This window comes from Pongo pygmaeus, chromosome 8 (genome assembly GCF_028885625.2).
Source record: "Pongo pygmaeus isolate AG05252 chromosome 8, NHGRI_mPonPyg2-v2.0_pri, whole genome shotgun sequence".
NCBI lineage: Eukaryota > Metazoa > Chordata > Mammalia > Primates > Hominidae > Pongo > Pongo pygmaeus.
Genome location: NC_072381.2, coordinates 115,351,733 through 115,579,889, shown reverse-complemented (window position 1 = coordinate 115,579,889; position 228,157 = coordinate 115,351,733). Strand labels below are relative to the sequence as shown.

Here is a 228,157-nt window from a genome sequence, read left to right as displayed (position 1 = left end):
CCACTGCTGTCAGCAATCATGGATGCTTTCCCGCCCTGGGAAGTACTGGAGGCGTCAGAGGATAATTGAAGGCTGCTCTAGAGTGCCATAGGAAAGGGTTCAAATCCCAGCTCTGCTGCATACAGACTGTGTGAGCTTGGACAAGTCCGTTAACCTCTCTTGGCCTAAGTTTCCACATCATTGAAATGTCTGATAAGATGCTTGTGTATTAAATTGTATCTGACTTAGCATACTCTGGCCCATGGTTAACTCTTTTTTTTCCAATCCAGACCCAGGCAAGAGCCTGAGTCCCCTATTCTGATGTAACTTGTATCTAAGAAAAGAACAAGATGTAGTGAACAAAACTCTTCTGCACTTCCTTGGAAAATATCTCTATGACAAGCCCATCTAAATATGGTTACTTTGCAAGGTCACCTGGAGTTTTCCTCCAGGGGAACCATTTATATAGAGGACAAAGACAATGCTGCCCCCTGGAGGTGTGCGATGCAGCCACCCTACTCAGAGGCAGCTTCATACACATTGTCATAAAAACTTTTGATAGCCGGGCGCAGTGGCTCACGCCTGTAATCCCAGCACTTTGGGAGGCCAAAGCGGGCGGATCACCTGAGGTTGGGAGTTTGCGACCAGCCTGACCAACATAGAGAAACCCTGTCTCTACCAAAAATACAAAATTAGCCGGGTGTGGTGGCGCATGCCTGTAATCCCAGCTACTTGGGAGGCTGAGGCAGGAGAATCTCTTGAACCCAGGAGGCGGAGGTTGCAGTGAGCCGAGATTGTGCCATTGCACTCCAGCCTGGGCAACAGAAGCGAAACTCTGTCTCAAAAGAAAAGAAAGAAAGAAAGAAAGAAAAAAAAAAAACTCTTACAGGTCATGGAAACTTTTTTTTTTTAAAAAAAGGAAAATACATTTCTTTGTGAAATACTCTGTATAAAACTTACAGAATATGTATACATGCACGGCCCCTCCCAGAGCCTTCAAGAAAGCCTTTGTGCACTTTTAAAAACATAATAACGTGCTGCTGATATGAGAAGAACAATTAGCAATTCTCATTTTAAAGCCAACGTATTCCCATTTTGGACCATAATATAATTATACCACACACACTCTTTGCTCATTTTCCATCTTGTGACAAATTTTGCCTGGGTGATCACTGCATTCTTTAGCTACAATAGAGTAGAACCTTCTAAGTGCTGGAGATAAAAGTTTATCTTCCATTGGCTGGGCGCGGTGGCTCATGCCTGTAATCCCAACACTTTGGGAGGCTGAGGCCGGCAGATCACAAGGTCAGGAGATCGAGACCATCCTGGCTAACATGGTGAAACCCCATCTCTACTAAAAAAATAGAAAAATTAGCCAGGCCTGGTGGCGGGCGCCTGTAATCCCAGCTACTCAGGAGGCTGAGGCAGGAGAATGGCGTGAACCTGGGAGGCGGAGCTTGCAGTGAGCTGAGATAGTGCCACTGCACTCCAGCCTGGGCGACAGAGCCAGACTCCATCTCAAAAAAAAAAAAAAATTTTATCTTCCATTATTAGAACAATTACTGACTTTTTTTGCTTCTGTGAGAACCACAACCTGAGTTATTTGTGTTCAAATGCCTGTAAACATCTAAAAATGTTAGGAAGACCTCATGTATGCACAGTTTCAAACAAGCTTTCTCCAATGCCATTTTACAAAAACTGGCCCTTGTGTGAAACAGCTCTGATCTCTCTTGCCCCAAATGAAAGATGGTACTGAGACAATGAACCAGCTAAGCCCAGGGAAAACCTTGCTTTGTCTTTAATTGCCCATTGGTGGCATGGGTTAGATGTATAGTACTGCAACATACACGCACCACCAAGACAGGCACACGCGTGCATGAGTGCCATGGTGGGGGAAGGGTGTTTTGTAATTATTTATTTATCCCTGTTCCATCTCTCATAGGTCTGTGAGTTTCAGAAAGCCCAGTGGGAATCTTCAAGCTGGGCCACGGATCTGACCAAAGCCAAAATAAACAATGGCTTGAAGAAAATCTACAAAAAAGTGCTGATTTGCACTATTCCCACAGTCGGCCACAGCCCCCACCATCATTCCCATGGAAAACACCACGGCTGGTGCCAAATCAAGTTTTCCCCCCATCATAGGGGCATTGTTTTTTGTTATTATGTGAGTTCTTAGCATCAGACAATGGCACCACAAGAGACACAGTGGAAGCAGGAGAAATGCCTTTTTGTTTCACAAAGTCTGTGTTACTGTGCCCCCAGAGTCTCGCATATAGTTTAGTTGCATATATTCATTTTGGTAACACGTATGTGGAACGACGAATGTGCCAAGCTAAAGCCCGAAGCCCCCTCCTTATTTGTTTTCAGAGCCCATCAAGTGTTAAATCATATTAACATCCCATTGCTCTCTCCCTTCTCCCCCTCCGTTCCCCAATTAACAGATTTCTCTAATAAAGTTGGCCCCAACAGAAAGAGTGGTGTTTCAGGGGTTATATCACAGGACAGGCATCCAGGATGCTGGGTTACAAGCTCAGCTCCATTCCCGATTAGATTTGCTTCCCAGGAGGAGCCATTCAAACCCTTTGCAACCCCCCTTTCTTTGGGGTTTTGATTCCAGAAGTAAACAGGCCCCTTTGGAAATGCTGAGAATTTCTGCATAGAACAGGTAGGGGATGTGAATACAGCCATTCTGATGAGAACACATGTGAACTCTTTGAAAGAAAAGCAGAAATGCCCAATGAAGTCAGCTAGAATGCTCTCAGAGGGCCCGGGATATCTTGGGTGCCCAGTCGGCCTGGGTCCTGCTTTCCCAACATTCTTTTCATCTGTTTGTTTGGCTTATTTGCTTGTTTGGCAATACCTTTCCATGGACCTTGTTTGTATATTAAAGCAAGATTGTTCTTTCTTTTATTTGCCCCTTTCCCCGCAGACATTCTATACTCTTACATCAAAGGAGTTGTTTGGCCTATAATTATGTCTTTATGTACACAGAGGCTGGTTAATTACTGAGAAGGCGATGGATGCGTTGCCATCGAAACCTCCCCACCTTGCATTGGGATGGGATGCTCTTCCCTCTGTCATGGACCATTTTGGCTCTCTTGGGTTCCTTAGCCTTGCTCTTCCTGCCTCATCTATTCCCCGCTCACCAGCCTTTTCTGCCTAAATCCGTCACTCCTCCACCTTCTAGTTTCTCCTTGGACCTTGCCAAAATGTCCTAGTCAGGTTCTTTCTTGCTCTTTGCCCTGTGGTCTTTGTACTCAGACTTGGCAAACACCATGAAGTGCTCTTCTGTCCCCTCCCTTGTCACCTGAGTCCTAATTGTCAGAGCTTTCCCAGCCACAGTTTTCCTGGGTACCTTTCCCTTTTGGAAAGGAATCATCTGGCAGTGAGATGAGGAACTGGCTCACAGCTCCTTCTCCTTGGGGGCCTGACTCTTGCTTTCATTTGTTAGAAAGGAGTGGCCCCATAGAAAGCCCAAGAATAGAGGGTTAGGAACTGTAAGACACAAGCAGAATGGTAGGAACAAGGAGAACTGTGAGACTCTGTCTCTGCCATGGCCTAAAAGCGCTGACCAGCCCTCCTCTAACCACTGCCCATAACCCCCCCCGACCACCCACACACTCACCAGTGGGTATAGACATGGGCAGGGGATAAGTAGCCTCCGCCCTACAGTGGAGTTCACTGGGTGTCACCTGCTCCTGGAGGCATTATCTCAGCTCTCCTGGACTCTGCCCTCCTTTCTCCCAGAACTGTGAGTCTGGCAGCCTCTTCCTGGTTCAGCAGACTCCTGGGCTTCTCCTGTCCAACACCCAGTACTTAGAGGGCTCATTAGACTATGAGCTCATCAAGGGCAGGAAGCACGCCTTGCTCCTCCTAGCATCGCCAGGCCCTGGCACCTAGCACATGCATGGCATAATACTGGGGCTTAGGTCACGGGTCAAAGGCATGAGTGCCCTTCCCTGCTGGTCAGAGCCTCGGTGCTGGCCGTTCATGGCTTCTTGTTCCAGTGGTGAGAAGAGGCATTTGATGCTGTCTGCAAAACTATTCCTGAGTCACTCATATTAAAGTTTAAATATCTAAATGCTGTCTCCGTGGAGAAGCCAGAAACCCATTGAGCCAGATGGTTGAGGTTCCATTACAAAAAAGTGCAGAGACTCAGCTGCCCTTTCCCCTGTCCTTACTGCTGGTGACAGATCTGGTGACAAGATGCATCTCCTGTGTTATAAGATGCCTCTAATGGAGAATTTTCAGAAATCACCAGGCGGTGAAGGCAGTGGCCTGAGACTAAATTAGAAGTCAGATGGAGCTTTTCTCACATCTCCCCCATTCTAGAGTGTCTTCTCAGTCTTTCAGGCCCCAGTTCTTTAACATCTCCATATTTTTTAATTAATTCAGCAAAAGTTTCTAAATTTATGTACATTAAAGTGGCAGGTATCAGTGACTGACTAGCTTAAATATGACTTTCCCTGGAGGCATTTGGAATTAAAGATGACGAGTGCCTTAAGCTTTCAGGAATAAAATTATAATGGTAAAATATTAGGCATCAAGAGATGAAGGGGCAAAGTAGTTTGCAAGTGGCAAAGGGTTTTCCTCCTGATTATCAGCTAGCTGAACTTGTGTAAGTCACTTAACCTCTCAGATAATCTGTGTTATCATCGACAAAGTGGGAAGAACAATGCTTGCCTTGCTGAAGGGGTATATATGAAGAAACTTTTGAAACTATAAAGAGTAGTGTGCGTGGCTGGGCACGATGGCTCATGCCTGTAATCCCAGCACTTTGGGAGGCCGAGGCGGGCAGATCACAAGGTCAGGGGTTTGAGATCAGCCTGGCCAAGATGGTGAAACCCCATCTCTACTAAAAATACAAAAAAATTAGCCAGGCACAGTGGTGCACGCCTATAATCCCAGCTACTCAGGAGGGTGAGGCAGGAGAATTGCTTGAACCCGGGAGGCAGAGCTTGCAGTGAGCCAAGATCACGTCACCGCACTCCAGCCTGGGCGAAAGAGCGAGACTCCGTCTCAAAAAACAAAAAACAAAAAACAATGGTGTGCATGTCAGGATAGAATCAGGCTACAAGAGTCCTGGAAGATTTTTAGGGAAAAAAAACCAAAAATGACAAGAAGATGGGAGAAGAAATTAGAAGACCAGGGCTTTGGGCCAACTCTTCTACTGAACTACTGTGTAATTTTGAATAAACAATCTCGTCATCTGGTGCCTCGGCGTCCTCGCTGATGAAGGGAGTATTCCATTGCCACAGAGTCTACCTCTCTCCACCATTCCAGAAAGCTTCATTAATTCATCTCTCTTATATTCATGAATCGCAGACTGGGATGTCACTGCCCAGAAGTATTTGGAACAGCATGGGAGAACTATTGTGACCACATCGAGCTGGTAAAATTCTAGCCCAAGGCAAAAAGATTGGCATTTTAGGTCACCCAATCACCCTCATCTCTGGAAAAGACTGCTTCCCATTGGTTCTTTTTTGGAAAGAAAAAAAAAAGAAAGAAAAGTTGAAGAAGCCTCGTTCCTAGTCTAGGGGCCTAGAAACCCCTGGACTGAATAATCTGGAAGACAGCCTCCCACCCAACATTGGCGGATATACAAAATCTGCTGCTTCTAGTTCCTGACCTTCTGCCTGGACACCTGCCTACCACCCACCCTGTCCTCACCTCTGGAGTCTGTTTTCTCTTTCTCTTTTTTCTGTCTCTCCTACCTATAGCTTATAAATTGTCCCTCTCTCTTTCCTTATCCAAAGCATAGTTCTCATGGGTGAAAAAGCTGATGAGCACTGAAGTTAGTATGTTTATCAGGGATAACAGATCCAGGAGCACATACTCTACATACACGTTAATTCATTCCATCAGAGGATGTTGAGAGTCTCCTGTGTGCCAGGCTTCTTCTAGGTGAAGGGACACAGCAGTGAGCAAACAGCCAAAACCTTCCACCCTCACAGGACTTATTTCATACCCAGGCATACATATGCAGATGTATATACAAAAACAGGCCCCTTAAGTGCTGTGTCTTTCAGACAATGAAATGTAAACTCAGAGTAGGGCCTGAGTAGCAGGATTTATACAGAAAGACGACTATATCCTCTCCGCACACTGCAGAAATAGTCATAAAAGTGAGGAATTGTTTGATTTCATGTTTTCCTTTTCTTTCTCCTTGCTTATACTGGAAACTAACTTTTGTTTGCATACAGCTGACCCCTTTGCTTGTTACAACAGTACCAAGGCCAGGCATGGTGGCTCAAGCCTATAATCCGAGCACTTTGGGAGGCTTAGACGGGAGGATCACCTGAGGTCGGGAGTTCGAGACCGGCCTGGTCAATATGGTGAAACCCCCCATTTCTACTAAAAATACAAAATCAGCCAGTCATGGTGGTGCATGCCTGTAATCCCAGCTACTCGGGAGGCTGAGGCGGAGGTTGCAGTGAGCCAAGATCATGCCATTGCACTCCAGCATGGGTGACAAGAGTGAAACTCTATCTCAAACAAAACAAAACAAAACAGTATCAAGACACACTACATCATGTATTATAATAATTTAAAATTTTTCATGTCATTCTAATTCAGAGTTCTGAAGATCTCACAGATATGTGTGCCTTGCCAAAGAGTCACGTCAAAACAACTGTCTGAAATTATAACCTACCTGGAAAAGTCAGAAACATAATCAGAGGCTATTTCCATATAACTACACCCTAAAAACACCCATCCCAGACAGGCAGGCACATGAGAATAACATGTTGGCATACAGTTGCAAGAACCCGCTCTAGACTTTTGATACTTATTGCATCATTGTGAAAGTAAAATTTAGTAGAAAATACCAAACAGGGAGACTAGAATTGGGAAATTCTTCTCCATTTCCTGTGTCACGTTTCACAGTCTTCAAAGATTTAGGCTCTATCAAATCCTAGACTAAACTGGTGTTAAAGAAAAGGTCTTCTCTTGGTAGCTTTATTCTTAAATTCTTTGGACATGGACACTTTTGAGTGCATTATAAATATGGGTAATATTGTCCCATATTGTCTTAGAGATGCTGTCATTGTAAGAGCTAATATTTATAGCATGCTTAATACAGGCACATCTCATTTTATTGTGCTTTACTTTATTGCATTCCCAAGACCCTGCATTTTTCACAAATTGAAAATGTGTGCCAGTCCTGCATTGAGCAAGTCTATTGGCACCATTTTTCCAACAGCATGTGCTCGCTTTGTGTTTCTGTGTCACATTTTGGTAATTCTCAAAATATTTCAAATTTTCAAAAATTATTATATCTGTTATGGTGATCTGTGGTCAGTGATCTTTGATTTTACTATTGTAATTTTTGGGGCACCAAGAACCACACCCACAAAAGATGACAAACTTTATCAATAAATGTTGTGTGTGTTCTGACTGCTCCGCGGACCAGCTATTCCCTCATTTCTTTCCTTCTTCCGGGGCCTCCCTATTACCTGAGACACAACAATATTAAAAGTAGACCAATTAATAACCCTACAATGGCAAGTAAGTGTTCAAGTGAAAGGAAGAGTCACATGTATCTCACTTTAAACTAAAAGCTAGAAATGATTAACCTTAGTGACAAAGCCTACATAGGTTGAAAGCTAGGCCTCTTGCACCAGTTAGCCAAGTTGTAAATGCAAATGAAAAGTTATTGAAGGAAATTAAAGGTGCTACTCCAGTGAACATGTGAATAATAAGAAAGTGAAACAGCTTTATGGGTGCTATGGAGAAAGTTTTTAGTGGTCTGGATAGAAGATCAAACCAGTCAGAACATTTCCTTAAGCAAAGCAGCCCTAACTCTATTCGATTCTATAAAGGCTAACAGGAGTGACGAAGCTGCAGAAGAAAAGTTGGAAGCTAGCAAAGACTGGTTCATGAATTTAAGGAAAGAAGCCATCTCCATAATAACATAGCCATCTCCATAATACGTAGAAGTTGCAGCAAGTTATTGAGAAGATCCAGTTAAAATAATGGATAAAGGTGGCTACATGAAACAACAGATTTTCAATGTGGATGAAACAGCCATCTATTGGAAGAAGATGCCATCTAGGACTCTCATAGTTAAATAAGTCATAAAGAGAACAAGTCAATACCTGGCTTCAAAGCTTCAAAAGCCGGGCTGACTGTCTAGATAGAGGCTGATGAGCTAGTGCAGCTGGTGACTTTAAGTTGAATCCAGTGCTCATTTACTATTCTGAAAATTCTAGGGAACTTAAGAATTATGCTAAATCTCTATGCCTGTGCTCTGTAAATGAAACAATAAAGCCTGGATAACAGCACATCTGTTTACTGTATATTTTTAAGCCCACTGTTGAGACCTATTGCTCAGAAAAGAAAAAAGATTCCTTTCAAAATATTGCTGCTCATTGACAATACACCTGGTTATCCAAGAGCTCTGATGGAGATGTACAAGGAGATTAAACTTATTTTCATGCCTGCTAATACAACATCTACTCTTCAGCGCATGGATCAAGGAGTAATTTCAACTTTCAAATCATTATTTCAGAAATTATTTCATAAGCTTGTATCTGCCACTGATCATGATTCTTCTGATGGATCTGGGCAAAGTAAATTGAAAACCTGCTGTAAAGGATTCACCATTCTACACTCTATTAAGAGTATTTGTGATTCATAAAAAGAGGTCAAAATATCAACATGAACAGGAGTTTGGAAGAAGTTGATTCTAATCCTCATGAATGACTTTGAGGGGTTCAAGACTTCAGTGAAGGAAGTAACTGTAGATGTGGTGGAAATAGCGAAGGAACTAGAATTAGAAGTGGAGCCTGAAGATGTGACTGAATTGCTGCAATCTCATGATCAAACTTGAACAGATGAGGAGTTGCTTCTTCTGGATGAGCAAAGAAAGTGGTTTCTTGAGAGTGAAACTACTGCTGGTGAAGATGCTGTGAACAATAATGAAATGACAACAAAGAATTTAGAATATTACATAAACTTAGTTGAAAAAGCCATGGCAGGGTTTAAGAGGATTGACTCCAATTTTGAAAGAATTTCTACTGTGGGTAAAGTGCAATCAAACAGCATCACATACAACAGAAAAATATTTTGTGAAAGGAAGAGTCAATCAATGCAACAAACTTTGTTGTTGCCTTATTTTAAGGAATTACCACAGCCACTCCACCCTGATCAGTCAGCAACCATCAACATCAAAGCAAGACCCTCCATCCGCAAAAAGATTATGACTCCCTGAAGGCTTAGATGATTGTTAGAATTTTTTAGCAATAGAGTTTCTTTCTTTTTTATTTTATTTTATTTATTTTTATTTATTTACTTATTTTTGAGGCAGAATCTCATTCTATTGCCCAGGCTGGAGTGCAGGGTCATGATCTCACTGCAACCTCCTGCTCCTGGGTTTAAGTGATTCTCCTGCCTCAGCCTCACGAGTAGCTGGGACTACAGGTGTACACCACCAAGCCTGGCTAATTTTTGTATTTTTAGTAAAGACGGGGCTTTGCCATGTTGGCCAGGCTGGTCTTTAACTCCTGACCTCAGGTGATCTGCCTACCTCGACCTCCTAAAATGCTGGGATTACAGGTGTGAGCCACTGTGCCTGGCCACAATGAAGTATTTTTAATTAAGGTTTGTGCATTTATTTTTTAGACATAATGCTATTGTACACTTAATAAAATACAGTATAATGTAAACATAACTTCTATGTACACTGGGAAACCAAAAAATTCATGTAAGCGGCTTTATTGTGATAATTGTTTTATGAAGGTGGTCTGGAATCAAAACCCCAAAAGTGCAGCGTCTCTAAGGTGTGCTGGTATTCCAGCACCCATACTCCATGCAGTTTCATTTCACCTTCATAATCTCTCCATGACCTATTATCATCATTCCCATTTTACAGATGAAGACATGGAGACTGAAGAAAAATAAATACTATGACCCAGATGGCATAGCTAGTAAGTGGTAGAGCTGAAGCTCTTCTTGGTCTCCATCCTGAAATGGCAAGACATTCCTTCTTCCTGTTTGCAATGCACGTATCTTCATTCAGTTCTGTCCAGGCACCTGTTGGTTGGGTATAAGTGTATGCAATCTTACTAATTGGGTTTATGTGCATAAAGGGGTACTTGTTCTAATCTAATCCTCATTAGATTGTAGATTAAAATTTCTAGTAAAGGAAACTCGGATTCTCCCTTCCCAGGCTGAGTTCTTCTAGAGCATCCACAGCATCCCCTGCATGGCCTAGCAAGCATCATGCATAGGGTAGCTACCCAATAAGCATTGTTTAATTACTGAGAACTCCACACAGGACCAGCCCAGGGAGTAGGCAGCACCTCCAGTTATTTATCAGACATTACCAACTTCCCATGAGCACCCACGGTGACCTCTCACGGTGTCTGTCTTCCCCTTCACGTGATCAGCCCCACTGCTGAGTTAGAGGGCAGACACTAGGCCATTACCCACAGAAGACCCTAAGAAAATGCATGTATTTGCTGCCCCGGCCAGAGGTTGTGAAGTGGAGAGTAATGCAAAAGTGCATTTGCAAGGACTGTGGATCGCATATGGCAGATTCTCAGCCTGTGCCTGTACATCAGAATCACTTGGGGATAGGATTGCCAAATTTTTCTAGTGAAAATACAGGATGCCCAGTTAATTTAAATCTGTGATAAACAACAAATCATGTTTTAGTATAAATATGGTCCATGTAATATTTGTGACATATTTATGCTAAAAATTACTCGTTGTCATTTGAAATTAAAATTTAACTGAGCATCCTATATATTATCTGGCAACCGTAATTGGGAAACAACTGAGAATAATTAAATCAGAATCTCTTGAAATGCGGTCCAGATACTAACAATTTTAAAAGGCTTCCTAGGTTATTCTAGTGGGCAGCTGTGCTTGGGAATCACTGATAGAAGGGAGCTAAAATCTTTGAGATCATAGGAGGGAAAATGGGGTTTGGCCCAGAGTGGGCAACCCTTAAGTAGGAAAGGAATGGAGACATGTGACAAACGTCACCTACCCAAAGTTCTACCTTCAGGGAGCTCTGCTGGGCCACATCCCAGAGATCAAGTCAGCCACAGTCAGAGTGGAGCTGGACTGTGCAGCCATCGTGTTTTCAAGGTCACACCAGAGTGCCCAGTACCATCTCTAGGGAGCTCAGTGCCCTCCAGAGACATCAACCTTCCCACTAACCACCTCCATCCAGAAACAGCAAAGCCAGTATATGTCAAATTTCATTTCCTTTGTGTATGTGAGTTAAGCAGCCACCCAAATTTCTCCTGTGACTTGGGGAGCTCAGAGTGAAGTCCGCCTTGAGAAGTCACACAACACAGGGTCCAAAGCTTGAAGTTTGGAGCCAGACAGAGATAGGTGCAAATTCTATTTCTGTCAATTACTTTGGGGGTATATAAGCTTGGGCAAGTTACATAACCCCTTTGAACCTCAGTTTTTCATCTGCAAAATGGGAATGATAATTATACTTGCCTCACAGGATTATCATGAGAATCAAATGAGATAACGCCTGTAAAATGCCTACTTAGCCCAGTGTCTGGCATGGACAAGGCACTCAATAAGTAGTTGTTATTATTTTATTGCTGTTATCTTTCCCAGAGGTCCCCTACAGATCCCCCTCTCTCAACATCTGGCAGTAGCAGGAGAGCAGGGGCCATTGGTACTGCAGGTGGGAGTGCAGTACTATAAAACCTGGAGCTCCTCAAGGAGTCCCTCTGCTGAACAGAATGTAGGCTCAGAACCCTCTGTTCCCATCTTTCAGCTTTTAAGGGAAAGCCTGTTAAGATAGTATTACTCTTTTTAAAAAAAATTTTTTTGAGACAGGGTCTTACTCTGTTGCCCAGGCTAGAATGCAATGGCACAATTATAGTTCACTGCAGCCTCAAACTCCTGGGCTCAAGTAATCCTCCTGCCTCAGCCTCCTAAGTAGCTGGAACTACAGATGCAAGCCACCATTCTTCCTGGATACACACACACACACACACACACCCACACACACACCCACGTATTTATTTATTTATTTATTTATTGTAGAGACAGGGTCTCACTATGTTGCTGCCCAGGCTGGTCTCAAATTCCTGGGCTCAAGCAATCCTCCTTCCTCATCCTCCTAAAGTGGTGGGATTATAAGCTTGAGCCACTGTGCCTAGCCAAAATAGCATTACTCATAGCATAAAAAGGGCTGGGGTGGATAAAAGGGACCTGATTCCCTGATTTCCAGCTGTGACTTTGCCAATAACTTGTCATGACCTTAGGCAGGTCATTGCATCGCTTATGGTTCAGTCTCTTCATCTGTTTAATGAGTATGGGCCAGATGATCACTTCCATCCATAATACTCCTTGATAAGCTCCCTTATAGAAATTCTTGCCTTGACTTTACAGCCACCTTCCCCAGATAATTAATATTCTTTCCCTACCTATTTCCAGGGTTGCGAAGAGGAGAACTGGGGCTCACGCCGAGTGGAGAGCTTTGAAAGTTGTGGGTTTCCTGCCTTTTCCTCAGGTACATCTGTACATCTGTTTCACTAAAAAGTACAACATATGATCTTTTTTTTTTTTTTTTTTTAAGAGGAGTCTTGCTCTGTGGCCCAGGCTGGAGTGCAGTGGCGCAATCTCAGCTCACTGCAAGCTCCGCCTCCCGGGTTCACGCCATTCTCCTGCCTCAGCCTCCTCAGTAGCTGGGATTACAAGCATCCGCCACCATGCCCGGCTAATTTTTTTGTATTTTTTAGTAGAGACAGGGTTTCACCGTGTTAGCCAGGATGGTCTTGATCTCCTGACCTCGTGATCCGCCCACCTCGGCCTCCCAAAGTGCTGGGATTACAGGTGTGAGCCACCGCGTCCGGCCAAAAGTACAACATATGATCTTTAAGTTCTGTTTTCCTTTCAAAGAATGGAGGGAAACTTCTTTGCTCATTCTGTCTTTTGCCCGTCTTTAAGATGAGCCCAAACTCACCCAGCACTGATCATTGTCAAAGTCCAGAGTACAAATAGAACTGAAATGCAAAAGGACTATTTTGAGGGTGTCATTCACCCTCCCCACTCACTGGAGCACCCTGGATGCACCTGTTCTTTTTCTCTTAGGTAATCCTTTCCTAATCCTTTTTCAAATTTCACCTGCCATTGAGAGTCCACTGTTGTCATTTTTGAAGGACAAACCTGTTTTTCAAGTGATAATTGCATTGGCCATCTGTCTCCATTAACCAACCCCCACCCCATCCTCTTTCTCCAAATCCCCAAATAACTAAAATAATAGTGAAATAAAAGAAAATATATTATCTGTTTGCAACACACAGCATTTTGTCCATGTTTGTTCAACATCAGGACGAACCTAAGAGCAAACATGGTACCAACAGAAAAGTTCTCTGGGTTTCCAGAAGTTTTCCTGCCACAGGGTTCAGAGCTGGATAAATAGCTGCCTCTCACCTCTAATGAAGAAAATCATTTTATTAGTGTGGATCCCAAGGAGAGGTTATGTTGCTTTTTTTTTACAAGGCTATATAACTGGCTAACATTCATGCTTATGGATATTCTGAGAAAACGCCTGTCTCCATTAGGATTTGAGATAAAGTCCTAATCAAAGTAGGCATGAACTCCTTTTGAAGCTGCACAGGAAATCTCTGGGAAACACAGTTAAAAAGACTCTAGTTCAAAGGAAATTTCTTTATTAATAATATTCAGAGATTTGTTTCTGATTTGATTTTGGTCACTTGCCTTGCTGAAAGAAACATAATAGGAATTTAGGCCACATCTCCAGGAGATCAAATCTAAAAAGTGGGATGTGGGCTGCAGATACTTAATTTGGGGACATCACCAGCCACCAGTCGGAGTTTTGACGTGGTAAAGCAAGACCCAACAGCTGGGCATTTTGGTGTTTTTAGGACAGCCATTCGGAATGTAAAACTATCTTCCCTCTTTGAACTATGGAGATTTAACATCCTTTGATGGGGTTAATTTTACTGTGATAACAGATTTACCCAGAAAGGATACTTGAATAACTCAGGCCTGATTAGCTCTCTGGAAAGATGGGCCCAAAATATCTCATGGAGACGTTCTATTAGCAAAGGATTTTGATCGCTTAAAAATGTTGATGAGTTATGCTGAAAGTTGGAATGATACTGAAATTTTAGTGGGCTTTTGCTTCGGTTAAGAGGTGTAAGTAAAAATGGGGCAGAAAGAATTTCCACTTTCAAAAAGAAGGGGTAGACATACTTTTCTCTATTCCACCTAAGCGCAACCCCAAACCTTAGACATTATATATAAAACAAGCATAAGACAACTCTAAAAGGTGGAGAGAGAAAGGAAGACTGCCCAGAGATCTCAGAAGCCTAGGAACAACACAGTGATTAATTCTCTGGATTTTATTTTTGCCTCATATGTGCCAGGCTTGGAGCTGAAGAAGCCAGTAACCTGGACACACCAAAAAGTGCAGAGGCAAAAACAGTCTCAACAAAAGCCTATTCTCTCTAGCCAAAGGACCAGGAAAGGGACAGCCTAGCAGGACAAAAACTTTTAGATAATAACCACTCTACTGCAGCCAAGTATCATAGAGAAAGTGTGACCCCACCCACACTCTCACCAGAAAAGGCCAAGTGGGGAGCCTCAACTTTCACCCTAGCCAGGCTGTAACACGCCTTCGAAACTCCTCCACAAGAATGATGTCAGAGAAGGCAGAATAGGGGGCCATGACCTTCAATCTTACCAGCTGGTAATAAGGGCCCTCCCCACTGTGGTTCAGTGGTGACCACAGAGGCGCTCCCATTCCTGCACAATTTAACAAAGCGCCCCCTCGAGTGTCCATGGAGACCAACAAGGGAACTTGGACTTCTATCTCCACCTAGCAATAACAAGGCAGTACCTTTTCTTCCCCCACCCGTGGTGGTGTTAGAGAAAGCCACATGAAACAGAAGGTCTAAATAAAATGCAGAGCCTTATAACGTAACAGGAAAATTTCCAGGTTTCCATAAAAAAATCATTCGTCATTCTATGAACCAGCAAGATCTCGAACCAAATAAAAAAGACAATTGAAAGATGACAGGAGCAGGAGGGAGAATTGAGGAGATGTTGGCTAAAGGATAAAATTTCTGTTAGGGCTGGGCATAGTGGCTCACCTCTGTAATCCCAGCATTTTGGGAGGCCAAGGCAGGCAGATCACCTTAGGTCAGGAGTTCGAGACTAGCCTGGACAACATGGTGAAACCCTGTCTCTACCAAAAATATAAGAATTAGCAGGGCATGGTGGTGCACACCTGTAATCCCAGCTACATGGGAGGCTGAGGCACAAGAATCGCTTGAACCAGGGAGGCGGAGGTTGCAGTGAGCCAAAATCGTGCCACTGCACTCCAGCCTGGGCAACAGAGCAAGACTGTGTCTCAAAAAAAATAAATTTTCAGTTAGACAGGAAGAATAAATTCAATAAATCAATTTACAACATGGTGCTTATAGTTAATAGCAATGTACTGTATACTTGAAAATTGCTAAGAGAGTAAATTTCATGTGTTCTCACCACAAAAGATGATAAATATATGAGGTAATGAATATGTTAGTTCACTTGATTTAGTCATCCCACAATATATACATATTGTGTATATACACATATATACAGAACAACATGTTGCACATTATAAATGTATACAACTTGTGTTTGTCAATTTAAAAAATAATTTTAAAAATAGATGACAATGCTTAGATGAAAGAGAAATAGCTACGATAAAATGCTTCAATGAATAATTACAAACATACTTGAAATATATGAATAAATAGAAAGTCTCAGCAAAAAAAAAAAAAAAAGAAGATATAAAGAAGAACCAAATGGAAATTGTAGAACTAAAAAGTACAATAACAAAAGTAAAAAGTTCAGTAGATAGGTTTAACAGCAGAAGGGAGGAGACAGAAGAAGGAAAAATGGAGCTGGAAAACAGAACAATGAAATTATTCAACTGAACAATTGAGAGAAAAATAGACTGAAAAAAATGAGCAGAGCCTTATGGAACTATAATAAATGACTTAACATTCCTATCACTGGAGTTCCAGAATGAGAGGAGAAAGACAGCAAGGCTGGAAAAGTGTTTGAAGAAATAATGATTGAGAACTTCCCAAATTTGTCAAGAGACATAAACCTACAGATTCAAGTAGCTTAGTGAACCCCAAACAGGGTTAATCCAAAAAGATTCATTCCAAGATACACCATAATTAAACTAAGCTTCTGATTCCAAGATAACCATAAACTAAGCTTCTGAAAACTAATGACAAACTCTTGAAAGTAACTAGAGAAAAATTATACTTTATCTGTAGGGAAAAACAATTCAAATGAGAGTATGTTTCTCATCAAAACCATACAGGCCAGAAGGAAGTGGCACAATCTTTTTCAAGTGCTGAAAGAGCTGTCACTTGAGAATCCTATGCCTACTGAAAATATCCTTCAGGGATGAAGGATAAGAAATATCCTTCTTAGATGAAAATATCATCTAAGATGAAACATCTTAGATGAGGAAAGCTAAGAGAATTTGTCACCAGCAGACATACCCTAAATGAATGGCTTAAAAAGTTCTCTAAACAAGAAAGTAAATAATTTTCTTTAAAAAAGGAACTTTGAAACATCAGGAAGAAAGAACATGGCAAGTGAAAATACATGTAGATATACTAGACTTTCCTTCTCCTCTTGAATTTTTAAAATTATATTTTGATGGTGAAAGAAAATAAAACTGACATTGCTCTAAATGTATGTAGAGGAAATAGTTAAGATAATTATATCACAGGATATGTAATTCTCTTAACTATATGGTATATATGGAAGATGGCAAAGAATGGAGGAGGATAAAGATAAGTAAAGAGAGGTAAGGGTACTTTGCTTCATATGAACTGGTAAAGTGATGATATGAGTAGACTGTAATAAGACTCCATAAAAAGCTACACAAAGAGATATTCTCAAAAATACTGTAGAGAAATCAAAATAAAATTCTAAAAAATGAAAAACAAACAGAAAACAGAACAAACAAAAAACAAAAAATAAAATGGCAGAATTAAGTCTAACACATCATGAATTACATTAGATATAAATTGTATAACACACTAATTAAAAGATAGAGATTGACAGAATGGATTTAAAAACATGACCAAACTTGCTGTCTACAAGAAACACTTCAGGCTGGGCGTGGTGGCTCATGCCTGTAATCCCAGCACTTTAAGAGGCCTAAGCAGGCCAATTGCTTGAGCTCAGGAGTTTGAGATCAGCCTGGGCAACATGGTGAAACCCAGTCTCTACAAAAAATACAAAAATTAGACAGGTATGGTGGCACACGCCTGTAGTCCCAGCTACTCAGGAGGCTGAAGTGGAAGAATTTCTTGAACCTGGAAGGTGGAGGCTGCAGTGAGCTGAGTGCATGCCACTGCACTCCAGCCTCAGCAACAGAGTGAAACCCTGTCTCAAAAAAAACAAAAAACAAACCACCTCACTTCAAATGTAACACTATAAGCAGGTTGACAGTAAAAAGATGAAAACAGATATATCATGCAAGTATTAATCAATGAAAAGCAGATACGGCTATTTGAATATCAGATAAAGTATACTTCAGAGGATAAAAAACACAAGAGACAGAGCAGAATATAATAATAAAGAAGTCAATACACAAGGAAGACATATCAGTCCTAAATGTACATGTACCAAACAACAGAGCTGCAAAATACATAAAGCTAAAACTGAAAAGAAATATAGATAAATTCAATATTATACTTGTAGATCACAGTAATCTTATCTCAATAATTGATGGAACAGCTAGACAGAAAATCAGTAAGTATATATAGAAGAATTCAGTAGCCTCTTCAACAAAGATGATCTAATTAACATTTATTCAACACTTTACCCAACTCTAGCAGGATACACATTCTTTTCAAGTGGCCATGAGAGATACCAAGGTAGATCATATTCTGGGCTGCAAAAAAGTTCAACAAATACAAAATAATAAAATCCTACAAAGTGTGTTCTTCAACTATCATAGAATAAAACTAGAAACTAATAATAGAAAGATAACAGGAAAATCTTCAAACATTTGCAAACTAAACAACGCACTTCCATATAATCCATGGATCAAAGAGGAAGACACAAGGGAAATTTAAAAATACATTGAACTGAATGAATATTCAAATGCAATATATCAAAATTTGTGAGGAGAAGCTAAAACAGTACTGAAGGAAGTTTATAGCTCTAAATGAATAAATTAGGAAAGAGGAAAGTCTGAAATCAACAAGCTCTCACCTCACAAACCTAGAAAAAGAAGAACAAAATAACCCAAAGCAAGCAGTAGGAAGGAAATAATAAAGGGTAGAAATAAAAATTTAGAATACAAAATATAGAGAAAATCTACAAAATAAAGAGTTGTTTCTTTGAAAAAAATCAATAAAATTGACAAATTTTTTCTTTAGAGAAATGCTTAGGTATAAAACAACAAACAGTTCCGGACTAGTATGGTGAATATGACACAATGCTGATGAAAGATATCAAAGGTAATCTAAATAAATGAGAAACATACCATGTTAACGGATTGGAAGACTCAACATAGTAAAAATGTCAATTCTTCCTAAAATGAGACACATATTTAATGCATTTCCTATCAAAATCCTGGAAAGATTTTTTGTAGATATAAACAAAATTATTCTAAAATTTATATGGAAAGGTAAATGAATTAGAATAGCTAAAACAATTTTGAATTAAAAAGTATAAAGTGATGGGTATCAATCTACTTGATTTCCAGATTTTAAGACTTTGTGTGTATGTGTATATATATATATATATATATATATATATATATATAGTCATGTGTCACTTAACGACAGAAATACTTTCTGAGAAATGAGTCATAAGGCAATTTCATAATAGTGTGAACATCATAGAGTGCACGTACACAATCCTAGATATTATAGCCTACTACACACCTAGGCTATATGGTACAGCCTATTGCTCCTAAGCTATAAACCTGTACAGACTGTTACAGTACTGAATATTGTAGGTAATTGTAACATAATGGTAAATATTTGTGTATCTAAACATAGAAAAGTTACTGTAAAAACACAGTATTATAATTTTATGGCACCACCATCATATATGCAGTCCATGGTTGACCAAAATGTTATATGGTACATGACTATGCACATTTATATATGTATGTATATAGACACACATATACACATGCATACTGGAACCAGTAGCCACCACCTATGTTTCACATTCACAGCTCTCCTGCACAACAACACTTTTGGTTTCCTTTGTTATATATAGTAAATCTTGAAAATCTTGGCCGGGCCAGGTGGCTCACGCCTGTAATCCCAGCACTTTGGGAGGCTGAGGTGGGCAGATCACGAGGTCAGGAGATCCAGACCATCCTGGCTAACATGGTGAAACCCCGTCTCTACTAAGAATACAAAAAATTAGCCGGGCGTGGTGGTGGGCGCCTGTAGTCCCAGCTGCTCGAGAGGCTGAGGCAGGAGAATGGCGTAAACCCAAGAGGCGGAGCTTGCAGTGAGCCAAAATCGCACCACTGCACTCCAGCCTGGGCGACAGAGCGAGACTCTGTCTCAAAAAAAAAAAAAAAAAGAAAAAAGAAAAGAAAAGAAAAGAAAGAAAGAAAGAAAAAGAAAATCTTGAAAATTGGCCAGGCGCGGCAGCTTATGCCTATAATCCCAGCACTTTGGGAGGCTGAGCCCGGCAGATCACTTGACCTCAGGAGTTGCAGAGCAGCCTAGCCAACAGGGTGAAATCTTGTCTCTACTAAAAATACAAAAATTAGCCGAAGGTGGTGCCTGTAGTCCCAGCTTCTTCGGCGGCTGAAGCAGGAGAATCGCTTGAACCCGGAAGGCAGATGTTGCAGTGAGCCGAGATTGCGCCACTTCACTCCAGCCTGGGCAACAGAGTGAGACTCTGTCTCCAAAAAAAAAAGAAAAAAAGAAAAAAAAAAGAAAATCAAGTAGATTTATGCACACACACAGAGTAATCAAAACTGTGTGGTATTGGCATATGAATAGACATGTAGATTAATAAGACAGTAAAGAATCTAGAAATAGACCAACAAATATGCTCAACTGATTTTTTACAAAGGTGCAAATGCAATTCAATGGAGGAAAGATAGACTTTTCTTTAAAACTTCGGTATATATATAGAAATTCTAGTGGTTCTCTAAAAGTATAAAAATACTTTTTAAAATGAAACTGGCCCTCCCAGGATAGCTTTTTCAATAAATGGTGCTGGAGCAATTGGGCATTATAGGAAGAAAAAAAAAAGAGAGAAAACCTCAACTTAAGTCTCATACGTTTTATAAAAATTAACTCAAATGGATCACTGACTTATAAGTAAAACATAAAAATATAAAACTTCTAGAAACAAATATAGGAGAAAACTTTTAGGATCTAGGGCTAGGCAAAGAGTTCATAGACGACATAAAAAGCATGATTCCTAAAAGGAAAAACTGATAAATTGAGTTCCATCAAAATTAAAAGTATTTCCTGTATGAAAGATCCTGTTAAGAGGATGAAAAGACCAGCTACAGACTGAGAGAAAAGATTCGCAAACCACATATCTGACAAAGGACTAGTATCTGCAATGTATAAACATCTCTCTAACCCCAACAGTTAAAAAAAAAAAAAAAGCAAACAATCCAACTAGCATATAGGCAAAAGATGTGAAGAAACATTTCAGAAAAGAAGGTATACAGTTGGCAAATAAACACATGAAAAGATGTTCAACACAAATTAAAACCACAGTGAGATAGCCATCATATGCCTATCAAAATAGCTAAAATAAAACAAAGTGACATCAAATGCTGATGAGGATGTGGGGAAATGGAATCCTTCATACACTGCTGGTAGGAATGTAAAATGGTACAGTCACTTGGTAAAACAGTTTGGCAGTTTCTTTTTGTTTTTGAGATGGAGTCTCACTCTGTCACCCAGGCCGGAGTGCAGTGGCACTATCTCGGCTCACTGCAAAGCTCCACCTCCCGGGTTCACGCCATTCTCCTGCCTCAGCCTCCCGAGTAACTGGGACTACAGTCGCCCACCACCACGCCCGGCTAATTTTTTTTTTTTTTTTTTTTTTTTTGATTTTTAGTAGAGACAGGATTTCACCGTGTTAGCCAGGATGGTCTTGATCTCCTGACCTCGTGATCCGCCCGCCTCTGCCTCCCAAAGTGCTGGGATTACAGGCATGAGCCACCGTGCCCGGCCGGCAGTTTCTTTAAAAACTAAATATCCAACAATCACATGACCTGGCAATTGTAGTTTTGGCCATTTAACCAAGAGGAAGAAAAACTTGTGTTCATACAAAGATCTGTAAATGAACGTTTACAGTGGCTTTATCTGTAATCACCAAAAACTGGAAACAACCCAAATGTCCTTCAACAGGTGAATGGTTAAACGAACTGGTACATCCATACCATGAGATACTAGTCAGCACTAAACAGGAATGAAATACTGAAACAAACAACCTTTTGGATGAATCTCAAAGGAATTGCACTGAAAAGAAAAAGCTAATCCCAAAAGGTTACACACTACATGATTCCATTTCTATATAATCAGAAATACCATCTGACTCAGCAATCCCATTACAGGATATATACCCAAAGGATTATAAATCATTCTCCTATAAAGACAAATGCACACGTGTGTTTATTGCAGCACTATTTACAATAGCAAAGACTTGGAACCAACCCAAATGCCCATCAATGATAGACTGGCTCAATAAAATGTGGCACATACACACCCTGAAATACTATGCAGCCATAAAACAATGAGTTCATGTCCTTTGCAGGGACATGGATGAAGCTAGAAGCCAGCATTCTCAGCAAACTAACACAGGAACAGAAAACCAAACACCGCATATTCTCACGCAAAAGTGGGAGTTGAACAATGAGAACACATGGACACAGGGAGGGGAACATCACACACTGGGGCCTGTCAGGGGTTGGGGGCAAGGGGAGGGAGAGCATTAGGACAAATACCTAATGCATGTGGGGCTTAAAACCTAGATGACGGGTTGATAGGTGCAGCAAACCACCATGGCACATGTATACCTATGTAACAAACCTTCACGTTCTGCATGTGTATCTCAGAACTTAAAGTTAAAAAAGAAAAGAAAAGAAATGATAAAATTATAGAGATTAAGAACAGATTAGTGGCTGTCAGGCATTATAGAGGGGATGGATGCAGAAGAGAAGTAGGTGTGGCTGTAAAAGGTCAACGTGAGGAATCCTTGTGATGGAAATATTCTGTATCTTAACTATACGAAGTGTCAATATCCTGGTTGTGGTATTGTATGATAGCTTTGCAGGATTAGAGAACTGGGTAAAGGGTAGACAAGGTCTACAATTATATCAAAATAAAAAGATTACTTAAAAATAGGGCAAGAAATAAAAAGAAAGAAAGAATCAAAATTATCCTTGGAAGACACAACTGTGTCCTCCATTCATAGGTGCTGAATATATATATATATGTGTCAAAATATACCTTATTCCACTTCAACATGGGTAGCCTCTTGCCCAAAAACAAGCTACAGTTATCTTACTGTGATATAAATTTTTAAAAAGAAAAAAATGCATTAGCGTTGTATAAAGTTCCTCTAACACAAATGTTTGGTATAATATACTTATTCAGTATAACTTTCTTATATTCTAATAGTTATCACTGTATGTTTAATTTACTTTTTATTTACTTATTTTTATATTTGCTTATATTCACCTTAACGGCATTTTCATAAAATATTGGCTGCAGCTAAAACATACACACACACACGCACACACACACACACACACACACACACACACACACACACACGAGGCAGGAGCTCTCTTTTCTGCGCACTGTTGTCTTCGGTTGAAGTTCTCTCTTTCATGTGTACTGGGGCCTGGAGCTCTCCCCCCTGGTTCCCATTCACATTTTCCCGGTGCAGCAGTGGTTTTGGTTTCCCTTGTTTTTTTCTCTTTTCCAGGCCTAACCAAAAATGAGGTGGCCATGTGGCAGAGACCCAGTGTCTGCCCAGAAACAGAATCTAGCACATGGTACTTGTCTGCACCATCACCCCAAGGAGATGTGACCACGGAAAAGAAGGCCTGGCAATTGGTGGCATGTGTCTAAGAGAGTCTCTGGAAATGTCAGGGGCATTGGTCCCTGAGGGGCTGCAGATGAGATTCTGAGGCAACTGGAGTTTAGTGCTCTCTCCTCTCCCCCTCCCCTCCCTTTCAAGTCTTGTAGAACTCTGGCCATCTAGATTTCCATTAGCCTTCAAAAAAAAAAAGACTTAAAAAATTTCAAAATAAATAAATAATCATTACAGAAATACAAAGATGAAAAAATTAGATAATAGGCCGGGCGCAGTGGCTCACACTTGTAATCTCAGCACTCTGGGAGGCCGAGGCAGGTGGATCACCTGGGGTCAGGAGTTCAAGACCAGCCCGTCCAACGTGGCAAAACCCCATCTCTACTAAAAATACAAAAAATTAGCCGGGCGTGGTGGCAGACGCCTGTAATCCCAGCTACTCAGGAGGCTGAGGCAGGAGAATCACTTGAACCCGGGAGGCAGAGGTTGCAGTGAGCCAAGATGGTGCCACTGCACTCCAGCCTGGGCAAGAAGGCAAGACTCCATCTCAAAAAAAAAAAAGAAAGAAAAAAGATGATAAAAATTATCAAAATCCCAGTTGCTAGTGATAACATTTTTGGTGGATATATACACACAAACACCTATTTTCCCACTTAGACTCCTTGGTTTGTACCTCCCCCAGCCTTCCGGGTGAAGTAAAAACATGTTATGTGAAAAAGCTATATTGCCATAATACAGAAACATTCTGCATAAGGCCCCATATTACATGTTCCCCTAGCAAAGTCCTCTGTAAAAAAATGCTCTCCATACCTACAAAGTGTGCATGTATGTATATTTTTTTCTTGCAAATTATATACCATACAGACAGTTTTGTAACCTCTTTTTTTTCCACTCAATAATGAATCTTGAACATCTTTCCAGGTCAATAAGTATGCTTTTATGATATCTTAATGGCTGCACAATATTCCATTGTATGGCTGCACCATAATTAATTTAACTAGTCTCCCAATGGTGGACAATTAAATTGTTTCCAAATATTTTTTGCTGCTGTAAACAATGTTCCAATAAATATTCTATAGCAAAATCTTTGCCCTCATCCTTAATTATTTCCTTAGGAAACCTCCCTGGAAGAGAATAGCTGGATAGACATTTGTACATTGTTGAGGTTAGAAAAAGGTTTTATCCAATTGTCCTGGAGTTTATTTGCTCCCATCAGCTGTGTATGAAGATGTCCACTTCCTATCCCTTCTCCCCAACATACACAGTGTCTTCATCACTTGAGTGTCATCCTAATTTTCAAGAAGCTGCCAACTAATTTGTGCTTTGCTCTTAACATATGCATAAAGGTTTATGCTGATGACTCTCCCATGGCAATTGGCACTTTATTTTTAATTTTTTATTTTTTATTTTTTGAGACTGAGTCTTGCTCTATTGTCTAGGCTGGATGGAGTACAGTGGCATGATCTTGGCTCACCACAATCTCCACCTCCTGGAGATTCTCGTGCCTCAGCCTTCCGAGGAGCTGGGATTACAGGCGCCCACCACCATAACCACCTAATTTTTGTATTTTTAGTAGAGATGGAGTTTCACCATGTTGGCCAGGCTGGTCTCGAACTCCTGACCTCAAATGATCCACCCGCCTTGGCCTCTCAAAGTGTTGGGATTACAGGTGTGAGCCACCATGCCTGGCCAGCAATTGGCACTTTAAACGTGGGTGTCTGAGAAGGGTCGTGTGGCCCCTTTAGTGGATCATCCCTCTGTAACATCTGCATCTGGCACTAAGAGATTGGGTGTCCCTCAACTGCCACTGCCTCAGTAGAAGATGATTTGCAGGGAGTACTTTACTCCCTGCCCTTTTTGGGAAGAAATGATTCCACTAAAAACTGCTGAGCCCAAATCTGAGCAGTGGCAACCCCTAGGGACAGACCCAGGTCATCTCTTCTCAGACTTCCAGGTTCACCACCCTCAGTGGTGGCAGTGCCCACTAGACCATCTCAGGTTTCAAATTCCAATTAGGAATCCCTGCACTTGCCACTTTCTCTCTTCTGGAGCTTATCCAAAGGTGCAGGCAAGTGGCACTCAGTCCACATCACTGACTATCAGGCCAGTGCCTTGGAACCACATTGAGGGAAAACAGCATGGGTCTTGAAACAAGGGAGATGAGAATCTTGGGCCTTAACTTTCCAGCAGAGGCATCTGGGACATGGAATGAAACCTCTTCCTTCTTTATTTTATCTGTCTGGGCAGGAGGAAGAAGGGAATCCTCTTCCATATTGCTTTCAACCCAACAGGATTGGACAGTGAAAGAATGCGTGATGGGAAAGAAGACTTCAAGCCCTCAGGACATACTTGCCTTGTGGCTACCACCATTGTTATCCATAGTATCAGCTAACATGTGCCAAGCCCTGACCGCTTTGGGCCAGACACATATCACTTAACAAACATTAGCTCATTTAATCTTAGCAACAACTCTACCAGGTAAGTACTAACATTATCCCCATTTTACTGATAAGCAAACTAAGGCATGTAGAGGTCAAGAGATTGCCCGAATTCCATAGCTAGTCAGTGAGGGAGCTGAGAATCTTACCAGGGTGGTCTGACCCTAGAGCCCATGTCCTTACCAATGTGTGGAATTGCCTTTGTAATAATCACAGTGATATCTGCCACTAGTCAGTGAGGAGGGACTAGGTGCCTGGCACTGTGCTGAGAACTTGAAATGCAGAGTCTCGCTTAATCCTCTCCACCCCTGGTGAGGTGAGGATTACGGTCTCCAGTTTACAGATGAGTAAACTAAGGTCCTGACAGATTCGATGACTTGTCCAGGGGCTAGGAGAGCCCTGACCATAATAGCCCACACACTGCTTCTTCAGCGGCCCCCGAAGCCCTGATCAGCCCTGACCACAGGACGCGGAGGACAGCATCTGTGTACACGCTCCCCAGGACCCCTGGAAAACGACACCCTTCCTACTGCTCCCTGGCTTATCTCCTAATTAAGCATTTTGTCAGGGCAAGTGGCTTTTTGTCCGCAAAACAGAACTCTTCTTTCCTACAGAAGAAAGCAATTTCCCCCATGTCAAAGTTGCCAATATCTTTTCATTGTTGCTTCCTGGAGCCGGGACCTGGGTGACACTATCAACAATGTGGTTTTTTGCAGCGCCCCCAGCCCTCCCACCCACTCCAGCCTTCCTGGGGGCTTTGGGCTTATCTTCAGGTACAGTGTTACCAGTTTTTAAAGCCAGCAGGCTTGCTTTATTTCCACAGAAGAGAAGCTTCTAGGCCCTGACTAGATTTGGAATGTCTGTCCTAACCAGGACTAGAAGTGGCCTTTGAAGGCCGTGGAACTTCATCCTTCTGGGAGAGGGGCTCTGAGACCAGCCATGGTCTCTGGCTTCTTTTTCAAAACTAAAAAGTTTATTTTTACACAAAAAACATTTGAAATAACACAGAAGTATATAAGATAGTGTAAAAAGTATAATTCACATTCATTCTGTTATACCCCCATACACGCACTACAATCCTTCTGGATTTTTCCTTGTATGTTTGCATTTAGCTATGCAAACATTTTTTTTAAAAATTGTTTTAGAGATAGGGTCTCACTATGTTGCCCAGGTGAGCCTCAAACTCCTGCGCTCAAACAATCTTCCCGCCTCAGCCTTTTGGGTAGCTGGGATTACAGGCACCACAATCTCTGGGATTTTAATAATTTTAACTTTAATTAATTAATGTTTCCATCTATGCAAACATAAACATATGGGATTTTATAGATGTACACTTTTTTACACACAGAAAATAATACAGTATACATTATGATTTGTTTCCCTACATAAAAATACATTTTTGAATATATTTATATATGTATATATCTTTGTGTTCTTCCCATTCTTTTGAATAGGCAATAGTGTTCAATAGTATGGATGTGACTTTTCCCCTCTCTATTTTGTTTATTAAAATAGTTTCTTTTTTTTTTTTTTTTTTTGTGAGACGGAGTCTTGCTCTGTTGCCCAGGCTGGAGTGCAGTGGCGTGATCTTAGCTCACTGCAACCTCCACCCCCCAGGTTCAAGGAATTCTCCTACCTCAGCCTCCCTGGTAGCTGGGATTGTAGGCGTGCACTACCATGCCCGGCTGATTTTTGTATTTTTAGTAGAGACAGGGTTTCACCATGTTGGCCAGGCTGGTCTCTAACTCCTGACCTCAAGTGATCCGCCCACCTTGGCCTCCCAAAGTGCTGGGATTACAGGCTGAGCCACCGTGCTCAGCCTAAAATCATTATTTTATTTATTTATTTTTTGAGACGGAGTCTTGCTCTGTCACCCGGGCTGGAGTGCAGTGGTGTGATCTTGGCTCACTGCAACCTCCGCCTCCTGGGTTCAAGATCAACCAACAAGCAAATAAGAAAACTCTTGGCTGGGTGTGGTGGTTCATGTCTGTAATCCCAGCACTTTGGGAGGCCGAAGTGGGAGGATTGCTTGAGTTCAGGAGTTTGAGACTAGGCTGGGTAACACAGCAAGACTTCTTCTCTATTGAAAAAAAAAAAAAAAAAATTAGCCAGGTGTGATGTGCACCTGGAGTCTCAGCTACATGGGAGGCTGAGGTGGAAGGATCACTTGAGCCCAGGAGTTCAAGGCTGCAGTGAGCTATGATTGCCCTAGTCCACTCCAGCCTGGGTAACAGGATGCGACCCCAGCTCAAAACAAACAAATAAACAAACAAACAACAACAAACTCTTCCCTCAGCTCCATCTTTTCTTCTGTTCTGCATTAGGTTTTTAGAAAGAGCATTCTCAAGGTCTCCACATCGTCTTCCAAGACAACTTGTCTGCTCCATCTCCAAAACCACCAGCTTTATTGGGACCCTCCTTTTCTTGCCCCTTAACGGTTGCAGCCACCTTCTGAAGGGTTTCCCATCTATCTTCTGTCTGGGTCCATCCTCGTCGCAGCTCACCAAGAGGAGCTCTCCAAAGCCCCCAGGTCCCCATTCCTGACTCAGCCAGGATTCTTCACACTTGATTCTACTGCTTGTGGGATAACCAGCAGAGGCGTTCATGAGTGGGCTGTTATCTCCCATCCTCAAAGCGTGGTCAGTCCTCATGGGGATGGTAGGAGGGAGGGAGGTGGTAAAGGGCTGTATCTAAATCACAGACTGTACTGGCAGATATGCTTGTGCGTGTGGAGAATATCTCCGAAAGGATACCCAGGAAACCAGGTGGTGGGGTGCTGGGAGTCCAGGAGTGAGAGAGAGAGACCCCTTTGTTCTTTGAGTCACAATTATTGACATGAGTCAATAAACAAAAGGTGTCTCATTGTTATTGAGTCACAATTTGTCAGGTACTGTTTTAGGCACTGGGGATACATCAGTGGACAAGACAGACACAGTCTATGCCCCTTTGCACAGCTCATATCTTCCCATGTGTGCATTATCTTTACAAAAAATAAATAATAATCTGACCAACATGGTGAAACCCCGTCTCTACTAAAAATAAAAAAATTAGCCGGGCATGGTGGCAGCGCTTGTAATCCCAGCTACTTAGGAGGCTGAGGCAGGAGAATTGCTCAAACCCAGGAGGCAGGGGATGCTGTGAGCTGAGATCAGGCCACCGCACTCCAGCCTGGGTGACAGAGCAAGACACCATCTCAAAAAAAAAAAAAAAAGAAAGAAAGAAAGAAAACCCAAAAAACAAGAAAAGACAAAAATCTCAGCTAAAGGTAACCCAAGCCCTCTAGTTGCAGAGCCATAATAACATCTCAGCCTGGCCAGGCATGGTGGCTCACTCCTGTAATCCCCAGCACTTTGGGAGGCCTAGGCGGGCGGATCACGAGATCAGGAGATCCAGACCATCCCGGCTAACACAGTGAGAACCCGTCTCTACTAAATAATACAAAAAACTAGCCGGGCGTGTTGGCGGGCGCCTGTAGTCCCAGCTACTCGGGAGGCTGAGGCAGGAGAATGGCGAGAACCCGGGAGGCGGAGCTTGCAGTGAGCCGAGATGGCGCCACTGCACTCCAGCCTGGGCGACAGAGCAAGACTCCGTCTTAAAAAAAAAAAAAAAAGAAATATAATAGGTTCGGGGCCGGGCGCGGTGGCTCACGCCTGTAATCCCAGCACTTTGGGAGGCCGAGGCGAGCGGATCACCTGAGGTCGAGAGTTCGAGAACAGCCTGACCAACATGGAGAAAGCCTGTCTCTACTAAAAATACAAAATTAGCCAGGCATGGTAGCGCATGTCTGTAATCCCAGCTACGCAGGAGGCTGAGGCAGGAGAATCCCTTGAACCTGGGAGGTGGAGGTTGCAGTGAGCCGAGATCGCGCCATTGCACTCTAGCCTGGGCAACAAGAGCAAAACTCTGTCTCACAACAACAACAACAAAAAAAAAAAAAAAAAAGAAAGAAAGAAATATAATTGGTTCGGGACCTTAAATGGGACAGCCAAATTCATAAGACTGGCCAGCTCATACCTTTAGGTTTTGGGCTTTCCAAAACTCAAATTACATCTCAGTTTGTTCTTATCCAGCCTCAAGGTCCTGTAGGCTGTGTCCCTGCCCCGGAGCATAACTCCACACAGTTGTGGAAGCCAGGGAGCTCCAACAGTTGGCCAGTCAACCTTGACTCCTTTTCCATAAAGGGTTTGGGCTGCAGCTTCATCTCCTGAAATACATCTGCCTTGTGAACAACCAGTCTGCCATGAAAGAGTTTCTCACTGAAGGCAATTTTGTTATTAGGAAAAAAAAAAAGCCCCTGTCACCCCTTTCCTCTCCTAACTCCCTGACATGAGCCTGTGTCATTAGTTACTCGCTTCAGCAGTTTTATTATGGAAATGACATATTGAAATACAAATTGGGACGCGTACAGTATAATTACTAATACTGCATATTCATTTCCTCCCTTTGTTACTGTTGAGTCCCCATAAAGCCCTCTCCCCAGCCACGTCCCAGTCCTGTGTGCAGTGGCTTCTGTGTCTCTTTTCTTCTGAGGGCCAGGCGGGGCTGAGAGGGGAAACGCAGCCAGAGGAAGTACCTGCCTTCCCCGAGAAGGGCTATTTTTGTGACAATGCTGAGCTGACGCGGCAATCAGGGCCTCCGAGGTCCAAAGGCTTCCCACCTCTTCCCAGGCAAACAGCTCTCTGACTGAGCCAGACAAGGAAAGTCCCAGCCAGGGGACGTTTTTAAAAAATTAAATGCACCAAAACAAGCATTTCCAGTGATATAAGGGCCAGTGGCCTGGGCTGGGCTATGCCATCCTCCAGGGCCCCTTCCCTTTCTTCCCTCGGCACCTTCTCAGGAGAAGGAGGTCACAGAAGCTGGGCAATTTGGACGCCTATCAGGGTGGCACAGGCAGGCATTCTGTGCTGTGTAACCTACCCCATCTCCCTCAGCAGTCTTGGTTTCTGCCCCTCCCCAGGGGAGCATCATGCTGCAAATACTGTATGCACAAGTGGCTAAGAGAGTGACTTCTGGGTTGTAATCTCAACTTTCTGCCACTTAACAGAGAGTGCTTCTTAGGGAAAATTTGCCTTGTCCCTTTGTAACTCAATATCCCCATCTGTAAAGTGGGACTACTAGCAGTTTCCATCTCAAGGAGGTATTATTAGGATTAAATGTTTTAATTAGGCAAAGCATGTTAAACAGAAATATTAGTTTTTTTCCCCTTTGGGCAGCAGGAAATATTGCCTCCCCTGCTCCCCTGACCCTTGCCCCCCGCCTTTGGCCAGCAGTGACAGGTGGGCCGGTTCTGAGCCTAGGCCCCAAGAGGTTTTACCCACTCTGCTCTCTCTTGGAATTCTGTCTCTGCTTTGGGAACGTGCCCAGGCTAGCATGCTGGATGATAAGAGACTAAGTGAGGCAGAGCTGAATCAGCCTCATTGTCCCAGCTGAGGCCCTAGATATGTGAGAAAGCACAGCCAACCTACAGATGACCAATAGCTGAACACAGGTGCACACATGAAGCTGTTCTAGACCAGAAGAACCACCACATCAACCCACAGACTCAAGAGCTAAAGACAAGCATATTATTTTAAGCCACTACATTTTGGGGTGGTTTGTTATGCACAATAGCTAACTGATGCATATAGTAAGCTATTATTGTGCTTTCTCCCTCCTCTAGTACCTCCTGTCTATGTCTCTTGACCTATTGCCCATCTACATTGAAGTCCTAGGGACAAAGACGTAACAAAATATCAAGGTGAGAACACAGGCCCTGGAGTCAGACAGAGTTCAGGTCCCAGGCTGTGGCACGTACAGAGATGTGACTTTTCCCAAGTAATTTCTGTTCCATTATAGAGGAATAATAATATCTATCATGCAAAGTTGTGGTAAGGATTGAATAACATAATGGATGAGGAAGAGTCTCCCACACAGTGAGTAACTCTCTCTTCTCTTTCCGCAGAAGCTCAATGTCTTACACACAAAATAACATTCAATTGGCCAGGGACAGTGGCTCACGCCTGTTGGGAGGCCGAGGTGGGTGGATCACTTGAGGTCAGGAGTTTGAGACCAGCCTGGTCGACATGGTGAAACCCTGTCTTTACTAAAAATATAAAAATTAGCCGGGCGTGGTGGCATGCACCTGTAGTCCCAGCTACTCAGGAGGCTAAGGGAAGAGAATTGCTTGAACCTGGGAGGCAGAGGTTGCAGTGAGCGGAGATCATGCCACTGCACTCCAGCCTGGGTGACAGAGCAAGACTCCGTTTCAAAAAGAAAAAAAGAAAAAAACAACATTCAATCATGATGATTGAAATCATATTGTTTTATGACTAGGTTGAGCTGTTAAGCTCAGTTACCTGATATTCAAAAGAGAAGCCATAGGTTGCAGCCTCCATTCAAAAGCACAAAGCAAGTGTTCTCCAATTAGCCAAAGATGATCATCCAAATACCAGTAACAGAAATCCTTGGCATTTGCTTAGTATTTACAAAGCACTTTTGCATATATTACATTGTTTAATTTCACAATAACTCTGTGGAGTCCCTTAGCATCAGCATTGTCCCCATTGTGTAGCCTCCAAGGAAATCATTGAGGTCAAGTGGTTTGCCCATTGATGCACAGCTGGTAAGTGGCAGGGCAGAGACTCTAAGAGCCCATCCTGCCCCCACAGACCAGTTGTTATGGTGTTGAGGGCCTGTGAGGAGTCCCACTAATGGGACATAATCCCTCTTTTTCTGTTTATTGAATATATATAGCTTAAAATGAAATGTTCTTGATCTCCTAGAAACACAATCAGACTTGACCTTGGCTCAGCACCGAGGCCATTGACTTTTTCAGTCCAGGACCCTTTTTGCTGGGGTGAAGAACCACTCCTTGTCTTCATCACTCACTGCTCGGAAATAAAAGGACCCAGCACAGTTCTCAAGGAGCACTATTCACGTCAAACTCTGCAGCTGATGTGTGGGCAGCCAGCCTAGTGTACTGGGGTGTCCTTCTTTCTGTAATTCCTGGGAGGGTCTTTCTCCAACCACCATTGGACAATGTGTCCTGGCAGCCAAATCTGTTAAGGATTAGGGTATTTCCTAAAGAAAGATCACCAATCTCTTTCTTTAAGGACAGTAAGAAAGACAGGGCTATCCCTCTGCAATATCAGTCAGCACAAGCATAGAGCCCTCGGGATGAGCAGATTTCTTTCCTAGGTGAGATCAGGGGTTGAGAGGTGGACATAAGAAGTATGACATGTCAGCTGGGTGCAGTGGCTCACACCTGTAATCCCAGCACTTTGACAGGCCGAGGCGGGCGGATTGCCTGAGCTCAGGAGTTCGAGACCAGCCTGGGCAACATGGTGAAACCCCATCTCTACTAAAAATACAAAAATTAGCCAGGCATGGTGGTGCGCACCTGTAGTCCCAGCTACTCAGGAGGCTGAGGCAGGAGAATTGCTTGAACCCTGGAGTTGGAGGTTGCAGTGAGCTGAGATCATGCCACTGCACTCCAGCCTGGCAACAGAGTGAGACTCCATCAAAAAAAAAAAAAAAAAAAAAAAAGAAGTATGACATGTCATGGCCAGGCACAGTGGCTCACACTTGTAATCCCAGTACTTTGGGAGGCTGAGGCAGGAGGATCACTTGAGTTCAGGAGTTTGAGACCAGTCTGGGCAACACAGGGAGGAGACCCTGTCTGTAATTAAAAAAAAAAAAAAAAAGAAAGAAAAAAGAAAAAAAAGTATGCAATGTCAAAGAAACAGCAAGCGCAGTCCCTTTCTCCCATGAACTCAAAATCCAAAGGGATTTTGGGGAAGCCATCCCCAGGATGTTGGTCAAAAGTTAAAAAAGCTGTTTATATAAAGATATAGCAGCATGATCCACAGTGATGAAAACCTGGAAATTGCCCAAATGCCCAGCAAAAGAAAATAGTTAAGTACATTTGTTTTATTAAATTGATGGAATAGCACATTGCTGTTATGAAAGATAATAAGGGGCTGGGTGCAGTGGCTCACGCTTGTAATCCCAGCACTTTGGGAGGCAGGGGCGGGTGGATCACGAGGTTGGGAATTTGAGACCAGCCTGGCCAACACAGTGAAACCCCATCTCTACTAAAAATATAAAAATTAGCTGGGAGTGGTGGTGGGCGCCTGTAATCCCAGCTACTTGGGAGGCTGAGGCAGGAGAATCATTTGAACCCGGGAGGCAGAGGTTGCAGTGAGCTGAGATTGTGCCACGGCACTCCAGCCTGGATGACAGAGCGAGACTCCATCTCAAAAAAAGAAAGAAAGAAAGAAAGATAATAAGGAAGTTTTTGAGCTATGATGCCTTCTCCAAAGAAAAATAAAAGAGGTAAAATAATATTAACTAAAAAGGAAAGATAATACGAAAGTTTAAGTAGATCTGTGGAAAAGTACATATGAAACAATTTCAGGTAAATAAAGAATAGAAAACAGTTTCCAAGCCTTGATTACACCTGTGTAAAATCGTATAAGCATAATGATAATGACAGTAGGGAGACATCATAACATAAAAATAACAGTTGTTTTAAAGTAAATGGGCATTACTGTCATTCTTAGTCATGTTTGCTTAATACGCATGAGACATCTTGAAGGTAGCAAGAGAGAGACACGTGACATCTGGCTGTCAGAGCACTGCAAAACACCAACCATGCAGATTAGAAGAAAACAAGTGCGCAGTAATGGGGAAAATCAGGAAAAGTTGTTGTTATTTGAGTTGGAATTTGAGTGGCTTAATGGTAGACAAATGCTCAGCTGGCACGCTGGAGCCATTTCTGGGGACCCCAGAAACACAAAGCCAAACCAAAGAATGTGCAGCAGGACCTATGATAGAACTTCAGACACAGAGCCAGCACGCTGGGGGAGAGTTTTAGGGTGCAGGGCGGCCTCTTCCACATCCTTCAAATCACATCAGTAACTTGGATGCCCATTAGTCACATGAAAGACAGGTCCTTAAACTGTGGTCAAGTCTTTCTGTGATGTTTAAAAAATATAAATAAGGCTGGGTGTGGTGGCTCACACCTGTAATCCCAGCACTTTGGGAGGCCGAGGGGGGTGGATCGCTTGAGATCAGGAGTTCAAGATCAGCCTGGCCAACATGGTGAAACCCCGTCCCTACAAAAATACAAAAATTAGTCAGGCATGATGATGGGTGCCTGTAATCCCAGCTACTTGGGAGGCTGAGGAGGGAGAATTGCTTGAACCCAGGAGGAAGAGGTTGCAGTGAGCTGAGATTGTGCCACTGCGTTCCAGCCTGGGCGACAGAGCAAGACTCCATCTCAAAAAAATAGATAGATAGATAGATAGATAGATAGATAGATAGATAGATAGATGTATGTGTATGTGTGTGTGTGTGTGTGTGTGTGTGTGTACTCTCAGACTAAAAGTGGATTTATTAGGTGGGTTGAATTTCAGGCTGTGCAGTTTAGGGTAAAGATGGTTTGTTGAGAGGATGGATGTGCTGGCTTCCCTTTGATCCCCAAAACATCCTACATTGAACTTTCTGATAATAAAACGTGGCTTCTATGAAGCAAATTGGATGCACACTCATCTTGGTTCTTTCCTATTATTTTGTAGTGTCTAATATATATTTATATATATATAGTTGCATCCGTTGTTGCGTCCAACATCACATAGTGGTGATTTGTGCACAGTTCTGACTTTGAAACATGAGGTGTGACATCCTCCTCCTGGGAGAGGAAAGGTAAGGTTCACTCAGCCATGATCTTAGGTGAGTCATTTCCCTTCAGATACTGCATCTATAAAGGCAGGGTTAGGCTCCCAGCAGACGACTGGGATTCTCTTCAGCTCAGAGCCTCAGGGAGTCGCTGGACCTGAAAGAAAAGGATGATCTGCCCCCCACGACGGGCAGCTGCCTTCCAACAAGGAGTCATTGCGAGACAGATCTCAGCCCTTTGTGCAAATTACAGCAAACCCTCCAGGAAAACAGTCTGGGTTTTTAATTTTTTTATTTTTTTTGTAGTTCCATATTTTGACTCCTGATCTCCCATTTCTGTTAGAAAGTTTATAGTTCCTCACTGCAGTGTGAGATAGAGGAAGTATTCTTTGTTAGCAGATTTAAAAAAATGTTTTTGGCCACCGATGGACCCAGCAGCCCACAAGGGCTACACAATAAATGGGCTGGGGAGGAAGGGAGAAAGGCGGGGATCCTCTCCAGGAAGGCCTGGGAGGACCACACATCAGGCTTAATTTCCCGGAGCCCAAATGCAAACAGAAAGAAAATCCACCCTGGGTTGTTTAAAGTCCCTGGCTCAAGGCTGTTAGGGAGAGGAAGGATCCCCTCCTGCAACCCGCCAGGCTGCCAGAAGACTACTTCTGCAAAGCCACACCCATTCCTGCCTCCAGGGTGTCCTCCTGCTACAAGTTGAGAGAAAAGGACAAGGAAACTGACTATCTCCTTCCCGGGGGGCAGCCGCCATGGCCAAGTCCAGGGCGATAAAGGGCTCAAGGGCAGCTTCAGGGTCGTCACTTCAACTGTACCATGTGAGCAGCTGCTCCGGGTTGGGGTTGTGGCAGAGCCCAGCCTCTGGTCCAGAAGCATTGACCTCTCCCCATTGAAAAACAGTTGCTCCAGTCCCCCCACCAGCCTTTAGGCTCTAGGGGACATCGTGTGAAGCTCTGACACCCAGGACGCTAAACCAAATCTGTCACGGCTGCGGAGACCTGCTGGGGCTGGTGAAACCCTCCCATGTGCAGTGCAGGAGATCACAGTAGCAAAGGCTTGCAGGATACTTTCATGTGGATTATCTTATTTATTTCTCAATGTAACCATGTGAAGTGGATATTCGTTATTATTTCTTTTTTCTTTCTTTCTTTTTTTAACAGATGAATAAACGGAGACTTAGAGAGGTTAAGTGGTAGATGCGAGATCAGTGCCAAGACAGTCTCTGCAAAGCCTGATCACTTAACCTCTACATCACGGGAAGATACTGGGCTCCTCTCAGAGTTGCAAAACATGCACAATGTCCTCCATCCCCTAAAGGCCATTCAATGGGAAGTTTTCAGCCCTTTCTCTCTCCCTTCCTTCTGAAAAATGTGGGGTGGGGGCAGTTATTCCAGAGGTCTTGGGGCACAGGTTCAACACCAGGAGGGAGAAGGGAGATGAGGAGGGGGTAGGGGAGAGAGGCACATGTTCAGTGCAAGGAGGATGCTTGGGATCCGGCCACCTTGGCTGCCCTGGGACCCTCTTCCTGAGTATCTTGCTCCCCTCTTCTAACACATTCCAAAAGCTGTTTTGTGCTAGTGACTGTTGACTGCCATTAAGTCGCCATCACAAACACTTTTACCGGGGGCTTTCTAGAAATAAAGATGTGACACTTTGGGTGATTTGTGGTGCCTGGAGGGTCTGAGGGGGAGAGTTCTACCTCTTCCTCAAATTGTACCTGGGAGGTTGCCACCCAGCCTTAAGAATCCTCATATTCAAAGGGAAGAAAAAAATATTGGGGAGAGGAGAGTAAGGGGGATGTGGTACCTGCCTTCAGATACCTGCAGGGCTGTCACAAAAAAGAGATTAGGAAGTGGGGCTTCAGAGGCAGAGAATCCCCTTGCTTAGAGAGGGAGAGGTTCTTTTAACATAAGAAAGAACATCAGACTACTTTCTTGCTGTTGTTGTTGTTATTGTTATTCTAGCAACAGCCATTTATGGAGGACAATGTCAAGTCGTATGCTAAGCACTTTCATCTACACTGGCTTAAGTAAACCTCCTGACCACCTGGGAAGTAGATGCCTGCAATTAATTACCGCCCCCAGATCACAGATGAGAAATTAAGTTCAGTGAAGTTTAACTGGTTGAATGTGGCTGAGCTAGCACCTGGGAGAGCGGAGGTCCCTACCCGTTGCTGGTTCTAAAGTCCACACTCTTAACCATTAACTCCATCCTCCCCACAACCTTTGACAGCCAATGGTGAGTTCCACATTGTCAGAGGTATTCAAGAGATACTGTAACTTATTTGATACATGAGTTGCCTAGATGCTCCTCCACCTCCAGATTCTCAGGCCTCCCCCTCCAGAACCATAGCTGAATCTCCAGGGGAGGGGGGTGGGGCAGGGGTTGGTCCCCAGAGTTTGCTTTCAGCAAGCGCTAAGTAGGTGTGGGAGGCATGGCCTTAGGGAGCCCCCACTGAGAGGAAGCTGCACCCGATACTCTATCAGGGCTTCCGACTCCTGTGTGGCCTGAGATTTGGAGATTCTATTTTTAGGCAGGTCCTTCCTGAGCCACTGCGTCAGACTTTCTGGCACCTTCTGATGGCTCCAGGGCACCTGAGCTGTCTTCAGAGCCGCCCTGATGCCCCAGAGATACCTAGGGCAGGGCTGGGAGGAGCTCTGGGAGCCAGGAAAAAGCAGAGGAAAGCCACATTTGCCAGATGAAGGGGAGGAGGTGAAGGGGGAGACTTTTCATTTCTAGTTCAGAGGGGATTCAATGATTCTCTCCGCCCTGAGGCTGACAGTAGGGAGCTGGTCCTTGTTAAAACTCTCTCTTGCAGAGGAGAAGTTATCCCTTCCGAGACAGTATGGAGGGATGGAGGGAGGTTTTCGTGGACCATTCTCCCGACTGCTTTGGTGGATGGTTTTTTGGGAAGCTGGCAAAGGAGATATCATAGAGAAGTCTTGTCTCTTGGGAACCCCTGCAACAGCAAAATGATGGCGATGGCTGCTGAGCCTTTACTGATGCTTGCCGGACGCTGTGCTGAGCACCCTAAATCCAGCCTCCTAGTTAACCCTCACGGAAGTCTCATGAAATGAGTGCTATGGTTGCTCTCAGTTTAAGGATGTGTTAATAGGCTTAGAGAGGTACAGTTACTTGTCCCCAGCCCCGCTTAAACTGACAGAGCTTTCAGAGTTCATGGATGGGACTACTACACCCTTAGCCACCCCACGATACTGCCTCTCGGGCCCCAAGAGAACGTCAGTGCTTCTTAACCTTCTTTTGGAACATTGACTTTTGAAGATGTGCCAAAAGCTATTATTTTGTCAGCTAATGATCAGTAATATCTACCACAGGCCAAGTGCTGTTCTAGGTGCTTCACATGTACTAATTCATTTAATCCTAGCAACAACCCATATGGTAAGTATTCTCATTATCCCCATTTTACGGATGAGACAGCAGAGCTTCAGAGAAGTTGAGTAACTTGTGTCACTGGTTGTAAACTGGTATTGCCAGGTTTCAAACGTGGTGAGTTGACTCCACAGTCCACACCATTAACCATTAGGCACATGTGCATTCACACACACACGCACAATTGTGTAGTCAATTTCAAGGGATTTTTGGCTCTGAAAGTCCTCTTTTGGGGACCAATTCCAGGTGAGCAACACTTCAGAATTACTTAAAAAAAAAAAAAAAAACTCAAAACAGGCCAGGTATAGTAGCTCACACCTGTAATCCCAGGACTTTGGGAGGTTGATGTGGGAGTATTGCTTGAGCCCAGGAGTTCAAGAACAGCCTGGGCAACACAGCAACACCCCATCTCTACCAAAAATTTAAAAATTAGCTTCACATGGTGGCATGCACCTGTAGTCCCAGCTACTCAGGCGGCTGAGATGGGAACATCGCTTGAGCCTGGGAGGTCAAAGCTACAGTGAGCCGAGACTGTGCCATTGCACTCCAGCCTGGGCAACAGAGCAAGGACCTGTCTCACAATAAAAATGAAAAAATAAAATAAAAACTCAAGACTAATACTGGGGTTTAGACTTCTGCAAAGACCACGTGCTGGAGGAGGCAAGACCCAGTCCGGGGGGCTTTGGCCAGGCTGCTTTGGGGCCATCTTTTCCCCTTCACCAATTCCAGCTTCTAGGGTCTGTCCCAGGCTGGAGAAGGGGGCTGGCCTGTCCACGTCATCCTTTCTGAATGACCATGCTGTTGGGCCACTCTGCCACCCACCTGACCCCCTGCCCTGAAATTACTGGGTGGGCCGACATTTGCTCCTCCAGTAGAGTGTGAGCCAGGGATTGAGTCCAGGAAAGGTACCTGGGAGTGGAGCAGGTGAAGGAGGTTCTACAACTAGATCATGGTTTCTAGATTTTAGTTGACGTCAGAATTACCTGTTCAAAAGCAGATTCCTGGGCCCCATCCTGAAGGATTCTGATTGAGTAGATCTGAGGTGGAGCCCAGGAATTGGTGTTTTTTATTATTTTATTTTATTATTTTATTTTATTTTATTTTCTTGAGATGGAGTCTCACTCTGTCTCCCAGGCTGGAGTGCAGTGGTGCGATCTCAGCTCACTGCAACCTTTGCCTCCCAGGTTCAAGGGATTCTTGTGCCTCAGCCTCCCAAGTAGCTGGGATTACCGGCATGCGCCACCACGCCCAGCTAATTTTTGTACTTTTAGTAGAGATGGGGTTTCACTATATTGGCCAGGCTGGTCTAGGACTCCTGACCTCAGGTAATTCACCCACCTCAACCTCCCAAAGTGCTGGGATTACAGGCGTGAGCCACCACGCCCAGCCAGAATTAGTGTTTTCAATAAAGGTCATTATTGTTCCTGATAACATGGTCCATTGAGCAAGACTGGCTCAGAGTCCACATCGTCATCTCTGCTGATGGTTCTAGTCAAAAAGAGGACTCTCAGTTAATTCTACTTATGTCTGGGGCCATGGCATCCATGCAGAATTCCAGAGGGGCAGGGGGCATCCTGGGTTTGTGCAATGAGCAGGGAGGAGAGGAAGAGGTGGTCCCTGGAGCTGTTCCCTCCTGATTTTGAGCCAACTGCCCAGCGCTCAGTCAGGCGCCAGTCCCCCCTTCAAGCGATGGGAGCTGCTGAGGGGTGCAAGGCTGAATTTATGACCAGACAGAGTCCCTGGCCTCAAGGGACACAGAGATTAGTTGAGAAGATGGTTGAGTCAACTGAGAAATGCCAGTGAAGCTGGAGCCTTTGAAGGCAGTGAATGAGGGAGCCAGAGCTCAAGGAGAAGGAAAGCAGAGAACGTGCATGTGCGTGAGGGGTGGGGGATTCCAAGTGAGAGGCTGCAGGGAGTCCTGGGTGGGGGATAAAGGCCACCAGAGGGGGGCCTGGGAAGTAGGGTGACTAACCGACCTGGTTTGCCCAGGATGGAGGGGTTTCCTGGAATCGGGGCCATTCAGTGCAAAGTCAGGAGAAAGTGTTAAGCAAAACCTATAGGGAAGGCAAGTCGAGGTCTCTTCAGAGGGCCCTGTGTGTTCTCCCAAGACACAGAAGGCCTCCCTGAATTCTTCATGGCACTAGACTCTCTCTTTCTACCTGAGGAGGAGTTGGCAGGAAGCTTGGGAGTCTGGGCAGAGACCTCTGCAGGTTTGGGGACTACTTCCAAACACTCAAAGCTATTTTACAAACCTTGATGGGTCCTTTGAAAGACACAGAAGGCTGGATCAGATCACTTCAAGTTTCAAGGAAACAGATGAGTTATACTACAAAGAAGTAGTGGGAGGAGCAGTGACTAAATTAGTTCTCATTAGCCGGGCGTGGTGGCATGCACCTGGAGTCCCAATTACTCAGGAGGCTGAGGTGGCAGGATTGCTTGAGCCCAGAAGGTCGAGGCTGCAGTGAGCCATGATTATGTGCCACTGCACTCCAGCCTGTGTGACAGAGCAAAACCGTGTCTTGAAAAAAAAAGTTCTTAATTGAGCTCTTACTATGTGCCAGGACTATGATAAATGTCTTGGAGAAACTGTGTCATTTAATCCTCATAACTTCCCTGGGAGGCAGATTTTATTACCCCCACTGAACAGATGAGAAAACAGAGGCACAGAGGGAGGAGCCCACTTACCCAGAGTCACACAGCTGGCAGTGGCTGTGCTGGAACTTTGACAAAGCACCCCTTAACAGAAAATCAATCAATCACTAATAGAGAATAAATAAATAAAGCTTCACAGGATATTTGTTCCAATTGGTCAATGTGAAACCCCCCAAAGTTATTTATTTATTTATTTAGAGACAGGGTCTTGCCGTATTGCCTAGCCTGGAGTGCAGTGGTGTGGTCAGAGCTCACTGCAACCTTGAACTCCCAGGCTCAAGTGATCTTCCCACCTTGGCCTCCCAGGTAGCTGGGACCACAGGTGCATGCTATTACACCTACTAATTTTATTTTATTTTGTTTTATTTTTTTTTTGAGACGAGGCCTTGCTCTGTTGCCCAGCCTGGAGTGCAGTGGTGCAATCTTGGCTCACTGCAAGCTCCGCCTCCCGGGTTCATGCCATTCTCCTGCCTCAGCCTCCCGAGTAGCTGGGACTACAGGCACCCACCACCACGCCCGACTAATTTTTGTATTTTTAGTAGAGACGGGGTTTCACCGTGTTAGCCAGGAAGGTCTCGATCTCCTAACCTCGTGATCCACCTGCCTCGGCCTCCCAAAGTGCTGGGATTACAGGCGTGAGCCACCGCGCCCGGCCTAATTTTTAAATTTTTTTGTAGAGATGGGTCTCACCCTGTTGCCCAGGCTGGTCTCAAACTCCTGGGCTCAAGTGATCCTCCCACCTGAGCCTCCTAAAGTGCTGGGATTACAGAAGTGATCCACGTGCCCAGCCACTCCCTGAAGTTTTAAACAATACTCACCCATCACAGAGAATGAGAATCAGGGCAAGGAAATGACTTATGCCCAGGCACAATGTTTTCAGAAAGAAAAACACAGCAGCTAAAGAGAAATGTCCAAGAGTCAAAGTCAAAATGAGTTTTCAGAATGGAAGGCATGAGAGTTGCATTCTGGACGTCTAAGTCTAACCTAGAAGCTTAAGCCCCAAAAACAATCCTGTTTTTCCCAGGTGGAAAGGTGCTTCTGGTCAGGAAGGCTGAGCAGCATTTGAAAAAAGAATGAAAGAATGTGCATTTCTGGGGCACATTAGATAACAAAGGGGGCCTCTGTCATTCTCTGGGTCCAGTGAGGTGACACTGCTAATCCTAAAATCTGTCCTGCAATCACACAGCCAGGGAGAGGCCCCCGTCCCCAGAGCCCTCAGCAGACAGTCAGACGGGTTCAGTTGGGAAAGTAGGGAAGCCCTCACACGGTAATTACCCTAGTACTGAAAGAGGAGCTCTAGAGCAATCTTTTTGAATGTTTTGACTATAATCCACAGTAAGAAATACATTTTTTATCACAAACCAGTGCATACATGTGTGCATGTGTGCTTCACAAAGCAAAACTTACCCATGTTAAATGCAATACCCTCTGTTATTTTCTGTTCCATCCCAATTCATTTGTTTTAAAGCTAGTTGTAACCTACTACATTGATTTCATTACCCACGAATGGTTTATAGTCTGTAGTTTTAAAAACACCTAGCATTGTGAGCAGGGCCAGGGAAACTGAATAGGAGGTTAGAATGACAGGAATTTATATTGCAGTCATTATCTCTACCATTGTGCCTTTGAATAGTGTTTTGTGTTTACCCTACTTTCACCTAATAAGCGCTTCTCAAACTGTGCTCCATGGGCTGCCTTTATTCCAGGAGAGTTTAATAGGTGTTTTACTCCAAAGTGCTTCTGCGGTCAAACAAGTTTGGGAAAGGATACACGGGATAGCCACATCTGACATGTCCCAGTGCTTTTAGCATATTTAAGGCTCTGAGAAGGTCTGCAGTGAAGGTACCTGATTAATTCTGTTAATCCTGCCTTTCCCAGACTTTTCCTTTTTTTTTTTTTTTTTTTTTTGACCAGAGTGCCAGTTTGGGGAGTAAGTCACTTACTTCCTCATGGGAAGTTTGGTGTTCCCCAGAAACCAGTCACAGCCTGATTGCTTCACATTCTCCTTTGCGAATCCTCACCCACTGGTGTCCCTGTGAGGTCAGGAAGAGGGATGCTCCTTGGGAGGACTGTTGGAACAGACAGTTCACTTACCTGTCTGATCTCCCACATCACCTTGGGGCCAGAGCTGGGCCAGAGCCAGGCTTCCTCCCTCACCATCACATGGGGGAGCCCTTGGGCAGTGCCATTGATCCTAAGGGGCCACTTTCCTGATGGCACGAGGAAACGCCTCCCCACTGAGCTGCATGCAAGAACAGCAGAAGGGTGTGGGCACCAACAGCTGCCCTCTGCATCGCCTCCAGGATGCTGAGTATCCCAGGAGTTCAAAGCTCAACCTGAAGAATCTTTAGTTCCTCAACCTCCCTGGAGGCAAGAAAGGAATGGGAACTGGTCATCCCCACCCTTCCGCTTCTGAGCAGAGGTAAAGTAACTCACACAGTAATTCTGCAGGAAAAATAGCCACCCATGACTTCCAGTTCCTGTTGTAGCTCAGGTCAAACTTGGCTGAAGAACATGTATTCAGGTTTGTGAAAAAACTCTGCTGGTTTCTTTTATTAATTTTTTTGAATATGCATTTATTTCTCTGGATACAAAAGAGACATGAGGATGTACGATAAACATTTCTCTCCTGTCCCTTGCCAAATCACCCAGTTTCTCCCTGGAGTCAACCAAATGTACCAGTATTTAGTATCTATGCAAACACTCCTTTTCCCTACACACAGGCACACAATAAACAAATTAACATACTTTGAACACTGTCTGCACCTTATTTTTATTTATTTATTTTTTTTTGAGACGGAGTCTTATTCTGTCGCCCAGGCTGGAGTGCAGTGGCACAATCTCGGCTCACTGCAACCTCCGCCTCCCGGGTTCCAGAGATTCTCCTGCCTCAGCCTCCTGAGCAGCTGGACTACAGGCGCGCGGCACCACACCCAGCAAATTTTTGTATTTTTTAGTAGAGACCGGGTTTCACCATATTGGCCAGGCTGGTCTCGAACTCCTGACCTCATGATCCGCCCATCTTGGCCTCCCAAAATGCTGGGATGACGGTTGTGAGCCTCTGTGCCTGGCCTCTGCACCTTACTTTTTAACTTAATGATGGATCTTAGAGATCATTCCTTATTAGTACACACAGAACTTTCTCATCCTTTTTTACTGCTATATAAATTATGGTCCTTTATGGATGCAGCATAACTAGGCCCCCACTGATGAACACAGATTACCTCCAGGGTTTTTTGTTAGGAACAATGCTGCGGCAGATAACCATGTACTTAAGTCCTGGTGCACATGTGTGCGTGTGTATGTAGGGTAAAGTTCTAGAAGTGGAATTGCCGGGTCAAAGCACAGGCACTTCTTTAGGTGGTGCTGAGTACTGCCTGGTGCCCCTGCTCCGGCGGCTGGGATCCCAGGAAGAGAAGAGGGTTTTTCCTTTCTCGTTGGATGTTTAATCCAAGGCAGCTTTACACATTGACAGCGGACACAGGAAACACGAGGTGTAGTCCTGCCCTGTCTTTGCATGTCGATCTCCATTTACGCCAGCACCATTTGTTGAAAAGACTCTTATTTTCACCATTGAATGGTCCTGGCATCCTGGTTGATAATTGATTGACAGCTGAGCATGGTGGCTCACACCTATAAATCCCAGTGCTTTGGGAGGCCGAGGTGGGAGGATCGCTTGAGCCCAGGAGATCGAGACCAGCCTGGACAACATAGTGAGACCCTGTTTTTATCTTTAAGGAAAAAAAAAAAAGAAAATCAATTGACCATAACTGTGAGAGTTATTTCTGGTCCCTCATTTCTATTCCATTGATCTCTATGTCTATATCTTTAGACAAGTATCACACTGTCTTAATTACTGTAGCTTTGTAGTAAGTTTTAAAATTGAGAAGTATGAATCTTCTATTTTTCTATTCAAAATTGTTTTGGCTATTCTGGGTTCCTTGCATTTCCACATGCATTTTACAAGCATTCCATATTCATTTGATCAGCTTATCAACTTCTACAAAGAAGTCAGTTGGAATTTTGATAGGATTGCATTGAATCTGTTATATCAGTTTGGGGAATATTGCCATCTTAGCAATATTAAGCCTTCCAATTCACAACTATGGGTTGTTGTTCCATTTATTTAGGTCTTCTTCAATTTCCTTCAGCAATATTTTACAGTTTTTGAATGTACACATCTTGTACTTCTGTTAAATTTATGCTTATGTACTTTATTCCTTTTGATACTACTAGATGTGAAATTGTTTTCTAAATTCTATTTTTGAAACTTTAATTGCTAGCGTATGGATATAGAATTAATTTTTATATGCAAATCTTATATTTTGAAATCTTACTGAACTTGTTTATTAGCTCTAATAGCCTGGTGTTTGGGGGCAGATATCTTAGTATTTTCTATATAAAAGATTATTTGTCAACAGAGATAGTTTTAGTTCTTCTTTTCCAAACTGGCCTTTTATTTCACTTTCTTGCCTAATTTCCCTGGCTAGCCCCTCCAGCACAATGTTGAATAGAAGTGACAGGAGCAGACACCCTTGTCTTGTTCATGATCTTAGGGGAAAGCTTTCAGTCTTTTACCATTAATTATGATGTTAGTTGTTAACTATGCAATTTTAAGTTTTCTAGTAGCCACAATTTTAAAACATAAGAGTAAATGGTAAAATTAATTTTACAAATAAATTTTATTTAACCCAATATATCAAAAATATTTCAACGTGTAATTATTATAAAATATTAATGAGATTTTTACTTTGCATACTAAGCCTTTGAAATCTGATGTGTGTTTCATACTTTCAGCATATCTCAAACTCCTGACCTCAATCGATCCACCCACCTCAGCCTCTCAAAGTGCTGGGATTACAGGCGCAAGCCACTGTGCCTGGTCCTTTTAGCATATCTTAATTCAGAGTAGCTACATTTTTGGAGGGGGGGCGGTGGGGAGTAGCTACATTTTAAGTGCTATTCTCTACTGTATTGGACAGCACAGATCTAGAACATGGCTGGCTCAAAACAAGAAGAGCTAATGTTTACTGAACACTTCCCATGGGCCAGGGACTCTTCTAAACTTTTTCACGTATTAACTAAATTAATCTTACAATGAGGAAGCTAAGGCATGGAGAGGTTATATTACTTGCATAAAATTGCCCAACTAGTGAAATAGCAGAGCTAGGATTCTAACCTGGGAAGTCAGACTTCAGAGCCTGAACTTTCTACTTTTAATAAATTTATGGAGATCTAATTCACATACCATACAATTCACCCATTTAAAGTATACAATCAGACAGTTCTTAGTGCATTAACAGAGTCCTGCAACCATCACCACAAACAATCTTAGAACATTTCATCATCCCAGAAAGAGAGCCCATACCCGTTAGCAGTTACTCCCCATTTCCCCCAACCCCTCAGTCCTATCTACTTCCATCTGTATAGATTAGCCTATTCTGGGCATTTCATATAAATAGGATTATATGATACGTGGTCCTTTGTGGCTGGCTTGTTTCATTTAGCATAATGATTGCAAGGTTCCTCCCTGCTGTAGCATCTATCAGCACTTCCATTTCCAAAAAATAGTCCATTGTATGGACAGATCAACTTTGTTTATCTCTTTGTCAACTGATGAACTGGGTTGTTTTCACGTTTTCAGTATTATGAATAATGCTGCTATGACCAAGCATGAGCAAGTTTTTGGATGGACATATGTTTTCATCTCTCTTGGGTATACACCTGGGAATAGAACTGCTGGATGATAGGAGAACCTAGAACGTATGTTTTTAACAGTTAGAGGAACTGCTAGACTGTTTTCCAAAGTGGCTGCACCATGTTATCTTCCCATCAGCAGTGTATGGGGGCTCCAGTTTCTCCACACCCTTGTCAACACTTGTTATTGTCTTTTTGTTTATAGCCATCCCAGTGGGTATGAACTGACCCACAGCTTAAACTTTTAGCTGTTATTCTAGACCGGAGGCACTTAATGAACATGTGTTGAATGAATGAAAGAATAAACACATCTTATCATTGTCCGTTGTGGGGTGTTCTGAATAATGGAACAAGATGGCTCAAAATTTGCCAACAAGAAGCTTTAACAGAAGAGAAGGCTGTTTTCCTTTAAAATGGTGATCTGCTGGCTGGATCCGAGCCACCTGAGGGGCATTTTAAAAGTACAGATTCCCAGGCCCCATTCCCAGAGATTGATTTGGTAGGTAAGGTGGTGTCTGGGAATCCGTATTTTTTTTTTTTTTTAAGAAAGCTTACCCAGATGATTCTGACATGCCACCAGGTTTGGGATCAGTCATCTAAAAGGGCATTTTGGAGTCTAGTGCATGTATTTGCAAAAAGCCAGTCATGTAAGTGTCTGCCAGAAAAACAAGTCTGTGGGAAAGACTGCAATGACACCTGGCTGAGTTTTGGAAGCTGAGCCCTTGCTCAGTGCTGCATTCCACATGATGGGGGTAAGAAAAAAACTAACAAGTAAGACTCATTGAGAGCTTACTTCCTTCCATCTATGTCTCTACATGCAATACCTCCTTTAATCTTTAAAACACCACCCTATGAGGAAGGTACTGTTAATGATTCCTTCTTTGCAGATGAAAAAACTCAATCTCAGAGGAATTAAGTTGCCCAAGGTCTCACAACTCAGTCGCGTTAGGCTTGCAGCATGGTCTGTTTGACTCCTCTCTGCTGTTTTTCCTTCCTGGCCATTTCACTAGCCTTGAGGCACTCCCAGGATTCTGGAGGAGTCAGGACACAAATTAAAATACGCAGTAGCTGGAAAGGCCAACCAGGTAAAAACAAGATGCCTGGTGGGGTGTGCAGACAGGTTATGGCTGAAGTATTAGGGAGGAGGAGGGGAGGGGGCTCAAACAGAGGAAAAAGAAGTGGTTCTTTGAGGCAGGGCCTTTGGACAATTGGCAAGCCCCAGCTGACCCAACTCCTGCTGCATCACGAGCTTCCTCTGTCCCCTATGCCTTCCGCCAGTCGGGGTGCTAATTTGCATGCTGGCCTTGCTTGCCCCAGAATGCCTTTCCACCCACCCTCTCCAGAGAGACTCAGATACAGCAAATATCCCTTAGATGCTTTCAGGTGCCATATCTCATTTAGATGCACTTTCAGATGAGGAAACTAAGGCTCAGAGACATTAAGTCACTTGCCTAAAATCCCACAGCAAATCAGTCGCAATGCTGAGATTCAAACTTTATTTTTGACAACCTGATATGGTTTAAATGTGTGTGCTCCTGCCCTGAATTTTTGTGTTGAAGCCTAATCCCCGATGTGATAGTATTAGGAGGTGAGGCCTTTGGGAGGTGATGTGGGTCATGAGGGCAGAAGCCTCATGGTGGGATTACGACCCTTATAAAAGAGGCCAGAGAGAGAGTCCTTGCCCTTTCCGTCATGTGAGGACAGAGCAAAAAGATGGCCATCTCTTAGCCAGGAAATCAGTCACTACCAGACATGGAAACTATTAACCAGGAAGCACCCAGGCTGGAGTGCAATGGCATGATCTTGGCTCATTACAGCCTTGACCTCTGGGGCACAGACGATTCTCCCACCTCAGCCTCCCAAGTAGCTGCGACTACAGGCGTGCACCATCATGACCAGCTGATTTTTTGTATTTTTTATAGAGATGGGGTTCTCGCTATGTTGCCCAGGTTGGTCTCAAACTCCTGGCTCAAGCAATTCTCCACCTCAGCCTCCCAAAGTGCTGGGATTACAGGCGTGAGCCATCGCACCCGGCCTTATTAGTGATTCTTAATTCGGGATAAATTGTGGGGCCCTTTGGATCCTGTCAAAAGCTCCCTTCCCTGTGTTGTGAGTGCACACCCCGTGTGTGTGTGGGGCTCACTCACAGAGCACGCGCAGGGCAGTGTTCACACCCTGGTTAATAGGCTCTGCTTTATTTGTGATTTGAGGGACCCCTCGCAGCAGCAGCAGTTTCACAAAAAGCATATAAAAATCTCTCAAAGACAAAGGCAACTTAACATACTCGTTTATCACAGGGGTGGGCTGCTTCTTCACTGGCCCACGGGGACCCGGAAACCATCAAAAGCTGATGCTGGGAAACCCAGCTTCCTGCTTCTGGCCTCAATTCCCCACCGCTGTCACCACCATGACCACTAAAAATAAGACCAAACCCAGCCCACGCCCTCTCGAGGTCGTTCTCCTCTTGATTTAGCTCCCTGCTTCCTGTTGATCTTTCTTGTTTTATTTCACAGCCTCTGACTTCTGCTCACACCCCACCAGGCATCTCCCCAGTTTGAGTGGAAATAGCATTTAACCAGAAAGAAAAAGGGAAGGTGGACGTGGGAAGCCGCAGGGGACTGAGGGTCCGTGTCCTGCCTCTCTGCATCCACACTTGCACCCTCCACCCAGTGGCTGCCCCAGGGGACTCTGGTCCAGACCCGATTCAAATGCTGCCAGGCGAGTTTGATGACTGCCTGGTCATAGGTTTTTGATAAATGTACTCAATCTCCCACCAATGGTTGTAGGGGTACGGAAGGCACAATCTCTATCCAGAATTATTCAATCACATGAGGTGAAGACTGGGCCACACAGGACACAAAATCTCTGGAAGCAGTTGATGAGAAATGCCATTTGCCCCTTCCCATTTGTCTCCTGGAAATTGAGGGTTGTAGGCTCAGTTTTCTGGTGGTGCCCCCAAATGCTTCTTCCAGCCATACTTTTTTTTTTGTTTGTTTTTGAGACAGAGTCTCTCTGTCACCCAGGCTAAAGTGCAGTGGTGTGATCATAGCTTGATGCAGCCTTGAACTCCCAGGTTCAAGTGATCCTCCCACCTCAGCCTCCCTAGCAGCTGGGACTACAGGTGTGTGCCACCACACCTGGCTAATTTTTGTATTTCTTTAGTAGAGACGGGGTTTCGCCATATTGCCCAGGCTGTTCTTGAACTCCTGGGCTCGGGTGATCTGCCCGCCTTGACCTCCCAAAGTCCTGGGATTACAGATGTGAGGCACCACGGCCAGCCTCAGCCATAATTTCAGACTCCATCCCTCCCAGGAGAGCTCCCTGATGCCCTTCAGTAAAACTGAACTCCACCCTCTCCCGGTCTCTTGGACTCCCTCTGCAATTTTTGTATTGGTCTTCCTTGCTAGATTGTGAACCCTTGGAGGGGCAAGGATGATCTCTTAATCACTCTTTTTAGAAATTTCACAACTAATAGATGTTTACTATGTGGAAATATTAGAAAATTCAGATGGCTTCCCCACCATCTCCCCTGCAGAAAAGATAAAATGCATCCCTGATGCCCAGCTGGGACCTGTAACATTTTGATGATCTTTCCATTTTCTTATGCAGACACACACACACACACACACACAAGCACGTGCGTGTGCACATGCACACCTAACAGAACGGAATCCAATACTCTATTTTGAGTCTATTACTCCTTTTTTAACTACTCAATAACATTAAAACATTTTCCTACCAACATTTTGTATCATTGAAAATCACTGCAGAGTTGTCTATCAGTTGTATCACAGTTTTCTCAATAAGCCCCTATTGTTGGACATTTAGGTTATAGTCATTTTTTTGAGACAGGATCTCACTCTCTCACTGAGGCTGGAGTGCGGTGGTGCAAACATGGCTCACTACAGCCTTGACTCCTTGGGCTCAAGCGATTCTCCCACCTCAGCCTCCCAACTAATTGGGGCTACAGCCATATACCACCATGCCTGGCTAATTTTTTTTTTTAATTTTGTAGAAAGGAAATCTCACTATGTTGCCCACGCTGGTCTTGAATTCCTGGCCCAATTTTTTAAAAACAGCTTTGTCGGGATATAATTCGCATACCATAAAATTCACCATTTTAGGGTGTACAATTCAGTGGTTTTTACTATATTTACAGAGTTCTGAAACCATTACCATTATCTGATTTTAGAACATTTTCATCACACCCAAAAGAAACTCCACAGCCATTTCTGTCACTGCATTTACGCCGCACCCCGAGGCCATGGGAACTCGTAGACTTTTTTACGTGTTTATGGATTTTACTATTTTTTTTTCTTTTGAGACGGAGTCTTGCTCTGTCTCCCAGGCTGGAGGTGCAGTGGTGCGATCTCGGCTCACTGCAACCTCTGCCTCCTGGGTTCCAGCAATTCTGCCTCAGCCTCCCGAGTAGCTGGGATTATGGGCACCCGCCACAGCGTCCAACTAATTTTTTGTATTTTTAGTAGAGACAGGGTTTCACCCTGTTGGCCAGGCTCATCTCATCTCAAACTCCTGACCTCAAGTGATCCAACTGCCTCAGCCTCCCAAACTGCTGGGATAACAGGCATGAGCCATGGCACCTGGCTGATTTTTACTATTCTTGACATCTCAAGACATTCACATATAAGTGAAATGTTACAATAGGTGTCTTCTTTCACTTAGCACAGTGTTTTCACGGTTCACCATGTTGTAGCATTTATCGGTACTTCATCCCTTTACATGGCTAAATAATATTCCTTGAAAGCATATGCCACATTTTGTTCATTCATTCATCAGTTGATGGACATTTGAATTGTTTCCAGATCTTGGCTATTATGAATAATGCTACTATGAACAGTTGTGTGAAAATTTTTACACGGACATATGTTTTCATTTCTCTTGGGTATATACTGAGTAGTAGAATTGGTAACTCTATGTTTAACTTTTTGAGGAACTGCCAAACTGTTTTTCAAATATGGTTGTACCATTTTACATTCCCATTAGCAATGTATGAAGACTCATTTCTCCATATCTTTGCCAACACGTTATTGCCCACCAATTAATTTTTTATTCTGTACAGCACCCAGACACGTTCCTTGAATACAGGAAATGCTGAATCTGTTTGTTGACTGATCATGCACTTCCCCTAAACAGAAACTTTTTGCATCTCTGAAATTCATTTACGTACTCTGTCCCCCAAAACACCAAGCCAGATCCGGCCTCCACATTCGTAGTCGGGGAAGGTTTCATGAAGGAGAAGGCATTTGAGCTGGGAAATAGACATAACAGGAAAACATGGATTTAGGATCATAATTGATCTAGGATTGAATTCTGTTTAACCACTTGAGACTTGGTTTTATCACCTACTAAGTGGGGATAATAGTATCTGTCTCATGAAATAATGCAAATAAAATGCTTAGCACAGTGCCTGCCACATAGCATGACTCCTTCCTCCCCGGAGGATGAGAAGTTGGCTCTCAGTTGAGCAGGGTAAGGACGTGTCAAGCAGAGAAAAGAACATGTGCAATGGCCTAGTATTGTGAATGCAAGTGGCAGATGAGGCGACTGGTGGGAGGGTAGCAACCAAGCCAGGAGGCAGATAAGGCCAGGGCACCAATGGACTCTCTCCCTGCAAAGGAAGTTGGATCTCATCTCTCACAAGTCATAGGCAACTAGGCTGTGAGTGACAGACCGTGATTTGCATTTTAAAGAGCTTGTTCTCCCATTCTCCAACAGTGGGAGGCTGGACTGAGGGTTAAGACAGGGGGTTCTGGGAAGACCAGTAAGGGGTTCAATGAATTCATTGTTTAAATGAATTCAGGTGGGAAACCAGGGGCTCAGACAAGGGCTGTGACAATGGGGATAGAAAGAGGAGCTGAACGGGAGAGAGGTTTCGGAGGTAGTGTCAATGGGCAATGGTGGCCACGTGGCCTGTGAGTTATGGTCTGACAAGCTCTCTGTACACCTGCCAGGGAGGGAGGGCAGGGTGCTCTCCAAGTCGCACCTTATTAAATCCTCACAACACCTCAGCAAGGAGGCACCCGCTTTCCCAGTTACAGATCAAGAAACCAAGATACAAAGAAAGTAAGCAACTTGCCCAAAGTCATAAAGAGCAGGGATGAAGTTTGAATCCAGGTCTGTCTGCTTTCTTTCATCTTGATGTCTCTCTGGGAAGGACTTAGCTGCACAGGAAAGCCTGGGATGGATTTGGACAGGGAGGGAGAGGAGGCAAAGTCAGTTCTTTTTCTGGTGAGAAGCATTGGTGTGATTGGCAGGTCAGAGCTCAGGGGATCCAGCAGAGGCCTGGACGAGTTCTCTAAGGAGCCAAGGCAGAAATGTGGAAGTAAGAGAATTTGTCCAACAGGAGGTTGGGATGTCTCTGATCCTCTCTCTTCCTCAGGGTGCTGGGCACAGTAAGACGCCTTGAAAACAGAAGTAGGTTGAACAGAGTGACCATGCTGGGGTGAGGGTGGTACAGGGGCCCAGGCAGAGAGCAGGCAGCTTCCTTCCTCCTTCCCCATTCAGAACCCCATCCCGTGCTGGAAGCCTGGATCCTCTGGGTTTGGGGCCGTGCTGGAAGGGAGTGGAGGGTGTTCCCAGGGCTGGTGGCCACAACCAGGCTCTCTCAAGCAGCCTTGAGCCTCTCCCTGAGCTCTGCCACCAGTAGGGCTGTTAGAGACCCCAGCTCCTTGCAGGAAAACTTAACATTCACACTGCGTGGAGCTGTCCCAGGGCCGCCCTCACAGGCGAGCTGAGAGGTGGTATGGAGATGGTGCACGATCCCTCTGAACAAGTTGGGAGCTTGGATTCCTCTCCTGGTGCCTGGGGGAGGGGATGCCAGGCCCAGACTCTCAAGCTGCCAGGCCTCACACAGAAGGGGGAACCCCTGGCTTCTCCTCTCCCCCAGGCCACACCTCTCACGGCCCCTTCATGTGCGCATTGGCCTTTGTCCACCAGGCCCTGCTCGCTTGGCTTAAAGTTAGCAGAGGCCCAGATGGGGACATGGCAGGGAGCCATCTGGTCTTCTCCCAAGACTCTCAGCCCCCCACCCTCCCAATGCCTCAGCCTGCCTTGTCCCGACGACCCCCTGCTTCTCTCTCCCAAAGTCTTTATCCGTGTTTACTATCTGTCAATTAGGCGGCCTCAATACTCTGCACATGGAAAGCCAGCCAGCCAAGCATGGTAATCCCTCAGCCCCCTCCCCACACCTCTTTCCCTCTGGGTTAGGGGAGAGGGCAGGAGGAGGAAGGCAGTTTGCAGTTAGTTTCCCCTCCAGTGAAAAGTGGCCGTGGCATGGTCTCTGTGGTCAATGTTTTCTCCCTCACTGCAGACCCCTCCCAGGCCACAGCTGGAGTGGGTGGAGGTCGGGGTGAGGAGGGACGGCAGCAAGTAGGTGCCTGTGAGTGAGGGGCGGGCAGGGGCCAGAGGCGTGGGGTGAGGCTGCCATGAGACACACGCTCCTAACTGACTCAGGGCCTGGCTCGGTTCGCCTTTCCAGCTGGAAGTGTTCCAGGCCGCGGGCAGGTGTGTCTAGTGCTCCTCCCAAGGGAGGGCCAGGCTCAGCACATCTCTCTGGCCACTCTGAGGCCTCCATCCATGTAGAAGGAAGAGGGGAAGAAAGAATGGGTGAGAGGTGAAAGAAAGAAGGAAGAGGGAAAGAAGAAAGGGTGAGAGGTGGTGCAGGGGGACTGGGGACAGAGGGTGCATCCCAGGAGGGGCCTCTCGTGCCCTCCAGTGACAGCATCTGGATGCCTGCCGTGGACCCCTCCAGCACCAGGCACCAACCCACACTCCCTTCATCCCAGCCTCAGCCCCAGGAAGAGGAGGGGCTCATCCCTACGCTACAGCTGAGAACACTGAGCTCAGGGAAAACACTCAGCTGGTCCTTGGTAAGACTTTTGGCTCCATGGTTCTTCTTCCCCCTCAGCCTCCATCACAGCCCAGCGCCTCCCCACCAGGTGGGGAATCCGCTTTCTAGCGGGACACAGGCACTCTGATTTCAGGCTCCTATTTATTCTGGAAAACAAATAGTCTTGCTGCAGGGATCACAGGAGCTGCCCTAACAGCTTCCCAGGGGGAGAAGACCCAGGCTCCGTCCATCCCCAGGGAGGGGGTGGAGCACAGCAGAGGCACAGAAGAGCCACAGATTGGGGGTCGCAAGCTCTGAAAGGCAACTTTTCTCAGGAGAGACACAGTGGCTCAAAGCGCTCAGCAGTCACAGACACCAGCCTTTGAGTCCTGAACCCCACTTACTAGCCACCAGTTTGAGCAAGATGTTTAGCCTCCCTGTGCCTGCAGTTCCTCCCTCCTAAGGCAGGGTAGGTGGTAATGGTCCCTACCCCGTGGGGGTGTCCTGGGAGGGTGATAGTCCAGGTAAAGCCTCCAGAGCCCTGCCTTAGACTTGAGGGTCCCCACACGTGCTGGTGGAATTGATCACTTTTGTACTTTCTCCCCCTGGACTGACCTCTCCCAAGGCCCACACATCACACCAGGCAAGAGTTCTTTCATCTGCACGCAACACGGACTGGCTCTGACTCCCAGCTGCCCTCCAGGCAGGAGGTGGACTCCCCTGCTTTGTTCATCAATGTCAAATGTCCCGGGTTCTTGCAAGTGAGGGATAATGCCCATCTAAGAGGACAGGAAAAATTCCAGTCGAATTGCTGGCCCTAAAGCCAGCATGCAGGTCTGAGGGGAAGGCGGACGGCTGGGAGGGCAGCTAGTTTATAGGCTTGGTCCCCCCAGAGTCTCCCTTTATCCCAGTCAGTGGTGGCTCTGATCCATCCCATAAAGCCCCTACTCGGAGGGCGGCCTGCCCAACACGTGCGCTGCTCCAACCAGGGTGGGCTGAGACCTGGTCCTTCTATTTGAGCTAACAACTTGGTGTCCTGGCCTGCTGATACCCTCTCAATATCTGTTACTTCTTTTTCTAGAGAGGGGTTGAGCACAGACAGAGGGGTGGAGGGCCAAGTAGGGTGGGGTGGGAGTGGCAATGGGCTTCCAACACACAACCACACCCAGAGAGAAAGGCCCTGCTGTTAACCAGATTGTCATCTTTGGCAACCAATGGATGCTAGAGGTCTCAATGCCTCCCTCCACCTCAGAGTGTTTCATCAGAGTCTTCTTTTTTAGAAAAAAATTTTTTTAATAGAGACAAGGTCTCGCTATGTTGATCAGGCTGGTGGAAATCCTGGCCTCAAGAGATCCACCCCCTTTGGCCTTCCAAAGTGCTGGGATAACAGACATGAGCCACTGAGCCGGCCATAGTATTCTTTAACCACAGACAGTAGACTTCTTACAAGGAATTCCAGGAAGCTGATGTTTTTCATCCTTTCCACCTTTATCAGAATGGATTTTAAGTCCCTTATAGACTGGAGCGCTGGCTAACAGCTGTTGACCTGCTTCTTACTCCAGCTCTGGTTCCAACAATAACACTGGCTCCTCAAACTTCCAACCCAAGGAACGGTTTCTACCAAGAAAATGTGCCTTAGGAGCTGAGACTACCAGTGGAGCAGAATTCCAGCAGTTGTCCAGGTATGAGCTCCCAGGAGAAGGGACAGCGTTGACTAGAGAATCCATCAGAAAGTTTGTTTTCTGGAAGGACAGGACTGGCTGATGCTGAGAAGGGAGGGGAGTAGGAGAGGCGGGAACTCCCAGCACAGACCCCAGCCACTTGACCTGTCACCCCAAAGAGCTGGTCGTGCCCCGGATCACGTTCCATCTCCCAGTGGGGAAAGGCAGCCAGCCACCCTCGGAGGAAAGCATCCATGTGGCCACTGATGGCGGGGAGAGCAGTGTGGGGAGAAACCTCTATTTGGAAGAGGAGACATAGTTGGGTGGGTGGTTCCCTGGCCTTATCAGGCCTCTGCAGTCCAGCATGGAACTGGCAGAGATGGGCCATCGTATCTCCGCCCTGCTGGGCTTGGCTCAGTCCCCATTAGATGGAGGGCTTTGCCCTCTCACCCCTGCACTCCGTGCCACCCTGCTTCATCGACCCCACTGGCCTCCAGGCTGCAGCCAGCTGTAGTGGGAACAGGAGTGGGCTGACTCTCAAAGTCAGGGGTGAGGACAGGCATGGCGCTGCCTGGACTGGGCAAATACTGGCAATGGCAGAAAGCAGGAGAGGTGCTTTGAAGGGGATTAAGATCCAGAGCATTTAGAGACAAATTAAACAGCTCTTTTAGAATTCACTCAACTGGGGGTATTGATCACAATTCTCCCTGGTGGCAAAATGGACACGGCTTAGATAAGTCAAGGTAGCACATACTTGGGAATGCTTTCCATTTTCCACTGAGGTAGGTGATGGCACAGCTGTGGCTTCAGGCTATGTGCTTGAAATACTCTGACACTAGCGATGTGACCTCGGACAAGCCGTATCTCCACTTAGTCTCACTTTTCCTCATCTGTAAAACTGAGAAAAAGTTTTCATAAAATTAAACCCGGGCCAGGCATGGTGGCTCACCGTTTAATTCCAGCACCGTGGGAAGCCAAGGCGGGCAGATCACTTGAGGTCAGGAGTTCGAGACCAGCCGGGCCAACATGGTGAAACCCTGACACTACTAAAAACACAAAAATTAGCTGGGAGTGGTGGCACGTGCCTGTAGTCCCAGCTACTCAGGAGGCTGAGACATGAGAATCGCTTGAACCTGGGAGGCAGAGGTTGCAGTGAGTCGAGATTGCACCACTGCACTCCAGCCTGGAGGACAGAGTGAGACCCTATCAAAAAAAAAAAAAAAAAAAAAAATTAAACACAATAATGTATGTGAAGTACAGAGCCTAGGACACAGAAGGTACTTAGTCATTGTTCCCTCTTTCTGAAAGCACCTTTCCATCATTTTCCACCTGACTAATCTGATATTGAATAATTGATTATTATAACCCATGGTGGTTTTAAAACATGTTCACTGATTTTTTGACACTCCTTTCTTCAAAAGGTAGAAAAAAATGTCCCTCCCCTTCGATTTGGCTGAACTTAGTGACTCGCTTCTAATGATTAGAATGTGGCTGAAGTGCAAGTATGTGTCACTGTGGTTTCTGCTTTGTTCTCCCTTGGATTGTCTGCTGCAGGGGCTGCCTGTCACGAGGGCACTCAAGCTGCCTGCGGAGAGGCCTATACGGGGAGCATCTAAGGTCCCACCAACAGCTGGTGCCAACTTGCCAACCATCTGGGAAGAAGACCCTCCAGCCCCAGTCAAGCTTGCAAATGGCTGTGGCTCTGGCTGATGTCTCAACTGCAAACTCTTGAAAGACTCCAAGCCAGAACGTTCCTGAATTTCTGACCCCCCAAGACTGTGAGATATATTAAATGTATATTGCTATTTTAAATTTCTACGTTTTGATTTGTTGCATAGCAATAGATTAACTAGCATATATCCTGTTGCCTTCCAAAACGGTTTTGAAACTGCATATAGGTAAAGTCATAGCTCTAACTAAATGAAAAGCTATTAGAACAGGATTTAAAAGAAGACAGAGAAATAATAAATAGGGTAGGTATAGGGAGGAGTCTGGCTGTATTAGAAAACCTGGCTAAAGACAAAACATAGCTCTAGGCTCCTTGCAAGCCAGGGAAAAAATGGAAACTTGATGGGTCACATTAAAACTTTTTGTGGTGATGGTGGCGACTCTGAATGAGGATGTGCATTTGACATGTGGACCTTTAGGTAAACAGCATCACACCATCTGGTGGGTGGTGCCGTGCAGACACTCCACCTACTGTAGATCAGACTCTGAGTGTTTGAAATGGTGAATACAGTAGTGCATACAGTTCACGTATAACCATGCACCTTCTGACAGTTTTCAGGAACTCCTGGCATCATAAAAATAGAAAAAATATATTAATACATACATACATATTCAAAAGATATAACTTTTAACATAGGTACTAGTTTTTGTTTGTTTTTTGTTTTTTTTTTTGAGACAGAGTCTCGCTCTGTTGCCCAGGCTGGAGTGCAGTGGCACAATCTTAGCTCACTGCAACCTCCTCCTCCCCAGTTCAAGCGATTCTCCTGCCTCAGCTGCCTGAATAGCTGGGATTACAGGTGCCCACTACCATGCCCAACTAATTTTTGTATTTTTAGTAGAGATGGGGTTTTTACCATGTCAGCCAGGCTGGTCTCGAACTCCTGAGCTCAGGTGATCTGCCCGCCTCAGCCTCCCAAAGTGCTGGGATTACAGGCGTGAGCCACCACTTCCAGGTCATAGGTACTAGATTTTTAAAAAGGCATAAAAGGGTTGATAGTGGAAAGAAAGTCTCCATTCCACCCATCCCCCACAGGCCAGTTTCCTTTCCCGTGACCAACCCTGTGTGACTTCTGGCTTAGACTTCCAGGGATATTTTATACACATACAAGCAAGTCATATAAATTGTTTTCTCCTTCATTATACTAATGGCAGCATATCATAGGCATTGTTCTGCACTGCAAGCTTTTTATTACTTCATATTGACGTGACTCCAAGTAACATCTTTCCCTAATTATCACAATTTTTTTTTCTGAGCTTCTACTGTTTCATTGTTCAACACTGAGATTTATAAAAAAGTTGGTGTTGTGGCTCATGCCTATAATCCCAGCACTTTGTGAGGCTGAGGCAGGAGGATCACTTGAGGCAAGGAGTTTGAGACAAGCCTGGGAAACATAGCCAGATCCTGTCTCTACCAAAAACATTAAAAAATTAGCTGGGCAAGGTGGCATTTGTCTGTAGTCCTAGCTACTCAGGAGGCTGAGGCAGGAGGACTGCTTGAGCCCAGGAGTTTGAAGCTGCAGTGAGCTATGATTGTGCCACTGCACCCTAGCCTGGGTGACAGGGAGTTCCTGTCTCTTAAAAAAATTATATTTTTTTATATATATATATACACACACACACTCATATACATACATGAGTTAATATATACATATACACACACATATAAGAGTTGACAATAAAAGGCACTTGTAATTCCTCCAAGAAATCACTGTTAAATCCATGCTGTTCGAGTGTGTTCTTTCCTGTCTTCCCCTTATAAATATGAATGTGTACTGCATTTAATTTTCAAAGTAAAATTGGCACCAAAGTGTAGAAATAATTTGACAATCTGGCTTTTTTCCCCATTTACTATACATGCTTTCCCCCCTCCCCAACCATTTATTGTGAGTATAAGCAGGGTTTTCTTTTCTTTTCTTTTTTTTTTGAGACGGAGTTTCCCTCTTGTTGCCCAGGCTGGAGCGCAATGGTGTGATCTCAGCTCACCACAACTTCTGCCCCCTGGGTTCAAGTGATTCTCCTGCCTCAGCCTCACGAGTAGCTGGGATTACAGGTATGTACCACCATGCCCGGCTAATTTTGTATTTTTAGTAGAGACGGGGTTTCTCCATGTTGGTCAAGCTGGTCTCGAACTCCTGACCTCAGGTGACCTGCCCGCCTCAACCTCCCAAAGTGCTGGGATTACAGGCGTGAGCTATCGCGCCCGGCCATATGCAGGGTTTTCTTAAGCAGCGCAGTTATTTTTCTTAATGTTCTGCCAGCACAGGACCAACATGAACCTGCCTTTTCTCCAGATCGCTGAGAACAGCTTGGTCTAACCTCTGTTAACAGAGCATCCCCAAGATAGAAAACTTGGTATCTGCAAGACACCAAGAAAACTGAAATTGTGAAGCATTAAGCTTGTTCATACAAGGCTTTCCTAGATTTCCAAGATGAAATAGCCAGGGCCACACAGCCTGCAGATGACCAGCCCCCTGTGCCTCCTCAGCTTTCAAGGGGCAAAAAGAGCTACAAAATGTCCTTTCAACAACAGCCTGAAAGGCAGCTGCTCCCACTGAACACATCTTAGAACCACAGTGACTTGTCTGTCATATTCCTCTAAAATTCTCCAGGAAGCTGCTTGCAGTCTAGGTTTTCCCACTGAACTTGAAGCTACTGCTCTAGACCATCCTTGTCTGGGGGGAGTCATCATCATCTTTTAATCCATCACCTTCTCAAGGCACAAATCATACTTCCCAACAATAGGGTTTCTTACTGGAAAAGAGTAAATTACATAACTTATCTGTCCATTACTCATCTTCTGTCCTTTTTCAAAGACTAGAAAACTGGTCACAATTCAGCAAAGAATTCCGTAAAGAATAGGAATGACAAATTTCAAGTGGATAACTGTGAGAGATAAGCCAGCGATTGTTTAATCTGTCTCCTAATATGCATTCTCTTCTAGCAGATCGAGATAGAGAAAAGTGATAATACAAAAAACACCAACATCAATTGAGGGCTTCCTGATACTAGAGTCTGTGCTAAGTTTTTTTTTTTTTTTTAATATTATAATCTTGCTTATTAAAACCCTAAGAGTTTAGCATAATTATTATGTCCATTTCATAGAAAAGCGAAGAGGTAGGAATAAACTCAGGTCTCTATGACTCTAGAGCAATAATGCCTTACTATTGGACAAAGAAAAAAAGTGCTACAACAATTTCAAATGTGGAAATTTCAGGGTATTATTGGTGTAACTGCTTAATGAGATAACATGCAGCATATCATGTGTCATAGCTATTCTATCATCAAATTGAGTGGGAAAGAAAACACAAGCCCAGTATAATGTAATGTTTTATTTAACTGACGCCAGCTGTCCCCAGAGATCCACAGTAAACTAAGATGATGAATAAGACAGCAAGTATTTTTGGGAATCAGGGAAGTGGAAGTATAAACTCTCAAGTTTGATTGCTTAGGTTTGAACCCCAGCTTTGACACTAACAGTGTGATCTTGGGCAATTTCTCTAAGCTTTAGTTTTCTTCTCTGTAAAATGGAGATGATAACAATCTACCTCAGAGGTTTGTTGTATTAAATTAATGCATCAACTTAAAGTACCTGGTGCTCAGTAAATTCTAGCTATTACATTTTACTCAGGGTTAAAATGTGCCAACAACCTCTATCGATGGCAGCAGCCCTCAGTTAAATAAACAATTGGTGAAGATCCAATGGACAATACATGAATTAGAAAACCACACTGCTGATCAGAATAGTGAAAGTGTGCTATCACTATTCATTTTATCAGCATGCTTGTAGTAGGGTTTGCTAAGACCAGCACTCAGTCTTTTATCCTTTTCACATTCCCAAAGTTATCCTTGGCTACCTAACTGAAGCGACACTGTGGTGCTCTGGAAGGCCCTCTGCACCCTAGATTAGCAAATGCCAGTGGGGGTGCCAACTCTTTCTCACCTAGAAGCCACTTTAGCCATGAGAGAGACAAGTTGGGGAAGGCTTCTCTGACATTGCTGCAAGCTCTAATACCTGATTTTCCTACCAGCTGGCGAGAAGGCTGCACTCAGTGAATAACCTGGCATAACAGTTAGAAACAGACTTAAGAGTCTGAATCCACTTACTAAGTGGTGAAATGAGAAAAATTCCTTAGCCTCTCTCTAAACCTGTTTCCCCCTTTGGCGTAGATAACCATATAGTGCAGGATTGAGGATTAAATGAGATAGTGTAATTAAAACATGTAGTACAAAGCCTACATGGTAGGCACTTGATAAACTGTAGCTGTTATTATTATTAGCTTTATAGATCAGACTAATGGCCCCAAGGAGGATTTTCACCCTAAGCCACTTTCTGACTTTCACTATTTAAGATATATGAGAACATCTTTCTGCTATGTACATGTTATTAACATGTCACCAACATGAACAGTGTTGTCCATTGTGAGCAACAGAAAGGCAGAATCTATTTTTGGCCAAGCATGGTGAAGGACAAAAGGATGAACAAGGTATATACAGTCCCTGCTTTCCCAGAGCTTATGATCTTGTAGGGGAGACAGATGCATAATCAATAATGCTTACAAGACAGGCTAAGTATGATCCTGAAGTGCTACTGGAGTTTGGTAAAGGAAGAAGTCATTTTGATGAAAGGAAACATCCTCTATCAGTGTGCCCAGGTGGAGAAGGGTGCCTGGAGAGCTAAGGCAGTCACTGGGAGGATATATGTCTTCTGCCGGGTACGCAGGTTGGGGAAGATGGGGTGGGAAAGAAGGCCGGCTTGCCAGGTGACAGGGCTAGGTATTCTATGGACAACTGTGGGAGCAGAGGACTGGATGACTCATGCAGCTCGCTCCTGAGTCCCCCAGATGATGACGGATTGGAGCTCCTACAGGTACGGTCCTAAGGAAGACATTCTCTCCAGAAGCAGGTTGGAGGAGTGAACTGAGAGGTCATTATTTGGGTGGATGTGGCAAGACAAATCAGAGAGGCCTCTGACTCAGTGGCAAACGGCTATTGCCACAACCAGAGGGTTATAGAGGATGCCATGTGGAATCGAAGGTGTTTTGCCAGCATAAAATCATAGCCTCATTTTTTATAGGAGGAGGAAACACAGACCACTGTCTTCAATTCTCTTCTATTCAATTAGTGTTTTTGAGGTGCATCTTATAGTGACTCCTGGTAAGAGGGTGGCAGGGTCGGGGGCGGGGAAGGGCAGAGACATCACTGGAGCTAAATTTTTCTATAGTGAAACTGCCTCCAGATAGGAAAATTAGTTCACAGGAAATATGGGGCCATGTTCACTGCGAGTGTTTCAGTAGCACTTGGCCTTTGCCTATTCATCTTTGCTAGCCCTCAGGTAGGTTCTGGTGTGAAATATTAATTCATTCCTGCAGCCACTCTTACGTGGCTGTCTTGTTATCACACAGGGTTGCTTCCATTGTGAAAGCCAGGTCAGGGCCCTTCCCTGTCTCTGCAGTGCGCCTCTCCCACAACGACTAGGGCCACTTGACCCGCTTACCTGGCTGTGGTGTCCAGGACTAGTCCTAATGAGGCCAGCGGAACTGAGGTAGCTCTAGCTCTTGGCTCTGGGACTCACTCAGCACCAAGCCAAGCCTGTCCCCAGGCCAGTCGTGACCTTGTCTTGGCTCTGAGCACTGCCTGGCTCCTGGAATTCTGAGCAGTGTTGTGTACCTCAGTTCCGATAACAGGATTCCCACCATCTGTCATTTTCCTTCTATCTGAGTTCCTGTCTTGAGGAACTGCTAACTATACCCAGGCCCCTTAAGCCTGAGGTCCTGCCATGATCTTGCCATTACCCCACAGGAAGTAGAGGAAGCGCTGCTCTTAGAGCTTAGCCTGTGGCTGGCACTCCTACACATGCTACTGGGCTTCTGCCGTCCTGCTTTCTTACTCCAGAATCCTGACTGGGACTCCCACTTCCCTGACGCAGGCCATTTACCAGACTATGCTTTTGGCTGATGGCTGTGTTCTCCAGGCTCCATGTCTCACTGGCTGAGCTGGGCTTCCTACTAGCTCTGCAGCTCAAGCTGTTCCCCCAGTGCCTGACTTTGCTCAATGAGTGGGTAGAATTCCTGAGCTTGCCCCACCCAGCCTGCCCTGTTCCTCTGCAGTTCATTGAGCCATGCTCAGCTTGGCTTTGGCAAGTACATGTGCATATACCCTTGCTCAATATTAACTTAAAGGTCAAAATGGAGACACAGGACCACACCTACATACCAAAAAATTTCATATTTTGAAAATATGTTCTAAAGTAAAACACTATTTAAAAAATAATTTAAAAACAAAACATCTCAATTACCACACAGGATATTTTAAATTAAATAATTTAAAAGGCTTAAGATACCCAAACATCTGGGTGCAGTGAGTCTTACCCCTCCCTGCGATGTGGACCAGTACATAATATTTGGGATACAGTCTTGGTTGTCCTAATAGTCTCAAATGACCTTTATTTCAGTTGGAACAATTGAAGCCAACATTTCCAAAACAGAAACCAGGTAGGAAGAAATGTTGAACTTTATCTCCTTAGTCCAGCAAACACCTTTGGAAGAGATTGCCTGTGCATGCCAACAAGCTGGCTGTATCTACATGTTCTCTCATAAAACTAGGAGCTCATCTACTCTGAAGTCAAAGTCTAGCAAGCCAGTTGCCACTGAATCCAACCTCTACAGCATTACTCAACAGGAAAGGGGTGAGTTATAGCACGCAACAACTACTTCCTCCCTAGCTCCTGCTTAGTGAAAATCTTCAGAAGCTATTGCTTTTGGAAAAAAAAAAAAATAGTTTAGATCTTGACTGTCTATGAAAGAAAATGGTCTTCAAGGAAGGACAGAACACAGCCGGAAAACCACTGAGAAGAGTCTAGCAGCACTATAGCTCCAGGTCCAGGCTGGGGACTGTCACTATATTTGTTTTATAAACCCAGAAAAGATAAGTCAGGAGTACCAGAGGGAAATCCAAAAGAGCCTGCCTTTTTTTTTTTTTTTTTTTCTTCCAGATGGAGTCTCGCTCTGTCGCCAGGCTGGAGTGCAGTGGCGCAGTCTCGGCTCACTGCAACCACTGCCTCCCGGGTTCAAGCGATTCTCCTGCCTCAGCCTCCCGAGTAGCTGGGACTACAGGCGTGCACCACCATGCCCAGCTAATTTTTGTATCTTTAGTAGAGAGGGGATTTCACCATGTTGGCCAGGATGGTCTCAATTCCCTGACCTCGTGATCCGCCCGCCTCGGCCTCCCAATGTGCTGGAATTACTTGGGCCCGGCTGAGTCTGCTTCTTAAGGCCTGCATTTTGCTGGGTGCAGTGGCTCATGCCTGTAATTCCAGCACTTTGGGAGGCCGAGGCAGGTGGATGACCTGCCGGGAGTTCGAGACCAGCCTGGCCAATATGGTGAAAACTTGTCTCTACTAAAAATACATAAAATTAACCGGGCGTGGTGGTGGGCATCTGTAATCCCAGCTACTTGGGAGACTGAGGCGAGAGAATCGCTTGAACCTGGCAAGCGGAGGTTGCAGTGAGCCGAGATCATGCCATTGCACTCCAGCCTGGGCGCGACAGAGTAAGACTCTGTCTCAAAGAAAAAAATAATAATAAAGCCTGCATTTTATAACTGTACTGCTTCCTCATTTCCATCCCTATCTGCTAGGATATGTTATATTGCTTTGGGAAATCCAAGTTTTTCTCAAAAATTTCAAGTCTAAATATCAATCTTAAGGGACATTGTTTGGTCTAAGAAGTCCAATTAACACTCTGCAATGGTCTTTCTATAGGGCTCACATATTTACCAGCTTTTTGAGTGCAAGTCTAATATAAATAGACAATGAGGAAAATCTTGCCTATAAGTCCTTTCATTTGGTGCTGCAAGTTTGTACTACATATTGATTCTGCCATTTCATACACACTTTAAAAAAAATCCTAGAGTTTCTTAGAAATCTAATATTCTTCAATACACATTCAAATTAGATGAATAAAACCAATGCTATTAAAGCACGTTGTTCAGCAAGGAACAAGTATCTTGCCTCATGACAGCAGTCATATAGCACTGGAGAGGTTTTCTTACCATCAGAAGCAAGGTCAGGACTGACTCTGGAGAATGACAAAACCGTTTTTGTAAAACTAAAACCTAGAAACAAAAAGGCAACTTAATAACTTTCACGGGACGGGCACGGTGGCTCACGCGAATTCCCAGCACTTTGGGAGGCTGAGGCGGGTGGATCACCTGAGGTCAGGAGTTCAAGACCAGCCTGGATAACATGGTGAAACCCTATTTCTACTAAAAATACAAAAATTAGCCAGGTGTGGTGGTGGGCACCTGTAATCCCAGCTACTTGGGAGGCTGAGGCAGGAGAATCGCTTGAACCTGGGAGGCAGAGGTTGCAGTGAGCCAAGATCACACCACCACTGCATTCCAGCTTGGGCACAGAGTGAGACTCCATCTCAAAACAAGAACAACAACAACAAAAAAAACCCACTTCACCACAGCTTCAGTATAAAGACTTACCCAACCAGAAATTACATAGGCCTTAAAAATAATTGTGGGCCAGGCCTACTTTGGGAGCGTGAAGGAGGGTGAAAATTGTGTCATGGCAGCTCTGAGTCCATGAAGCCAACACCATGAGCAAGGATCTCCTTCCTGAGTTGAAAAAATGTACAGACAAGAATTATTGTTGGATTTAACTGGTGACAGACATACCCAAGGAATATTGCAGAGATTTGATCCCTTTATGAATCTTTTGATTGATGGATGTGTGGAGATTGCAACTAGTGGATAACAGAATGATATTCCTCATGGTGATATGAGGAAATTATATCATGTTAGAAGCCTTGGGATGAGTATAAATCAAGGCTGTTTTGCAGAGAAATCCACGACCTCTCTCCAAAGGGCCTATTTTACTATGATGTAAAAATTGGATCATGTATATTTTCATATTAAACTTTGTTAAATAAAAAGGAATTGTGGACTGGATATATATCCATCTATTTTTCTGCTAAATTTTTTTTTTTTTTTTTTTTTTTTTGCTACAGAAGGAATATCAAAATGTGCCCGTTTGTCACTTGAAGTGTAAATGGCATTTAAAATATTAGAGGTTCCAACAGTAATCAGCAACTTGAGACAATACTGTAAAGACTCATGGAGCATCTAAAAACTTGAAATTTTAGGAAAGAATTATGAATAATTATTAGGCTTGGTCTTGCAATGTGTTTCTCTAAACTGTTCCTGTAATAAAGTTCTAAACATCACAATTTGCAGTCAACTTTAGAAAACGTATCTATTATCTATTTTATCCATTCCTAGGTTATGCCCTGATGGGTTTCCAAGGAAAACTGTGGTACGACAAGCATGAAATGCAGACTTGAAGACCTTTTCTTGAATCTGGGCTTAGCGCCCCCATGAAATGTATGACATTAGGTAAGCACCAGCTCTCAGAAGGATAATTCTTACAAAGTCAGAACAAGATAACCAGGCTATAAGGAACAAATAAAATAATCTGATATCTATAAACTTTCCTCAACCTTAGACTGCACCTAGCAATGCATAATCAAAACAGAGTTCTAAATCAAGCCCAAAAATACTTTGAAGGAGTTCCCTCAATGAACTAAAACTAAATTTGGATCCAGTATTGCCCCCTAATGGTCAGCTCTTAGAAATGAAACCCCTTTGAAAGTAAGAGTATGCAAATTCAAGGTTTTTTTCTATCAAGTTTCCCCAAAAGGCTTCTACATTAGGTTTTTCTCCAAGACAGACCATCTTCAATTACATTCATTTAAATAAAACTGTAGATACAGTGTATTTCTGATCTTTAAAATGACTTCTGTAACTAGATTAAGCTACCTTTTCTGGTTTTAAAAACATTTTCCTTAGAATGTTTCTCCTGTTTCCAATAATGGAAATCAAGTAGAAAAAAAGAAAAAGGGCTTCTTCTCAAGTCTCTGCTGCACCTTAAGCCAAAGTATGATAACTTGTCTTCCAGGTGTCATGGTGAAGATTTAGGAGCTGGTTCTTTATCCTAAAGGTTGCTATCACCTCCGGTCATTCCTGCTTCTCAGGTATCCACCAACTTCTTCATTCTTGAGGTGATCTGTTAGGGAAAAAAGTCTTCCAAATCAAAAGTCAGTGTTTGATCCCAAATCTACTTACATCAAAATACAAGTTCACCATGGCTTGACTTACAGTCCAAACTAAGATAACTGCCTCTTCCTAAAAACCATGAAAATGTACTGCAGCCACACAGGGTCTGGCACACAGATGGCATGAGTAATTATAGAAGTCTGAATCTCTATGGGTGGAATCCTACCACCTACTTTTCATCTTCTACAAGCCTTAGTTTCATTATCTACAAAATGGGGATAATATCATCTACTTTGTTGGGATACTGGGAAGGCCAAATGAAGTCATATATGAAAAGCATTTAGCCTAACGTTTGGTACACGGAAGGCATCAACAAAAAATATTACTGGTTAGCTCCTCAGTTAAAAATAAATGTCAATTATTGAAGGAGGCATTATCTTGTCACTCACAGGTATGAAAACTCTGAGGTGTCATATCCTATCACAGCCTCTGAGAGCACACCACAACTTTCTATGTGTTCTCCACTGTAAGTGGTATCGGTAATGGGACCTGCTAAGGAAACAAAGTCGAGAACGATCTACTGAGGAGAATAAACAACAAAGGAAATGCCTTCTCTTTCAAGTTCTGAGTATTTCACAACAAACATGGTGCCTACAGACTAAACAGGGAAGTTCAGGGCAAGGACTGGAAACGTTGGATTGTTAGATCTATTACTCCCTCTAGTGGCCACAAACAAGACTGTTTTTATCAAAATCCCAGTTTGGCCAAGATTGCAACTTGGATATGTGTATGTATCCAACCTTGAGTTTGAAAAAAAATAACCAGTTTGTATTTTCTGCCCATGTGGGGGAAAAAAGGGGCCTGATGTTAAGAGAAGCCAATGCTGTCACAAATTTCATCAGTTTGGTTTTTATTCCCTGCTGAATGAAAATACTAATCAATGAAGAAAAGGCACATGCTAATTTTCGTACTGTATTGACTCTCAAGTGAGAACTGAAGATAATCGCCTTTGTTGCTTTATGAAAGGGAATTTTGAAATGAGCATCTTTCTAAAATACCAATTTTTTACCACAGGGTTATTTACAAGCCAAGGTAATAATTAAATATGCCCAAGACTATGACTATTTTTCTCTGACCAAACCCTTCATTTTTATAATGGGTAATTATAGTAAAAACTTCAATTAACCAGAGCCCTCAATTAACATGTTATCCTCCTCTTGTACTGTATTTTTAGGACAAAGTAGAAAAATAATCACAAGAAGTTATTCATATGACAGATTTAGTTTGAAAATCTTCTAGATGGGTTATCTAAGTAGGAAAAAAAAACCCGAAAAATTACATTCACACCATAATATATAAAAAACACCTATATATAAACATATATATTATAAATATATATATTTATAAACATATATATTATAAATATATATATTTATAAACATATATATTATAAATATATATATTTATAAACATATATATTATAAATATATATATTTATAAACATATATATTATAAATATATATATTTATAAACATATATATATATAAAACACCTATATATAAATATATATATAAAACAGCAGGAAGGGAATATAATTTTTTAAAATGTGAATATGGACCAGGCATGGTGGCTTGCGTCTATAATCCTAATGATTTGAAAGGCTGAGGCAAGAGCATCACTTGAATCCAGGACAACATGGTGAGATCCTGTCTCAACAAAAACAAACAAAATAGCTGGGTGTGGTGGTGCATGCCTGTAGTCCAAGCTACTTGGGAGGCTAAGGAAGAAGATCACTTGAGCCCAGGAGTCTGAGCCTGCACTGAGCTATGATCACACCACTGCACTCCAGCCTGGGCGACCATGTCAAAAAGGAAAAAAGGCTGGGCGCAGTGGCTTACGCCTGTAATCCCCAGCACTTTGGGAGGCCGAGGTGGGTGGATTGTTTGAAGTCAGGAGTTCAGGACCAGCCTGACCAACATGGCAAAACTCTGTCTCTACTAAAAATACAAAAATTAGCTGGGCATGGTGGTGCACGCCTGTAATCCCAGCTACTCGACAGGCTGAGGCATGAGAATCACTTGAACGTGGGAGGCGGAGGTTGCAGTGAATCAAGTTTGTGCCACTGCACTCCAGACTGGGCAAGAGTGAGACTCGGTCTTAAAAAAAAAAAAAAAAAAAAAAAAAAAAAAAAAAAAAGAAAGTGAATGTGATGAAATTGTTTACTATTTTCTACTCTTTCTGCTGTTTTTCTGTTACATTGTTATTTGTACAACAAATACATTAAAAATCAGAGAGGTACATATCCTGCAACATCTATTCTACATTGATAGAGGCTGCCATACCCATTATCAAGAGACAAAACAGGTCTCTCAGGGACTATCTCCTCTAACATAAGCTGAAAAAAGACAGGTTTTGTATATATACATAATTTTCAACTAATTTGAAAATATATTTATCAGGATATTCTTTATTCAGAAGCATCAACAACTTACCAAGTTTCACTGAAGTATTAAACTCAACAGACCATGAATAGGCTAAGTAACCACCTGTGAATGGAAACCTCATGATACGAGTCCGTATATTTAAAATACTGTTTATTTGTGATTTAACATTAATTAGCATTACATCTAAGAGCAATATCAGATAACATTTATACATTTTTCCACAGGACACAGAGGTTCACTGGCTCATTCTTTATGCCAAAGCAAGTAAATAGAGGCATTAGCAAAAGGTGCAATAGTTCACTGTTATGTTTAAAAAATATTTATGCACATTGCATTCATTTAGATATATATATTTTTAAAAAGTTATGGAAAAGCATAGTTCACAGGTTACTGTTTCTACATACATTGTAATACAACATAAATGATGTAGAACATTAAAAAAATCTTCCAATAGAGAGTTAAGCAACTGAAAGTTTCCACCAAGAGATTAAAACACTGATTCCAGTAGTTAGTGAGATCTAGAATGACATTTCCAGGCTCTGGCTCAACTCTGCATTATCATATGCACACAAACAGAGCCAGCTCCAAAACACACTGTGATCAATGTAATTTTTTGCATGCCAACTCACCCTTAAGAAACACTTTGAGTTATTTTTACCCACGATCATTCTGGATCATTGATTTTGCATCGAACTGTGACATCACTTGGGTGAAAGGGGAAAAGCCTATATTAAGCCTAGGTTTAAATTTGTATTTACATTAAAAAGAAAGGTAACGGAAAAGATTTTTTTAAATCTGTAAAAATCAAGAAGTGGTAGTTTTCTTACTGGTGGGATTAGACCTGCTGATTTCTTCTAGTGCTGCCCTCTAAAGATACACAAGATTAGAAAGATTTGACCCTTTTAAAACTCAAATATCAAACCAAGAAAGACACTGCTTTTGGCAGAGAAGCAGAATTTTAGAAATTTGGGACATGTTTCCAACAAATCACACTTTGTATCCTATCGTGAATGAGTCACCATCAAACTAGAATTCTTCTTTTCACATCCCATCTTTTGTTCCCTTAATTTTTCACTTTCCCTTTCATTCTTTTTCATTTGGCTACCTTATGAGACTTTTCTTTACTCATTAGCAATACTAAGAGAAAAATACAGTATAAGATTCAAATATGAATCTAGATGTACCTTTATATGCTCTAATCCCATTTTGACACCAAGTCCCTGGATTCTGGAGTTATATTTAAGTATACTCGGTACCAAGCAGCCTTAAGTATGCTCTACTGTGAAAAGATTGGCTAATATGCTTAGGACACTTTTATACTGAACGGTATACAAACATCAACATACAAATTTTTTTTTTTTTTTGCCAGAGTTAAACTAAATAACCCATGTTATGTGTACAAAATCCCCTTTGTTGAAAAATAAGGGGCTTTCTAAACTAATAAAAAAGGAAGTTTTCAAAAATTATAGTTTATTAAAACAACTTTTTTGGCAAACAAAGTTACTTCAGGTGAGGAAATTTTATACTGTGAATAAAATTCCAAATGAATCCTTTCTTAAAACTTTTTAAAAAATTATGTGCCAGTGTATACTAATGCTATAGATTCTTGTCTTAGAAGTTTTTAAAGCATTCTGTTAATGCCCATTGAAACAATGGGACTCCAAAAATATAGTCAATAATCATGATAAAAAATTATAATATGATTACCAAGTGAAGCAGGTATTGAGAAATAAAAATTCTCACTTGCTCACTGGCAATTTCTTTCTAACAGATATTATGGAGAAGGCCTGAAGTAATTCAGACAGATAGCTGTTTATGGTGAATTATAATAATACTTCATGAGGGCAGAGCTAATTAAAACTAGTAATTGCTTAAAATTCAAAGCCATTTTTGGACATATAAAATGAGAGATGAATCTGAAAGTTTTTATTTTGTAAAACCTCTTTCCAGTTCTTAAAGTCCAGTTTGCTACATCCCCCAATCTGATCTACCATTGCATATTAATGATCAACTTAAATGTGGTATTTAAATGTGCAATGTCACATTGTTATAATAATAATTATAAAAAGACTTTATTTAGGCCTCAACTTTCTCCTTTTTTTTGTTCTTTTTCAGAAAAGAAGGAGTGCGGAATTTCTTCTTTTTCTTGGATGGCGATTTTGAAGGGGAGCCTTCAGGTGACAGTACTTCTTCGATTTTCTCTGGAGACTTAATAGTAATCTCGATGTTTTCTATGGTTGTACTTGTGGTTAACCTACTCACTCGCTTAGCAAGCTCATCTTCAACATCATGCATATCATCCTTGCCATTTACTACCATGACAGGCACTTCCATGGAGATGAAGCTCTTGGAAAACAGCTCATGGTTTTCTACGAAAGGGGAGGGTTTTTTGGGGGGTTATTTTACATACTTAACATTTTTGCTTTACTTTACAAAACTGAAATGTTTTAGCAATGTAATAAGGCATTACTTTGATTCCAATGAAGACAGATCATTATTTTAATAAATTGTGATCTATTAGCACGAAGCTAATTTTCTTTAATGATATAAAGGGGAAAGGAACAAAGTTGTTAAACCAAAGAGCAAAAGCTAGATAATCCCAGTTTGATGAAATAACAGTTTCATTGTAAATCAAGTAAGTATAAATGAGGAAGACAACATATTTTTCTCTAGTTTTGGGATCATCTGGCAATCAATACTGAAAAAGATTTCATGCTTCTGATTGGGAGATGTTTAATTCCACAAATTCTTTTTTTTTTTTCTTTTTTTTTGAGGCGGAGTCTCGCTCTGTCGCCCAGGCTGGAGTACAGTGGCGCAATCTTGGCTCACTGCAAGCTCCACCTCCTGGGTTCACGCCATTCTCCTGCCTCAGCCTCCCGAGTAGCTGGGACTACAGGCGTCCGCCACCACGCCCAGCTAATTTTTTGTATTTTTAGTAGAGACAGGGTTTCCCCGTGTTAGCCAGGATGGTCTTGATCTCCTGACCTCGTGATCTACCTGCCTCAGCCTCCCAAAGTGCTGGGATTACAGGCGTGAGCCACCGTGCCCAGCCAATTCCACAAATTCTTAAGAACTGTGGGTTGCCAAAATTCAGATTAAGGTAAATCAATATAAATGCTGAATAAAAGTAGCGCCCCATTTTTAACGATATAAAATATGTAATTATTGGGAGATATAAGTAAAATATGGAAAACTTACTGTGATGAGGTATTCAACTTCCTCACATGAAAACAAAACACAGAGGGACAGACTCAAGACTAACTCAGTGAATGCTATGTGGGAAATTACATTGAGTACCTTCTAATTTTTCAGGGACATTTTGCGGTGACTGAGTTTGAGACTGAATTTGTGAAACAGATGAAGCGTCATCTGAGAGTAATTCCTGCTCAGCATCTGTTGAATAAGAGTTTAGTTAAAAGCCATGCAAAACAAAACAAAGCAGCATATGATTTTAGGGAGGTTAGTGCATACATCAAATGCCTGTATACACAGAGATGATAAATTCTTCAGCAGTGAGCTGAGCATGCTAATAGTTATCCCATATATCCATAATTATACATTAAGAGGAGGTTAATGTGTTAACATTTCTGGCTGCGAATGGTTATTTTACATACAGGTTACAAAAGACGCACAGCTACTGGCAGCCCAGGCAAATGATATGTTGCATGTAGCTCTTGCTAGCATTAGAAAACCAAAACATACTGCACAGCCAGATGAAAAAAATTATAAAGCCTCACCAATGATGCTACATTAATGAGGCAGAACGCTTCACGGAATTTTTGAACAATATTTAATTAGTGATTCTTGTCAGAGCAATGTTACTGAGCTAATTCATAAGGTCATAATAAATGTGGAAGAAACTACTATAAAGTTATATTAAAAAGGTGATGGTTCTAGAGTACAACATTTGTTACCTGGCATCTTTAGGCTTTCAAAAAACAAGAGATTAAAGAGGGACATTTTACAAAATATGAAAAACAGAGAAAGCTCCCAACTTTACGTTAGAATAAACAAATTCAATAACACCACTTAGAAAATTTAGTATAATTACATTAATGAATCAGGACGACTCCCTTTTGTGACAAAGGCACAAAAAACTGTTCCTTGGATGATCAAGATGTCATTAGTTCTTCCTACATGATATCTAACATGGACAAAAATTCATTAACTATTGGCTTATTTTGCTTTGCATAAAAATTTCAACTGTATGTTGTGGATGCTCTAAAGCAGAGGCTCCTTACCCTCTTTTTGGGTGACAGGTTTGTTCCTGACCCTGAACCCTTCGCTCCCTAAATGTGTACCTTAAACAATTAAGCATGTATTTTTCAGGTGACTCATGGACTGCCTGAAGCTGATCCAAAGACTCAAGATAGAGAACTCCTGCTAGGAAGAATCTCTTATTCCAGAGAAAAAGGGAGCTAGTAGTCAATTGTTTAAGATGTTTTCATTAACAAGTCTTAAATATAATCCTAACAATCTACTTACTAAGGGTTCCAAAGCCAGAAAACTCAACCTACTAGAGTGTCCGTGTGCTTAAGGAAAGTCACATCAAAATTTTAGCAGTTAGTTTTAAATTTTGAAGTGACAATGTTGGCACCTTGAGATAACCAGAAATAGAGATTTTACAAAGCATCGAAACTACATACTTATGAATCTATAATTATTTAAAATTAAGAGAGTTAAAAAGCCACATAATTATGAAATGTTTAAATCCATTAATTTATCTACATCTACTTTGGCTAGTAATTCTTTACTCATCTGGGAATCTCACTTTCTAGAAGATTTTATTATAAAATAGTAGCATTCAGATTGTTTTTTCTTTTTGTTTTTTTTTGAGACAGAGTCTCTCTGTCGCCCAAGCTGCAGTACAGTGGTGCGATCTCGGCTCACTGCAACCTCTGCCTCCCAGGTTCAAGTGATTCTACTGCCTCAGCCTCCTGAGTAGCTAGGACTACAGGCGTATACCACCATGCCCGGCTAATTTTTTTATTTTTAATAGAGACGGGGTTTCGCCATGTTGGCCAGGCTGGTCTCAAACTCCTGACCTCAAGCAATCCACCTGCCTTGGTCTCCCAAAGTGCTGGGATTACAGGTGTGAGCCATGGCGCCCGGCCACACTGACTGCTTTCTATTATCCAACGTGAGGTACTTTATTGTTATCAGTGTGGCTTATCCTAGGTTGAATGTAAAGATTAACTAACCTTCTAGGCCTTGTTGTTTACGTTCGATTGTCTTCTTATACTCTTCAAGTTCTCCTTCTGTGAGATGACTAAATGGGTTAGGAGGAGCTGGTGGGCCATGATCATCATCTTCAAATTGCATAGTCTTACAAAGAAAAAATAAAAATCGATTCATTACCAAGAGTTTTACTTATATATCTATCCATCCATCCATCCATCTATATACACACAAATGCACATATGATGTTTGTGAAGCCTTATTTCACAACAATCCTAAGAAATGCAAGGTAACATGCTTTGTTTAAAATGCTCTTGGTAAGATTAATGCCCTTAAACTACTAATCCAATGGACTAAAATTGCCAGTGGTATTTCCTCAATAAGCCTGTATAAGTAAATTTTAATAATTTTTAAAAACTATTATGCCAAGTTCTAATAAGCTTCACATAAAAAAAAAACTTGAAAAAAACAAGAAATGCTCCATTTCAAAGACCACTGTAAAAAAGGCTTACAGAAATGAAACTGTACCAAAAGTAGTTCTTTAAATCTGTTACGAAAATAAGCTTGTAGCTGTTTCCTCCAGGAAAGGAAATAATGAGAATTTCAGTTGCACTTGGCATATGGAACCCATGCATTTATTTTTCATCCCTCCCAAAACCCCACTAAAATGATAGTAAAGGAATAGAAAACAAAACAAAACAAAACAAAATACCCTTAAGGACAAAAGAATGTGAGAGGAAACAACAAAGGATGAGAAATGTTAACATATTTTTGGAAGATGGAATGCAAGTGGAACAGCAGGTAGCAGAGCTGAGAAAGTTGAAGCCTCAGTCCTGAAAAAAAGGATGCAAATGAGAAGCATGCTTATTTGCCCTGAAGAGGTCTGGTAAGGCCCAGAAACTAGAGGCAATAGGTACCACAGAAGGTGGTGGTAAGGAAAAGGTGAAAATAGAGGAACAAGTTAAAAGTCTGAATAAGAAACAGATACCCAGGTTCCCTTCCCTGTTCCACAGAGCCAAGCATTTCCCTCTCTCTCATCTCTGCAGAAGAGTAGAGGCTTAAGAAAGAAAAACTAGGCCGGGAGCTGTGGCTCACGCCTGTAATCCCAGCACTTTGGGAGGCCAAGGCGGGCAGATCACCTGAGGTCCAGAGTTCGAGACTAGCCTGACCAACATGGAGAAACCCTGTCTCTACTTAAAATACAAAATTAGCCGGGTGTGGTAGTGCATGCCTGTAATCCCAGCTACTCAGGAGGCTGAGGCAGGAGAATGGCTTGAACCCGGGAGGCGGAGGTTGCTGTGAGCTGAGGTCGCGCCATTGCGCTCCAGCCTGGGTAACAAGAACAAAACTCCGTCTCAAAAAAAAAAGAAAGAAAAACTAAGAAAAACTAACTAGGAGACACAAAATACAGCTGCAGGCTCCTAGAATGATGGCTGGAAACTGGCAGGAGACTGGAGTTCTTTTCCAGATAAACTAAATAGTCCCAGATAAAAGAATTACAGAGAATAATGTTTGGGGATTCCCCAGAGAAACAACCTGGTCCACATCCAATCACCCTACAGTGAAGCCCACCAATCCCCGAGCTCTGTGTATACCCAGAGCTTCTGATAGGCTTTAATGTCTCATTCTTCCATATAAACAGATATATGGAACAACTCATAATAGACAAAGACAACAAAGGCAAATGAAGAAAATTTAAAATTGATAGCCTTAGAGCAATAAGAGAAAGTGTAAAGATCCGGATGTTGTTAAAAAGGAACATTCAGGGAATAAGAATTCTTAAAAATAAAAAAGTTGGCTGGGCGTGGTGGTTCACGCCTGTAATCCCAGCACTTTGGGAGGCCGAGGTGGGCAGATCACGAGGTCAGGAGATTGAAACCATCCTGGCTAACACGGTGAAACCCTGTCTCTACTAAAAATACAAAAAAAATTAGTCAGGCGTGGTGACAGGCGCCTGTAGTCCCAGCTACTTGGGAGGCTGAGGCAGAGAATGGCGTGCACGCAGAAAGGCGGAGCTTGCAGTCAGCCAAGATTACACCACTGCACTCCAGCCTGGGCAACAGTGCGAGACTCCACCTCAAAAAAAATAAATAAAATACAATAAATAAAAGAAGTTAACACCAAAATAAAAAATTAAAAGGGTTAGAAAACATTCTCCCAGAAAGTAGGATACAAAGACAAAGAGATGGCAAGTAGGAAAGAAAAGAAAAAAATCAGAGGCTCAAAGAGGCCCAAAATCCAAACTAACATAATATACTGACAGAAAAAGAAATGGGAAGAAAACTCTCTTGAAGAAACACTTTTAAAAAACTCCCAGAACTGAAGGATATGACTCTGTAGATTGAAAAGGGTTACTAATTACTTAGCAAAAAGACTAAAAAGAGATCTATGAAGCACACAATCATAAAATTTCAGAACAGCAGGGATGCAGAAAAGGTCTAAAAGCAAAAAAAAAAAAAAAAAAAAAAAAAAAAAATCCTAAACAAAGGTTCAGGAATTCCAGTGCCTTCCTACTTCAACAATAAAACAGGGAACAGAATGATGCTTTTCTTATTTCAGGGGAAAATTATTTCTAAAATATTCTGTATCCATTATATGCACATTTGAAGATAGAATAAAGGCATTTCAGACTGTTACTACCTATGTATCCTTTTCTCAGAAAGCTATTAGAGGGTGCGTTCTACAGTAAAGGAGGAAATCAAGAAAGCAGAAGACACAAGATACAGGAAACGGAATACAATATAGATCAGCAGCACAGGAATCCTCCAGATGAACCTGTGCAGCTGGCCTGAGAGCAACCAATTTAGATTTGGATCAGAAAGAAGGGGGGCTGGAACAGAGAGATTACCTGTTGCCTTTCACCCTATGGAAAATAATATTAGGATGGATTTTATGTTATTCTTTTTTTTTTTTTGAGACGGACTCTCGCTCTGTCACCAGGTTGGAGTACAGTGGCACGATCTTGGCTCACTGCAACCTCCGCCTCCCGTGTTCGAGTGATTCTCCTGCCTCAGCCTCCTGAGTAGCTGGGACTACAGGTGCATGCCACCACACACAGCTAATTTTTGTATTTTCAGTAGAGGTGGGGTTTCACCATGTTGGCCAGGATGGTCTCGATCTCTTGACCTCATGATCTGCCCGCCTCGGCCTCCCAAAGTGTTGGGATTACAGGCGTGAGCCACTGCGCCCAGCCGGGACTTTATAATTCTGTTAAAAAGTTTGGGAAGAACTAAGCCAATGTACCCCAAATAATAAGCCAATGAAAAAAAGGCAAGGTGAGGGTAGGGAGGGGTAACTTATGTAAGAAAGGAAATACTACCTGGCTTAGCAGCAAACATGTAGTAATATAAATAATGAAAGCTGATCTAACAGAAAAAAAAAACCAAAAAACAAAAACTGTGATGTATCCTTACTGAGAGAATGGGGAGAGGGAAAAAGGGAAGCATTGCATAAACAGGCTAAATCCCCATCTTTCAAAAATATTTCATTAATTCTAAGATGAACTTTTTCCACCTCTGAAATTGGGAACAATTATAATTGGCAGTGTTTTTTCTCTTTTAGTGACATATAAAACAATGGTACTTCTTATAATGGATAACACAGATTTGAGGAAAAATAGTCAAGGTCCAAAACTGATAGACCAAGAAAAAGCAGAAGATGTTCTTTAGAAATATCAAAGTAGGACCAGGAGCAGTGGTTTATACCTGTAATCCCGACACTTCAGAAGGTCAAGGCTGGAGGATCACCTGAGGCCAGGTGTTCACGACTATCCTGGGCAACAGAGTGAGACCTCATCTCAACTAACTAACCAGAAACATCAAAGTAAACATTAGAAGCGATGAAAAGAACAGAAAGTTGCTGCACCTGGAAACTGGGAATTGTGGGTGGCATTTTAAATCTTGTGAGTTGACTTTTTAACTTGTGCTTATATTAACCTTAGTAAAAATAAATATTCATATTTAAAAATCAATGAAATTAATGTAGTAAATAAAAAACAAAGATCATATCGCTTCATAAACTTACAGGAGGTGGCTTATCCACAACAATTCCAGCAAGCAACTGAGATTGTGGTCCTGCTGTTTTCAAGTCATATCGATTTTGTTCCCGAATCTGAATTGAAAAACAATTCAATACAAAGTTCTTGAGGGCAACTATGCAGATGACCTTTGCTTTATCTTTTCATAAAAGCTTACTATTTGACATTTCCAGAGTGAGAGTCTCTTCAATTCCCACCTCCATGAAGACCTCTTTTACCATCCTAACAACTCATATTAGTCTCCTCTACTCTTCCTGGCAAGTTATTTCGTTTCGTCTTAGGTTGTTAGAGAACTGCATTTTCCCCTAATAGCAGGGTTCTCTAAGGCAGAAATACGTTTAATACATCTTCCCTATGTAGCCTGTTCACCAACTAGCACAGAGCTGGAGGCATTCAATATAATCTAAAATTATACTGAATTAAATTCCAAATTCTTCTGTATTCAAACTTCTAAGTTTGGCATTAACCAGATTCAACCACCGGTGATTTAAACATAAAGCAATTAAAATGTCTCCCCTGGCTATAGAAGACCATGTCTTACCTTATTTCTCTTTTCTAGTACCTCGTTCGGGTTTGTGTTTAAAGGAACAAACTGATTTGGATCTTCAATTTTGATAGGTGTTCCGCCACTAACTTTAGATGAGTCTTCCGCTTTCATCCACTAAAGAATCAAAAATTTTCTAGAATGAAGCTTTGTGTTAAGAAAATATTAGTAGATTGCTAGATAACTGCTTATAGTCTCAAGAGGGGCAATGCCAATGTTTAAATAGTTTCACTAAGCAGTATCTTAGTGGTGAATTAGTTTCATCTCATACTAGTTAGAAAAGGCTCAAAATCAGCATTTACTTAAAAAATAAATGCCATTACGATTCACACAAATATTCAGTTATACTGCTAATTAAACTTTCTCCTCGTGTCAAGTGAAAATATGATGCTGAAACTACTTCAAGCACAGAGAGCATGATCTCACATTCACTCACATTCAGTGTTCTGTCTTCTGCACTGAAGACAGCAGTCAGATGAAGATGGCCAAGGAGTAATCAAAAAAAAAAAAAAAAACCTTAAGAAATATCTTAAGATTTAGTTTATCAGACTTCACTTTTTATTTTTGGCTGACAGAAAAGGCCAAGCCCTAACCAGCATTTTATAATCCGGATAATCTGGTATATAACAGCAAAATAGAACCATGGGGTTGGAAAGAGCTTAAATAATTCTTCTCATTTACCCCATATTATAATCCTTAAAGAAAGCGAATCTTGATCAAGATTAATGATGGCTGACCATCCATCTCTGTAAACAAAATGAATTCTGAGAAACCAATGAGTTTAATTATGTTCTTTTACTGGGAGGCAAGAAATCTTATAGACTACAGAAAAGACATTTTGATGCCTAGGTATTTTCATATTGAATGCCATTAGTTTACATAAGATGAACTAATTCTGAATATCTAGAGCTGTGGTGTCCAATCTTTTGACTTCCCTGGGCCACACTGGAAGAATTGTCTTGGGCCACATATAAAATACACCAACACTAACGATAGCTGATTAGCTTAAAAAATCACAAAAAATTCTCATAATGTTTTAATAAAGTTTACAAATTTGTGTTGAGCTGCATCCAAAGCCATCCTGGGCCATGGACTGGACAAGACTGACCTAGAGAATGTTTGGTGGTATGCACTCCAAAACCAAACCAAACCAAATCTAATGCAAAATTCTGAAAAAGATAAAATAACCCATTTCTCTACCTACAAGATCTTGCCTAAGGGTAGCTATGTGCAGTGATTCATGCAGCTTTGGTACAATTAGGTGTTGATAACTTTTACAGTTTTAATTCACTGGTGAATTAAACTACTGGTATAGTTTAATAGAAACTACAAAGCAGTATCATGTAGTGGACAAGAACTGGGCTCAAGAGTCAGACTGTCTTCATGCAAATCCCAAGTTTACCATTAAAACATGATTAATTAACCCTTCTTGCCTTGGTTTTCTCATCTATAAAATAGAAAAACAGCATCATTCATATTAGGAGAGTTAAATGAGAAAATTCGTGTATGGCACTTAGAAGAGTGTCTTGCACAAAGTTAAAGCCAGATAAGTGACAGTAATATTTTTAATATTATTTTACTTTCCAAATATTTTCAATATAGAACATTCAATTCTTGAGTAACTAGGCAAAATATTTAGTAAAGGCAAACTACGTAAAACACTGGCATACCGTGATTTTGGTTCGGGGACTGGTTTCTCCGTTCCGAGACTCCTCAGGCACATTCACTTTCATGTAAGTATTTGGTGAGTTCAGCCATCTTGTTTTTTCACGCTGTTGCCTCTGTGCCATGTATTTGAGAGGAGAGAGTGGCACTGTATCATCTTCAAAGGAAAAAGCAGTCACAGTTGCTGGGATTTCCACATCACTCTTGTGCCTAGGCTTCTCTCGAATGAGAGGATGCCTGTAAGCATAGCCTGTTCTATACCCCTAAGGGAGGGAAAAACCACATTTGAAGCATCAAACCTGTATCAGCAACAGCATTTGGATCCTAATTCCTTTTGTATACAAATGATTTAAAAGACTCCTTTGCTGAAAAACAAAGAAAAAGGCATCCTTCCAAACACCACATAACTTTCATGTAACACTGGAGTTGAAATTATGCAAATTTCAAGACCTAGTTAAAGCTGATTGCAGCTGATATTGTAATTTCCACTCACACAACTGTTCCCGACAAAGGAACAGTTCTAAGTTGCTGACCAGAAGTACTTTTCTATCTATAAAACTGTTTTGGGGAAGCAAATCTCAGTGCTCATTTAAGTCTTTGTTCCTGGGTCTGAAGGCAGTCAGCCTTCTGAGCCTTCACAGAAGAGGGTAAAATCTAAGATAACATTTGCCAAACCATACATCTTTTAAGGGGTTACTATCCAAAATATATAGGGAACTCAAAAAAATAGCAAGAGAAGAACCCAATTAAAAAATAGGCAAAGGATCTGAATAAACATTTCTCAAAAGAAGACATACAAACTGTCAACAAGTGTATTAAAACATCACTAATCAAGAAAATGCAAATTAAAGCACGAGATATCATGTCCTATCTGTTAGAATCGCTATTATAAAAAAGATGAAAGACAACAAGTGTTAGAATGTAGGGAGAAAGGGACGCTTTGAACACTGTTGGTAGCAATGTAAATTAGTATAGCCATTGTGGAAAAGAGTATGGAGGTTCCTCATACAATTAAAAATAAAACTACCATATGACCCAGCAGTCTCACTACCAGATATCTATCCAAAGGCAATGTACTCAGTATGTCAAAGAGGTATCTGCACTCTCATGTTAGGTACACCATTATTCACAATAGCCAAGATATGGAATCATCCTAAGTGTCCATTGATCGATGGGATATAAATGTGGTATATATAACATAATGGAATACTATTCAGCCTTAAAAAAGAAATTCTGTCAAATGTGACAACATGGATGAACCCAGAGGACATTATATTAAATAAAATAAACCAGGCACAGAAAGACAAATACCCCATGATCTCACTTATATACAGAATCTTAAAAAGTTGAACTTGTTGGGCACGGCAGCTCACGCCAGTAATCCCACACTTTGGGAGGCTGAGGTGGGAGGACTGCTTGAGCCCAGGAATTCAAGACCAGGCTGGGCAACATGGAGAAACCCTATCTCTACAAAAAGTAAAAAAAAAAAAAAAAAAAAAAATTAGCCAGGCATGGTGGCACACACCTATGTCCCAGCTACACAGGAGGCTGAGGTGGAAGAATGGTTTGAGCCCAGCAGGTTGAGGCTACAAGTGAGCCCTGATTGTGTCACGGCACTCCAAGCAAGATCCTGCCTCCAAGAAAAAAAAAAAAAAGTTGAACTCATAAAAGTAGAGAAGAATAGTGGTTACTAGGAGGTGGGGGTGGGGAGATGTTGATCAAAGGATACAAAATTGCAGTTAAACAGGAGGAAAAAGTTCAAGAGATATATTGTACTATGGTGACTACAGTTAATAACAATATATTGTAATCTTAAAAAAAACAAAACAAAACGACATTTGTAAGTTCTGTTTAATTCTCAAAGCTGTGGTTAAATCACACTGAAATGCTTTCCTAGGGCCAAGCTCAGCTTCTGGAAGAGTATGGAGCATGTTCTACAAAAATGGAAGCATCTGCTCTTGAATCTGAAGACATTAAATCCAAGTTTTATTTCAATTTTGCAACCTACCAAGTTGTCCAGAGTCCTCATAAGCCCTTCAAACTCAATTTCGCCAACCTTCCATTTTTGATGGGAACCCATAGTCACACCTCCTCCACCAGACGCTGCTACAGTGTAAGTGAAAGCTTTATACTTCTGAAAGTCCAGTACATGGAGATTGTCTACTCCACCTGCGCCTGCTAGGGCCTGCACCTGTAATCAATGGTAAAATATACAGAGATACAAAACTATAAAGACTGTAATGAGTATTTTACTTTCAAAAAGGCACAATTTCAATTTGGCAAATATCTATAATACTTGCTCAGGCTACTAACAACAAAGACAAGATGACACTCTTGTGCCAGCAGGCAGCTGAAGTATCTTTTCCACCTATCTGAAAAAGAAACCTTCCAAGACTCTGATCCTCCCTGATGGAAAACACATTTAGAGCCATACCTCTTAACATATTTTAAGCCACGGAATTCTGTTGCCAAATTTTAAATTTCTTTTCTTGAAGTTTTCCCAGGGTTATCCAGTTAATACTTTTGCTAAAAGTTATAATTTTACGGAATACAAAAACACTGTACTTTGAATTTAAAGATATTTAGGCAGAAGCCATCAGCTCATTATCTTAATTTAATTAAGTTTTTCATAGCCCCATTTGAGAAGAGGAGGAACCATTAAAGCAAAAATAAGTTGTTTGTTAGGACAAGTTAATGTTGGTAGAAAAAGTTTTTTTTGGTTGTTCTTTTCCCCCTTTCTTGTGGCCCTTCCAATAAATTAAGATTATTACCATTTGCTTCATGAGAATCTGCTTTATTTATTTATTTATTTATTTATTTATTGAGAATGAGTTTCACTCTTGTTGCCCAGGCTGGAGTGCAATGGCACGATCTTGGCTCACTGCAACCTTCGCCTCTCACGTTCAAGCGATTCTCCTGCCTCAGCCTCCCGAGTAGCTGGGATTACAGGCACATGACACCACGCCCTGCTAATTTTATTTTTAGTAGAGACGGGGTTTCTCCATGTTGGTCAGGCTGGTCTCGAACTCCTGACCTCAGGTGATCCACCCACCTCAGCCTCCCAAAGTGCTGGGATTACAGGCATGAGCTACCGTGCCGGCCAAATCTGCTTGATTTAAAGAGAAAATTAGGGCCTTTAAATACATTCAACATCTCTGATGAAAAAAATGGTTAATAAATATCCAACTTCTCATCATAACGAGGTGGTGGAATTGTTGAAAACTGCAATTTCATAAAACTTCTGGTCCTAGTCAAACTTTTTACAAAAGTGACCACAACACATTTGATTCTTGATTTGCAGCTGTTTTTCTTTCTTAATTAGCACCACCATTACAGGGTGAAAACAGAGAAATATGCAATCGTACTAACTTAAAAAGCAGGATTGTAGGGAAAATGATGTTTATGAGGCCCTTAGATTGTGTGTGAGAAAATTTTAATTTCCTTTACTCCTATTTTCAATTCAAGAGATAACTGAGTTGACAACCCTGCCTACATAAGTAGAGCAGAACTTCTCTTAAAAGACAAAAAGCCACTAACTAATATGTATTTGCAAATAAGTACACAAAATCCAACTAAACGAGCAAATAACAAAGCAATTAAAAAAGGGGAATAACGTTTCCTACCTGAATCTCACAGGCTAGCTGCACATTAAAAATATAATGAAAAGCCTCCTCTAATGTTTCTCCAAGTGCAACCACACCATGATTCCTGAGTACCAGCACCTAAAATAGAATGCCCACAGTAATCACTTGAAATAACTGGCATAGCTCACACTGTTTTCATCAACAGCAGCAGCAACAAAAATAGCTCCTTAGACAAACTCTACTACATACCTTACAACTTGGCCCCAGAACTTTCTGCAGTTGAATTCTCTCCTCCTGTTCTTCAAGTGACCCTTGGTAGTCATAATAGGCAACATCTCCCAGAAGAAGAGACTCTTGAGAAATTGGAAGGATCCCACATTTCATGGAGGATACCTATTTGGTTTGGCCCATACCAAGATAACACATTTGGTTACTAAATACATTTTCATAGGAACCTGATTGTTTGGTCAGCTCAGGAAAACACTGGCCTATTCACTGTGTTCACCATTGCAGCCCACTTCCCACTTTATTCACTTCCCATTTTGTTTCTTCCACACACACACACACAAAGGACTTAAGGAATACAACTCAACTTAAATGCTGTGTCAAACATTATGAAAGAAGCTTTGCTCCAAAAAACTCAATGACCCAATTTTCAAACTGGTTAGTTTTAGAATCCAAATGCTATTTCTCCAGTTGTTTCCTAGAATGGTAGCATTTGGTTCCAAAGGCCTTTTGCTTTCTGGGTATGCAGATTATTATATCAAATATGATTTTGAAAAGCAGATAGTAAAGCATCCTGTTGAGAAAGCCACAAAAATAATACATCTTCCAGCGTCACTGTCAGTTTTGGCCTTTCATTGACTTACAGCTGCTGTTGCAAGGGTATGGATGTGTATCACACACTTAACATCAGGACGTGTTGAATAGATTGCGGCATGGGGACTGAATCCTGTATGGTCAATTTTCAAATTGGTACTTCCCTGGTCAACCACTTCTCCTATTATATTGACTTTCACCTGGAAAAAATCAGAAGGACATATTTAACTGGTACATACGTATCAAAGTTTGTGTTTCACAAGCTAAACCAAGGGGTAGCAAACCTTTTTGTAAAAGGCCAGATAGCAAATATTTTGGACTTTGTGGGCCTCTGCTGCAATTATTCAAACCTGCAGCTGCAGTACAAAAGCAGCCATAAACAATCTGTAAGTTAACAGGCATAGCTTTGTTCCCATAAAACTTTATTTATAAAACAGGTACAACAAAACTTAGTACTTGGCAAGAAGTACAGTTTCCAAGAAAACTTAAGCTCTTCATCGGAGGTCTGAACAAGTCTGGCATGTATAGAATTGGCCAGAAAACTTTTATTTGCTAACATTGCAGCAAGCACCCAGAACCAAGGTAGCTCCTGTCACTCTCTAAGCTGATGACAGTGGCTAGGAGTAGTCACGGAAAAGATAAAATACTAAGGTCAGATCCTATACTCATACCAGCTGAACTTTGTTTAAATCTAGCTACGAACATTGTGTGTGTGTGTGTGTGTGTGTGTGTGTGTGTGTGTGTGTGTGTGTGTATTGAAGACAGAGTCTCGCCGTGTGTGTGTGTGTGTGTGTGTGTGTGTGTGTGTGTGTGTGTGTGTGTGTGTGTGTGTGTGTGTGTGTGTGTGTGTGTGTGTGTGTGTGTGTGTGTGTGTGTGTGTGTATTGAAGACAGAGTCTCGCCCTGTAGCCCAGGCTGGAGTGCAATGGTGCGATCTTGGCTCACTGCAACCTCTACCTCATGGGTTCAAGCGATTCTCCTGCCTCAGCCTCCCGAGTAGCTGGGATTACAGGTGTGCGCCACCACGCCCAGCTAATTTTTTGTTATCTTTAGTAGAGATGGGGTTTCATCATGTTGGTCAGGCTGGTCTTGAACTCCTGACCTCGTGATCCACCTGCCTCAGCCTCCCAAAGTGCTAGGATTACAGGCGTGAGCCACCACGCCTGGCCGTGTGTGTTTTTTTAAGACAAATTTCTGAGTGTATAGGGTGGTAAAAAAAAAAAAAAATCACGATTCCCTTCAAAACACAGACAAGTTAACTGATAAGACCAACTCATTTATCAGTCTCTTCAATTACGCTATTCTCTAAAGCTTTTCTCTAAAACAACATAGTTCAAATTCCCTTCACTGTTCACTAGTAAATGTCTTTCCATCCATACCTTCTTATTCTGTCCTGTGCTAAAAGCTAAAAACTGTCAGAAAAGCAAAACAAAGCTCAGAAAAAGTAACACAAGAATGGAAAATTATACCAAATTGGAGGCTGTAGCTTCAGAAAAAGATAGGCCTCTGGGAATTATTATAATGTGGTCTTGCTCCTTACTTATTCTTACCTGGGGAAAAAAAAACAGGGAATTACTATGAAGTGGTTCATATTTTGCAGTGGAAACATGACTACAAATATATTTACAATGAATAACTGTAAGAGATCAGGGAAAAAAAACCAACAAAGCAAAAATTAAAGGTCTACAACATGAAACTTTCCTAAAGTTTCCCTCAAGTACTTGCTAAAAAATTCCGACTTTAGTTTCTTATTTACTGGACTTACCTAAAAGTGTTATTTTGGGGCTCTAAGGTTATTTAGGGTCAGCTATGTTCATGAAAAATAAATGCTAATATTATTCAAGCCAATGTGGTAATAATTATAACCTTAATTTATAACTTGGAAGTTAAGGCAAAATGGGCAAAGGAAAGAACAAAATCTCTTCCTAGGAAGGAATTAAAATAGAGATGGAAGGGGAAAAGGAAAAAAGATTCTTGGTGGACTGCATCTGTACCATTTCCATTGTACAATATTTTAATCCTCTTTTGTTTCCAAATAGCATCTTTTTCCAAGTGCGGCAAAATAAAAATATGATGGTGAATGGAAAGAATATATTTAAAAAATAAAGACCAGGGAGGAAACTTCCCTGACCTCCTCTATCTTCCTTGCCTCAAATGCTTTTTAAAGCCACTGATGCTCAGACATAATTATCATGGAGAGGGACAATTTTGCCAGAAGGATTTCTTCCTGGATAGATTCTACAGTTGGTCTGAACCAAAGGAACTTGGAACAACATAGATAGTAAGGAGAGAAGAAAGGTGGGGGAATTGGAGCCTCTCCCTTGGGGATAAGGTTTAAATCAGTATTTGGTTGTGATCTAGCATACTAGGTTTAGAGAGTAAGTCTGAAAACTGGACTTCCAGGTAAAGGTAAGAAGAGTATAGTTGCCTTCTAGTTGGAATTTTTTAAAAAAGGAATTGAAAGCTGAAGAACTCACTGAGATATAGGTATTTGCCAGGTGTGCCCATCCAAACAAGTCTACAAGTCTGTACAGGCTGGCAAGTTTACAGCGAGTAAGTTTTTCTCCCTTCACATATGAGGATGTATCTGCACCAGGAAGGTCATTGATAGGTGTGACCATGCCAAGACCTAAAAGAGCAAAAAATGTGGAGAGAGATACGAGTCATGCAATCCCTTACCTGGAAATTAGTTGCTAGGAAGTAGCCTGCGTCTGGGAGTATCCCAGCCTTGTATATAATAATCTGAAATTTATCAGCCCATATAATATTTTATTAGCTTATTCTCCTTCAGAGAGGTACACTGAGAGTAAAAATAAGTATCAGCTATCTTTGATTGCTTAGTAAAAGTTGCTTCATCTAGTGCTTGCTAAAGAGTGACTATATCAAAGGCTCACACCACTGGGGAAAAATGGTTACATATATCTCCGAGGGTAAAAGTGTTAAATACTGAGGTTACTGCTAGTTTTATGATGAAAAGACCTCAACAGAAAGCTACTTTTCTATTATCTCTCTTAACTTTTATTCAAACACAAAAAACATTTGAGATGGAAAATAATGCATGCAAATAGTAGTATGATTTCTGTCCTATTGAAGGTCTTGAAGGTCTCTAATGATCTAATTGTCAAGTTCAACTGTCACCAAGTTCAACTTTTGCTCAGTCTTCATTCTCCTTGACCTCTTTACAGCTTGACACGCTTTACACTGCCTCATTCCTAGAACTCTTCTCGAGGCCCATGTGATACTATCTTAGATCTCTTGTTCCTTGTCTACATGCTTTTCTCCTTTAACAAGTTCATCTGTTCCCTCTGCCCAGCTTTGGCTCTTTCCCAAAGCTCAGTCCTCCACTATGTTCTTTCTCATTTTACTTTTCCCTACAAAAACATTATAGACTCTTGAGCCTCCCTACTGTTATTTTTGTGTAGACGACTCACTCCCTGGTCTTTAGTTCTGATCAGGTCCTCCTCCCCATTTTCCAGCCTACTTTTTTGTTTTGTTTTGAGATGGAGTTTCACTCTTGTTGCCCAGGGTGGAGTGCAATGGCACGATCTCGGCTCACTGCAACCTCCACCTCCCGGGTTCAAAGCGATTCTCCTGCCTCAATCTCCTGAGAAGCTGGGATTACAGGCATGTGCCACCACGCCCAGCTAATTTTGTATTTTAGTAGAGACAGGTTTTTTCCTTGTTGGTCAGGGTGGTCTTGAACTCCTGACCTCAGATGATCCACCCGCCTTGGCCTCCCAAAGTGCGGGAATTATAGGTGTGAGCCACTGCACCTGGCCCCACCTTTTTTTTTTTTTTTTAAAAGAGGCAGGGGTATCACTCTGTCACCCAGGCGGCAGTGCAGTGGTTGTGATCATGGCTCACTGCAGCCTCGAACTCCTAGGCTCAAGCAATCCTTCCACCTCAGCCTCCTGAGTAGCTAAGACTACAGGGCACGTTGCCACACCTGGCTAATTTTTTAATTTTTTAGTGGAGATGGGGTCTCACTATGTTGCCCAGGCTGGTCTTGAACTCCTGGCCTCCAGTGATCCTCCTGCCTTGGCCTCCCAAAGTGCTAGGATTACAGACATGAGCCACTGTGCCCAGCGTAGCCTGCTATTTCTAACTGCCTACAACACAATAACATGAAAATTAAAAGGGTCTAAAGGTGATTTTATCTTTTCTCTCCTGGTTTTTCTTACCTCCTCTCTTCTCCTTACTTTGCTTCTAATATTGATATTACCATTCCTATAGGCTCAAACTTTGGGTTTCAGTAACCTCTACCTCTTAACCTCTCCTGGGTTACCATACATAATTTGTCACCACATTTCATGACTGTTTTCTTCATAAGGTCCCTCGTTGTCCACTCTTGAGTTCAGCCCTTAACTCATGCGTGGATCCCTGCAATAAGCCTCATTCTTGTCCTCGACTGTAGCCCTTTTCTTTGTAAATTCATTATGCATAAAGCCACTGAGTTTTCTAAAGCACTGCTTTTTACCTGAGAATATGAGCAAGAACTTTTAAAGAAAATATTTCAATGGAAAACCTTTTAATTTTGAGATGTTCTGAAGTAATCTGAATAGTTTTAATACATAAGCCACACAAAATAGTATAATTTCTGACAAAATTTTGGAGTCAGCCATTAACCTGTCTCCTATTCTCCCCGTAACCTTCCAACTTTAACTTCCGCTTTTCACTTCACTACGTAAGTATTTCAGGCAACTGGTTGCTATTTCCTGATCTCCAAACAGTGGCACATGGCTTTCCTCCTGCCATGCCTTTGTACATTCCAGCCAGCAGGCCAAGGTCTCCTGCAGCTCCTTGTTCCCGCCATGGAATCCAGGACACTTGCAGGGCAGCTTCTTTCACTGTTTCTGTTTTCCCTGACTAGTCTTCCTCTTTGAGCTTTTGAGGTTTTCTCTTTGGAATCTTTTGTCAGCCCATACTCCTGTATAATTATTTAATCAATGTCCACAGCTTTGAGTACTACTTCTCTATGTCCATCTGCCAAGTGTTTCCCCGAAACTCTCTGACTGCACTTCCGATTGCTGCAATGTCTCGGCAATGCAAATGGAGCATGCCCAAAGTTGAACTTTCTTCATTTCCCAAGCCAAACTAGATCCCCAACTATTCTATTTTTGTTAATAATACTATGAAATCTCCCAGTTCATTCTTCACACAGAAAATACAACGGTCTTTTAAAATCATCTTTCTGCTTAAAATGGCTTCCCATCAAAGTTAGGAATAAAACCCAAACTTCCAAATCCAACTGTGATATGATCTATATCCAGCCACATTAAAATCAGATCTATTATTTTAGAAAATAGAGACAGGGTCGGCCTGGTGCAGTGGCTCAGGCCTGTAATCCCAGCACTTTGGGGGGCCAAGGTGGGTAGATCACGAGGTCAGGAGTTCAAGACCAGCCTGACCAACACGGTGAAACCCCGTCTCTACTAAAAATACAAAAAATTAGCCAGGTGTGGTGGCACGCACCTGTAATCCCAGCTACTCAGGAGGCTGAGGCAGGAGAATCGCTTGAACCTGGGAGGTGGAGGTTGCAGTGAGCCGAGATCGGGCCACTGTACTCCAGCCTCGCCGACAGAGCAAGACTCCTGTCTCAAAAGAAAAAACGAACAACAACAACAAAAAACAAAAATAGAGACAACGTTTTCACTTTGTTGCTAGGCTGGTCTGGAACTCCTGGGCTCAAGTATTTCTCCCACCTCAGCCTCCCGTGTGGTTGGGACTACTGACACATGCCACAAGTCCCAGCCCAGAATCATGTCTTATATCATCTTATAATCTGTACCAAGTGTAGTAAATGCCTGGTTGATATGAAAAGGTAGGAGGTTCTAACACTATGTTACTCTAAGTATTAAATGTTATAAACTTAAGGACTGAACCTGAGCAGAATATGCTGCTATAGATGTACAGTGTTCCAAAGTGGAAGTAAAATTATAATGTTTAAAACTCTCCAAAACTGACATACTGAGAGGAGGTGAAGAAAAACCCGAGAAAGAATTGGCCATGATGTAATCTGCAATCTGCTGTAATGCTAGTAATCCAGTTGGGTTGTGGCCTTTCTTCATCTGTTCTTGAATAAGGCATTCCAAGTCTTCCCGAAAGGCCTGTAATACACAAAAATAAAGACTGAGCAAGCAAGACTGAATGGCCCAAAGTAACTTGTTCTGATACAATCTTTCCCCCATCCCTTTTCTGAATAGCTTTTACCTGTACTATTTAAAAACAAATATAAAACACAAAATAATAAAATCAAAGCACTGCAAGAAGCAGCAAGAAGCTTGCTTTTAGGGGGGAAAACCACTAGGCATTCTTCATGTCAAAGAAAATGAGATACTATAATATCTACACTAGACAGGCACAGATAAAACTCCTCTTATTAATATACAACTCAAGCACCAAGAAACCATTGTAAAAAAAAAAAAAAAAAAAGGTGACCCACTCCTTGCTTAGCTAAGACAGAGTCCCTGGCCGGGCGTGGTGGCTCACGCCTGTAATCCCAGCACTTTGGGAGGCCAAGGTGGGCGGATCACCTGTGGTGGGGAGTTGGAGACCAGCCTGACCAACATGGAGAATCCCCGTCTCTATTAAAAATACAAAATTAGCCCAGCGTGGTGGTGCATGCCTGTAACCCCAGCTACTCGGGAGGCTGAGGTAGGAGAATAGCTTGAACTTGGGAGGAGGAGGATGCGGTGAGCCGAGATCATGCCATTGCACTCCAGCCTGGGCAACAAGAGCGAAACTCCATCTCAAAAAAAAAAAAGACAGAGTTCCCATGTGAATGGGGCACAACTTTGAATACAGAGTGATTCAATGGCAAAAGTTTTCACTGAGACATACTAAAATAAATAATTTCTATTTTATGATTTTCATGGAAATTCCTTAGCTCCATAAACTCTGAAAGCAAATTAATAAGAGTTGAGTTCTAATTACTCTTCTGCAACACTGTGGTAAATGACAATTTTTTTATTTTTATTTTTTGAGACGGAGTTTTGCTCTTGTTGCCCAGGCTAGAGTGCAATGGCACGATCTCAGCTCACTGCAACCTCCACCTCCCGGGATGAAGCGATTCTCCTGCCTCAGCCTCCTGAGTAGCTGGGATTACAAGCATGCGCCACAACCTGGCTAATTTTGTATTTTTAGTAGAGACGGGGTTTCTCCATGTTGATTAGGCTGGTCTTGAACTGCCGACCTCAGGTGATCCGCCCACCTCTGCCTCCCAAAGTGCTGGGATTATAGGCGTGAGCCACCGCGCCCGGCTAAATGACAGTTTTTTAATGGAACTTTGGGTTCCATATATATTCCTATTCTGGAGTTCTGTATTTTTGGGGGTGGGGTGGGTGAGGTAGTGGCAGAAACAGTGTTTACAGAGATCAAAATCCTGAACATTAAGAGAATGCCTCTATTCCAGTAACCCTCGAGTTACTAGTATGGTTCATCATCTGAAACTTCTCCCAATCCTTCATATCACAAATAGTTGGTTCTGACTTTCCATCACACCCAACCAACACTTATTTTATTAAGTTTATCATTTGTTCTCTTGCTCATGTCTCCTTCATTTTAAAGATGAAGGTTCTTGCAACATAAGTCACTTAACCCTTGCTCTTCCATTTGAGATTAGTTACTTATGTAGCAGGATGCCCTGCCAGAAATTAAGTTCCATTTCCCCCACTTTGCCTAAGAGGGAGAAGGCAGAAAATTATTTTGGAATCACTCACTCCAAGAAGGGTGGGTATGAACACCTGGGAGATAATGGAGAAAACTTCCTTTAGAAGGGTGACTCTCTTTTGAGTCACTGACAGTGGTCTGCCTCATGACGGTAGGAATAAAATCTCCTGGAGTCTCCGCTTAGATGGAGCCTTTCTGAGAGGGTGGGTAAACAACCCAGATGTCTAGGAAACTTTTTTTTTTTTTTCTGCTCTGTTGCCCAGATTGGAGTGCAGTGGCACAATCTCAGCTCACTGCAACCTCCACCTCCTGGGTTCAAGTGACTCTCCTATCTCAGCCTCCCAAGTAGCTGGAATTATAGGTGTGCACAACCATGCCCGGCTAATTTTTGTAGTTTTAGTAGAGATGGGGTTTCACCATGTTGGTCAGGTTGGTCTCATACTCCTGTCCTCAAGTGATCCACCCGTCTCAGCCCAAAGTGGTGGGATTACAGGTGTGAGCCACCACACTCAGCAAGGAACTTTAAAAAAAAAAAAAAAAAAATGGCATAGGAGCTCATGGTGGTAAGGGGAAATGTGGTTCTAAGGGTATGAGGTAGTAGATGTTAGACCCAGTCCTGACTTAGTGTTTGCAGTGCACTTAGAACAATAGTTGAGAAGTTTCCATGATGTGAACTCTAAGAGCTGGGTGCTAATAGTTGTAATCTTAGGTGCTCAACCCATAAGGGACTGAGCTTAGCACCGGAAGATCCCTCCCTGATGCACTGTGGTGGCCTGCACAAACATCTGGGTCAACAGTGAACCTCTAGCTCCTGTTGAGCAGTTTAAGACTGGTTTTCAACATTCTACCATGGGGCAGGGAAGTACAGTGGCAGTGGTGGGCTGAACAGACTCTAGTGTGTCTCCCTCACATACATACATACTGATGCATGGATACACGACCCACACCCATCTTGGATATGGAGGCCACTGATTAACCCTGTCAGTGTAAGTCACTAAAGTTCTGGAAGAATTCAGAGAAAAGCAGAAATTCCAAGAGAAAGATGGTGTACTTTCTGCTAATAAGGCAAGTGGATATTTGAGTGATTAATTTTTAAAAATACTAATTGTGACATTTGAATCCTAAGTTCATGGAGCAGTTTACACCAGTTAAATATGGCTTTTCTTTTTACAAATTCAAGGCTTGTTAAGTATAAATCATTCACACAATATAATAAAAGTTCAAAAACATCTGGTTCTACTGACGGTATCTAGTTCATTTAAATATACGATTTAAATCAGAAAAACTGTCTTGTAAAATATCCTCTACAAAGATATACTTCATTTATCAGAAAACTCCATTAGGGAGTTTTCTTGTTCATCGAAGACCCTGTGAAGGTAAGATGGCTGAGAGCTGTATACAAGATACATGGACACCTTCATACAGATAAGTAACATAACTATTTTACCATGCTTAAGGCTGAAAGGAAAAAAATGTTCCACATATCCTCATTTATCTTTATATAAAGTACAGAAAACTTCTGGACACATGGCAATAGGTCAATCTGCTCTTCTGGAACTCTATCTTCCCTTCAAAACCAAACTATTTAAACTTTTCTCAGTTCAAAGTAGTTACAACCAATATTCTTTGATTCAGTTTTTAAAAACCCAAAATTAATGATACCTACTATGTGTATCACTCACTACATATATTACAATAGCTTGGAGAAGTAGGCATTATCTATTTTATTAAATATCTTGCACCCATGTTCTTCCAGGAAAAATTTAAGGCAGCTTCCATAGATTAAAATGCTACAAAAATAAATACAGGTAAGAAAAATAAAGCTGAAGAGAAAATAAGCATAAGGAGGGTAGACAGAGCCAGGAATGAGGTTAAGATACAAAGTGAATGCCATAAAATTGTATGCATTTGCTAGAGATGGGACAAATTTTATCTCAACTCTGGCAGCCAACATGAATTAAGACAGCCTGCTCAGTGTATTGATTTACAATGGTTTTTAGATTAAAAAAAAAAATCAACCAGGTACTCAAGAGAATCACAATTATTTATTAAACTGGTGAGAAATTTCTGCTGGGTGGGATGAGAAAGTTAAAGAAAGGTTGAAAACCTGTTTATGGACATACAGCTAGTAAATGCCAGAGGCAAGGACACAGGTCCAATGCTCTTTTTACATCAGTGAAATGCTTTCTTCATTACCATAAATCCCACAATATGTGAGTACCATTCTAAAACGTTTGGGATAGCTATGGTGTCATAGAGGGATGTATAAGCCCTTCTGAAATCAAATTAAGAATAAGAGGGAAAATACGAATGTCTCCTTTAAAGCTGACAAATAGCTTCTATGCAGCATAGGTATAAAAAAAAATTTTTTTTTCGAAGTATATGAAATCTCCCCAGCCTTGTTTACAGTTCACAGTGCTTCAACAGGTAAGAATTCTTCCAGTGCAAAAAAGGTTTAATATTTTGTCATGAACATTTATTACTCATTTTTACATGTTTCAAATGTTTCTCAAATATTGTTCAGATAATTACCTGTCATAAAACAGTAAGTATAAAAATTACTAATATAAGACTAATATAAAAAATTACTAATTACTAATTTCAGCTGATTTTTTAAAATTTATCAGTAAATTTATTGAGCTTTCATTAAAATATTAAGATAAAAATTTTATTTATCTTTGAGATGGGTAGTTAATCATATTTTTACTAAAGTTCAATGTTAATAATCCTTTATAGTTGATTTGAGTTTCACCACAAAGTCCTGAGATGGGCAATGACTTGCTCGAGGTTACAAAGTTAATAAGTAAATGGAATAAAGATTCAAATCTGGAACCCTCAACTGAGCACAAGATCTTTTCCTAATTTTATTCAGACTTGGATTGTATCTCTGGAACCAAATACAACTAATAAGCTAGCAGGCATGTTGTGATCTGAAATGTTGAGTAAACCTCTTAGGCTAGATTAAAGCATTAGATTGCAATGGCAGATAAAGCAAAAAATATATATATACTGGCAGATTATGGTGATCCTGGAATACCAGGCTAAGTACTTGCCCTCTTGTAGCTAAGAATTCATCAAAGCATAATGAGAAACTTAATTTCTAATCAGGGTGGTGAGGCCACATACTGGGCTTAAGTCAGATTAGCCAACAGTTCCCTGGAGTCTCCACTAGAGAAGAACTGGTTAGAAGATCAAATAACATATACACAAAACCACGGCATTAACTATGTCTTCTTTCTCAGATACAGAAGAGCATAGAAGAGGAGGTAGTGGTAGTTGTTAAATTTTGTGAAGATGAATAAAACCAGAATGCCATCAGGGTGACAGATTCAAGACCTTCAAAAACCAAAATATAGTCTAAGGAATTAAAATCTTCAAGTGTTGCCACAAAAACATAATGTACTTCAAATTAGCAATAAATATATAATTTCCAAAAAATAGTTGCCCACTACATGTTACGTGCTGTACTACATGCTCTTATGTTATTTTATTTAATTGTCACAACTGTGTGAGGTATTTTCCCCATTTTACCAAAAGGAAACTGAAGCTCAAGTTAAATGAGCTTCCTAATGTCACATAGCTAGTAAGTGGTAGGCAAAGTAAAATTTGAACCCAGATCCAAAACAAACACTTTTATAAAAAATTGTGTAAACAAAATGGGCAATGATGAGAAAATGTACTGACTCCTAACTTAGGTCAAAATGGCTTGGTACTGCAAAATTTCCATAGTTTGCTGCTATGTAATTTTTTTTGCTTTATCTGCCATTACTACCTCATGCTTTAGCCTATGAGGTTCTTGCAGCATTCTCTGATCGCAACTTGCACTTCTCTAGCCCTGCTCGATCTGCTTCATCCAATGGAAAGTCCATCCAATGGACTTCCACTGTTCTTCTTCCTAATGAATTCTTTCCTTTATTCAACACATCATAAAGGCTACCTTCTCCTTGAAGTCACCTAATCATCCAAGTTAGGAAGGATCTCTGTATTTCTTCTCTTCTACACTTCACTGTGAACTTTCCCTATACTATACTTAGGGTACCTATTGCATGACTGTGATTGTTTAACTATTTTCCTACTCTACTATACCATATTATCTAAGGACTGAAACTGTGTCTTTCACATTTCTAGATTCTCCCTGAGTGTGTAGTTCAGTGCTCAATTAATACTAAGTTAAGAGATTCTTTTCATTTTCCTACTTATAAAGAAAGTGAAGAATCTGATCTCAATCTTGACTGAGTTAACGTAGCAAATATCCATTTCATAGGTTATTAGCTAGAAAACAGTCTTATCAGTCTATTATTTGAATGAGAAATCCCTGCTGTGTAATCAGGCCTACCCATAATGTACTAGGTAAGATTTATTTTCTTTAAATAAGAAATTCATCCTCATTGAATGTTATCATCCTCATTGAATGTTATAAACTTTTAAAAAGCCATTTAATTCTTCAACTCAAACAAAATCCTACTTGAAAACTTAATTTGCCCCCAGAACATTATAGTTTGAACAGCTCTTCAAACATAGGTCCAAAAAGTATGGTAAAAAAAATCACTAGGTGAAAAGCAAAATGTTTAAGTTAGAGACAGGGTGCCTTAAAAGCCTTATCTGAATCTCACACCCTTTTATTTTATATATCTATCAATGACGAGGGAGTGAGGCTATAAACTTTGAATTCATAAAGTATGGACATAAATGGACTTCTAAAAATGTCAGATATTCAGAGATTTGAGATTCATGTAGGCTAAGAATATACTTTAAGTACTCACATATTCTGGAATACTATAAACCAAAAGTAGAATTCACTTGAGGCATCACATTTTAAAGCTCTGTATCCAAGGTCAGAACTTTCAGGAGAAAGTGGCGGGAGATAAAATACTTAAGTCACAGAAAAGAGAACCAATTTGATTTTTTTAAAAAACCTGACCTGATAAAATTATTTCAATTAATGCTTAAAAAAAAAAAACCTCCATGTTGGCTCATTTATCAGTAATGTCTAACTTACACTCAGATAATAACACTGATAAATATCGGAGACATCAGAGATGAATTTTAAATATCCACATCTGGATGTCTTACCTCAAAATTACTAGAGAGGAAAATTGGGGCAAAAAGTAAAAAAAAAAAAAAAAAAAAAAAAAGATTACAGACTTGCTGCTCCCAAGGCACCCTATAATTATGTTATTAGAGCTCTCCTAAAGCAGGATTAGGAGCATAACAAACTTACTTAGAATTTCTCCATTAAGAAATGTACTCATTTGGAAATAGAATACCACTGGCCCTGTTGAAAGGAGAAAAAACAAATAAACCATATTTTCTTCTGGATGGTCTTTCTTCTGTATCTAACTCTTAATTAACATGAAGCTAAAGGTTAGAATATTTTTCTTGAAGCTGTGTACAACAGAAATGTAAATAAAGTTAAGAATACTTGCATCTCTTAAACTTCTCAACTGACCACAGATCATGGTGATTTTGACCAATTTGAATTAAGGAACCCTGTTAACACTTAGGCCTTACTTCCAGTGATATCCTAAAATGTATATGCCTTTGACGTTTCTCCTTGCATCAAAATAAGCTTACAGCAGTATGCATTGCCCTGTTATTAAAAACTGTTAGTATGTCATGTGCCCAGGCTACCACCACATACACTCCTGTTATTTTTCAGAATAACACTGCACATTTGTGTCACCCAGTCTAAACTGCTTCCCATGGTGGTAAGGCTTAGGAAGCCCAGCAACTGTTTTCCTTGTTAAGCAGTCAAGTTCAGTAGGAGCCTGTTGGACAATATTCAAATGTTTAATGTTTCAAAGCCCACCTAGCTATTCACTATCCATCCATGCATTCGGAATTTGATAACCATCTCTTGTATTCAATGTGCTATTGCTTAGTTTTTCAATTTATATGCTTCTTTAACTTTGAAAAGGCATCACTTAATTCCAATAGTTTGTCCTGGACGCTTCGTTTTGAGAACAGGGGGTAAATTAGAACTTAGGGTCTCCACAGACATTACATACGAATACAGCGGACAAAGAGAACTTGTGGATTTTCTCTACTGCAACAAAATCTCAAGCCAAATTAATTTACCAAGTGGTATTTGACTTCTAAGATAAATATTTTAAAAAATTAAATGATAAAAAGGCTGTGAAATTCCTAGAAATAAGTAATACCTGAGGGCCAGAATAAGAAAAATTATTTGTTATTTTCTCAGCTCAAAGCAGTAAGGGGTGATTTTTGTCATCCAAATTTACATTTACACCAAAATGTCTTGTGATTATAAACTCTTCCAGGTTGTGTTGAATTAACTTGAGCAGCAGGCTTTGAAGATGAATAAGATGATATGAAAACATACAGGCAGAATTTTTTCATTGTCATTGAATGCTGTAAGTGGTACAGCCTAGTGATTACAGGTGTGAGCTTTTCAGTTTAAATTCTGACCACATCATTTAACTCAGCAAGTTATTTAATGTCTCTAAGTTTCAGTTTACGCATCTATAACTTAGGCATCTTAATACTTCTTTAACTGAATTGCTTTGAGAATTAAAGATGCATAATAGGTGGTTGGCATATAGTAAGTGCTTAATAAAAAAGTATTATACTTTGCTTTTATTAATTTCTCTCCTGATTTCCCTTCTACCCAAATTAGCTGAGAATTTTAAATAGAAGGTGTACAAATTTGTCACTTACAAACATGAATTAGTAAAATCTGACTTTAATCTTTATTGGTTATGGATTTTAACAGAGTGAATCCCAATATTTACAGGAGACTGACAAAATTTTTTAAAGAATTATATCAGCAGAAACACTGTAAGCTTGGGCTGAAAGGAACAAAGACAGTACAAAAGGAAAAGGGGCCTTTGGACCCCTAAAACTTCTGTAAGAAGAAAGCAGACTAAGAAAAACACAAAGTGGCAAACACAGGCTACCTTTCAAGAAAAAGGAAGGATGATTTAGACAGTGGAACCAAGAACCTAGTGGGCAGAGCCAAGCACCAGGGAGGTTCAGTCCTGGTAAATAGTAGGACTGAGTCCTAATCAAAACACTTCCAAACATTTGTCCAGATAGATTTCACAATTGCTTTGGACCAGTGACTCCTTTGACTTTCTCAGTTTTCTCCTTTTTGAAGAGGAATGTCTGTAGCAGTTATCTTATGCCCTCTCCTGCCACTGGGAAGCAGATAACATGAATCTTTATTTCACAGGTTAATAGATTGACAGGACCTGTACTTAAGGTTCTACACCCTGAGGACGATCATCTGCAGCTGGACCACATTTAGATGATGAGATTCTGGATTCAAGCTAATGTTGGAATGGGACAAGACTTTTTAGGAGGTGCTAGGAGAAGAAGAGTGTATTTTGCATGTGGGAGGAAGAAAAATAAATTGTGGCAGAAGGACAGACTGCAGTTCCTTTAAAATGAATTGTGATCTTCCAGGCATGGTGGCACATACCTGTAGTCCCAGGTACTCAAGAGGCTGAGGCAAGAGGATCGCTTGAGTACAGGATTTTGTGTGCTATGATTGTGCCTGTTAACAGCCACTGCACACTACCCTGGACAACACAGTAAGACCCTGTCTCTAAATAAATAAATAGTAACCAGAGAGTGGACAATTCTCTCTTCAAAAGATGGAGCTTAATTTCTCTCCCCTGGAGCATGGGGAGAACTGAATGACTCACTTCTAACTAATAAATATGGTAGAAGTGATAGTGTGTGATGTCTGAGATTAGTTCAAAAGCAGCATTGGAGGCTACTCTCTCTTGGATCCTTGCTCTGGGGAAGAACACTCAAAGCAGCTTTAGAAAAAGTCCACGTGGCAAGGAATTGTGGTCTTTTGCCAACAGCCACGTGAGTGATCCATCTTAAGAGTGCATCCTCCAGCCCCAGTAAAGCGTTCACATGACAGCAGCCCTGGCTAACATATTGACTGCAACTTCATCAGGGAACTTGAGCCAGAAAAACTCAGCTAACCTGCTCCTAAACTTCTGACCCACAGAAACAGTGAGATAATGAATGCTTGTTTTAAGCTGCTAAGTTCTGGAATAATTTGTTATTTAGCAGTAGATAACTAATACAAGCCACCAAGCATCATTTCCCTTGGTGAAGTTTCTGTTGCATTAAAAGAAACTTGAAAACCACTGTCCTAAAATATGGCAGGAAGACAAAATGTATACACTTTCTTAAGTCTTTCACAAAGAAGATTTTAAATTCATTAGCCAAGATCTAGGAAAAAAAATATCAACTTTTAATTCTTTTAAATCTCAGCCTTCTTTGTTCCTCTCTGGGCAGAAAGTGATCATTCTTGTTAAGTGAATAGGGAAATGATACACTATGCGTTTGCCCTTTCCCATTATTTCACTAAGTTCTCCAAGACATAAGTAAAATTCTTACTTTTAAGAAAATTTACAAATAGAAATACTAAGTATAAAAACATTAATCTACTTAACATTATGCACCTTTAGTTTAATGGGTAAACTATAAAACAAAAACCCTGGCATAAAAATGGAGTTTAGTACTTTTTTTCATTTAGACTCTACAGTTAGAATTCAATGGTCCTCTTTGAGATACTTCCTAAAGAAATCTCAATATTTAACAACCTTAACCAAAACTGAAACTTCACTTCATTCTTTCAGTTACTATATGCTGTTACTACAATCATTTGGTTGATAAGTTCTTTAAAAGTTTTTTTTGAGGCAGGGTCTTGCTCTGTCACCCAGGCTGGAGTGCCGTGGTGTGATCACGGTTCACTGTAGCCTTGATCTACTGGGCTCAAGTAATCCTTTCACCTCAGCCTCCCAAGTATGACACTACAGACTCACACCACCACGCTCAACTAATTTTTTAATTTCTTGCAAAGACTGGGTCTCACTATGTTGCCCAGGCTCGTCTCAAACTCCTAGGCTCAAGCAATCCTCCTGCCTTGGCATCCTAAAGTGCTGGGCTTACAACAGGCGTGAGCCACCATTTCTGGTCTAGTAAGTTAGTTCTGAAAAATGGGGTTTCTTTGGAGAAGGAAACAAATCTATTTTGATCTAAATAATTAATGTGCTCTTCAAGTCTTTACAAACCTAGACACTCAAGTTTGCATAAAGTAAGGCACTGAACATTTACTCTCTCATCATGACTTTTCTGATGAATCTTTCCATTTGGAAAGAGTTTCTTTAAAGTAGGCACTATAAAATAATAAAATTACTCAAAGCTTACATTGTTTTTATAACTTGTACTTCAATGCTTTCACCAAGGCCACTGGTATGGGAGAATTAATTACTTAGAGTGGAATTCCCCTTTGGTTTTGGACTTACCTCTATGATTAAATTCACAAGGACATAACAAAAATGATTTACCAGGGCTACTTCAGGCAGCTCTATGCCTTGGTGCTAATTTTGATACCCAAGTTGGAAACCTAATATAACCCTAACCTGGGCATCATGTGTGTGTGTGCTGAACTCTGCCTTAGGGGTGCATGATCTTCATTATGCAGAAAGTTACGAATTCATTTTGCATTTTAAATCAAGCTGTTTTCTCATTTTCCATCATGTATTAATACATTTCCACTAAGATTTTGTAAGAAAACAGATCATTTGAATATGATTCACAAAGTCTGACTATTGCTGTGCAGACAGGATTTTTCGGCTTGAGTTGAATTTTTTTTTTTTTTTTTTTTTTTTTGAGATAAGGTCTCACTCTGTTGCCCAGGCTGGAATGCAGTGGCATGATCACGGCTCACAGCAGTCTTGACCTTCTGGGCTCAAGTGATCCTCCTGCCTCAGCCTCCCAGGAGTAGGTGGGACTACATGTGCACACCACCACATCCAGTTAATTTTTAAATTTTTTTGTAGAGACAAGGATTCACTATGCTGCCTAGGCTGGTTTCAAACTCCTGTGCTCAAGTGAGCCTCCTGCCTCGGCTTCCCAAAGTGCTGGGATTACACTGTGAGCCACTGAGCCTGGCCTATAATCTACTTTTAATTTAGTTAATTTAGTGTGTATGCATGTGTGCCTGCAGTAGGCATATGTAATACTAGGCTGCCAAATCACAGACTTCCTCAAAAACCTTAAGTCTTCTCATGCCACTCTGAGCGTCAAGGTACCCAAAGGAAGAAGAAAATACAGGCATGGGATATACCTAACTTATTTATTGGTTCCTATGACTTGAGTCATGCCTTTCTTTTCTTTACATATTCAGTCTGAATTGGGTATCCTCCTTTAATAAAGTGCTATACCCAAAAAACACACAAAATTTAAACCACCAAACACAATACTAGTTTGTCATTAAGGCTCTGCAAATCAAATACACAAATTAGATGTCCATTTCTCCTTTGAAAGACTGGAAGCAACTGGTCACCACTCCTCCACCACCCCTTTTTTAACCTGAGGGTAGTTTGAGAAACCTTCTACCTTATTATACTAATATTTCCAAAGACGGAGAAAAATTACAGCCTTCTAATTCAACTCACAGGACTTTGCAGGATCTGAGTAACTCGTTTCCTCTGCTCCATCATGTTGAAGTCTTGTCGTAGATCAGGAGACATGTTCCTCTCCCTAATGTATTCTGGGTCATTTTCATTGATGCGGTCAAAATATCTCTCTTTGTGAGGCATGCTGGGAGGAGGAGGAGTGGTAATCACACCTTGGCTGGCATCTGAGCTCATGTTTTAAGTCTGTGGATTACTCTTGTTATCTGCATTAATAAACACAAAGAAGGACATCCATGATAAATTCATTAAATTCAAAATTTACATGGGTCAAGCAGAACTTTTACATTTTGCCCTCAGAATTAACAGGTGCACTTTAAAAAGTAGCTTCTCAAAAATATTAGAACAATTTTTTATTCATATAAAAAGATCTTAGATTATAATGCTCGATTTGAAATTGATATTTTCAGAGCTAACAGAAACTCATGGTTCAATTAAATTATGTCAATGTCATCAACTGCCTTTTTTTTTTTTTTTTCTTTTTGAGATGGAGTCTCACTTTGTCACCCAGGCTGGAGTGCAGTGACGTGATCTTGGCTCACTGCAACATCCCCCTCCTGGGTTCAAGAGATTCTCCTGCCTCAGCCTCATGAGTAGTTGGGACTACAGGCGCGTGCCACCATGCCCAGCTAATTTTTGTATTTTTTTTTAGTAGAGACGGGGTTTCACCATATTGACCATGCTGGTCTCGAACTACTGACCTCATGGTCTGCCCACCTCAGCCTCCCAAAGCATTGGGATTACAGGCATGAGCCACTGTGCCCAGCTGGGCTGAAGTGATCCTCCTGCCTTGGCCTCCCAAAGTGATAAGATTACAGGCATGAGCCTCTGTGCCCGGCCCCCAACTCCTACTTTTAATACCACATATGCAAAGTCATATTTTCTAATTATTTCAGAGTAACAGGAACTAGTACAAACCAGCATGAATTACATTAGGGAAAAAATAGTCTTAAACAACATTCTTTTAAAATGCTGCAAAGAACAAATTTTTTAAAAGTAGTTATAAAACTTGTGAACACTAAGGTTTCCCTCTGATGTAGCCTTTGGCCATGCAGAATAGAAACAAGGTATCATGTATATACAGAATTCTAGTTTTAAAAATCTTATGCAAATATTTATGCAACAACTATCCAACATGCATGTTTAAAAAACATTAGGTTCAAGACACAAATAGATGAAACACTCCAGAATGGTGGCTTTCAAACATTTTATATTGTATTCACATACAAATATATAAGATACATAACTGAAATAAATTAATGACATACTTTCCCTTACTATGTGGTATATTCCAATATTTTCTATTTTAATCTATTTCATTTTAATAAACGCTAGTCAAATGGATTCATGATCCACTAATGGGTTGTGACCCACAGCTTGAAAAACAATGCCATAGAAACTCTAAGTTATGGTCAGGTAGGAAACGGAAGGGAGAAGGGGTACGAAATGTTAATTGAGAATGAATATATGCTAGAGAGGAGAGTAAGATTGATTTTTTTGAAGAAATATTGTAGCTTATTACATATTTCTTTACATATTAATTTTTTAAAAATAGTACTCAGTAAATCATATTTTTGTAATTTTTTTTTTTTTTTTTTTTTAAATAGAGTTTAGCCTGGGCGTGGTGGCTCATGCTTATAATCCCAGCATTTTGGGAGACTGAGGTGGGAGGATCACTTGAGGCCAGGAGTTCCAGATCAGCCTGGGCAACATAGTGAAACCCTGTCTCTACAAAATAAATTAAAAAAAAAAAAAAGGCCAGGTGTGTTGGCATGCACCTGTAGTCCTAGCTACTCAGGAGGTGGAGGTGGGAGGATTCCTTGAGCCCAGGAGGTTGAGGCTGCAGTGAGCCATGATCGCACCACTGCATTCCAGTCTGGGTGATGGAGTGAGGCAAAAAAGTTTCTGTATTCAGGCCAGCACAGTGGCTCATGCCCATAATCCCAGCACTTTGGGAGGCCAAGAGGGCAGATCACGAGTTCAGGAGTTTGAGACCAGCCTGGCCAACATAGTGAAACCCCGCCTTTACTGAAAATACAAAAAATTAGTTGGGCGTGGTGATAGGTGCCTGTAATCCCAGCTACTCGGGAGGCTGAGGCAGGAAAATCGCTTGAACCTGGGAGGCGGAGGTTGCAGTGAGCTGAGATCACGCCATTGCACTCCAGCCTGGGCAACAGAGTGAGACTCCATCTCAAAAAAAAAAAAAAAAAAAAAATCCTGTATTCATGAAAATAGTTCACAATTTGCTTTAAGAAATATGGGTGTTAAAGAACTTTAGCCAGCCACAGATAAAATGTTACAACTATCTGCTTAGTTTAGATAGAAGGCTTTGCAAATAGCACAATGTCTACCCGTTTAAAACACATCAATGTCAGCACTGCAGAAAGACAAAAACATTTTCAAGCTCTCTGAGGATACTACAAAGGGCTGTTTATGATTCTATGAATTATACATCTGAAAGCACATTTTTGGGGGAGGATTTCTGAAAATAAGTACCTATAAAACAGATACTCTAAACACAGAGCCACTTAAAGATACTCCCAATCATTACATTTCTATCCAGTCCCTTAGCCATCCAACTCCTAGGATTATTATTCATAGATAAGAATATTATTTCTGCAATGTTTCAGTATATTCAACCATTTCAAAGCAGAACTACAGAAGACTAGGTTCCTCTGAATCAAATCAATTGACTGCCTTAAACTGAGGATCATTGTACAAAACAACTGGCCAGTACTCTTCAATCATGTCAAGGTCATGAAAAATAAAGACCAGGCTGGGCGCAGTAGCTTACGCCTGTAATCCCAGCACTTTGGGAGGCCAAGGCAGGCGGATCATAAGGTCAGGAGATCGAGACCATCCTGGCTAACACGGTGAAATCCCGTCTCTACTAAAAATACAAAAAAATTAGCCGGGCATGGTGGCAGGTGCCTGTAGTCCCAGCTACTCAGGAGGCTGAGGCAGGAGAATGGTGTGAACCTGGGAGGTGGAGCTTGCAGTGAGCCGAGATCACACCACTGCACTCCAGCCTGGGTGACAGAGCGAGACTCTATCTCAAAAAAAGAAAACAAGAAAAACAAAGATTAAGGATCTGTAAGGAACTGTTCCAGATTAAAGAAGACAAAGGAGACTAAGACGTGACAATTAAATGCAACATGTAATCTTGGATCAGATCCTAGACCAGGAAAAGGACATTAGTGAGACAATTGGTGAAATTTAAATAGAATCTGTAAATTTGATAATATTTACATCAATGTTAATTTCCTGAAACTGATAATTACAACGTGGTTATGGAAGATATTATCATTTAGGGAATCTGGGTAAAGGACAAACAGGAATTCTTTCACTATTTTTGCCAACTCTTTTGTAGGTCTGAAATAATTTCAAAACAAAGCACAAACAATCCAAAATATATACATAAACATTAATCCAATATAAGCAAATCCAATCTCAATACAGTCAAAGGAAAATATTAATACCACAATTTTCAGGGCCCTCCTGAATTTTATAGTATACCATGTTCTTTCCTCGCCAAAGAATTTTTAAAAGTTTGCTCACAGGTTAAGATAGGATACAAAACACACTTACGAAAAGAAAACCCCCAAACAATACCTGAGCTATTAAACAAAAACAGTCATACATATGAAAGCTATATTCCCAATCCACTTAGATTAGTATAAGAACCCTCAAAACTCAAAGTAACAGAGGTAACATTGTATAACTGTTAATATACTTAAACAGTATCTGACATATGCTTATACCATGTATTTTGTAAAGCTGTTCATTATCAAATTAACCCAAAGTGTTCACAGACTGAGAAAAATATCCCTACGTTCACTTCTGAGCTCACCAGCACTGCTAGTGCCATGCTTGCCTATCTTACAATCTGGTTTGCTCGTATTCAGGTCCACTTGTAGAGCCCTTTCCACCTGAGTTACCTGTTAGATGCCTCTAGATGAGCTGGACTCCTGATTTGGGCTCTGTGGTATATCGTTTTTCAAAGATGGCCTCAAGAATTCTTCCATGCTTCCCCGCAATCCACTTTTTCCACTAAGAAGTAGAGACTATTTTCCTATCCCTTAAATCTGGTTTGGACTTGTGATTTGCTTTGACTAAAAGAATGTGGCTGAAGTGACATTATACACTTTGAGGGTCGTGCAGCTGCCACACCATGAAGAAGCCCATAATGAAAAATGAGGAGAAAGAGGCCCAGCTGTCCCCAATAAGCCAGGTTCCCAGCAGACCCCCCCAGCTAACTATCGCAAACATTAATGAGTCCAGGTAAAAGCAGGTAAGGTGCTACTCAGTCAACGTACAGAATCATGAGAAATAATAAATTGTTAAAGACACAAAGCTTTGTTTTTGTTGTTTCTTTTTTTTTACACAGCAACAGATAACTAAAGTGAAAACTGGTGTTACTGGTGCTGTAATAACAAAAACTGAAAACGTGGCATTAGCTCTGGGGCCTAGGCAGCGGGGAGGCTATTAGGGGAGGTTGACAAGGCAGTGACGAGACTGCTACTGGAGGCTGGAGAGAGGGTTATGTTGCATAATGAGAACACAAACTAACAAGAATGTGTTAACTTGAAAACTAGAAAACATGCTTAACAAATGTGGAGCAGGCTAAGATTTCCAGGTAGAATGCTGAAAGAGCCAACTGAGTTTTGTTTTTTTCCAAAAAAATATTTTTATATAATTATCTATAATAAATAATACAGACATCCCTTATGCCCTTTTCCCCAGTTTCTCCCAACGGCAACACATTTCAAAGCTATATTACAGTATCACAACCAGGACACTGACAGTAATATAGTCAAGAAGGAGATTATTTCCATCACCAGAAGTACTCCTCATGCTGCCCTTTAATAGCAATGCCCATTTCCACTCCCTCCTTAATCAACAGCAACCACTAATCCATTCTCTATTGCTATAATTGTCATTTAAAGAATATTATACAAATGAAAATATGTAATATATAAAACCTTTGGGGATTGGCTTTTTTCACTCAATCATTTACTGAAGATTTGTGGAGGCTGTCATATCAATAATTTGTTCCTTTTTACTGCTGAATGCTATTCTATGGTATGGCTGTATCATTATTTGTTTAATCATTTGCCTACTCAAAGACAATTGGTTATTTCCCATCTTTGACTATTATATAATTATAGCATATTTTTTCATTAATAGCAAAAAGTAGAAACAACCCAAACATCTATCAACTGACAAACACAAAGTATAGTATTTTGTCATATGGTAATCCAGAAAGTGGAATATTACATGGCAATAAAAGGAAATGAAATACTGATATGTGCTTCAACATGGATGAACCTTGAAACATTGTAAGTGAAAGAAGCTAGTCACCAAGGACCACATATTGTATGACTCCATTTATATGAAATGTTGAGAAGAGACAAATCTATAGAGGTAGAAAACAGATTAATGGCTGCCTAGCACTATGGGAAAATGAGGAGTGGCTGCTAATGAGATTTATTTTTGGAGTGATGAACATGTTCTAAAATTATTGTGGTGATAGTTGTACAACTCTGTGACTATATTAAAAACCACTGAATTGTATACTTTATATGGGCAAATTGCATGGTATGTGAATTATCTCCATAAAACTGTTATTTTAAAAATCCAACCTGAGAAGCTACTGACCACCTTGCAAGCTTGGGAATGGGGACTATCTTGTAGTCCTCACAATGGAAGAGAACTCCATAAATGGGGGCTGAATTAAGTTACTTTACTATATCACAACTTCTTCCAAATAAATCTGGTTTGCATTATTTCTAGGCTGGGAATAGTAAAAACAATCTTTTGAAAAGAAGTTATTACTTACAAAAAATCTTTCCAAACTTAAAATTCTTGGCAGTTTGAACAGCTTTCTTTAGCATAAGCAAAGAGATGGCTGTACTTTCAAGAACCAGACCTGTTGTTCCACACTTAAAAGAATAATCAAAGATATGCCAAGACCACAAAGCAGCATATTTGGTTAAAAAACAAAACAACAAATGCTATTTTAGTTTTTCTTGATGAAAGTTACTATGAAATTTTAAAGTTATTTGAAGTTCTAGAAAACAACTTAGACCCTACACAAACTATGACAAGCTACTATCCTTAGATCACTAGTGAAATTTTCTTCATTTTAAGTTCTAAAAGACATGAGCTGCTTTTAAATGCTAGCCAAAATTTTATATACAACTGACATGGAAATTGACAGATCTGAAAACTTAAAGCAGAAATAGACAAAAATGAAGAAAAATGGGAGAAAAAACCCAAATGAACCTGGCATTGAGCAGCACTGAGTAATACAGATGGCACTAAGTGCGCAAATGGAGAAAAATTTAATTATCCCACAAAGCACTAGGTTCTTATTCCTAAAAGGCTATTGATTTTATATGAGCTTCTCTTGAAATATTTCAGACTGGATTCAATGATCACTTTTTACAGATGAGAGGAAACTATATTCAGTGGTGTTGAGCGACTTTTTTAAAGTTACATTGCTCAAATATCATATTATAAAATCATAATAATGATGTTTATTAGCATTACCATGTCATCCAGATTGCCCCATAATCAAAATTTACTCCTTCAATGAAATATAAGAAAGAAAACAGACCCATCACGCCATGTTTATGTATGTATTTTATAAATACCATTCACTGAGAGGAACAGGCTATTAAGAATAGCTAAAATTCTAGTGCTTGTAATAGACTTAATGGTCCGTTTGCCTAGCATGCACAGAAAAATAGATGTACAAGTGGGGTAGTTGTATAATGGTGGTTTGTTTGACCTAAATACCAAAGGGACAAGTTTTAAGTAACTACGTCATTAAATATTAAAAAGCACTAACATTTTATCAATACAGTAGTTCCCCTCCTTAACTGCAATTTCAGTTACCTGTGGTCAACCACTGTTCGAAAATAGGCAAATATAGTACAATAAGATTTTGAGATAGAGGGAAAGACCACATTCACATAACTTTATATTTTTCATACATACACACACACCCCCACACACCATAAAGACACTTAGTATCTTTGCCATCAGTACTTAGCAAAACATATAAATAAGATGCATAAAGACAAAGAGTATTAGGAGATGGGCAGACCAAGAAGCTCAATGAGTAGGCAGATAAATGGTATAATAAAATATCATGGAACATTCCACACAACTTTTGAGTTCCAAACAAAAAGGAACTACATGCAAGGTACAGACCACTAAATTGGCTCAAGTCCATCTGAAAAGGAGACTACGTTGGCTATTGATCAGTATATAGGAAGTCTTAACTCTTTACCTGACAGATGACCACTATGACTTAATTAGAAGCTATTAACAAAATGACATTGATTGTGCTCTGGGTAATAATAAATTGTATTTAAGTTTCACTTTAATATAATTTAGCATCATATTAAAAGAGTTGAGGGCTATATTATGAAACAAAACAAACCTCAGAAAAAGATTCTGTTGGGACCTAAAGAGTTAAGACAAGTATAATACACCAACTGAAATAAGTGGTAATAGAAATTGGTCTAATATAGATACTAAATAGAGATGCATGTATACATAAACATGTCTAAACTACAAAATCAGTAATTTAATGAAACATTTTAAAGCAATCACAGAATTCCAGGTACTATGCTCTACACAGATTATCTCATTTAATATCCTTTACAACTCTGGCCAGGTGTGGTGGTTCACGCTGGTAATCCCAGCACTTTGGGAGGCCAAGGTAGGCAGATTACTTGAGGTCAGGAGTTGGAGACCAACCTGGCAAATATGGTGAAACCCCATCTCTACTAAAAATGCAAAAATTAGCTGGGCATGGTGGCATGTGTCTGTAATCCTAGCTACTCAGAGGCTGGGGCAAGAGAATTGCTTGAACCCAGGAGGTGGAGGTTGCAGTAAGCCAAGATTGCACCACTGCACTCCAGCATGGGTGACAGAGTGAGACTCTGTCTCCCCAGCCTCCAAGAAAAATCCTTCACAACTCTATGAAAAGGCGACCAGTATTCCCAACTTTATAGATAAGAAAACTGAGGGGTTTTTTTTCAGCTTAAAAAATAAATTGTATTTATTTAAAGTATACAACATAATGTTTCCCCACCCCTTTTATGTTAGGTTCAGGGGGTACATGTGCAGATCTGTTACATAGGTAAATTGTACGGCATTGGGGTTTGGAGTACAAATGATTTCATAAGCCAAATAAGTGAGCAGAGGACCTGATAGGCAGTTTTTCCACCTTCATCCTCCTGCTACCTTCCCCATTCAAGTAGGCCGGGTGTCTATTGTTCCCACCTTTGTGTCCATGTGTATTCAATGTTTAGTTACCAATATAGGTGAGAACATGCAGTATTTGGTTTTCTGTTCCTGTGTTAATTTGCTTAGGGTAATGGCCTCCAGCTGCATCCATGTTGCTGCAAAGGACATAATTTCATGTTTTTTTATGGCTGCATAGTATTCCAAGGTATATATGTACCAAATTTTCTTCATTCAGACCACTGTTATGGACATCTAGGTGGTTGATTCCATGTCTTTGCTATTGTGGATAGTGCTGCAATGAACATACTTGTGCTTGTGTCTTTTTGGTAGAATAATTTCTATTCCTTCGGGTATATACCCAGTAAATGGGACTGCTGGGTTGAATGGTAGTTCTGTTTTAAATTCTGTGAGAAACCTCCTGCTTTTCACAGTGGCTGGACAGCAGTGTATAAGTGTTCCCTTTTCTCCACAACCTCGCCGACATCTGTTATTTTCTGACATTTTAATAACAGTCATCCTGACTGGTATGAGAAGGTATCTCCCTGCGGTTTTGATTTGCACTTCTCTGATGATTAGTGATGTTGAGCATTTTTCCATATGCATGTTGGCTGTGTGTACGTCTTCTGAGAAGTGGATGTTCATGTCCTTTGACTATTTTCTTATGGGGTTGTTTACCTGTTGGGTTAAGTTCCTCATAAACTCTGGATATTACACCTTTGTTGGATGCATAGTTTGTAAATATTTTCTACCATTCTGCAGGTTGTCTGTTTTCTACGTTGATAGTTTCTTTTGCCGTGCAGAAGGCTCTTTAATTATGTCATACTAGTTTATTTTCGTTTTTTTGCAATTGCTTTTGGAGACTTCATCATGAAATCCAGGTTTTCTCCTAGAGTTTATAGTTTTAGGTCTCACATGTAAGTCTTTGATCCATCTTGAGTTGAATTTTGTATATGGTGAAAGGAAAAGGTCCAGTTTCAATCTTATGCATATGATGGCTAGTCAATTATCCCAGCACCATTTACTGAATAGGGAATCCTTTTCCCATTGCTTGTTATTGTTGACTTTGTCAAAGATCAGATGGTTGTATGTGTGTGGCTTTATTTCTGGGTTCTCTAACCTGTTCCATTGGTCTATGTGTCTGTTTTCGAACCAGTACCAGGCTGTTTTAGTTACTGTAGTCTTGTAGTATAAAAACTGAGGTTTAATAAATTTGTCTCAGATTACCAAAGGTTCTTCTCACAAATAAGGAAATTACTCATGGTTATAGATCTTAACAGGCATGGTGGAGTTAGCCAAAAAAGATGAGATGGCTCAAAGGACTATCATTTCCTAGAGATATATCCAGCCATTAGAACACTGCCTTTATTTGGGGGGGGAGGGATGAAAATATTATATGATCACAATACTCAACACCAAAATGGAAATAGTAAATATTCTAAAAGTAGCAATAAAATTTGCACAAAGTCTTCCATGGCTATCAAACCTACACATGTGGAAACCTACCTACCTCTCTGGCCTGCTGCTGGAATTGTCAGATTGATCCATATTATTCTTAAATTCCTGAACCCCCTTTTTGTTCTTTTGAAATGACTTGTTATCTTTAAAATAAAACTAAATTCTAAACCTCAATATGAAGTCCAGGAAACAATAAATCTATAGTTGTTTAGTAAAAGTTAGGACTGAGCCTTAGTTTAAAACCCAACTTAAGGTCAAGGGAAAAAAACCCCACAACAATAACAAAATAAAATAAAATAGTAACAGCAACCCACTGTGGTACTAAATGTTCTGTACTTAATGGAAGTTGATGTCTGACTAAGCAGTCATTCAAAAAAGATAAAATAAGTGTCAATTGGAGGCCACAGCTAAGAGGGTGTTTCAGTTTCAAATTTTGTTTTATAAATAAAAATATAATATGAATTAATATAAACTCTTAGCAAACATGAGTCTCCTTGTGATTGTACAATTGGAACAAAGCAGTTAGATGTAGTCATAACACACACATTGTTCATAATGTAAGTGCAGAACAGTAAGTTAAAAAATGTCAAGTAGGGGCTGGGCATGGTGGCTCACACCTGTAATCCCGGCACTTTGGAGGACCAAGGTAGGCGGACTGCCTGAGCTTAGGAGTTCAAGATAAGCCTTGGCAACATGGTGAAACCCCATCTCTACTAAAAATACAAAACATTAGCTGGGCGTGGTGATACATGCCTATAGTCCTAGCTACTTGGGAGGCCAAAGCATGAGAATCGCTTGAACCCAGGAGGTGAAGGTTGCAGTGAGCTGACATCACGCCACTGCACTCCAGCCTGGGCGACACAGCCAGACTCTGTCTGCCAAAAAAAAAAAAAAAAAAAAAAAAAGAAAGAAAGTCAAAGTCAAGTAGGTGCTTGTTATGTCAACATAATCATTCAACAGGGTGATTCAAAGACTAAAGACAGAGTTGGACAATAATGAGGATCAATCTAACCTCTGTGTCACTAATGATGAAGGGTATTTTATTGATCTATGTTACCTGTTACAAGGAACAGTGAGGCAAACAGATTTCTGTACTTGTGATGGTGGGGGTTGGGAGAGGAAGAGAGGCAGTTACTTGCTTAGACATTGGTAGAGGTGAAAATAACATTCACTGGTAACTTGAAATAAAAATCTTTATTATAATTAGGTCAAATTTACCAATTACAATGGCCATACAAGGGGCAGGGTTACAAAGTTGAAAACATGTACAGAAAGTTCAGAGAAAGTATTTCTTCAAGTCCAAACTCAATCATTAATCATTATCTAACATTAACTTGAATTGTTCCCAACATAAACCATTTGGAAAAGTAAATATGAAACTGATTTTATACATATATCATATATATTATAAACATATATCATATATACATATGTGTGTGTACATATATATATATTCCTATGAAATGAGTAAAACAATCAACCACAGAAAGGCAATCCCTCAAGTATCTTACAGAACCCAAAGACACATGGCCTTGGTGCGCCTTTACTCTCCTTTCTACAAAATATGATGAACATTCTATATATATTCCCTTAGTCACCATTTGTCCTCAACATGGAGTTTTGGAAAATGGTTGAGAAACAAAAGAAGGGTTCCCCACCCCACATCCCAACCCCTTCCTTAGAGAAAGCCGACAGAGACTAGTGGATTGATTACTTAGATGTGCGTCTCAGACATTTAGTTTCTGTTGCGTTCCCTGCTATTAGAGAAAATTTTAAAACTGAGATCCAGGAAACTATCCAGAACTTGACAGCTCATGATAAATGAGAGGTTTTAAAAAGAGGAATCACTAGAAATTATTATTTTTAAATAAACACTCATTGCTCTCAATTTCAGGAGATACCTTAAGTCTTTGACTCTTATTTGGTAGTCTTTCTAGGCAAAAAGCTTTATTTTTATTTTTATTTTTATTTTTTAAAGAAACATCAACTCTCACATACTTCATACGTTACTGCATACCCACTCTACAAATCTCAGTGGACCTTTTCTAAAATGAATATTCAAATACAAATAATATAGGAAATTTGACTTCCCCAAATTCCAACCTTACAACTACCTATTTCACAAGCTGAAATTAGATTTTAACTGAAGAAATGCAAATAATCCAACAAAGCTTATTATTAAAAATGAGCTGAGTCTGCAAAATAAATATGCACTGAAAAGGCTAGTCTAGGAACCTGATTTGTTACCATGGACTATATTTCTGTGTTCCATTCCTAATACAGTCATTGTGACGTGCCACGGTGGGGGAAAGCAAGGGATGGAAAGGCACAAAAAAATGAGACAAAGTTCCTTATTTTAAAAATTGGAGGAAAATACACAAAAAAATTAAAGAACCACAGGGTATAATTACCAAAAGTTCATTTTGATCTACTATTTCAGATATTCAAGCTAAAGACTTTTGGCTTTCATAACTTATAAAATACAGCTGCAAAAGTCAATCCTAAAACTGTAGGTAACTCAACACACTGCAACTGCAAAGCCGTCTGATTTGAAGGAGGAGTTTCTGCCTTCCGATTTTGGCTGCTAAGGAACATTTCAAGATCATCACAACTTGATCTGTTTTATTTATGAAATGCCTAATATTGTGCCATGAAAATGCATCTTATTAAGCACAGATAATGGTACTTGAAAATTACTTTCAAAAATACTTTTTAGTTATAACCTGCCACTTTAGCAATTGGTTAATGGTTTTAAGTGGAAGTTCACAAAAAGCGATTTTTATCAATTTCAGAAATCTGTTTCTCAAAACGGATTTGTCAAAAACTGGCTTTTCCAAATGAATCACCTTTTAGATCTAAAGATTGACATTCAGCCATACTACTGTACTATAGTGGTTGAATAGTGTCTTCCCTAAAAATTCATGTACCCTGAAGCTCACAATGTGGCCTATTTGAAAACAGGGTTTGTAGATCAAATTAAGATGAGATCATACTGGATTAGGGTGAGTCCTAAATCCAACGACCAGTATCTTTATAAGAGGAAAGTGAGAGAGATTTGGACATGAAGTAACAGAAAAGACACAAAGGAAGAAAAAAGCCCTGTGATGACAGGGCAGAGATTGAACCAATGCAGCACAAGCCTAGGGACCAAGCTGCAAGCTGGGAACCATGAGAAGCCCGGGGAGAGACATGGAATAGATTTTTCCCTCAGACCCCTCAGAACGAACCAATCCTGCCAACACCTTGATTTTGGACCTCTGGCCTCCAGAACTGTAAGAGAATAGATCTGTTGTTTTTAGCCACCGGGATTGCAGTACTTTGTTATAGCAGTTCTAGGAAACTAACACATATACTGTTCCAAAGGAATTTCCATCCTAATATCTATTTTTGAAAGCATTTTACCATCAACAGTGTGAATAGATAGCACACCTTTGCAGAATCAATGTCAGCTCTTCAGAAATAACAAATCGTCAAAACACTAACCTGAACAAGACATCTGATATACATAAGTACAATGCAACATTCTGGTTTTCCACAATGGCATGACCTTTGCCAACTACTCTGTCAGTCAGTGTTTCCAAGGAAATCTAAAGCAAGAAAAATATGAACATTCTTGTCACATCAGATGAACAAAAATTTCTTTGTAAAACTGAAGATTCATAATGAAGGCCAACCACAAATTAAAGATGCAGCAGGCTCTACTGCTTCCATCATAGCGGAAACACTGTTAAAGCAGTTACTAAATCATAAAATACTACAGAATATATTTTCACTTAAGCAAGGGTGGACTTAAAAGCCACTTGCTCAGAGCCAGGCATGGTAGCTCATGCCTGTAATCCCAGCAATTTGAGAGGCCAAGGCAGGTGGATCACTTGAGGTCAGGAGTTCAAGACCAGTCTGGCCAACATCTCTACTAAACTCCATCCCTACTAAAAATACAAAAATTAGCTGGGCGTGGTGGTGGGTGCCTGTAATCCCAGCTACTTGGAAGGCTGAGGCAGGAGAATTGCTGGAACCTGGGAGGCAGAGGTTGCAGTGAGCTGAGATGGCGTGCCACTGCACTCCAGCCTGGGCGACAAAGCCAGACTCGGTCTCAAAAAAATAAAAAAAAAATAAAAGCCACTTTCTAAGGCGAGTGGGTTTCTTGCCATGTGTACATACATGCTGCATTTCTGCTATTCTGCTCACATTGGAGACCACTGAACCCACACCTTGCAGGTTCATGCCAGGCTCTGGGACCCTTGGATTATGAGAAACCCTAAGAAACTAGTTTAGCATCTCAGCATCAAGTCAGTCTTGCAGTTGTTCCCACTCTGATGTTCTGACACTGATGTAAAGAACTACCTGAGACTAAGTAATCTATAAAGAGGTTTAATTTACCACAGTTTCACAGGCTATACAGGAAGCTTGGCTGGAGAGGCCTCAGGAAACCTACAATCATGGCAGAAGGGTGAAGGGGAAGCAAGCACATCTTTGCATGGTGGCAGGAGAGCAAGCGAGCGAAGGAGGAAGTGCTACATACACACTTTTAACCAACAAGATCTTGTGAGAACTCTATCATGAGACAGCACTAGGAGGATGGTACTAAACCATTAGAAAACACCCTCATGATCCAATCAACTCCTGCCAGACCCCACCTCCAATACGTGGAATCACAATTTAATATGAGATTTGGGTGGGGACACAAATCCAAACCATATCAAGCCTGTTTTTTGTTGTTGTTGTTTTGGGGATGGAGTCTCACTCTGTCCCCAGGCTGGAGGGCAGTGGCATGATCTCGGCTCACTGCAACCTCTACCTTCTGGGTTCAAGTGATTCTCCTGCCTCAGCCTCCTGAGTAGCTGGGACTACAGGCACGTGCCACCATGCCCAGCTAATTTTCGTATATTTAGTAGAGATGAGGTTTCACCCTGTTGGCCAGGATGGTCTCGATCTCCTGACCTCATGATCCGCCCACCTCAGCCTCCCAAAGTGCTAGAATTACAGGCGTGAGCTACTGCGCCCAGCCTTTTTCTTTTTCTGTTTCTGAGACGTAGTTTCGCTCTTTGTCACCCAGGCTGGAGTGCGATGGCGTGATCTCGGCTTATTGCAACCTCCGCCTCCCAGGTTCAAGCGATTCTCGTGCTTCAGCCGTCCGAGTAGCTGGGATTACAGGCTTGTATCACCATGCCCAGCTAATTTTGTATTTTTAGTAGAGAAGGGGTTTCTCCATGTTGGTCAAGCTGGACTCGAACTCCCGACCTCAGGTGATCTGCCTGCCTCGGCCTCCCAAAGTGCTGGGATTACAGGCGTGAGCCACCATGCCCGGCCCAAGTCTGTTTCTTAATCATTAAACTGTGAGCCACTCCACTCACTCTCAAGCAGCCTAATTCACTTTCTTGTTTCTGTATCAGGTAACTTCAAATATTTTTACAATTGAAGGTCTATGCCTGAACTCTAGGGCCCACGTCTCAATCTTAGACCCTTCTATCATTTGCCACTGTTCCCTGAGGTCACCTGATAGCTCACATCTTTGCATATGGCAGTAGATCTCTGATGCCTTGCAGATCTCCCTGGTACTGATTCGATCTGGACTTCTACCAATTACCACCCTTTGCCAAAAATTCCCTGTCCCTAAACTCTGCCTATGTACTACAGTTTGACACCTACTGAATCTCACTCATACTGACTGTTCACATACCTGGACTCATTCCTATCGCCCATGTCTGGGAATCTGCTCCTGACTGTTTACCTGCATTCCAGTCAGTAAAATCCCCTGGGTATTCACCAAATTAAATCTTCAACAAAATGTAATCTAAACTATTATTATGAACTTTAGAAAAAGTTCTTTAGATCCTGGTCTCCAGATTATATATGCCCCATTATTTCATTTTGAACTGTGTTGGACATTAACTGCTATGCAAGCTTGTGGGTGCATTTAAAGAGGTCTAGGCTGTTTGCTGATAAAACAGGATTTAGCTTTGAAAAGTAGGCCTAGTTGATATGAATAAGAATTCTAAAAATGTATGCATACACTGATATTTTATGACACCAAACTAATTCATATCAAAAAAAGTGGGGGAATTAAAATTATTTCTAACATGAAGAAACTGGAAATAATGAGAAGATAAAGAGACAACAACCCAAGTCTCCAGTCCACTGCTGGAAACTGAACTCTCAATAAAAAGTGAGAAAATCTGGAAAAAGACCTGAGAAGTCTAATATCAAATTCAGGAAAAAGAGAAAACATTAAACTAATTAACTATTTAATTTATGGAGGAAAGTTTATCAAAAACAACAGAAATGCAGACTTTAAAACAATGAAGAATAACTTTCATACCTTTGTTAGGATCGTAGAGAAACAACATTGCTTTGTAAATACAAATAAGAACTCTTCCAACAAGAAGAGTTGTTTTCCCTGATATTACCTAATGAGAGCCAAATGACGAATAGTATCCTTAGAATTTAAAGGTGTGTTAGAGCTTAAAAGGATGTAAGATATTATCAAATCTTATTCTACCTCATTTCTCATATGGAGAAAAGTAGAACAGATCCTAAGAGAGAGTGACGTGTCCCAAGTCCCTCAATTTATCTTACCCAATACTTTTCACTTTATCTAGATTAGAATGAGATACATAAGACTGTAGACCATATGATCTGTTCATATAAGAAAAATTTAAAACACGAACTGCACTTAGAAATTTAACTAAAGATTTTGGTAAGCACAATTTTAAGCATATTTCAGGTGCTACTGTACATTAAATAAACTGTTAACTTTTATTTTTAAAAAGCCAGGTAATGCCTCATGTTACAATTTCTTGATTTTAAGGGGTTTGTAGGTATGTGCTCATGATTAATATACAAAACATTTTGTTGGTGTTATTTCCCTAAGAATCTAAAACAATTTTTACTATTTTAAAATAATGAGAGTGCTTTTCTTTCAAGCTTTCATGGTAATTCACCAGGAAGAGTAAACTTCATGACTCAGTTTTTTGTGCCCACTCACACATGCCTAAAAGGTCCACTGAAATTGCTTGCTATATTTTAAATTCCAGCTTGAAGTAGGACTCTTGTTTTTCTGAGGCTCACAAAGACTAGACTCACAGCTTAGTTCTATAGTGTCTATTTAGCTGGACTTAAAGCCTACATCAAGTACTTTATTGTCAAATAAAAAGCTATCTATGAGGAGCTTAGTAACTTAAGTAGCTCTCCAGAGTTTGGTAAATATTTTGTGTCTACTTTTGATCTCTATTGTCTAGGAAAGGTTCTGTCAAGTTGTAAAGTGCTAGAAAGTGTTATTTTAAACCTTTAAAAGGTAGTAAGAGTACTACAACCCTGGGATCCTTGGTTGCAACAAAGAAGCACAAAGCCAACTACTATAGTTTTCCAAAAACACCATTTCCTCAGTCCCTCCCCCAAGGAAATAAAAAAGCATCCAGGAAGTCCCATCTTTAAAAAAATACTTAGCTATCAGCCTGGGGCTTCTAAAATTCAGGCCCTGAAAAAACGATAGGAAAGACTTCAAAGTCTATCCCTATTAGGTTTAGAGGGAAATGACTCTTCCTAAAAAAAAGCCATCCCCGATTGTTGCTTTGCTCACCATACATCTTTTTCTCTTTTTTTTTTTTGAGACGGAGTCTTGCTCTGTCGCCCAGGCTGGAGTGCAGTGGCGCGATCTCGGCTCACTGCAAGCTCCGCCTCCCGGGTTCACTCCATTCTCCTGCCTCAGCCTCCCGAGTAGCTGGGACTACAGGCGCCCGCCACTATGCCCGGCTAATTTTTTGTATTTTTAGTAGAGACAGGGTTTCACCGTGTTAGCCAGGATGCTCATCATATCTCATATATTTGGACTGTTTTCCCCTCTCATCTCCATCCATCCATCCAATATTTGTCCATACTTTGAATTCTTATTCAAAAGCCAACCCCTTCCATGGTGACTTTCCTAAGTTCCTCCATCTTAGCTCTCCCCGCAACCTCAGTGTTCAAAGCACTTCATCATAGTCTGTATTGCCTTTTAATTATTTGAGTAAGTCTGTCGGCTCCAAGTAACTGGGTCAACATTTTTTCCTTTCTTTACTGTCCACTTAGAGTTACTCAATAAGGGTTTATTAACTCACTGAGGTGAGTAAGGCTCTTGACTCATAATACCCCCATTCTCTACTTGTCTTAGAATAAACCAGGACAGGGATTCTAGAGCAAACTCTGAAAACTGGTCTATTCGTGGTTTGATAAGACTGGCCAAGTATCCAAGATGGTTGAGGTAAAGAATATTGTGACCTGAATATGAAATGTCTTAAGCTGATTGAAAAGTAATTACACAAAAAAAGTGTGAAGATATGAGAAGAGCATTATCGGTATCTGGAAATACTTAACATAAGTAAATACATACATAAAAAGAGCAATTTCTAAAAATCTATATTTACCGCCATGTTTTGAGACTAGGTACAAATAATGATACAAAAATGTTATCTTCAAACACCAAAGAAACTACTGATCCAATCAATCAGCAAATGCTAATTCAGGTGTTAGGAAAAGGTTATAAAGACTATTTAAGGCACAGCTCTGATTCCTGCCCTTAAGGACTTTCCAGTTTATTAATAATTGTGTAGAGAAGTAAACCGAATAAGCTATCTTGTAAGACAGTTTAATGTTTTATAGAACTTGAATTCATGGCTTCCAAAACTCAAAATAGGTCTTTAAATGGACATTTTTCATACCCAAAAGGTATGTTTAAAATAATTCATTCTCATCTAAGGACAGGAAGTGTGTAGAGTAAGCTAAGCCTGCAAAAGGTCATAACCACTATTAAAGCATTTTTTTTCTGATCTTTTTAACTGTCATGACTTTTATGCCCAACAGTTACTGATGGTCAAATGTATTCTGAAGCTCAGCCAAAGCTTTTTTTTTTTTTTTTAGAGTGATACTCAAAACAAAGCAAATATTGGCTTAGTCATGACACTTGTTGTTCTAAAACGTTAATAGCCTATTGTTCACTGTGGTTGTCTCAGCAAGATAATACATTGAAAAACAGCATTTCCTGATAGGAAGTGAATTCCCACTGTGTGTCACAGGACCCTAGCCAAATGCTGGGCTCCAAAGGAGAAACAGCAGTGCCTTCTGGGACTGCGTAACAGACCAGGGTAATGAGACTTCCCCCTCTCTCGTTTAAAATGTCTGTTTCAGCTCAAACTACAATCTATTTGACTGATTTTGCTACCATAGGACTGTTTTCCTAAAATGGTTTCAAATGCTTTAGACAAAGTTTGTTCAACATCCTGTAGACAGCAGCATCCTGTATATTTCTAACTATGAAGAATTTCCTTAGTTATACATGCCACAATGGATGGGGTAATTCGACAAAGAAGCCATCAGGATGTATCTTCAAAACAGTGGGTGACCATTTTCAAGCGTGGTTTCATACAAGCAATTGTTAAAAAATCATAATATGTGAAGCACAATAATTGCAACAGATTTTCATACATCAGATATGTTTTAGTAGACAAAAATTTAGGCTCAATTAATTAGTCCAAGCACCACAGCATTACTTAGAGTTCAATTAGTGAGAAACTGGTGTCACCAGCAGAGCCTCATACAGAAGTGTGCCTCCAAAGTAACTGACACTGTACTAAGACATTAAGACCTCCTTTTTAAACACTGAAAACATACTTTTCATCTATTTTCACAGATTCAAATTTAAATAATTTTTTTAGCTCCAATCACCAGTGGATATTAGAAAGCTCCAACAACACAAGAAACAGGAGCAGTTGTCATTTTAGAGGATACTAAGCAAGACTGTTTCAGTTACCTAGGTACTCCCAGCATTTAATTCAGTGCTTGGCTGCTAGAAGGTCTTCTATACATTTTGCTAAGTGGAATTGTATGTCAAAAAATGTGTATGAAAATTAACAAGGAATACTAATAATTATCTAGCATTATTTGAATAATAAATAATATCTCAGATTATAGAAAAGTATATGCAAGGTATATAAGCCTTCTGCCAAGAAACTAAGGTAACCACCACACAAACATACAAACTCTCCTACCTTCTGGCCAAGAAAATGTCTTTTATCTTCCAGTTGTAATTACACAAATCAAATGAAGTCCTTACATCATTTTATCTTTAGAACAGCTGTCATTTGATTGAATTATGAAACTAAAACTGTGAAACAGGCAATGCTACCCAATGCTAAATATCCTATGTGTGATACAGCAAAAATACTGCTTTTGTTACTTTATAACTTTGCCATGTAACTTTGTAACTCTGCTGGCAGGATATAGTTCACCTCTAAAGCAGCTTCCTCAGCATCAAATCTGAAAACTTTAGTTATGTTAAGTAATGTCAGTTTTAGCATTTAACGAAACAAGGAGATGGATTAAAGGGCTAGAATGTACAAACAGTTTAAACAAGAAACCTGAAGCCAAGTTTCAAAGCCCTAGGATTACTTCTCAATGGTTGGACTCACTGAAAATTATAAGGATCCATTTTAAAAACGAACACAACCTCACAATCTTCTTCCTCAAGTATTCAAGCCTGATAAAAAGGATTTGCTTTTAATTCTGGAATGGGTTTTATACTTTTGAAATTGACTTTTTAGAAAAGGATAGTTTACGTAAAATATAGAATGATATTCAACTTTCCTTTTTTACATTCTTAAACTTTAAAATAGCTTAGGCCATATGGAAGGTCAAATAAATTACAGACCACACAATATATACAAAAGATGTTTTTAATTTAAATACGAGAAACTTCATATAATTTGGGTTATCCAGTTTAAATCAATATTCCAACAAAAATACTACATAAATATTGAAGTTGGATGGGACATTAAAACTCATCTATTTCAATCTCTCATTTTATAGATGGTAAAACTGAGGATTCAAGGAGGTCAGGTGACCCACCCCAATACCACATCCAAGTTACCCGACTTTGAACCCAATGTTCTTTCACTGCCCTGAGGAGAAATGACTTCCTCCAGGGGCAGTTCTTACCCACCCCCACCACCCATGAATGCCTGGGATAGTGCGGCCTACTTTTGGAGCCCTAGTCTGATACATAGAAGTTGGTGAGAGAATTTTCTATTTCCACACAGCACTATTATACCTTCCCTATAGTACCCGAGTTCTGGGTTCTATCCCAAAACGGAGGTAGGAGAAGACTGATAGCATAAGTACGTCTGATGGAGAGGGGATGGGACAAACTTGGAAATGATCCAAATATCCATCAAAGGAGGAATAACTGAGTTACAGTACATCCATCCACACAATAAAGTACTATAAAGCCATCAAAAAGAATGAAGTAGGCTGGGTGCAGTGGCTCACACCTGCAATCCCAGCACTTTGGGAGGCTGAGGCAGGTGGATCACTTGAGGTCAGGAGTTTCAGACCAGCCCGGCCAACATGGTGAAACCCCATCTCTACTAAAAATACAAACATTAGCCGAGCTGTTATCCCAGCTACTCGGGAGGCTAAGGCAGGAGAATCGCTTGAACCTGGAAGGCAGAGGTTGCAGTGAGCCAAGATCACACCACTACACTCCAACCGAGGCGACAGAGTAAGACTCTGTCTCAAAAAAAAAAAAAAAAAAAGGAAAAGAGTAGATACATAATGGTATAATTTTATATGGATTAAAAAGATGTTCAGGTAGATCTCACACACACACACACACACACACACACTCTGTCTCTCTCTCTCTCTCTCGTCATTTTTTTGAAAAATAAATTCCCCTCTGGGGAGTGGGGCTGAGGGATTAGGGTGGGAAAAACATTTTGTCACATGCCCTTTTATATTATTTTATCTTTTTACCATATGCATTTTTTAGTAAAACTGCCTTTTAAAAGTACATTAAAGCAGAGAAAGGAAATTCCATGGAGCTCTGGGAGACAACTCTGGTGATGAAGATAAAGAAAGGGTTTATCAATGGTAATTTGACACTCTATATCTAATGTACATGACACATTATATCTAGTTCTCTAGAAAAGCCTTCTCAATGCTTTTCATGTCATGGTATGTGTATTAGTTCTCACTAATAGGGTATGCATAAATAAGACAAAGCTTGTATAGCAGACTGGAGTAAACAGGAGATTGAGGGGCAGATGCACAGGGCTTGGTAAAAAATATTCCAGTTTCTTTATATTATGTACTTAGGAAAAGATAGAGTATTACTGGAGATATTAACTATGATTTTCTATTAAAGTTCCAAATAAAAATCTATTTAAAAATCTTCTAATTTCAATATTTAACAGCAAATTCGTTGGCAAGCTTTGCTCCAGCATAACTGTAAAAGTCTAAGTTTAACTGTATTCCTCCAAAGTTCAAAGGGACAGTACATTGTAACCAATATTTTTTGAAATGAAACATAACAGAAAATAGCGTTTTCTGTGTTGTAAGAGAAATTTATTTCAGAGATGTAAAGTGGTTCGTGTGTGTCATGATTGGGTCATGATGCAAAATATACTGAAAAAAGTTTGAAAGCCACTTTTACCCAAGGCTACAAAACTAATAGCTGTACACTGAGTAGCCAATGTTTAAGGAAAGGTCCACGAAAACACTTGTGGCAGGAGGTTGGCCTAATTTCAACTTGAAAATGCTGATGAGATGATTTATATAGCTAGTTCTACTACTCAGATATTAAAAAGTAAATTTCAAAATTCCTGACAGACACAACTTCTTAAAGTAAAGCTTTAGTTTTCATGTCACTTATAAGAATGAATGAGTTAACATCCAAACATTTTTCTCTCAATTCTAGTATATTCCCTTTAGCATTGCTGGGATAGTCATGTGTCTTTACAAAGAAAATTAGGGTACTCAAAGCTAGAAAAGATCTTAGAAGAGGCTAACCCAAAGTCCTAATTGTATAGGTAAAGAAACTAATGTCCAAAGAGGGAAAACAGTCTCTTGATTCCCAGGCTAGTGCTTTTTGCTATGATACCACATCTGTGCTTTATTCTTACATCCTTATGAAGTTAGAAGACAGCTAAATCCAATTACTACCAAGTAAAAAGGAGGAAGCTGAAGCAAGGAGATGCTAAGAAGTCTTAGTTCAAAAAGGATGACACAATGTCACCCCTGCAAACCTTACAGAAATTAGCCATTTTCAACATTCAGCTTTGATTTCAACAGAGGCAGTTGTTCAATTTGCTTGCACCAAATGAGTGTCCACCCAAAGTGTACGCATGACCACACACCAGAGAGTATAGATAACACAAAGCACAGCCTCTCTCTCTCCACATGCCCACTTCAGTCAGTGAATAATTAAACACTCCAAAGGCATTTAAAACTCAGGTACAAAGAGAAACTCAGTGCGTGAGGGAGAAAAAAGATCAGACAGACCCCAGTTGCAAAAAAAAAAATTGCTGAACATGGACCTCAATGAACAACAATAATTCTCCTATAGTTCAACTCACCATTCACGTCACCAACTCTAGAAAGAACACAGAGGCACGGAACTGATGAGGCATGGAACAGAACTTTGGGCTGCAGCCTGCCCCAACTCTTCTGACAAATACCCAACAGCAACAGGACAAAGCATCATTATGACAGAAATAAAAGGCTCTTTAGATGCTGCCTTTTTTTTAATTCAATGAACCCACTCTTACACACAAAGTTCATGTCACGATGTCTCAAAATACAGTATTGCCAGATTATGCTATTAATGGGTCCAATAAATTCAGTACAAAACACTACTTCAAGCATTTTCAAGTTAAATAACTAGCACATTTGGGAGAATACTATTTGCCTTCATTTGAACAGTCAGTGTCATCCCCAAAATCATTAAAAATAACAATTCAGTAAACTGTTTAAGAAAGGGAAAGAAAAAAAAAAAAGCAGACAAGTGAACTAAAAGAAAAAAAACTTAGTGGAGTGATAAAGCCAGAGGGCTCCTCCCAAAGAAGAATATTGCATGTTACCAGCAGCTGGCACAAAGCTTAACCATCTATCTTATCTGTGTTTCCCCTTAAGCTGTGAGCAATCCGTATTACAATAGACAATCCATTACTTACAAAAAAATTGAAGTGCTGTACATTTCTTACGCTGGTTTTTGTGTGGCAATTCTGTTGCAATACTGCCCTAAAAATGAACTTTGTTTTAAAGAGCAAGATATCCACACTCAATGTGGTTAAAGCAAGGGTGGAGCTCACTCTGGGGGAAACAACACACCCAGGCAGACTTCAGTGAGAGCAAACTGCACATTAATATTGCCACACGTTTTTCAGAGCCTCAGAGTCACAATTAATTGATTAGTCCTCCTAAAAAAGTGGGGGAGAGTTCATGTTTGTAGATCATCTTTCCTGCCTTGAAGTAAAATGTGTTCTCATTTCTTGTTTGTGAAGAAAGTAAAGATAAAATGCAAGACAGATCACAGTTCAACCAACAGAATGTTAGATGGAAGTGGAGTACTATAAAGGAAGTCCAACCATGCCAACTTCTAAGTTTAGCAACAGCAGCTTTTACATATCTCAAGGTGTCAGAAGCATTGCTCATTCTAAAACATTACTTCAGCCAGTTTCCAGAGGTCCTGAACATGAACACAAATTACCTCTTTCTCTCCTCACCAGTGCTCTAGTTCTCCTAGCAATGCACAAACAATAAAAACATTTTATTATCAACTAGCAATAGTTCCCTTCAAAATAAGATGTCATTTATGGAGTTGCTCTGGTAGAATATTGAAATGTACATGTAAAAAAGAAAATTATTTATTATGCATACCATACATTTAAAAATTTTATACTCACCCACTTTTTCAATAATTTTGTAGGAATTTTATTTTAAAAAGTTTTCCACAGTATGTATAAATACTGTACAAATCTCTTTAACAGGATCTAAAATAATTTATCAGTTACTGAAACTATTATCAAACATCTGATAATTATGTAAAGTGATTTTAACCAATACTATTTTCTGTATACGCATATTCAGAAACACAACCAAGAGTTATTTTTAATTGAATTCCTATAATCATAAAATTAAAGTTTGAGTAAAATAAGCATATAAAAAACTATATGATTGTTTACATAGAATTTAAAATGAACAATGGAAAAGGATTTGAGAGAACACCAGGAAAATATTATTTTTAATGATGCATGTTGTCACGTTACTCTAGCCAAAAGCTACTCTCTCACATTGGAACAATAAATCAGTTTGGAGTATTGAACATTTCAATATTTTGAGAGATGGCCTAGAACATCCTCTCTCAGGACCCCAGTGAGGGGCTGTTGACTGATCTTGCCTTTGTTGGATTATGAGGTCACTCTTGCCACATGATAAATTAACCATTCCAACATACTCTTCTCATAGTCTAACAGCATGATTTATTTTTTCAACCATCTATGTAATTATGAATCACCTGCTGCTATCTCTTGGCTCTTCCTCATCTCCCCCTCAAACTAACAATTCAAAGTTACCAGTTGGTTATTATAGTAGAAGAATCCTGTCTTGATACTTTTTGGATTTGCACTGGCAGAACGTGTTTTCAAGCCAAACTTCACTTTCACAGCTGCAAAGGAAATGACAAGAGAAGAAAAACACAGCCAATATATATCAGCAATTAATTCCATCCACAACTGCCCAGCTGTTTGTGCATGGAAGAATCAGTCTGTTTCCTTTTGGGGCTTTCACCACTGAAAATTGATACTGCACATTCAGAGACACAAGCTGTTTGTAACATGTCAGGAATGTGCGCAAGATCACACAGAGTTGAAGAGACAAAGTGAAATCCAGATCTAGTTTTCTTGGGACTTGCCAGTATTATTTCACAGCTTTAAAAAAAAAAAAAAAACCATAAAAACACCCCAATCACAGAGAGAGCAAAATACATGAAAAAATATTCTCCCTTCTGAATATCACCCTTCCAATAAACGAGAAAATCTGCCAATGATATCAGATTTAGTATCAAGAATAGACACTCTGATTTATTGGCATAGACAAGGTGTGACATTCTTAGGAATCCACATGCCCTCAGTATGTTAAATCCAGCCAATACTCTGGACTACACAGCTACTTGCCCAATGTGTAGTTAGTCCCTTTAAAAAATCCTTATAAATGTGAAAGTTGTTGGGAACCAATGCTTCCACCACAGTCATGCAGAAAAGCAAGTTTTTCTTGGTTAGTCTTGATATTATTTGGCACTCACATAACACTCCTGTTTCAGGGATTCATGTAAATTTACAGATCCAATCTTCTAGGGTAACTTTCAAGCAATGAAATTTCTCCTTCCCTCCCCTCTCCTCAGTTTTGTAGATTTTAAATAAAAATACTCTACTGAGTGCCAGAAGCTTAACAACTAAAGTATCGGCTTGTGTGCAACTCATGAAGTATGCTATCCCCCTTCTCTCCCTGTCCTCCAAATTCAATTTTATTTCAAATATTTTTTTCATTTAAATTTTGTAAAATGTCATTCTGTCATATTGTATTTTCAGTACATAAAATGACTTGCGATTAGTTATTGTTATGAAAGTTAGCGAAAAGAGAAAGACAGCATTTTAAAAACAAAATAATTGAAAACATATTTTAGCTTTAAGATAAAAAAAAAAAAAAAAAGGAAATGAGGTAGCCCCATGACTGAATGCATTGTCCTAAGGGCCTTCCCCTTCCCCTTTTGCCCTCCAATCAACGTCAGCTGCACAAGAGTTCACGCACTCCTAATGCCTGTACATTCTCAAATACAAATACAACATAGATAGGACACTCACTCTGGGCACCACTAAGGTCTAGGGCTTGATCAATGAAGAGAAGACAAACTGTCTACTCCAAATAGGGGAGTGAATGAAACATTCCATAAGCTTCCAAATGGAGATGTTTTCAAGTGCCAGAAATCAAACCAGTACAATGAGAAACTGTCTCCAACTAAAGTGCTATGAATCCCGAAGTCACAAAGTTTGATTTGTTAAGGAACTACCAGGCATCTCAAACATGTGGTAGACTAAAAGTACAAAACCAAAAAAAAAGGGCTTTTCCTTTTCAACAAACATCATCTGGTCAAGGATATATCGGGTTGGGAGAGGAGAGAAGTTTAATCTTTGGCTGATGGTGACACCAACTTCTAGAAATGTGGTATTTAACTATTAGTGACTTAAAACAGCCACAGAGATGAGCTTTGCTTGGCAAGCTTCAGCTCTGTGGGACATTCAGTCTAGCTTGAAATGTCTATGGAAAATAACCTCTCCATCTACTACAAGACTGGCTAAGGAAAAAAAAAAGGTCTGTCTAAACTGTTTAAATCAGGTTAAATTCATGTTAGTCTGGGGTGGGAAGCTGGCTGCTTCCATGGGTTCCTCTACTCAGTTGGGAGCACCTTTGTATTCCAACAAATAGCACGGAGCTTAGAGCTTAGCCCACTGAAACCATCCGTAAGTGCTGAATGGTAATTTTAGTTATAATAAAAACAAAACAACTAAGGATGAACACTCTCCAAAAAGGAAAGCAAAATGACAGAAAAATAGGGGGCAAGGAGATGATCAGAGTAAAATGCATGAAATATTAAAAAGATTAAAAACCAACTGTGCAAACTTGTGTGTCCTCAGAGATCTAAATGCTGCTAAGCAGTTAAAGTGCCACTGGAATAATTCAGACTGCTGTGCAGTGCACTTTACATACTTATTCCATGTACTTCCACAGCAACCCTATCGGTAGTACTGTTATGATGCCTCCTTTACAGATAAGAAAACTAGGGCCGGGCGAGGTGGCTCACGCCTGTAATCCCAGCAGTTTGGGAGGCCGAGGCGGGTGGATCACGAGGTCAGGAGATCGAGACCATCCTGGCTAACACGGTGAAATCCTGTCTCTATTAAAAATACAAAAAATTAGCTGGGCGTGGTGGTGGGCACCTGTAGTCCCAGCTACTTGGGAGGCTGAGGCAGGAGAATGGCATGAACCCAGGAGGCGGAGCTTGCAGTGAGCCAACATAGTGCCACTGCACTCCAGCCTGGGCGACAGAGCTAGGCTCAGTCTCAAAAAAAATAAAAAAAAAAAGAAAACTAAAACTCAAAGAGGTTAAGCAAATAAGGTCATACAACTAGTGGCAATGGAGATAAGTCGAACAGTGATTTTTTCATCCCTGGTGATTTTTACAATAGGCCAATTTTACACACACTATGGAGGTTCTAGGTTGAAGAAAACTCAGTTGTGGGATTCTGCTGAGGGAGTAAAACTCAAGGGGAGAAAAAAAGTCCTGGACAAAAGGTAAACCAAAGCCAAGGTGTAAGAGTTGTGTGAGTTCTATGTAGGAGGAAGCTTCATGAAACAGTCTGCCATCCTATAGTTATAATTCAGAGATGTCCCTTGAACTGCAGAAGGGCTCAAGAGTAGCTCTTACTCTCTCACAGCTTTTGTTCCCCCAGTTAACTGTTCTCACAAGTGATAATACCACATAGATAACTCCTTGATAAAAATGCTGACCATGGTGTTCACGCTTCAGAAGATAATGAGAGCCTATCCAAGTTGGTGAAATCCAACTGTTGTCTGCAGGCATTTCTGACTATATTCTATAATTTCCTATTTGAGGGATGCCCTGGTTTAGCCTCTCCTGCAAAGACGGATTTGTGAAGAAAAGCCTCCTACAGGCCTCCACCCGGTAAAGCCTCAAGTCCCACAACCCTCTGGCTTACTTCCAACATAGCACTCCTTACACCAACTGTCTGTTCCCTGGGTATACCTTTCACACGTACAGTGTCCAACTTGAGGGCAGGGCCCCTCAGGACCTAGACCAGGGGTTGAAAAAGGAGTTTAAAAAATATTATACATGGTGGCCGGGCACGGTAGCTCACACCTGTAATCCCAGCACTTTGGGAGGCCGAGGCGGGTGGATCACGAGATCAGGAGATCGAGACCATCCTGGCTAACATGGTGAAACTCCATCTCTACTAAAACAAAAAACAAAAAAATTAGCTGGGCATGGTGGCAGGCGCCTGTAGTCCTAGATACTCGGGAGGCTGAGGCAGGAGAATGGCGTGAACCCAGGAGGCAGAGCTTGCAGTGAGCCGAGATCGTGCCACTGTGCTCCAGCCTGGGTGACAGAGCGAGACTCCGTCTAAAAATAAATAAATAAATAAAATTATACATGGTAAATGAATAATGTCCCTTGCCTATTTAATATGTGATAGATGGTTATTTGTTAAAACAGGTAATCCAGGATTTAAAAAGGAAGAATTATAGAAAAGGCAAAGTTGGGGATAAGTGAAATATGGTTAATGTTCAAAATAGGCTTTTTCTGGATAAAAAATGTACACAACATAACCTACAGTGAATGATAAGTTCAGCTTATTAAAGCTGAGGTTGAAATTCAGTAAGTCATTAGGTCTAAAGATTAGGCATGATCCCCATTTAAAACAAAAATTAACCAAACTAGTGAGGTTGTATTTTATCTTCAAGGTTGCCAAACTAGAGGTAGAAAGACATAATATGGCTTTGACTCTATTGATGGCATAGTACTTCTGAAAACTATGCATTTTATTAACACCTCGTGAAGACAGACTACATGAAAAAGAAAAAAAGCACAGAATAAAAAGTGAAGAATAAATCTATTTGTGCCATTAAAAAAATCTGCAATCATGAATAATTTCTGTTTTGGGAAAAGTTCTAAAACGGAATAGAAAACAAGTAAAAACAAAATGAAATATAGCCACAATATATGAAATATTCATGACACATGCAATTTGTTTTTACTTTCTAAATCTTTGAGGTATAACTTTTATTTTTAACTGTGGCAAGAATACATGAGATCTATCCTCTTAAATGTAAGTATACATTACTGTTGATTATAGGTACAATGTTCTATAGCAAACCTAAAGAGCCTTTTTATTTTGTTGGACTGAAACCCTCTCCCCTGCAATTTGTTAAAAATGTTACTTTTGCTTTGAGCTGTTCCATCTAAGGATATGGGGCTCTGTAGGCATTTTTAAATTGCTTTTTCCAACTATGAGACATCTCTTTACTTGGAAAAATATGTTTTACATTTCAAATACTTTACCCAGTAAAAGCCATTCCCCCAATTTTTTTTTAATCTTGGGAAATTTAAGTATTTATCAATGATGTTTCTAAAAATTATCCTCCTAAAACAAATTCAAGCACTTAGCTTCAAACACTGCTGTCGGATAGGCAGGAGGCAAAGCGGGCTCCCCACCCCCCCCAAAAAAAACAACAAAAAACTAAAAACAAAACAAAAAAAACCCACATGATGTGTTTGTAGGCCTACTAACACTCTCAGCTTCTCTGAGATCTAGCTCTAGAACTTGGGCTGCCTGTATATGACAAGAGCCACATCCCAGCCTCTAAAATTAATGCTTTAAGAGTCCTCAGATGTGATAAGTAAGCATTTTCCAAGACAGGGCGAGAGATAAGTTTGGATATCCGCACCCCAGCCCCCAATCTTTATTCTTCAACCCCTGCCTAACTCTGCCTGCCTTCAAGTATCTTAATGTGTTTTTCCACTCAATGGTTGATAGATTTGCTATATACTCAGTAGCATGATAGAAGGTGTAACAAAAACAAAACTGGTCTGTAAATTTATCTCTTCTGTACATTTTAGAGGGATTTCAGTTTACAGAATCATACATACTGCTCCCAAACATAACTAAAGTGTAGAGTATCAATTTATTCTCTGCAACCTACAGCTGTACTGATCACATAACCTACTTTGATTTTAGATTTTTTAAATTTATATTTAAATTCTGAGTTGGTAAATCAATTCACCATATATTTCTTTTCTACTTTTTTCTTAAATACATTTATTCTACTAACTATGCATTCCCCTACTATTACATGCTAAAATTGAACAGGTAGCATGGTAGAAAATGTAAGAAATGAATGAGACATTGTCTCTGACCCTAAAATACTAGCAATTTAGTGGGTTGGGGCAGGGGAGAGGGAGAGACAATTGTAGCACACTCTGTTATTATGTTATAATAACTACAGATTCAGAGAAAGGAGCCTATTTGAAAGGTTACAGGGCAAGTTACCCTGGAGCTTGGTCTAAAAGGAATGAGTATATATGTATGGGGTGAAGAGGAGAAAGATTAAAAAAAGACAATATTATGTTTTAATAAACTTTTAACACATGGCTTTACTTTAAATAAAAGTATCACAGATTATAACTAATACAAAAGGGAAATCAAAATTGCCACTGGGTAACAGTTTACTGTGGTTTGTATAATTTAAGCTACAGGAAGCCTACAATCTATTAGCGAACCACACAGTTTGGTGTCATGTGCTTTTGCTTTCACTCTAATCTGACTTGCATGCTAAGAAAAGAAACTCAAAAGCCATTTATATTCTTTTTTAAACAATGCTTGTTCTTACACTGCATTAACCAATGACTTAGAAATAATTAAGACCAATTATCTTGAAAGCCAGTCAAATTGTAATCTGACACCACATCACCATGAAAAGAGGCATAAGAATGTTCTAGGTTAATACTAAAGTCAGTAAACAAATTTCATGATCAACGTGGCACTATAGTATACTACACCCTATGGGCTCAAATCCTTAAAGGCATCAAGTATAAGCAAGGTAGATTTAATCGGAGAGGGTGGGAAGGGAAAAAAAAAACCACAACTAATAAGCATTATGTTTTGTAAGGCACTTAAGTTCTAAGGTTCACTGGCCCAGAAAGCTGTTGATATATGAGAAAGGTTACTTTTGTGGATTGAAAAATGGGCTAAGGTGATTAAATATACATTTAAAGCTGAAAGGGATGATATGTTAAATTGCTAAGACTGGGTCACTCATTTGGTCAACTTACTATTGATGAGAAAATGCCACAGGGTTAATGTTTAAGATGCTTCCACATTGAAGTACAAATAAATAACAAATCTTCCAATTTTACGAAGAAGAATATGCAGATCATTTACAGCATATACAATCATGACAACCTGAGAGGAAAAATCCTTTAAAACGAAAAAATTCAGGTAGGATTATTTATGTAAATTATTTAAAGATTCCTTGCCAGGTTCTCTTAAATAGTAATTGCACCTGCATTTAACCATGTTATACTGAGATACAGACAATTTTTTTTTTTTTTTAAGACAGGGTCCCACTCTGTTGCCCAGGCTGGGTGCAGTGGCATGATCATGGCTCACTGCAGCCACAACCTCCCTGGGCTCAAATAATCCTCCCAGCTCAGCCTCCTAAGTAGCTGGGACCACAGGCTCACATGACCACGCCCAGCTAATTTTTCTATTTTTTGCAGAGACGAGGTCTCACCATGTTGCCCAGGCTGATCTCAAACTCCTGCGTTCAAGCGATCCAGCTCCCTCAGCCTCCCAAAGTGCTGGGATTACAGGAATGAGCCACCATGCCCAGCCACTAGCCAATTTTTTAGGAGCATATACTTTATATAAAGCAAGGGCTGTAAGTACTTTATAGTAATGAATTCACACCTACAACATCTAAACTTTGACAAAAAAGAAAAAATCCTTTTGCCTTTCAAAACGTTCACTTCAGGAGTTTAATCCTGGAGTAGGAAATCCTCAATGAATTCTTTGGACAGTGTATATGTAACAGCTGTCCCTAGGTATCCATCAGGGATTAGTTCCAGGACCTCCCATGGCCACCGAAATCCAAGATGCTCAAGTCTCTGATATAAAATGAAGTGGTATCTGCATAAAACTTTGTACTTCCTCCTGAATACTTTAAATCATCTCTAGATTATTTATGATGCCTAATACAATGTAAATGCTATGTAAGTAGTTATTCTGTATTTTTACTCTAATATTTTCAATCTGCGGTTGGTTGAATCTGAGAATGTGAAACCCTCAGAAGTGGAGGGCCAACTGTAACTTCCTCAGAAGATTCAGAGAAAAGGAGGGGGGGCGGTGGAAAAGCTCATGACAATTGCTTCTGAACCTCTGAGAAGGAAAGTGACAGGAGCAGTACAAAAACTGGGTGGAAGGGGGAAAAGGAGGAGCTAAGAAAGCAGATGAAGAGACAATATAGGGAGCCAAGGGTGACATGAGATAAGGCGATCAAGTAACTGTGGCAGCCAAAGAGGCTGGGCCACACCCATAGAGAGCTATGTGGCTTATTTCAAGGGGGTGGAACACTGAGCAAGTGAACAATTTTGGTTTTGTTTAACTGGAAGGTTGCACAATCCTGTAAATGGGGGAAGGAAAGGGGGTGTTTTTCCAGTATAGAGAAAGTTAGGATAAATAGCTATCACTTTAAAAAATATTAAACAAAGAGAAGTAATAACTAAATCATTCATAGGAATATGAAAAAAAACAAAGCAAATCAAAGCAAAAATAATCTGGCATTGTTGGTATTTTAGAAAAGCAATGTACACCTTATACATGAAAAACTGAGAACCTTGAGGAAAGAAATATAAACTCTATGTAAACCCAGAACATTACTAATTGACTGTCATGATGAAGCTTTTTATCTTGTGGACCATGCCATCCTTCAAACTACAAGATCCCTATAAAGTACACTGACACAAATTTTGGGGTATGTGGATCAGTGTAAGGTTCTTCCTCACTCCAACTTTAAATTTGGCAGCTTATAGAAATAATTCTCAATGACTGGATTCTTAAAACTTAATCCAAGATAAGCAATACTGTGACTTCTGTGGGATATTTCCAAGTTATTAATCTGAAACAGTTCTCAACCTCTTTAAACTCATTCCTGCTGGTCCAATATAATAAATGATATGATGCTTTAAATAAAAAGGGGAGGCGGAGGGAAGAAAGAAGGCCCAAGTTAGCACCTCTGAAGTTGTTTTAAAGTTTATAAAAACTGCAAATGAGAAGTAATAACATAATATACATTTATTATATTTTTCAATCATGTGGCTAGAAACTACAGAAATAATTTTAGAAAGGCTTTCTTCCAGATGCAAATTACTTTATTTGATTTCACGTTTAACAGTTACTGCCTTTACTACACTCTAGGAAATGAAAGTTGAAAAATATTTCAAGTTTTTTATAGATGATTTATTAATCAAATCTACTGATTTTTCTAAGCATTAATATCTTCCTACAGGAATTTTTTTAAAAGGCACTATACATTTAACAAGCATTTGCTTTCACCATAATACAAAAGTCAAGGTGTGCTTGCTAAACCAGAAACCAATCAGTGCACCTAGACCCGTGTTCTTAACACAGTCAGAACAGAGCAACCAAGTGTAGCTTTAACGTTTTGGCTTACCAGTTTGTAAACAAAAATTTGTAGCTAGAGTGCAAAAGAGGGATCTAAATATACAAACCTCTCTCAACATAATGTCATTATATAGATCACACCACTAGTAAGAAACGCTCATGGAAATACTCTTATTTTAGAATTTCCAAAAAATTCTAGACAATTATATCTCAAAGAAATATAAGCTGCTTAAGATTTACAAAAGAATTTCAGAGTCACAGTCAACAACTAGAAACCAGGTTTTCTTCAAGTCACAAATTGTGGGCTAGGCTTATCGAAGCCTGTAACAGACTTCTGTAAGATGGGGAGTTGTTACAGAGAACCCCACAAAAAAAAAACAGAATGTTGAAGGGTTCATTCTTAGTTAAAAGTTTGACCAAAAAGAAAGAAAAAAAAATCTATCCCTTAACAGAGAGAATTAAAAACCCTAATCAAGGGCCGGGCACGGTGGCTCACACCTGTAATCCCAGCACTTTGAAAGGCCAAGGAGGGTGGATCACGAGGTCAGGAGATCGAGACCATCCTGGCTAACACAGTGAAACCCCGTCTCTACTAAAAATACAAAAATTAGCCAGGCGTGGTGGCACATGCCTGTAGTCCCAGCTACTCAAGAGGCTGAGGCAGAACTGCTTGAACCTCGGAGGCGGAGGTTGCAGTGAGCCAAGATCGTGCCATTGCCCTCCAGCCTGGAGGGCGACAGAGAGAGACTCTCAAAAACAAACAAACAAACAAACACTCAAATCAAAAAGCCTTATCTGTCTTTTCCAGAACGCTGAATGGAAAAAGTCTCCCTTGCTAATCTGTAACAACAGGCCTACACTCACAAAGATTTGAGATTTGGGTTTATACACCAGCATGGTCCAGAAAACCCCAAGTCAAGAGAGAAACATGAAGTGGTCTTCATGTTTCAAGACACTTAAATTAAGATAAGTGTTCAAAATCCTTAAAGATAAAATTAGAAGCATGAGAAAGGAGGATGCTATAAAGACCAGCAGATTTTAAGGACTATTGAATAATTGAAAAAACTTAATGGAGTAACAGTACATGAGACCCAAGAGAGTAAACTAAAATACAGACTTGAAAAAACTAGCCAGAATGAAGCACAGAGAGACAAAGAAACAGAATATACAGAAGAGAGGCTAAAAGGTCAGGCGCCGTGGCTCACACCTGTAATCCCAGCACTTTGGGAGGCTGAGGCAGGTGGATCATTTAAGGTCAGGAGTTTGAGACCAGCCTGGCCAAAATGGTGAAACCTCGTCTCTACTAAAAATACAAAAATTAGCCGGGCATGGTGGCACACACCTGTAATCCTAGCTACTCAGAAGGATCACTTGAACCTGGGAGGCAGAGGGTGCAGTGAGCCAAGATCGAGCCAGTGCACTCCAGCCTGGGCAACAGAGTAAGATTCTTTCTCAAAAAAAAAAAAAAAGGGGAGAGAGGCTAAGAAAAAAGAAAGAGAGAGACAGACAGAGACAGACACACACTAAGAGACTTTAGTAGAGTCCAACATACCAAAGTTCCTGAAGAGGAAATAGATCAGAGGAGATATTCAAGGAAATCATGGCTAGAGACTTTTTGCAGAGTGGTCCAGGGACAGATTGCCTACAAAGGACTGACAATTAAACCTGCAACAGACTTCAAAAGAAGACTAAATAAAAGCAATGAGACAAAGAAGTATATTCAAATTGCTGGGAGAAGATGTCAGTCTAGGAATTGTATATCTAACAAAACTATCTTTGGAGAATAAGAGTAAAATAAAACACTGTCTCACTAAAAAGTTTTATGAACATACTAAAGGAACTTTTAAAGGACAAATTCCAGGAAGAAAGAAATTAAAACTGGAAGGGCAGGCTGGGATGGAAGAAACAACAGTGAGTGAAGAAATTTGTAATTTTTTTTTTCTTTTCTGAAACAGGGTCTCGCTCTGTCGCCTAGGCAAGATCTCAGCTCACTGCAACCTTTGCTTCCCAGATTCAAGCAATCCTCCCACTTCAGCCTCCTGCATAGCTAGGACTACAGATGCATGCCACCACCCCTGGCTAATTTTTGTATTTCTTGTAGAGATAAGGTTTTGCCATGTTGCCCAGGCTGGGAAACATGTAGTTTTAAAAATACTATATAAAACAATAGCAATAACAAATGCAGGTGGTTAAAAACAAGGTGAACTAATACCCTGGTTAATAATAGCATATAAGATAAGAATAGAAAATAAGAGTATTTTAAGATCTTTGTATTGTTGAGAAAAAGGGAAGAGACAGCTATTAACTTTGGATTTTAAGAACGGATGTTAACATTTTAAGGGTATCTGAAAAAAGATAATCCAGAATATATCTTTTTAGACCACTGATATCAATAATAAAAAGAAAAATAACCCAATTTTTCTATTAGTAAAAGACGTGAACAGCACTTTGCAAAAGAACATCCAAAAAACCAGTAAGTACATTAAGAAGTGCCCATCATCATTAGCTATAAGGGAAATAAAAATTAAAGCCACAGTGAGATTCTACTCTCTACCTACCAGTGTGGCTAAAATGAAAACAGAAACAAAAAACTGTTAATATCAAGTACTAGCAAGGATGTGGAACATCTGGAACTCAGAGTTGGTACGTCAATTAGTACAAATACTTCGGGAAACTGGCCTTATCTGCAAAAGTTGGAGATAAGGGTTAACTATTTGCTTAGTTAACCCTTACAGTGGCCTGTAAGCCAGCCACTCCTCTCCCAGAAATACACTCAAAAGAGCTGCATGGATATGAACACCAAAAACCATACAACAAGGATGTTCATGGCAGAATTATTTTTAATAGATGCAAACTGGAAACAATCTGAATGACCATCATCTAAATGAATTATTTAATGTTCATAAAACGGAATACAGTACATACAATAAAGAGAATGAATTACTGTTACATTTAACAACACAGACAAATCCCACAGGAAAAAAAATGCTGGGCAAAAGAAGTTGGAGACAAAAGAGTAGATATTGAATGATTCCATGTATATAAAATCCTGAAACAGGCAACACTACTCTATGGTATTCAAAACTAAATTTTGAATTTAGAATATGGTATGTTCAAAACTAAATTATGTCAGGATTATGGCTACCTTGCAGAGAGGGGGGAAATGCCTGAGAACCCAGAGCAGGGTGTTGCTAGCATTCTAGTTCTTGACTTAGGTAGGTTACACATGTTCACTTTATATATATATATAATATATATATTCATATTCATCAAGCTGTACTGCTATGATTTCTGTACTTTTCTATATATATGTTAAACTTGCATTTAAAAGTTTATCCGAAAAAATTAAGTTACTTAAAAGAAAGAAAAGCCTCCCCTCCCTCTATGGCAAGAACTCATAACTTGATGCCATTTTTTCTGTTGGTTAGCTTAGCTCTCTGGAGACACGGTTAAATCCTCTTTCTCACAAAACCAAAGCATTTTCATATCCAATTTCTTATAAGAAGTAATCTAAGTTCTCCTATATGAGCTCTATATATACTCCTATACAAAATATAAGTGACCCATGTAATATCAACTACTTAGCATGGAGGCATAATAAATAAATTCAAGAAAATTTAGGTCTCAAATCAGTATACTACTTACTCCGCTTCTCCATCTCAACAATATAATGGATTTAAATACATAGTGCAGCATAAATTATCACAATGTTCAATCACCGTGGCCAACAGCAGTGTTACAGTATTAATGCATTCTGTTGTCTGAATTCAACAGCTTCTCCCATCTTCAGCTCCTGATGCCATTTTTAGTGATAAGAAACATTAATAACACATTCACAAAACACTTAAAATCTAAATTAGGCCTTCTAGTCGTTAAAAAAAATGAAGACATTGTTCAAAACTAAATTATGTAAAATGAAAACAAAAACCTGCATGTAACCACTAACCCACAACAAATAATTAAGAATTATTTTTTCCCTTAATCACAATCTTTCTGCTGGGCAGAGATAATCAGAACAGATCCTGAAATATCTGTTCAAGACTATCACATTTCAGGGTTACACAATCTTGCCCTATCCAATCTTGTCCTAAGAGAATTTTCTGAATTCTCACTGTAATAGAAATTTTATATCCATATTATGCTACTTTTGCCTAATAATGTTTTATCTCATAGTTTAAGAATCTGATAGACAGTGTGACACGGAAACATATCTGCCGGTAGAATGCTACTTTCTGATATGTTATTGAAGAGCAAAGGCTGGGAGGAAGATTCCTAGAAAAAACTAATTTTGTCTTCTTCAACTAACTTATTAAAATCGGTTCCCATTTTGAAAATTTTGGAGGTACATTTCATACTTTCAAATATATAAAGGTAGGTTTGTATTATTTTTATTTAATTTTTGAGACAGGGTCTTGCTCTGTTGCCCAGGCAGGAGTGCAGTGGTGAGATCACAGCTCGCTGCAGCCCTGACCTCCTGGGCTCAAGCAATCCTCCCACCTCAGCCACCTAAGTAGCTGGGACCACAGGTACACACCCTCACGAGCCAGCTATTTTGTGTGTGTGTGTGTGTGTGTGTGTGTGTGAGACAGAGTTTCACTCTTGCTGCTTAGGCTGCAGTGCAATGGCATGATCTCGGCTCACCGCAACCTCCGCCTTCCGGGTTCAAGCCATTCTCCTGTCTCAGCCTCCCAGGTAGCTGGGATTACAAGCATGTGCCACCACGCCCAGCTAACTATGTATTTATTTATTTTTTTTAGTAGAGACAGGGTTTCTCCATGTTCGTCAGGCTGGTCTTGAACTCCCGACCTCAGGTGATCTGCCTGCCTCGGCCTCCCAAAGTGCTGGGATTACAGGCGTGAGCCACTGCACCCGGCCTCAATTTTTTATTTTTTGTAGAGATGGGGTATCCTCCTGTTGCCCAGGCTAGCCTCGAACTCCTGGGCTCAAGTGATCCTCCTGCCCTGGAACCTCAAAGTGTTGGGATTATAGGTGTGAGCCACCGTGTCTAGCCTGGCCAATTTGCATTCTTAACAGTAAAAATCTAGTAGTCAGCAGAACTAGGTTCTAGTTCCAGTTCTAGCTCTGATTTTCACTCATACAATGATTTTGGTTAAGTTACTCAGTCTTTCTAGGCCTCACTTTGCTCAAGTGAAAATGAGAGGACTGAATTAGATGCCCTTGAAGATTTCATACAATTCTAATATCCTATAATGGGTCTAGTGTAGAATGTATCTCAGACTAGAAATTTACAAGGATGATTATGGTAACCAGATAAAGATGATACAGCAATACAAAAGAAAAGCAAATAGTTAACCCTTACTTAGCCAGTCCATTTGTTCAGTTAGGTCTTTGTGCAAATGGATATTCCTTCCTCTACAAGCACCTGGATTTCATCTATTTCAGCACTTATGTGCACTGCAGAAGTGTTTATGAAGTACAGTACCTATTTGCTTTATACCTTGCAAAAGTACTTCTTGAAGATGCTATCATTCTGCTTTCCCAAAGGAAAGCTGACTCCAGTCAATCCTGTCTCATTTAGACGTTCAACATCAATTAGCATCAAGGGTGTGACATACACAGAAACCACCACCCCACCCAAAAAAAAGACTGACAACCCTTTTCCAGGCTGCACTACACCAATAAAACTGTCATTGAGTAAGTCAATCCCATAAGCCCCTCTCTACCATATACACTGTCAGGAAGCCATCAGTATTACCTGTATCTACTTTGGCTGTCATTTATGGCTCTGCCAGATGAGCCTCACCATCTGGAACACCATGGCTTCATCTTTCTAAATTAAACAGCTCAGCTGGCTTACCTCTTTCTCATCTTTCATATTATATAGTGGTGGGTCTTTCAGAGTAATAGGCACTAATACAACGAGAGGGACAACATAGTCGTAGCACAAAGCTCAGGCTCAGTGAATGTCAAATACGGTCGAAAGGACCTTAAAGGTCATCTAGTCCAATTCTTTCTTTTCACTTGTGAGAATTCAGAGGTGCCCAATGTCACTATCTAAGGTCATACAGAATGTGCATATCCTAACTTCAGGCTAGTACTCTTTCTACTCTATAAAATTTAAAGTCGCCTCTCAGGAAAGAATGCTTAAATTGGAATCCACCTCCTACAGAACACGGTAATTGTCATTCCTCTATACCAACAACGAAACATCCACTTCAAATGAGATGAGATACTGAAAAACTTCAAGTTCTGTCTGTCCAAATGTCAAAAAATGAATTTGTGCTGATAGACACAATCTACTAGTACATTAGGCTCAGACAGAGTGCAAAATCCCAAGGAAGGAAGTAGTTTAATATTGTTCCAGTGGCAAAGATTTTTAGGATAATGAGATGAAAGAAATGTCCCAAAGTTGTCCTCAAGCTTTGAGAGAGAATAAAATGGTGGAATGCTTAGAACACACAGCAAGCATTTGATTCTTTATAAAGAAATTATGTGATTTGCAAAGAAATAAGACAACTGCTTCAATTATAGCACTAGGCTAAAATATCCAAGTGCTTTTGGGACTTTCTTGTAAAAATTTATTCAGAGGCGGGGTTTTCCTTGTCATTTAGTTTTTACAGCACACACACCCCATATTTAACCCACTATCTGCCTACAACCTAGTATTTAGCTATTATTCACATTCTCATGTAGGCATATACCCAACTTCTTACTCCATCAAACACTGGAATAAACGTTAATATATTAGGAAATTAGAAAAACGAAATGAACAGGAGGGAAAGCAAATACATTCTCACACAAAGTACAGGATACAGCTGTGATCTGTCAAGCTTACAACACTGTCTCCTTAGCTAACAGCAAAGCTACAGGACTATCTTCTCAGCTGAACAGGAAGTTGCAGTCTAAAAAATATAAATGTTCCCAAGCCTCACCTCTATTCCCTTCACTTCACATTTCTAGCACACATTCACCCTTTGACCAGGCCTGTGTAATACACCCATTCAAGTAGCCTTGACGAGGTGTCAGCAAGTCTATGGATGACAAGTACTTTGAGAGTCCACAGAATAACCTTTAATCATGATGTCCCTAAATAAAAAGCCATGTGGGACTAATGTGTTTGGTTGTACTCTTCAGAATAAACAGGTTGCAGCAAGAAAGACAAAACCAACTTTGGCCTTTAAGGAATTCATACTTGGATGAATCATCTTTATTTATTTATTTATTTATTTTGAGACAGAGTCTCGCTCTGTCACCCAGGCTGGAATGCAGTGGCACCATCTTGGCTCACTGCAACCTCCGCCTCCTGGGTTCAAGCAATCCTTCTGCCTCAGCCTCCCGAGTAGCTGGGACTACAGGCGCAAGCCACCACGCCCGGCTAATTTTTGTATTTTTGGTAGAGACAGGGTGTCTCTACATGGTGATAGTGGCCAGGCTGTTCTCGAACTCCTGACCTCGTGATCCACCTGCCTTGGCCTCCCCAAGTGCTGGGATTACAGGCGTGAGTCACCACGCCCGGACTATTTATTTATGAGACAAAAGTCTTGCTCACTTTGTCACCCAGGCTGGAGTGCAGGGGCACGCACTCAGCTCACTGCAACCTCCGCCTCCCGGGTTCAAGCAATTCTCCTGCCTCAGCCTCCCGAGTAGCTGGGATTACAGGCATGTGCCACCATGCCCAGCTAATTTTTGTATTTTTAGTTTAGACAGGATTTCACCATTTTAGCAAGGCAGGCCTCAAACTCCTGACTTCAAGTGATTCAACTGCCTCAGCCTCCCAAAGTGCTGGGATTACAGGCATGAGCCACTGCACCCGGCCTGTATGGGTGATCTTTAGTTTTCCATTTCTGAAAGTCTTTCCATGGTACCAATATATAACTAAAAAAATAGAATTTCCTTTATCTTTCATAGGATCCTATGTCAGCTAACAGACAAGGCACCTAACCCAGGCCCAAGGCAATGGAGGTGAAATGAGAGCACTTCACAAATGGATCTAATGTAATTTTTAAGTGATTTATAAATTAAATGTCACTTATAAACCATAATTTTAAAAGATGAGAGTCAAGGAAAGAAGGAAGACAGTGTCGTAGGCACTGGGAAAAATTTTGCAACCAATGATAATTTAACAGTAATATGGCAGATCCTTCCTACAGTTCCACTTTAGAATGGATTTGTGATACTGAAAAGAATCATGAGCTAGATACTTAGATGCTGATTAGAGGTGCCCAGGTACATCAGCAGATCATATTCCGAATGATAGTTCAACATACATAAAAGGCTCAATACAAAGGAAATAGTGATATCCTCAAATGGTGTGTTTAGAAAAGAGAGGAGGTGGTGAGCATTTTTTCCCCAAGAAAATGCTATAGAATTATTTTCAAATTAATACTCCTTTCAATGTCTTGATTTCCCAGCTTACCCTTTACATCAGAGGAGAGCACAGCACTGTTGCCACAGTCCTCACAAAGTACTATCACCATGAGTATGATACACAAAGAATGGAACTAACTCTCAAACAGGAAGTCACCATCTTGTCAATCAGATGGTACACATTAGAAATGAAAAGATCAGCAATATGTAGAAAGCAATAAAGAACATGTAGAATCGAGAGAAGGAATTCTGAGATCTTGCCCTTTTTCACAGGCGGCTCCACAATTTATGAACAGCTGGGAAATTTCCTGTTCACAGGAAAAGGATGACTTCTTACTTCACATTAAAGTGGAAATGACAAAAACTGACTGCATCACACAGAAAAAAGGTGTTTCCTGAAAAAAATAGAGGCAGAGTGCTGCCTTTAGTTGCAAAATAAATCGCCCTCCTCAAAAAATACACCACAAAAACCCAAAGTACAAAGGAAAAGCAAAATAACATGCATACGGCAAGCCAAAGGAAAAAAAAAAAATCTTCAGGAGATAAGGAGAAAATAACTAAATCAAAGAAATATTTCATGGTAAGAGTTAGCTTCAGTGGGAAAATCATTTTGTCCCTGTGGGTTATTTTAAATGCAAATATGCATAAGGGAAATGATAGCATATTTCCACTTGATATTCATGCAAAGATTTTTATCTATCATTTTTGAAAATGATTATCTAGCATCAGCTTTTCTACATACATACACAAAACTATCCATACTTCATCACTACTTTATCATTAGCTCCTATAGATTATTTCAAAGAGTCAATGCTTGGTTTATTTAAATTATAGTGATTCTTAAAAAGTATATTCTTTCATTGCAACAAAAAATATTTGTTGGGTGCCTACTGTTTATCATTTTACATGCTGGGGTCTCAGTGGAGTGGAGAACAAGCTCTCTGCCTTCCTGGAGTTTTGCCTAGTTTTGTTTTATTGACTAGAGCAGTGGTTTTCAAACTTTACTGCAAATTAGAATCAGATGAAGAGCTTTAAAAAAATCCCAGTACCCAGACTTCACCGACACCATTTAAATAAAAATCTCAGCAATGAGACCTAGACATTAATAATTTTGAAGCACCGAGTGACTCCAAAGAACAATAATGTTTGAGTACCAGTAGATCTAAAGCATTAGTTCCTGGCTAGGAGCGGTAGCTTAGCCCATAATCCCAGCGCTTTGGGAGGCCCAGGCAGGAGGACTGATTGAGGCCAGAAGTTTGAAAGCATTAGTTCTCAACTTTGGGTCTTTGAAAAAACACCTCTTGGTCAGTAAAACTGTTTTCCTGCATCTTTAAGGAAGAGGAATTTTCCAGAACTACTAGGAAAAATTACTGGCAACTATTTTTGGATAAGTAACAATATAATATATTCAATGCAGAGAAGAGTTAGTTGTCACATAATACCCAATTACAGAAGTGCAGAGTGGGGTAGAGAAAGGGTTGATATGGGGAGAATTGGGGGTACAAAAAAATGTACTGGGTTACTAACCCCAGCCCATCTCTTATCCACAAAGGCATCAAAATATTTTGCAACCTAAGGAACTCTTGAGAAAATAATTGGAAACTGTTAAGAACCTAGAGTTTCCCTATATCACTGACCACAGGAATCCAAAGAACTTTCAAATAAAGACATGGGTCTAGAAAGAACCAAAACTAACCTAATTATAATCCCATCTTCCCATTAGTATAGCCACTGTCCAAATAGTCCCTGTGATAGCTAAAGACGACCAGTAAAAAGAAAGGGGTTTTCCTTTGCTCCAGGTGCATGGTAAGGGTACTTTTGAGGAAGGTGAGATAAAAAGTAACTTCAAGTTTTACTCGCTATAGAGATCTTAGAATTTAAATTTGTGCCAATTGTTTCAAATTCAATACTTTGAGGAATCTATTCAGTGTTGACTAGACAAATCTGATTTGTCCATTTCCCATTTCCTTCTATTAACTCTTAGAGCAAATTAATACTCTAAACCACAAAATTAATTTTTCACTTTCTACTCCAAGTCCTGTAATTATTTTGTAAAAAATTCCATTTATTTCCCAAGCATAAGGAAAGGTATTTTCTACTTCTAAAAATCAATGCCTACTACTGTTTGTGATAAGGAGAAAAAACCCTTACTTCGGCTGTGCTGTCATCTACAAAACAGTTTTAATTCCCAATATAAAACAGGGTTGACACTAATTCTCTTAATCTTTGCTAGTTTTCAATTGCACTTTCCTGCTTTTGTAAATATTATGTTTATGCCTAAAATTAATCATTAAAGGAATCAGTTGAATGATAGAAAACATATCATTCAATGTAAGAACAGAAAGTCTGCAAATGCAAAATGAAAGTGAGTAACTCTAGTATGCAATTTATTCATGGAACTAAAGATTATATACATTTGAGCATCATCAGAACCTATTGTGAATTATGTTAGTTTGAGGATTAAGGCTTTCCCTAAACCCAAGAGCCAAGGAAGGGTAGCAGTGATGCAGCTAGTTATCTCATTAACACTGGAATTGTGATGTGATTTCAGATGTCTTTGCTGACTTATAAAAATCTGCTCGCAATACAACAGGCTTCAGGTCACAAACTCATACATATGCTGCCAAAGGGATTATATAGTCTGCACATTTAGCTAGGCCAAAAGATTTCATAGTGGTTAGCACGGATTTATGTTTCATTTGACCATTACTGTCTTATACCATTGAGAAAATCTGTATAATGAGCTTTATGTCATTTAATAAACTATGCAAAGAAAGTCTTGATTAGAAGGAGCTGTGTAATCTTTCTATCAGCATAGTGTCTTCAAGTTTATAATGCACTTTTACATCCTTCATTTCATTTTATGCTCAAAACAACTTTTAAAAATCATAGCTCCAATACATAGACTAAGATCCGTCTTGTGGCTTAGAGAAGTTAAGGGATTTACTCAAGGACACAGAGTTACTAAGTTGCTGAGTTAGGACAGGAATCAAAGTCTCTGATGCCTGCCTCTTTGTTGTTAGACAATTGAGCTGCCATAGTCACTCACTTATACTTTATCCATTTTTGTTTTAATCTGGGCTTTTCTTAGAAAAAAATCAAGGAAAAGTAAGATATTAATATTGTAAATATTCATTAAAAGCTGAATCTGAGCTAATACCATTGCCAAATAACTTATGCTGTGAAACTCAGCAACCTATATTTTTTATCAACTGCCAAATATGGAACACTGAACTCAGTACTTATCCCAAAACATGCTTATTTCTCAGCAAATTAACGTTCAAGAAGTACCACATGTAATATTTCTGAAATTAAGGGTAATAGCCACAAGCAGCTGAGTGGCTTATGTAAACAGACTGGTTTACCACTATTTTCTATGGTCATGCAATACCATAATTCAGAACACCTGGGCAAGAAGTTCAACAGTTCAATAAAATATTTTGACTACACCTGCCCATATGTTTTTATCATCATAACTTATTCCTGTTTTTTGTCTGATATTTTTTCCAGATTGACATGCCAATCAAGAAAGATTTCAGTAGCATTAAAACAGCTAATACTATTGGGCACTTACTAGAGGTAAACACTTTACATGAATTTCATTTAAGAATGAGAAAACTGCTGGGTGTGGTGGCTCATGCTTGTAATCCCAGCACTTTGGGAGGCGGAGGAAGGCGGATCACGAGGTCAGGAGTTCAAAACCAGCCTGGCCAACATGGAGAAACCCTGTCTCTACTAAAGATACGAAAAATTTGCCAGGCATGGAGGCCAGGCACGGTGGTGCACGCCAGTAATCCCAGCACATTGGGAGGCCGAGGTGGGCGATCATGAGGTCAGGAGATCAAGACCATCCTGGCTAACACAGTGAAACCCCGTCTCTACTAAAAATACAAAAAAATTAGCCGGGCATGGTAACAGGCACCTGTAGTCCCAGCTACTTGGGAGGCTGAGGCAGGAGAATGGCATGAACCCAGGGGTGCGGAGCTTGCAGTGAGCGGAGATCGTGCCACTGCACTGCAGCCTGGGTGACACAGCAAGACTCCATCTAAAAAAAAAAAAAAAAGAAATTTTGCCAGGCATGGTGGTGCGTGCCTGTAATCAATCCCAGCTACTCGGGAGGCTGAGGCAGGAGAATCACTTGAACCTGGGAGGTGGAGGTTGCAGTGAGCCGAGATCGTGCCACTGCACTCCAGCCTGGGCAACATGGCAAGACTCCATCTCAAAAAAAAAAAAAAAGAATGAGAAAACTGGCTTTCTCCCAAGATCTTGCAGCTAGTTGAGTGATAGTCCCAGATTATCAATCTAGGGCTTCTAATTCTAAACCCAAGACTCCCTGTATTACACACAAATAATAGCAGCATTATCTGATAGTGCTAAAATATTTTGCGACTCAGATTTATGGCTCTTAATCTTTATATTACATTCTTGATTTCTGAAAATGTATTATAAAAGTAACACATACTGAATATTCACATACCATTCCCCCAAAATAAATTTTAATCAAAGTCAGGTACATCTTTCACACATTTCCTCAGCATACATAAACAGAAACTTTATTGTTCATACTTTTAAAAATCTATTATATTGCATATTCTGTTCTACGGCTTAGTTTTCAAACATTTATACTGGACATTTTATTCTAAGTCAGTACACATCAAATGACCTCATTCTTCAATGGTTGCTGTGCATGATTATGGCATACACATCTCCCGTTTCCAGGTCAGTTTGTTTTCTTGTCATTACCAATTCTGCTATGATAAACATCTTCGTACATAGAACTTTGCATTTTTTGGAACTAAAATGTAAATTTCTAGAAACGTAACTGACAAGTCAAGGGGTAGGCGCATTTAACCTCTGACAAATTGCCTTCCATAAAAGTTAAACTTATTAATACTTTCATCACCAGTGTGTACATGAGAATTGGAGTTTTCTGTCCTAGGGGAATTTTACCTACTCTTATTTTACCTATTGATGAGAACAATAATCCTCAAGGAAAATGAATCAGTCATTCTATTAACTTCACAGTGAAAATTAAGACTACTGATGGTTAGTAAAGCTTCCAATTACTATTTTTTTAAAGTTAAAAAAATGAACAAAACCAAGCTATAAAAACAAATTCATAACACAAGTACACCCTGTGAGAGAAAATGTACTACTTTAAGTTTATTCATAGAAAAACAATAGTCTTGGGTATTATAGCATATGTACTAATTTCTAATGAGTATTACTAGAAATGCAGACATAAAATTTAAACACATAGCGGTGACCTTTATAGAATCCAGATAGACAGTTTCTAACAGTTATAACCAAATAGAAGATACATTGAGAAATGTTCAATGAAAACTAAAAAGCTATTTTATATTCCATTATCATTTGCCACAACAACAAAAAAATCCACATTATACCCAAGCAGAAACTGGCATTATGTAAATTCATCTACTTGAAAGTGAATCCAAGAGCATTCTTTTTATTACTATTGAACTAAATGTGAAAATGTAGACAGATCACTGGTAAATTGTTCAGCTGATTTTTCCCCATTCTGCTATGATCTTATGCTCTCAGCCATCTGGCTTGTATTTACTGTACTACTGGGAAGCTGTATTTGCTCACTAACAAAAGTAAAACTCTATTTTTCCTATTGTGTTTGCATAGTTATTCCCATGTGTGTGTTTGTTTTTTTCCATTTTCTAAACCAGGTATGTTGCCCACCTCAGGACAAACTCTTCAAGGCCTCATTATTATTTATATCTTCACAGAACATACTATATATTTACGGTTGTTCCTGCACTCCATTTGAACAATGTTTCTTCAAGCTCTAAGGAAATTCACCTTTTCTACTTCAACTTCTGCAACCCTGTCTTTGAATGGACCTTAGTTCCTTTCATTTGAGTCACTGACTTTCCTATCAAATATAACCTCTGAAATGGTTTTCAGGCTTAAAAATAAAACTATTCACTTATTTACATTTTTGATATAAGCTATATGTCAAAGTAACCACGTATCTTTATGCACAGAAGGAGCCTGCAGTTTAAGAAAGCTGTTTTACCCTAAACATTTATTAGCATAGACCATCGGTCCCCAACTTTTTTGGCACCAGGGAAGACAATTTTTCCACAGACTGGGGGTGGGGGAGAAGGGGGATGGTTTCCCAATGAAACTGGCTCTGATTATCAGGCACTACATTCTCATAAGGAGTGTGCAACCTAGATTCCTTGAATGCGCAGTTCACAACAGGGTTCGGGCCCCTATGAGAATCTAATGCTACCACTGATCTGACAGGAAGTGGAGCTCAGGTGGTTACGCTCACTTGCCTGCCGCACAGCCCGGTTCCTAACAGGTACTGGTCCGGGGCCCAGGGAATGGGAACCCCTGGCAGGGACCATTAGGCTGAAACATATCTTATGAGCAGTGACTCGTTGGTGTTTTCCTAAAGAGGGAGGGGGTACCTACTTCTTACTTTCCAGGTAGACAGAGGTGATATGAAAGATCCCTCTATAAAAGAACATTATTGGTACAATTTTTTTTTTCAATTCACTTATAATACCTGTACATAGTAAACAATTCAGTGGTACAGAAAAAGTCAAACTGGGATGGGCATGAAGGCTCACACCTGTAATCTCAGCACCTTGGGAAACTGAGACAGCACCTTGGGAAGCCCAGGAGCTTGAGACCAGCCTGGGCAACATGGCAAGACCTTGTCTCTAGAAAAAAAAAATTTTAAACTTAGCCATGATGGCGTGGGCCTGTGGTCCCAGCTACTTGGGAGGCTGGGCTGGAGGATCGCTTGAAACCAGGAGGTTGAGGCTGCGGTGAGCCATGTTCGTGCCACTACACTTCAGCTTGGGCAACAGAACAAGACTCTGTCTCAAGAATAAGTAAAAAAACAAAAAGCCAACTGTAAAAAGGAATCTATACAATTAAGTTAGTCTTCCTCTCAACCTTGAACTCCTTCCTAGAACTACTTTTGCCACCTTGATTCTTTCTATGCATTTCCTGTTTTTACAAAAATTGGAGAATGCACACTTCTCTACATCTTGCTTTGTTCTACTTAATGGTATACCCTAGAATATGTTCTATTTCAGGACTTAGAGAGCCATCTAACTTATTTTTAAATGGTTGCACAGTATTCCATTGTATAGATATATCACTATTTAGCAAATTCCCTATAATAGGCATATAGATTTTCCCTAATATTTCACTATTATAATGATGCACTTATATATACTTATTTGCAAATATTTATATAAATTTTGTATTATGTTTAACTTTTGGAGGAACCACTGTATAGTTTTTCCATAGCAGTTGCACCATTTTACATTACCAGCAGCAATTTCTAATTTCTCCACATCCTCATCAACATTTTAAATTTTGGTAAAGTTCAATTATCTATTTTTCCTTTTGTTGCCTGTTTTTTGGTGTCACATCCAAGAAATCATTTCCAAATCTGATGTCATGAAGATTTCCCTCTGGTTTCTTCTAAGAGTCTTATGGTTTTAGCTCTTTATTTAGGTTTTTGATCCATTTTGAGTTTATTTTTGTACAGTGTACAAGGGTCTTACTTCATTTTTTTGCATGAGGACATCCAGTTTCCCCAGCGCTATTTCTTGAAAAAGACCATTTTCTCCCCCTTGAATGGTGTTGGCACCCTTGTCAAAAAATCAATTGACTGTATATGTGAGTTACTTTCTGGGACAATATTAATTTTGATACTGGCAAACTGCCCTCCAAACACCAACTTATACTCCAACTGATATATGAGAGGGTTCGCTTTCCACATCATCCAAACACATTTGAGAGCAATATAATATGGCTTAATGTATTAGTCCACTTTCACGCTGCTAATAAAAACATACCTGACACTGGGTAATTTAGAAAGGCACAGTGGCTCCTGCCTGTAATCCCAGCACTTTGGGAGACTGAGATGGGCAGATCACTTTGGGAGACTGAGAGGTCAGGAGTTCAAGACCAGCCTGGCCAACATGCTTAAACCCTGTCTCCACTAAAAAACGAAAATTAGCTCGGTGTGGTGGTGCACACCTGTAATCCCAGCTACTTGGAAGGCTGAGGCAGGAAAATCGCTTGAACGCAGGAGGTGGAGGTTGCATTGAGCTGAGATTGTGCCACTGTACTCCAGCCTGGGCAACAGAGCGAGACTCCACTTCAGGAAAAAAAAAAAAAAGAGGTTTAATGGATTCACAGTTCCACGTGGCTGGGGAGGTCTCACAATCACGGTGGAAGGCAAAAGACATGTCTTATATGGTGGCAGACAAGAGAGAATGAGAGCCAAGTTAAAGGGGAAACCCCTCATAAAATCATCAGATCTCAGACTTACTCACTACCACAAGAACAGTATGGAGGAAACTGCCCCCGTGATTCAAATATCTCCCACTGGGTCCCTCCTACAGCACATGGGAATTATGGGAGCTACAATTCAAGATGAGATGTGGGTGGGGACACAGCCAAGCCATATCATTCCACTCCTGGCCCCTCCAAATCTCATGTTCTCGTATTTCAAAACCAATCATGCCTTTCCAACACTCTCCCAAAGTCTTAACTCATTTCAGCATTAACTCAAAGTCCACAGTCCAAAGTCTCATCTGAGACAAGACCAGTCCCTTCCACCTATGAGCCTATAAAATCAAAATCAAGTTAGTTACTTCCTAGATACAGTGGGGTCCAGGCATTGGGTAAATACAGCTGTTCCAAATGGGAGAAACTGACCAAAACAAAGGGGCTTCAGACCCCATGTAAGTCCAAAATCCAACAGGGCAGTCAAATCTTTTTTTTTTTTTTTTTTTTTTGAGACGGAGTCTCGCTCTGTCGCCCAGGCTGGAGTGCAGTGGCGCGATCTCGGCTCACTGCAAGCTCCGCCTCCCGGGTTCATGCCATTCTCCTGCCTCAGCCTCCCAAGTAGCTGGGACTACAGGCACTTGCCGCAATGCCAGGCTAATTTTTTGTATTTTTAGTAGAGACGGGGTTTCACCGTGTTAGCCAGGATGGTCTCGATCTCCTGACCTCGTGATCTGCCTGCCTTGGCCTCCCAAAGTGCTGGGATTACAGGCATGAGCCACCACGCCTGGCCAGAGCAGTCAAATCTTAAAGTTCCAAAATGATCTCCTTTGACTCCATGTCTCACATCCAGGTCATGCTGATCCAAGGGGTGGGTTCCTACGATCTTGAGCAGCTCCGCCCCTGTGGCTTTGCAGGATACAGCACCACCCAGGCTTGCTTTCCCAGGCATTGAGCGTCTGTGGCTTTTCCAGGCACACGGTGCAAGCTGTCAGTGGATCTACCATTCTGGGGTCTGGAGGACAGTGGCCTTCTTCTCACAGCTCCACTAGGCAGCACCCCAGTGGGAACTCTATGTGGGGGCTTCAACCCCACATTTCCCTTCTGCACTGCTCTAGCAGAGGTTCTCCATGAGGGCCCCAGCACTGCAGCAAACTTCTGCCTGGAATCCAGGCATTTCCACACATCCTCGGAAATCTAAGTGGAGGTTCCCAAACCTCAATTCTTGACTTCTGTGCACCCACAGGCTCAAAACCATGTGGAAGCTGCCAAGGTTGGGGCTTGCACCCTCTGAGGCCACGGCATGAGCTGTAACTTGGCCCCTTTTAGCCATGGCTAGAGTGATTGGGACACAAGGCACCAAGTCCCTAGGTTGCCACAGCAGGGGGACTCTGGGCCCAGTCCATGAAACCATTTTTTCCTCCATGCCTCCGGGCCTGTGATGTGAGGGGCTGGCACAAAGTTTTCTGACATGCCCTGGAAACATTTTCCCCATTGTTTTGGTGATTAACATTTGGCTCCTCATCACTTATGCAAATTTCTGCAGCCAGCTTGAATTTCTCCCCGAGAAAATGGGTTTTCCTTTTCTATCACATCATCAGGCTGCAAATTTTCCAAACTTTTATGCTCTGTTTCCCTTTCAAAACTGAATGCTTTTAACAGCACCCAAGTCACCTCTTGAATGCTTTGTTATTTAGAACTTTCTTCTGCCAGATACCCTAAGTCATCTTTCTCAAGTTCAAAGTTCCACAGATCTCTGGGGCAGGGGCAAAATGCTGGCAGTCTCTTTGCTAAAACACAGCAAGAGTCACCTTTACTCCAGTTCCCACCAAGTTCCTAATCTCCATCTAAGACCACCTCAGCCTAAATTTCATTGTCCATATGATTGTCAGCATTTTGGTCAAAGCCATTCAACAAGTCTCTAGGAAGTTCCAAACTTTCCTATATTTTCCTGTCTTCTTCTGAGCCCCCCAAATGGTTCCAACCTCTGCCTGTTACCCAGTTCCAAAGGAGCTTCCACATTTTTGGGCATCTTTACAGCAGCACCCCACTCCTGGTGCCAATTTACAGTATTAGTCCATTTTCATGCTGCTGATAAAGACATACCCAAGGCTGGATAGTTCATAAAGAAAAAGAGATTTATGGACTCACAGTTCCATGTGGCTGGGGAGGGGAGGCCTCACAATCATGGTGGAAGGGGAAAGGCATGTCTTACATGGTGGCAGACAAGAGAAAATGAGAGTCAAGCGAAAGGGGAAACCCCTTATAAAATCATCAGATCTCGTGAGACTTATGCATGATCACAAGAACAGGATGAGGGAAACTGCCCCCATGATTTAACTATCTCCCACTGGGACCCTCTCACAACACATGGGAATTATGGGAGCCACAGTTCAATATGGGATTTGGGTGGGGACACAGCCACACCATATCACTTGAGAAACCATACATTTCATATTGTACTTAGCTAAATCTTTTTAAAGTATAGTAATAATATGTTTGTTTCTAATGGGATAGTGGTTCTCATTAGTTGAGTTGGATTTTAACCATACTCATTTTACCTTACCAGCTGAAGACACTCCCAAGATATTCTGAGTATATATATTAAACAATTTCTTTTTCCCACAGATAATTCTCTAGAATTTACATTTTTTTCATTTGTGCTTCTGTGAAGCTATCTCATTTCTCATTTTGCAACAGAGACTTTTCCCTATAACTGTCTTTCCTTATTTTCCTAAGTCATACAATAAGTAGCATGACAAGTTTCTCTATTAGTTCCCAAATACTTAAGATTCAAAGAAGAATATTAAAAGATAGTATCTGCACAAATTTTCATTTATAAAATGGTTTTCAGGGATACATTAAAAAATTATCTAGGCCTCAACCTACAGAGGTTCTGATTTAGAAGACCTGGAATGGGACCCAGATATATATACTTGGAAAATGCTAGCACCTGATTTTAATAGATTTCCCCACTTAATACAGTGTACATTTACAGATGAGCAATCTGAGGCTGAGAGAGAGCCAAGTGACTTGCCCAAAGTCATATACTAGAAGCCAAGTCTCCAACTATAAGTACATTATGTAAAACTGTCTAAGCCTAATATTACTCAGACTGTTGCTAAAAGTGTGTTAATTCGGTAAATCTACTTTGTAAATTGTGAGTTACCTATATTATTGAGTTTTAAACATATAAATGATCTATTAATAGCATGACTTTTACAACTGCCCTAAAGGCAAATAGAAAGATAATGAATAATATTTATTTAGCTACTGTGAACTAGCTATCTATATTATTCAGGGCACATTAGAATAGCATGGCTTTTAAAATATCTATCACAAAGAGTGATCTGGTGGAAATTCCATTCTGCTGTCTTTGGCGTGAAAACTACTATGTCTCAGTAGTCAGCACTTGTGACCCTTTGGGCTTATAGTAGACATCACTTCAGAATCACTGAACTTCAGCACTACTTCAATGCAAACTTCATAAAACCAAAAAAAAGGACAAAATTATCCTGGATTATGACAGTATTTATTTAAGGTGTTATTCTTTTTCAATTTCAAACCAAATATTTCCAAACCAGTATTTTGTGCTTGATTAGCAGCTACTATTTTTAAAGCAACTATTATGTACAAGGCATCATGGTAAGTGATTTACATATTTATTTTATTTAATACTCACCACTACCTTAGTGAGGCAACAATTACCTCCATCTTGTAGATGAGGAAAACTAGACCTAGAAAAGTTCAGCAACTTCCCCAAAGTGACAACAGTAGGTAGAATTTGAATACCCTTGCTCTTGTAACTTTGCTTTCCGTTTAACCTATACATTTATGTACATTCTATAAAAATTTCACTTTAGATGAGATTTTATATCCTTCAAAGCTTTTGATCCTCCCCGTCTCTAGAATTACATACAGATGACCCTTGAACAACATGGGAGGTTAGGGGCACCAGCCTCTGATGCAGTCAAAAAAAAAAAAAAAAATCCACGTATAACTTTGGACTCTCCCCAACTATTAATAGCCTACTATTGACTAGAAGCCTTACTGATAGCATAAACAGTTGATTATGTATGTTTTATATATATATATTATATACACATTACTGTACTCTACAATATAGCAAGCTATAGAAAATACTAAGAAAATATTAATAAAATCATAAGAAAATACATTTACAGTACTGTACCGTATTTATTGATACCAAAATTTATGTCATCCGTTTACAAGACGAATCATTTGTCTGAAATGGTGGCAACAGCAGCTGCAGACCTCAATCTATGGTACACATCAAGCAATTCAACTTTTTCTTAGAATGTCATGACTTTTCTCTGCTTCTTGAAAGCATCACTTTGTATGGGTCTCATGGTGTTATTCAAGGTTTACACTTCTGCATTAGATACAATGAAAGATACACAATAATACTGAGAGGTCACTTTTTACTGAAATACACAATTTACTGGAAGGATGAACTGTTCACATAGATGATTAGCATCACACAGCTTTTTAAGTAAATACTCCTAACACTTGAGCTCACGGCAACAGCAACAAGAGGTGGCTACATGATTACAGGACTACAGTATGTACTAGAGTTAATTATATGCAGCTATGATTTAATACTGCCTTTTTATGTTTATTTACATTTCTCTCAACTGTGACAGTGCCATGTATGGTCTGTGTTTTTGTGTGTAAGTTTTCATAAATTTTAACTTTTTATAATAGATGTGTGTATATTTTATGGTGGTAAATGATAAAAGTAGACTAGAATCTACATATATTTTCTGCATTCATGACTTTATTCTTATTTTGATATTTCTAGTTCATCCATTTTTCCAAATTGTCACAAATCTCCAAATAATTTTCTAAAAGATGTACTCAAAAATATCTGCATGTAAGTGGACTTGTGCTATTCAAACCCACATTGCTCAAGCGTCAACTATAAGGAGATAAAATTTATACAGATCTTTGCTATAACTAATATTATAGCTCAAAAGTGCTAAACAGCAACAGAGGACCCAAAACCATTCTATTCTTTCACCATAGGTACTTTCTCTCTCTTTTTTTTTTTTTTTTTTTTGAGACAGAGTCTTGCTATGTTACCCAGGCTGGAGTGCAGTGGCACAATCTCGGCTCACTGCAACCTCCGACTCCTGGGTTCAAGCAATTCTCCTGCCTTAGCCTCCCAAGTAGCTGGGACTACAGGCGCACGCCACCATGCCCAGCTAATTTTTGTATTTTTAGTAGAGACGGGCTTTCACTATGTTGGCCAGGCTGGTCTTGAACTCCTGACCTTGTGATTCACCCCACCTTGGCCTCCCAAAGTGTTGGGATTACAGGCATGAGCCACCGCGCCCAGCCAGGTACTTTACTTCAAACTACCCAGTGTTTGGGAAAAGTATTTTCTACTAAGTAACCAACTAGTCCCCCAACACCTTGAATAACTGACATTCTTCCTCAGGTCTGGAACTACTTTACAGTAAGATTCCACTTGTAAGACTAGTCAAAATTCAAATGCACATAGCCAAATGCACATAGCAATCTATTTTGAGGACTAACTATGCATAGTTATACACATAGTTTTACTATGAGTATAGCACTTTTAGAAACAGCATTTGATAAGGTCATACAGTTACCTAGTCCCAAAGTATAAATCACATAGCTTCATTTTGAATTAAAAGGGTCTTACTAATTGACTCTCATGGGAGAAATCTGAAGACTCTCTGCTACCTCCCCTTTTGACACCTATTACTTCTTTAGTCTACAATTTTATTTTGAAGGAATATATTTGTTCTCCTCCCCATTACATCACTAACTGTATCTGAAATAAAAATTTCATTGGTGTTATTTATCAGCTGTGGATGTTCTATGAATATTTTTAACATTTTGAAGCTAATGTACAGAAGGCAGCACCTATGTTACATTAAACAAAGAATATATGAAGTGCTTGTCTGATTTTGTATTGAAAATTCTAGGTTCCTAGTTGATTCATTTCTCAAAAATCATATGATAAGCATCAATTAAGTATGAAGTTCTACACAAAGATAAAAATATATGATTCTCACTGTCAAGGAGCCAATGGTCTAATAGGCCAGAAGACACAATAATATAAAGTGATAAATTCTCACATAAGCTGTCCTAATATAATCAATCCATAAAGTTTCATTTACAGAATCAGAAGTTTCCTTTTTCTAAATGTTCAACAAAACTTTTTCTTCTTTTTTTTGAGACAGAGTCTTACTCTGTCACCCAGGACGGAGTTCAGGGGCATGATCTTGGCTCACTGCAACCTCCACCTCCCAGGTTCAAGCGATCTCATGCCTCAGCCTCCTGAGTAGCTGGGACTACAGGCATGTGTCATCATGCCTGGCTAATTTTTGTATTTTAGAGACAGGGTTTCACCATATGGGTCAGACTGGTCTTGAACTCTTGACCTCGTGATCCGCCCACCTCAGCCTCCCAAAGTGCTGGGATTACAGGCGTGAGCCACCGCACCCGGCCTGTTCAACAAACTTTATAAGGCTCATATCTCCCCTAATTTTCACTCCTCTCAACCCAAAAATAATATTTCCTTTGAGCTACCGTAGCTCTTAATCTGTACTTTTTACTTTAGTTATTTAAGCACACAGTGTATCTTCTCCATTGACTAGATATTCCTTAAATCAGAAATAGATTCTTTTCTCATCATTGTATCCCCCATAGTGTTTATTATCAGCAAGAATTAAAATATTTATTGAATGAAGAATTTAGAGCCCTGATGCAATAATTTGAAAATAACATCTTAGTTTCACGAGACTAACATAGCTTTTACAATTTCCCAATCTACTCTTAGGAGAACTTATGCAGTGGAAAAATGTGGCTCCAATAGTGATCCCTCTCCCTAAGAAATACATGTTCATTTTACTATATCATTCTTACCAAGCTATTCATCCTTGGTTAAAAAAATAAAAATGAAGCAGCAGGCTGCTAAGTTAACCCTAAAAGTGGAATAACAGCAAATAGGTGAGTGAAATATCTAGGAACATCCAAATGCAACTTTAATAGTAAAGATAGAAAGTCATACAAAAAAAGATCAGCAATACTTAAAAAATAAATAGGATTTGTTTAAAAAAAACCTGGGAGGGAGTCAATTTCTTTATTTAAGTTACAGATTTCTCCAAAGAACATTAATTCGGATGCAAGTTAAAAGAAATACTCATTTGGAAGAGAAGTCCACCTGTAAAGGCCAAGCCGTTCAACTGAAAACTGGGCTGGCCCAACAACCACACACACCAAGATCTTCAGGACATAATTAAAACACAAACAAAATTACTATGTCCTCTGTAGGCTATTCCACAGCCTGCAGATAAGTTTTTAAAGTCAACATTCTTGATCACTGAGCCAAGATTAATCATTACTAGGCCAGTGCATGCAATTTGCTGAAAAGCTGAAATACGTGATCATTATTTAAAAATATTAAATGTGACCCACTGAAACTCTGAAGTAGAAAAATATGCATTCTATGTTTTCCCCTCAAAGTTTTAATAACTACTTTGAATAAAAATTAATTTAAATTATCTTGGTATGGGTGTACTCTAGACAAAGAACAAAATCAAACTGCTTTACCATTACTGGAAACTTTCTCATGAAATAACTGGATGACAGAAATTGAAGCAGTACTTATTTGTAATTACCAGAATTCGATTTGGTTCCCAAGCCTAAGAAGTAAAAAAACTGATGGAAAAAAAAAAAAAAAAGAGCACCAGACAAAACTCAGTTATCAATAATAAGACTATTAATATTTTATTAGTGTGCTAATTCTAACTTTTTCTAGATAACACCAAAATCCACATTCCATGTTATTAGACTATTTCCTGATTAAATATAGTATTATTTTAATTGAAATAAATTTATTTTAAAAATCATGAGTGTTTTTTTTGGTAAAAAGATTTAAGATTATTTCTCAGCTCACTGAACATACACTTCCAGACACCTCTAAGTCACTTGAGCAAGACTGACTGACAAACATGAGCAAGAAAGGCTTTACTTGCACCAGGAAAGCCCCCTGAATGCCTGGACTCTTTGTCACCTCCTGGCTGCCTTACTACCACTGCCTTCGCTGACACCCTCCCCTCACCCAAGTAGTACAGAACAGAATGTTTAAAATAACTAGTAGTTATTCTAATATAATTGTGCTCCAAATCATCTTATTTTTCTTAAAGTGGCACTAGTTTATCCACAGAATAGGTGGCTGTCTTCTAATTATGGCAAGCTCAAACAACACTATTTAAAAATTAAAACTACTATAGAAATACCTACAAAGATCTATCACAAAGTTTATTTCCAAAGAAATATGCTTCTCCATTTACAACAAATAAAGTCATAAAATCTTCCAGAAGGGAATTTTTATCTGGAAAAGCAATTTCTTAATACAGGGTCATGGATCCCAAGAGACGCTACCAACTTTAGAATATTTTATTTGAATTCTCTCAAATATAAAAAAATTATCCACACATTTTTTTGGGGGGAGAATCCATGGCCTTCATTAGTTCTTACAGGGGGTCTGTGATCCCAAAAGAATTTTAAAAGTAATCTAACTAGCCTGGGAGTTTTAAGTACTGGTTTTGTTGCTACATGCCTATCAGCTGTAAGGTTATCTATTGCAAGTAACTTGTTGTTGATTGAGTACGAAAATTTCTGAACTAGTTGCTTTTTAAACATATAACAGAGGAGGCCCAAGATTACTGTTATAATAGCTTAGTTCTCACAATCTTGCATTTCTTGTATGACAGAGAACCAGAGCAGTGGAAATTGCCCATAATTCTAAGCACGTCTGTGGAAATCTGAGTGTGAACATCCTATGTCACACATAATCTAGAATAAAAAAGCTTGAGAACTGCTGATTTGAACCAACCCTTTCATTTTACAGATGAGGAAACTTAGGCTTCGAGATGTTAAACGATTTATTTGAAGTCACAAAGGGGTCTGATGCCTTATTCAATGTAACCTCAAGCAGGGCCGGGATTGAAATGTATCCCTACACTGGCATTTTCTTAGTCTGGATTGTGGCTATAAAAAGGATGATTTTATACCTTGGTATTCAACAAAGTTCCATCCCTGGTGTACTTCTCTCACTCTGCACATTCACCTTGGACAACCTCATCTGCCTCCCACAACTTCAACTCTCAATTCTCCTGTTATTAATTCACAGATCTGTTATTTACAGTCCTGTCAAACTTCTAGCTTGTGCTCCAGATCTGTATGTTCAACTGCCTACTTAAAATCTCCTGCTGTGGTCTGCTGTTCAAGTATCTCAATCTTCACATGTTGAAAAATCAAACTCTTATGACCCACATATTCTTCCAAAGACAGAGAGACAGCAAGGGAGACAGTGAGAGACACAGCATGAGCAAGAGATACAGCGTGAGTGAGACAGAGGGACAGAGAGACAGAGAGAGAGCACGAGAGAGAGAGAGAGAGAGCGCGTGCGCGCAAGCTCTTTTTTTCCAGTTTTCTTTCTCCATGCCAGAAAATAGGCACTTCTTTAACCTGACCTTCAACTCTATCATTCCTTCTGTTTTACCATTTTTCCTTTCAGGAAAAGTCTCTTCCTCTCTATCCGAGTCCACTGATTTAGTTCAGGCACTCTTTCTCACCTGGAATACTTTAGTAATCTCTTTACCTTCAACCTTCTCTCAGTCCACTCTCAATACTGTTGCCAAAGGAAGATTTTTAAAACACAAATCTGACCACATCATTCCACTTCTTATAAATCCTTCTTTGGCTCCCTATTTCCCACAGAAAAAAGTTCAAATTCCACAACATGGTATGTAAATGTCTCCACGGTATAATCTTTACTATAAAACTATCTGCTTTATACTGCAATGGAATAATGAGTACTTAAATATGCAATTAAGTACTCCCAATTATGGATGATAATCATCAAAAAGTACTGGGTACATATATTAATTGGCCAAACTAAATTTGTGCTGTGTGATCCTGCCAGTGTCAATCTGTTCAACCATGTTTCAGGTAAGCTGGCCTATTAATCACCTTCCAGTCTTGGCAAAGGTTTTACATAATCTATCTCCACTAGGTTGATAAGAAAGCTGCATCACATGTTCCACTAAGTATATTCTCACCCAAACCTCATTCAAACTAGCAATGTCTAACATATCTTTATGAGGTAAAGACTGGAAGTTTGAAAAAAAAATAATAACTTTCTTAACGATTTACCTAACAGCATGAGTATTTGCAGCAGGCAACCTCTAAGAAGTCCCTAACCATCCCATCCTCCTGGTATTCACAACCATGTGTAGTCCCCTTCTCACGTTGTATCACAGTTGGTCTGAGAGAGCAACAGCAATAGGGGCAGAAGTGGTGGTATGTTCACAAGATGAGATTATTTTTAAAACTGGCTTCCATCTTGGGTCCTCCCCGTCCTTCTACTTGTTCCAAGGGAAGCCTGCTGCCACATCTTAAGAACACTCAGATGACCCTGTGTTGAGGCTCGCTTAGCAAGGAACTGAGGCTCTCCACCATAAGCTCATGAGGAACTATGGCATGCCAACAACCAAGAGCGAAGTTAGAGGCAGCTTCTCTAGCCCCAGTCAAGCCTTGAAATGACTTAAGACCCAAGCCAGCAGCTTGACTGCAACATCATAAAACATCCTGAGCCAGAACCCAGCAAAGCTGCTCTTGGATTCCTGATCCACAGAAACTGTGAGATAATAAAGGTTTGTTGTCTAAAGCTGCTTACTTTGGGAGTAATTTGTTATGCAGCAATAGATAACTAATACAGTATTTTATGGTTTTGCTTTTTTCTTTAAACAGGGTGCTCATTGTATGCTTTCCCACTGGAAATAACTTCAGCAGTTTGTAATAGCTTCACTTTGATATACATAATTAGCATTAACTTCAAAAGACAATCCTCCTAGATTATATCCAGGTGGCTGGGACTCTCTGCCACTGCATCATGCCTCAAGGTCAGGGCCACACTCCTCCTTCCTCATTAGTCCCTCCACCTAAATTACAGCCCTGAACACTTTTTTTTTTTTTTTAACTTCACCAATTCAAGCTCTTCTCCAATCAGTTCCTGAATGCTTAAATTGGGGTAGGAGAACTTTTAAGTCAGAAGGTCTTGAAGGATGTGAGGAGGTGGTACTGGAGTAATTGAGTGGGGCAAGCAACAACATGATTACTCTGGAAGGAGAAGAGTTAAGAAGGCTCAAAGCCAGAAGCAATGTGCAAGGTAAGGGAGAGGGTCTGGCGAGAGTGGGCTTAAATATAAATCATCGTTACAATTAAAAACTACAGAAACATTTCTGAAGAGTTTCCAAAAAGTTAAAAATCACCACAAATCTGCCAACACAGAAATAATCGCTAGGAAACACTGTGGTAATATCCTCCAAACACACATACAAGTATCTATTCACATATACATGTACATTCATGTAATCAATTTTTTCATATTACACATATTATAGCCTGCCATTTAGTGTAATATCTTTCTAAGCAAATAAACATCATTGTTAATGGCTGTGTTATATTCTAATGTTGTATAATGTGTGTAGTTACTAACACTTATTTGACCAGTCTCTTTCAAACATGTCCAGTTTTTTCTAGTCTTTACTAGTTTACAAATATAATTTTCATCCTTATGCATTTAACTTTTCACATTTGGACTCTGTAGGTAAATTATTTGGAGAATTATCGAGTCAATGAATACAAACTTAATTAACACATATATGTATATGTGTGACCCTTAAGAAACAGTGCATCAAGACAACGTGCTTTTAAAGAGCAGCTAAGAGTCCTTTTATAGTAGGCAGGTTTTTATATCTGTTTAAAAAGAACAGTTAATAATAAGACAGATTGTAAGGGCTGCATAATATTCTAATAGTACTTAATGATTAAGGACAAATGTTAAACAGATGTTTTAATAAGACAGCATACAAAATTGTTTTCACGCTGCTGTCCCAGATTTGAGCTCTAGTTCTTAAAATCTACTATGGATTCTTCCAAGGTCTCTCCTTCCTTACAGGCTGGCTGCAAAAGATCCAAGATGCAGGGCAGAATTCAAAGGCTCTGGAGGATGGGGGCCACAAGACGAATTAGCCTGGGTCCACAAACCCTCTTCTACCCCCACCTAGTCCACACTGAACTACATGTAAGTGGAAAATAAGTCACTGAATTCTGGAGATGTTAATAAAGCATAGATAACCTACCTTAATATAAGAGGCTATCTCTGGGTGGTGGTTTACTGCTAATTTTTATCTACCAATTTGTTGCTGTATTTTCCAAATATCTTTTTTTTTTTGAGACGGAGTTTTGCTCTTGTTGCCCAGGCTGGAGTGCAATGGCACCATCTCAGCTCACCACAACCTCTGCCTCCTGGGTTCAAGCGATTCTCCTGCCTCAGCCTCCCAAGTAGCTGGGATTACAGGCATGCGCCACCACACCCGGCAGATTTTGTATTTTTTAGTAGAGATGGGATTTCTCCATGTTGATCTAGCTGGTCTCAAACTCCCAACCTCAGGTGATCCACCCACCTCGGCCTCCCAAAGTGCTGGGATTACAGGCTTGAGCCACAGCGCCCAGCCTGTATTTTCCAAATATCTTATGAGTTTATGCTGTTTTTACAATCAGAAACAAACACACATAAAAATAGTGCTGAATGCAGTGTATGTTATGATATGGCAGTGTTTTCTTTAAATTTATGTAAATTTTAAATCACCAAAACATGACTTTTGAAATAAATATTATATACAGTTAATTTTTTTTTTTTTTTTTTTTTTTTTGAGACTGAGTCTCGCTTTGTCGCCCAGGCTGGAGTGCAGTGGCGAGATATCGGCTCATTGCAACCTCCATCTCCCAGATTCAAGTGATTCTCCTGCCTCAGCTTTCCAAGTAGCTGGGACTACACGTGCCCACCACCATGCCTGGCTAGTTTTTATATTTTTAGTAGAGACGGGGTTTCACCATGTTGGCCAGGCTGGTCTCAAATTCCTGACCTCAAATGATCCGTCTGCCTCGACCTCCCAAAGTGTTGGGATTACAGGCATGAGCCACCGCGCCCGGCAGATGATAGGCTTCGATGGGGACAGTGGTGGCATAAGAGACAGGAAAAGACAAAATTCAAAGACATTTCTTAGTCTAAAAAAAAACACTGAGTCTCAAACTTGGTCTCAAACCAATAGCATCACCTGGTAACTTGTGAGAATGCAAATTACTGGGCCTTACTTCAGACTTAAAGAATCAAAGTATGGGGTGTGGCCTAGCAATTTACAGTTTAACAAGCCCTCCAGGTGCTTCCAATGCATGCTAAAGTCTGCGTACCACTAGTCTAAAAGGATTCATACTATTACTGGTAGTAGAAAGGAGAGAGGGTCAAACTACAGGCAGCTGACAAAGCGCCACAAGTGCAATTTCTGTTTAGTCAGCAAGTCTAGCTTGGATTTAGAGCTTTTAATGGCACTTCTGTTGATGGGCAGTTGCTTCGCTTCCTGATGGAGTCAGTTATCACTCTAATCATTAGGCTTCCTCACCAAGCAATATCCTTCAGAATAAAGGCTGTTCTAGTGAGTTTACTCCCTTTACCTGTAATTTCTTTAAAACATGGGATGCAGATAGGTGGGGTTGGGGATACAGCAGAGGGTGGAAAGGGAATATCAATGAAGGTATAGCAGCAAGGGGGCGCTGAGATAATGATGAGAAATGGATGAGCTCATTACCTTACAGATCTTGTACCATCTAATGAAACCCTAAGGACAAAAAGTTTATTTTATATTTCAATATGAAAGAATCCCTCCCTCAGAATTCCACTTGGTGTTTGATGGTCTGGTTATAAATACTACTTAGCATTAAACATGTCATTTTTATTTATTCAGCAAATGGTAAGCCAAAGCTAACAAACATGGTCTTCCAAATGCAACTGAAAAAACTGTCTTATGATTTGGTTTGAGGGTTAATTGCAAAGAACTATTTTTCTAGTAGGTTACATTTATACATTACATGTTCCAAAACCTGAAACATGGCTGGTTAATCTTTTTTGGTTTAATTTACTTAATGTATGCATTGGCTTACACTTAGAAGCTTGTCTATACTTAGTATTTCCTATTACTCACAAAATGACACAACTTTCCAGTTTTACAACCTGGAGATGATTCAGGATCCACATTTAGATATACCATTTTTTAAAAAACATTCTCAGATGTCATTTTTAAGGAATTCATGGAAAGCAAAGAAAGGTTTAAAACCCTTTATATTCAGATTAGAGAATATAAACAGTCGACTGGTATACGTAAGTAATTTGTTCATCTTTAGAGTATGATTGTCTAGGTTGAGAGTCTCAAAACCTCATTTAATATAACTGATTACATGGCAGTATCTTGGATTATTGAAATCTTTGGTTTTCCTTTCAGCTCAAATGAGAATTACAGACTAGTTTAATTGCTACTAAAACATTTATCTTACAGTTGAATTTAAAATAATTATATTTTATTTTATTAATAAAAAATATAATTTTAAATTATAAAATACTTGCTAAAGAAATTATCTGGTTTATCAAAAAATGTAATTTTTTTTGAAACAAAAGGAAAATTATATTTACAAAATATCAAAATGTCCCAAGATATATGTCAATATCAATTCAAAGACATACCCCATAGAAGTTAACATTTCTATGTAAAATGACCTTATGAATACTGATTTTTAAAACAAAAGCATTATATCCCCTAGGCTGAGATATTTGTAACTACAAATTTTAATTGTAATAGTTCCAAAATGTAATCAAAAAAATAAACTCTAGAGATTTGTTAACTCGTAACTTAAGGGCGGTGTTTTCCCTAAGAGTGTTCTAAGAAACAGGAGCTCCATGGGATGGAACTAGAGACTGATTTCTGTGGTCTAGTGACATACTTGAGACACACTGAGTTTTAACAAAACAAGGCAAACCCTGTACTTAATTGCAGTACTTCTCAGTCTTTGCTATGCTAAGGTACAATATAAACCTTTAAGAGATGGTACAGAAAGTAGTTTCCCAAACATATTTGGCACTATTTATCCTGAGAAATCTCTTAGAACTAATGATCTACATTAGTGGGAAATGCAGATGAGTTAATCCTAATAAACACTGCAGGCAACTAGCAAATTATGGTCCCAGAGATTCAAAATAGAAATTAAAGGCAGCTGAGTATAGCACAATGACTTTATTGTCCCTGCTATTTATTATTTACGAGAATGCACAAAGTATTTGCACTATATACATAATACTTGTACTATATACATTTTAATATAGCACTTATGAGAATTTTAAAATTAAAAATTAACTGGTTTTTAAGTAACTATACTTCAAGAACACTGCTCCCTCTATGAAATCCCATTCCCCAGAAACGGGCCCATCTGATTAGCACAGCTGATCTGCCAGCTGGATGGATCCCAAGTAAATTTCAAACCAGCACTTGGCAAAATATCCCTGTACCCTGCATTTTACGTGGAACACAAACTAAAGATGCATTCTGGGACTGCCCTGAGAACCAAACAATTGTATGGCAACATGAACATATTCTTTATCCTCTTTATATTAAATTTGCTAGATGACCAATTTAAACAATACTTCAAATGCTGTGCTTGAATTCTGCTTACATCTATTCTGCTATTAGTCTGTTGGCATCTAACGCTGGATCAGAAAAGACTGCCATCTGGTAGTTATAGCAACCCTTCACTAACTTGGTCAGAAGTTGAAGACCATAAGCCTCAAAGAAATGCAAACCAAGTTTATTACTATGAATATATCAAAATCTTCTTTTGTAAAGCCATTCAACAGGGTTTTTCATTCAAAGAGAAACACTGTGCTCACACACATTATATAATCGACCTACAAAAGTCAGGTTTTAAAGGAGTTAAAGAGATGAATGATTAAATTAAATGAGTAATTAGGTCCACATTCCCCTCACCCACAAGGCTGCCACTGTCTCTTTTATAAAGCCTAGGGATGAGAGCCAAATTGGCCCTATTTAAATTGGCTATTTAATTTAACTCTAACTTCTCTTAATCATAATGTGTGTGTTCTTGGGTATAAATTTTTTCCTCTCGATAAAGTTTCTGGTAGGTAGTACTTTAGATGAAGAGAAATAATTAACAGTATAAAAACAATAACAACATGTATACAGCATATAAGCACGCACAAAGTGTTTTCAAACTTAACATGATCTTAATCAGGAAGGAAAGCCAGAAAAATATTAATAGAATAGCAATTATTTCAGATTCTACACTTTCATAAGGTTACACTCAGGGTAATGGTAGAGCTGAGAAAGCTGAATCCACACCACCTAGTTAGAAATTCTCTTTCTAGCATACTGTACTCTCTTTCCTGAAATAGTATTTTACAGTTTACATAGCTCTTAGTATTATAAATACAATATGCATGTACATGTACAAATACTATGCACTCTGAATTTGCCCAAGTATCCCTGCTGCCCACTTCCCCAGTCTGGTTTTCTCCCTTTTTCCTTTTTTGTCCTTCCTTTTCTCTCCTTATCTTTCCAAAGTCACCACCACTTGCTTGAGCCTGAACGAAGGCAGAAGTGGATGAGTGAATGCAGGATCCACCCTTTAAGAGCACTCATGATTTATGATCACATCTATTCTAACTTAGAGACTAGCATGCCAACACATGGACTATTTCTCCGAGCTCTCATTCTTAATGCAACAATGTCAAGGACATGGCCATTAAGAGATGACCTAGGATTATATAACACTTATCCAGCTTAATATGCTTATTCTATCCCATTATTTTACTTCAACCCTCTTTGTCTATAAAAATCCCTTTCCTTATATGGCCAGTCTCTGAAGTCCAAGATTTGATATTCCTGGCATTTAGCAAAGGAGACTCTTCTTGTATCTCTTCCTGAAGGCATCTGAAACATTTTTTGTGACTGATTTTCCAGGTGGGAAAGTCATAGGCTTGATCTATACTGTTCAACTGGCTGCCAATAAGATTAAATCTCTTTGAAGTTGCTAAGAGGGGAAACTTTAAATGTTCTTACCACCAAAAAAAAAAAAAAAAAAAGGTATTGAGGTAATACATATGTCAATTAGACTGATTTATGCATTCTCATAAATCATATTCCAAAACCTTATGTTCTAAATGTATACATATTCCAAATCATGTTTTAGATAATACACACAGGTAACTTTTATCAATTTTTAAAAGTTACTTAAAAAGAAAAAACAGCTCATGTCTCTTCATTAACATCTAGGCCACTCACTAGGTACTAGATAGGGTAGGAGGGTGGCGCATTAAAGTCATCCACCAAGACAAATGAAAACAACTTAAGGATCCTAAGTATTGATTAGTCAACACCATTTGCCAAGAGACTCCTTTATAAACAGTACTCTGCTTCATGTTAAAGGACACACATAGGAAATGAAAACATAGGCGAGTATAATACAGCTGAAAGAACACTGGTTCTAGAACCAGGCTGGCTTGGGTTGGAATTCCATTCTGCCACCTACTAGTTGCCACTTACTCAGGGCAAAGTCAAAATGTATCTGAATCTGTTTCTTCGTAATTTATAATATAAATCCAGTGGAACTGATGTGAGGATTCATGATTTTATGTAAAGTACCTAGCACAGTACCTTGCACATGGCAGGTGCCCAATGGATAGTAGCCATAAATTTATTTTTTATTTTTTGAGGGACAGAGTTTTGCTCTTGTTGCCCAGGCTGGAGTGCAATGGCACAATCTCAGCTCACTGCAACCTCCACCTCCAGGTTCCAGCGATTCTCCTGCCTCAGTCTCCCGAGTAGCTGAGATTACAGGCATGCGCCACAACGCCCAGCTAATTTTGTATTTTTAGTAGAGACAGTGTTTCTTCATGTTGGTCAGCTGGTCTTGAACTCCCGACCTCAGGTGATCCGCCTGCCTCGGTCTCCCAAAGTGCTGGGATTACAGGCGTGAGCCACCTTGCCTGGACTTATAAATTTATTTTTATCACCTGTTTTCAAGAAGCTGGTCAGGAGTCAGCAACCATTAAAGACAGTGGGTGGAGCAAGTGGTTTGATTTCGTTTTTTAAACTTCATCAATGAGAGAGTTAGAGAAGGAGTAGAGGTTGCTTGTAGGCAATAGCTCTCAAAACAGCACTGTAATACAAATTGGACCAGCCAAGTCAGCTGGAATAGCTAGCTAATGTAATCAATATTTAAAAAAAAGTTATTTTATGTTCTTTTTCTTGTACTAGGTCTTCGAAATCTGCATATTTTTATAATTACAGCACATCTCAACTCAATTAGGACTAGCCACATTTCAAGCGATAAACAGCCACACACAGCTAGTGGTTACCATAATGACAGTGGAACTCTATAATTCTGGCACCAAGCCTGGGCCCATTCCAAAGAATCTACCCTAATACCCATTTCACAGCTTAGCCTAGATCCATGCCACTTAAAATCATCTCACAAATGTCTAGGTTACCAAGAGAATCTAGTTGCTTAGATTACTATAAAACACCTGTATCTCAAAAGCTCACAGTTTGTCAAACATATACACAAGTATATAACTAGTAATAGCTGTCAGAAGGTTTCAGAAATTGGTGGAGCAATGCCAATCACATAATAATCAACACTTTCTTTTTTATTTTTTTTTTAAGATGGAGTTTCGCTCTTATTGCCCAGGCTGGAGTGCAATGGTGCGATCTTGGCTCACCGCAACCTCCGCCTCCTGGGTTCAAGTGATTCTCCTGCCTCAGCCTCCCGAGTAGCTGGGATTACAGGCATGTGCCACCACGCCTGGCTAATTTTGTATTTTTAGTAGAGATGGGGTTTCTCCATGTTGGTCAGGCTGGTCTCCAACTCCCGACCTCAGGTGATCTGCCCACCTCGGCCTCCCAAAGTGCTGGGATTACAGGCGTGAGCCACCGTGCCCAGCCATCATCACTTTTTTGTCTATTAGTAGAGTACATTCCAATCAGGTCAGCTATCATCAAAATTCCACAAACCTGAAAGAACTTTTAATAAATAAGACTCCTTAAGAGTGTTACTAAAATAAAGTACAAGTCTGGGCAATTTTTAAAGGCCAATAATAACTTTAAAAATTCTTTATATCTGATTTGTCAGGATATTCCATGCATTTGGACAATCATACCTTTAGTTAAGTTTGTTAAAAATTCAACTAAACCGTAAGCAACTTTCAATCAGGTAAGAAAAGTCTTGTCATATGGTTTGCTTTTTTGCAATTCAAAAAATACTTTCAAAGTATATAAAGAGCAACCAGATGCTACTGGCAAGAAAACTGGATTTTTCAAATGTGATTGATTTCCAAGAACATTACCACAGATGAGGCCCACACATTGGTGAGCTTAAAGCTTTGGAAAGCCCTTATCTAATCATCTATTCAGAACTCTCCATGCTTTCCCACTTTTCAGTATTTCAAATTTTCAAATAAATATCTCAAAATATATAGCAAATCAGAAATATGATATGTATAGGACGACTTCTTAACAGATTCAGAACACATTGTTACACAGCTAACGTCATAGAAAGTACAAATTAATGTTAATGCCGGAAGAAGAATATGCCATTTGCATTATAACAAGAAGTATAATCGCCAACTGGCTGTTTTCTTCCATTTAGAGATGTTTTCCTTAGTTCCAGTTACTACAAGTTTATAATCATCATGACAATCTATTACTCTGTATATTAAACTTGCAAAGTAGACATAAAATGTTTACATTCCAAACTGTAATAACTACTGTGATAAAACTTTTAAAGAAATGGAAAGTGAGCCAGGCACGGTGGCTCATGCCTGTAATCTCGGCACTTTGGGAGGCCGAGGCAGGCGGATCGCCTGAGGTGGGGAGTTCGAGACTAGCCTGACCAACATGGAGAAACCCCGTCTCTACTAAAAATACAAAAGTAGCTGGGCGTGGCGGCACATGCCTGTAATCCCAGCTACTCGGGAGGCTGAAGCATGAGAACTGCTTGAACCTGGGAGGCGGAGGTTGCGGTGAGCCGAAGGTTGCGGTGAGCCGAGATCGTGCCATTGCACTCCAGCCTGGGCAACAAGAGCAAAACTCCGTTTCAAAAAAAAAAAAAAAAAGGAAAGTGATGAATTTGTATCATACGTATGGAAAGATGAAAAGTTAATTGTGATTCTTCTCTTAACTGAAACAAATTCAGAAACATTTACTAATGCTATTAATGGTATAAGTACATGGAAATAAAATTAGCAAAACTCAATTATTTCTATTTAAACAATGCAGAGTATGAATGATTCTACATCATTACTTTCTGAACTCTTCAGATAAAAGTACTGAATTAAAATCTCCACCACAATGCTTAGAGACTCATTTGCTCAGGTCAAACACTGACTCCCAGCCAATTGTGTAAATGGACTATTTATTTTTTCTTTTGTTTTCAGATGGAATCTCACTCTGTTGCCCAGGCTGGAGTGCAATGGCATGATGTCGGCTCACTGCAACCTCTGCCTCCTGGGTTCAAGCAATTCTCCCTGCCTCAGCCTCCTGAGTAGCTGGGATTACAGGCGCCCGCCACCACGCCCAGCTAATTTTTGTATTTTTAGTACAGATGAGGTTTCACCATGTTGGCCAGGCTGGTCTCAAACTCCTGACTTCAGGTGATCCACCCACCTCAGCCTCCCAAAGTACTGGGATTACAGGCGTGAGCCACCACGCCCGGCCAGGCTGTTTATTTAATATACTTCTACATTCATTTTAGGCTTTTCTCCTCTCTTTTCCTGTCTCATAAGGGGAGATGGGGGTCAGGGATGTAAATAAGCAGCAAGCATTTATTCAATACATATTTACTGAGCACCTACTATGTACCAAATATTATCCATATTACACACTTTACGTATGTCATCTCATATAACCCTCATAGCAACTTGAGAGGTATGTAACCCCAATTCTATGTATGAAGAAAATAAAAAAGCTCAGAGAAGGTAGCTAACTTGTTCAAGGCCAACAGGATTCTAAGATCTGAAGTCAAAACCTGTCCCAACTTTTCTTGACCCGCAGCCTTTTCTATCCAAGCTCTCCTCTCACTTAAGCATAACCAACTGAACCTGCCCTCTGAAGTTTTCATTCAGTAACAGTTGCATTTTTTCAGTAGTACTAGCTTCTGGTTATCACATAAAGCACAAATGGTTAAAACATGCCCCAGGAATGGTTTAATGTGTTTTTTTCCTCTCTGAAGTGTCTCATTTTCCTTTCAATTATAGAGGAAGCATATAAAGAAATGGCAAGACTTTAGTTCCCCTAGAAAAACTGCTAGTGGAGGAATTCTCACCCGAGGTGGGATAAAAGAGAAAGATGTTCCAGGGATATGCTATCCAATTTGATAGCAACTAGTCACATGTGACTACTGAAAACTTGAAATGTGGCTAGCCTGAATTAAGATGTACTAAGTGTTAAATATAGACAGGACTGAGCAAAAATTTTTTATGCTGATTACATGTTGAAATTATATTTTAAATATATTAGGTTAAATCAAATATATTGAAAATAATTTCCCGTCCGTTTCTTTAAACATTTTTTAATGTGGCTTCTACAACATTTTAAATTACATATATGGCTCACATTTTGGGGTGGAGAGAACAGTACTATTTCAGGGCCTTCCTATGAGACTTCAAATTATACCATGCAGGTAGTTCTAGCTACTCAACCTCTACAAAAGGCATCGCTGAACAGAAGGCCTAATCCTTGTGATTACAACTCTTGATAGCTCACTAGATTTTCTCTTAAAAGACAAACATTTTGGGAGGAACCCACGTTATTACTCTGATCAGAAATGGCAAACAAATTCTTACAGTAATAAGCCAAACTAATGTAGTCTTCTCCCTCATTCCCCCATCTTAAAAGCCATCTTTCCAATTTTTGGTTTCATATACTTTCATGAACATATTTATCTTTACTGTTTAAGAATTATGCAAGATAATAGGATCTTCACTAAATACTGATTCTAAGTACAGAAGACTAGAGAAGGTATAGTTAGCATCTGCTGATTTTAGGACCCAGCCAGAAGATACTACTTCGAATACATTACTGAAATCCAATGGTATTCTTAATCATTTGGCCCTCATTAAAATGAAGAACCCAAACTTTCAGGTAATTGAAGTTTCCGTTTAACTGACATATTATTCTCTACAAACCAAAATCTCAGGCAAAGGCACCAGAAGTTTTTTTAAAAAAAAAAAATCAATCATTAACTTAAAAGAAATATTACATAGTTTTTATAAAAACTGACCTATAAGATTTTTAATATGAATGTTGTCACCAGGAAACACAGCTGGACTCCAACCAGTTTAAACCAATGTAAAACATTAAATCCAAAATTCTCAAGTACCTTGACCTTGTACCTGTGTCCTATTAAAACTGACTTAAAAGTACAATCAGCCAGGTGTGGTGGCTCACGTCTGTAATTCCATCACTTTGGGAGGCGAGGTGGGCAGATCACCTGAGGTCGGGAGTTCAAGACCAGCCTGACCAACATGGAGACACCCCATCTCTACTAAAAATACAAAATTAGCCGGGCATGGCGGCACATGCCTGTAATCCCAGCAACTCAGGAGGCTGAGGCAGGAGAATTGCTTGAACCAGGAAGCTGAGGTTGCAGTGAGCCGAGATCACGCCACTGCACTCTAGCCTGGGCAACAAGAGTGAAACTCCGTTTCAAAAAAAAAACAAGAAAACTGGGGTCATAAGTTCTATAATCTATTTCACTCAAATGACCTAAAACTATTCCTTTTCATTGGAGGGGTGGAACTGTTTCTCATTTAAATACATTCCTTTCCAAAAGAAAAAGGAATGTCAAGGCAGCCAAATACATCCATTCTGAATTTTCAATATAATGTTCCTAAACATGTCAGAAACATTTACCATGTACATGACTTGCTTCAGCGGTGAGCACACTAATATTGGAACAATATACAGAACATCAGTGTGGCTTCTATTAAGAAAACAAGAAAGTTCCTGACACATTACAGATTTTGGAAAAAACTTCACAAAACTTTCCCAAATTCAATGAAATTTTTTTTTTTTTTTTTTTAAGGAAAAGGGAAAAACAGATATCTTGAGAAGAAGCCTCAAATCTGAGAGATTGGGGTCTCTCATCCTGTCCAAACCCTGCTCTAGGGAAGGTCAGGTAGAATTCTGACAAAACCCCTTACCCCAGAATTGCATGAATGGAGTTAAGATGGCTCGTAATGTAATGAAGTGAAAAAGCACTGGACAGAGGCAGGAATCTTAGTTGTGAGTCTAGATCTGCCACAAGCAACGTGTTGCCTTAAACATGGCACTTCCTTTCATCAGACCGGGTTCTTCATTCTTAAAATGAGGTAAGGTTTCCACAATTCTATGAATCTAGATTTTATCACCCTCTCTCTATTTCCATTTGCTTCTCCTTTAAAGTATACAGAGAATTCCTACGTCTACTCATATAACAGGAAGTCTGATTTTACACAAAGGCATAACTTTAGCATCTGAAGAAACTTGCAAGCCTAGAGACCCCTTACTTCTATTACTAGGGGACTTGCTTTTAATTGAACCATGGAGGCAGAAGTTGGCTACCACCACTCTGAAGATTCCCATCTCTCCCACAAATATCGAACTAAAATTAAAAAATATTAAATTAAATTAAATTAGTATTATTAAATTAAAAAGTATTATTTATACTATATGAGTGAAAGATTATTATAGCTACCACCTCCCACTTTCTATACCTCTGCCTTAGTGGGAGGGACGCTATGAAAGGAAACGTTTTAATAAATCAGACAATGGATCCAGAAACCGCATCTAGGAGAAGAATTCAGGTGGTTCTTTCCCCAGGTTTTTCTGAGTCTAAAGCTATTTCTTATGCAGCAATTCATTTGCCAGGTGTAGGCAGGCCAAGTCTTGATTCAGGAATTTTAAAATAAACAATGAAAAACATTTCTGACCTAATGTACATGAAAAGACAGCCAGGTGCGGTGGCTCACACCTGTAATCCCAGCACTTTGGGAGGCCGAGATGGGTGGATCACTTGAGGCCAGGAGTTTAAGAGCAGCCTGGCCAACATGGCAAAACCCCGACTCTATTAAAAATACAAAAAAATTAGCCAGGCATGGTGGCGCATGCCTGTAACTCCAGCTATTCAGGAGGCTGAGGCACGAGAACCCACTTGAACCCACTGCACTCCTGCCTGGGCGATGGAGTGAGACTCTGTCTTCCAAAAAAAAAAAAAAAAACCAAGAGAAGAGGAGGAAACTTGAGTGGTTTGGGGGTGACAACTTACTTTTCACTGTATACGCTTTTGTGCCTTATTTTGTTCCATGTCCTTATATTTCTTACTCAAAATTTCAAGTATTTAAAAAACAAAATGGATTTTATAAAAATTTGATTCAAATAGTAAGTTTAACTTTGAAACCAATAAAATCATTCTTGCTTTTAAAAAACTGAGCGCTTTTCACTGATTTTCATTTTACTAAGAATTACTTTTGAGTAAGTTATTTTAAACATCTAACACTTAAAAATTTTAAGCATGAAAATTTTACATTGAAATAATCTAGAAGTTAGTTCTGTCAAATTCAGTGTTTTCTCCCACCCATTTATAAAATCACTATGTCCTAATATAAAGCCCTGTGTTAAATATCTTATTACAAGGAGCTACAAACAAAAATGGTCAACTGTGCCTGTAACAAAGCTACTAGAGGAGCCAAATCATCTTGTTTCACCATTCAAATGTGCAAAAAGTCTTACTGGATTGGATTCTCCACTAAATTCACATAGCAAAAATAATTCTGCATGTGATTTTTTTTGGTAATAATTTATTATAGGTGCTTACTCTATGTTTACTTTTGAAGTTCCAAGATAAACCACCATATGTTATTAAGAGGAAACCAAGATGGCACAATGACTTCCTGTAATGAAAACATGCAATACTTGATATTGCAAAGCCCAATGCCTTCAATTCTTTTGTTATTCCATTGCACAAAAGTTCTGTTTACAATTTCAACTTTTATTTTAGATTCAGGGTATACCTCTGCAGGTTTATTACACGGGTATATTGTGGTATATGCTGAGGTTTGGGGTACAATTGATCCTATCACCCAGGAAGTAAGCATTGTGCTGGACAGTTTTTCAGCCCTTATCCCCTCCCTCTCTTCTGCCTCTAGTAGTCCCCAGTGTCGACTGTTCTGTCTTTATGTCCACGTGTACCCAATGTTTAGCTCCCACTTTAAGTGAGAACATGTGGTATTTGGTTTTCTGTTCCTGTGTTAATTTGCTTGGGATAATGCAATGCACAAAAGTTTAAAATTAAATGCAAAAACACAGCATAGGGGAAGCACCTTCATTTGGAAACAAAAAGACTATTCTTTAGCCAAAATCATGACTATTTGACCACTTCCAAATTCATAAATGAAAACAAATTTAAAGACTGGACGATTGGGTAATACTTGAGCAGTAAAGCAGATTAAGAACTAGTCAAGTTTCTAAAATGCTTATGTTTGGGAAGAAAAATATACCTTCAAGACTTGCTGAATCTACTTCATTTCTAAGTAGTACAAGTGTTCTCTTTCCTCTGTCATAAATCAGAGTACTGGAAATGGAGTCAAATGCCACATTTAGATTTCGACCCTCAGTGACTATACATTTCTTCAGCCTCTCCATTGTTCAGCAAGTTGCACAGATTTCTGCCTCCAAAATGTCCTATTCCTTCCTGTCTTAGTCTGTTCAGGCTGCTATAATAGAATACTATAGGCTGGGTAGCTTATAATATAGCAACAAACATTTATTTCTCTCAGTTCTGAAGCCTGGGAAGTCTAAGATCAAGACAGTGGCAGACTCAGTGTCTGGTAAAAGCCAGCTTCCTTGTTCACAGATAGTTGTCATCTTGCTTGTCATCACATGGAGGAAGGAGTGAGGGAGCTCTCTGAGGTCTCTTTTATAAGGGCACTAATCCCTTATAATCACTTCCCAAAGGCCCACCTCCAAATACCATCACACACCAAATACCGTTCTCTTTCAAATCTCAAAGCCATGGTCTTAGTTCATTTGCTTACCTCTAAATGCCTCCTAACCTCTTTGCCAACACACTCTCTCTCCATTGTGACTTTCTTCACACCACCAAATCTCAGAGACATTTGATTATGCCTCTTATCAACTGCAAGAGATGCCACAGAATAAAATCTAAATTTCTTAAAGTAGCACCCAGGGCCTGCATGATCTGGTCCTCTCAACCTCACCATTCCTACTTCCTCTCCCATATCATAACCATCCCACAGACTTACGTGGCTTTGCATATTCTAGTATTATGGCCTATAATTCACCCTCCTCCCCAACAGCTTGAAATGCTACCGGATCCTCTAAAGCTCAAGTCAAATGCCAGTCTCCTCCCTGAATTGTTTCTCCCCAATGAGATATTTCCCTTCTCTGTGCCCACCTGTACTTCCTTTGAATTGTTGCTATAGTATAGCTCGCAGGTTTGTGTTGGAGTCTGTTACTTACATAAATGTCTATCTTCAACACTAAGGTTTTGGTCTGGTTCACATATGTTTCCCTTAAAATACTGAAAACTTATCAAGCTATGAATATGGCAGCCATTCAAATAATATGGACCACTGTTTTCTAGAAGTTTTCATTCTAATAAAGAAAATTATATATATATACATATATATTTGAAATAAAATTAGGAGGTGAATTTTATGGTATGTGAATTACATCTCAAAAAAATAACTTTAGGATAAGTGGTATATGAAAGGTAATTTAGAAATATTTTAGCCAACCCAGTATCATCCTCTTTGATGGTTCTGTTTCTTTTATGAAGGTAAATATAACTTTGGGTTGGCTAAAAAAAATTACTGGGAATTGACTATTCCATATTTTAAAATTATAGATATGAAGAAAAAAGTAGACCATCTTTATTGCTTAAGACCTAATAAACTTATTCATAAGACAGTTCCTACTCTCTGAAACCCAGGGAAAGGATCATCATAGAGGCTTCTTCAGCTTCCCTAGATCATCCCCCACAAAATCAAGTGTTAAAAAAAAAATTAGACTCACCCCTGAGTTATCAAGTATCACAAACCACCTCCTGATTTCTACCTGGACAAGAAAAGCATCTTAACCCAGCCTCTTTAAGCAAAGCAGGCTAAACCAGGTTGAGTGAGATAATTCTTGTTTCATCCAACTTTCTACTGGGAAAACAGTTCTGTTTTAGAAATAAGGTCCACATAAGTTATTTTAGTTATTCTTCCACACATCTGAATTTGCACGCACAGATTTTTTCCTGGTATTTTTAAAAACTTGAGACATAATTCATATACCATAAAATTTACTAATAATTGTACATTTCAGTGGTTTTCAGTATATTCGCAATGTTGCACAACCATCACCACTATTTCCAGAACTTTTTCATCATCTTTCCTTTTCAAAAGGAAACCCAGTACCCATTAAGCTGCCACTACCCATTTCCCCCTCCCTGCAGCTCCTGACAACCACTAATCTCCTGTCTCTATAAATGTCTATTCTAGACATTTCATGTAAGTGGAACCATATAATATGTGGCCTTGTGTATCTGGCTTTTTTACTTAGCATGTTTTCAAGGTTCATTTATAATATAAAATGCATCAGTACTTCATTCCTTTTTATGACTGCATAATATCCCACTGTATGGATACCGCATTTGTTTATCCATTTATCAGTTGATAGGCATACGGGCTGTTTCCATTTTTGGGCTATTATGAATAATGTTGCTATGGTCACTAGTGTACAAGTTTTTTGTGGGAACACATTTTCAATTCTCTTGGGTATATACCTATGAGAAGTGCTGGATCGTAATAACCGTTACCATTTTTAACCACGTTAACTCTGAGGAACAGCCAGACTGTTCCATTTTTAAAGGGCAGTAACAACACTATTTTTATTTTCACATCTTGATTAAAATAAAATTGTTCAATCCCTAGAGAAAATGGTTTCCTTCAGGACCAAGTGTCCTTAGCAGTTAAAATAAATTCAAGGTTTTATAAGATAAATTAAATCCCTTCGAAGCATAAAGATGTATAGAAATACCTCAAACCCATATTAGAGCAAAGCTTATTCTAGTCATCAAAGGGATTAAATATGCATCCATTTAAAAAATGGAGAAGGAAAATGACAACTCACAAGTTTATACAGTCAGCCTATAATTATGCACTGATCTCTCCTCATAGCAACTTCCAAATAGATGTCTAATAGACATTTGAAATGAATGTCTCAAACTGAACTCTTATTCTCTCCCATTCTCCAAACTGCTCCTTCTTAGACTTTTGCCTAGGCCCAAAACCTTGGTGTCAAGTTTGACTCCTCTCTCTCAACACATACCCCCATATTCCAGTAAGAAAATCCTATTGATTCTATCTTTAAAATATATCCAGAATCCAATCAATTCTCACTACCTCTACCAGATACATCATCTCTCATCAAGAGTATTCCATTGACCTCCTAAGTAGTTTCCCTGCATCTACACTTGCTCACTATGGTCTAGTCTCAAAACACAACCTAAAGAAACCCTTTAAAACATCTGTCAGACTGTGCCACACTTCTGTTTGAAGTTATCCAGTGGCTTCCCATTACCCCCACCATGTTCTGCTTCATCCATGCCAGTTATGCTTGGGCCTCAGGGCCTTTGGCTTGTTTCCTCTGCCTGCAATGTTCTTCCCCGCAGACATCCACATGCATGCTCTCTCATCGTCTTCAAGGTCACCTTCTCTGTGAGGACTTTTCCTGGCTGCTCTATTTAAGTCTGCAATTACCCCCAAACACTCCCTTAGTTTCCCTTCCCTGCTCTATATTGCTCCATAACATTTATCACTAACATAACATATACTTTATTTCTATTGACTTCCAAGAATATAAACTGCATTAGGGCAGGAGGACTTGTCTGTTTTGCTTACTGCCAAATTCCCAGCACTAAGAACGAAACCTGACACATAATAATTGCTCAATAAATATTTGTTGAATGAATAAATGAATAAAGGATGCAGCGAGCTGCTCAAAAAAAATAAGGGCTAAACAGGTCACAAATATGTATGAGGAACTAATATTACTACACCTAATAAAGTTCAGATGAGAGTGGAAAGCATTTATGGGAAAAGATACCACAATGTTTCTACAGTTTGCTTTAGGAAAAGTTGCTATCCTTGCTCATTTCACGTATTTTGGAAAGAATCTGTCCTTTGCCAAAGGCTCTTAGCTTCCGAAGAGCTGAAACAAACTCTGGGAGTTGACAAGCTCCTGGGGTAATGATGTCCTTCTCTTAAATGCCACATATACATAGAGCCAAGGACCTTCATGGTCTTCATCTTCTATTAGCCCCATTCCCAGAATCTTCACACAGTACAATCATAGGTTTCTTGGCCACTCTCCAAGTAAACCTACAAACTGGTGAATTCAGCTTCTTCAGAAGCATAATTACAGCACCTTCAAGCACAGATGAATCTTAAAAAAATGCTTTATCCCAATGGCTCACATATTTTATATAAAAGAAAACTAGCTGGGCACAGTGGCTCACGCCTGTAATCCCAGCACTTTGGGAGGCCGAGGTGGGCGGATCACAAGGTCAGGAGATGGAGACCACCCTGGCTAACACGGTGAAACCCCGTCTCCACTAAAAATACAAAAAATTAGCTGGGCGTGGTGTCAGGTGCCCAGCTACTCAGGAGGCTGAGGCAGGAGAATGGCGTGAACCCAGGAGGTGGAGGTTGCAGTGAGCCGAGATGGCGCCACTGCACTCCAGCCTGGGCAACAGAGCAAGACTCTGTCTCAAAAAAAAAAAAAAAAAAAGCAAACAGAAAGTTACTTGCTCAAAATGTCTTGAATAGAGTTACAGTAAGAATTTTTCAAATAGTAAGGGATAAACATGACAAATCTGAGTGAGCGAACTGAGACACTTTGGAACAAATCTAAAATCTGAAAACGGACAATGTTATTTTACAAAAATTTTAAGTGAAATGGTCATATCTCGTATCAACTCCATCCATCCATCCATCATCCACATATTAGATTTAAAAGTTATGTAACAGATATTGACAGAATATGCTCTAGCATTAGGCAAACAAAGTAAATGATGGATAAATATAGATTTTTGAAATCGTACATCTCTTCCCCAAAATGAGGCTTTCCTTGTCCAGCGCTGGGAATGATGAGGATTCCTAAAGTCTTTCTATTAATACTAACTTTCCTAAGCATTACCGCCTTCAAAACAGATGTATAAGGATATTCCTATAAAACCAGTAATTTTCATATGGAGTTAAGAGGGAGCACTGTTAAAAGTCTACATGTGACCACCACCGCCACCTCCATCCCCTCCCTTCACTCCTGCCATATTCTAATGTATTTCCTAGGGAGGCCAGTCCTTGGCACTGCTACAAATAAGTCTTCACTGTAGCCGTTAAATGCCTTATAGTGGCAAGATACTGTGAACCACTATTATAAACTATCTCCCATCATGCTATACAAAAAGAATCATTTTCACGAACAGTAATTTTGGCCAAAATCCTTTCCATCTTCTCCACTTAATGAAATCTTAACTCCTCCTTCAAGGTCCACCCTTGTTCTTCTTTCGCATGAGGGCTTTTCTGACCACTCCATCTCTTTTCTTTTTTTTTTTTTTTTCCAGACAAAGTCTCACTTGTCACCCAGGCTGGAGTGCAATGGCATGATCTCAGCTCACTGCAACCTCCGCCTCCCAGGTTCAAGCGATTCTCCTACCTCAGCCTCCCAAGTAGCTGGGATTACACACGCCTGCCACCACACCTGGCTAATTTTTGTATTTTTAGTAGAGATGGGTTTCACCATGTTGACCATGCTGGTCTCGAACTCCTGACCTCTGGCGATCCACCCACCTCAGCCTCCCAAAGTGTTGGGATTACAGGCGTTGAGCCACTGTGCCCAGCCCACTCCATCTCTTCTCTTGACCAGTTGACCTGTGGCATTTGTTTTCTATATCTGTCATCTGGAATTCATCACACACACTGGCAAGTAACATATTTTGCATTGTTGTCTTAGTTATTGCTGACCATTCCCATGTTTGACTGGGAAAGTCTGAGTCTCAAGGAGTGATGTATCTCATAGCTTATGGGGATTTTCTGGAAGACACATATTAAAGTATAATTCCTTACAGATAAAGGAGAAGGGCCAGAAGCCCTAAGCGTGACTGGGTTAAGAATACACAGCACAACCATCATTTAACTGTAATTTTAGAAGCTTTTGGTTATACCAAAACAATGATCCCCAACCTTTTTAAACAAGATACCTTTTATGCTCAAAATGTGTTAACAAACAAGACCATTACTCATAATAGTAGTCAGGTATTAAATATCTCTTAATTTAAAAAATACATGGATTCAATGAAGTTTTAGTACATACACGTAAGGTATGGTACTTATTCAGTATACAGAACGTACTTGGTACACACAAAAAGTTGGTTTCCCCTAGGATCTCAGGATGGCACATGGTTTAATTTTATTGTAGTGTGGACATGGATTATTATTGCCATATTGAAAAGTACTACCACATAAAAATATTTAGAAGGAAGCAAACTAAATATATATCTATTATATATATAAAAAACAAATCCCCACTCCCCTACAAAAAATAAACCCAGCCAAAAACTCTTCAGTAACTCTTCCCATGAAGGGTATATTTTAAGCACATGCCCCAGGGTGAAACAATTCACTTCATGTTTCAGTAAACTTTTCTTGCGGTTTTAAATATAGCAGAAGGAACAAAAGTTAACATAGACGAAATCAAATAGAAAACATTTGGAAGTTCATCTCATGTATACGTCCTGATTCTAGTGAAATCTCAATCCTATTTACCCATGTTACCACTCTCCTAAAAACAACAACAGAAACCAAGAACCCCAGCATCAGTATTTTCCAGCCAAGGCAGAAATTATCATTCTAATCTTGGTTCAACTCTTCTGTGCAGTCACCAACAAAAATAAACATAAATAAATCAGCAGTATAGCATAGTGCTTAAGGGTATTAGCCCTGACCTCAAATCTTGGCTCTGCCCTTTGTTAACGGTATGATCTTGGGCAAGTTACTTCACTAAACTTTGGATAATTTATGCGAAGTGCTTAAAATGATCCTTGGCAGGTTTTAAAGGCTAATAAAAATGGTTACTAATTAAGTAATTACATATAATATATATAAATATATAACAATCAAGTGTATTTTTATAGCAACAATTTCAAAGCTTCCTTTGAATTCATATTTTCAAAATTCCTTCTTGTCTGGCTTTGACAAGCCTATTCCAGATACCTTAAACCTCCACTGACCTGTAACTAGTTCTACTACCTCCAGTTCTACCCATGGCTGCTACCACAGTAAGTTTTTGGAAAATAGGGAAAGAAAAAACAAACAAAAACCAGGAAACCACTACCATACAACAAAACAACAACAAAATCTACTTTGAAACAGTGAATTCACTCAAGTAGGAATTGTTGCCTTACAAAATGAGACAAAAAGGGCAGGAGAAAAAAACAATCGAAGTATTCAAGTATTCTTAAAACCCTTACCTCCAGTTAGGCAAATGATTTGTTTGCTGATTCTAAGCCCAAGCAGATTTTAACATCATTATTGTCTGCAGGAGCCATCAATAACCAACCAGACCTGCTATTGAAAGACTGCTCTCATTAAAATAATTTTCTTTACCACTTAATTTAATTTCACCACTACTCGGCTGTTTTTAATATAAGACCCAACAACTTCTTCAGGTTTCTCTTTTCCCATGCATTCCAACAAGTACTGATTTAGTTCTTCATCATGTGTTTAGGCCTCCTGCTGGGAAGCATAATTAAAATTAAGCAGGCAACAATTCCACTTGGTACTAAGATCCTGTCAAATCCTCCAAGTGAAGCTGGGCCTGGTTTCTCCAGGAACTGGCTGAATTCTGTAAGGAAAACAGGAGCTGCTCAACTTGATGTTGGCCATTCAGTAGATGGCACCCTTCCCTTTGAGCCCAAACAGCCCCAAGAAGTATGTTCTGTTACATTCAGGTGTGACACAAAGCAGGGGTTCTCTCTTCAAAGCACTTAACTGATAGTCACAATCCCTCCTGAAATGCTGACTGGTCAAGGCAGACATTCTAAAAGAGCACAGGGATGTTTAGATTATAAGACATCAAACAATATAAAATCATCTAACTTAAGTGATTACCAATTAATCAGCTTCTCAGAGGTTATTACTATCTCAAGCAAATACACCCTTCTTATTCAGGCATAAAACGTTCCTTCCCTATTACATTCTGCTATAACAGTGACAGCCTTTCTGTGGCTAGTGACTGGACCCTTGTCTATCGCATGTTTTACTAAGGTATTTAGTTATGGCAAAGTGCTTAGAGAAATACGATTTTATCATTATCAACATTCACTATGACAGATGAAGTAAAAATGTATTACTTTCAGCATTTTTAACTGAAAATAAATTTGACGTCCACTTAAAACAAAAAAATCAAACATTCTGCCAGGCGCAGTGGCTCACGTCTGTAATCCCAGAACTTTGGGAGGCCGAGGCGGGTGGATCACGAGGTCAGGAGATCGAGACCATCCTGGCTAACATGGTAAAACCCTGTCTCCACTAAAAACACAAAAAATTAGCCGAGTGTGGTGGCGGGCGCTTGTAGTTCCAGCTGCTTGGGAGGCTGAGGCAGGAGAATGGCATGAACCCGGGAGGCGGAGCTTGCAGTGAGCCGAGATCAGGCCACTACACTCCAGCCTGGGCGACACAGCAAGACTCCATCTCAAAAAAAAAAAAAAAAAATCAAACATTCTAATATGAAAATCAGTGTAGATCTAGTTTTTCAAAAAACAAGTATTTTTAAAGCAATGAATTTCTAATTCATTGATAACATGTACTTTAATAAATAATAGCTCCCAATTATTAAATGTTGAGTAAGGTTTGTCACACTTCTATTTTGAAAATCTTTATTCGAAATTTAACAAGCAGACAGTTGTGAAGAAAGAAAAAAATTCCTTTTAGTGCAATCTCCAATTTAAAGCTAAAATTTCAAGCAATCAGATAGAATTCACCTTAAAAATTCTACCTTCCCATCCTGGCCAACATGCTGAAACCCCATCCCTACTAAAAATATAAAAAATTAGCCGGGCGTAGTGGCCCATGCCTGTAAACCCAGCTACGCGGGAAGCTTAGGCAGCAGAATCACTTGTACCAGGGAGTCGGAGGTTGCACTGAGCCGAGATCACGCCACTGCCCTCCAGCCTGGTAACAGTGCGAGACTCCATCTCAAAAAAAAATTCTACCTTCCCTTAGGAAAGTGAACTCAACTCTGACAATAAAAACTGTAAAAGAAGGCTGGACGCGGTGGCTCACGCCTGTAATCCCAGCACTTTGGGAGGCCGAGGCGGGTGGATCACCTGAGGTCGGGAGTTCGAGACCAGCCTGACCAACATGGAGAAACCCCATCTCTACTAAAAATACAAAATTAGCTGGGCATGGTGGCGTATGCCTGTAATCCCAGATACTCAGGAAAGCTGAGTCAGGAGAATCCCTTGAGCCCGGGAGGCAGATGTTGCGGTGAGCTGAGAATCACGCCATTGCACTCCAGCCTGGGCAACAAGAGTAAAAAACTGTCTCAAAAATAAATAAATAAATAAATAAACTGTAAAAGAAAGGCAAGGTAAGAGGTACACTGTTTTTACCTTTAAAAAGTTGGCTGTGGAAATAAGGAATGCGAACAATGCATCAACTTCATTGCAAATTCCTTTCTACCTCCCATTTGTGCAGCTCAGGCAATGAAGCATTCCACTCATCCAAGGCACTTATGCCCAATCACAACTCCATTTGAGCTCTGACCACTGCCCTTTTCCAACCACTTCCTTAGACATTAAAAGGCTGACCTTTTAGAATTTTTTTGTCATGTATTAGGACAAATGAGAACAGAAGTCACGATGCAGCTAACAGTTGCTCACTCTAACTTCCTAGGGCGTAAAAGTGGAGTGTTCTTAGAAGTCCCTGGGGAGGCCTTGACTTCCAAATATACTTCCTTAGATATACCAAGTAAGCCTAACTATCTTCTCCAGGAGGATGAGTAAACCCATCTTTCTGCTCTAGCATTTATTTAGTCATTCTAGCAAATCAAAAGATGATAGGATGAGAATGTTGTATGGAAAAGGAAAACGGAAATGCTGTCCTTGCTCAGGATGAGCTGAGCCACTGTGGAAGAACTGCACAGAAACACTGCTAATGGTGACAAAGACATACACCAAGTTCCCATGACACTAAAAACTCAGCACTTCTCCAACCTGATTGCTTTTACATTGTTTGAGTTCCACCTCCTCTAGCAGGTAACCAACAAACAACCATGGAGGCAGAGTTAAACAGGCTGAGTCACTCACATCAGCACTCTCCTCTTCCATTCCATCTGAAAAGGTGAGCACTTCCCTTGGTGAGGGAGGAGAAAGAAAGAAATCACAAGAATAAATTTAAAGAGGTATGGAAGCTTAAAAAAATAATTTCGTGTATATTACTTGGAGTTAGGTTATCCTGCTTAATCCATTGCTTGCCTTAATGTATCTGTGATCACTGTTATTTTATTGTTTCACTAATATAGTATACTTCTTGACACACTGGTTTTAAAGACATTATGTTACTGTCCTTAAATTTCTCAGAAGTGTTTTTACCCACTAGCTGGTTCAGGGAAATGTTTATCCTATGGAAATTGCATATGCCCACTGCAGAAAAAAATGAGTTTCATAACCCTAGATTAAAACCTTAGCCTTGGCCGAGTGCAGTGGCTCACGCTTGTAACCACAGCACTTTGAGCAGCCGAGCGGGGAGGAACACTTGAGGTCAGGAGTTCAAGACCAGCCTGGCCAACATGGCAAAACCCCATCTCTACTAAAAATACAAAAATGAGCCGGTAGTGGTAGCAGGCACCTGTAATCCCAGCTACTCAGGAGGCTGAGGCAGAAGAATCGCTTGAACCCAGAAGGCAGAGGTTGCGGTGTGCCAAGATCACGCCACTGCCCTCCTGCCTGGATGACAGAGAGACACTCCGTCTCAAAACAAAACAAAACCCTAAAAAACCAAAAAAACCGTAGCCTTGTTTGAAGAGGTAGTCATCTTAAATGCCAGTTAACGTACTGCGTACAAACCAATCTCCTCAGGCCCATTTTCATTGAAAGAAAAAAAAAAAGTAAACATAACATATGGTGCTGATGCAGATCAGTCTGACTTCAAGTAAAGGCTCCATTTAGATCTAATCTTACCTTAAAGATATAAACCAGGCCTGTGGCTCATGCCTGTAGTCCCAGGTACCTGGGAGGCTGAGGTGCGAGGATAGCTTGAGCCCAGGAGTTCGAGACCAGCCTGGGCAACACAGTGAGAGCTGTCTCAAAAATACAAAAAAAGAAAAAAAAAAACGACATAAACATATGCCAAGGCCTATACATCTTGTACAGTAACGGTTCAGCTTTTAACGGAGTTAAAACTAAGCGATATTATCTTGAAGAAACAAACTTACAAGAACAGTAAGCCTTTTAAAATCAAAGATAGGTTTCATCCATTTTATACCTTTTGGTGATCATGCTACTACTATTTGGATTATGCTAGACAACTCTGAAAGCCGCATTCATTCTTTAAGGTTTCTAGGATACTCTAAATTTATTCCTTCAATGCAGTTAAGTAACGTCCTAGAAGCCTGAAAGGGATTGTTAATGCAGCTTTTCAAACATACTCAACCAAAAACAGTTTAAGGAAACAAGGGGCTCTGATTCTCATTATCTGTGCTACCATCTAAGACTTTAAGTTAAACAGTACTTTCTTAACATTTAACATGTTTTCGACTGTGCAATTCAATTTTGAACTTTGAGACAGGTGCAGATATTCAGCAACATTAAAATACACATGAAATAAAAGACCCACAAACCTTTTTTCTCCAACACTTTTTTTCCCACATAAAGGTATTACCCTATGCATACTGTTGGTACTCAATAAATATTACATTAATACACCAGGTGAATAATTTTTAACTTTACCTAAAAGGAAGAGAATCCCTCAAGTAGCATGGTTTGACATACACATACATACACACACACATCCATAATTAGCTACCACAAGAATAAAAAATAATTATATTCATCTAAGGGATAACAGACTTTTTCTTTCAAGCAATAGCCAATTAAAGACTTCTAACCTGTATGTTTTAGAGGATTCTTGATATATACAACCTATTACAGTAAAAAATTACAGTAAAAATTTGAGACTGTCTTGGCATTTGGCCAAGAGAATTGAATCTCTGGCAGAACCTGAAAGACCTCATAACAATCTCACCTATAAACACTCTGGCATGGACCCGGAGTTCAAACCATAGAGTATTAACAAAGAAGACAAAGTATTAAGGCACTCACTTTGAATCTCAATGACATGACAGTCTATGACTGTCCAATTAATTTTAAATTGGGTTTAAATAACTTCAAATAGGTCTATGTTTAAAAGAAAGAATAGCACTCGATATTTAAAGTTTTTTTAAAAATTCAAACTCTACATATTTAATAATTTTCAAAGGAATCTGAAACGCACTAATTATAACAAAAACAGTGTTTAGTGTGAGAAACAGATTAGTAACCTGTGTCTTCAATAAAACTTGCACTTTCTCAATTCAACGCATGCTTGTTTTTAAACATTTTTTCCTAACATTACATTGCACTAAGTTGTCAAAGGACATTTCATCTATCTACAATAATTCTAAACATTACTTAAAACAGCTCCTAATTTAGTTTATAATTTGTTTGACATATCAACTACAATGGTGAAGCAGCAACACATAGTTCCTTGAGGAATGTGAACGACAAAGTATAAGCCACAAGTTACATCTTTGCATTTAGGGTTCATTTTAGGAAGCAATTCAGGTGGTATTTAGAACAAACTTAAGTTAAAATTTATCTCAGGTTGATATGATGTTGGTAATCAGAAAGGTAAGCTTTACTGATTTACTGCAGAACTGGAATCTCCAAGGGGAATCAGTGCCCTCTGGGCCACCTGGGGCCCTACATAGCTGGTAAGCTTCAAAAAAAAAAAAGACTTTAGTATCTTTAGTAATTAGAAAGCTAGTACACTCTAGCACAAACTCTAGCACCCTAAACATATGTTGTGTATCAAAAGAGTATACTCTTTCAATGTCAAAAGGTGACTGTATTTAATGCAGATTAACCACCACTCTTTAGATTTAAGCACAACTTGGTGGTATTAATACCAGAGGATGTGGTTAAGACATGCGCACCTGATAGTCTTGGGAATACTATGAAGACCTCTCACTGGTTTGCAGTGAGCTCAATAGCAACAAGGGGCAGTGGTTACATGGGCTCATTCTTGGGCCAAACTCTGGGTTCAGAACCAACCTGTGTCACCTTGGGAAGATACTTAACCTCTCCATGCCTCTGTTTAGTCACTGGGTTGTCGGAAGGACTAAGTAAATTAAATCATATAAAACTCTTAGTGCCTGGCACAGAGGTTAGGCAAATAAATATTGGCTATTACAAATATTTGCTGAGTCTTCACATGCTGGGTAGCATGACCTAACAGCCTTCAGAAAGATATGTCACTTTATATACTGATAATGATAAACACAAAAAGCACTGAGTACAAACCCTATTCTAAGCACTTTACATATAGCAACTCGGTTAAGCTAAAGTTCTGATGTGACTGTTCCCCAACACGCTACACAGTTTGTTCAGAGCCAGGTATCTATGCTTTTATGTGATTTCTTCCCTCAAACACTTCTTATGCTCTGATGACATGCATACATGCCACCCAGTACTGCTAACCAACTGCTTTGAAATGGGAGAGATTAACCAGCTAACCACCTGTAGGCTTACATGTGACAAAAGCACTCAAGACATGATAGGCCTACTTCAGGAAGCCTCAAAACCTCAGAAGTTGGGCACCACTCTGTATCTAGGTTTTAGGATTGTGTGTAGGAGTTGGGCTGTTGCTGATGTTATGTTCTCTCGGTCTCAAAAGACATTCTGGTTTTACAAAGACCAGATCTACACTTTAAACATAATTGAGCAGAATTCACATTCATCCCAGCATAATATTGAAAAAAGGGGTGAGACAGCAAAGTGTGTAATTTTCTACCTTTCAGTCAATGCTTGAAACTTACATTACGAAAATACAATCCTTCTATCATGCAAAATATTTCCCAAGTGTCATATGATCAACTATGTCAAATGTTCACCAAACATTTCCTGATATCATATATGTAAAATGTAGCAACATATTGAACGTCTCATAACCATCTCAAGAACGCCTTCAAATTCTGTTTAACATTCAATAGATACACCCGTTTCTTCTTTAAAAACTATTACCAACATGCCAGCACTTCTGGGCAGCTTAAGCGTTAGCAGACTGAACTCTTCAGAAAGATGAAGAGTTAAATGTAGCGGCCTTTATTTTATCCTGGTCCTCCTTCCATAAAATTAATCTGCTCCATTTAAGCAAAGGAAAATAAGTTATAACGCAAGTACAATCTAATGGAGACTTCGATATAAAAACTTTCTACAAATGCTCCATTTATAATGTTTCAGTTATTTATAGGGTTAAGTAACTTAACCCTATAAATGGGCTGGTTCCATAACTTAATTACATAAATATTTTTAACAGTCAAGTATTTAACTTAAAAACGATAAATTGCACTGTACTCTTATTTTTTCCATCTTTAAAAACACTCTCACTAGGAGTCTTCTAAAGCCAAAATTCGAACGTACCCTGCACTATGTAGTCAGGAGCCATTCCAAGAAAAGCAACCATTTAATACTGCTAAATCGAAAATGCTACATAATTTAACGTAAACGTGCACGCACGTGTATGTAGCTAGTCCCATACCCCAGAATCTTATCAATTCCTTCCCCAAACTTGCATATAATCCTCCCTCAAAGCCTCTTGGTTAAGTTAAATTCCGTAACACTCTACCAGGTTAATTGCAACAGCACATGTGCCAAGGAAATTAGTGGTTTTCCTTGCGCTCCCATTTTCAACGGGCACCTACTTGCAATTAAATCTCTGCAACAAAAAAGTTCACCTGAGGCCGTTCTTGCCATTTTTAAGAGGCCCAGATTATGCTACCTGTCTGTGGTCTTGCCTAAGCTATAATAGCATACCTCCAAAGAGGCTGGACGTGCCCCAAACACCAGCACAGCAGACCTGCTGCCAACTTCGCTTGTCACCCCTAGCAGGAAGCTCAACCTAACATGTATACGTTTGTAGGGGTGGTGTGTTTGTGTGTGTGTATGTCTGTGTTGGAGGGTGGGGAAGCGGACTATAGGAGAAAGGTGACTGAACACTTTCAACTTGCAACAAAAAAAATTTTTTTTTAAATGAGAAAAACAACTAAAACCAACATTCGCTCTCTTTCCTCCACCTTTTCCAAGCGCAGGAACCTCCCATTCCCCTGGAGCGCACCTTCAGGGCTTAAGGTCCCCGGGGTCACCTAAGCTTTAGCCAGTAACTGATTATAGTACTCCCCGCCTTCCTAGGGAAAACCAGAGGACGCGCGAAGCGTCGGGCCCACCCCGCGGCGCCGCAGGCCGTGCACCGCCACCCCCGGACCCTCCCCCGCAGGTACGCTCCCCTCTGGCCTGGCCGTGGTCCCCACTCCCGCCCTGGAAAAGGGTTCACCTGAGGCCGCAGGGACAGCCAATGAGAAGTCCCCTCGGCCCCGCCAGCCGCCGCTCCCTACCCCCGCGCGACCCCCGGTAACGCCCCCGCTGCCAGCCCCCGCGCGGGTGCCCGCGTCCCGGCCCGGAGGAGAGGCGGGACGACGACGCGTCCTCTCTCCGCAAGATTACCTCGCAGCGCGTAGCCGGCTTTGTGTTTCCCCTCCCTCCTTCTGCGCAGCCGCCCGGGCTGCAGCAGCCGCCGGATCCGCTGCTGCGGCCGCCTCTTAAGCGCCGCAGAGCCCCAGAGGGTAAGGCGGGAGAAGGGGAGGGGGCTTGAGGAGGGAGGGACCTGTACGCCGAGCCCTGTGCAGCAGGAAGCAGCGACACCTGGGATGCCGACGCCTCTAGCTCTTGCTCTGTGTTTTAAAAAATCTAATTTAAACCCCTCTTCTTTCCCTCCCGCCCCTCACACTGGCGACCGTTACGGGCTTGCGGCTCGCGCTCTGGCGGGACTAGCCGAGCGCCCCTCGAGCGTCCCTTGGTCCCGCCCCCTAACGCCCCGCCCCTAGGTCCCCAAGCACCCCCCCCGGTCACGCCCCCAAGGTCCGCCCCTCGCAGCCCCCTACGCCTCTGGCCCCGCCTCTTGGGCTCCGAAGCCTCCCGGCCCCGCCTCCTCAAGGCCTCGCCTCTGGCAGCCCCGAGCTCTCTCTGGCCCCGCCCCGAGCGCCCCTCGGGAGCCCTGGCCCCGCCCCCGCAGCCCCCTCCGCGCCCTCAAGCGCTAAGTCCGTGAAGCCGCGGCGGTGGGGGCCTGCAGGCCCGGCAGCCGGGAGGGCCTGGTTCGGGGCGGCTGCCTGGCGCCTCTTCAACGTTCTCCTCTGGCTGTGCAGCTCGAATCCGCGGCGTCCCCGGAGGGCCAGAGCGGGAAACGACCCCGACAGAAACCCGACCGCGAAGGGGAGGAGGGGCGCCTCGGAAATGTCTCCCGCCCTAAATGAGCGAGCCCCCGACTCCTACTCCGGAGGCTGAGCCGCCGCGTTGAGTCAGCCTCGGCCGCCCATGCTGGCTGCTGGGGCTTTAGGGGGAGGCCACTGCAAAGGTTCAACCTGCGCACACCCCCCGTGGGGCCTGGACTTTGCTCTCAGCACAGCTGCCTTCGCGGGCGCCTAGTCCCCACAACTCCTGCTTCACCTCCACATCCACATTCACCTCACACCTTCACCTTCACGAGGACAGGGGCTCTCGCTTCTGCTTCATTTGGACCCCTCGAGAGTCTTCACTCCCGCTTTGGCTCCCGGCCTCTGAACCTTATGAGAGCTCACTTCTTTGAGGCGAAAAGTCGAGGCATCGCCAAGAACCTTCAAAAATGAATGCAGGGCCGGGCAAACTTTGCAACACGCAATTGCAGGGCTGTGGATCCATCCACAGGTGACACCGGGCCTCCCACCCCTCTCGCCCAGACATGTTTCTCACCCCAACCTATTCTCGAAATAGACCTCCCAGCGGTGCACACTTTTCTCTGCCACCCACGACTAGCACGTCCCTCCTGCACCAGTACACTTGCAAGCACACCCCTCCGAGCGCCATTCCAGTGATTCATGGTCCCTTGGGCCAACCCCACCCTAACACGCACAACAAACTTCTTTCCCCACCCTTATCTCCCTTCGTTTCCAAGGCACTGGCGACAATCCACTTCATTTCCTTTCCTCATCTGCAGACTCGTCCCCCTCAAATACCTCACGCCATCCCCCTCATTTTCATCCCCTCCCTCCTCCCTAAAAATGTGCTAATTAAAATGTAGTTTCCTCTTCCCACATATGAAGTGTGGAAAATGAATCTTGTCTTGGCACAAACTGTGATGCATTTATTGTTTTCTCTCTCCACTGGACTAAGGCTGTAGAAATTTGAGTCTACCACGATCTCCCATTTGCTCAAAAATCCAACAATGCCTTATTATTTTTAAATACTCTTAACGAATCGTGGGGAAGGCTTCCTAGTTTGGGGAAGAAAATTGTTTAGAAAATGCTCAGCCTGACATTTTATTTGGCATTTAAAAATATCTGCAGTATTTGAGAGAGATATTGGGAGTGGCTGGATATTTTCTTGCATTTAAAAAGCAAAAAAATGAAAAGCTTTGCATGCATCAAGGTTAGCCTTTTTATGAATAGCAAAAAAAGTATCCTAAGGGCACCTATCAGAATATAGTCCCCACTATATTTTGCTAGTCGCAAATCTAGACACCCCCACCACCACCAAAGGAAGATAAATTTACATAATCCATTTTAAGCATGTCTGATGAACAGTCTTTTCCATGATCATTATTTTTCTCACAGTTTCTGGACAAAATAGATAGATAGATCTCCTTACCCACCGAAGATCCAAAGCTTCCTTCTAACAAGGGTAGTAGACGTACGTGTCTGTGTCTTCTGTTCTCTAGGTGTGGATTCTGCAATGCTGCACAGAAATCTACTGCAGCCTCAGACCAACAGCAGCGGCGGCGGCGGCGGCAGCAGCAGCAGCAGCAGCATTAGCATTAGCAGCAGCAGCTTCTCTCAATGCTGAGTAGTAAAGTGTTTGACTTAGTAAACTCTACAATTACCATTAGGCGCTTGCTTATAAGAGAGGAGGCGGAATCTCTCTTAAAGGAATGGGTTTTGTTTTTCCTCTCTAGTATTGCTTCATAAGAGGCAGAGAGGGTGGAATCAGGGAGTTTTGTGGACTGAGTAAATCAGTACAGCTGTGAGAGGTCAAGGTTAAAATTAACTGGGTGGTTGAGGAATGGAGGCAATGATTTTAGTGTAAGTCAATGAAATGCTAGAAGCACCAGTTGTAAAGAGCCCTGCTAATTTCAAACATCGGGGTAATGGCAAAATAAAGTTGTATGCCTTGAAACTGATTAGTAATTTGTGCTAATATTTAATTTCCAATCATCGTACTAAAATAATAACTACATAAAGGAAAACTAGTATTTAATATAAGAATAAAAAGAAAAATGAATTAAAACTCGTTTATGTGACTAGAAGCAATGGATTCAAGTCCTATCTATAAGCATACTTGGAACTTCAGTGAATACCAGTATTAGAAAATATATTGTTGACAGATTTCAATGTGTGCTCATGTGATATAAAAAAAATAACAATATTACCGGGCGTGGTGGCTTACGCCTGTAATCCCAGCACTTTGGGAGGCTGAGGCGGGTAGATCACGAGGTCAGGAGTTCAAGACCAGCCTGGCCAAGATGGTGAAATCCCGTCTCTACTAAAAATACAAAAATTAGCCGGGCGTGGTGGCAGGCGCCTGTAATCCCCGCTACTTAGGAGGCTGAGGCAGAGAATTGCTTGAACCCGGGAGGCAGAGCTTGCAGTGAGCCAAGATCGCGCCACTGCACTCCAGCCTGGGTGACAGAGCAAGACTCCGTCTCAAAAAAAAAAAAAAAATTACAATATTATATATAGAAAAAAACAAAATATATCTAAAATAATTTTTGGATAATAGCACAGTATAATGCTATTTCAGTGGCAATTCAAAGGTCAGCAAAATTAAACACAAGTGGATTGACTGACTCTAAGTGCATATGAATCTACTATTTACACTATTAAAATGTGTTATGTCCACATGAGAATCTGCATTATAACCTTACATTTTATCTTTATATTACTTGATTTAAGCACTGACCAGTTATGTTTTTTTCTCTATAAGTTAATGAAGAGGTGTGATCTCAAAATATGAATAGAAAAAAATACAGGAAATATTCTGCCATTGATTTTCTTCGCACAGCTTTTGTTAATTATGTACCTGTGAGATCTTGAACAAGTAAATAACCTTATTTGGTTCTTAGTTCCCTATTTTGTAAAATGAGGAAGTTGGATTGAAATTTCCCAGGGTCTGGCCTGGCATGGTGGCTCATGCCTGTAATCCCAGCACTTTGGGAGGCTGAGGCGGGCAGGTCACGAGGTCAAGAGATCGAGACCATCCTGGCCAACATGGTGAAACCCTGTCTCTACTAAAAATACAAAAATTAGTCGACTCACTGCAATCTCTGCCTGCTAGGTTCAAGCGATTCTCCTGCCTCAGCCTGGGACTACAGGCGCATGCCACCACACCCAGCTAATTTTATGTATTTTTAGTAGAGACAGGGTTTCACAGTGTTAACCAGGATGGTCTCAATCTCCTGACCTTGTGATCCGCCTGTCTTGGCCTCCCAAAGTGCTGGGATTACAGGCGTGAGCCACCGCACCCGGCCTCAATTTTTTTTTTAATGCCTCCTACAGGGAGAGAATTAAAAGAAATTAGTTGCCCAGTTTCCTTCATCTGTTTTTGTTTTCCTTGCTTCTCTGCAAGGAGGGCTTTTTATTTCATCTACCAGGTAGTATTGAACAATGAATAAAATGGTGATTATTTGTATAATTCAAAGCATTCCCCCACATCCCCTCCCCGCAAATTGAATGCATTTCATTACCTCTTCCCAAAGTGCTCAGCACAGTCTCTTATATAAAGGCACTTAATAGATACTTTAAAAAATGAATACACGATTTAATGAATGAATTGCTCCCAACATATCCAGAAACTGACTACAAAGTGTTTTTGTTTGTTTTTAATTTGCATTGTCCAAAACAAGTGACTCCATTCTCTACCTCCCTTTCCTAACACAGTCATGATCTAAAAGAAACAATCTCTTTTCTGTAGAGCTCTTTAGACATGCCTGATTTGTATTCTCCAATTAAATTGTAGCCACAAATCTCAACAGGAACTCTGGGTAGATCAAGCAGTAGCAGAGGCACTTTCTGCCAAGAAAACACAGGCTTCAGTTTCAGAATTCTGGTGTTCCAGTTCTAGATGTAACACCAACTGGTTATATGACCTTAAACAAGTTTCTCGACATGCTTGTGCCTCAGTTTAGCTATCTTTTAAGTGGTGGTGGTGGTGGATTGTAATACGTGCTGTACCTACTTCATAGGGTTGTAGTGAAGTTCAAATGAGATAATAAATGTAAAAATGCTTTGAACTTTTCAAAGCACTATGTAAATATAAGGTATTATTATAGGCAAACGTATTTAAAATCAATTATCTAGTTCAAGGGACTTTACCCTAAACAACCTGTTTTACTACTTGTTGTTTCAGAAAGCAAACAGGTTTATCTTTCTCTCTTCCTCTTTCTCTATGTGCGCGCACACACACACACACACACACACACACACACACTCTTCCTCTTTCTCTATACACACACACACACACACGAACACACACACACACACCCCCTTACTGTTCCCAATTTAACAACTTCTCAGCTTTGAGGATTTTCCCTTGGGTTGGGAAATATGCATATGCCATTTGAATATGAAGAGCCAAGAATTTATAGAATCCTTTCCCTATCCCACCCCCCAAAATTTACCTTTTTAAAGCTCTCAGACAGAAAAGTAAACTTAATGAAGCACAACAGCCTTTTCAAACTACGTAATGTTATGTATTTAATCAGTGGAGTTAGATGAGCCATTCATTTGAAACTTGGCCATGCTACATACATTTTGATCACCCTTTTATGCCAAGCCAGTCTGGAAAGTACTTGGGGAACAAGGCAGGGAGGACTAACACGGAATTCATGCTAATGAGTTCTCCATTCCCCAAGGAGATATAATCAGGGCAATACTCAAGGATTCGTCAACATATTTTATTAGTACTATGTGACCTATATGGTTTATTTTAAAGGAATTAACCTCAGCTAAATATCTGAAAGATCTTTATACAACTGTTTAAGTAATCAAGCCTGATATATTTCTGAAACTTTAATGAAATATAACCCTTAGGGTCCTCTTTTTTTTAAGTGTTTATTCTCATTTATTCATTTTCTATTTGGTAACTTAAAATCATCATGGCTAAATAAATATGCAAACAACTGCTACAAATAAGAAACTCCTAATGGGAGGCCCACTCATATGTAGAACATAAAGACTCATATAAACTCAACTTAAGAGTCACTAGTTTCCGGCCGGGCGCGGTGGCTCACGCCTGTAATCCCAGCACTTTGGGAGGCCGAGGTGGGCAGATCACGAGGTCAGGAGATTGAGACCATCCTGGCTAACACCGTGAAACCCCGTCTCTACTAAAAATACGAAGAATTAGCCTGGTGTGGGGGGCGGGAGCCTGTGGTCCCAGCTACTGGAGAGGCTGAGGCAGGAGAATGGTGTGAACCTGGGAGGCGGAGCTTGCAGTGAGCCAAGATTGTGCCACTGCACTCCAGCCTGGGTGACAGAGCGAGACTCTGTCTCAAAAAAAAAAAAAAAAAAAAAAGAAGGGTCATTAGTTTCTTTTTGTTTGTTTGTGTTTGAGATGGAGTCTTACTGGGACCTCTGCCTCTTGGGTTCAAGTGTTTCTCCTGCCTCAGCCTCCTGAGTAGCTGGGATTACAGTTGCCTGCCACCATGCCTGGCTAATTTTTGTAGTTTTAGTAGAGACGAGGTTTCACCATGTTGGCCAGGGTGGTCTTGAACTCCTGGCCTCAAGTGATCTGCCCACCTCAGCCTCCCAAAGTGCTGGGATTGCAGGTGTGAGCCACTGCACCCAGCCAAGAATCACTAGTTTCTATGTAGAAAAACTTTAAAATGAATGCAAAAAATGCAATTGCTATGTGAAACCTAAAATACGTTAGTTGCATATACATCTTTTCATCACATGGTCATATGTCTTCACACTTCAGCTACGAATCTCTAGTATATTACATGATCTTAAAACCAGGTGTTTTACTCCTTATGACAGTATTTCTAGAAAGTAATCAGGGAACTACCTCCAACAGAACCATTTGGAGTGTTTCCTAAAATACTGATTCATAGGCTCTACTCCAAATTTACTGAATTAAATCTTTTAGGATGGGGCCCTGGATTGAGACTTTTTTTTTTTTTAATCTCTGAATAAAGAAGAGGATTGAGGACTTTTTAAGCACCCCAAGTGATTCTCATGTACCACCAGTCTGATCACAGCTATCCTATAGAAACATGTACTGTGTAGACAGAATCTCAGACATGAGTGAAATGCAGATGGCCCCCGTTTTATTATGTGAAAGAGATTCAGATAAGGACAAAACTGGCTACACCTTTTCTGCTGCATAAATGTGTGCAAAATATTTAACCTCTCTGAGTCCTAGTATTTTTTTTTTTTTTTTGAGACAGGGTCTTACTCTGTCTCTCAGGCTGGAGTGCAGTGGTATGATTTCAGCTCACCACAGCTTCAATCTTCCGGACTCAAGCGATCCTCTCCCACCTCAGCCTTCCTGGTAGCTGGGACTACAGGTGTGCACCACTATGCCTAATTTTTGTGTTTTTAGTAGAGACGGGGTTTTGCCATGTTGCCCAGGCTGGTCTTGAACTACTGGGCTCAAGTGACCCACCCACCTCGGCTTCCCAAAGTGCTGGGACTACAGGTGAGAGCCAACATGCCCAGCCCCTAGTATCTTAATCTGTAAGATAATACCTGTTTGACATTGTTGTGAGGATTAAATGACGTAACATATGGAGAGCTTCTAATGCCTGACACCATATGGAATTTAAATATTTGTTTATTCTCTCACTCTTTGTGCAAAAATGAGTTTCCAGGTGCATTATTCTTGTCTGGTGTTCTTAGTATGTTTGGTAGAGTAATGTGAACTAGTAATTTAATGATAGCTAAAATTTTGAGCTCTTAAAACATACCAGTACTGAATGTCTTATATGTGTTATTTCATCTCATACCTACAATAACCCTTAAAGGTAGATACTACTGTATTATTATCTTCATTGTACAGATTAAGGAACTGAGCCTTGGAGAGGATAAGTAACTTGCCCAGGATATCAAAGCATAGAATTAACACTGCTAGGATTCAAATCCAGGCTTTCTGACTCCAGAGCCTAACAGTTCATCATGCTGTATGTTCTGTACATTCTCTAAGTACTTAGATTCTAAAATATAAGCCAGTTTCTTGGGAAGAGTATGCAACTGCAAAAGTAGAGTTTATAAACATAACAGAAATATTGACAAATGAATGTAATAATTTCCCTATTTTAGAAGCCTTTACCAGTTGCTCATAACAGAGAGTGGCACATAGTAGGTGCTCAAAAGTACTCGTCGAATGAATGGAAGGGACAGGTTGCATCAGCACACTATTTAAGCAGCTGACAGATCCAAACCCAAGTTTTCACACAAAAAATTGCAGACTGAATTGATCTGATTTTTCAGACCAGCTTATATTCTGACATAATACAAATCACTAACTCTCAGAGCTATAAATCATCTTATTATTTACAGCAGATAGTTCTTGAGCATGTGTTATTAACAGCACACTAGTCTGGTAGTGGAAGGATTATTTAAAAAAACCTTAAGACGCCAGGTGCAGTGGCTCACGCCCGTAATCCCAACAATTTGGGAGGCCAAGGCGGGCGGATCACCTGAGGTCAGGAGTTCAAGACCAGCCTGGCCAACTAAAAATACAAAAATTAGCTGGGCATGATGGTGCGTGCCTGTAATCCCAGCTACTCGGGAGGCTGAGGCAGGAAAATCGCTTGAACCCAGGAGGCGGAGGTTGCAGTGAGCCGAGATCGCACCATTGTATTCCAGCCTGGGTGTCACAGTGAGACTCTGTCTCAAAAAAAAAAAAAAAAAAACAACCTTAAGACATAGCTTATGGCCTCAACATCTAGCTGGGAAATGAAACACAAATGTATGAAACAACTAGATTGCAGAATTATTTCATATGACATAATAAATGTAAACTCCTAGGAAATGCTGAATGTTCAATAAATAACTGCCTTATCAATATTTTTATTTTAATAATTAAGATATAATGATAGTTTTATTAATAATGAGGAAAATAATATTTGTTATAGCTACAGTTTAAAAAGTGATTATGTGCCAAGCACTATGCTTGAAGTTTATATTACATTTAATCATGATATCAGTCCTGCTAAATTAGTATCATTGATCCTGTTTTTCAAATGAGGAAACTGAGGCTCAGAGAGGTTAAATAATTTGCCCAGGCATGTATTTTGTAAGTATAATATACCAGAGTCAGGGAATAAGAGAGTCTAAAAGGAGTCAGGGAAGATAGAGGTCAATTCCTGCTGGAGAAAACAGGGAGGATGTCTGTGAGTAGGAAGAGCAGAACTTTAATGGGGTAAAGAGGAGGAGAAGGGCCTTAGGTGATGGTAGTGGCAGGAGGAAGTGTATGTATGTGAGCTTTCTGAGACAGGTCCCACAGTGCTTTGCTCAGGGTCAAGCTCATTATGAATGCACAACCTAGGTCTCTTCATTGAACATGGACAGCAAAATATAAAGTGTGTTGGTAGAACAGCAAACAAATCTGTTTGCCTGGAGTAGAGAGTTTGTGTAGGGCAAATTTAGAATGTACGTAGTCCCCAAACCCTGAAACACCCAGCCTTCATTTACTGAGAGCTTGCTTAAGTCCCCCCACTTCCAGTCACTGTCCATTAATTCACTCAGTTATTTTCACTCATTAAGGCAACAGTATTTGTTGAACTCCTGCTATGTGCCAGGCACTGTTCCTGGTGGTAGAGACAAAGCAGTGAACAAAATGAACAAAAATCCCTGTACTCATGAAGCTTTTATTGTACTGGGAAAACAACAGATGTTAACATGTAAACAAATCAATAAATAAGGTAATTTCAGATGCTAAAGTCTAAGAAGAAAGTAAAATAGGCCATTGACAATGATTAGGGTGGGGGAGGGGTACTGCTTTAGTTAGGATGGATGAAGAAGGTGTCTTTGAGGAGGTGACATTTGAGCTGAGACCTGAATGATCTGTAGTCGGCAGCTGGAGAGACAAGTAAGTTCAAAGGTCATGAGGCAGGAACAAGTTTGGTATGATTGAGGGATTGAGGGAAAGGCATGGTGGTCGAACACTGCGACTGAGGGAAAGAGGCCCAAGACAGGAGAGCCAGGTGGGGGCCGGATCATGTGGGTCTGGCAGATCACGGTGAGGAGTTTGACTTTCAGAAGGTTTTAAGCAAAGGAAGGCTACAGTCTCATTTGCATTTTTGGAATTTCCTGGCTGCTATGTGCAGAATTAACACTAGAGAGATGTGACTAGAGACTGGGAAGCTAGTTAGGAAGCCATTAAAGTCATCCTGACAAGAGGAAATGGGGTCTTGTTGTAGGGGTAGCTGTGGAGAAGAGAAGTGAAAGATCTTGGGTATATTTTGGAGACTTGCTGATGGAGTACATGAGGTGAGTGCAGAAAAGGAGAGAAAGAGAGGACTCAATCCAGAGTGATCTCCAAAGCCTTTGACCTTAGTGTCTTGGTGGATGGTAGTACCATTACCTGAGACAGAGAAGACTTGAGAAGAAGTAGTATAACAGATAAAAGTGAGCCCTTCTGCTAAGTTTGAGATTACCCTCTTTCTTCTCTTCAGAGTACAAACTCCACTTTATAATTATTTTGTTAATTAATTTTGTCGTACTTATTTATCATTAATTTCCTCCCCATAGGAATCTTCAAAAGAGCAAGAACTTTATCTTGTTCATTGTTGTATCCCTAGTACAGTCTAGAGTCTAGAACATTGATTGTCACAGAGTATATACCCAATAAATATTAGGATTTGTTGAGACTGGTTCAGTAGTTCTCAAATTTAAGTGTACATGAAAACCACCCAGATTTAGATGGTCATTAAAAGTTTAGCATCAGCCCCCATCTTAACCCTTCCCCATCAAAACTCTTCTGTAGTAGGTCTGGTGTTGCACTCTGGAAGCTGCATATTTAGCCAGCACTGTAGGTGTGCAGTGGACTACAAGTACTACTTGTAGATGTACTGATACATCTACAACTTTAGATGTATCAGTGTTCTTTCAAATATTTGCCTTAGAAACTACATTTCAGCGGCATCTGTGTAAAAGACCACAAAGCATGGCTTTAAGAATTCAATGGCGTTCCCAAATATAGTCAAATCATACGGTGTGATTTAAAAGCTTTTGAGAGAAAAGCAACGAAAGAATCCTAGAGTCCCTTCTGTCTCATTTGACTTATAGACTGTCATTGTGAAGGGGTCCTTCAGAAGGATTCATCATGTGAAGAAAAATGGCTACCTAAGTGCGGGGATTTCAAGGGCAGCAACAGCCTTCTCTGACTATATCTCCAAAGTATCTCTATTTACAGGTCTGTGAAATTCCTTTACTTGTTGATTATAGTAAATGTATGTTTTTGTTTGCACAGCATTCCTTCCCTTTTCCAGTAAGAGTGCCCCAATATTCCTTTGGAGCCTTTTTTTACCTCATTGCTGCAGCTTGGCACCCCACCCTCTTCTGAGATAGGGGTTGACCCCATGCTGAATCAAACAGATAATCTCTTCCTAGCATTTGAATCTTGAGTACTAACACAAAGACTTAAGATTAGAATTCCACTTAAAGGAGGTCCTGGGAGAAAATGAGAATTAGATACTGCTACAAAGACCTCATAAAACCCACTTAGCTCCTGTCTTTACAAGACCCAATTCTTCAGCTTTCTCTTCAATTCTGTGAGCTCTGTGCCTTATTCTTCCAATAAATTCCTGCTTTGCTTAACTTAGAGTGACCTCAGTTGCTTGAAATATAATCTATGGCATAGCAATAAAAACCTTGTTATCTATAGTTAGAGGCAAAGCTTTCAAAACAAATCCTTCCTGGGAGTAGTAACACATTAACCTAAATTCTCACTAAAGTGTAAATGTATGATAGCAGAGCCTGAACAGCACAATTCATTGAGGCAGAAGAGAGTGAAGAGCTCCATGGCTTGACATCAGTCCGACCACTGAGGTAGGAAGGAAAGTTTAACACATGATTTAAGTACCTTGCTGCAAACTGTCTACACTTTTATTTCATAGTTTCTACTAAGCCCTCCCGGATACTGAGTTTCTACCTTCAGACTAAACTTTCAGAGCAAGGCTTTCCAAAGCAGGGCATAATTACTAGGACACATAAACCTAAGACATTAATTTATGAACATGAGAATTCATAACGTTAAATTTAGTTCTCATTTCCTTCTCTGGCCCCAGGGGAAAAAGAGGAACATCCTGTCCTTTTAATCATTTGAGTTAAATCCTAGTCATTTGTTGACCTTCCTCCTTCCCCCATTTTTGAAAAGACTTATAACTCTTTAAAATGCTAAGAAATTAATGACTTACCTCATGTCTTATGCACAGTATCTTCTGAACAAGCCAAGTTTCTCACAGTCTCATTCACAATGATTACTGAAACTAAAGTAACGACAGAAAGCATACTGAACAAAGCCAGCAGGAGTTCTGGGTGTAAGCCACACCCAGGGAGAGATAACGAAGCATGTTGTAGTTTAACAAGAGTAATAAAAATGAAATCTAATCACTTGCAGATTATATACAGTATAAATAGAGATCAAGTTGTAAAAACCAGTCTAGTTAATATTTTTTATTTTTAATAGTGGTTGGTATTTGTGAAAATTAAACATAACAAAATCTGGATATAAAACAATATTGATTCTGCATGGCCAATCATTTTCATTTCAAATGGGGGTGGAGAAAAATCACCATTCTTCTTATTAAAACATAATAGTATTACTAACATTTGCTGAGCACTCACTATGTGCCAGGTACTATGTTAAGTGCTTTTTAATGTAGATTGTTTCATTTAATACACCTCCATGAGGTATTGCCCTAATATACCTATTTAGAAACAGTGGACCTAAGGCACTGAGAGGTTAAGTAATTTGCCCAAGATCAAAGAGCAGGTAAATAGCAGTGGTTGGGTTTTGAATCCAGGTAATGTTAGACACACCTGACAGTGATCACTTGACTTGTGCATATCCTGAGAATGATCCTACATGGCAGATGCACCTGAATGTGTGTTCAGAATTCTGAGCTAAGAAATCCAAGAGTGGCCAAATCAGGGATCTATTCCTTATCTTATAAGGACCATCTGAGCCCCCATCCTGTCCAGTGGAATGAGGGCTGTACAGGAGATCGAGGTCCTTTGTTTTCGGTTAAATGAAGGTTGCCAGGTGGAGGTTTTAGGCACAGGGAGTGCCTAATAATATATAATGCTATATAATGCTGTATAAACTGCATGCTTTTTTCAAGTGGTTCTCATACCCAGCCCACCGCCACTGGCCTCTCTCCTCTGTAAAACTCCATGTCTCTGAGTCTCTTCTTTGGCCTCTTGAACATGGTGCCATCCCCATTGGAGTCTATAGGAGTTCAGCACAATACCAGGCAACAAAACGGCTTGAGTCTGGGCTATCAGCCCCTTCTCCTTACCGCCTTCCAACATTGCTTGGCCAGTTAGTGAGAGAGCACCTGGTCTTTGCTTTTGCCTGTACTTGAGGCCCTTCTAACCCTCACTTTGAATGTTTAAGAATTCCATTTTGAAAACTACCTGAACCAGATAATCAAAGTAAATAGGCTTTCCAGGAGTCAAATTGTTTGGATGTTAATTGTTAACTCAATGATAAGCCTTTCTAGCAGCCTTTACAGAAAGTTACTTATCCAGACTTTACATTAAGTTAAATAGTAAGGATTTAGGGATCTAGTCAAAGTCTCCAAATGCATGAGCAAGGCCTTTGGTTTTCAAATGCAGTTTATACTTTGTTGCAGTGAATTTGGGATGAGAAGGTAAGTGGCATTCTCTCTCAGAAAGGTGAGTTATTTTTCTAATAGGTGGTTTCACTTCTCTGCCAGGGAAGTAACTGAGAAACCAGACTGGAACTTGTATCTGCGACCTGGTATGGAGTGTGGGTGGCACATAAATCAAACAGCCTACTCGTAAACATTCAGGGGCTCTTCAAATACAGTGTAAATTTTCTGAGCCAGTCTCCCTGAAGTCTGGCCATGACCCAACATGCATCAGTCCAGAAGGTGGTGGTTTCTGAAAGACCCTTCATTTTTTTTCTTTTCCATGAAACGGGATGATAGAATTTATACAACCCTGACTGCTTTTAAAAAGATTGCCAGAGTTTTTACTGGATGTACCTGTGGTTGGGATGGCTTTTGTATTTTTGAGGAATATTTCAGTCCTCTTTCTCCATGCTATTGCTTCCTTTATATATAGCATCAGTACTTTTACTACTAGATGAGGAATTCAAAGCATTAAAAAATGTAGGGTGGCCGGGTGCGGTGGCTCACACCTGTAATCCCAGCACTTTGGGAGGCAGAGGCGGGCGGATCACAAGGTCAGGAGATTGAGACCATCCTGGCTACCATGGTGAAACCCCTTCTCTACTCAAAAATACAAAAAAATTAGCCAGGCGTGGTGGCGGGCACCTGTAATCCCAGCTTCTCAGGAGACTGAGGCAGGAGAATGGCGTGAATCCGGGAGGCGGAGGTTGCAGTGAGCCGAGATGGCGCCACTGCACTCCAGCCTGGGGAACAGAACAAGACTCCGTCTCAAAAAAAAAAAAAAAAAAAAAAAGTGTAGGGTGATGTAGGGTGACGCCAAATGGTCCTGCGCTAGACTGCCCCTTGTGCCTTTGTTCTTGGAAGAGATAGGAGGAGAAAATAAAAGCATGACACTCTCTACCCCAATCCTGTATTTGTTTAAGATATCAAGGCAGAACCTACAAGAACAAACCAGTGACTAAAGGGATTCAAGAAAATATAGACAAGATGGAAGAAAGTCTACAAGCTTAGAAGTGGGTGTTTTCTTGTGGAAAGGTCAGTAGAAGAGCCACCACTATGCTTGGGGTCTGCACTAATTAGCTGTGGACTTGAACGAATCACTTAATGATTCTGAACTTCTGTGTCCCTATCTGTAAAATGTATATGGGAGTCAAAGTATACATATGTAGACTTGGGAGAGGACTGATCTAGCCTCTGACCCACTGCAGAAATATAATCTACATTACTCCTGACAGGTAATCCCTCATCCAACCTCCCATGAAAAGTGACTCATCTTCTCATGTTCCTTACTCTGAGCTAAGTTCTGCATCTTGGCACTTCCATTCATTGGTCTTGATTCTTTTCCTTGAAGTTCTGAGTTGGCAATGTGGATGGCAAGAGAAACAACAAAGTACAATGGAAAGAAAATCAGATGAATCTGAGTTTGAACCCCATCTTAAGCACTTTACTGGATATGAAATCTTGACCCAATTGCATCAGTTCTGTAAAGCTCAGTTTCCTCATCTACCTGACGGAGATGTTGCAACTTACCTGACAAGTCTATTGGGAGGATTAGCAATAATTTCTAGGCCAGGCGCGGTGGCTCACGCCTGTAATTCCAGCACTTTGAGAGGCCAAGGTGGGCGGATCACAAGGTCAGGAGATCGAGGCCATCCTGGCTAACACGGGGAAACCCTGTCTCTACTAAAAAATACAAAAACATTAGCTGGGCGTGGTGGTGGGCGCCTGTAGTCCCAGCTACTCAGGAGGCTGAGGCAGGAGAATGGAGTGAACCCGGGAGGCGGAGCTTGCAGTGAGCCAAGATTGCACCACTGCACTCCAGCCTTGGCGACAGAGTGAGACTCTGTTTAAAAAAAAAAAAAAAAGAAAAAGAAATAATTTCTATAAAATGTATAAAATGCCTTCACATAGAGAGTGCTTGGTAAAATTACGATTAAGAATTCTTTTCTTAGAATATATTGAAGTCAGTATTTCTTGGGGCCTGAGGTGTTTATGGCATGATTTCAGGTTCCTGTTATGATGATTTGTTCTGAAATGTTCTCAACTTTTCCCTTGTTCCTGTTTCAAATAAATAACCACTTTCTGTACGTTACCTTGCATTTTCCTTCTCAATAAAACCACCTTCTTTTGCTTGTACAATAGAAAAGAAGGAAGCTTAAACACAGGGACTTAATGAAGCTGTACACAAGTGTATGCTAAGTAGTTAGAAAAAATCCATAGTGGAGGCAGAGTTTAATCTTTACTTTCCAGCATGAGAGGCATCTGAAATAAAGGATAGTTTGGAAAGGAGTTCAAATGTGCTCTGGGATAAGAGATTGTCGTAATGCAGGAAACATGCTAACTTTACTAAAGTGAAAGGAATTCCATGAGTTTAGGAGTGAGATAACCCAGAGCTGTGGACCTCACAGTCATTTGAAACTTCACAGAAAGTTTCCGTAGGAACAGAAGCTTCAAAACATCTCTTTTTGAACTTGGCTATAAATATGAAAAATTAAAACATGTGACTCTTTGACTAAAAAAAATCCATGGTAATGAAGTTACTGTGCGGAAATTCTTGTGTGAACATTTAAACAAGATAGTTACAAGGATGTTCACTGCCAGGTGGTTTCCAATGTCAAACAAACAAAACAACAGTGACAACAACAATCTAAAGCTTTCAATAGGAGAACAGTAAAAACAATGATAATGGATCCATAAAATGGAATACTATACAGCCTTGATGAAACATCATGTTAACCTGGTATGATGTCCATGATATATTGTTGAGGAAAAAAGTAGGTTTTAGGCCACTATATGATGAGCTATATTTGTATATATGCATCTATGTATGCATGGGCATGTGCCTATATTTATGTGAGTATATAGATATAAATATATGGTGTATGTATTTAGAAAAAAGTTTGGAAATCTGTACGAAAAACAGTTAACAGTAGTTAATTCCGAGGGGTGGGATTAGGAGAAAGAGAGATTTTCATTTTTTGCTTTAAATGTTTGGATATTTGAGTGCTTTTACATGTGCAAGTATTATTTGTATAATTTCAAAAAACAGTAAAATAAGAATAGCTAAATTCACAAACATAAGTTTAAGCACTTGGTTACCTTTTCACAAAGTTCAGGAGTCCTCACTTGGAGAATACCTTTTTAAAGGAAATAAATAAGTTAATATGTTTCCTTTGGATAAAAGTCAGAACTGAAAGACCATCTGGTTTAATACCCTAGAAAGACCCTCACCTATCTAAGCCCTCAAGACAAGGGAGGAATCTGGAACCCCTGACATGTAGGGTTCCTTTATATCCCTCCACAGCTTCCTTTGGATCTCAGGTAGGGCAAAATGCCCTAACTGGCATATGACCATTATGAGTGTTTTTTTGAAAGGAAGTGAGACTTGGTCATCAGATCATTTCCCACAAAAAACCTGATGTGTGCACTTGGAGCTTGGTACTGGTTACAGTGAATAAAGCTCTGTGGCCCAGGAGCTTGCCTGCTAAAGCTGGGCACTGCAAACGTCTATCATCTAACATTTGCCAGATGCCAGTTCATTTGATTAAAGAACAGTGTTAATGAGCACTTGAGCTTAATTTTTTTCAAGGAGCCAAATTGCCTCATGCAAAGAAATATTCAACAACCACCCTGCATCACTAATTCCAGCCAATTGCTTCTTGAAATTGTTCCACTAGTTGTAAAAATTAGTGGAGTAGAGTGTGTAGTTGGTTAAGTTTATCCATTTGTTCATTCATTTATTCATTTATCTCCTCATTCAATTGTCAGCAGTAAACAGAAGTTAGCAGTCAGCTGAGGTCATGGGGGGGTGGGGGGACGGTCAGAAACATTTGAGTTTAAATTCCTGCCTTGACACCTACTGGCTATAAAATCATGGCAATTTATGTAGCCTATCCAAGTCCTTGTTTTCTCATCAGTAAAATGGAGGCAGTAATCAAAAAGTTGTTGTGAGGATTTAAGAACATTTAAAGTACCTAGCATAGAACCTGGCACATATTACATGCTCAGTAAAAGTTGGCTATTGTCGTTCATGAGTTTGTCATTCAAAAAATATTTGAGCACCTAATGTGTGCCAAGTTTTGTGCCAAATTCTGAATTTTTAATATGGTTAAGATATGATCCTTGCTTTTAAGGGGGTTAAGTCTAGGTGAGAAGTTATTAACCTAATAGAATTCAGAGGCTTCTTGAATTTGGATGGGGAAAAACAATCACATGTCTATTTTCCACTAACCTCTAACTAAAATTTTACATTTCCTTCAATTGTAAATGTATTCACCAAAGAACAGAAGTACTCACAATATGTGTGACTTTGTTACCAAGAGAAATCAGATATTTTCATAGCATATGGTAGTTTGGCAGAAATTTTAAAATGTCATTTATGCACATCATAACTTTGAAATTACAATAGTTATTAGACTCACTGCTAGATGTAGAAATTGTGTTAATGAAGCACATATGTAATTATATCTGAAATTTTTTTGTATTTTGAAAGCTGTACATTTATTTCTTTTGTGCTCCTACGTATTTATTCATTTAAAAAGTGTTCTGAAATGGGTACATATATGTACTGTATTACATGCATGAGGATGTTTATAATAGCACTATTCATTAAATAAAAAACTGAAAACAAAGTAAATGTTCATCAATAGAAGAATGAATAAATCACCATTGGTATAATCATGCAATGAAATACCACCCAGAGATGAGAATGAATAAACAATTGCTACATTCAGCAACATGGATGAACCTCACAAACATAAGGTTAAGCAAAAGAAACCAGACACAAAAGAGAACATACTATATTTTTCCATTTACATAAAGTTTAAAAACAGACTAATTTCAAAATAGTTTACTTTTTTGTGGGGTGGTGGCTGGGACAAGGGGGCTTTGGGGTTAGCTAATTATTGATCCAAATGCTAGTAATATGAATATATTCAGTTTGTACAAATTCGTTGAGCTGTACATGATTTAGGGACTTATAGTTATAAAAACTTACTTTAGAGAATCACTTGAACCTGGGAGGTGGATGTTGCAGTGAGCCAAGATTGTGCCACTGCACTCCAGCCTGGGTGACAGAGTGAGACTCTGTCTCAAAAAACAACAAACAAACAAAAAACTTACTTTTAAAAAGGAGATCCAGGCCAGGTGCTCTCGCCTGTAATCCCAGCACTTTGGGAGGCCAAGGCAGGCCGACTGCCTGAGGTCAGGAGCTTGATACCAGCCTGGCCAACATAGTGAAACCATGTCTCTACTAAAAATACAAAAATTAGCTGGGTGTGGGGTGGGCGCCTGTACTCCCAGCTACTTGGGAGGCTGAGACAGGAGAATCACTTGCACCCAGGAGGTGGAGGTTGCAGTGAGCCAAGACCGGGCCATTGCACTCCAGCCTGGGTAACAAGGGCGAAACTCCGTGTCAAAAAAAAAAAGGAGATCCATAGACTTCCTGAGTCTGCCAAAGGGGTTCATGACACAGAAATGATTAAGAACTTCTGGTCCAGATAGAGAGATAAATCCAGAGAAATTACTATAATACAATATGTTATACACAGTGTGGATTTTCCAGGCCATCCCTGATGCCTGCATTCTAATCCTATTGCCCCATTAAGTATAAATCATACTTTTCAGAGCATGCATCTTGTTATATATGTAGGAAAAACAGGAAAGGAAATACAAAGTAAGGGAAGTCAGGAAGAAATCTCTTGGAGTAGGTGATATTTGAAAGGAGCCTCAAAGAATAAGTTGACTTTCAGTTGAAGAGCTTGCTGGCAAAGTGAACAGCATCAGGAGAAAATGGGAAGCATGCTGTGTTTGGAGAACATCAGGTGATCCGGTGTGGCTGATTCATAGGGCAGATAATTGGTGGGGGGAATGGGTGGGAGATATGAGAATGACTGTGCATTATGCTAACGGAAATTGGCCAATTTTTTTGTTTGTTTATACTTTTTTATTGACAGAATAGACATAGAGAAGAGTGACCCAAACATGAGTACAGCTGGATGGATTTGCATAAACTGAACCTATCTATTTTTCTAGTACTCAGATCATGAAATGGGACATTAACAACCTATCAGAAACCCCTTCCGTGCTCCCTACCAATCACTACTGCTCCACATCCCTGCCAAGTGGAATCACTATCCTGACTTCTAACCCCATAGATCGGTTTTCTAACCATTATGAACTAAACATATTATTTAATCCTTGAACAACTCTGAGATAGAATTTATACCCATTTTACAGCTTTAATGTGTGTACTTTTTTTGTGTCTGGCTTCTTTCACTCATGTTTATAAGTGAAATGGAATGTCCTTGCCCATGGTAATAGATTGTTGCCACCTAAGTTTTAAGCAAGGGAGTAGTATGGGCTGACCTCTGGGTTAGAAAAGCTACTTTAGCAGCTTCGAGGAGGGTAGAATAGAAAGACAAGAAGACCCACGGAAGGAGCTAGAGAAATAATCCACGCAAGAGATGATGAGGACTGACCCAGAGCCCAAGCAGTGGGGGTAGAGAAGGGGTGGACAGATCAGAGCTCTGGAGAAGCAATTCAAAACATGTGTTCCATTTACAGTGTCCTTCAAACACAGAGGAGAACACTCAGCTGAATGCTCAGAACCCAAGCAACATTAATTGACCACGGCATTAGTTTGGGTGCTTTTCAAGATTTAAATGAAACAAGCTACATCTCTCTGAGAGTCTATTGTCATAGATGACCGGGATGAGACAGAAGAAGCTAACACAATGTGGATGAATGACGGGGTCCCTTGAGACTTTAATGACCTCAAATGTTGTTGGAAGAGTTTTGCAGCTGATTTCTTTTTCTTACATATATTTTGAGTAGCAGAGTTTCAACATAAAATTTAGATTAGTAAGGAAAATAAAACCAGGAGTGAAGAGAAAACAGGGGTAGGGAAGAGTTTTAGCAGAAAGTTGAGAGGGATGAGGCTGTGAGTGGGTGTGTAGTACAGACAGAGGGGAGATGGCTGGTGAAGCATGAAGTGAGAACTCATTCTGCATCTATTTTAATCTCACGCTTCTCAAACTTGGGTGTACATATCTCTGAAAGCATGTTAGGAGGAACTAGAGCCACCCAATAAATATAGTACATTTTGTTGGAATGTTCATTTTATGCTAAGACTGAGGAGAAAGATTCCATTTATATGGAAACAAACAATATATTATGGAGTAGAATGCAAACTTCATGTGAAGTTTTAAGATAAAACATAAGACTTTAAGTATATTTCTAGCAAATGCTTTTTTGGCCTTCAGCCCCAATGCCTCCCTTGTGTTTAGGTAAAATCCAGAAGAAAAGTTTTGCAAAATCTCATCTCCATCACTTTTGACTCCATGCTCCACTCTATGTTGCTAGAACCTACACTGAGCTCTTTTCCAGACTGTGGTGTTACTCATTCAGCAACATTCCTTCCTTTCTTTACTCACTCATTCCAAACATCTTAAGTAAGGGCCTGCCCTATTGTAGGACCTGGGAGATAGTTTTCTCCTGTACAGTACTGTAAGTTCCAGAAAGGACTGTGCCTTAAAAGAAAACATTTAGAATCCCTACAGCGTTTGTCAAAACTTGCACATATTAATGTTTTATAAATATTTGTTGACATAAAATGAAGTGGGATATTTGCCAAATATTTGCAAAAACTCAGAGAGGAATTAGGAGAGGGACAATAAAGAGGAGAGAAAGGTATGAATATATGTGAACTGCTAACCATTATGAACTAAACATATTGTTTAATCCTTGAACAACTGTGAGATATAATCTATATCCATTTTACAGCCAAGGAAACTGAGGCTAAGAATGAATAAAGTAACATGTTTGAAGCAACACAGCTAGTATCAGAGTACAGATTCAATCCCAGCTTTGTCTGGTACTAAGGTCCATGGAGAATATTTATAAAAATGTAAAATGCATGTGTCCTTTGACCCAATAGTTCTAGGAATTCATCCTCTAAATACAATCAAATAAGTGCTTAAAGATACAAACACAAGGATGCTCATTTTGGTGCTAATTGCTAATTGTACCACCACACCCAGCTAATTTTTGTATTTTTAGTAGTGAAGGGGTTTCACCATGTCGACCAGCCTGGTCTTGAATGTCTGATCTCAAGTGATCCACCCAGCTTGGCCTCCCAAAGTGCTGGGATTACAGGGGCGAGCCACCACTCCCAGCCAAAGTAAACTTAAACCTGAGTATATATTACTTTTATAATAAAAAGCAAACAAGTTAATAAAATTAAATGAAAATAAAGCCCGCACTTAGATTTAAGTCCTTGATCTATCTTGAGTTGATTTTTATATAAGGTAAGAGATGAGGATCCAGTTTCATTCTCCTACAGGTGGCTTGCCGATTATCCCAGCACCATTTGTTGAATAGTGTGTCCTTTCCCCACTTTATGTTTTTGTTTGCTTTGTCAAAGATCAGTTGGCTGTAGGTATTTGGCTTTATTTCTTGGTTCTCTATTCTGTTCCATTGGTCTATGTGCCTATTTTTTTTACCAGTACTATGCTGTTTTGGTGACTATGGCCTTTTCGTATAGTTTGAAATCACGTAATGTGATGCCTCCAGGTTTGTTCTTTTTCCTTAGTCTTGCTTTGGCTATGCAGGCTCTTTTTTGGTTCCACATGAATTTTAAGATTTTTTTTCTAGTTCTGTGAAGAATGATAGTGGTATTTTGATGAGAATTGCATTGAATTTGTAGATTGCTTTCGGCAGTATGGTCATTATCACAATATTGATTTTACCCATCCATAAGCATGAGACGTTGATCCATTTGTTTGTGTCATCTATGATTTCTTTTAGCAGTATTTTGTAATTTTCCTTGTATAGGTCTTTCACCTCCTTGGTTAGGTATATTCCTAAGTATTTAATTTTTTTGCAGCTATTGTAAAAGGAGTTGAGATCTTGATTTCTCAGCTTGGTTGCTTTTGCCTGAAACTGTACAAACTCTAGAAGATAACATCAGAAAAAACTTTCCAGACATTGGCTTAGGCAAGGATTTCATGACCAAGAACTCAAAAGCAAATGCAATAAAAACAAAGATAAATAGCTGGGACTTAATTTAAAGAGCTTTGCACGGCAAAAGGAACATTCAGCAAAGTAAACAGATAACCCACAGAGTGGGAGAAAATCTTCTCAATCTATACATCTGACAAAGAACTAATATCTGGAATCTACGATGAACTCAAACAAATTAACAAGAAAGAAAAAAACCAATCCCATCAAAATGTGGGCTAAGGACATGAATAGACAATTCGCAAAAGAAGATATACAAATGGCCAAACAAACATATGAAAAAATGCTTAACATCACTCATGATCAGGGAAATGCAAATTAAAACCACAACGTGATACTACCTTACTCCTGCAAGAATGGCCATAATAAAAGAATCTGCACTTCTACACTGCTGGTGGGAATGTAAACTAGTACAACCACTATGAAAAACAGTGGAGATTCCTTAAAAAACTAAAAGTAGAACTACCATTTGATCCAGCAATCCCACTACTGGATATCTAACCAGAGGAAAAGAAGTCATTATACGAAAAAGGTACTTGCACATGGATGTTTATAGCAGCACAATTCACAACTGCAAAATCATGGAACCAATTCAAATGCCCATCAATCAATGAGAGGATAAAGAAACTCTGGTATATATATCAAAGATATATAAACTATGATATATATATATATATCATATATTTATGATGGAATACTACTCAGCCATAAAAAGGAGTGAATTAATGGCATTCAGAGCAACCTGGATGGGATTGGAGACTATTATTCTAAGTGAAGTAACTTAGGAATGAAAAACCGAACATCGTATGTTCTCACTCATAAGTGGAAGCTAAACTATGAGGCTGCAAAAGCATAAGAATGACACAGTAGACTTTGGGGACTCAGGAGGAAAGGGTGGGAAGGGGGTGAGGGATAAAAGACTATGAATTGGGTTCGGTGTGTACTGCTTGGGTGATGGGTGCACCAAAATCTCACATATCACCACTAAAGAACTTACTCGTGTAACCAAATATCACCTGTTCCCAAAAACCTATGGAAATAAAAAAATTTAGAACAGAAAGAAAGAAAAAAAAGCCTGCACATATTGTAACACACCATGGGGCCAGGCACAGTGGCTCATGCCTGTAATTCCAGCATTTTGGGAGGCTGAGGCAGGCAGATCACTTGAGATCAGGAGTTCGAGTCCAGCCTAGCCAACATGGTGAAACCCCATCTCTGCTAAAAATACAAAAATTAGCCAGGCATTGTGGTGCATGCCTGTAATCCCAGCTACTCAGGAGGCTGAGGCAGGAGAATCACTTGACCCCGTCAGGTGGAGGTAGCAGTGAGCCAAGATGGCGCCACTGCACTCCAGCCTGGGCAACAGAGTGAAATTCTGTCTCAAACAAACAAACAAACAAAAAACCCACCATGGTGCATGGGGTGGGAGCCTAGAGGGGCAGGGAAACTTTGGAGGGAAGAGAGCTGGCTACTTCTAAGTTGAAGAAAAGCAGAAGGCGCTAAGAGGCAAAGGAATCGAGAAAGGGAAATGGTGGCATTAATGAAGCTCATATCAAGGCAATGATTTTTATTTATTTTTGGCTTAAACAATAGAAATGTATTGTCTCAGTTCTGAAGGCTGGAAATCTGAGATCAAGGTGTGGGCAGGGTTGGTTTCTTCTCAGGGCTGTAGGGAAGAATCTGCTCTATGCTTCTCCCCTAGCTTCTGTGGGATTGCTGCCCATCTTTGGCATGCCTTGGCTGGTAGATCTCTGCCTTCATGGCGTTCTCTCTGTGTATGTGACTGTGTCCAAATTTCCCCTTTTTGTAAGGACGTCAATCATCTTGGATTGGAGGCTCACCCTACTCTGCTATGACTTCATCTTAACTTAAATCTGCAATTACCCTGTGTTCAAATAAGGTCACATTCTGAGTTATGGGGGTTAAGGCTTCAATATGTAAATTTTTTTAGGACAGGAACACAGTTTTACTCATAAAGGCAGGTATAAAAAATTCTGGGGGAACTTGTGTCACAAGCAAGGATTTGAACTTCAAGAATTTTGGTTTGTCCATTTAAAAGAACCATTTTTTTCCCTGTGAAATCAACAATTTCTAAGTGTTAGTCAAAATCATAACTTATGCAAAGGAACTCTAGGCATATTGACAAAACTGGAAGGGTAGATGTCTCTAGCCAACTGGAGATCAATATGAGGCAAGAGGAAACTTGACAAATTCGGGGGAACATTCAGGTAAATAATTGGTCATGGTTGTTCACTGTCTATTTACACTGCCTTAAGCTGGTGCTTTTGGCAGACTTAGTGCCCTGAGATTTAAACACTGAACCTTCACAACTATGACTGAGATGCATGATAAGACTAATGAGACTATTTAAAATAACTATTTAGGCTGGGCGTGGTGGCTCACACCTGTAACCAACAATTTGGGAGGCCAAGGCAGGCAGATTGCTTGAGCCCAGGAGTTCCAGACTAGCCTGGGCAACGTGGCAAAACCGTCTCTACTAAAAATACAAAAATTAGCCAGGCGTGGTGGCACGCGCCCAGCTACTCAGCAGGCTAAGGAGGGAGGATTGCTTCAGCCTGAAAGACTGAGGCTGCAGTGAGCCGAGATTGCGCCATCGCACTCTAGCCTGGGTGACAGAGTAAGACCCTGAATTGAAATAAGATAAAATAAAATAAAATGGAACAAAACTATTTAAAACAATGAGACTATTTAATACAAACCGTACGGGATGCATTCTGTCGTGCCTCCCCATCTCTCTTTCTCTCTCCCTCTTATTTAAAAAAATTTAAAAATGTTTAACTGTGATAAAATAGACAACATAAAATTTATCATCTTAACCATTTTTAAGTGTATAGTTCAGTATTACTAAGGATATTCACATTGTTGTGCAACCAATCTCCAGAGCTTTATTATCTTGCAAACCTAAAATTCTATTCTCCTTAAACACCAACTTGCCATTTCCCTCTCCCTCCAGCCCCTGGCAACAACCATTGTACTTTCTATTTCTATGAATTTGGCTTGTCTAGCTATCTCATATAAGTGTAATAATACAATGTTTCTCTCTTTTTGTGAATGGCTTATTTTACTTAGCTTAATGTCCTCAAGGTTCATCCATGTTATAACATGTGTCAGAATTCCCTTTCTTTTTCAGTCTGAATAATATGCACATTTTGTTTATCCTTTCATCTGTCAAAGGACATTTGGGTTGCTTCTACATTTTGGCTGTTGTGAATAATGCTGCTATGAACATGGCTGTACAAATATATCTTCAAGATCCTGCTTTCAATTCTTTTGGATAAATACCCAAAAAAGGGATTGCTGAATCATATGGTAATTCTTTTTTAATTTTTTGAAGAGCTGCCATACTATTCCAATGTTTTTAAATTGTGATCTACTCATTGCTCAGTTAGAAAGATAGAAAGCAAGAAGGTGGCTGTTTCTCAACATATAAATCACATAAAATCCAAGGAAGCAAGCTTGTCCTCAGTAGAATCAAGAGATTTTTAAAGAACTCTGTGATATCTAAAGCAAATGTAGGAGCATGCTTTAGGCTGTTTTCCTGGGAAGTGGAGAAGAAAAAGCAATTGCTGACTAAGCTGAGTGAGGAGCTAAGTATTTTCTACTGGGAAATATTTATCTGCTTGGTGCAGTTGCAAGTTCTGGGGAGTGTCCTTATTAGAAAACAGCTGATAATTCCAGGAAAACTTGGAAGAATCACCATGGTGATGAAGAGTGACCCATTTAAAGTGTAAAGCCTATTGTGAGTTGAACTTTAAAAGATACTTGTATAGAAGTTTCTCTTTCATGTTGCATTGGATGTAAAATATGATATAAGGTAACATTATTATTATTATCTCCATTCCTCCTGCTGCCTGATGTACTGAGGGGGACCCTAGGACACCTTTAGAGCCTGGTCCTGACTTGGCTACTCCTTAGCCACATGACTTTGACAGGCCACTCAACCTCTGCAGTCTCAGAGGATTGATCTGAAGAGCCTCTAAAGTCTTATTAGTATGTGGGTTTACATCTATGGGTATATAATTGTTTTGGCTCCTTTTTGTTTATTACTCATTTTCTTTAGAACTTGGCTACTGAGCAAACTCACCACATCAGACACAGTGGAGAAGGAGGAAATAAGCCAAGATGTGCTAATGGACAAACACAATGGCAAAGTCCATGTGTTAAACTCCTTCTCCTTATTGCTTTTCTTTGACCTCAGGAGCATGGGGTTGAGTAAATCATACTTGTGGGTTCATGCACCCTTTCATCATTAGTCTGGATAAGGCCTCTCTCTGTTTAATTTTACTATATTATTTTCTTTTTTTTCTTTTTCTTTTGCGGGGGGAACAAAGTCTCACTATGTCACCCAGGCTGGAGTGCAATGGCACAATCTCAGCTCACTGCAACCTCTGCCTCCTGGGTTCAAGCAATTCTCCTGCCTCATTTTCCTAAGTAGATGGGATTACGCATGTGCGCCACCATGCCCAGCTAATTTTTGTATTTTTAGTAGAGATGGGGTTTCACCCTGTTGGCCAGGCTAGTCTCCAACTCCTGACCTTGTGATCCACCCACCTTGGCCTCCCAAAGTGCTGATCTGGCCTAATTTTACACCGGAACTGGCCTAATTTTACTGTATTATTTTCTTCTCCTTCATCTCCCATCCCCTTTCCCTTTCCAGGTGCTATGCTTGTGGTATAAATGGACTATCTTATTTAATTCTAATGACAACACTAGAGTAGACAATGCAGACAATGCTGTCATCCCCATTTTACATATGGAGAAACTGAGGCTTAAGGAGGCTAAAGGGAAGAGACAGAATATCAAACTAACCAGACAGATCCAGAATCCACACTCCTAAATACCACAGAAGCTAATCAAGAAAACTGATTTAAAATACAACTTGTCTCTAAGTTATTCTGAATTGTCTGTAGGACACCTCTCCCCCATTATTCAAAGGAAATATTAACAAATCTATTTTGAGGCACTTTGTTTCTCCTCATTCATCTTTCACAGGACATTATCACCAGAGGCAGTTTCGAAAAACTGGGATGATAGTCTCTTTGGATTTCCTTTTCCTCTGTTCCATTTCTCTTGCAAAACTTGGAGCTATAATTGTCAACTTGTGCCTTGACTCTGTGGCTTGCTGGGCACATAATTGAAATTATGTAAAATAGCATTTCCCTTCCTTAAACAGAACACCTGTCCACTCACATCGTACTCTTTCTGAATCTCATTTATAAGAAGAAGATTGTTGATGGGCAGAATATGCTACTGAAGTGATGTTTCTCCCCTATGGGAAAGAAACATGAATAGTGCAGAGATTTATAATAGGATGAAGTGTGTGCCACCTTTAAGGTAAAGCCACACGAATTGATGGTTACCTAAAGTGATGGCCATTCCTGGTAGTCTTAGCACAACTTAGTATGTGATGGGACAGGATTTTTAGCATTGACTACATTTTGTTTGTGAACCTTGGTGGGAGGGGAGGACAACCCTCAGGGGAGATGCAGAGATAGGAGTGGTTAAGGGCTTTTTTGACTAGGAGAGTTCTTTCCAGGGAGCTCTGAGGATGGATTACCAGGATCGGGAGATCAGATCATAGAGAGAGGGACCATACTGGAAATTAATAAGAATAATAATAATGTTGTGGATGATGATAATAATGTCAGTCTCTACTGAAGGCTTACTGTGTGTCAGATGCTGGATTATATTACTTTATATGCATGATCTTATTTATTCTTGTCAACAACTTCAGATAGATACTATTAGGGGGGCCTGAAGTAGGTATTATTATAATCTCTATTTTACAGTGGAGGTAACTGAGGCTTAGAGAGGTTAAGTGACGTAGCCAGGTCAAGATCACGTAGCCAGCAACAACTCATTGGTGCATGCTTTTACCAGCACACTCACAGAGCCAGCGAGCTCTGGACGCAAGGAATAAGGTCAGGAAAGAATGCGAAAATGCCTTTTGAAGGGGATAATTGAAAGGGCCACAGTGGGATTGTGTGAAGGGCCCAGGTTTGATCGAGTGCTTCAGAGTTTTACTCAAATAGGAAGAAAGAAAACATCAGGTTGGTCCCTCTGGGTGAGAGATGGGGTGAAACTGCTTAAAGAATCCAGACCAGAGCCACACCCTGCCTTTAGAATCATGTCTTCACTATTTTCCACCCAATTTTAAGGCCATGTTGTTATATAATTTGGATATGACAGCCAGAGATAATTTTCTGCTTGAAACAATTAGTCATATTTTAGGTTGGAAAGGTTTGACTGAGTAAATCTTTCTTCAAGTGAGCATTTTATTAATTATAGAAAGGGCTTGGAAAGACATCCTTTCAAATAATGGAATCAAATCCTTTCTCTAAGAGAGGAATCCCTAAGCCTTACTGGATCTTGCACAAAAATCATATACCATCCCACAGCTAAATTCATTTAGAATCCCACCAGAACATTCTAATGCAATTTTTATGAAGTGTCTTTTATTTTGTACTTGCTTACTCTGTAACAAATGAGTCATTGATTTTCAAAAAATTTTAAATGTATCCAGAGGGTTTTTTTTTTTCGGTTTTTGTTTTGAACAGCCATTCAGAAGCCAAACCCAGTAACCCTAAGTTCTCCTGGCTGCTTTGCTGTAAAGATAGCTTTCCTCTGAACTGATTGTAGTGGTTGCTTTGACAAGAATGAACCACTTTCTTTTTTTAAAAAAAATTTTATTATATTTTATTTTAAGTTCCAGGATACAGCGCAGTACGTGCAGGTTTGCTACATAGGTAAACGTGTGCCATGGTAGTTTGCTGCACCTATCAACCCATCACCTAGGCATTAAGCCCCGCATGTGTTAGCTATTTATCCTGATGCTCTCCCGCTACAGGCCCCAAAGTGTGTTGTTCCGCTCCTTGTGTCCATGTGTTCTCATTGAAGAAGGAATAACTTTCAACCAGCCAAATTACTGAGATGTGAAAGAAGTACCTTACAAGTCTTTCTAAAATGTTGTCCAGCAATTATGTTTTAATATTTGTGTGTTTTGTTCGGGGAAGGCCTGAAAACAACAATAAAAATGAAACTTTAGGTTTCATTGTGATCATGAGGTATTCTTTGTGATCATGAGGTGTTCTAATCTAGAGTTCCTTTGGGAGCCTTTCCTTGTGAGTTTAAGTAGGAAAGCCGACGGGAGCCTCACCATACAGCTGTGGTCGGTACAGTAATCCGCTGATGACTAGTCAAAGACAGATTCACTCGATGCCTCTGTTTTTTTCTATCATTCAAGAGTGGCCAAGGAGACCAAGGGTGGGAGTGAGAATTCACTAGAGTTTTCAACAAAGCATTCCAATAAATTTAAAAAACAAACAACTTTTGTAAGAATAAAGTGTTTGGTCATGCTGGTTGGTTACAGCGCCCTCATGTGTCTCAGCATGGTAGTATCATTTTAGGGCTTTCCAAGGACATGAGATTCTTTTCTAATCATTAGACCAATACTATTGAACGGAGTCCTTTTCCTCCATGTTTGTTTCTAGGGTCACAAATAGACTTCTTTCTTCTTTAGGTGTTAGTTTGAATCTCCAGTGTGATTATAATTTTTATTAGAAGCTGTAAACATAAACTATCTCATTTTCCACAGTCTGTTTCTGTGCATGCTCGATAAATGCTTGCTGAATTTGAGCTCATTTAAATGTCAATTCCTGCCAAAAAGTGAAAATAACCCGAATGCCCGGCTGGGGAATCAATAAACAAATTGTGGCACATCCATACAATAGAATACTACTTAGTAATAAAAAGGAAAGAACTACTGACACACAGCAACAAAAGGCTGTGAATTATAAGGTTCTACTTATGTGACATTCTGGAATCAGACAGATACCAGATCAGCAGCAGCCACAGGGCTGGGGAAATATGGTGGGATTGGTTGCAAACGGGTGTTAGGGAACTTTTCGGGGAGATGGAAATGTTCTTTATCTTACTTGATGTTGGTGACTTGACTACATACGTTAGTAAAAACTTATCGGACTGGCAATGGTGGTATGACGATGAGTATAGCTGCTTTCCAAAACTCATTGAATTGTGCACTGGAAAAGGGTAAAATTAACTGTATATAAATGATACTCAGTAAGCCTCATAAAAACTTTCAATTCCTTAAAAAATTATCATGGATTTCTTCCAGAGTACTAAACACCAACCCCTCTGGGTTGGCTTCCTTTTCTTTGCCTATCTGAAAAAGATGCCACGATTAAACTCTTAGACTCTGCAAGTTCCAGCCCAATTCAAAGTCCCAATGGGGCCAGACTGCATTCCAAACAGTCTGCTCCCCGCCTCTGCCATTATACCAGAGACGGCGTATGCAGTGACACAGTCTCTGTAGCATTTGGATACTGAAAAGGAAAACATCAAAGTTCCAGGCCAGTGCTAGCCCTGCCATCAACAAGCACAAGCCCCTTGAGGAGAAATGAGATCTGGGCCCTGAAGCCAAATTCATGCTGTCAATTTGCTGGCTCTCCTCCGTGAAGGACAACAACCACGGTTCCTGGGCAGAAGCTGTGCTTTGCACAGATCATTTATTAGCCACTTGACTGAATGTTCTGCCCCAGGCAGTGCCCAATATCTGATTCTGGAAAACAACTTTGGTTCCCGCAGCTCCCAAGATGTTCTACCTACCCTCATTCCCTATGATGGTGACCTACAAATGTTGATACAGGCCAGTGGTTCTTAAACTTCACTGGGTTCGGGAATCACCTAAGGAGTGTATTTTCTAAATGTCAGTTTCCAGTCTTCACTTGCACTCTGAGATTCTAGTGTAATAAGCCTGGGAGCAGTTCCTGGAAATTGCATTTTAGAAAAGCACCTCTGGTGATTCTGATGCAGGAGGTCTAAGGCTCACACTTTAAAATATGATGATCTGAGGCCTGGAAAAATTCATATACCATCTAGGCTTTTGTTTTCACTTGAAATAGTTGAAAAATTAATTCACTGGAAACATCTGACCCATCACGTGGTTGAGTAACACAGTGATTAACAGTGGGGCTCTAGAGTGGGGTTCCTGGGTTCAAAGCCCACCTACACCTCTTATTACCCATGAGGCTTTAGACAGGTTACTTAATCTCTTCACAGCATGTGTGTAAGAGGAAGTAGGATCAAATGAGCTAACACTTACAAACCACTCAGACTGAGTGCCAGTAAGCATTAGATAAACATCATTATTATTCTGTCCAGATCAATAAAGACTGAAGGGAATATTGCAAACCATGAACAAAGAAAGATACTTCAAAGAGCTTTTCATTTAAAGCTTGGACAACTCTAAATACTTCAAGTGGTAGAGGGAAATGTAGCCACTTTGTGTATGCCAAGTTTCCTACATTCCAAATTTCTTTGGAATTTAGGAAATTTTTTATATTAAAAATATAAGCTGAACGAATATGTAAGCTGAACTTAGCAGTACCCCTTTGATTAAGGAGCTTATGACAACTCACATATATCAGCTTGCTCATCTTTATAAGTTTTCCATAATATTTGGTGCTTCTTAAAGATGCAAATCAGAATCATGTGTAGAGCTTTTGGAAATGACAAATTTTGACTCAGTAGAGACTGGGGTGGGGCCTAGGGAATCTGAATTTCTAAAAAGCTCTCTCCATGATTTGGCTGTACATTCCAGGTAGAGAACGACCATTACAGGTGAAAGCTGGGATAATCTACCTTGTTTTAAAACGTAAGAAACAGAGACAAAATGTGTTAAATACTTTGCCCCAATGTCATTCAGCAAATCATTTGCAGAGGCAGGAGTTGGATTTTTATCAGTAATTCCAGGGGCTACTATATTAGTACTTTCCATTATAGCTTATACAGTATAAGCTATTTGTATAGGGTAGGATAAGCAAAGTAAATTTTTACTCCCTCATTTGCTTATGAAATAGTACTCTGATCTGAATATGTAGGAACTTTA

At 40.3% G+C, this 228,157-nt stretch overlaps 2 protein-coding genes, 1 long non-coding RNA gene and 1 pseudogene across 25 annotated transcripts; 3 read left to right on the top strand and 1 right to left on the bottom strand.

Annotated features, from left to right (window-relative positions):
- Nucleotides 1-54,115: 54,115 nt before the first annotated feature.
- Nucleotides 54,116-58,793, top strand: LOC129006823 (uncharacterized). The gene is made up of 3 exons (XR_008492090.1): nucleotides 54,116-54,844; nucleotides 56,298-56,417; nucleotides 57,951-58,793. It is a non-coding gene; the product is annotated as an uncharacterized LOC129006823 (long non-coding RNA).
- Nucleotides 58,794-66,727: 7,934 nt separating this feature from the next.
- LOC129045077 (small nuclear ribonucleoprotein G-like) lies at nucleotides 66,728-66,946 on the top strand (annotated as a pseudogene).
- Nucleotides 66,947-70,760: 3,814 nt separating this feature from the next.
- ADD3 (adducin 3) lies at nucleotides 70,761-198,414 on the bottom strand. 23 transcript variants are annotated; one of them, XM_054437039.2, is made up of 15 exons: nucleotides 197,982-198,249; nucleotides 104,566-104,789; nucleotides 92,421-92,559; nucleotides 88,930-89,081; nucleotides 87,922-88,002; nucleotides 86,504-86,653; nucleotides 85,884-86,027; nucleotides 85,674-85,772; nucleotides 84,059-84,241; nucleotides 82,056-82,313; nucleotides 80,383-80,502; nucleotides 79,829-79,915; nucleotides 75,829-75,952; nucleotides 73,925-74,020; nucleotides 70,761-72,996 (listed from the first exon to the last, which is right to left on the bottom strand). In XM_054437039.2, the coding sequence occupies exons 2-15, from the start codon at nucleotides 104,758-104,760 to the stop codon at nucleotides 72,704-72,706; spliced, it is 2,121 nt and encodes a 706-aa protein (XP_054293014.1). In that variant the 5' UTR covers nucleotides 104,761-104,789; nucleotides 197,982-198,249; the 3' UTR covers nucleotides 70,761-72,703. The 23 variants fall into 23 exon arrangements, with proteins under 23 accessions (XP_054293014.1, XP_054293015.1, XP_063526313.1 ...); XM_054437040.2 differs by having other exon boundaries at nucleotides 197,986-198,162; XM_063670243.1 differs by lacking the exon at nucleotides 197,982-198,249 and adding an exon at nucleotides 197,088-197,137.
- On the top strand, nucleotides 108,755-198,510 carry LOC134740129 (uncharacterized). Its single transcript, XM_063669472.1, has 4 exons — nucleotides 108,755-108,864; nucleotides 195,495-195,579; nucleotides 195,733-195,925; nucleotides 198,052-198,510. The coding sequence occupies exons 1-4, from the start codon at nucleotides 108,755-108,757 to the stop codon at nucleotides 198,174-198,176; spliced, it is 513 nt and encodes a 170-aa protein (XP_063525542.1). The 3' UTR covers nucleotides 198,177-198,510.
- The last annotated feature ends 29,647 nt before the right edge of the window (nucleotides 198,511-228,157 follow it).

What these genes read in the sequence shown, in the direction of transcription:
- LOC134740129 (XM_063669472.1), top strand. Translation starts at nt 108,755, where the DNA reads ATGAAGAAGCCCATAATGAAAAATGAGGAGAAAGAGGCCCAGCTGTCC. An exon ending in CCCCGGACCCTCCCCCGCAG is followed by an intron (nt 195,580 to 195,732) that starts GTACGCTCCCCT and finishes CCCCGCTGCCAG; the next exon opens with CCCCCGCGCGGGTGCCCGCG. An exon ending in GCGCCGCAGAGCCCCAGAGG is followed by an intron (nt 195,926 to 198,051) that starts GTAAGGCGGGAG and finishes TCTGTTCTCTAG; the next exon opens with GTGTGGATTCTGCAATGCTG.
- ADD3 (XM_054437039.2), bottom strand. Translation starts at nt 104,760, where the DNA reads ATGAGCTCAGATGCCAGCCAAGGTGTGATTACCACTCCTCCTCCTCCC. An exon ending in CTCAGATCCTGCAAAGTCCT is followed by an intron (nt 92,560 to 104,565) that starts GTGAGTTGAATT and finishes TGTGTATTACAG; the next exon opens with GCCTTTCGGGAAGACTTGGA. An exon ending in AAGCTACAGCCTCCAATTTG is followed by an intron (nt 86,654 to 87,921) that starts GTATAATTTTCC and finishes GATTTTTTCCAG; the next exon opens with GTGAAAGTCAATATAATAGG.